The 242,204-nt window shown below is 36.2% G+C and overlaps 6 protein-coding genes and 1 long non-coding RNA gene across 18 annotated transcripts; 4 read left to right on the top strand and 3 right to left on the bottom strand.

Moving 5' to 3' along the window:
• Nucleotides 1-1,767: 1,767 nt before the first annotated feature.
• LOC113097251 (rap1 GTPase-activating protein 1-like) lies at nt 1,768-44,141 on the top strand. 9 transcript variants are annotated; one of them, XM_026262479.1, is made up of 25 exons: nt 1,768-1,937; nt 8,297-8,332; nt 19,688-19,784; nt 27,961-27,996; nt 28,811-28,858; nt 29,645-29,683; nt 29,787-29,975; nt 31,428-31,531; nt 32,411-32,489; nt 32,878-32,931; nt 33,027-33,110; nt 34,120-34,220; nt 34,544-34,673; nt 36,367-36,522; nt 36,712-36,783; nt 37,428-37,514; nt 37,599-37,739; nt 38,113-38,244; nt 39,164-39,273; nt 39,445-39,561; nt 40,574-40,715; nt 40,984-41,089; nt 41,457-41,509; nt 41,743-41,795; nt 42,381-44,141. In XM_026262479.1, exons 1-24 carry the CDS (start codon nt 1,783-1,785, stop codon nt 41,749-41,751), a joined length of 2,277 nt encoding a protein of 758 aa, XP_026118264.1. In that variant the 5' UTR covers nt 1,768-1,782; the 3' UTR covers nt 41,752-41,795; nt 42,381-44,141. The 9 variants fall into 9 exon arrangements, with proteins under 9 accessions (XP_026118264.1, XP_026118258.1, XP_026118271.1 ...); XM_026262473.1 differs by having other exon boundaries at nt 39,442-39,561; XM_026262491.1 differs by lacking the exon at nt 1,768-1,937 and adding an exon at nt 4,598-4,830 and having other exon boundaries at nt 39,442-39,561.
• On the bottom strand, nt 43,550-53,711 carry LOC113097295 (protein-arginine deiminase type-2-like). 2 transcript variants are annotated; one of them, XM_026262538.1, is made up of 16 exons: nt 53,498-53,711; nt 50,333-50,501; nt 49,662-49,731; nt 49,445-49,506; nt 49,066-49,183; nt 48,512-48,664; nt 47,924-48,114; nt 47,601-47,704; nt 47,329-47,440; nt 46,735-46,842; nt 46,486-46,637; nt 46,257-46,404; nt 46,066-46,159; nt 45,908-45,981; nt 45,657-45,794; nt 43,550-45,203 (listed from the first exon to the last, which is right to left on the bottom strand). In XM_026262538.1, the coding sequence occupies exons 1-16, from the start codon at nt 53,668-53,670 to the stop codon at nt 44,970-44,972; spliced, it is 2,100 nt and encodes a 699-aa protein (XP_026118323.1). In that variant the 5' UTR covers nt 53,671-53,711; the 3' UTR covers nt 43,550-44,969. The 2 variants fall into 2 exon arrangements, with proteins under 2 accessions (XP_026118323.1, XP_026118330.1); XM_026262545.1 differs by lacking the exon at nt 53,498-53,711 and adding an exon at nt 52,040-52,205.
• Nucleotides 53,712-55,507: 1,796 nt separating this feature from the next.
• Nucleotides 55,508-70,699, top strand: LOC113097243 (leucine-rich repeats and immunoglobulin-like domains protein 2). The gene is made up of 18 exons (XM_026262463.1): nt 55,508-56,132; nt 56,805-56,879; nt 56,969-57,103; nt 58,750-58,890; nt 59,082-59,225; nt 59,657-59,800; nt 59,935-60,078; nt 60,884-60,964; nt 61,052-61,123; nt 61,583-61,651; nt 61,757-61,920; nt 62,091-62,402; nt 63,896-64,177; nt 64,270-64,713; nt 65,971-66,123; nt 66,237-66,377; nt 66,521-66,796; nt 67,618-70,699. The coding sequence occupies exons 1-18, from the start codon at nt 55,951-55,953 to the stop codon at nt 67,803-67,805; spliced, it is 3,147 nt and encodes a 1,048-aa protein (XP_026118248.1). The 5' UTR covers nt 55,508-55,950; the 3' UTR covers nt 67,806-70,699.
• Nucleotides 70,700-73,547: 2,848 nt separating this feature from the next.
• On the top strand, nt 73,548-189,933 carry LOC113097233 (membrane-associated guanylate kinase, WW and PDZ domain-containing protein 3-like). 2 transcript variants are annotated; one of them, XM_026262451.1, is made up of 21 exons: nt 73,548-74,607; nt 154,051-154,167; nt 160,177-160,296; nt 164,659-164,865; nt 167,292-167,478; nt 170,181-170,260; nt 171,517-171,574; nt 171,668-171,780; nt 174,957-175,151; nt 176,462-177,070; nt 179,370-179,401; nt 181,894-182,053; nt 183,464-183,558; nt 183,683-183,875; nt 183,985-184,164; nt 184,977-185,162; nt 185,598-185,685; nt 185,854-185,959; nt 186,272-186,409; nt 187,354-187,489; nt 188,037-189,933. In XM_026262451.1, the coding sequence occupies exons 1-21, from the start codon at nt 74,301-74,303 to the stop codon at nt 189,038-189,040; spliced, it is 4,311 nt and encodes a 1,436-aa protein (XP_026118236.1). In that variant the 5' UTR covers nt 73,548-74,300; the 3' UTR covers nt 189,041-189,933. The 2 variants fall into 2 exon arrangements, with proteins under 2 accessions (XP_026118236.1, XP_026118228.1); XM_026262443.1 differs by lacking the exons at nt 186,272-186,409; nt 187,354-187,489; nt 188,037-189,933 and having other exon boundaries at nt 184,965-185,162; nt 185,854-186,088.
• An 8,111-nt stretch (nt 189,934-198,044) lies between these two features.
• LOC113097212 (complement decay-accelerating factor) lies at nt 198,045-205,700 on the top strand. Of its 2 annotated transcripts, none has more exons than XM_026262432.1 (13): nt 198,045-198,273; nt 198,975-199,157; nt 199,242-199,341; nt 199,419-199,489; nt 199,897-200,073; nt 201,926-202,009; nt 203,457-203,540; nt 203,635-203,667; nt 203,977-204,000; nt 204,120-204,143; nt 204,453-204,480; nt 205,237-205,307; nt 205,493-205,700. In XM_026262432.1, the coding sequence occupies exons 1-12, from the start codon at nt 198,210-198,212 to the stop codon at nt 205,298-205,300; spliced, it is 936 nt and encodes a 311-aa protein (XP_026118217.1). In that variant the 5' UTR covers nt 198,045-198,209; the 3' UTR covers nt 205,301-205,307; nt 205,493-205,700. The 2 variants fall into 2 exon arrangements, with proteins under 2 accessions (XP_026118217.1, XP_026118213.1); XM_026262428.1 differs by having other exon boundaries at nt 198,052-198,273; nt 198,972-199,157.
• Nucleotides 205,701-212,913: 7,213 nt separating this feature from the next.
• LOC113097203 (uncharacterized) lies at nt 212,914-215,079 on the bottom strand. Its single transcript, XR_003288796.1, has 2 exons — nt 214,596-215,079; nt 212,914-213,485 (listed from the first exon to the last, which is right to left on the bottom strand). It is a non-coding gene; the product is annotated as an uncharacterized LOC113097203 (long non-coding RNA).
• Nucleotides 215,080-217,535: 2,456 nt separating this feature from the next.
• LOC113097193 (uncharacterized) lies at nt 217,536-234,960 on the bottom strand. The gene is made up of 8 exons (XM_026262417.1): nt 234,791-234,960; nt 225,843-225,911; nt 225,218-225,288; nt 225,015-225,095; nt 220,567-220,687; nt 219,923-219,975; nt 219,375-219,518; nt 217,536-219,273 (listed from the first exon to the last, which is right to left on the bottom strand). The coding sequence occupies exons 1-8, from the start codon at nt 234,888-234,890 to the stop codon at nt 219,097-219,099; spliced, it is 816 nt and encodes a 271-aa protein (XP_026118202.1). The 5' UTR covers nt 234,891-234,960; the 3' UTR covers nt 217,536-219,096.
• Between the last annotated feature and the right edge of the window lie 7,244 nt (nt 234,961-242,204).

Raw genomic sequence — 242,204 nt, 5'->3', positions numbered from 1 at the left:
ACAGCATTTCACTCTTACACTGTGAGACACATTCTTAGTGACACATTCTTATCTCTCTTTCCCTCTCCCTCTCCACTGTGATGTCTCAAGCAGCTTCGGTCTGCCGGCGGTGCTCGCTCATCTGGAGGTCAGACACGCAGTGGGGGGGAGAGATCGGTCAGATAGAACAACGCATTCTGGCTGAGATCGGTCAACCCGAGCAGTAAGGCATGAAACGGTGCCGAAGGCTTTGAAGATCACACTGAAGAGCAGATCTAAGGCGGAGCGCACCGAGAACAGACAAGCTCTGGCCATATACGAATGTGCAAATTCCCAAAATGTGGAGGAACTTCACATGAATTAAGCAATCCACACTGTCACCGACTCTTTGAAGGCTGCTTTGAAGAATGAACTAGATTTCTAGAGGACTGAACTCACCATTGCTTTCCTAAAGTGTTCTGAGCTTTTTAGAGCGCTGTTGTTTCATTGTTTGAGTTATTAGTGATTTTGACTCGCTGCTTTAATATTCTAGTGTATGTTATGTCTAGTTGTGTTTCCAGACTGAGGTCTCAGAGCAGTGTGATCATTGTCTGAAACTAATTTAAAATTTAAAATAAATTTGAATAAAATACGAATATTAGATGAAGGATGAATGAAATGTTGCCTTGGCAACTAAATAAATTTACTAAAACTCAAACTGAAATCTAAAAATAAAATATATAAATAATATTAATAACTCAGTTTGGGGAATTATTTAAGAATTAGTTATTCACAAAATACATTTTAGTTATGAAAAAAAGTGTTTTTTGCAGCAAAACTATTTTGATTAAGATGTAAATGTTCCCATTCATTGCCATTTACAGTATACAATCAAACCAAAATGTATTCAGACACCTTCAACATTTCTCACATTATCACAGTTTAAACACGGCTAGCTATAGTTTAGAAATAGTAATGAAATATGATAAGAACTCAAGAGTAACTGTGTTGGAACAAATGTATCTTGATAATGCCATCCTTCTGTTAGAGCTGGGTCTCACAACATGAATGGCCTGTAATTAGATATGAGAATTATGATATAGAAATTTAGGCTCAGCCAGTTACCAAGCAATGCTTAATTTTGTTCAGACTGTGTTTGTAAAAAGGTCATATTAGCAATTAATGGAAAAACACTTAAGCAAAACATGGTAAGGTCAAAGTTGTTTGAATAATTTTTGGTCCCAGATTAAGAAACTCTGGCAGTCCAGCTGTATGAAGAATTTATGGGTATGTCACAGTTTATTTTGCTATCCTCACTTATATAAATGATCTATAGTGTCCTGCACCCACTAGTAAAAATGTTTTTAAAATTGTATCTGGTATCTGATAAATTTTTGGTTTGACTTATGTTTTAACATGTTTTCTAGAGAGTTTCTTTTGCCTGCTGCATCCTTTAGCTTGCATACTGATGTTTACTTTTATTTTCTGTAAAGCTGCTATAGAACGATAAATTCAAGTTTCATATTAATTTTAAATGCATTTAAAATGCTCTTTATAATACTTTGAAAAAAGACACAGTTTAATCCGTTTATATATTGTCTATTGTGGTGTCAAAAGCTTTGCTGGAAGAGAGATGTCAGAAGCTTGCTCAGATGGAGGTTATTTGATTGGACTCCCAGCCTGAGGTAGTCCTGTTTCTCCTGGAAGCGCTTTGTGAAAACTTGTGTACTGGGCTCTTCTTTCCCAGCAGACTGCAGATGTAAACTGATAGGTTTCCGTAGAGAACACATGCTGTTGTCGTTCACACCACACTTGGTAAATAACATGCGTTCTCAGAAAAGAAACGTGGACTGTGTATTCACATGTGGTTGTCTGCTTGTGTGTCTACATGTGCCCTCCGATGCTCGCCGCTATCAAAGTGCTGGAAGAGACAATACACGGCATTGGATCTCGCAGCAGACAGCGACACGTGTTGCCAGGTAACCACATCTGACATTGAGCTGAAGGTACACGCTCATAAAACCTCTTTTATTAACTCTGCCCAGGAGACGGTGCTTTATCCTAAAAGTGTGATCACCTAAGTTTTGTCAATAGTGTAGCATTACATGAATCACCTTTCACAAAGATTGACTTTTAAACCATGCAGCTTTCTGCTGGTTGACAAGGTGAATTTGTGTGACCAACTTTAACACAAGCAACTTTTTTGCGCAGACTCCTGTTGACAAGACTTTGCCCCCAAAATGTAACAGAACAACGGTAAATGGAGCCCTGATAATATAAACTGTACTGTAAAATGTTTACTGTAAATTGAAATTTCATCTATTTAATTGTAAAATGAAATGTATAGCTTTTGGGTAAACCATTAAAAAAATGTGTTTCTTTCAGTTTTTAGATAACATTATTATACCATGCCTAATTTTAACAAGGAAGTTTTAAAGAAGAAACCAAACCATATATATGTTGAGCTCTGAGGCTCGATGCTATAGAAACGCAATAAAAGTTCAGGAAGGGTGTTTTCAGCCTAATTGTATATAAATATTTTATATATAATATGGCATCCAGCTTCAACAATGCATAAATTTCAGTTCAAGTTCAAAATAATTATTAATAATCACAATTACAATTTCAAGGAATAATTGACAATTATGATTTAGTCATAATTGTGCAGCCCTATTATAAATGTTAATGTGCAAGACGTACAAGATTCAATTTAAGATTCAGGGGTATTAAGAATTTTCTAGTTGTAAATACAACTTTAGAGGCCATTTATGTCCAAATCCACCAGGTTTGATTGTGCATGAGCATGCATGAGAATCAACTATAGACAAAATGACTAATATGACTTCAGAAATATAATGCACTAATTTTATGATATTTTTTCATGGTGCTTTGTCATCATTGTGTGAATCTTAGCTTGAGTAGGCCTGGAGCATGCAACTTAAGAGTTTGATTGATTATTGTTTTTGTGGTACTGTAGTGTTTGAATTATGGGATTGCACTGGGAGTGTAGTACCACTTGGTGGCAGTGCTAATCCAAATCCCATTTCTGCTACATTTCTGCTTTACGCTTTAAGCTTTTCAGGAACTTGCCGGCCTGGCCTGAATTAATCAACATAACATACTCCCTTAAATTGAACTGAAACCACTTCAGCACATAGACTTCGTTTAGACCTTATTTGCAGGAAATACATTCCAAAGTGGAAAAGGGCATCTTTAATTTCCCTTAAATCAAATTTCTTTACTGTACTTGTCAGAGATTTATTCTGTTATTATTGAGCGTTTGTGTCTGAACATCTCAGCGTTCAGACGCCATGCAATTTGGCTTCTTAAAGGACACTGCTGCATTACTTTTTCTTGTAGCTGCTTTTGACTTTTTTATATGCTTTAATAGTGTGTGTGTGTGTGTGTGTGTGTGTGTGACGGGCTGTTACAGACTAATTAATCTCCTGCTGCCCTTGCCATATCAGCTGTTCACAAATTAACCAGAGTAAATAGTCCTGTTTCTACCTCCATGTGTCCCCACAGAGGACAAGCGAGAGAGAGAGAGAGAAGAGGGAGCATGAGAAAGTCAGAATATACAGAGGATGTATATGAAATTTTAATTTAATTAATTCTGGGGACAAGTGTGTTCATCTTAAGGTCCTATCCAGGAAAAATGGCATAAAAACTATATCTTCAGTGTGTATTCTTGTCAACCAGTCACAGACATTTAGCTAGTTTTCAACTTTCCACTATCAAATATTATAAAATGATTATTATTAGCCTATTAATAATACAAAATAATGTATTGAAATATATTTTAAAGTAGTTTTTGGTATGTATACTGATGGCTCTCTGATGTGACCTCCCTTTAAAATGAATGGTCACCTTCAGCATTAGCTGGAGAAGAAAAGCTCTAATGGCTTTTGTCTCAGACAGTCCGACCCCATGACACATTTCAAAGTGATTATAAAATATCCTGTGCCACAGACGCTAGACGCCGTCCTCTCTCGGATCAGGACACCAACAGCTACCCTGCCTAAAATAATCTCTTTTATTGAACTGACTTTGGATGTCCCCTATACACTTTTGTTGGTTTTTGACTTATGTTAATGTTCTGACTTGGGGCTAGCTCATCTGGCACAGGGAATTGAGTAGTGATATGTATTTGACATGTTTGGAGAAATTGATGTAACATCGCATCACTTGTGCACCCATGGATCCTCTGCAGTGAATGGGTGCCGTCAGAATGATAGTCCAAACAGATGATTAAAAACATCACAATAATCCACAAGGATTCCACACAACTCTAGTCCATCAATTAATGGCTTGTAAAGCGAAAAGCTGAGTGTTTGTAAGAAACAGCAAAAAATGTACTCACACAGAGCTCTCCATCAGTTGATGTCATAGAGCGGTAGTGCTGTTGCCATTGTGTTCATCCAGTAAACATCCATTTATCTGAGCCTGAGGTTACCAAAGGTTATATATGTTTGTCTTCATGAGATCTGCCTGAGAAAGTAGTATAGCTGGTTAGATTGGATTACGCTTTAAACTAGTCTTTAAATTCTTTAAATTCTTTGTTTTCATTTGGACATCCATGTTAGTTGCTGAACTTTTGAGTGTGTGTCTCAAAGTAAAGAAATCCTCTGAAAGACAAGCACCTGCTCTTAGCTGTGGATCTTCCGTCTCAGGTAGTGTAAGGGAGGGAAGAAAGGAGGGATGGGAAGCAGAGAAGGAGGGACACAATCTCACACACTGAGAAAAAGGCACAGAACAAGTTCCCAGCCCAGAGACGGAGACTTAGGAGAAGAGACTGCTAGAGTAGGAGGTGAAGAGGGAAAACAGAAGAATGACTCACAGGAAGAGGAGCTTCACTTTTGGAGCGTATGGGGGGTAAGGCACACTAATGGGGATTTGTGAGGGGATAGAAGACACTGACTTTGTATTCTCATGTTATTTTCTGTTGTAGTTAATGTTCTTAATTACTTAATTACTCTTGTATTTGGATGCAAAATATCTTTTGAAGGATGCAGATGTTATTCATTTTTCTTATGCATTAGACTTTTCGTAGGTAATTTACCAAAAACTTGATTCATCGAACATGATGTCTTGTAAACCGCATTCTTAACACGACGCTGCTGAATGCTTGATTCTGATTGGTTGATGTACGTTTGAAGGTGTTGATTAATTTACTGCATGATTATGAAGTAGTTCCAGGTTTGTTGACCAAATTAGTTGCATATTACTTTGCCATGTACTCTTCAACTATTAAAAATGGTTTAGCGATGTCAGTAGTTCTTTTCCAACTTTCCACAACTACTTGTAGATGTTTCAGAGTGAAAACCTGATAAACACATTATAGAGACCGACATGTTATGTACTTGTGGTAAACGAGATATATATATATATATATATATATATATATACATATATATATATATATATATATATATGTATATATCTATGTATATATATATATATATATATGTATATATCTATGTATATCTATGTATATATCTATGTATATCTATATGTATGTATATATGTGTATGTGTGTATGTATGTGTATATATGTATATGTATGTATGTATGTATGTATGTATGTATGTGTATATGAATGTGTATATGAATGTGTATATGTATGTGTATATATATTTGTGTATATATCTATATATATATATATATATATATATATATATATATATATATATATATATATATATATATATATATATATATGTGTATGTATGTGTGTGTGTGTGTGTGTGTGTGTGTGTATATATCTATATATATGTATATGGAATAGTTAAACCTGGTCTACAAACACATATATACAGTATATAAAAATTTAACTGGTCTGGTTACACACATTTAAACTATAGAAAAGTTTAAATATGTGTCATTTTAATATCAATTCAAGAGTTTTGTAGAAAGTGCATAGTACAATTGGCAGACCAACTAATTTTCTTGGGATTATTTTAGATTAAAGTGTCTTTTATTCACACAAATAACTTCTCACGTCTGTTGTCTATGAATGTCTATTATACTTACACATTTGGTATTTTGACTGTTATGCCTGCTTGGTTAAAATGGTTCAGTTGAACTGCTGACGGTTTGACGATGGTGAGATAATGTCAGTTTGCTCAGATGTGTTTCTCTTTCAAAAATGGCCAGTGGAAACATGAGTCATAGTAATTTGTGACATTCATCTCGTCCCTATTTCCTGAAACATTGTATGTTTCTATGTAAAATTTGAAGCAAGTTTGTGTTGAAATGACAGATTATTGAAATAGATCAACCATGACGACATTGTGTATTATGATACATCTGCTGCTTCTTTGGCTTTTTACCCACATTGTCAGGTCTAACAGGTTTGTATTTTGGATTGCATAAACGTTCTGAAACTGGTTCTGTTGGATCCAGTGTGTTGTTTTCTGACACACGCTCGTACAAACACACACTGATCCCTCATGTGCTGGTTTATAGGCCTTGTTTGTACATTCAGCGACTGGGCTCCAGTATTTACTGCTGGACTTATGTGGTATTTACAGTGCATTTGTGTAGACTGAATGGTTTATTCAGGTCAAATACAGTTTGATTTGATTTATTTGTATATACCAAAAAAAAAGTATGTGACAAAATTGCAAAGGACAAATATTTCAAGCTTTATTCACCTATGGTATTATACAGTTTTACCCAATATCATATCATTTTGTAATTAGTTGTTAAATATTTGAAAAAATGTCAGGGTTGTATATCCATAAAAATCCTGTTTTCTGATATTTCACAGAAAATTTTTAATTTACCATCAGACCAACCCAGATGATTTTTTTTTTTCTAAACCAGAATAGATTTGGAGTAATTTTGCACTACATTACTTGCTTTAAATTATGGATTTGTTTCTTGCAAACACAATTTTTTGGATCACAGTACATTATTTGATGCACTGCAGTTAGGTGGATTACTTGTGGATTATTGTGATGTTTTATTATTATTTATTTGGACTCTCATTCTGATGGCACCCATCCACTGCAGCAGATCCATTGATTAGCAAGTAACATAATGCTACATTTCTGACGAGGAAACAAACTTATCTACATCTTGGATATATTTCAGTAATTAAGAAAATTGAACTATTACAAAAGTGCATCCTCCTGACTTGCACTTTGGCAGGAAGCCATATAAGTATAGAAATTTAAGCAAGAAATACTCTTTGATTAACATGCATGCAATATATTTAAAATGACATTTTTTGAATCCGTTGACAGCCCTGCTTCATTATTCAAAACAAATCAGACTGTGAGCAGCTAATAAATGATCAAAGTCACTGTTTGTTCTTTCTCTCAAGGTTATGGAAATATTTGTTACTCTCTGCTCTACCTGAAGTGTTAACTCCTATTTGTTGACACAACAGCCACACTTTTTTCCCTTGCACTCAGCAGAAGGTTGGAGGACACACTAGTGCTATGACTGACAGTGGAGGTCTGACATTTACAGCAAAGACAGTAGATGGCGATATCCAGATGCATCTTTTACTTTCGGTCCCAGTTTTGTAACACTTGGCTCGGGTCACTCATATTGTATGATGCAGGATTTTTTTGTTTGTTTTGTTTTTACTGAACAGATGGGTTTGTTTGTAGAACCATCTTGTGGCAAGATATGAAATCACGTTAGCCAGGAGAAAATAGGGTTTCATTTTCATGCGAAACCGCCATTGTGTTTAGCGTTGCCTATTTTGATATTGATTCTTTAAGGTCTTATTCAGAACACATCTGAGCTGTTTTTAAGCCAAGCAGAGTCATAGCGTATTCTTAGAACAAAGCCGCAGCTGCTTTTCAGAAAAATATGTTAGAGAAGCTGCTTCTCTCATTAGTGTCTCAAAACCACAAATGCCCTCCATACAGTTCTACAGCTTTTGTCGAGCAGAGCGGTTGAGATCTCAATCAAAATCAAAGGAAATGTGACACATAAATACAAAGTTAAAGTACGAGGGGTTAAAGCTTTGTCATACCGCACACTGAGAGAGGTATGTTTCCCAGGATTTTACCAATGGCAATTGCTTGTATTAATTGATGATGTGCTTCAGTGGTCCTTCATTATCCTATTGGTCCTTACCCTTCGTTAACTTGATAGAGCTGCTGAGTCATTATCACATCAAGTGCATGAAGTGTTTGTCAGCAGTGAATTGATTAGCTTTTAGCGTTTAGCAGGCTCTGGTTGGAGATTGATTGGCAGAATGTGTTAAAAGGAAGAAATCAATTATCGCTTTCTTTATATAAGCGCTTACGGTTGTGTCAGTATATGTGCATACATTCAAAAATGCATGTTTGTAAAAGTACCATGTTTCTTTTCTCCACAGAGTGGACAAAACCTTTTCCAGGTCAAGAAATATTTGGTAAGTCCTTCTCTTTCTTGAAAGTAGTTAGTATTAAAAGTATCATTTAAACATTTAATCCCAGCGGTCACAATAGTGACTGTAAAAAAGGTCTTCATTTATGAAGCTTTAAAAAACCTTACTGGCTGATGTTTTAGTGCCCTTCCTGCAAACATGGAACAAATAAAGGGTGTCAATGAAATGTGTGCAGTTTCACTTGATAAGTGCAAACTGTCACATGACCAGAGCGGTTTATTTCCTGTTTGCACTTTGAGAAGATGATAACGGAGTCAAAGCTCCAAAACAATAGGCTAGTAAAGTATGTCAACATAAAGATATGACAAAGATTTATAGTATTAATATATGAATTCACGTATATTCAGTTTTGTTGAGTGTGGTCATAGAATAAGTAAACGCGGGATAACAGTGAACTAGTGAACAGTTGCTAGTGAAAATTACACTAAAATGTTGCAATGACAAAATATTGCACTAAATTAAAAAATCAAATGTTACAAAAAATGTACAATATTGATGTTGTAATACTGGTAGCACTAATAATAGGTTTTTGTTTTTAATTATGTACCGTATTTTCCACTCTATAAGGCACAGCGGATTATAAAGCGCATAGTATAGAAGACACTGCAGTCAAACGTTTGACTGGGTTTGCGTTATGCATCCACTAGATGGAGCTGTGCTAAAGGGAATTTCAACAAAACCGTGATCCATATATAAGACGCTCTGGATTATAAGGTGCACTGTCATTTCTTGAAAAATTAAAGGCTTTTTAGTGCACCCTATAGTGCGGAAAATACGTTATTTGTTATATTGTTAAACATTTTGAAATGCGTTGATTGTTGAATTTTTTTGGTGCATAACTTATGCATGGCTTTTGTGTCGCATCATTTTTCCCCTTCTTTTGTACACATGTTTGGACACAAGGCACAAAGTTTGTCAACCCATTCCATATCTGTAAAGGTCACCTCGACTACTGTATGATTTGTGTGAGCAGTTGAAAAGGGCAGGTTGGATCCAGTTAGTTCACAAACTCTGTGATATCTTTCACATCAGCCCCCCCCCCTCCCGCACTATACTGTTGGTGGAAAGTTTTACGCCTGCTTGACTGACAGCATTATTACTACAGAGGGAGCTGGTTATGTGTAAAGCTGGTTTATAATGGCTGTGAAGAGGATGTGTGTGGAGAGAAGAGGGAACGTGAAGGGAGACTGCGAATGCTGGAATGTAATTATGGAGGGACCTGGGTTTCACTCTGTGTGTATCGTCCCAGATGAGCGCTGTAGTGCATGCTAATGCAAAGAGAGACCCAAGAGAAACAGCACACATGAAAACTAGCTATCTTTATGCTGTATTTTTCCCCCTTGCTTTCTTACAGTTGTTTTCTCTGTTTTCCTCCTTTCTATCCCCCTCTCTCTTTACCCCTTTCACTTTCACATACTCGGAGAGTAAGTGTTTCGACAGCTTGCTTTAGTTGAATAAAACATGAAGCAAACACATTAAGTACTGTACTCTCGTTCTGAGCTTGGTTGTCAGATAAACATCCAAATTTTGTTGTTCATGTATTGGAAGAAACAAAAGACATTCTTTGTATGTGAAAACACTGAATATTTATCTGTTTGCACTGCAAGTTGTTGTTTTCATAGTACAATCCCCTGCCCTTTAGTATTAAACTTTAAGGTGGAACTCGTCCTGCTACATAATCTACATAGATTATACCTTACATTTAAAGGGATAGTTCATGCAAAAATGACAATTCTGTCATTGTTTACTGAGCCTCAAATTTTTCTAAACCTGTATGAATTAATTTCAGGTGTTGACAATAAAAAGACGATATTTTGAAGAACGTTGGTGACCAAAGAATTGACTTCCATTGTATGGAGAGAAGAAAAACTATGGAAGTCAATGGCTGCTATCAATTATTTGGTTACCGACATTCTTCTTTTTTGTTCAGCTGAAAAAAATCATACGGGTTTTGAACAATTGAAGGGTGAGTAAAATATGACAATGTTTCCTTTTTAAGGTAAATTATCATTTAAATGACATTTTTTCCAATGGATAGTGCAGTAGTTAAATTTTTCTTTTTGTATTTTAAATTGTATGCTTTATTTAATTTTCTTTTTTAAATGCAGTATTTACTAAACATTTACTACATTTTAAGAACTAAAAAGGTTTAAATGTTATTTTTAATATTTATATAAAAAATCTCACATGATCAGATGTCACCTGATTTATTTGCTTTTTCTTTGAGAGAAAATAAAAATGTAATACTTTATTTACCTAAAAAAATAAATAAATAATAAAAAAAAACGTTTTGAAAACATTCTTTTCAAAAGCAATACTTATGGTAATGAATTGGTTATAAAAGCAGGTTAAAGTGCATTTGTAACTTTAATAACTTGCCTTTTCAAGTGCTCTTTTGTCGTGCATGTTTGGAATTTTCACTTTGCGTCCGAACACTTCCTCTCATATACGCCCACTGCTGCTGTCAGAGCCTGTGCTGTTTGGAGACACAATGCTTTTATGATTAGACCTATTCAGATCAGTATTACGCATCAGCCTGGTATTCTCTTCTGAATGGCATGAATGTCTCTGCTGTTACAGTTGCTGAGACGTGGCCCGTGTGGGCTTTCTAAGCTGCTCTTCATCTTGCAGGCCTGAGAAAATTAAGACAGCCTTCAGATTTATAAGAAACAGCCTGTAGAAGGGCGTATAGTAAAAGCTGTGCGTTGGATGGGTCGTCCCTGCGTCCTTTCTCATGGGACGAGCATGTGCTTGGGATGAAAGCTGCCAGGGACAACAGGGATGCTGTGGATGCACTTATGAAGGACAAAATTAATAATATGGTGCTTTGATTTGTACAATAGTGCTGAATGATTACCATGTTTATATGTCATAGTATTTATGTAGTACACCAAGGTACCTGGTGCCATGGATCATGTGTGTGTATATATATTTATATATATAATAATAGTTTTGTTATGGTAGAGTATGGACGTCAGTGCGTTGTTTTTTGTTTGTTTCTGGACTGTAGTTCACCCAGATTCTGTGAGGACACTGGTCTAGTGAGGACAGCAGTGGTCTTTGGGGGACGTTAGTAAGCTATGCCTCACAGCGGCGTCATCTAAGTTAGCAGGATAAATAAACCCCCAGAGATCTATGAAAGAGGTTATTAAAATGCTTGTTTAAGGTGCCATTGAAAAGTGGTGCCCATGGAGCTCTTGAAAGCATATTTCCCCAAGTCTGGAAAGTTTACAATGTAACAGATTAATTAAATTTCAGTTTCTTACTGTACTGCGGAGTCTGAAACTGTAGGGAGACATAGGATTTGGTTAGAAAGATGAGAAAATGCTGTTCATCTATGATATACAGTTTTCCTTCAAAATGTGATTTTAGTGTAAAATTAGTCAAGTGAGAAAAATATTTTTATTGACTATTTTAGTGCATTGTTACTTTTTAGAATTTCATGTTTGATGAATTCTTCTTATGACTATTATTTCTGGATGTAGCAAAATATACAGATTAACAGCATTTGCTATTTGGATTTTTTTTTAGTCTGAGAGTGATTGGGAGGTTTGAATGGGAGTTTGAAAATAGACCTGAATTTTATCAGTTTTAATTCAGAAAAAATTCCCATGACACCAGAGTCAGCCAAGAGCCTGGATGGTGTTGTGTGTTTGAGATCAGACAGTGTGTTTTCAAGCACTGTTGTCAGTGAATATTCATTTCATCCATATGCATACATGAATTACACAGTCAAGACAAATATAACACTCTTTACAGAATATGTTTTCTATTTATTTACCTATTCATTTGCATATATTAATTATTCGAACACATTTTGTATGTTCTTAATGTGTGTGTATTGTGCACAACTTGCCTCAACAACAGTTGCAAAGAAGTTCTGATTAATTTTTAGCATGCAAGGGCATTCTGGGTGGTTGCTAGAGAGTTGCTAGGTGGCTGTTCACTGACCCATGTCAAAATATCACACCAAAAAATACCTGACTTGATGTTTGCCTTGACATGACAAAAGTAGAACAACACCCAGCTCTTTCATTTCCGTGGTCAGTTATTCTAGCCCTTGTGGCTGGTTTTGTTTGTTAACCTGAAATCAGTCCGGGACCCTCCTGCAGTGGGCTGAGTAAAGACCATTTATGGAGAGAAGACTTAAAAACAGGTTTGACTTCTTCACTTCCCCAAGAGCCGGGAGTGAAACTTCAACTGTCTAATAAACACAAAGAACTCAACATTCAGGTGGAGGTCCCAGACCTGAGTCTCTGTCTACTTGGGTGCGGACAGAAAACTTTAAAGAGAAGAGGCCTACTCCAATTGCTTTGAGCTCCTGAGAAGCATGTTTGGGAACTCAGTAAATAGAAATAGCAGAAGATTGAGCCTTTCTGAGTCTGTTCTACGTAAAGTCAACCATCTTTGGTAAGATACAAAGTTGTCTGCAAGAACTTTAAATGTTGTGTGGTGACTTTGGTCCCAAAGGAAAGTTTTACTGCTGAAAAGATTTTTATTTTATTTTTTTAATAGCTTAAGGTTCTCAATTATGTTTCATTTAACTTTCTATTCTAACATCTAACTTGATATTTCTTCTGTAACTCATTAGAATTTGTACAGAGTTTTCAAAGTTTCATCTTCAGAAGTAAATTGTGGTTGGAGGAAGTATAATGAACTTGATACTGTAAATTGTAACATTGATATGCCGCGTTTCCACCGAAATTACCCGGAACATTTTTACCAGGAACTTTTTTTCCCAGGAACTTTCCCCCCCCCCAGACCTGTTGCTTTCTGCGTTTCCACCGCGGTGTAAAGTACCGGGTAGATTAGGCAAATAGACTGGTGACGTAGGTCTGCGCGCGTTTCTCAATACAAAGTACCGCTGATTAAAAAAAAAAAAAAAAAAAAAAAAAGTACTGATTTTGGACGTGCATCCTCGGTAGTTGGTTCAGACTTTGTGCATTCGACTGGGGAGTGTGATGTCTACGTGTGATGCAACTACGCAAGTCCGGTAAATCTATAAACAGCAGCGTAACTATATACTATATATATATATATATATATATATATATATATATATATATATATATATATATATATATATATATATATATATATATATATATATATATATATATATATATATATATATATATATATATATATATGATACTTGATTACTTCAGTCAGCTCGTCTTGGCTACTGCAATTTTCCCTACTGTATATTTACAATAAAACGAAATATGATAATCAAATACCACTGCCTCCTTTCGTTTTCATTTAAGCATAATAACAACTGCAGAAATGTACTTTGTTCAGGGAAATGTGTATGCAGCCATTACAATGAAACGAAATATTATATAAATTTGCCTTTTTTATTTTAATTTTAACATATAGATAAATTGAATACAGACCAAAGAAAACCTGTTAGATTTACCCCGCAGCTGAATTATATTTTATGTTTAACCACTAAAGACACATCAGAGCCAGCGGCGCATATCAGAAGGTCTATCCCAGGAGAGGCTGCTCTCTGCGGATACATGAGGACTGAGCTCCCGCTGATCGAGTGGAGCTCACAGTCTCCGAGATCGGCGAAACACATTTTTAAATAGGCGCTGTCTTTATAAATAAACAACAGATTTGAGTTTCAAACAACTACATTCTCGCCTGAAATACTTTTAAAATTACATTTCATGACACAATAACAGTAATATTTTGAAAATGTTGATCCGAATAAATGGTGGTTGAACTCAACCAATGCTGCGTGAACTCAACCAATCAGCATGTTTAGCGCCAAAGTCCCGCCCCCGAAAGTTCCGGAACTTTAAAAAAGTACCACCTCGCCAGCAGGGACTTTCTGGGGGGCATTTTTTTACCCGGAACTTTTATTTAGTTCCTGGTTCCTGTGGTGGAAACACACCAAGTACCGGACCAAGTCCCTAGTTCCTGGGTAAAGTTCCTGCGGTGGAAACGCGGCTTTCGATGTAGACTACTTGACTTCCCAGCATGCGTCACACCATGAATAAATGATGCAGGTACAGTTTGTTTTATTGCTAGCTGCTTTTATTCATGCTGTCCCTCTGATTCATTGTAACAAGACAAGAGAAGAGTGTGCATGGAGTGTGGATGATTTTCATTGCTACATACTGTACAGTATATTGCTAAGGCAAAAAACTACATTTATTTTATTTTGCAGTGCAATCAATGCAATGCAAGAGTATACCGTCACATCTTTCCATTCATTTTGTTGGTATTTTTGGTATTGAGGGAAACCATATTGCGGGTGAAAATAAAACGGGTTTAATTTTGTGTGATTTTCACCACCCAGTTACTGCTGCTGCATAAAGTGAGGACTGATGGGAACTATGTAGTGTGCGTCTCTGTGAGGGATGTTCCCATCTGAGATAGTCGTTCGGTTCAGTATGTCTGCAGCTGTGAGAATCATTCAGGATTGGCAGCAAATCCGTTTGAGGTAGTTGAGTGTGCCAGTTCTAGACTTGACAGATAACATCCCTTTAAAACTACATAAGAAGCTCGAATTACACACACACACACACACACACACACACACAAACACACACAAGGAATGTTTTGAGTTCAAAACAAGTTAAGCTCTATTGACAGTATCTGTGACATGCCGTCAGTTACCACAGAAAATAACTGGACTTGTCTGAAGTTGTATTTGTAGTAAAGGATTTACATTGGAAATCAATAGGACAAGGCATTTTAACAGCAAAAAGTGAAGATGGTATTTTTAATTTGTTTAAATTAATTCACTCTTATAAAATTTATTTTAGCGGTTACATTGTCTAAATCATTATTTTAAGTAGATAAAACATCATACAATTCCAGGCCCATAACTTTATTTCTGACCAGATCATGAATGTTTATGAGAAATGAATCAACAGATTAATTACAACATCATATTCAAAGGGATTTGTTCATGAATCTTGAATTGAATTATATTTTTATGTCACTAATGACACAATGGCTCTAAAGCCTGAGTCTCCAGTCAAGGTAATTACATGGAGAACATTTTTGATCTAATCATTGTATTTTATTCTATTAATTGTATTTTATTCTATTCTATTCAATTTTTTTGTGTTTCACAAAAAGTTATGTATTTTTATATTGACTCGAAGAGCGAGTAAATGAATTGCCAGATTTGGGTGGACTGTTCCTTTAGTCAACAGCAGCACTCTCGTCAGCAGGATGTATTGGTGGCTGTGAGGATTTAGAAATATTGGCATGAGAAAGAACAACTGGCAAAATGTCAAAACCGGTCCGATAAAGGGATGCAGAAACCTCAGACTGTATCAGAAGTAATAGATTCAGGTCTGATAACCCAAAAAAAGGCAAGAGAGGAGAGGAGTGAGTCATAAAATGGTGTTGAGAGGCCAGAAGGAGGGAAAGAAACAGAAAGAGTTGGGAGGATGAGAGAGAGAGAGAGAGAGAGAGAGAGAGAGAGAGGGAGGGAGCGATAGGAAAACCAGAGCTCTGTCTATCACCTGCCCATTTGGTTCAGAGCTGCAGAACAGATTGCTCAGCGCTGATTTGTCGTCTGTGCATGTGTTGAAGTAAGTAATGTGTCTCTCTCTCTTTGTCTCTGTCACTCCATCATAAGATCGTCTGTCTTCTGCTGGTGTTGAGCTCAGGTGGTCGTAATGGGAGGCAGTCAGCTGAAGAAGTGTCAGACTGTATTAGTGGAGCAGGTTGTGAGGAAGACGAGTGAGCCGAGTGTGTGGGCTTGTTTTGGGGGCATGGTGTTGTTTTTGTTGGCGGTGCACCGATACCATTTTTTTGGTGACTGTGTAATTTATTTAAATGCTGGTTAACGATATTCGTTATTTAGATTTGAGTGTGTTTAGTATATTAACTCCACTATTAATAGCAGCAAATGCAGGATGCTATAGCTGCACTAAGAACGTCATCTGCATCTCTAGTTTCTGCATGTTAGTGATTTAGTAAATCACATTGATTTCACTTGTGGTTTCCTCATAGTTCACACTTACCACTCTGTCATAGGATTGAGTTTTACTTGTGTTTTGTGCATTTTTGCAAATTGCAGAGAAATGAACATACATCATTCGTCAGGTAATCTATTTATCTATATAACGATTATGCATGATTTTATCTTAATGCACACTCTGTTCTGTAGTTCTGTGCTAGTGTCAGATAGCTTATTGCTAATTCATGTAAACACAGTCAAATTCATTTGTATTAGCAGGTGCACCTGACAGACCCAGGGAGCAGCGCTGTTTTGCATTTTCTGTATGAATCCTGTAACTCTTTCTGCCTCCAGGTTTTCCTGAGCCTTTCCTAAACCTTGCCCAATGTAGGTCTTAAAGAGGACTTATTTTACTTTTGAAAATAATTTAATTTCTATATTAGTGTTTTTTGTTGCTCAATTGATGGTTAACAGATGCTAAGGAAATTTTAGTTTTACATAAATAAGTTTAAACTAACGCTACCCATCAAAAGTTTGGGGTTGGTATGATTGTGTGTGTGTGTTTCTGTAAGAAGTCCCCTCACCAAGGCTGATTTATTAAATTAAAAAAAGATTGTGAAATATTACTAGAATTTAAAATAGCTGTTTTAGGTTTTAATATATTTCAAAATGTCACTTAATTCCAGATTTCTCCAGCAGCCATTATTCTGTTTTTGCTACTGTACCTTTAAGAATTTAATGTAAATGCACTCTCTTTTGATTTGCTAACCTCTTCAAGTTTGAAACAGGTGACACTTATGGGTTGCAGATTTACTATCAGATGCAGAGACATCCTTTCCTAATGTGCTTTGAAAGGTTACGCAGAGCCGTAGGTGCTACACACAGATAAGAACAGCACAGTGTAGTTGAACATTTGTGGAATCAAGAAGGATCATAAAATGAAAGAATAATTACATTTGTAGAGTAAATATTTTTAGAGCTGGCTGGTGTAATGTTTTTCTTCTAATGCAAAATAAATATCCACACTCATTGTCTCTATGGAAATGTCGCTGGCATCATGTGTTTTGTATCAGCCTCTTGTGCCACATCTCAGTCAAGCTTGGCTTATGTGCTATGACAAATCAACAGCTTGTACTGCTGTCAAAACTACTCGATGACTTCAGGGGCTTTTTCAGCACATAACCTGCCATCAGGCTAATGAAGAGAGTCAGCTCTGGCGATCCTCAAGAGGTAAAGATCTAACAAAACACTGCTGTGCCTTTGGTGACAGGACATGATGGTGCTGGCATCTGACATTCTTTTCAAGATTTGTCTCGGCCACTTACAACCAAAATGGCTTTTTGTCCTGCTGTCTCAGGTGACCTCAGTTTCATTTGGTTTTTAACAGTATGCAAATTGTCACTTTTCTGTGCAGCATAAGCAGATGCTTCATAGTTCTCCTTAGTTGGATGTCATGTGTTCCTCACATAGTCTTGTGATCTTCAAGTAAGTGTCACATACTGTAGACAAAACAATGAATAACATCACAAATTCTGGTCCACACTGCAGCATGTTTTGGTCAAAACCACCTTTTTAGGCTGATAAATCTGAGATTTTTAGCATTTTATCAATACTGCTCTACTCAAATATCAAGGCTCTTTTTTGGCATCTATAGACACTTTAGCACCATGTAGTTCTAGGATCTAGCCAGCATGGTGGTTCCTAGAAAACCAGTTTCCACCTCTGGCTGTTTTCCAGGTTGCATTTGCATGGCTTTATTTGCAACATTTACAAACGTCAACAACTGTTGAATGGAGGACGTCATCGAAAGAGCACGAAAATCTGACTAAATCTCTTATGACTACTTGCAGTGTTGCATATCGAGACTGAGAAAAGAACACAGTGCTGCAGACAACAGGTAGTTAAAAGCCGTTATCCGTTTTCATGTTCATGGAGTAAATTATTATTATTATTTTTTAAATGCCAGTGTTTTGTACAGTATGGGTTTGGTCTACACCACTGGTAGTTCTCATAGAACAGTTTTTAGACCCTATTCTGAATTAGGAGCTGAGGTAGGTCCCTCAAACGGAGTTCCTAGTTCCTGCTGTGCAATCGTGCCAAAAAGCAAGTACTTCCGCCAATATTCTAGGAACTATTAAGAGGTTCCTCTGGTGTGAAATCCCCTTATAGTTCCATGAGGAACCTTTAACACTCATAGAGCTTTTACATTCAACAAAACATTCCTTGTGGTGGAAAAAGGTTTCTATAGAAAAAATGGTTCTTTTAAGAACTGTTCACTGAATGGTGGTTCTTTGGCATTGTTGTGAAAGCCCCCACTCTTATTTTAAGAGTGTACTGAATGCCTCAAACTACTGTTATATGATGTATCTGTAACTATAACCCCTGTATTTCATAGATTCACTGCCAAGAATGTTGCAAATCATGCCAAAATGTCAAGAATCCAGTCACTAGTTCCTATCCAAAAGGGATTATTGTGGTAAAAGGGGACTTTTTGGAAAGAAAATCCCTACCCACTTTGACTCCTGGAAACTGTGTAAGTATGCCAATAACACTGGAGCTTGTTTTTTGGAGACTACCTTGCCACTTTCGTGTGCAATATCCAACAGAAAGGGCCTGAATGATATGCAGGTTTGCCATCTGAAGGTGCTTTCAGACGGACAGTGAAAAAAAATCTCTGAAGGTCGCCCTCCAGAGGTCATTTTTCATTGAAAATGCTTTTCAATGCTTTCAAGCGGTTTATTTTTAGGTATGTTAGACCAAACATCAAATCAAAGTCACTATATTATATTTATGGTCCTGTTTTGCTATTAACCGTAGGGCCACCTCATGCAAAATTCGGTGTAATAATAAAATAATTAATCTGGTTTCAGTCAGAATGAATAGATCATTATCAGCTCATTAAAACGAAGCACTAAAAACCATTGTGTGCCTTCAGACAGACATTTATATGTGTCCAGACTGGCATGGAGGAACAGATTGTGTGCCAAATAGCAGGGGAGATTTAATTGATTTAGGATCGGCTGTTAAAAGTGACGCGAGCTGAGTGCATTTGATGTGATGTGAAATAATATGTTTGAACCGATGCACTGGCTTGAGTCAAATTACAGGCCAGGGGAGGGAGGGAACAAAAACTGATGGCTTGATTCATGCAGTGTGTTTGCCTGAGCCATTCTCTTTCACACTCTGCATTCACACACACACACACACACACACACACCTGTGGCTTTTTCAGCAGATTGTATTGCATACTAATGAATCAATTCCTTCTCAGCTGGAGCAGTCGGTGATGCTGAGCATTTCTAATTTGATCTTCAGGAGAACACTTGTAACAAATGTGCCAATGTGAATGATCTGATTGCCTCGAGTTGTATGCTCCTGTTGTAGTTCTGATGATTTTTGTTTGTCCACAGGAAACAAGATGGTAGAATCCCGCGAATATCTGACCCGTTAGAACGTCCTGGTCTGGTCAAGTCCTTTCTACCATCACCTGCTCCGACTCTTCTAAAGGTTTGACAAGTTTTAACATTTCACTCCTCTTTCCTCTAATCATGTTATATTCCAGCGGAGCCTTGGGTTCAGTCTGAGAAGTGGAAGGAATATCAAAAACGACTGCCTTCTTTCATTTCTTTCTTCCTGCTGTTCACCTGTCGTTTCCCTTTTCTTGTGACAACCATCTATTACGCATAGATGTGCTGCTTCTTTTTGTGTGTGCATACTACATATAACCTACTTTTTATCGTTTTGTTGATTTCTGTGGAAGACTTGATCTTTGGAGTGTCAAAAAAAAGAAAAGGATAAAATCATTCATCTAATTATTAATTTAAAATTAAAAATGTTCAGTACTTTTTGTATTATTAAAGTGTGTCACCAGATAATTCTTTGCTACAAGATTCCCCCTCAAGGACCAACATCCAAGTTTAACTTCAGAAATGATCCTTTGTTGAGGAGCGGAATGCTAATTTGATCCAAAAAGAAATCAAATCTCCTCCAGGCATCAAGATCTCATGATGAACTGCAAATTATAGCACTTCAATCGCTTTGGCCCCTTTAGTGTGAGCTGACCTGGTGGTGGTCCATTAGGGGTCCATCAGAGAGGCTTTAAATGTTTTTTTGAGAAGGTTCAGCCACTGACAGACCTCCACTGAGCAGAACCTCAAGAAGTACTGCCCTTTTTTTTTGTAATTTAAAATAAAATGTTAAATAAGTCTTTAGCAAGTTTTATAATCTGTAGATGAACCACTGCTAGCTCTTCTCCTGGGATACCCCTTGCCTTCATTTAACACCCAAGTGCTTTTTTAATTGAAGTCATCTGTGTCTCTGAGCAGCTCTGAGAGCCATTAGCACAAGGGCTTCTGGGAGCCAGGAGGACTTAAGTGTCCGTGTTTAGGGATGTCCTAGAATCATTAGTGTCTCGATGGCATTGTGAGAGGTTGAATAAGATTAGATCAGTCTAGATTGTGTAGTTAAGCATTTATGTATTTCACTAAGAGTCTCATAATGCAAGATGCTTATACAATCAGCTCAGCATCTCTGCAGAGCCACACTGGGATTATAATGGTTGTGTTTTATTTAGTTTTAGCATGATCCAAGTGAAATTGGATTGTAAACACGTTGTCTTAGAATGCATTTTTTAATTTGATGTTTATTGCCTGTGGATTATGGACTTTGCATTAGGGTTTTGTTGTATTCCCTAACTACTTATAGTAAGGAAGGTTTTATAATGCAAAATAAGGTTTTTATTGGACACAGAGTTGACTAATTTGATACAGAATTCAAAAATCCTAGGTATTTTATCAAAGTAATATTGAAAATGGGTTCTTTTCAATATCTCAGTTGTATTATTTGAGAGCCAGTTGAGATGTTTAAATGGCAAATGTTTCATTATATTTATTTTTGGGCCCCTGATAACATTAAATGGACTCATTTCTTCCTGTCTGCTGGCCTTCATGTCACAGCTCAAAACTATGAAAACGCTACAGTACAAACCTGGTAAATGGTTAATGGTAATTTCCTGTAAAATTTACAGAGAAAAACCATAAACTGAATTCTGTTTCCAGAATTCTCTACGTTGCATTTCAAATTTTGTTTGAATTAGTTTTTCTCTGAAATAACTTTTTTTATATTTATATTTTATGTTATGTTTATTAGGGTTGAATGCTACATAAAATGTTGTTCATGTTGTTTGTTTTTTTTTGCCTATTTCAGTTTAATGAGTCGCACCATGATGGGGTTTAATGCTTGTGTGAATGACACTGTGTACCTTCTGTGTATCCTATTATTTCAAACCTGCTTGTGATGGACTTTGTTTTATCACGTGACTTTCTCATCAAAACCTGCTTTCGTTGGTTTTCAGTGTATTACAAAGTTACAAAACAGATTTCTTTACTTCAATAAGTTGGTATATTAACCCTTAAAGACCTAGAACATTTTTGGGGCGCCTGACACTCCTGCACTTTTCTTTGTTTTTCAGACCTATTCTAGCAGTCAGCATCAAGTGCCATATATAGTTATAAAAATGAGAACTTACAGTTTAAGTTTAACTAATTTAGTTAATTAAAGTCTCAGTTTTCCTTTCGTTTTCTCTAAGAATTAATGAAATTACAGAATTTTAAGAAAAATGCAAGCAACAGTTGGATGTTTTTTTACTGTGTACTCAAACTGAAACTCCTAAAGTTTGGATATTTTTCTTTAGAAAGTTGTGTCTGGGTGTTTTACACTTCCAAATAAAATGTTGTTTACATATACCATTCCTCAAGCAAGTTATAGCCATTTATTTCAATATTGTTATCGACGCTTTTAAGTGAAGAACAGGCCTATTTCGTTAACTAACAATAGAGATGTGTCCAAAAACATTTTAATGAGTAAAGAAAATGGAAAGAGTGTTATATGATAACAAAACCAAACAAAACAAGTTTTTTTTTCTTCTGAGAAATATATATTTTCAATCGGAGTATGAACAATAAACACAAACTATGCAGCATATAATAAAAACAACTGCAGAAATTGTCTTCAACAATTTAGTGCAAAAACAGTGCAAATGATTCACAAACTACACACGAAATTAGTGAGATATTCAGAGTGCAACAGAAAAAAATAGTGCAAACTATCTTTATCAACTGTATCATTATATAATACTTAGTATACACAATATACATAATATTAATGTTGGCTGTAATCTGTAGAATCGATTTTACAGGGACATCGCCTAGCGACCCAAGACATAAATCCCAGTGCTTTATCAGATATGTACCACTGTTTCATCCTTGTTTTTGATTTGTTTTATGTCAAAGTACTCTGTTGAGTGTTTTTTGTGCTTTTTCTGAGTATTCTCATGTAAATGTTATGCGCACCCACGACAGACTTTACTTTCACTTTGTTTTCGTTCATTTTCCAAAGCAATATGTTAAGTAGTAGTTCAAAAGACTACTTATTGGTTTAATATGGGACAGTTTGAACCAATCTGGGCACAGGGGTGGGACTAAGCATCAACAATCATTTCTGTTTGGCTCAGAGGAATGAAAGCATTGGTTTCTTCTGACGAATCAATGTTGTCAAAATGTGATGACATAATCACGTAGACTACGGTGCTTCTGAATATCCAAATGAGATAAATGCTTTACATCACTTTTTAAAGTATTCAGATTGGATTAGCAGTTCAAAAGTTATTAAACATTAAACAATAACACAATAATATCAGTTAAATTATGGTATTAAACTGTAAATTTAAGGTAAAACTGACTAAACATTGTTACCATATTTTTATGGTATAATTCTGGCAACCATAGCTGCTGTTTTTATACCGTATATTTTACAGATTGTGTAATGGCAAGGAACGGCATGGAAATACGAGAATCATTTTTATGCAGTGCAAGAGTAATTCATAACGTGGCATTTACACCTAATTTACAATATTTGATGGAAAAAAAAAACTAGAGATTTTATCTGACGTAAGTTTAAGAATAGAATTGCTAACACTAAAACTGAAATAAAAACAAATCAAAGCTTAAATAGAAGCTAATAAAAATGAAAAAAGCACATAATGAAATGACTCAAACTAGAATTAAAATAAAAACTGATAATATAAACAAATAAAAGCGAATTCAAAATATTTATCAATAAATATTAATAAAATCTTTATTCTCTGTCAGATAAGCAACTGTCATCGAGATCCAGGTATTATAGACCATGTTGGTTGCTGACATCACATTTGCTCACATGTTTGACATTTTCTCCTTAAAAAATGCTGGTATTCAATAGTAAATATCAAAATATTGCACATTGTGTTGACCTAAGTCAACAATTGTCTAATTTCTCTGTTTTTATTTGTAAAGTTATCTCAGACAAAGTTGACACTGAAATGAAAATAGATCTGTAAAAGTCTCAGTGACCTCTGATAATTTTTCTTTCCCTTTTGGGAACAGGCATTGCATAGAAACCTGCCTCAGAGGAATCAAATTCTGGGTTCCCCATACCAATGCCTTCCAGAGTCTGTAAACACCTTGATCCTGGGAACAGGGGGGAGGATGATCCCAGATTTAGTGGTTTTGGATGCTACATTAAATTCCCCTGAATCCCAGAGCAATAACAGCGTTACAACAGGATGCTTTTACCACAACACCACCAAACAACTTTTGTATGACGATATTAGAAAACCTAGAAGTTAATTTTGAATGAGGCTTACATCCAACAATAACACACCTAACTCTGTTTTGGTTGCACATTATTCACTTTTATAGCCATTTTCGAAGCTGTTTTCTGTCATATAAAACATTCTCACATTATGGTTATTAAACAGCCTGTTTGTCTATGACACTCATGCTGTTGCAGTATTTCTGTAATATGGTGTTGGCAAATGCTTTATAGTTGTGCAACATGGCCGTAATGTGACAACAGGAAGTTATTATCTTTCAGCAACTGTGACATTATGTCATCTCACCATTTTACATTTTGAGCCTGCTATTTCTCACAGTTACACTATAATATAATGGGAATGTTTGCAGCTATTACATATACATTAGATATTTAGAGAATGAAGAAAGAAAAGCTAGTTTATCAATGCATGTTATTCTACAGTATTGCTGTAACGCTATTTAGGTAATATCCTAAGGTCACTCAAAGGTCTTTGATTTAGATTTAAAAAAAAAAAAAAGAGATTTCACAGACTCACTTGAGAAAGCATGTCTTCAAGAAAGCATACCTTCAAAAGCCAGTCATTAGGCATTTTCAAGAATTTATAATTGGTGATTTATGCAACAGTCTTTTGGGCAATTTAATTGTGCAATTTAGTTATCAAAGATACAAGAAACTTTTTTGCATGTCCTTTTGGCTGGTGAATCAGGGGAGGCATGTGTGGTTTGAATGGGCATGACGCTTCTGGGCACACACACACACACACACACACACACATCCACATGTCACTTACAGTACCAGTGATGTCCTTCATCAGAGGGTGTTTCGTATGGCATGCTTGACTAGAATAGGGGAAGTTGTAGCAGATTGAGGAAGCTATATGCCTTTTTCTTGCATTCCCCGCTGCTTTTCTCATGAGTAGAACATATGAAGATTGAAAGAAAGAGAGTTTCATTGCCGGTCACAGTCGTGTCTCTAAGGGTTCAGCTGATTTAATTGACTTCATCATGTCTAAGAGTATGTACAGGTTTCGGCTTCCAGCACTCGCTGCCATGCACCACCGCAGGCGCTTCAGTGATGTAAGTAGACTTAATGTATGAACGTGTGAGGGAAAATCTATCATAATTAAATGTGCAAGTGTTTGTGTGTGTGTATATAGAATTGCCAAGTGTTAGATTGTAGACATAATGTATTAGTGTTATTGTTTCTTTTTACTGTAACGTGTGCTGATGTTTTACTTTTGATTTCGTTTTTAATTATCATTATCGAGTATGCTCACTGATTTTTATTCCTCTCATGATGTAATTCAGTAATGAGAATCATGGTGTCTGATATTATCCTCATGCATAAATACTTTACAGTTTGAATAATAAATTAGTGAATTTACAAGAGAATGTTTTGATGCATTATGGTAATGCAAATTTGGGAGAAAATCGTCAATGAAATGTGAAATTGAATTTCAAATATTGATTTGTTTGAAAGATAATTGTAGATTTGATTTATTTTGAGTCATATATACTTTCACGGGATCTGTACAAAGTGTACCGAGCACGTTTGTGATGCAATAGTGTTATATAGGATGTCTAAGTTAAGAAAGAATTCTCACTCTTATATTGAGAAATCTCAAATTCACTGCTTGGTTGATTCATAACGGTTTGTGAAATAGTATTTCTGTGAAGTGTACATTAGCTGCATGTGAAAACCAGATGTCCCCACAATGATAGAAGAACTTGAAATGACCTATAAAATGGGACCTTCCAACAGTTAATCAAATAAGGAGACTTATTCATGTCTTAATAAAAATCTAAAGATTAACCAAGGATTCCGGAAATGGTTAGGTTTAGGGATAGACTTTGGGTTATAAAGAGATTTAACTGGGTGTATCTTAAACTTTAGGCACTCTTATGTCTATTGCACTCTTATTATATTGCATCAAAACTACCTCAGCAAACCTTTTAACATATCTTTAATTATATATATTATAATTTTTTGTGTCCTATACCAATGAAAATATATCACAATAATATGAGTTGATGCATTGTAAAAAGGGAAACAATCTAAAAAAAAAAAACGTCAATTATTTTGATATTAATAGTAATAATAATAATCTATTTTTCATAGTAATTATGTGAAGATATATTTTGTATTCACTTTTCAAATATGGTTTGTTTTAAGAAAGCACTCTAAATGTCAGCAGGCCTGAAAGTGTCCATTGTTAAAAAACACTCAGCTACATTAACATAACAGAAGTTGTAAGTCACCCAAAATGTGTGTGTGTGTGTGTGGTGTTTGTGTTTGATGAATCAGCAAGCCATATGGAGAAACAAATTGAAGTTCCAGTTTCAGTACAGCGTTTTGTTACATTGAAGTCATTTAAGATAGTCTGAACTGTGTGAGAGTGTATTATCTAAGTGCAAGTTCACTGTGTATGTGAAATTTCTTGTTGAGAAAAAATCAGTTGCTGGCAAGGATTTTGCAGAGTCCTACCTTACACTGCAGTCTTATCAGCATTAAACATTACAAATGCTGCTGCATTCTGACAAACACGATTTCGTTTTTTATCTTTTTAGTAGCGTTTGCCTTTGCAAAAATTGCTGCCAAGTTGCCAGGGCGTTGTTATGTGTTTGTAGGGGTGTTCTGATTGGATGGGGTGTTGCTGTTAGGTTACAGAAGGGTTCTGATTGGCTTTGATGTTGCTATGTTGTAGCTAGGTCATTGTTAGATGGTTATGTGTTCTGATTGGCTGTGGTGTTGCTGTGAGGTTGTTAGATAGTTGTTGGTTTGTTCGGTTGCTAAGAGGTTGCCAGGTGGCTCTTGTGTTGCTACAGTATGTTATGTTATCCCACCTTCAACATACAATATTCACTTTTTAACTTTATTTTGTCATCTGCCAAGGAAAACTCATTGACTGTGAAAGTTCAGGATGAGTTAAGTTTAATATTTAGGGTTATATGTGACCCTGGATTACAAAACCGGTCATAGGTGTCAGTTGTTTTATTAATTTTAGCTTTCCACTGATGTGTGGTTTGTTAGGATAGGACAATATTTGGCCGAGATACAAATATTTGAAAATCTGGAAACTGAGGGAAAGTTGTCCAAATAAAGTCCTTAGCAAGGCATTATACTAATAAAAAAATACGTTTTGATATTTATGGTAGGACATTTACAAAATATCTTCATGGAACATGATCATTACTTAATATACTAGTTATTTTTGGTATAAAAGAAAATGTATATCGTATTTTTCGCACTATAAGTCGCACCTGAGTATAAGTCGCATCAGTCCAAAAATACGTCATGATGAGGAAAAAACATATAAGTCGCACAAGACTATAGGTCGCATTTATTTAGAAACAAAAACCAAGAGAAAACATTACCGTCTACAGCCGCATCTCTGGCAGCATAGACGGTAATGTTTTCTGTTAGTTAATTTCTCTTGGTTCATGTCAAATTCATTTTGATAAATAAGTCGCACCTGACTATAAGTCGCAGGACCAGCCAAACTATGAAAAAAAGTGTGACTTATAGTCCGGAAAATACGGTAATTTTGACCCATACAATGTATTGTTGGCTATTGCTACAAATATACCTGTGCAACTATATAACATATTTATATGCAAAGCATTAGCAAACATGCTAATATGCAGGCTATAATTTCTGAACAACTTTCCCTTTAATGCATACATGTTCTTATGCTGGTTTATTTTGAGCTGTGGACTCAATGATATGACACCGCAGCTGTAGCTAGTCAGGTCACATCCTTCATACTCACAGCTGCTCTGTCTCCGTGCTAAATTATGCTGTTTCACAGTCTTCATCTCCCATTGAGATGAACCGTATGATAGGGAGGAAGGACATCTGGTCGTCTGATGCACTGTTGATCGTAGGATCAAGGCAGGGAGCTCTGTCCATTACTGCAAAGCCACTGTCACTGAAAGAGCCAAGAGTCATTCCCATGTCAAGTGGACTTGCAGACTGTCAGATCTCACTCTTTCTCATTGTGTTCATCCTGCTCTCTCTCCCCCCTCTTTTACCTGTTCCTCCTGGTTCTCAGACATCAGATATATTTGCAATGATAGAGCGAATGCAGGTGAGAAGTCCACATTTTCCTCTGGTCTTATGTTTGTTGCTTTTCCTGCAATCTCTCACTTTTTATGACCTCTGACCTTTTTTAACCTGCAATATTGTGACACCTTCCCAGACTTTGCCTATTATTACTGTCATCTGTCATCTATATTTAATGTTCTCTCTTAATGTCACTCATTCACTTTAAAATGTATATATGTAGCTTAAGCTCTGTCATTAAACTCTTGAAAACAGTGTTAGAAATATAGTCTATGCAAGTACACAAACACTTGATCAGTACATTTTAATGTCTGTTGAACCTAGTGATCCATCATAATTTGAGCACAAAAAGATCCAATCATTATGAAGTAATAGTTAAAAAAAAAAAAAAACATTTCTCATTCATATTATGTTTCCTTTTTCTAAACATTCAAAAGTCTGTTTTTTATTCATTTAAGCTAGATAAACTTGTAACAAACCTAAAGGCGGTGGTATAATTTATTTTAAATAGCTGTTATTTAATTGTATATATTAATTTATATTAAAGTAATTTTAAGTATATTTTATGTCAATGTTCGTTATTGCTTTAGAAGCTTAAATACTTGCATAGAATATGTTTCAGGCTTAAGCGTCTCTCTGTGTAATGTCTGTATTTAAATTGTTGTAAATATTGAAGAAATTGAGAATTATTAAATGTATATAGTTCAAGTTCTAAATGAATGCTGAATTTCTGGCATTTACTGTTCTAATAATGTATATGAATGACAGTAATTCAATTTGATTCATATTTTTAAATGAACTGTATTTATTGAATATCCTCACCTTTTTTGTGAACACAGAGCAGTAGAATGGACGAGCAGAGGTGCTCTCTTCCACCTCCTCTCAAAGTAAGTGTGTATATTTAGAGCCACACAAACAAGCATCATGTAGAGATGTACCGATAATATTTTTTTGTTGGGCCGATACCAATTTTAACAAACAACTATTGGCTTTAAAATAAGCAAAAATCTGCCGATAAATATCGGCGTCAATACATCGGTGCATCCCTAGCATCAAGTGTTATAGTCATTACAGTCTGTTCTCACAGACACTGCATTTAGCACCGTGTTTATCACATATGCACAGAAACACATAGGATTGCTTTGGTCACAGATGGATGTTTTTATATTAACCCTCATTCTCAGCTTAGTGTAGAAGTCTAAAATGATGGAGGTCTTATTTAAAATACAATTTTTGTTTAAAAAGCGTTTAAATGAGCAAACCTCTTTCAGCATCTTGTGCCATAAGTATTGCATTTAAAATTAATAAGTTGAACTTTTTGTAATTTTAATTTACTGCTACTATAAGAGGAACATCAGAAAAATGATTGGCTTAAAAATGTAAACGTGTCTTGTGTTAACATAAAATATCTTCACATATATTATATTAAGTATGTATTTAACGGAATCTATATAGAAGCACTTGGTTATAGTTCTGTGCATTCAAGTCAACATAAAACACCAGAACATGTGATCTGATGCTCTCAGTTCTCATAGTTCAGGGTTTGTTTGGAATCATAAGTCTCCACAGGTCTCTTTAAGCAACTCCATATTTCCTTAATCTGCAGCTTAAAGTGACTTGAATGAGAGGCTCACAATATCTACATCTCTAATCTCTCTCTATTCTTCCCACAGACAGAGGAAGATTACATTCCATATCCCAGCGTCCATGAGGTTGCGAACTTGTTTGGCTTTTTTTTTCATGTAAATATGAGTGTGTTTTCTTGTTTAAGAGACTGGTTGTAAAATTGTTGTTTTTGTTTTTGTGGGCTGGCAGGTATTGGGTCGTACAGGCCCTTTACCACTCATTCTGCTGCCCCAGTTTGGGGGTTACTGGATTGAAGGGACCAATCATGATTTAGGCTCCTCCTCCACAGCAGAGGAACCGCCCCCTTGTCCCGCATCACAGGTTAAACTGGAGACAAACAGCATAGCCAAGATCTACAGGAAGCACTTCCTGGGCAAGGTGAGATTCTAAACGGACCAAGATGCATTTAATTATTCATTTAACCTATCTCTCTTTGTCTGTCTGTCTTGTTATAGGCAATAACCAGTGTAATTAACAATATTATATTGAAAATATTCATATTAATGAAAAACAAACAACAACAATGTGCAATCTGGAATTTTATATAATAAAGTCAACTAGAATCACACTATTTCAGCCTCATCAAACCAATGAGTACCATTTAAGGCCATTTAAAGTCGCTGATATATTATGCGTATTTGTAGATTTCATTCTGTTGAGTGCTGTCAAACGATTAAACATGATTAATTGCATCCAAAATAAAAGATTTTGTTTGCATAATATATATTTATATATGTATATTTAATATATAAACAAAACATATTTTTCTGAAATATATATATATACATGCATTTGTGTGTTTTTATATATTCATAATAAATATATACAGTACACATGCATATATTAAATAAACAAAAACATTTATGTTGAATGCGATTAATCACGATTAATCGTTTGACAGCACTAATTCTGTTGTTTCCGTTTTCATTCTTAAAGCGACTTTGAGGTTCTGAAAGGTACTTTATGAAAATAAATATTAATTATTAAGAGTTGTTTTACTTATCCGTTTTATTGATTTATGCTTTATCTGATATATTAACGTAGTTGACAAAGTTAATCAGAATTACTATTTTATCACCAATTAGCAAATTGATAGATGATTGTTATAAGAACAGGAGTGTTTTTATTGGTTGTTTTGTCTCATTATTGCTGTTATTAGATTAGATTAGATTAGATTCAACTTTATTGTCACTGCACATGTAGGTACAAGGCAACGAAATGCAGTTAGCATCTAACCAGAAGTGCAATAAGCAGTAAGTACAGAATAAAGGTCTATAATATGTACAATAACTATACAGGTAAGTATTATGGACATAATTTACAGATATTAAATACTATAAGCACGATATACAGATAGGTGTACTATGAACATACTATACAGATGGGCTATGTAAAAGTGTATGTACACTATAGGCAGAACTATGAACATAATTTACAGTATTGCAATGGACAGTAAAGTGCATAGAAAAAAAAAATATTTCAATGTGCAAATGGATTATACATTGTTCCTGGATGAACAGGCAGTAGTGCAAGTAATAACAAGTTACTTTTTGCTTTTTGTGAGTAAATAAATCAGAGTGTTGAAGAGGGGGGGGGGGTCTATGTGTGGTGTGGGGGGTGTTGAGGGGTGTCAGAGGGCAGAGTTCAGCAAGGAGACAGCTTTAGGGAAAAAGCTGTTCCTGAATCTTGTGGTCCTTGTCCTTATAGTCATCTTATTAGTAGTAGCATTACTCTCTGGGCTTGCTGTCTTTCAGGGCCAGAGCTTTTAGGAATTTGTGATGATGTAAAGAGTCTTTCAGAGGGTTTATGCGTTTATAACTCTTCCCGCAGGAGCACTTTAATTATTACTCAGTGGACACTGCTCTGGGCCACCTGGTCTTCTCGGTGAAGTATGATGTGATTGGAGACCAGGAGCACCTTCGACTGTTGCTTAGGTACTCTTGACTATTCCAAGATTTAAAAAACAAGTATGGCTTTGATGTTTTGAATTATGTGTTTTTTTAATTCCTTTGTTACAAATGTTACTGAAATACCTTAGGGAATATATAACAGTAAATAGTTGAATAGTAAAAGAATAGAGTCTAGGAACAAACCTTTATTCCCTTTCAATGCTACTTCCATTGAATTTACAAATCCTTTCTTGCTACCTCAATTGAAATCCAGTTCAATAAATTGGATTGGAATTTAAAAGATATTCTCAATTTAGTTCTGAATGGTGCACAACCATGTCACAGACACTTTTTAAAGAAACATTCACGTCCACTCCCTCCTGTCTCATATTCTCTCATTGTTCATTTACGAAGATGTTCTGACTTAAGTGATCAAAATAGGCAGCAGAAACACAAGGTCACATCTATTCTTAATGACCAAAAGCCTTTCTCGAGGCCCTTTAATGATGGGGTTGGAAACAAGAGACAGTGATCTATAAAGCCTCTCTTTTATACAGGGAGCTTTTCATGGACTCTTTGAATGTTTTGTATTGGTTGTACGATAATTGACAAGTGCACCTGTGAATGCTGGAGTGATTCACATGGTAATTTTTCATAGTTGAACTACCATTCATCTCTCACTGTCTCTCTCACCCTCTATTTGTCTTTACTGCTAAATATAACATATACATTTACATTTATATTAATGCATTTAGTAGACGCTTTTATCCAAAGCTACTTGCAATAGAGGAGCGTGAGCAATTTGTCTCAGACAGATTAGCAGAGAATGTGTCTGTGAAGTGCAATTGAGAAGTTTGGTTGGTGTTATTATAATAGTTTGTAATGCTGGAGGTAAGTGTAAATCTTCTGTCTTTTTAATTGTAGGTCAAGATTTAAAACCTACCATGATGTGATACCAATTTCTTGTCTGACCGAGTTCCCTAATGTTGTGCAGATGGCGAAGGTAGAACATTAACATAAATAGTTGAGTGCATGGCTGTCATTGGATAAAAAAACTAATTCCAGTAAAATGTTATTCAATTAAAAGTGTGTGTGTCTATATATATATATATATATATATATATATATATATATATATACATATATATATATATATATATATATATATATATATATATATATATATATATATATATATATATATACATATATATATATATATATATATATATATATATATATATATACACACATATATATATATATATATATATATATATATATATATATATATATATATATATATAATATTTGCAATTAGAATTATTTAATAAAAAATAATGTGATTAGAAAAATGTAAATTAGATTAATCACTATTTTTCTTTTTCAAGCTTGTCAGTGAAGAGGTGAATGTGGACCGATTTTATCCCGTCTTATACCCAAAGGTAAGCTGGGACAGAAACATAGGGAAAAAAAAACGAATTAACAAAACAAGTTTTTTTTTTTTTTGCACTCAGCCTCATTGATTATATGTTTCAAGGCATCCAGACTTATTGTGACCTTTGATGAGCACGTCATCAGCAACAACTTCAAGTTTGGAGTCATCTACCAGAAATTTGCGCAGGTTAGATCACCTTTATGTGTTTTTATTCCTGGGGGGTATTCCAGAAAGCAGGTTATGTGACATACCCGGGTATGTTAAAGAGTAAGTAAGCGGATAACCTCAAATTTCGGTTCCAAAAACGGAGGTAACTTTCAGGGTATGTTAGTAGTCATAGCAACTCACTCTCTGAACTTAACCTGCTCCAGAGCAGGTTATGTTCCAGGGTTAGATCACTTCAGCAACCCTTCAGTGGGCGTGACAGAACATTATATAATATTACAAAACATTATATAATATTACAATATGTAATATAGCCTATTTTATATATAAATATATATGATTTGTTAATGAGGAAGCGCTAATATAAGTAATAAATAAGGTAATATATTATTTTAATATGATTATTTCTTTTATTGGGATATATAAGAGTTATCTATAAATTATGTGTTAAGACGTATGCATAAATTATAAAACACAATGACATTGTTATTGTAATTTGTAATTACATGTAATATCTCACACATGGAGTGGTATTTTCTATAATGTCTAAATTCTAAATCAAAATACATATCTGATATGACTTAATGTATAATTAGCATAAAACAAAAAATATAATTTACATTCTCAAGGATTGAAGATTAAATGGAAATAAAAATAAAAATGACTGCACATCCATCAATTAGTTGGCGATATGCACTAAGAATGTAAACAACTAATGAACAAAAGAAGAAGAAAGAAACAGCTTGGCGCGCTTTTTCTTTGCGTCCGTTTCTATAGTGACTCGTCGATTCGTCACTCTGTTAAGAATGTCTTGAGTCTTAACCAGGAACATACTCTGAGTTGAATGAACTTACTCCCGGTAGCGTTTTTGGAACCACATACCTGGAGTAAGCAAGGTTTGGGGTTAATCAACCGAGAGTTCAGGGTTTAGATCACGGTAAGTTAACCCTGCTTTCTGGAATACACCCCTGGATTGCTTCATTTATATTATTTGTGGGTTTGTGAACTGAAAATGTTCTCTGTTCTGCAGACATCAGAAGAGGAACTATTCGGAAACAATGAGGAAAGTCCAGCTTTTGTTGAGTTTCTGGAGTTCTTGGGAGAGAAGATTGAACTTCATGATTTTAAAGGGTATAGACCTACAGTGTTTAACATGAACAGTACCCAAGTAGGACTTTTTCTGATCCTGGAACAACATTCATATTAATAAATCACTTTGTAGGGTTAGGCGGATAGCTGTTGTGGAGGCTTCAGTATCAAAGTTATCTTATTATATTATAATTTCCCTTTAATTTCAGGTGTAAGTCAGAGTTATATGTTGAGTAATGGCTGTGATTGTTTAAATAGAATACTGTCCCAGGCCTGACGAAGGGTTGTTTGTACAGCTGGTATGTTTAGAGTTTGAAAATATTAATGAAGTAATTCAGATCTTTTTGACCTTCTTTTGTAATAAGCTTTCGTGGAGGCCTGGATGTGACACATGGTCAGACTGGAATTGAGTCAGTCTACCACAACTTCCACAATAAAGAGATAATGTTCCACGTGTCCACGAAGCTGCCATACACTGAAGGTGATTCCCAGCAGGTGAGACCTCATATTTTGTTTAGTCCTGCTTTGTTTTTTGTTTTTTTGTTCTGCTGTTTGGCTTTGTTTTGTTTTGTTTAGTTTTGTTTAGTTTGGCTTTGATTTGTTTTGTTCTGCTTTATTGTGTTGGCTTTGTTTACCTTTTTGTTTTGTTTGTTGATTGCTTTGGCTTTGTTTACTTTTTGTTCTGTTTTATCTTTTATTTATTTTATTTATTTTATTTTTTCATTCTGTTTTGATTCACAATCAGTAAAGAAAACTTTTTTTTTATTTTTTTTTTTTTATTCAGATTCCTCAGATTTTAGCTAAATCAACTTTTGGTTACCTCTTGAGGGTGGGTAAATATAGATAAATGTATTTGCACATTTAGGACCAACGAGTACGATTCTGGGATATTGTTTTGTCACAGTTAGTGTTAGTTTCGGGTGTATTACCATTTGCAGCCCCCCAGAGATCCTTGGCCACTGTGTTATGCACTGACCAACAGTATGCTCTGTTAATTAGCAAGCAAACCACACAGTGCAAAGGACTGATCCTGAAAGCCATCTGTTGTCATGCACGCTTTACTTTGCTCCGAGAGAGAACATCACCTAGGGGTTTCAGCATAGACTGCCCTGGCCACTATAACACACCCTTTTCAGTATGGTACCTCAGAGGCCAGAGATAACATATGGGTACAGATTCATCACCTGCTGCTTTTTAATCACTATTGTATGAGATATGTGATGTAATATGAGAGCTACAGTATAGCGATATGCTAATATCCTCCAGACTGGCACTGACAAATGTGTTTTTGCCTCAAAATGGTTTGTTTCGATCTAAAACATCCTTTTGAATATGATGTTTGCCACAGGGCTGCAAACATGCTTCGATAGGTCTTATTAATTTCCTGAACACTTTGATGATAAAGACAAGCAGTTTGCCTGTGAACTATTTTTCTGTTATGACAGCTCTAATAAGTATTTATGAGCAAGCTGTGAAGACGAGCGAACGAACAGTTCAGTTCTTTGAAGGTTTATAGGAGATAAAACTGACACCCTGCAGAATGCTAATAGTGATTTGTTGCAAAGTTAAATCAAGTATAAATGTAATTATTGTTTCGAAATGTAGATCTTTGACAGCACTGGTGCAATAAAACACTGATTGGTTTGTGATAATATTATGATTCAATATTGTTATTTTGTGGGACATTTAATAAGTGATGTTTGTCAGTAGAAAGGAGAATCTCATAAAACATATCAAAAGCATAAAAAAGAAACGGATAATTTCACTTCAAAATCAAAAGGATATTTTATTTTATTTTATTAATTCCAAAAATCAATTAACAAAAATATGAAAAGTAGGAAGATTTTGTGTGGGCCTACTCATAATTACATAAACAGCTGTTTAGGTATGACATTCTTATAAATAAATAAATAAATAAATAAATAAATAAATAAATAAATAAATAAATATATATATATAGTGCAAAATAACATGCCTCACAAACTGGCATAACTGTGTTGGTTCTGTTCAAATATAAATGTACAAATATACATTTTTCATACACATGGTCTATTTAAGTTTTCAGTTCAGCTTTCGTTTCTGGCCGGTCTGTTCGAAGAAGTGAATCTTAAATCATTTGTGCAGACCTTACGGGCAGCTTCCTCTTATTACTTCACAGTTTTGTTTTCTTGGTGTGACTTAATTTCAGCTCCAGAGGAAGAGGCATATAGGAAATGACATTGTGGCCATTGTGTTCCAAGAAGAAAATACACCATTTGTTCCCGATATGATTGCATCAAATTTCCTTCACGCTTATGTAGTGGTTCAAGTAGAGAACGCCTGCACTGATAACGTCCTCTATAAGGTAATTACAATTGTTTGAATTTTTCCATGCCATGGATTTATGTGAATTGTGTATTTCTAATAGGAATACTTGATTACATTTATTGACTCAGTTCAATACATTGATGTTTTCCAATAGTTAAACAAAGTGCTGAAGACTTTTTTTTTTTTTGAAGTGATATCAGTCATAATTTCTTTTGTGATATTTTAGGTATCTGTGACGGCAAGAGATGATGTGCCTTTCTTTGGACCAGCCCTCCCAGACCCAGCTGTCTTTAAAAAGGTACACCTTTTCAGTTTGTATTCATGTAATGTGACTAATTCCATGTGAAATATTTTCCCGGAACTCAAAAATGGAACAGATTTTTTTATTTTTACAACAAGTACTTTTAGTTCATTCTCACTTTATTTAAATACTTTCCGGATTTTATAATATGCTGACAAATTATATGAATAAATATAGTTGTACTTAAAAAATAAAATAAAAATCAATTTAAACAATTTCACTGCCAGTATAGTTTGCTGGCAAGGAGTAGTTCACCCAAAAATGTTGCTGAAATGTACTATCCAAGATTTGTTTCTTCATGGGATTGAAGAAATTCTGAGTAAGTGATGTAATGCTAAATTTCTCCAAATCTGTTCCCATGAAGAACCAATCTACATCTTGGTCAGAGGGTCTTTCAGCAAATATTCACTCTTAGGTGAGGTATTGCTTTGATATTAAATTAAAATTAAATGTATGCAATTAGCAGACGCTTTTATCCAATGCGATTATTTTTTACCTAACATATAATATGACTGATATGACTGAATTAATAAATAATTGAACTAATATATAATTGTATCAAAAAATAAATAAATAAAATATTTAGGAACTGTTCTTTGTATAAATCTAATTTAATCTCATGTTCATTGTGTTTTGTGTAGAGTCCAGAGTTTCATGAGTTCCTCTTGACCAAACTGATCAATGCTGAATATTCCTGCTATAAAGCGGAGAAGTTTGCCAAGCTGGAGGTGAGAAGGGCATACGTGTTTGCATGTATTTGTGTAGGAGCATCTGCATGCATACTTGCTGTACATTAAATCTTGTTTCTCCAGGAGAGGACACGTTTTGCTCTGCTGGAGACTTTATATGAGGAGCTACACATGAACAGCCAGTCCATGATGGGACTGGGAGGAGATGATGACAAACTGGAGAATGGAGGAGGAGGCAGCAGTGGCTTCTTTGAGTCTTTCAAGGTAAAATCCATTTGAATCTCTTTAACTAGTTAAAAGAGTTTGTATTTGTTTAATTAATTACTGACAAAATGATGCTTATGTCTAACAAAAGAGTTCTGGTGAATGGCAGAGAAGAGTTTTGCATAATTTGCATACTGTCCATCCTATATGTGAGACTAGAATTGTTGCATCCCATATTGTTGTATGTTAAAATCAGCATAATATTGAAGTATGATCCATGCAGTATACACTGTAATATAATATTTAATTGCAAGTATGTAGTATGCTAGTCAAATCATGCCCACTATGTTCTCTCTAGCCCTCATATAAACAGTTGTAGCGCCCTCTATTGTTTGGCTTGCAGTGATGCAATGCATTCTTTTTCTCTTTCCAGCGAGTAATCCGCAATAGAAGTCAGTCTATGGATGCCATGGGCCTCAGTAACAAGAAACCACACACCGTCTCCACGAGCCACAGCGGAAGCTTTACACACAACCCCCCAGACACCACCAAAACACCCGGCATTGTGAGTATGAACACCCTTGTGACCCACAAATGAGTGCAGGCTGTCATGAGAAGCCCCAAAACAGTGTGGCAGCTTTAGTTTGTGCCAGTCTTCATGCCCTCTGACCCCGGTCGATCCCTGCGAGTTGGTTTGTGTCATTATTATGGCTCACATCATCTGAGGCTTGTGCTGATGTTAGACCGGGTCTTTATCATTTCCCCGTTACAAAAGAAAAAATTGTAATTAGCTCTTATGATCTGTTTGGATGGTGGTCGGTGGAACAGATGGGGCTCTCCACAAGTGACCGTCCCGTCTCCATTGCTATGACAACAAGAGCAACTGCAATAACTGAGAGAGCCTCTCATGACAGACTGCCGTAACAGCCTGTTAGCCATCCTAATGTACTAATGTGTCTGCAACAACTGTCACAGAAAGCCAGATAATTATCAAACGTGTGTGCAGAACTATAAACTTGCAGACAGCTTTGTTAAACAGAGATTTTTCCATCTGGACCTGTTTTCAAGGTCATCTTGGCGGCACTGCAATGCTTCATGAACCAATATTTAGACCAACTTAAATCACGCATCAAGCTCTGATGATGTTGAAGGGCTTGTCCGTTTTTATAAAAAATAGCACCCAGTTTTTGCTGTTTGTTAGCTGATATAATATAATATTCAATGTTTTGTGTTGAATCATAAAGCTGTCGTCACCCTGATGATTGATAGTAGACACAGCATGTCGATTTACACAAAGCATTTCACACACAATGGTCATTCAAAGTGCTCTATTTAAGCATAATAATAATAAACACATAAAAGTCAAGTTAAAATCAACAAAAATAAAATAAGAATTAAAACTAGAGAAAGTGCATGAATGGAAGATATTATGTAGGGGCTAATAAACTGAATCAAAATGTGACCCAAATGTGATTTCTCCACAGTCCTTGATTATTCCCGGGAAAAGCCCAACCCGTAAGAAATCTGGTCCATTTAGTTCCAGGAGGAGCAGTGCCATTGGGATTGAGAACATACAAGAAGTTCAAGAGAGAAGGTAAGAAAAATGTGGCTAGAAAACTATATATAAAAAAAGGTAAAAGAGGTTAGATTCTAGTGTGTATTAAGTGTGTACTGACAAATAAGTATCTTTTTATGTTAGGTTTATTATTATGAAAAATGCAGTTCTGAGAACAATAATTAAGAGTTAATCATTATGTTCCAGCAGTCGGGATGTGTCCCCGAGTCCACAGAGGACATCTGACGGTGGACACACCACTCAGGACCTCAGATTAGACAACTCGTCCAGTCAGAGCTCACCTGAGATGCAGATCACTAAGATTGGGTGAGCACCTTCTGGTTGCTGCATGGACGTATATATAATCTGATCTTTACATTCCTGGAAAGACATCTATGATTATTTTGTTGTGCTATTTTATTTGCCCATCAAGAATCATTTCTTATTATCAGTGTTGAAAAGAGAAATGCTGCTTAAGATTTTTTTTCCCACAATAATTTGAAATAGACTTTTTCACTTTTGGTCAATTGGATGTTCAAATGTTAGTTTTTCCTCAATACAGGTATTAATTTCTTTCAAAAAAAAAAAAAAAATTGTACAGACCCCATGTGCATCAAAATCTTATTTCCTTTGAAATGTAATACTAGTACTAGTAAAGCATAGATCCATTTATCTTCAAAGTCAAATAACACGTTCATGTTTGGTAAGTAAATAGCTTAACCTGAGGATATAGGTGGGTTGTTCAAAGGGAACAATAGGTAGTTGCTCACAGGCCGCTCCTTGTTAGGTTCAGATTTTTATTACCCTTTACATAAAACCACTCCCAGCAGCAAATAATAGATATTTTTTGCTATATCATATTTGAGTTCAAATGTCATCATCGTCAATGAGTCATTAGAAATACATCTACTTTGAAGATCTCTGAATGTGTTGAGTTATTAACACCTGCAATCACCAAACATGACTATGGCTAGTGCTATCATAACATACTCCTTTATCATTATGCAATAGCAAAATACAGCCCAAACAACAGCTTTTAATCACATGGACAGAGCAGCTAATGCAAATAATTTTTTTTTTTTTTTTTTTTTTTTTTTTAAGTGTGATACAATCATTGAATCAAACATACCACAACCAACTTTCAAAATATGAATGCATCTAAATCTTTGACCATATGCATTTAATGATGGTTAGTTAAATGCACATAAAATGACGCATTTACTTGCTCTCATCAATTTAAAGATGTTAAAAAGTTTTAGAGACCGCTTTCAGTAATTACAGATTTTTAGGTGAGGAGTTTTATTTGACCTCATATGTGTGCATATGTATGTGTTTGTAGTTCGGCCCTGTGCTGTCGAGCTCCCTCGATCCCAGAGTCTCAGGATCTGTCTCGCTCCTCGTCCAATGCCAGTAGCTTCACCAGCGTGGTGGAGGAGAACGAGCAGGAACATGAAGCGACAGAGGACTATGACACAGGACTGGTACGGTCACATACACACATTACTCATAATTGATCAATACATGACTCATATTCTATTTATAAGATAGGTACATTTTGGTATCAGAATGTTCTAAGGCAGAGAAAACCAGGTGTATTTAGACGCCCATACTGTTCGCTTGCGAATGCATACAGGCGTAACGGAATTTGCATTTAATTGTCTGAACAGATGTATCAATACAACTATATGATTTGGCAAGACTGACTGGTTCTCTTGTTTGCATATGTTTTACATTTTTCTGGGAAAAAAGGAGAGTCTTTCTTCAGCCGGTACGCCTCACAAACGAGATTCGTTTTCATACAGCGGCGTGTGGTTGGAAGACGGCCCTGGCACTACTAGTCAGAGCAGTTCACACGGTGAGACAGAACAAACATTTCTCCTCCCAACAACCCAAGCACATATCTGTTAAACTAAAAGGATCGCCTAATGATGATTTATGTGTTCGACTGCACGTAAAATGTTGCATTGAGGAGATATTCTTGATATGAGATCATTCAGAAGAGAGAGCATATAAATAGGAAAATATTGGAGAGCTATTTTTCACCTGTTGCTCTCATAAGTTGCAGATGTACTATATAGTCTGTGTAGTATGAGCAAATATTGTATCATAATGACTAAGGAAAGAAGGACTCCATGTACATGATCATTTCTTTTTAAAAATACTACCGTTTTAGTATTTATGTAATTGTGTTAAGGCTTTAACAGTCATCTGTTTCACTATAGGTCCCCTTCGACAGCAATCTGAACCTCGTCCTAAAACAGAGAGACAGCACTCGGTAAGAACATCTAGTCATGAAGATGCCATATATATATATATTCCTACAGGCTGCGCAGAATAAAAATGATAATAATAATAAACCTTGAATAATGTTATAAGTTGATCTCGAGAAAACTCAGTATCACTCCTTTATAGTCATAACAAGAGCGTTCTCTCTGTACCTGTGGACATCAGATTTAATGTCGTTTATCTTTGTATTTGATTTGTTCTGTGTGTGTTTATCCAACATAGAACTGCTAGCTGTCCTGTAGGCTGTAGATGACTTCGTGGATGTCCATCAACAGGTTATTATATGTTATGATGTGTTTGTTGGGCTGGTGTCATTTAAGTGTATTTGCATTGTTATTATAACTCTTAATGACCTAATTGGGTCTCTTTTTGTTAAGTTAGTTGTGTTGCTGTTTGTAATGTAGCATGCCATTTAGAAAATCACACAATAGTATTCAAAGGTTTGGGGTCAGCAAGATATTTAAGATCATTTTTGAAAAAAGCTGATACTTTTATTCAACAAAGATTGAAAGTGACAGTAAAGAATCCTGAAAAAGCATGAAGCACTACAGCTGTTTTCATCATTGATGATAATAATGAAGAGCAAAGCAGCATATAATAATGATTCCTGAAGGATCGTGTGACGCTGAAAACAGGAGAAATGATGCTGAAAATTCAGCTTTGCTATCACGGGAATTTAATTGAACTATATTAACCAGAAAACTTGTAATAATATTTCAGTATCCACTGTTTTTACTGTATTTTTGTTAAGAGACGGCTTTCAAAAGCATTATACAGGCTTACTAGCCCCAAACCTTTAACCTGTATATATTCATAAACCTTATTCTCAGTAATCAGTATTAATTCTGTCTTATTTTCAGCATTTTCATAAGCAGCCCTCTGCAGCGGTCGCTCGATGTGAGTCCTGAGATGTGAGACACAGATGTGAACAGCCTGGAGGCGTACCGTCGGGAATGTGTGCATCAGAGTATCAGCGCGCTCTTGTAAGGACTCGACCCCCTTATCTTCTATCATGTGGCTGTTGGTCTGTAGGCAAAATAGCAAACCTGCCTGGCTTGTGTTGAAGGCAGAAGAAGAACAGAAGAGCTGCCAGCAGGCGACGAATCACGCTTGATTATGGCCTTATCATAGGCTTGATTGCTTTCTTTCTTTCTGTTCACAGTGGCCCTCATTGTGTGGGTTTGGGTTTTATTTGTCATATATTTATTTATTTATTGAGTAGTTCTTTTAGTAACGGGGGTGGTACGCTGTCACAAGCTTTTGGCATCTTTCAGAATAACAAATGAGGTTCAACCTAAACCCATCATGCTTAAAATACACATGAACCTGCGAAGCACTGTAAAACACATCTATGTGTGGTTCTGTTTTGTCGCCTTTTGTGTAATGTTGTAGAAAAATGAATCTAGGTAAACGTTAAATACTGTTGTTCAGAGTAGTTCTCTATCTTGTTGTGTCGAGCACCCAAGTCATTTCCAGTCCCGTCCAATAAATGAAGCGTGGGCATTATAATTTATGATCAAATTAATAGACCAGGTGTGAGATGCTGTATACTTTTTAAATAGTATTTATTAAGATTATGCTGTTTTACTGATCAACATATTTTGTATGGCCACAGCTGTTTGTGGTCAGATTGACACGTGTGTGAACTGTACGCTAATGTAGTAGCCTCATGTTTGTAGTTTTAAGTTTTAAAGCTAGCAGTGCAGATTAAATGTCTCTCAACTCCACTATATTGAAGTCCTGAAGACCTTTTAGTTTATATGACAGGTGAGCAATATGAATGTAAAACTGGTGGATATGAATTATGGAAAACACTAGATCAGACTATATTCATCTGATGCTTTATGCTCAACAGCAGATGTTGGGCATTTTATTTTGTTTTCAAACACAAATGCGTGTTTCATTGATTACAATCAAAAATGCCCATTTTAGATTAGATAATCAAAATAATATTTTAGCTTTTAAACATAGCACTATGGTGTTAATGCTTTCCCATTCATCTCAGTGGCTTATCGGATACAATTTTTAATTTTTTGAGTCAGTCACTTGAGCCATAAATGTGATGAATTATTTTGAGCAACTATCCTAAGCTGCGACATTAGAACAGAAAGTCAGTCACTGGCAAAATATCAATGCTAATTTCTGTGTGATGCATATTTTAAAGAATACTATGGTATCTCTATCATCATTACCACAATTTCATGCCCAAAAACATGAAAATACCTAGGTTCTTTTTTGTATGACTAATTTCCAAATTCGCTTCTTGTTTGAAGAGCTTTTTTTCTCATAAATAATGCGGTTTGGATGATTTCAGGGGTGATGCTTCTAAATGTTTCTGGAAAAGTTAAAATATTTTAGGCTGGCTGAATCCATACTCGAGCTGTGTCAGTTCCCGAAGTCTCTGCTGATTGGTCAAACTGTTCATAATGTGTTTGCACATGCTAGAAACATGAAGCACAAACTTGTTCCAAACAAACACCGACTGCTTTCTGCAAGTGATTGTGTTCTCCTTTACAAGTGCTTATTATGCTACTTTTATGAAATGTTTCTCTGTAAATACATTTTCTCCTTTTTTTGTAATAAAACAAAAGAAATTGTTTAATAAAGATCAGAAGGGTTCATGGAATGTTTATTGTGCTGTAATTTACATTATTAGGAGTAAGATAATACACACAAAAAATACACACCCAAGAACATCACCAGTTATAAAAAGAAACACAGAATGAACATTAATGGTTCATAGTTATGAAACCCAAGTACAGACTTCAAAAGCTTTTCTGTTGTTGTTAGAAAAAAATAAACAACTGGAGAGTGTTTCATAAACCAAGTTTACTTTATAAGTCAGGCTTATTTCAGTTAGTCAGACTTATTTTGAACCAAATCAACTGACAGTAAGTCAGACTAACTGAAATAAACCTAACTTGTTTGGTAAACTTATTTTATGAAACCGGCCCAACTACTCTTAAGCTGTAAACATTTACAATTATTTTGAACAACTTCAACTTGTAATTGTTAGCCCTTAATCTTCTTACAAATCTTGATACAGTACCACCGCAGCCCGAGGAGTAACTATACTGTTAAAAACAAGGCCTGGTTTACAGAGGAAAGTTATAAGAACTGACAAACTATTAAAAAAAAAGTATTTGCTCATACTCATGTTGTTTCATAAGTATACGGTTTGCTCTCTTTTTCACGGTTTGCTGCATTTACTGAAATATCTGTTCCTCATGGAAAGCGGAATATTTGAATATTACTTCAGAACACAGCGCAAATTAATGTGAATGATTTTTGGACTACTTTCTTATTCTATACAGCACCTTGTTGTTCTATGGAAAAGAGCTACTTAAACAACATGAGGGTGAGTAAATGAATTATCCCATTAGTATTTCACTCTATGCATTGTTTTTGGCTAGAATGAACTTGTTGCGAGACTTAATAGGCACTCTCTCTCACAGCTCTAGGTTCCACCATCTGAAAGGGGACGGCTCTCGAAGGACGTTGGAACCGCAGTGAACTTCACCCAGCAGTTTGTGGTACGGGGCAAAGTCATCAATGAAGGTACATTTGAGGCCCAGAGGCTCCAGAAGAGAACACACCTCTGTCTCCAGAGCACACCTGCCATTTACCTTCGGCCCAAACGGTTTTGGGATGCCCAGCTGATCCCCCAACACGATCATGTTCACCTGAGGGTGCATACATACAAAACAAAGGTCAATGCAATGGGAAAACTATAATATTAGATTCCTAAAGTATCTCACTGTAGAATATTGATGGGCATTTGGTATGACAGGTTAATAATACTTTAGTTATGCACTGTTTTCTAGATTGATGATAGCGATGAATGTTTCTTGAGCAGCAAATCTGCATATAGGTATTTCTGATGGATCATGTGACAATAAAGACTGGAGTGATGAAGGAGGAAATTTAGCTTTGCATCATGAATAAGTAAAAAAACAACAACATTTGTTTAAAAAAAAAAGTAATAATATTTTACAATATTATTGTATTTCTAAGTAAGTAAATGCAGTCTTGGTGAGAAAAAGAGAGTGTGTTTTGACTGATTGACTTCCCATTATAAGTCATAAAAAGCTCAAATGTGATCGGATGTTCGGGAAGTTCTTATAAATGTGCTGTACCATGTCGGGGTAGTAAGCCACAGCCCTGGGGCCTGTTTTCTCTTCTAAGACTTTAAACAGGATGGGCAAATCAATGATGTCTTCATCATCCAACCCCAGCTCTTTCTTCAGCACGTCTCTGTTCCAGTCAATACAGTTCTGAGTGAAAGATTAGATGATGCCAGCATTATTCTTTCTCATGAAAAAGATAGAAATATCAAGATACTGTTTGGATATGCATCTTAATGTATCGTGAATGTTGTTTCACTGACCTGCACGTATAGGTTTTCAGCCTGTAGCTTTTTGTCGCTCAGAATCTCATTTACAGAGATGGTCTCTGGCAAATCTGTTCAGGTAAAACCGTTAGCTAGGATGTGAACTGTGGTGGATGGTAAGCTTTTTTTGGTACAGAAAATTCGGGAGTGTTTACCTGGAAACATGACTGCTTCTCCAAGTCCTTTCTTTTGTAAGCTTTTGAAAACTTTGTATCCGGCGTCAGGGCTAGCCAGCAGCAACCGGAATTTCTGAACAATCAAACCATTTCAGTTAGCACTGTTTTGGGTATTTAAAAAAAAAAAAACACTGGCTATGTTCAGAATAATTCTGAACATATCTGTTTACCTTTCGGTCAGGGGCTGGAACAAAGGTCATGAACTCATCCACATGACCCACAACCAGCCAATCAGAGTACAGAGCTATCGGCGCTTGAACTTTCTGTGCCCACAGGAAGTCCTGGACCACTCGGGTCATGTTTCGGCCACGAGTTGCACTTAAAATTAAACACAAATATTCTTGTTTAATCAATCATCGTATATATTGTGTGGAGGCTTTGGAGAGTTGTGGTACTTACGTAGGGAACGCCACTCCAATGATGATCCTGCCAAGTGGGTAACTCTTCCCGTTGACTGTGACTGGTGGACTAACCTCCAGGTTACCGAAGGAGTCCAGACTGGTGACCTTCTCATTCAAAGCATGCCGTGTCACGTACCCAAAGTCTGGCCCCTGTGACACAGTGTTTTAGTGTTTCTATACATATTTAGATGCTAATGTTGGTTTTGAATAACAAATTTGTCTTTGTGCATTTAGCCTTCTCGCTCACCAGAATGGACTCGTAGGGGAAATCCTTAAGATCTCCGTCACGAGGAGAGTCTAGTACAACAGGGAACTGGTGATGGGGAGAGTCAATGTAGCCAAACTCAAGCTCATCCTGTGGAGCGTGTCAGTAGGAATTACTCATCTCATATGATAGTCATCCGACAAGCTTGTCTAGTTCACACTACAGTAAATCATCATATGACAGTTTGATAGTGTAGGAAAATCACTTTATCAAACAGTGGAATGCAAATAGAATTATCTTTTTTGTGTCAAAGTATTTTTCCTGTAAGGGTTCAAACAAATAATGTTTTAGAATATTAAATAACTGGCATATACACACATACTAGTTTAAAAATGTGGGTTTCATTTATTTGATAATAATAAAACGATAATATGCTTGTTTTGTTTTTTTCTAAAAATGTTCCTTTTTTTTCAAGATTCTTTGATGAATAGAAAGATCAAAGGAGCATTTATTTGTTTGTGTTTGTCAATTTAATGCATCCTTTCTGACTAAATGTTTTCTGTGAAAATATTTTACTTTTTATAGACTGATTGATCTCATTTTTATTGATTGAATGGATTGACTGATTTCGCTGACCTGCATCCAGCGGTCTCCTCGGTTCATGTACTCATGACATATTTTCAGTTTGTAGCCACACTTGTCCACCAGGTTCCTTATGCTCTTCAGGAAGGTGTAGTTATCATTTGTGCTGCCAGAAAGACAAAAGGAAATGATTAACCCCCATGACTTTACGAGACGAAAGAGGTGAGTAGCAGAAAATACTTGGAAATATCTGTATCTATTTCTAGGAAATGGCATTATTTGTTAAATGATATATGAAGGGTTAAAGAAAGGTTGGACTGAATCACCTGCACACATACACCTCCACAGGTTTGAGGGTGTTTGGGGTCATGATCCAGGGAGAAATATGAAATACAACTGTATCTGTGAAGATGGGCGTTTCAGGGAAACCCTTGTAAGAAAATAATTAGTATTTAGCGGTTATTAAAGAATTATATTACCCTCCTCCCGAAAACACTTTTTATTTTATTCAGTTTTAGTCCTTTTTTGGAAGAGTTTTAGAGTGTAACTTTTATTATATGACGGAAGTAGTTCTTGCAGTAAGTAAAAGAACAAAGTATGATGTCCTGTAGGTTGTGAGAGAGATCAGAGAGTCGTCTCCTTCGCTAACCTTGCCACAGGGCTCTAGTAGACTGAGGTTGATGGTGACGAGCCCATCAAAGTCTTTATCAGGGAAGCGAAGACCCTCTACAAAGAACGCTAGTTCAGTTTTGCCTCCCAGGTAGGGCACTTCCTGTGTCAGCGTGTCCATTCCCACCACCATGATATAGTCTTTCAGGAACAACTTCAAGAGTTTGTGCTCTGGTAAAAGAAAGAGATTTGATAAAGTACTAATGTACCAGTTTTCGCCTCCATCTAATTAAATGTAACAACATTATCAACTTACACACCACGTGCCTGAAAAATTACTATACATTTTCAAGCCTTCTCTTTTCCACAAATAATTTAAGGAATACTTTTTCCAAACAATGCATTCTGCTTTTTCAGTAGAGCACAAACTAAAAATTAGTTTAAAAAAAAAAATCATTAGAGTTCATAGTAAACACTATACAAGCGCCGAAAAGCATTGTTCTTTCAAAATCTATTCTGAAAATATTTTTTATCATATATATATATATATATATATATATATATATATATATATATATATATATATATATATATATATAATTTTAATTTTATTTTATTATTCACTCACTCCACACGTCATCTTCTTTTGCAGTTGTCCGAGGTCTAAAGACTCTCACGTTGTCTGAAGTGGTCTGCGAGATGTGCATGGTCAGTTTATAGCCTTCAGGAAGTTCAGCGGGACCGTTGGTGCGCAGGATCATCTTGGACATGTCCTGTAAATCTGCCATCAAAAAATATATACGTTTTTAGAATGATTCTCACTTCCTTCCCACAGCAAGACATTTGAAGAGAGGAGTCACATGTTGACTAAGCTAACAGTTCAATATGCATAGAAAAATACACAGCAATTGGGTGAAGTTTTTTTTTTTTTTTTTTTTTTTTACCAGTACTAAATAAACCAGAGTTTGATTTAAATTAAACCAGTAAAAATTCACTGGACTTGCACTGCATTCTGGCCAAATAGGATTAATAATGAACGAATAATAAGGAAGCATTGTTTGAAAATGCTGTTTAAGTACACAACACCCCAGGCTTTGGTACAAAGTCTATTTACACTTAACAACCGTCTGCGGCGAGACTTTAATCCATTTCATATCTGAAACTAGACATGCCCAGACTCACCTGACACTTTATTGATCTCAGCAACCTCACTGTCCAGTGTCTTCTGGTAAGTGGTCTCGGAGTCACAGTTGACCAGCAGAACTGCACCGTGGCCATTAGGACCCCACTTCCATGATCCCTAGATCCAAAATCCAATACTATCACACATTCTTCAAACAAAGAAAGCACTATGCAGTTGGAACACAAAAGAAGATACTTTTCGAAAGTCACTGAGGTTAAAAAAAAAACTCGGGCCCCTATTATGGAAGCCTGTTCATGCCACAAATGTAAAAAAAAAAGGAAGGAAAATTAAGAAAGGCAATTGCAACTTTTTATTTTACAATTTTCTCATAATACTGACACAGAACAGATCACAAGACAACAAGCAAACAAAGCTCACCTTGTTTGGATTGTTTTTCTCAACAACGCCATCGCGGTCAGCGTCTACGTCCAGAGATATCTCTGCAACAGAACCAAGACAACATGAGGCTTGCCTGTTCCTTCAGTCCCACCAGCATGAGGCTGTTTATGGTTACAGCACAGACACTGTTTACATAAGCATTATTCATAAACACAGGCGTAGCCTATGTCTCAAAATAAAAACATGCGAGACGTACCGACAGCTGTTAGATGGAGCACGGCGTCCCCGAGCGACTCTGATTTCTCTCCATAGTACCTCACAGACAGCTGAAACCGATCAGAATGAAACAAGCATACACTGGATTATTGCGACAATTATTGTGGTTTTCTTTGATTACTAAATTGATTCATTATTGTACTTATTGCATTTAAAAATGTGCTAAATATGCCTTCAAGTTGTGAGTGCTAGATAGTGTTGTGAAAGTGACGTGAGATCACTTCGACACATAAACCTCAGTTTCCTGCACAGACTAGTACCAGGGTAAACCACAGCGTATGCATCAGACTAACAAGGCTGACAAGGCAAGCGGTTTCCTGTCTGCATTTGTCAATGTCTTTCAGTTCTGTTTATTTTCTAATAGACTATTACCTGTTTTAGTGCAAAGGCTAGTCATACTTTACAACGAATAAAAAACATACCCAAATGGAATCTGCCCACAAACTCCTTTTAAATATTTGTGCTAGTGTGAGGATTTCTGATACAAGTTTAATATTTCTGGCCAAGTTTTCAAACATTTTACCTGGTTTCAATCTATTCTTTAGAATTTTCTTTCAAACACGGAAAAATTCCCAAGAATTTTTTTTCTGTGTTTGGTTCTAATGTAAATATTTTCTCAAACACAAATGTGATTGGATGCACTGCAGGTACCTTGGTGTCGTTTGCAGTCTCGCTGACTGCATCCATGGTGACGATGAGGACAGAGTTTGGGGTGAGGGGGTACGGAGCAGCGTTCCTGTCCCCGGCCGTGGAAGTGACCTTGTATTGCACGTTTGGGCCGCATTTTATCGAGAAGGATTTGGAATGCGGTGGAGCACACCTGTCGAAAGCAATCATACATACACAGACACATTATAAATGTATCCATTCCACTGTAGGATATTATACAATAGAACCGGAATGCACCATTTCATACCCAATTTAAATAAACATACGTTTTCAAATATCTGGAGTCGGCAGGGATACATTAAACTGATCAAAAGTGACATTAAAGACATTTAGGTTCTGATTCAACCTGTGGACCAACACTTCAAGACCATTTAGTAAAATACTATGCCAATTAAAATCTACAAACCTTTTAAACCATGAAAAACTAAATATTCTGACATGAATGAATGGATTTACATTAACAGCTCTAGCATATCACACCACTGAAGAGACTCTGGAGCAGGACATGTCACCAATCCAAATGTCATAATTACAGCATTAGATAGTGGGTTATTTATAATATATTTAGGATCCAATTCTATCTTCTAAGAGAGCAAGCATTAGTCATGATGATGTTGCTGGGGAACTGTCTATTTCAGTACTGGCTAATAAAAAAAATTGATAAAGTCTTTCAAAACCTAAAAGAAAAAAGCTATTATGAAGTCTGTAAAGACAATAGCCAACAGTGGCAGTTATAAACAGAAGCATTGAGACAGAACTCAGTGATGAATTTAAATAATGTTGCAGCACAACAAGTGCATTCATCCGTCTTTGGAACTTCAAGGAGAAATTCTTCAATCAATGACCCCCCTCAATTCTCCCAGCAAAAAAATAGTTATCCAGAACAAACAGATCAATATTGACAAACAGATCGATATCTGAAAATACTGAAACTTCAGTTCATTCCAGAATGATGTCGCCAATGAACTTTAGAAGCAGAACAACAATATAGCAATAAACCATGCTAGGAAAGTTGTATTAAATTAATATATAACATTTCAGTTGTCTATGTATAGGCTACATCACATGCATCCTTTTTAGTGACATTTTGTTTAAACGTTTGAGTTCCCAGAGTCTGAAATGAAATGCTTGTCAAAATAATAATAGTAATTTTGAAATTAATCCTTTTATTCTCTATTTGAATTCCTTAAATACATTCCTTTGATCTAAACTAAACTCAGTGGTCAGACAGTAACACACTTTAACCCTTTGCTTGATTTGCACTGAGAACGGTGGTTACTGTTATCCATTTGTAACATGTAAACTTTTGTATATCATATTATTGACAGTTTTGGTCACCATTCACTCATATTGTATGAAACAATATGCAACGCAAGTGAATGGATTCTGCGTCTGTCACATCCTCTCAACTTTTGTTCTCCACGGAAGAAAGAAAGTCAAACGGGTTTTAAAACCACACAAACGAGAGTAAATAATAAAGGGCTTTCGGGTGAACTGTCTCTTTAAATATGTCCTTCGCGCTATTAAAATAGACCGCTGTGTTTAACTCCCTTGAGCTGCGTCTCGTCGCGCTGTTTACAAACACAAGAAGAGCGCATCCATAGCGACTGTCCCTTTAAAATAAAAAATAAAACGTTCTAATATCCATATGAGTCTATTCATACAGTGCATGGAAATATTTTAGCTCACCTGTTTAAATTGACCGTTAACTCCGTTCCGAGCACATATGTCGTTCTTGTCGCTTTCTCAGTGTCAATTGTAAGTGATCGTCGAGACATGATGGTCAATTGCAAAGATGCTTCTTTCTTTCAAAGTGTCTTCACAATTCCCTTTAACCCTTTATGTACTTGAGACGTCGCCGTGCCAGAAATCCTATTGGTTGCCTGAATGCAGGTGCCCAAGTATAGGTCTCTGCAGGAAATTAATGGGAGTTACGAGATCAAGGTGTTTTTACACCATGATACCTGATTGGTTGATGTAATAGTGACGTTAGGTTTAGGGGTGGGGTTGTGTAAGGGGGATCATTTAGATTGCATGATTCAGAAACACCCAGCAGTTTCAAAACACCCACATGGTGATAAACGCCCACTTTTGCTCTGCAGAGACTGGTGGCTGGCTGTCTAGGGAAGCTGTCTGGAAACGCCCACATCTGAGTATATCGACTGACCGCTAGAGGGCGCTGTTAACACCAGCGCGTCGCGTATCAACTCTTTTGGCCAAGTATTGCACTGTGTTGCCTCAGGATAACAAACCGTTTGCTTCAATTTGCAAGCACATGATGCAAATACGATGACAGTAAATGTTTCGTAAGAGATGGTTTTGAATAAACCAATAAAAAGCAATTTAATGGTTTTAATATATATATATATATATATTTGTTTTTGGTGCACCGTGTGGAGGCTGCACATAGGCTACTGTATGTGGATGGTTGCATGCAGGCAAGCCGTTATTTTTCACCCCATCCAAAATATAATTAAGCTTTGTTAGTGAGTAAACAAATTTTCTTTGTTTTTCAACATTTATTTATGTGCTATGGAGGATATAAATGTTAAGCCTAATGGTTTGTTGTCTAGAAGCAACATTTAACACACCTGTTTTAATGTATCCATTATCACCCATGATATTTTTTTCCATACACTTTTTAGTTTTTCAGTAACATTTAGGTTGCACTATTGTTTATTGTTTAACAGCACTGATCTTTGCTATTTTTATATTTGCTTTAGTATTCAAAATGTGTAGTCAGTAAAAATATTTAAATAAATAAACCCCTGCATTTTTATTGTTGCATCATCACATAATGCTTGCATAAAAAATAAAAAAACCTAAAATATAACTTTTTAATACTGTGATTATTCGTTTATTTTATAAATGAGTTCAATTTAATATAAATAAAACTTGATCAAATGTTTTAAGTTGAGAGTCAGAGAGAATTACTTCTAGGTGCTTTGTTGTCAAGAATGCTGCCGATATAACCACTCCCGCTAAGTGACCATTTGTTAAAGTATTTTAATGAATAAATGTATTAAAAAACGCACTTGAAGTGTTGGCTTGGCTACTGCTGTACAGTTCCTTGATGCATTCAACATGCAATTTTTTAAGAACACAAAGAAAGGAAACAATGGATTACAATAATATCACATTACCTACCGGTCTACAATCACCTTAAGTTCCGTACCGATGACATGCACAATTTGTGTGGGTACATTAATTTCCAGTCGACAGGTCCGCTGAAACATGTTAGTCATGTCTGACGCCTTCTTTCTCTTTCTCAGACTCCGAGGTAAACTGACTGACCGTGTTTGCTCCTGCGACATGTCCATTGTTAAAGACTTAAAGACCACGTCTACAGGTCTCAAATAACCAGTTTTTTCCCCTGAGAAACAGGGGCGTATGTTGAAGCGGGAGAGAAAAGTCATGTTCTCACCTGTCCAAAAACTTGCTCAGAGCTATACAAATTCCTAGAAAGCATTTAGAAGCTAAACTTATCAGAAAGATTATAAAAGATGCCTAAAGAACTGATTAGTAGCTCAGTAAAAATGTAGACATGGTTTGTTTGCTGGAAAGGTCTGCAAGATTTATGCTGATTTGCCTTGCAACATCAAATAGTATTACTGATGTATGTCAAATATTTAGTTTGTCTGCATTATAATATAATTGAAGGCATATTCACCCCTTTCTATGAAAATCTGTGAACTTAAATGCTTGCAAGTATGCGTTGTTAATACCTCTAACAAGAATTAACACAAGTTATTACACAGCACAACGTCCTGAAGTTTTTTTTTTTTTTTCTGTTTTGAAGATATCCTGATATCTTTTTATCTGCCAAATGATCTGGCAGATGATCAGATTTAGAAAATGAATACATTTTAAGAGCAATTGCAAGTTCATTCCAAGCATTCTTTGTTAGTTCTAAGATAACTAGGTTTTATTGAACCTCATATGTTGCACTTGCACTTTTACCAAGATACCTTATATGAGGCCTCATCTTTTGACTTTCTTTACTAAATAACCGTTTAAATATTATACATTTTTTACACAAACGCACACAACCTCATTTATTATCTGCTATCAACACATGCATCAATAACCAAACAAGTGATTTACCTGCATGGGCAGTTCTGGTACAACAAGCTTACCTGCAGGCTTCATTTCTGAACATTTGTAAATGTGATGTGTCTGGTCATGTCAAAGCAGACAGGGTTTTTTTTTTTTTACACTATGGAAACCAATTTAAAACATGCTTCAGCTAAAATGTCATTATAATAAATGCAATGGGCTAATGTGTTACACAATATAATGCAATAGCTGTAATAACCTAAATATAAAGCTCATAATTAGAATTAATGTATACGTCAGATCTTAGATCTTTTTGTCGTTATATCATTGGGTGCAATATATTAGTGATGTCAACATGCTGGCTTAGTTTAAAAATATCTCATCTCAGTATAGTGTCTAATTTATACATTGAGTTACATCGAGTGTAGTCAGAGAACTGGCCCTTAGCACATACATATGAGTTAGATCAATTCAGTCTTTCACATAACTTCACGTTTGAAACTGTTGCTGTGGGATCTAGAAAGCAAAACAATCGCATGCATTGTTTATTTATTTATTGAGAGAAAAATAATATTTCATCTTCAAATTTTTGTAGTTGCTAAATCATGATCATGAAGATGACCAGGTTGAAAGATGATAATGAAAGTACTGTGTAAAGTAAAATTATTTGCTACAAAAAATACTAAGTCTTCAAATAGATATTTAATATAATTTTTTATTTTTACATTTATGTTTTTATAACTGCAAAGTAGAGTTTGATCACTAAATAAATGTTTTATGGGGTTAAAGTTTTGGGTAGGGGACGAGCCCATAGTAATAAGGAATGAATGAATAAATGAATGAATGGGAAGCATTTGATAAGCATTTATAGCGCTTTTATTATTTATACAACCTAGTAATAATAATAAAGAATTAGCAACTTTATAATTAAAAAGTAATTAAAGAGATTAAATAAATTTGAAAAGCTGTTGTAATATACGCTTTAAATGACAGATTTGTGAAAACATTTATAACTTAGTACAGCAAACCTGGAGAAACAGGGAAAAAAAAAGTCAAGTTTGACGGATTAGTCGACTGGCCAATGACGCGAGGCCTCCAGCAGCACGTGCCAGAGGGGTGGATCACGTGTCAACGGAAGAAGGTGCTTTTGTTTTTCCTTGGGAAAAAAGTCGAGGAACAATGTTTGGAAAGACGATTTTCAGTTATACTTTATTTTTCTCTTAAATGCATACAGACAATCTTATATAGGATATGAAATCTTTCGGAATACCCGAACCATATTTCCGCGTCTTGAAGCTTGTTTGACGCTCCGTTTGGGAATTCTTGAAGCTGCAGAGATTGCAAGGCGGAAGAAGGGAATTTCGAAGAGGCGAGCTGAGAGGGCCAAGAGATGGCTCCCGATTGATTTCATCAGAGCTTTGCAATGTTTTTAAACTTAACTCGGATTTATATGAAATCATATATTTATTCCAAAACACCGATTCGTCTCTGTGTCTCGTTAATGTCATAATTCGGACTGATTATTTGCGATCAAAAAACTCAAAATGGCGGAGGGCTGGCCCATCCCCCAGGTCTTGCTCCTGCTCGTAGTGAGTGTCGCGGGCCTGGACACTTGCCCTTCTCCCTGTACTTGTTCTGGTGGTCCAGGTGCAGCTCAGTTGCTGGATTGCAATAGGAAAAGACTGAGTGCTGCAGCTCTGGAAGCTCCAGTCTGGATCACCCATGCGTGAGTACTAGAGGAGATGTTGTTTACATGCCCCAGCACTTTGCAGGGGCTGCACATGTGCGCAATACTAATTAACTGACAGCTGATTAGTTTACATTTGTTTGTTTGGTGCAATTTTAGTGATATGTAGTTATATTGTTTATCAAATCATGCGTTATGGCACGTGTCACGTGATCCTTTGTCGAAATGCCAATGCAACTCTGTTTTTCCTTACAAATAGCCTGATTGTTATGGTTACATTTTAATAATAATACAATTTTGAGAGTATAGTTTTAGTACCAAAAATGCAAAAAAGCATCTTACACTGATTAAATATTAAGACGTTGTTGAGAGATAATGACAACTGATATTTACTTACGTTTTATGCAAGTAGTCTACTAAAGTCTATAAAAGCCTTGTGTTTCAAATATGCTACGATATAATTTTTTTATATCAGTATCATTTATTTAATGTAGCTTGGTTTTAGTTTAGATGAGCTATTCCTAGTTTATTATACAGCTCCAATTCTTTGCTTTTTTGTTATTAAATCTGTATTTAAATGTATGAATGATGTGAAAAGTATTTTACCAGATCTGAAGGTACACATCATAGACTTAAATAATGTTGTATACATTTGCCACTTTTTTTCCCCCTTTTTTTCAGGTTTTAATATTTTGTTCTCTGTGAATTTAGGTCTATGAATCAGAATGAACTTCCAGCAGTGCCTTTTCTTGGAGATGCCTCATCCAACATCACAGTGCTGTCACTGTAAGTTTCCCTCTATATTTTTTCCATTAATGTTAGGTGTATATGAACATGTATGTTGATTTAGTACTATATCTGCTATTTATTTTCAGTGTTCATAACCGAATCTCTGAAGTCGTGGCAGAGCAGCTGTTGCCATATTCATCTCTAGAAAGTCTGGACTTGAGCTCTAATTCTGTATCTGAGCTTAAGGCCGGCTCGTTCCCTCCCATGCAACTGAAATACCTGTAAGTTTTTGTACTCCGGCTTGTCAGAGTTTTGCACTTTCATACTAAGACTGTGTTCAAATTCTAAGCAGAGCTTTCTGAAGAATTTCTCTTTTTCCTTTGAGTTATCAGTTTGAGACAACACAAGTATCAGGTGTTGCTTTGATCTTTGTTGTGACATTGAATAAGGCCATCCTTAAAAATATTCTTGTTTGCCGTAACGCGACTGACCCTGTCAATTTAGGACCGACTCAAATGTTTATTTTTTTTGCTCTTAGTCCGACCCACTTGCCGGTTGTACATTTGCGTTAAGACCAACCATTTTTTAAATTATATTTATTAATTATATTTTAGTAAGTTTTGTAAATATGTAAATTGACTATGCCTACATACAAATGAAGGCTACGTTCGTTCTTTAAAAAATACCTGTGAGGTCATCTATGTTTACACGGATGTCACACTAACGCCTGTGCGTTCGCTTCGTCTCATACTCTCATTCACTGTCAGAGTCAACGGTTCGTGCTTGGTAATGATGGCTGCGGCTGCAGTAAACAAAATGTTCGCGGTCACTGTTCAAAGTCATACGTGTTCGGGCACCATAATACATCTAAAAAATACATTCATTTAAACAGATCGACACCGCTTTGACTTGGCACGCAGTTCTGGAAAAACTGTGTCCAGATCTTTTCCCATCCCTTCTCCCGTCTAGTCTAAAACTTCGAAAATGTATTGCACGAATCAATTGGACCAACCAACACAAGTTTCTAAAACGAAAATGGGAAATTGATTTTAATGGCCTTCTCTTAGAGTGTGTCCAGTTTTCTTATTTTTTCACCTTTTTTTTTTTTTTTTTTTGGAAAATGCGTTACACAGCAACTGCAGCTTTTTTTTGGTTGTTGACATTTCTAATCGTAAACACAGCCATGTTGAAACCTGCAGTAAATGTTTTGCATTATGGCAGTCCACTCTGCTTATTGTTTTTCGAGAATGTTACACTCCTGTTTGTCATTGTGCACGAAACTTCACGCCAATAAATCATCAGAAATATTGGTATTAACAATATATTGAATCTTTAATTTCATCCGTGGATTTACCTAAATTTGGTGTTATTTGCTGTATAAAATGCATCTAGACAAGCAAAATCGATTTTACAATAGATTCAATGAACACTTATCTCTCAAATCAAACAGGATTTTTTTCACAAGAAAGCAAAGTAAATGGTCTCTCATTTGTAGGTTGCATTGACACCTAGCGGTGGATGCAAGTAAAACAGTATAACAGTACCAAACTTTTTTCTTCTCGTCTGAAATTCATGCAATAAACATGTGTTTGACAAAGATTTCAATTTGTTTGTAGTCTATATAGCCTGCATCAAATTGAGGTTTGCAATGATGCGCCTGAAGGCACGGGTTGAAGACCCAGTCAGTGACATCACAATATGCTAATTTGTTTAAATTCATACTTACGTAATCACCAAAAGTTTACTTTTTTATTTTTTTTTACAATGAAACTTGAAAAAAAAAAACATAGACCGACCTACCGGCCCTTTTTACTGTGACTGCAAATCAAAATATTTTTAAGGATGGCCTAATGGAGATTTTCTTGGTGTTTCTAATTACTTTTGGCTTTCATGGATATTTGTTTGTTTCCTCTCACCATCACAACAGCAACCTGAGCAAAAACAAGATAAATTCCTTGGAGCCCGGTTGTTTCGGAAACATCAGCTCCCTTCTGGTGTTGAAGATAAACCAGAACAGACTCTCTGTGCTGCCTGATAAAGTCTTCACCCTCTCTCAGCTCCAAGTCTTGTGCGTATTCATGGCTAATGAAAAGGATGTTATTGCATTGCTAAATTAGATTGTGTCTGACAGGATAACTGCTCGCTAAATGCACCTGATATTATCATTTGGGGAGTTAATTTCCCTTGTTGTCTTGACTTTCCGATTGTTCGATTTTCTCATTGTAATGTGCACCTCTTAATGACTTTGTCACTTTTCAGAGAGTTGAGGCGCAACAGGATTCGTGTCGTGGAAGGTCTAATTTTCAAAGAAATGAAGGCTCTTAAATCGTTGAAGATGCAGCGCAACGGCATCACAAAGCTGATGGATGGAGCTCTGTTTGGTTTGGAAAGCATGGAGGAGCTGTGAGTCAATGCTTTCAGGGTTTCCCTAGATCATTTAACATGTTTAAAAATACCCTTTTAAAATATATGTAGTAAAAAATTGCTATTTATAAAAAAAAGAATATATATATTTTTACTATAATTTACTACCTGCATTTAACAGTGTGGCAATTATGTACATTTTAAATATGTGTCAAATTTTGCCAGAAAGGCTGGAAATATATTTATTATTAATATTATTATATTTTTTTTTGGTTTGACTGTATCACCCAGCTTAAATTTTGATTTGCCCTTTGTAGCATTTATTTATTTATTTTTTATTTGAAACCATAATCTGAACCTGGAGGTTTGATTCTTTTCTGTTTATGTAATGTAGCTAATTTCAGATTGAAGTTTCTGTTTCACATGAATCAAAGTGATTTCCGAGTCATGTGTGTTCTGTCCTCTGCCAGAGAGTTGGAGTATAATAATCTGACCGAGCTGAATAAGGGCTGGCTGTACGGCCTGCACATGCTCCGGATTCTCCGGGTAAATCAGAACAATATCGGACTCATTCGAGCTGATGCCTGGGAGTTCTGCCATCGCCTGGAAGAGCTGTGAGTGACTTCAGCCTTGACCTTAAAATTTGATCCTATGATGAAATTAGCATGCACATATCTTGTTTTTTTTTATCCTTGAGGTGTTGGCTGGCTCTCAGGTAATGCGTGTGTGTGTGTGTGTTTTTCTCCAGGGATTTGTCTTTCAATCACTTGAGTCGTCTGGAGGATTGGGTGTTTTCTGGCCTCAGTCTCCTGCAGAGTCTCAATTTGGGTGACAATCAGATCACACACCTGGGAGAAGGAGTGTTCAGCAGTCTGGCTAACGTCCGTACATTGTAAGATAACCCACATTGCTCTTCAGTCTCTCATTTTAAACCGATAGTTTTTGGTAGAACATAATAGAAAGCCTTAGGTTTATGTATAAAATGCGTTAAAGATGATATTTTTTTCAGAACAGTAATTCTGATTTTTAACTGCCTCTTCCAAGATTTTCACTCATCTCACTACACGATTTTTTTATTTTTAGCAACCTATAAGTGAAAAAATACAAAAACATACTTTATATATCGCAATAAAATTCTAAATCTCACATATTTTAAGTTGCAGTTATAGCTGGAAGCATTACAGTTGTAATCTAAATAATAGTTTGGACAGTTTTGCTGGTAAATGATGGTTACTGATTACATTACTGTTTTTTTCTGTAATTAATTTTCTAATTTTGAATGATCTTGATGGAAATTGAAGTAGCATTGTGCTCTATCTCTATCAAATAACAGATAAACCATATTCCTGTAGTTAAAGCCTTGTATGAATCCTTCTAGTTTAGTTTTTGCATTTCAGCTTGCCCTACAGAGAAAGAGCACATTCAAACATGCCCACCTCTCATAACCTCCGCCATGTCCCTTTGGCACAGTTGTAAAAGGGATGTCAGCCTTTTAGAGCCAACAGTGCATGAAAACAGTCTCACAATACTCCCACATACCAGCCTGTCCTTACAAAGCCTTCCCTTTAAACATTAAAGAAGTACAGTTACCTAAATAATACAGCTCTGATTATTTTAGATTGAAAACAGGAAGCATGTTCTACACCGCAGCGGTTTGAAAAGATTCTGATGGGTCTCTTGATGTTTGTTCGTTCCAGGGACATCCGTAATAATGAGATCTCCCTCGCCATCGAGGACTTGGTTGGCATGTTTGTGGGTTTGAAGAGGCTGAACTCGCTGTGAGTTTGTCGGTGGATACGAGCGGTTTAATCTGACTCTGAGATGTGAAGTGTGGCTTGACATAAGCGTATGTGTGTGTTTTCCAGAGTTTTACAGAATAATAAAATCAGGAGCATCACTAAGAGAGCGTTTGAGGGTCTGATGGAGCTGGAGCATTTGTGAGTCTCTTTTATCAGTCCTTGGGATTTCAGATTTTTCAACATTTCAACAATATTACTGGATGAAGCAATATAGAAATCACTTTTTTATTTATTTATATATTTCTTTGGAAGAATGCCCTTGAGTACAAAACAAGCTGGTTGAGAGAGTTTATAATATGGAATGAAATCATACTTCCTGAATTATAAAATTACACTTATAAGTCACGTCACAAAATTTGAAGTTGTGATGAAATGGAAGCAGACTTCTTTTCCATATCGTTCTGGATGAGTTCTTAACAATATTATCTATAATATTCATTTAGAAAATGGGTATATTTGTCTAAGTGTAAATATAAAGTGAACACAATATTAAATTATAAATCGAATTCCAATGTAATCCAATTAATTTCATTATTCAGCACAACACAGAGAGCTCCTGTTTTGTATCGAAATAATCGTTCTGTATTTGTTCTCCAGGGACCTGAGTAAGAATGGCATAATTTCTATTCATCCTGACGCTTTCACTCATTTAAAACTTAAAACACTGTAAGTAATCTTTTACTTTCTACAGACCGTATCTATTTCATATCTATGCATAATATATTAATATATATTTTGTTTAATTTTCGGCTGTATTGTGCTCTTCCTCAGTGATCTGAACACCAGCAGTCTTCTGTGTGACTGTCAGCTGCAGTGGTTGGGCCAGTGGTTGATTGACAGTCAGTTCCAGCAATCCTGCACCGCCGTCTGTGCTCATCCCGCCTTCCTGGCAGGATCAAGTGTGCTCGGTATTAAACCAGAGGAGTTTGTCTGCAGTGAGTGACCTGACCGTAACCTTCACGCCTTTTCACAGCCCTGTAAAAAATTGTCCATGGCGACCTTTTCTCTTTTGTTTCTTGTGCCATATAAAAAGCAATTTTAGAAAAAGTCTAAAAATATGAACTCTTTCTTGCATTAAGATCTCTTAATTGTCTCTCACTCGCAGATGACTTCCCTAAACCCCAGATCAGCGCTCATCCAAAGACCGCTGTGGCCTTACGCGGGACCAACATCACTCTGAACTGCTCTGCGTTCAGCAGCAGCGACTCTCCCATGAGCACCGCCTGGCGCAAAGATGGAGAGGTGCTGTATGAAGCCCAGGTGCAGAACTACGCTCGGTACCAGGATCACCGCCTCCTCTACACCACCGTCCTCCACCTGCTCAATGTTAATTTCACAGACGAGGGCCAGTACCAGTGTGTGGTCTCCAACCGTTTTGGGTCCAACTACTCTACTCTGGCCAAGCTCACTGTTAATGGTTAGTGCCTCATCAAAATTGATTCTTACATGTTGTAAAGCCTTAAGCCTTATTTTTTCTTCAGTTAAATTGATGTCAAATTGATGATCTTTTGATTTTATTTTTAGGTCTAGTTAGGGATGGGCATTCGATAAAATTTAACTTAGTCGATTGTCGGGAGAATTAACGATCGACTATTGATTAATCATTAAAATTTTTATAATATAATTAATTAATAAATTTTTATAGTTAAAAAATGCAATGAATACAAAAATACAGTGTGTTTTTCCTTGGTGAGACCTAACAGTTAAACTACGTTCAGGCAAACCGAACATATATGCGTGTGCATGCAGTGCATACAACTTCTGCACGAGTCTACGGATTTTTGTTGAGAAATACCATATAAGCATGTTGACATGATCTGGTGTCAGACGCGACCGCAACCTGGTGACCGTCAGTCCAGCCGCTGAAAACACCGCTCTGAGGGAGCTGATGTTGCCGGGATGCACAGGTACATCATTTGAGTCATGGCCGTGTTATACTTATACACGGCATCGCAATGTTTGCAGTTAACTAGTTCGCTTTTTAAATCAAAATGGTCCCACGCCACACTTCCCGTGACATCTTAATGATTATTCTTTTGAAATCAAAACGTAAGATCACAGATAACCGAGTAGGGTGTCAAATATTGCACCCTGGTGGTAAAATATTTAATTGCTGCCACACTACGCAACGCAACCTGCATTAGATTAAAAAAAGTGCTTTAGATTAATCGATAACAAATTAACATGATCGAAGAAATTCTTAACGATCAATTATCGATTGTCGATTAATCATGCCCATCCCTAGGTCTAGTCACAGAATTCAAAGTGTTTACTGGTGTCTGATTATTCATTTAAAGTGTCAATTGTGTGATTATCTGCTGGACTTTTATTTTGGCGTATTGCTAGTGCGCTATGATCCCTTTAATGCTTTGATAAGCAGTTTGGCATTTGTTTTTTCCCTCTCCTTATTTACCCTCATTTCTTACCAGAGTTCTGACAGTTTAATTTTCCACATCTGTTGAACAAACAGATCTGTTCAACAGCCCTCTGGGATGCCGACCTTAGCAATGTAATTATTCTGTTTATATCAGTTCACGAAACTGATGGAAGAGCGGATTTGTAACCTAATAACAGAAACACGATTCACAAAGCAAACACTTTAAATGCAAATGCTGCTGTTTAGGGTTTGATTGACCATTGGGATGCTTGTTTTTATATTGGCTATTTAAACAGAAAATGAATTCTGTTGTCATTTTATTAAATTATTATAATCTTACTGTAGTATAACATTTACATTGTTTGCTTTTAAGCATTCACATTTCCTTAAAATTATTTTAAGGCTTCTTTTTTTTTTTGGTGACACTTTTGTTATTGTAGTCGAGTTTTACAAGTGTCGTCTAGATATTTCTGGACTTTCTGGAATTACTTGAGGAAATCAGTGAAAATAACCGGTGTAATGGCTATTCCCAGAGCTCCCAACCTTCCTGAAGACGCCCATGGACCTGAGCATCCGCACCGGTACGGTCGCTAGATTGGAGTGCGCTGCGGAGGGACACCCGACACCGCAGATTGCCTGGCAGAAAGACGGCGGTATCAATTTCCCTGCGGCCCGTGAAAGAAGGATGCATGTCATGCCAGATGATGACACTTTTTTCATTGCTAATGTGAAGACCGAGGATATGGGCGTCTATAGCTGTACAGCCAAAAACGAGGCGGGCAGCCTGTCAGCTAATGCCACTCTTACTGTGCTAGGTATAGTTATTATTATTTTTTTAAATAAAAGTCAAAAAATTTCTTTTGAATTATTTACATTAAATAATGAAACATCTCTGGTATTTTGACAGAAACCCCGTCCTTCCAGCGCCCTCTAGAGGACCGTAACGTTGCCCGAGGCGAGACTGCTGTCCTCCAGTGCATAGCTCGTGGTAGCCCCACCCCCCGCCTCAACTGGACCAAAGACGATGCCCCGTTGGTGTTGACGGAACGTCACTTCTTTGCTGCAGCCAATCAGCTTCTCATAATCGTAGATGCCAGCCCTGCTGATGCAGGGAAATACACGTGCATCATGTCCAACACGCTCGGCACAGAGCGCGGTCATATCTACGTCAGCGTCTCACCCTCGGTCAACTGTGACCCGGTGACCAGCATATACAGTCAGGACGGGTGGACAACAGTTGGCATTGTTGTGATGGTGGTCGTCTGCTGCGTCGTCGGCACCTCGCTTGTGTGGGTCATCGTCATTTATCACATGAGGAGGAAGAGTGAAGACTACAGCATAACAAATACAGGTCAGTGCACAACTCTACATGTATCAGTTAAATCATTCAAATTAAATGTATATATATTATACTATATAAATTTATGATTATATAATGACTAGTTAATAGGCAAAATTAATAATTAATAGATTATAATGTTTAGTAGTAGCGCTATTGTGATTATGAAACTATATATATATACTTTTTTCTCTCAAAATTCCCTTTTTTGAATACAATATGTGATTGAGTTATTAAAATTAATGCAACAGTATTTAACATTACTTTTCATAAACAGTACAACAATCTAGTTTTATATAATTTTAACATAATATAAGAAATTGTGTATGTTTCCTAATTTTTTTCTAATTTTGAGTTTAATAAGAACTGAAGAGTAGAATAATAAAAATACTGTCTTTATAAAATAAAATATAATTTATTTTAAATTTATTGTATTCTTCTATTAAAAGATTATGTAAATGTTTGCTAGGTATAAAATAGGCTAGTAAATATTGTAATATTTAAAATATTCCCCTTTTAGGTCCACTTTAATTAAAATAAATTAAGTGGTCTTTCAAACCCAGTGCTTCAATATAATATTATAGTAAAAAGAAGTATTATTATCCATGATAATAATTGTTCAAAATAAAATTTCCTTTACAATACGAGATTGGATTATTAATCAAATTTGGGATATTATGCTTTTGAAGCTAAATGAATGCAACCATATTTAACATTACTTTTCATAAACATTTTAATTATTTTTTTATATTATATATTATTTATAAGAAATTGTGTACGTTTACTATTTTTTCATAATTTCATAGTTTGATAAAAATTGAAGATTAGAATAATGAAAATACTATCTTAATATATTATAATTTATTTTAAATGTATTATATTTTTCTAATAAAATATTATGTAAATAAATGTTTCATAGGTAAAAAATAGTAAATATAGTAATATTTAAAATATTCTCCTTTTTGGTCCACTTTATAATAAATGTTAAGTGGTCTTTTAACCCAGTGCTTTAATATAATGTTAGTTAGGATTATTATCCATAATAATCATATGACAAAATTAACAAAATGTAATTTTTTGAATCCCGGTGATTGGTTATTTCAAATAATCACAGTCAGGATATTACGTAATAAATGCAACTACCCTACCTACTACTTAAAATAGCCATTATAACAATTTGAGCATGGACCAAAAATGGAAGAATTAGAAATGTATCCAGACAAAATACATGAATTTTAATATTTAAATCTCTCTGTTGTTGTATTCTAGATGAAATGAACCTTCCAGCGGACATTCCCAGTTACCTCTCATCTCAGGGAACACTATCCGAGCCTCAGGAGGGCTACAGTAACTCAGAGAATGGAAGCCACCAGCAGCTAATGCCGTCTCATGCTAATGGTTACGTCCACAAAGGCACTGATGGTAATGTCATCCTGTGTTCCTCTGGCGAGAAAGTTGATTTCTTTAGAAAGGCTGGTGTAGTTTCTACATATGATGGATGTATAATACTATAGTGTTGTGATGTGTTTCAACAGGAGTATGTTACGGTGATGTGAGCAGCGATGTTGATCCAGATGCTAATGGAATGCTGGGTAGTCGTGTGGGCTCTTTCTTTGCTGGACGTAGCAGCTTCCACCGGAGTGAACCCCGAGAGGGACAGGCAAATATCCCTAATGGTAATTGATCCCAAAAATTCATATAATTTGATTTGTTTAAAAATGAACATACTGTCATTTATGCTCCCTCATGTGATTGCAAAGGGGGCTGTTTTTCTCACCAATTAATCAGCTAATGAGTTGATTTTTGTTTGTGTTTTTAGGTGGACCAGTCCCTCTGGTCATCTGTTCAGACTGCTACGACAACGCTAACATCTACTCGCGCACGCGTGAGTACTGTCCATACGCCTACCTGACAGAGGACGACGCACTTGTGTCTCAGATCCCTCGGGACGGACACCAGAGCGGCCATCAAGAGCGGGATCAGCACACCGAGCACGCAGACGCAGCACTGGAGAGTTTTAGAAGTCAGCAGAACGCCTCTGTGTTCCTCACCAACCACGAGCCACGGCTGCCAGCGTCACAACACTATAGCACTGGTGAGATGAACACCAAACATACATACATCAACAACACATTGTTATTATCCTTTTTACCATTGCTTTGTTACTAAACTGAGTGATCTGCACACCTAGGCAACGTGTTAAGGAGTTAAATGCTTTATTCCAAAAAGTGTCATTTGCACATGAGGCAATTCCAGAATGCAGTGTGACAAGCTAAATAAAAAAATTACATTGAAAATGGCAGAAAGTCTGAATAAAATTTGTATATTTAAATATAATTAATATTTAAATGTGTTTAAATTTGCATAATATTGTATACTTCATATATTCAAATATGAATTATATATAATGTATTTAGATTTTAAATTGACATTTTAAGAACGTACATTTTTGATATATTTTTTATAGCTATATACACATTTTAAAGCAACTTAAAAAAAAAAGTAGTTAAAAAAAAAAAAGATCATACCTTAACAAGTAGAATAATATTGTATGTTACTAATTATGATAAGTTCTCTATACAGTATTTATGAAAACACCAACCCGATCTTCACAAATGATTAGAAAAGTTGCGGGTAAATGGCCACAGGAAAAAAATTAAAAGTTACAGGAAATTAATTGACCAGAAAATATGTGAACCCTGTAGAATCTGTTGTGAGTGTATTTAAACATCATAATGAACACCAGTTGTGTGGCATGCATTGGGTGACCATTAACATGTTTGCTATCCATGAAGAGCAGTACATTTTTGCTATCTTTGCTACCTTTGTAGACTGTAAACAGAGTCTGCTCAGCAGGGTTTGGAAATGATATAATGCACATACTTATTTTCACAACCTCTATTTTTCTTGTATCAGATGTCCCAGGCAGTTCATTTTGGGATAGCGAAGAAACCCACTCTTCCATCCTCACCCAGGGCTCAGTGACTGTACACAAGCCCCCGATAGGTCTGTCTGCTGGGGACGGCCAAGAGGAGAGGAGGGGGGCAATGGAGGAAGGCTCATACAGGACTAACCCACAGGAAAGCACCTCAGCACCCACATAAACCCAGAGAGCCCGTCTTCCCCCAGTCATCTTGTCCCCGAACATCACCACCTTGTCCTTCAGTTGCCTCCCAGTGCCCTCAGCCCACTACCTCCTTTGAGAAACCTCATTCTCTGCCAAATGAAATGCCTCTCTCTTCATGTTTACACCGCCTCTACTGTCCTTCTCCGCCATGTTCGGTTGTAATCCACTGGGATGTGCATGTTTTGCCGGAAAGTTTTTCAGACCGGAGACAGAATCCCTGCTTTCACCATTCCTGAGCTAACTAGTCTGGTTAGAGCCTTGAATGCACCATTTCCAAGACTGCAGCATGTGACATACAAATAATGCTATGTTTGGTTCTCCCGCCTACCTAAGGGTGTTGAACCTTTTTGCATATGCCAAAACTTGACCCAGACTCCCGTTTAACTTGCTTTTGCTCTGTACAGGACCTGTACGATTATTGACTGTGAAGATTGGACTGTCCAAATAGGGCAGCAATGTTCTCTGTGTGACGTCAGAGGGCCAATTACCTGTATTGCATTTCTCATTCCTGTTAGCAAACGGTACAGACTTATGACCAATAATGTGTTAACAGAGTTGATGGCTCCGTTGTTTCCTCTGTTATTGTACGTCGGAGTTACTGTCCTATCATTAAGAATTTTTTTTTTCGTGTAGTGCTTCTCACAAAGCTAAAACATGTTTCTCAGTTTCTCTCTCTGTTTTTTAAGGCACTATAACAGAGAGTAAGGAAAACCTTATATGTTGCACCTTTGATAATCTTCCCAAAACAGCCTTACACGAATCGTAATATGTTAACTTTTCTTCATTTACTCTCCATATTAAGCTTTCATATTTTTATTTTGTGTATTTTGTGAAAATGTCCATTTTTAATTGGTTTCCCTCATATGCATTCTTGCGAGTGCATATCTGGTTGAATTGCAGTCTGTGATTGATCGGCTTGACTGAGCACCATTGGTGTGCATTTGGGGCGGGGCTACATTCTGTCTGACCAATAGAAGCATTTGAGAGAATTTCTTACAATTCCAGTTGGTTCCCTACTAGTGTAGAAATCACGCAATTCACCTTTAAAATGTGTATATGCTACATTTGAAATCTGTTGTTACTGCTGGATCAAACTGATTTCCTCTAGTTATTTGCCTTTTTTTTTTTTTTTGTTTATGAAACTCAGATCATCTCCTTAATTTGAGGTGTAAGAACCATTTTGACAGTTAGGCATAGCCATGCCTAGTCATTTTTATTGTTTTGGTCTTAGAAGGACAGCTGGATTTTATATATCTTGCCTGTAAACTATGTCTTAAGAGGATGTGTCCAAAACCAAAGGAAGCTGCCTTACAGTCCTGCTGCCCACCCATGCAACACACACCTTTTAAGGAAACACATTTTAAACGGATTTTCAAAACACTGGAACGTGACGTCACGTCTGATGATCTTAAAATAAATCCAGAGATAAGCAAGCTCATATTTAATGACCACAATTCTCATTCATCAGTAAAAATTAGGCAAAAATACATTAATAAATGAATTTACTGCTTTTAGTAGCTCAGTCAATCCAAGAATATTTTTTCTCATGCCAAACCACATGCACAGGATTGCTGGTTAACACAGGCAGCAAAATTTGTAAAAAGCAACCATATGAAGCATCTTGACCATTTGACTTGATGCTTAATGCCTTTCTACCTCCAGATCAGCATTTTTCAGGTTTCGGACACAGCCACTAATAAAGTTGCTGTTACATTTACATTTATGTGGTGGAATTCCATGGACAGTTTTCACATTGGATTTAAGTTTGTTAAACTTTATCAATATTAAGTTGTGGTCACATTTACCATTCCTCTGCCAAACTTTGCTGGTGAAATTAAGAGTTTCACGTGAGGGTGAAAAAGTTCCCCATGCAGATTTCGCTAATTTTAAAGTTGGTTGCATGAATTTGCCACATTGACCAAAAGCCATGCTTTATACAACACTATGCTATTGAACCCTGTTTTTATGACTGCACCTTAAATCTGCTTAGTTTAGAAGTGACCTTTGAGTAATGGACCTTCTTTGCCCACAAAACATTCAGACTCACTTCAGTGCTTGGTGATCCAAACCATGTGCATGGATCCCAGATTAAATCTGGACCATTTATTTTGTTCCGAATGCTCCACAACATAGCAGTAGACTGACATTTTGCACTTTTTGAGTATACAAATGCTGGATCTTGTGTTGCAGCAGATATCTGTGGTCACTGTCTTCCCCTGTCTTTTAATGGAAATGCTTTATTTTCAACCAATTTCCAACTGTGATAAATACTCCTTGATTTGCATATTGATTTGTTGCATTTTGCACAATCTCTTGCCTTGCTGTTAGCTGTACAATTACACCAATCAGAGACCTTGATTTCAAATGATTTGTCTGACTCCTCGCTGTTTCAGTTTCCCTTGTTGAAAGGAAAGGAGCGTGTGTCGTCAGCGGCTTCCAGCTATGTTTAAAACATCGAGGTTTTTTCAAATTACTGTTAATGCTTACTTGGTCTCTCTCGGTTGAGCTTGCAGGAGATTAGTGCAAAGCAGTTTAAAAGTAATGTAAGTGAATAGCGAGTTTATTTTACCCTGAATTATACAGGACTTTGTTGGCAACTTTAGAAATGAACAAGTGTGATTTCACTTAAAGATTTACACCAAAGAAAAATCCACATGGATCAAACATTCCTGCCTCCTGCAAACCAAAGTTTTGCTTAAATGCTTTGACAATATTTAAATGCTGCTTTTTTTTAAAAAATGTTTTGTTAATTTTTTGTGTATTTTTTTGTGTATGCTGTACCTGTACATTCTGTAAAGCATGTATAAAGAACATTGTTTCAGAAAACTGACATTTAGCTGACATTTAAACAATAAAATGAATTCAGATGCATCATGGAGTGAAGATGTATCCATGTTATTCACAACTGTTGTTCATGGAAAAAGCTAAGGTAAGGAACACTTTTGCAATTGCTCATATTTAGGGTCTTGTTCTAACCCTTTATAATATTTGATATGCAAATGTCATCTGCATCAGCAATCATCAACATGATGAAAACTTTGATCAAACCCACAATAAAACTGTTGCATGGCTTTTGCCATTCATATTCTGTATTTGATATTCTATATCATACTACATTATATCATCCATAAAAGACTGATGTATCAAATATGATAGTAACATGCATACTTTCTCATAGATGTAAAATAAAAATAAAAATAGATTTCTAAAGTTTCAATAAACTTCTATTTCTGGACTATTGTTTTATATACAGGGTTAATATCAAATATGAAGAGGTTGATCTGCTATCGTTTTGTTTCATAAAAGAACAAGTCTTTTTCATTCTGACACAAAGGTGAGTAAATTCCAACGTTTTTCATTTTGAGGAGCTATCCTTCAGTGTTATTGCTTTGTGGGAGAAAGTGGTGTTATTATAAGTGCACTATGTCAGCATTATGCCACAGCTCACTTACAGTGTTATTGAATTATGCTAATATAATAAAATTGCAGAACTTTTCTGGAAGTTTTCGCTGAGCTGAAAAGGACGCAGACCCATTTGAATCCCTCTAAATACTTCAACCGACAATTTTCATTGCCGTCCTCCAAGAGATGTTCTGAGAGAGAAATTATAGTTGTGAGATCAAAGTACATATCTCCGCCTGCTGATAACCCTCTTTACTCAGCTTTATCAATAATTCATTCAAACACTAGACTCACTTTGGATTATTACACTAGTGGAACAGGGATGTTGCTGTGTCCTCTGCACGCACCGTCATGCAACGCTCGGGAGAATTCACTGGCTATTGAGTTTAGCTCCAACCAGCTCCAAATCACACCTACTGGGAAGTTTCTAGAAATCCCTGAAGACCTTCATTAGCCGAATCAGGTGTGTTTGATTAGGGGTTGGAGCAAAAATGTGCAGAGCTCTTGTCCTCCGGGAACTGTGTTTGAGACCAATGGTTTAGACCATAACTGAGACTTGAATAAGTTTGGAACAACCAGTAGATATCTAATAAGCTAGTTTATTTGTGTTCAGAGCCATGTACTTTCCAGATTTAATATAGAAGGAAACAGGCCTTACTGTTGGTTTTGGTTTTCACAGAAGAAAGTCACATGGATTTAAACATGAGGATGAGCGAATGAAAGAATTTACATTTTTGGTTGAACTGTCCTTTTAAGACCCAAATAATGTGTAAACCTGAGAACAGGTATTAATTTGTCTTGTGTAATACACATCATCTTTTCAAGCAAGAGCTATATGTTATAGGAGAATTTCTAGATATATGTGGGCTGGTGTGTAAATAAATTAGTGGTAACTAACACACTGAAATTAGTTTCAGGTCTGGTCTTGTTCTTCAGTATAATTAACCTTGTCTACACACTTCCTGCAGCTTTTCCTGTGTCTGATCTTTATACTGTGTTCTGAAGTGCACAGCAGTGGTTAGGAATTAAATTGAATCCTTTACAAACTGAAGAAGGCACTGTTTTGATTTGCCTTGACTTGTCTGTAATTAATAAGGGAGCTGAGCGCATGAATAGTGTGTCGTGTTTGTCTTAAGCAATGGCAGACTGAATGATGAGACTCAAGTAATGCTGCAGGTACAAATACTCACCATAAGGTGGGAGCTTTGAGTCCTACGTGACACTACAGGATGGTGCTATTAAGATAATTGGCCCTATAATTTGATTACAAGATGAAATATTCACTGATTACTTGTGATATCCTCACCTAGACATGAAGCTACAGATTCAATTACATCATCAGATTAATAGGACAGAAAGAATAAAAGGGCATGATCTGACGTTACATTTATTATTTATCATATTTGGTAGCCTAATGGGAGCTTATTCTTAAATGTTTTTAATGCTTTACATTTTACATTTCGCAGATGATTTTATCCAAAATGGCTTTTGTCGTATTTAAGGTATACATGTTATCAATTTACCTGGGAATCGAACCCATGACCTTGGCGTTGCAAGCATTTGTCTTTTGTACTGCTTTTTTTTAAATAATGTATTTATTCTAATTGTTTTCTTTCATGAATGCAATCAGACTTAAGTTTGTCTACAGCATGGTTTTAAAAGTCAAAGCATGGTTTTTTTTCCCTGGTTTGTGAGCAGGAAATACAAAGGCATCCAAAATTGTGTTGCTTGGTGACATGCAAAGATTTATAGTTTGACTTATTTGCATTGGTGAAAAGGAATTAATAGCAATTTTTTTTTAAATCTTAAATTTAAGTTACTTGATTACTAAAAGCAATTCTTGCATATTACTGAAGAAACGTGTTTGCATTAAGCTATTAATTGCGTTTAACATTTTGGTACATTCAATGCTGACATTTAGTGATTGTTCCACAGGTAAGGGGCATTTAAGCCACAACATAAAGAAAAAACCATCATTTTGGGTCAAATCACTGTGTAACACAGTCTCTCCTGGCATTTTTATAAAACTGATGGAATAGAAATATGACAAAAGCCAATATAATTCAATAAATAGTTGAATTTTTTATTAGTAATAATTACAAGTTACATAGTCCATTAGCCTAACTGTTGTTTAAGGCTGCCAAGCAAGGTGGAAACTGTTACAGGTGTGCGTTTATTTGCTTATTTTACAGAGAATTAGAACGCCACTCATCCAATCAGAATTTAGAATCAGAACTGTCGCTTTCATAATTGGTTCATTTGTATCTTCATTTACTAATTCAGTTAAGCTCAGTTTATATAAACCTCCACCTGAGAGCCGTCCAGTCACAGGCCGCTGTTCGCTGTGAGCGCGCGCGCATTACATACACTCGCTTCATTTGACAAATACAAGAGCAACAGTAGCCTCCCTCCGTGACTGGAGATGTGAGAGAGCAGCCGCCGCGCATGACAGCATCGCAGCGTCCATCTGAGTCGATACACATATGTTCGACCGATTGATTTCTCTGTCAAGGGCTTATAATATGTGTAAAGCTGACGGTTCAGCCACCAGCCAGGAAGGAAGACGTGATAGACGCATCTACTCACTGACTGGGCATCGCGTTTCGAAGACGAACGTGAGCTTCGGCCGTTTGGACAACAACCGAATATATCCGAGACAGCCGCTGTCGTAGCTCTTTAAACCTGTGGGACTGTGGGCTGTTGCTGCCAATTCCGTTTATAGACACATTTTTATTGCGCTGTGCTGACAGACACGTTTCTCAGTGTTTCAGTTTATTGCGCTTGATGCTTTGCATGCAAACCCTTTCGTGAACTTATCAGATAAACAGTTTTACCTCGTTCTTGTATCGGATTTTGTTTACTTTTTTGCATTATGTAGCTCCAGGCGTTTTACGAAGGTAATCTAAATGTTGTCTTGAACTAATAATGGTAGATGAGGCTTATGGAGATATCATCACGGGCTGGATGGCGTTCCACATCCCCGCGCTGTCGTCCCCAAACCGGGTAAAGTGAACGGCAAGGCTTTAAAACCTTCTCACGTCAAACTGCACTGACACTTAAAGGCTAAACGATGTCTAAAACGCTGAAGAGGAAGAAACACTGGTCCACTAAAGTGCAGGAGTGCGCTGTGTCGTGGGGAAGCGTTGGGGAGTTCGGTGATGTTGTGGAGATCCTCGGAGGCGCAGAGCTCGGGGAGTTTCCTTTCCTCGGTCAGATGAACTTGGACGTGCTCGTGTGTCACGTCGGGAGACTACCGTACTACGGGGATGTGTTATTGGAAGTGAACGGGACACCTGTCAGCGGGCTGACGAACCGAGACACACACGCGGTGATCCGCCACTTTCGGGAGCCGATTCGAATTAAGACCGTAAAACCAGGTAAACTGAGAGAACTTTGTTTTTGTTGGCGCTTAAAGTGAATGCTACCAAACAGTACTGTTGCTAGGAAAGTTGTGGGTCTGGCTCACAGGGCACCTGTATCTTCAAGGCTTGCATTTAAAGGGACAGGTCATCCCTGAATAAATGGTTTTCACATGTAGCTCAGACGCATAATTATTTACAGTCATACGATTTTTATTGCTTTCGTGAAACAAAGTTTATCAGTTGGGTTGTTTAGCGCTTTATTTTTATGTATGCACTGTGTCCACGTCGCTCCTTTCCATACAACGAGAGTGGATGGGGACTGGGGCTAATATAGTGCTGCAGCAGTGACGTCCAAACCCGGGGGACCAATTCACCATGGGTTGCCTCCAGGTTATCCTGTGGGTTTATATAATGAGGTTTTCAACTCAAATTCTTTTCAGTGTGTATGTGTATTTTACACTGTAGTGCAAAAAGTCCAATAGTCAGTTCATATTTACCACAGACCTTGTTTCATGAATTGAAAAACCCCATTATAAAAGACTAATAGGAAAATCTTGAGGGCACCCATGGCAAATTAGACTTCTAATTACAATAAGGCTCCATTTGTTGAAATTAGTTACCATACAACGATGGAAAAATGCTTCTAAACCTAACTGCAATATTTACTAATATAATGTTAAAGATCAAAAGTTAATATGATTTAATTAGTGCGGTGCTAACTTGAACATTTAATGAATGAACCAGCATTAATTTTTAAACATTAAGTAATAAATTGGATTAATGAATAATAATTAACAAATGCATCACCCATAGTTAATGTTGGTTAAAACATTTCCATTAGTTGGTGCCTATTGCACACTCTTAAAAATAAGGGGTTTTCATAGTGATGCCATAGAAGAACAGTTCATTGAACAGTTCTTTAGATAATTTTTTTTCTCTAAGTGTGAAGAACATCTAAAAATCTAAAGACTCCTTTTCCACTATATATATTTATATATAAAATTGTACAGTGGAAAGTTTTAATGTATTTTATGGGTTTTTCATGGAACCAGATGCCAATAAGGATCTTTATGTTAAAAGATTTGAACGTTTCATGAAAAATTCTGTCTTTACTCATCCTCTGTTAATTCAAAGCTGTGTGACTTTGTTCTACTGTGCAAACTGAATAAAGGTAATTGCCTAGGTGTTTTTTTTTTTTTTTTTTTTTGGTCCAAACAATGAAAGTCAAAAGGCTTCAGTATCATTTACATTCCAGGGTTCTTTGAAATCTACTTCTTTTTTTTCACAGAAGAATGTAAGTCATACAGGTTTGGAATGGCATGATGGTGAGTTAATGATGACATAATTTGGGTGAACTAACATAGAGAAAAATAACATGAATATTGAATCTGAATATTGAAAAATTCTTCCATTTCATTTTTGGAGCTCAACAGCCCCAGCATGAACCGCCTGAACATTCACTGAAACATCTCATTTGTGCTGTACAGAAGAAAAAGATACTCCTGGTTTGGCTCCTCCAGTTTGAACTATCCCTTGGAGACTTACTGTGTAACTTCTACTAGAACACTGAGAGAGCATGGACAAGTACTTTGCCGAACAGCCTTCAGAAGATTCTTTGTACTCTCCCTCATAGTGGTTGCACCAAGTGCCCTGACTCTGACTTGTGCTGTGCTTAAAGTGCCTTTATGTCAGGGGCGCAGTGTTTGCCTTAGGGCTGGTGGGTAGTAAACACTCCACACACATCTTATAAAAGCATGAGCATCATTTCTAAGGACACTCGCTGTTGGAGTGCGTATTGATCATAGCAAGTGGATCACCTTTACTTAGGACAGGCCTGAGTACCTTACTGGTGAATAAGGGCATGATGAAAATGGGGAGGAGGACGTTGTTACCATGGACACCGAATATCTTAGCATTATTGATGGGTCGAATGAGTGTATTCTTAGCAGGAGGAGGGGAAAGGCACAATATGTCAGAGTTGTTATGGAGATAGGAGGATGTTATTAGCATGTAGATGTGAGAGTTGTTGCCATGGAGAGAAGGAGAGGGTACAGAAGGATAACATTAACTGGATGGTTGATTGTTGAATAAATGGGGAGTATCTGAGATTGTGTGAGCATGCAAATCAGCGGCAGCTGAGGCCCTGGCCTTTAGGACGCATATAAGTGTGTGGTTACAGTGAGTGTATTGTGAGGGTTTTATAGAGAGAGACTAATTTGGGGATATTTCTGACCAATTCATTTGCTCATAAGAGTTGTTAGACTGATTCAAATTGCTAACTCCCAATTTCAATAATTATTTGTGAGTTTCAGAACTGATTCCGATATCTAAGGAGTTAATTAGATCATAAGAGTCATTTGTTTGTGAATCAGAGTTGTGAGATTCAGACGGATGACTAATAAGTTTGAAACTGAATTGGGAGTATTTTGACCAATTTATTGACGCGTTAGTGTAATTTGTATGTTAATCAAACTATTCTGGTCAGTAAGCACATTGTTAAACAGATTCTCATCAGTAAGGTGTGAGTTTAACCCATTCATTAGCTCCTTAGTGTTAATTGTTTGATGTTATTAAGATGAGTTAATGAGGGTTGGTTTAAGCCAGTAACTCGTGCATTTGTGATGCACTGTGACTATTTTTGACCAATTCATCATTTCATTAGAGTTTGATTCAAACTGATAAATACAAGAATAATTTGGGAGTTTTGGAACTGATTCATATTTTTTGCCAGTACATTAGATCATAAAGAATATTTAGTTAATTTGTGAGTTTTCTTACAGATTCATTAGCTTGTAAGTGTTATTTGTTTCACACTGTTGAGACCTGAAAGTTAGGCCATAAACTCATGAGTTTGAGAAGGATTTGAAAGTATTTCTGACCAATTCATTGTAACTCACATCACATCATTTCAATAAATGAGTTATGTTAGACAAATTTAAGCTTATTCACAAGTTTTGAGTAGTCATTTGTTCAAAAAAGCAAACTATTAATAGTTAGTGAATAAGTTATGTTGATTCAAACCAATCACAAAAACTAATAGGGTGTTTCATTTATTTTGTCATCTCATAGGAGTAATATGTTTGTTAGTAAGATTGTTGGTGAACAATACATTACTATTATTACTTTTACATATATATATATATATATATATATATATATATATATATATATATATATATATATATATATATATATATATATATATATATATATATTTTTTTTTTTTAGATCAGTGGTTCTTACCACCCCCCCCCCTGCCCCCTCCTAAACTGCATTTTGAGATAATACTGGTGTTTAGCTTTGCTTTTGTCTAGCTTTTTTTTTTCAGCTGCTCAGAGGTTTGAAATTAGGGACATTTTTTTCACAAAAAAAAATACTGTTTTGTTATGTCTGTGGTGTTTTTTGAGCACTGTTGTATGTAGGCTGCTGCGTGTAGGTGCATGCGTGTCTCCCATGTCCAGGCCTCATATAGAATTCAAAGTGTGTGAATAATAGATGAAGTGAGTGAAATGCCTGTACACACTGAGGATCAGCTGATAACAGGAAATGATGCCACAGGCACAAAAACAGCAGAACTCTGTCCACCAGATGCTTCATCTGCACCTCATCTACCTTTTGCTTTCCTGTGGTCTAGTGAGGGTGTCTATTCTTGTGTCATTGAAGAATTGCTATGGATATTTGTGGTCGTAGTGGGATGTAGTATTTCCCTGTCCACTTCAGAACAAAGTTGCAGCACTCTTTTTGCAGCAGGTTGAGTAAATCAGTTGTGTGTGCAGTTAGTTTAATCAAAAAGTGATGTTAAAATGCATCTACTTTATGACTTTATTCCTCAAGCTTTCCCTAATGGTTAAATCAAAATAGGCTTCATTGACTGCATATATTGATTACCACATTTTTGAGAGAAAATTGCTTTTACAGTTAATCATGTAATGGAAGTCTAGACATTCTGGAGCGGTTAAATGATAAGTCTTTATAATTATTTAGCAATGCCACAATAAAAGCGTTATTTACACTGCACTGTTGTCAAAATTCTATTTTAGCTTTAGATGGATTCACTTCTGATTGTATGGTACTGACATAATTCCTGTAAGTGGATTTTTCTTTATGCAAACAATCTATTTCTGGTATTACTGCAAGTATCATAAAGCAATTTTGGTTTACCAGCTTCACATATTTACATTATTAGTTGAAAGGTTGGATGTGACCTTGCACCGAAACTGTAGATACTCTCCATAATATTTGATTAGAATTATCATTTAACCTTGGATGTGGCGATTAACCTTCGGTTTGGTCTACTTTACATCACTTCAGATGAAAATGATTTGCTTGAACAACTGAAAACTGTTAAGTTAACTGTTCGAATCATGCTGTAATGATTGTATTAATGAGTTAAGTGCACATGAATGCAACCATAAATTTGTAATTATCAGTGGGAAACTATTACGATTTATTAATCGTAAGTTGTGATGCATTTTGTATGTATTTTGTGTACTGTAAAATGGCAATAAAGGGTGCCAAAAATGCAACTTGTTCAGCAGATTTATGAGAAGACAGATGTTTGACTAAAATACATTTCCATTCATTCTTTGTGGCAGTGTGAGCATGATAAATGCACAGATAAAGCATCAATTGCTGATCTAATGCGCATCTTTTTTTGTGCTTCATTATGTTGCATTAGCTATAAAATCCTTTTTGTCTTGCGAACTGAAAGAGAGAGAGAGATGTGTAATTGTCCAGCAAGTCCAGACTGAAATCTCTTAAATAAACACATCATATCACATTTTCCGAAATAGGACCTTCCCAGGGGACTTGAACGCAGTGTGTCGTCGCCAGCGCTCAAACCTCTCGCCTCTACTGTAGCTTTTCTGCATGCCATCGTTGTATTTCAGAGCCAGCATCAATGTGGGAATCCACAGCAATTCTGATACATAGTGCTCCTGAATTGTGTTAGAGATTCATCTCTCTAGGAGTGAAGTATTGCAATTTCAGCAACAGTTTTAACTCTTTGAAATGGAAATCAGCCAGAGGGCTCCAATTCCACCGTTCATATAATGAGAAACTGCATTGCTTTGTCCAAACAGCGAATCTTTGATTAGAACATATGAAAGGTTAATTCAACCTTTCATCTGGGCCAAATTAAGTCATTCCTTGCATGGAATATCACCTCCTGAGGGCCTTAAAGACATGTTAAAATTATGGAGGCCTTGCAGCTCTGTGACTCAGAATTAGAGCAATAACAGCGCTTGACTGTTTTAAATGGATCGCACGCCAGGGCATAGTGTCATTTTGACTTTAATGAGCTTATTGGAGCTTTAAAGGTTTTAAATATTCCCCTGCACACTAATTTATTTTGATAAACGATCCGGTTGCATATCAACACTGTGAATCAGCACTTACTTTAAAGGTGTTAACCATCGCACGTTGTATTGCACCTGTCTGCAGCCTGCTATATTTCATGCTAATGAACAATGTATAGGCAGCATTCCAGCTTATTTACGTAATGAAGGACAAGGGTATGTTGCATCGGGGTATTGTGCCTATATAAACATCTCAGCATGGTGATAAACCGCTGGGGAATAGAGAGAGATGCTGTTTGTTCCCCTGTACAGAATGTCTCAGCAACCTCTAATTATCATTGCAGCCTCAGTCAGTATGTGAAGGACCTTGTGGTATTGTGTTCAGGCTACGGGAAAAAAATCAGCACATGTCACGAATACACTAATTAGCTTAATTTAACCACCGGCAGCCTTCTGCAATCAACAGTATTGGTGTAACTAGGAGCACTGAGAGTTCGTCAACATGGAGTATGTGCGCCCGAGGCACAGCAAAAACCTGGCAATTAGGACTCAGGAATTCAGTGTCTAAAGCCCATATATCCAGTCTTCTTTATCAGCACTTCTCTCATCCTTTTCAGCCGCTTCTCTTTCTGTTCACCCTCTCCATTCGTCACTTCCTGTTTCTGTCCTCTTGAAGAGTCCTATCCCGTTTTGCTGGCAGGTGCATGTTGACCAAATGAACTGTCAAGTACAGTAGCTTGTCAAAGGCCTAATTGAAAACCCAATGTTTTAATCGCTGATGAAGTCATCCTTGCACGGAACTTCACCTGAGCTTCAGTCAGATACCAGAGCACCATGGGAGTTGCTCGCCCGTCTATGAAATATTCCTGATAATACAGTACAAGCTGAAAATGATTTTAGTTCTAGATATATAAGTAGTTATTGGTGCCTGCCTACTGATTGCCGCAGAAAACCAATAGTTTGTGTGCAGAATGTTTTGATGATTATACCCCCCATCCCCCCAAAAATGAAAATAATAATAACACGTATAACTTGAATAAAATATATTATAATAATATTGATAAAACTAATATGTAATTTTTTTTTTTTTTTTTTACTTAAAACAGCTGCAATGGAGCAAAAGATGGCAAAAATTAAGATGAGATTTATTGACGATAATACAATTCAACAACAATAATAATAGCATTAATGATTAATAATAAATGCTATTATTTTATCTTTTATACTTTGTTGCAGCCATTTTCAGTTACTTTTCTAAAGCTTATTTTATTTTTTAATTATTTAATTAATTTTACAATTTTATCATAAATGATATCATCTTAACATTAGTATGATTTAATTTATATTAATATTAGTTATACTGATGATTATTACAATTATTATTGTTGATGATGATATTGCAAACTTTTACATATTACTGTAAATCCTACTCTATAAATGTGTATCGTGCATTTCAGCAATTGGGCTTTTTTTGTTTTAAGTTTGGGTGTGTACTGCAATATTACCGTAGTATTTGTGTGCTGAGACACTCAAGTATGCAGACTGTGTGCAAGATGCCATTGTTGCTTTCTGCGATGGATAGGAGCTGCAGCAAATGCTCAACTAATGTTAGATTTATAGTGGAGGTAAATCAGTTTTTTTTTTCTTTTTTTTTTATCAATGCATATTATGTCAAGTATCTCAGAAATGTATACAAAATTTCCAAATCATTCTCTGTTCTGTATAACGCCCTTTTAGGTTATTAGACTCTGGTGCATGTGATCAGATGTGTAAGACTGCATAATAAACTCTTGGTTATAAAACCGCATCACCAGCTGTGTTTATGGCGCAAAGGATTATACTGTATCACCTCCAAATGGCACATGTGGTGGCCTTTTGTCCTGTGGTTAATCAGCAGCATTAGCGTGGATAAAACTGATGGATTGTGCCTGAATACAGGAGATGAGTCAGGGAAAATGTATGTGTGTTCACGTACAGTTTACGGTGTCACTGGATTTTATATATGCCGATGTTGAGGCTGCAGATTTGTGGGAGTGGCTTATGTTTCATGGAAAAGAGTGGATTATGGTGGGTGTGGTTTTAGATATGTCGGGGTATTATTTATGGAGATGTGTGTTACGAGTGTGTGCTGATATGCTGTAGAACAAGATCAGTGAATGAGGGAGGAGATGTTGAGTGTGTTAAAGATTGTTTTCCATAAACCATAGGCTCTTTTAAACATTTTTGTGTTTGGAGCCTTGAAGTAAATAATATACATACCTCCATACACCAGAAGCTGGTGTATGGAGGTGTAATGATAGACTTTGGCAAATGTTATTGCACCAACAGCAAGTTTTCAAATATTACTTTCCAGTAGAGAGCAAATTAAGAAAGGGATACGGTAGCTGGAAGGATGCAATGTCAAATTTTTTTTGTCTATGCGATTAGCATTTGTATGTTAATGAGGTGTAGGTTTCTTTTAGTCTAAAATAATAATAATAATAATAAAAAAATGCAGCATTATTTTACCTTCTGCATTTTAATGTTGATATCTGTCGTTTCAATGTCACATTATTTCTTGTAACGAACACTGGAAGAACATCCAGAAGAAGTGACATTTTTTCTCCATACATTGAACATAGTCACCAATCATTGTATCATTCAGTTGATTAAGCATCTTTTTTTGTGCTCAGCAATTATATATATTTTTTCATAAACCATTATTAATTATTTTCATTGGCTTTTATTTTTATATTTTCTGTTTTTATTATTTGTTCAAAATGGTGTAATTTTGTGCTTTAGTTTGTAAATTTTCTTAGATTTAATATTTACATTAATTTATTTGTATTTCAATTTTTCTTGTTTAGTACTTAAAGATTTTATTTACTTAAACTAAGCTGCCATGTTTTATATTTCTATTATTATTATTATTATTATTATTTTATTTTTTTACATTTTAAAATTTTCATCTCATATTTGGTTTTAGTTTTAGCTTTATTTCAATTAGCAAAAACTATTTTCATAGTTTTTAATTTTAGTTCACAATAACTGCACTTGCACTAAATGCAAAAAGTACACTTCTAACATTATCTCTCAGCTCGCATCTGAAACAAACCACATAATCATGAGAAAGAAAGTCTTGCAGAAAAGCCTGCTTGGAAAATGCATCTAAGAAATGCGACACGCAGCCTTGAGAATGCAAATGGAGTGACTGAGAGGTAAAAGGAAGCACTAATGAGGGAAGTGAGGCATGATTGACTAATCGATAGGGGAAGAGTGGACTGTTTAGTTTATTTCTTTTGCTCTAATCCCTAAAGGAAAGGATAGGCATACTATCTGCTCTAGACATGCATTTCATATAGAAAACATTTATAAGGTATTTATGTTGTTCACCCATAAGCATTTAATGAACAAATTAGAGCTGCCTGTTAATGAGTTAATTTTAGAGAAATATATAACTCATTAGTATAATGCAAACAGTCACTACAAACACATTAAAAACATATTTCTTTTTTTTTTTCAAGGATGTAGCGTCTGGACCAATCACACACACCATTTTTCATTTGATTTAACAAATTCTCTCTGAAACAGACACATACTGCTATAAAAAAGGACTCTTCTCTAATTAATTCATAGTAAAACCTTTCTTTGAATGAACACACATATACTTCAGAGCATTGTGTATGTACTGTTCTTGTATATTGTCTTTTGTGAATTGTATATGTTTTATGAATGCTTATGATAGATCACTAGTTAATATAACATAATCTATATGATGTTTGGTATCTATGAGTTTGTATTTTCATGATCTAAATGAGTGTGTATATTGTATGTTGATACATATGCAACACATTAGTTTTTAAAGATTTAGACTCTTAAAGATTTTTCTCTTGAATCCCCCCAATCTAATTTCATATGCAAGACACCAGACTAGAAACAAAGAGTTTTAAAACTTCCCTCCAAAAGGTACCATTAAAAGCAACCCTAAGCTTGCACCAGGCAATCGCCTTGACTTTCCATTCATCAAGCTCCTCTGATTGGAACTGGTCTTTCTCATCAACTCACTTCAGCAGAGACCAACTGGAGCCCTTTTTCAAACAGGCGAGACGTGCAAGTATCAAAATTAGTAGTCTTATTAATTGATGCATTAAGTATCATACGGACCTTTTACAAAAGTGTGTTTGAACTAAGAAACTGATGTTTCCTTCAGGCTGTAGATCTGCTGAATATCATATTGTATGATAACTTCAAGTTTTTATTTCTCTTCTCTTTACTGTTTAAGCTTTAACCCTTTTTCCTATGCCCACTGTATGCATGTGTGTGTGTGTGTGTATGTCAGACTAGTTTAAGTGGTTTATGTAGTTAATAAATATTTCCCTTTATCACACCTGAGGTTGTTCATTGTACATAACTGAAGTCCCTAATCTTGCAGATTTTTGCTACATGCTGTGAGTAGTATTGTACAGTAAAAAAGTTATTTTCCTCAACCAGGAAATTAACGTTCTTAGAATTGACAGACTGAGAAGTCAAGTAAATACTTACAGCGGATCTAAATATGTATACCGTAATGAATCATAACTAATATGACTGATTATTCATATTTCCCATTTGAGCTGATTGGCTACAAAGAGGAACTTAAAGTACATTTTGAATTGATAAAGAAAATACACATCCATATAAAATTTGAAATGATCATATACACAAATGATTTAATTCTTGTAATCTATTGATAGCCCTTGGACAAATATAAAAGACAGAAATCCTCTCCAAAAATACCAGAATCCGATTATGATCAAACCCTAGAATCAGAGGTTGTTTGTTGTGGTTAACACAGAAGCAGGCATGATGCCAGGTCGGTCTCGCTGGCGTAAAGTTTCCTTCCCATAGAGCCCTGCTGCATGCACCCTACAAGAGCTGAACAACAGTTGGCTGTCTGAACAGTTGGTCATGCTGGCAAGGGCAAGTCTGCGATGACGTGCGTATATAAATAATCATGACATAATGGAGATGAAGATGATACAGTCTCGGTGTGCTCACAGTGTATTGTAGTGTAGAATGTAAATAGCATCGAGTCGGCGTCAAACCACACATGCTGAAACCACAGCAACAGAATGAGCGTGCTTATGAGTGAGACTTGATGTTTTAAAAATTAATAATTATTTCTCTCTGTAGCTTGCATTGCTCAGGAAAAAAGGGGTGGCCTGGCTTGAAACTCAACTAACAAATTGAGCCAAGCGTCACAGTCACTTTTTTTTTTGTTTGCTCTTGTTTGTCATGTTATTACCCTTTATAATTATTACGTTAGATGTTGAAAGTTATTACAAATAATGTATTTTGTAATGGGACTGTGGGATATGATGTTTATCATATGGACGAAATAAAGTCTATTGTCTCATATTAATAATGTTTTGCTTTATCGTTATTTCGTGGTAGTCTGATGACTGCGATATTTACACACTTCCACGGGGCGAGAAGGGCAGGGTGAGCATGTTTTCACCAAGTAAATGTTCCTGGATCAATATTCTTGTTGTTCCTGGAACAACATTTCAATCAACCAATCGGAATTGAGATGCAGCTTTTCAGAAAATATGATTGAACAAGATGGCGCCTGTGTATGTGGCGTGCCGTCTTTCGCTTTGCGAGTTTGACTTTGTTTTATTTGTGATTGTCTGTCTGTGTGATAAACTCCTCTGCCCTGTTAACATACGACCGAGAAATGCTTTTTATTATTAAATGAATGGAGGGAGCACGCTGTTGCATGCAGAAAGGATTCAGCACTTACCTTCCACCTGGGTGCTCTCTCCCGTTTCGTTTGTGCCGACGGCTATGCACGCTTTATTGCTGATGTTGCAGAAGACACGGGCGGCAAAGTGGCCTTGCTGAAGGCAAGTCTTACCTCCTCTAAGGCGGTCTACTCTCATTCTACTAATCCATTATTCAATCAGGAAGAGAAATGGTCTTTCACCGGGCGCCCTTATGAATTATCTTACCAGTGGATTTAACAACAAGTCCATGTTATCGACTCCCCCGGCTTTGTAAACGGATGGTGAACCTGCAGAATCTCCAACAAGTCCGAAGATTCAGAGGAGGTACCTGCTGAAATATTTCTGGCGGTGATGAATGTGCGTTCATTGTCAAATAAAACGTTCATTTTAAATAACTTTTTCATTGAACATCATTTAGACTTTTTGTTTTTGACTGAGAGGTGGCTGACCTCCGATGATTTAAGCCCGTTCACAGAATTGGTCCCTTGGGATTGTGGTTATTTGAATTCTCCACGCACTACAAGCCGTCGTGGAGGCCTTGCATCTGTTTTTAAGAATAGTTTCACGTGTCATCCATCTTCTGTTAGCACTTTTTCAAGCTTTGAGCTACAGTTGTTTTTATTTAAAGTGACAAATCCAGTTCCACTGCTAACCTCCACTGCAGGTTAAAAAAGGTAGATCCAGATCTGAGCCCTGGCTAAATGACATCTCGAGGGTTGAAGAGAACTTATCAAAAATTTCAATCTCATTTCACTTCTATGCAGATGACATGCAAGTGTATCTTTCTTTGTTAAAGAATAGTGAGAAGCAAATAGAATCTTTGCTGAAATTAAGCTATGGCTGTCCTTAAATATTTTTAAATCTGAATGAAGACAAAACTGAAGTTGTGTGGTTTGGAGCTCAAATAATTTATCTGATTCTGCCAGTTTAGCCCCTTTTTGTAAGTCAGTAGTGCGAAATGTATACTTTATTTTTTTTATTTTTTATGGTGATCTCAAGTTTAAGAAACCTATTTATTCTGTGGTTAGATCTTGTTTTTATCACTTCAGATTTATAGCCAAGGTGAAACCATTTTTGTTCATGCATTACTTGGAAAAAGTAATTCATTCCTTTGTATTCACAAGGTTAGATTACTGCAACTCATGTTGGCATAAATAAATCACTGCTTAACCATTTACAACTGGTTCAAAATGATGCAACGAGGCTTTTGACAGGTTCTTGTAAGAGAGATAATATTACTCCTGTTCTGAGTTCTTTACAGTAGTGATCGATCCCCTATAGAATAATTTTAATATTTGGGTTTTTGTATATAAATTATTGCATAGTAGGGCTCCACTGTACTTGAACTGATTGAGAAATATGAGCCAAAGCGGTCTCTAAGGTCAGCTGTCCAGCTGTCCTTGATGATTCCTAGAACCAAGCAATTTGGCAAAATGGAGATCGAGCTTTTGTAACGATAGCTCCGAAACTCTGGAATGAATTAACGCTACCGTTTTCTCTCAGATCAGCTCCCACATTAAGTGTTTTTAAAAACAAGTTCAAAGAACATTTCCTTGGATTAGCATTTAATGGTGTATAGACATTTCTATATTGAAATTGTGGAGATAGTTTCACTGTCATTTTATTGTGCTCAATAAATAAATAAGAAAAGAAAAAATATAAGTTTTATGCTTACAACCAGAGTTAGATGCTTCTACACCCTTGTTAATCAGCTATCATTTCCCTCTGATTTTAGGAATAAATTATGGGTTGGGTTAGGTTTAGGTTTTAGATTTTAAGTCTATATTTTTGTACAATAATGTTGATCCAAGATCATCAAAAGATGTTGATCCAGGAACATGTCTTACTTGGCAAAATCACGGCGACCGAAGGGGAAACAGAACCAGGTGGAGAATGACCAGCCAGGACAAAATGAAAAACTCATTCCTAAACGAGGGACTACATCTGTAGGATGGACACACGTTTTTAGGAACTGCAGTTTTAAAACAACTGATTACATAAACATCCTCTTTGTAAGTATCCTCATAAACACAGTGATTTAGGTCTTAAGAGAGATTAAACAACTGAAAAAGAAAACGCATATGTAACCGTATATTGGATCGGGAATTCGGTCTTAAAGGGGAAGCTGTCCAATATTCATCCTGTCTGCCATTAATATTAATTAAACAACAGTGAGAGAAAATATGTCACTGCTCTTGACTAAATCACTTTTGTAACTATAATAAGAAGAAATTAACATTTATTAAGTATAGATTCTATATAATATATATAATGTATAGAATCTATACTTACAACACTTTAATTCTATCTTTATCTGATGGATAGAGCAATCAGAATGTTCACTGATTTTAATATAATAAAAACCCTTTTAAAAGATAAAAAATAAACAATATTGTGATATTAATGTTACCGTGATATAAAATTTTTGTTCATATCGCCCACTCCTATTTTGTAATGTTTTAGAAGTGTTAAGATGTTTTGAGACTATTTCAATAAAATCTACCAGGTTGCTATAAATAGGTATTTGTTGCTAAAATGTAACTTTAAATGGGCAGTTTAGTTTGTTGCTAAAATAATAGTTCACCTTAAAAGGAAAATTTGCTGAAAATTTACTCATGCTCAGGTCATCCGTTTGCTTCTAGCAAAAATATAGGCTAGTCCATAATCCATAGTAATGCTTCATCTGACGGCACCCATTCACTGCAGAGGATCCATTGGTGAGCAAGTGATGTAATGCTACATTTCTCCAAATCTGTTCAGATGAGGGAACAAACTTACACATCTTCAATGACTTGAGGGTAAGTAAATTTTTCAGCAAATATTCATTTCTGGATAAACTCTTCCTTTAATGGTTGGGGGGTTTTCTAATCAGTGTTTTATCTTGGGTGTATGTTTGTTTTCTAGGCCATTTTTAAAAATGTTTTACTATGATGCAACCAAAATGCAATGTTAGGAAAATGTTTTTTGCTTGTTGGGGATCCACATTGTTTGTTTTCAGGGAAATCAGCCTTCAAATGACTTAGCCCTCAGTTGTATCTCTGCACGCTACACAGGGATAAGAAAAAGTATTTTAAAGGGGTCATATGGTGTGATTTAAATTTTTCTTTATCGTTTTTCTTTGTTACAAGCTCTTGGTGCATAAAGAAGATCTATAAAGTTGCAAAGACTGAAGTCTCAAATCCAAAGAGATATTCTTTATAAAAGTTAAGACTTGTCCACACCCTCCTAAAACGGCTCGTTCTAACACGCCCCCTCGTCTACGTCACTATGTGGGAAGATTCACATAACGCCACCCAGATGTTCATGCTAAGAACAAAGTCGACGTTTTATTTATGTTGTAGTATTGTTGTTGCTGCTGCCACTATGTCGTATAGACTGTGAAAGCGAAACTACTTTGTTTGGCTTTTCAGAAGAGGACACGACTAGAAATCATGTTTATATCACATTTATAATGGGGTTTATGTTTAGGTCTTGTCCCTCGGGCCGGACACACATCACAATATGTTGAGGGGTGTAACATTTCAGTCACACGCTTGAGGTATTCGGCCAATCACAACACACTGGATAGCTGGCCAATCAGAGCACACTTCGTTTTTCATACTGTTAAGCCTTCATACCGATAAGCTTTGTAAAAATCAACACGTTTCAGAAGGTACAATAATATACAGTATGTGGAAAATAATGTGTTTTTTAACCTTAAACTGCATAAACAGATTTCATTACACCAAATAATGTTCTTTTTAGCTACATATGACCTCTTTAATATAAAAGTTATGCCAATGACCTTAAATGTATCACTGTAGGACAAGGAGACGAATTGTCACGTGTGGGCAGATTCATGACCCCCTGACATATGCTTCGTCTCTGTTTCGCTGTCAAATACTCTTTTTCACTCTTTGTCTAGCACACACATGCACGTACAGAGTATATGGGGATTACGGAGAATTACATAACCCACCCGTGCAGACGTCCTCAAGGGTACATTGCTTTCTGCTTGCATGCAGTAATCCAGAACGGCTGTGTGCCTAAACATGACAGAGACTGATAACAGGGCTGACGTGAAAGGGCAACACAGGTCATAAATATTAAGAGCTGGACATACATGGGTCAAAAATGGCATGCCAGTGTAGGATTGATAGATTAAATGGTGGGATAAAAGCTACATGGACTATTTGGACCACCAAGGATTCCATGTTATGTCATGTTTTATTTATCAACAAAGTTAAAAAAGTAATTGTATTAAAAATTGATATTTAGCCATGGTCTTGACATCCTAACATTTATGCTATGAACAGAGGGTATTATATATCTGTGTACTTTTCTTTAACCACAGCTTAGTACCATGGCATTGATTTATTTATTTACACTTTTCATTTATTAATACTATTTATCTAGAACTGTTTTTTTGTACTTACCCTGAGATATTACGTTTTAGCATGTAACTGGTCACACTGTGCAACAACAACAACAACAACGAGACTTCAAATCATGTTTGTTGAGGTTTTATAGTGTGCCTTTTAGATTTCTGAGCAACTGAACATATGGTATTTAGCAGGTGGGCGACTTAAAATGTGCAAAACGATCATACACTTACCAAAGTGTCCTTGAGGCATATTGACTTGGAAGTGGGCTTTATGCATTTTTAGTTTTAGATTGCTAAATGGATATATAATGTATTCACTATTAGAAAGTAAGAGAAATACTGTTCATGTTGATTAGTATATGGCTGAGCCAGAGACATTGTTTTCCTTTTCCTCCTAAAAAAGAAAAGAAGGGTTGTTGTTGGATGTTGCATCATGTGCTGTCGAGTATCTGGACTTGTTCTTTGAGGCAAACAGGGTTTGTGTAGGAGTGTGTATGTGTGTGTTTTCAGAGCCCCTGTTTCCTCTTAGACGTGACTGACTGAGGTAGAGGTCCACACCATCGATGCACGTTCACTCAAACAGTCCTTAATGCCATCCCAGACAATTACAGAGCTCAGCAGAAATTGCCCTTATGTTGTGATAAATGATGCATCACATTGTTGTTTTATATGGATCTTAATATTTAATTTGGTTTGTGGAAGACAGGGTTACTTCATCCATAAACCATTAATGGATGTTCCTGAGATGCGCCAGCACTTTTTTGGCTACTAATGTTTCGTACCTGCTAATACTATGCAGATTCCTGTTCTGATATTACTGTTTCTATTTGGTTATGCAAGTTCCATTGTGTCTCAGGCTTTTTTGGGCATCCCACCATCAGCGATCCGTTTGAGAAGGCGTGTCAAGCTGAAATAGCTCACATTTTTCTAATGTTTCTTTCCATTGTGCTGTTTTTGAATGCAAGAACACATCTTATGTAAACTCCCCCAAAGTTATGAACTAGATTGCTGTCAGATGAACGCAACATCAGTCCGAAATTTTTCACGAGTGGAATTTTTTTGTAAGGGCAACCCAGTGAAGAGTTGAGTTTAGGAAATCAGTCATGACTTGGATTGCGGAAGTTTCACACTCTGTTAACAAAGAGTTTCTGTTTGTTTCAAACACTTCTCAAGAATGTCTGCAGTCTGTCTTTTTCTCTTAAAACCGGTCTGACCTGAATGACGCATGAGCACTGACTTAGTATTTGTCACTAGATAACATACTTCATTGTATTAATAATCTTTTCCACCGACACCTCATGTGCAGTCTGAATAAAACTAGATATTCACCAAAGTTGCCTTCCTTCCTTCTATAAACTGCAGAGAAGTTTATAATCGTAGTTTGCACAAATATAGAACATTTTTCATTATTTACTCACACTCATGTCATTCCAAACCCATTTTTTTCTTCTTCTATGGAACTCTTAAGTGTTGTTTTGAAGAATCTCTTGATATTTTGTGTATAGTGAAAATATTTCCATCCAGTGAATGTCAAGCTTGTAGTCCATATGACTCATGCCCGATATTTCAAGTCTTGTGATGCTATTTGATAACACATCAAGACATTCGAGTCATCCAGATTTGGAACAACACGATGGGGAGTAAATGGAGAGAATTTTCATTAAGGGTGAATTATCTCTTTAATCATCCCATCTGCTATTATGGTGATGATGCAGACGGGACAGAGTCTTTAACAAGATCTCGACCCTAAATGTTGCCCATCAGCAATGGAGCCATTTGTAGCAAAACATTTTGAGTGTAAGGCAATTAACACTTGTTAATGATGGTTTAAGATCCCCATAAAAGCAGTTGCATCATTAAACATAACCTTTAAATGAAAACACAAGCAGGACGAAGCATGGAAGGTTAATCTGTTTTCGTCAGCACCTTTTAAAGATGGACAGCGCATTGACTTGATTTTCTGAGCATGGAAATACCATCCTTTGTCAGCATGTCTATACACATACAGTACATTGGCCTTGGAGAAGTATTTGGACACCTACGCCACACTTAAAAAAATGTACAAATGTCACTGCATTACATAAACAAAATGCACAATCCTAAAATGATCGATATTAGATATATAGATATATAGATATACAGATATAAAATGCAAGCAGATGCTACTTGGTTTGATATTTTGTCACTATATTATCACATTCATACATTTTGAAGTATGGCTTAAGAATCCAAAAGCTATATTTGAACTACCGTATCATATATCCACATGAAGTATACCCAAGTCCTCCTGCTCATAAACCTGTTGTTTAAACAATGGACCTGTATGGCAACATAATGTACACTAAACCAAGACAAAGTGCTTCAGAGCCTTTTAAAATGTTGTGGTGGCAATCCAAATGATGGAGAGGATGGAGTTTCTCTTGGTGGCTTGATCTAATTAGATTAGGCCAGAGCACCAGGTGATGTGAGACTAGCGTCCCGATGTTCAGATCTCATTGTGATCGATTCGTGTATCTGATGGTTGTATCAGGTTTCATAGTGTCATTAGAGCTGACCTCTTTTACTTCTATTGACTCTCCGCAGTCTGCAACCAATTTTAGCAATACTTTGACTCCGAGCAGCTTTTAGAGATCGCATTTGGAGATCTGAACCTTTCAACTCTCTAAACCAGAATGAGAGCAGAAGTGAAAATGATAGACCCTGAGGCCAGTGGCTTTCAGACGGAGGTCTGCCTTGCCCTTGTTATTCCCTCGTTTCTCCCCTCTATCTCTCCTTTGCCCTCTTTCCTCTGTATTTCTCGCCAAACGGTTTCCGTTATTGGGCAGCACTCGCATTGAGCCATCAGACGCTGCCATCTGATTTAAAGTGGCAGACCACAGAGGCAGCTGAGCTTTCTGCTTCAGGAACTCTCTCTCTTTCTCTCTCTGTGTGTGTGTGTGTGTGTTTATTTCAAATGTGAATTGAAACAGCACTACTTTTATTTTAGATATACAGGACTTCTAAACGCCTCTCATGTGTGCATGTGTGTGTATGATCATATGGAAAGCTCAGTCCTTCTCCGAGGCAAGCGGTCTCCACATTGTGGGTGTTGCTATGGGTTACGTCCCCTCTGGGTGAGTCAGAGGCCAGTGGTGCTGAAAAGATGCAGCCTCTTTTCATGATACTCATGAGAGTGTGTGTGCATGCATACAGAGGGCTACAGAATTGTGTGCTGCATGATGCAAAATAAATGCTGCATTTCCTGTCAGCATTCATGTCAGTATATGTGATTATAGTATTTACTTAAAGAATGATAAAATAAAATGGCTGCACTTCCCAGAATTCCCTAGTGTATGTGTTTGTGAATATGCATGTATTCATTTCAGTTTTAAATGCAAGAGTTTTAAGTCTTTGCACCACCATACACATTCTGTCTGCACTCAGAGAAGCATAACACCAAAGCTATTCATATTATTTCTGAAGTATCTAGTATGTTAACTGTTATCAGTGTTGTATGTTACTTATGTAGGTAGGAAATACCCAAATAATCTGCTATCTTTGCTAAAATGTGTAGTTAACAACACAATGCAGTCAAACAGGACAATACGTGAAGGCCCCTTCCTCCAGCAGATAATTTCTCTGATATTTTTATAGTGACAACACTGCTTGTTTTCAAAAATTGTTATTAACAGGATTGTTGAGTTTACCTCAATTCATCCTACATTTTCATAATATTCTGCATTTCCTCGAATCATAAAAAAATAGTTGTTGTTTTTTCTTCTGCCAAATCTTTAGACATTTTAGTACAAAATAAGCGTATTTCTGTGAATAAAACTGGGTGTCACTCGCTGAATTTTACATGCTGTTTTAATGAGGTCATGCAACCGCAGTTTCATGTATTAAATCATTCTATAATGCATGTTTCACATACTCTTAAGCCATGTAGCGTGCTGTTTGGGAAGAAAGTGGCTCGCATTCCATTCTGAACATGACATCAGAATTCAGCTATGAATGTACACCAAGACATTTCTTGAGAATGCCTTGTTTCTGTGTACGACTGTATGAGGCCTGCTAAGGCAAACTGGCTTGGCCTGTTTCTAAAAGTGTGTGTTTTGTTGTTTTTTCTAGTTATATAAACCCAGAGACAATGAGTTGGCAGGGCAAATCATTATGTAAAACAATTGAGTTTTGGCTTTGTTGTGAAACAACGGTGTAAGCTGATAGAACACTAGTCTGTCAACGAGAAAATAATCACCTTCATAATATATATATATATATATATATATATATATATATATATATATATATATATATATATATATATATATATATATATATATATATATACATACATACAGTACAGACCAAAAGTTTGGACACACCTTTTCATTCAAAGAGTTTTCTTTATTTTCATGACTATGAAAATTGTAGATTCACACTGAAGGTATCAAAACTATGAATTAACACATGGAATTATATACATAACTAAAAAGTGTGAAACAACTGAAAATATGTAATATTCTAGGTTCTTCAAAGTAGCCACATTTTGCTTTGATTACTGCTTTGCACACTCTTGGCTTTCTCTTGATGAGCTTCAAGAGGTAGTCACCTGAAATGGTCTTCCAACAGTCTTGAAGGAGTTCCCCGAGAGATGCTTAGCACTTGTTGGCCCTTTTGCCTTCTGTCTGCGGTCCAGCTCACCCCTAAACCATCTGGATTGGGTTCAGGTCCGGTGACTGTGGAGGCCAGGTCATCTGGCGCAGCACCCCATCACTCTCCTTCTTGCTCAAATAGCCCTTGATGCCTTCAGTGTGACTCTACAATTTTCATAGTCATGAAAAAAAGAAAAATCTTTGAATGAGAAGGTGTGTCCAAACTTTTGGTCTGTACTGTGTGTATATATATATATATATATATATATATATATATATATAACAGGTATTTTTAGGCACTTCTTCCAATATGACAGCTTGTGTTAAGAAGCATGTACTCCGATTCCAGCATAAGATTTATTTTTCAAAGTATTGTCTTTGCTTCTTGTCAAGGTAGGGCACATAAGTGCCGTTGAGAAGGTAGAACTTTTATAAAGTTTTCGCCCCTTCTCTTACCTCCTCTTAATGTTGGAATGAAAGTGTCAAGCATAAACCCATGTTCAAAGCATTTAAGTTTTCGCCACTGACATTTGCCAAAACTCTAGTGTAGATTTCACCTCACGTAAGATCGCATCTCTTTGAGCGTAAATTTTACTCTGAGCACGTTCTTATTTTTTTCTGCTCCACATCTCTCTCATTCTTTCCCATGCTAACGGCAAAGATCAGCGAGTTGTGTATAAAATGTGCGCACACGCACACACACACACAGAGTAAGTGTTCCTGAAATAGAATAGTGCCATGACAGCTACAATTGTTGACAAATTTTTGTTTTTGTTTTTAGAAGTAAATATTTTGAATATTTGCTAACCATAGTAAATAGTAACCCAAAATGCCATAGTGTTGCTGTTGTTGCTCCCATTGCAATAAAACTGATCGCTTAATATTGATATTCTGGTCTCTAAATATGGCTAAAACCTTTCCTCCAATGTAAGTGTGTGAGATTTTTCAAGGTAAATATTGTAAATTTAATTGCTTAAAAATAAAAGCCCATGATGCGCAATATCATTCTTTGGCTACAGCACAAACAGCTTGTGATGAGTTAATAATGTCCAGTATTTGGGGTTAGTGATTTAAAGTAAGTCCATAAAAATATATGCCATTATATTTGTAATAATTCTACTATCCTTAGCGTTGTTCATGGAAACTATGATAAATTTGTCTATAAATAAAAAAGTGTCATGTTTACTTGATTTCCAAACAATATACTGAGGCTTGCTTGCATGGAAATGGAAAACAAACAGCTTAAATATCTAGTATCTGTATCTCACTTGTCCACCCTGCAGAGTTCTTTAGAATCGGATCAATTTGTCTGCGCTTATTGATAGCAAAGCATCGCTTTGGGAGCCTGGTTAGAAACCAGTTGCTAAAAAACGAAAAAGGATGTAAATGTCTAAATGTCTCACTGTGACTTGAGGTATCGTGGCCTGCTGGTGAGACAGCTATTTGTTGCAAATGACTCATCCATGATGGTCAGTGATGTGGATGCAACACATTAACAAGCCGGAAAAATTCTTAAGTCGCCCGCGGTGGTCCCATTTACTTGTGTTTTGCATGTATTAGCGGCCCAATCAACGTCAGGACTTTATATTAGTGCCACAGTTTCCATCAACTTTGCATTGGGCGGCTGACAAGCATTACATATAGTGTTGATGTTGCTTTTTCTCCCACATACAAATTATAAAATAGTAGCAAAGCAGCATAAGATGTTGACGTCTGAACTGGAATAGTTGTTTACAGCTGAAGTTTGATGGCTGTGGGCGTCTCCGGGAAGCAGTTTCTAATTTGGAGCATAGTAATCAAACTGACGCGTTCAGTCAATCTGAACACATTTAGCGGTGTGATTAACAGTGTTTAAGCACAGTTGTATGTAGCAGTAGCATGGGAATTAATTAATTAGCTGTGTAATTGAACAAAAGTCAGTTATTCAGGCTCATTTATAGGACTGGCAGAGTGTTTAATTTGGTTGCATTTGCTAGTTTTTAATGTTGAGATAAAAAACGATTAGGAGAATGAGCTAGTGTTAGGATTGGATTAGTACTAAAATTTAGGCATTGACACAATCAGCGTCTGGTCTTGATATTCCATCAACACTTACAGGTAAGCGGCTTCAATTGCATTTAATTTTATATTATTTGAAGTTCTATTTATTTGTTTTATTTTAGTTTTTTAAGGAAAAACAATAGAACTTTATGTGTTTTGGAACGGATACCATTTTTCAAAATGTTTTTGAAAGAAGTCTCTTATGTTCACCAAGGCTGCATTTATTTGATCAAAAATACAGTAAAACAGAAGTATGGTGTATTATAAAAATCTCTTTCTTTGAATATATGGTAAAATATATTTTGTTCCTGTGATGTAGGCATTTGACTGTATCAAATTTTCTTGTTGCTAAATAATTGTTGAAGCTTTTATCATGGTGTAACGATTTATGTTTTTCTTATAACAAAAAACTGAAGGTCTAAAGCAAAACACACAAAAAAAGATAATGTTAACAAATGTTACAGACAGATTAAAGTGCAAAAGAATTACATTATAAATAACAACAACTTACATTTTGTAATAAGGCATCATTAGTAAACGTTAGTTTATGCCTGGGGTAGGCAAGTTCAGTCCTAGAGAGCCGCAGTCCTGCTGAGTTCAGCTTCAACCCTAATCAAACACTCCTGAACAAGCTCATCAATGTCTTCTGCATTACTAAGCTTACAGGCAGGTGAGTTTTTTTTTAAGGTTTGGAGCAGAACTCTAGAGGATTGCGGCTCTCTAGGACCGAACTTGCCTACCCCTGGTTTATGCACTAACATTAACAATGAGCAATAACTATTTGTCACTTAAGTTATTATTCTTTGTTAAAAAAATACAACTGATAGTTCATATTGACTCCAATAAATACAACTAGGTCCATTCATAAGATGAATAAATGCTTTAAAGATTAATTTTGCATCGACTGTTTGAACCATTGAATAAATGTTAACAAATGGAGCCTGCATTTCAGCTGTTCCATAAGCGCCATCTGCTGTCACAGCATGATTGTGCATTTTCATTCAGCTCATCTCTTTCACTTCTTCTTCCATGCGCTTCTCATTCACTTGTAATTAAAAGTGTTAGGCCTCATTACTTTTATGTATACAAAGATGAAGATTGCCTCGAGTGTTTTATTTTATTTATTTTAATTCTTTTGGAAATCACATCAAAACGTACAGAAAATGCCAACAATCTGTTAAAATTAGGGATGTCCCAATCAGGATTTTTGTGCCTGATCAGAATCATAGTGTATCTACCAAGACCCAAGCCGATACTTGTATATTCCTATAGGAATGTATGATTGGTGCACAATTCAAGCACATTAAAGTTATTAAAATCAGTCCAGTGAATACAGAGTTGTGCAGACAGTAAATGTTATGTATGTATGTATATATAATATAACATAATGTAATATATAAATATTAGATCTACTATGTGAAGAATTTGGTAGATTGTAAACATACTTTTGTCGCAATTATGAATACGGAATTCTTTTATTTTATATGTACAATAATTACAACTAAAGCCCTGTATTTCAGCCCGAGCCCGACGGGCCCCGACTTATTTATGCCCCTCGGGCCGGGCTTCGGGCCAATTTTCACGTTATAGCTCACGTTATAGCTCACGGGCCTTTTTTGGGTTATCCTTCTATTTATATTTTTAGACATTAGCCTAATAATAAAAAAAAATGAGAAGTTGACGTCGACGATAGAAAAACAAACATAGAAAGACATTTCATAAACTCATAACTTTCATAATCTGATAATTCAACCCGTTATAATTAAACTGACATACTGACATGACAGTCGCACGCATGCATGCTTTTCCTTCAGCGCGACCCACGATTATACTTCACTTATATCCACTTATTGTAGCAGTAGCTATTATAAGCCTCTAAAGTAATGTAAATTAATGTAAAGAGCACGAGACCCTGCTACCGCGACTGTCAAGACTGGCTCGCTCTGGGTTTAGTGTCCCGTCAGCAGCAGCAGCGAACGTGTCTTCGGCGCAGCGGGAAGAGTGATAGAAGAGAGGAGGACTGGGTTAAAACCTTCCACTCTGGATGCTATTCTTTTTCTCCACGATGCTCTGTAAGAGACTGTTCTAACTTTGTTTTCGTTTAACTTTTGGAAACTAATGGAAAAAAGAATGCACATGTTCTGTGGTGCATTTTTGAGATAAGATAACCTGCAAGTTTGTTTTTAATTCATTTAATTTGTTTAGATTGTAGGCTATTTCTCATTTCGTTTGCGAAAGCTGTTGCGAGCCTGCCTCAGTATTTCAATTATAATAACTATTTTTTACTCACTGTGGTTTAATAAATAAACATTTATTAAACTAACTGTCTGTGCGTTATGCTTGAAGTGTTTTATATCTATGGATTTTATTGTAGCCAAGTAAAGTATTAGCGTTAATCTGAGAGGCTTAACTGATTAAATGTTTTAGGCTACTCGCTGTCGGCTCGGCTGATTAACGTTAATCATCATTTAAAAAAAAAAATGCTCCAAACATTTTTCTAAATTAACTTGATAAAGAAATGAAAAGAAACATAACACAAAACTGACCCCCTTTTTAATTGTTGCAAATAGGGCAGGCTTCCGCTGTTTAATAAAATAAATAAATAAATAAAAATACGGGCTCGTGTCGGACTCAGGCTGATAATTCTGATGAGCTGTTGGACACGGGTCGCGCTAGGGCCTGAGCGTCTCGGGCCAGGACCGGGCTCGGGCCTAAATTACAACATATGGTTAGAAAGCATGAAGCTTGCGGTGTTAGAACGTCACTCTATAAGTCAAATCCGAAGCACGATGCAACCCATAGCAGCTCTGATTATCTAATAGCAGATAAAAAATAAAAAGATGAATAAGAGATGGTTACAAAAGTGTGCATCAGATACACTGCAAACAGAAGTTCAAATGTGTGTGACGCGCTAGAACAGTCCTCACTTGTGCACTTATGTAAAAAGTGTTTTTGTTATTGAATACTTGTTGAGCTTTGATAATAGGTAAAATCCATAACAGATTGCAAATGGCTTTCAGTTACAGATCCATTACAAAATGAGTTGTTTAAATTTGTTAATTTGGTAGCTAAATATTTTTTAATGAATCTCAGTATATCTACTTTTACACTTCATGTCACACTCTTTGAGCTGTGCTGGATAGCAGTTCATTGTTGCCCATGTAAGCAACTGAAATTTGCGATATTTTGATATCGTACCTGGAAATTTGATACCGTATAACCCTAGTTTGTACGCTGCCAATAAAACACTTGTCGTTAGCTCAGGTTTTCTCGGTTAGCTCTGATCGTAGGATGAGGAGAATTCCAGATGCCTTGTGTGTGTGTGTGTGTGTGTGTGTGGGGTGAACCTCTGATGTATTTTTAGCCTTTTGCATTATGAATGCCTGACAGTCTTGTTCAGAGGCGAGCCAGCGCTACTCTCTACAGAATAACGTTACTTTTACCTGTGCGTGTGCACGCAAATGATCGCACACATACACACGTGTGCATACAGCACGAGCGAGAGATCATAATATACCAGCATCTGCGCTTGTTTGTTTATTGGGAATACTGGAAGAGCGGAAATCCATTTTCCTGCTTTGTCTTTGAACTCTAAACTTATAATTCCTTTCATCTAGGCTACCTCATCCCTCCCGCTGGTGCAAAATAGCGCCTGTATGAGTCCTCGCACATGCATAAAACCCAGTTTAATCACTCTCGCGCATCAAACCCCAGGGCCTCTGCTGCGTTTGCATGTGTGTCTCTGTGTTGAAGTCCACGTTTGTCAGTTTCGTTTAGTCATAACACTCCAAACCAGTCAACTCCATGTTTCACCTGGTGAGGAAATAGTCACAATAGCCTAAATACAAATGCTTATTTTCTATCTCCATCTCTGGTACATCTGTGTTTTCTATGTGTGTGTGTTTGAGAGAGTTTCTAGAGGCGCTGATGTATTGTCTCTATAAATGTCTCTAAGTTAGAATAAATCCTTTTTAAGCTCTGGATTTCAGATGTGCATGTGGTGCCGCTTGCGTCCTATCAAACACGGTAATGGATGGTCTTCCAGCACCATCCCTCTATCTCTCTAAAAAGCAAATCGTCCCAGATCTCTCATACATCCCTCACACACGGTCAGCAAGCACTCGAGGAAACTGGATATAATTAGCCATAGCTTGGTAAAATATTTGATGTATGGTTGTATGATGTAAGGCATGTTTTTTTTTTTTTTTATTACACACGTCCATTTCTGTTGCTTTTTGAGCTGATCATCATCATGTGGTGTGACAGTCTGTGACACACTTTTCTCTGTTCGTGCTGAAGTTGAATCAAGAACAATTTAAAGAGACAGACCAGCCATAAATGCAAACTCGGTCATCATTTACTCACCCTCATGTTGTTCTAAACACGTATGACTTTTTGTGAAAGATGTCCAGGCCACTCTTTTCAGTTTAATGAAAACAAAATAGGATAGACTAGGGCTGACAAACTGACAAAAAACACAATAAAATATATATTTTAAGTCATACACTAGCTTTATGTAAGAATCAGGTTGAAATTTAAGTTGCATCTGTCACGTTCATGCAAGTGATGTCTGATTCATTAATGAATCATTCTTGTGAGTCAGTGATTCAGGTGATTCAGTTGACAGAAGCAGTCTGTATTCTTTCTTCTTTGCAATTGATTTCAGTAAGCTTTTGTATAACATAAGAATATGGTGGTTATGTGTACCACATCTATGATACTAATGACAGAATTTCCATTTTGAGTGAACTAATCCACTAATTACATATAATCAAAAATGTAGTTATTTTTGTTATTTTAAGATTTTAAGAGGTTGGGGGGGGTAAGCTTGACTTTAATTTTTCATGGTTCATGGTTCAGATTTTGTTGCTGTTAAAACAAAATCCTACTGACGTTATACAGTGTGATGTTAAATCAAATGGTGTGAAACAATGAAAAACCCATCACTCAATGAAAGATGCTACTAGAGAGAAATAACTCTGAAGGGATGCAAATTACAGATTCAAATACTGGCATCCTCAGCACTACAGCTGCACAACTTCATTAACTACAGTGACGTGCTGGATTAGTAAGTGTCTTTCATTTGTTTGTGATCGAGTAAAACCAAATACACAGCTTGGTTCTGTCTCTTTATTTCACTGCCTGTCGCTATTTTTGCTGTAGAGTTGCTTCTAAACTTAAAAGCTTGTTAAAATCCATCTTTACCATATCCTGCAAGCGTTGCTTTTTCTGCCACTTACCATTCACTTACATTGAGGTTCTGGGACTAATTTTAGAGTCTGTGCAATTAAATGGAATGAATTTAAAACACTGCCATTATTAATGTCATTTGTGTTCCATTCAAGTGACTTCATTCTTATAAGGATGGAAATGTAATTTATCACTAATTGGATCAGTTATGTAATTTATCTAGAAGCATCTCTTTTCTAATTAACAGCCAGCATTGTACAAGCAATCCTTTTTTGAGAACATCTGTGTGTTTTGAGACGGTTTCGTGCATACACTGTAAAAATGTCATGCTTTCATACTTTTACTTTTTATACCCCCAGAATTCCAAATGTAAGTAAATGTTCCTTGCCATTTGCCAGTATAGTGCATTTAAGTTATATGCATTAAGCATAATAAGTTAGCAAAAGAATAAGAAAATGGTATTATTAATAATGGTAATGCAAATTAAATTAATAAAACAAAAAAACAAATTGAAACAATGGCATGTAGCCTAAAACATTGGTTTGAAGAAGACGAGTTAACAAGTAAAAGAGTAATAAAACAGAACAAATAATCTCATTATTATCAATAGAACGGCTTTATTAAAGCTGTTGAAGTTATCCAGCCAATAGCAGGGAACATTTTTCTCTTGCGAATATTAGCCTTTGTTTAATATTATGAACAACATAATAGATCTTTTGCTGTCTTTCAGATCTAATCTGTGACACATTACATTTTTATCTATTCAGTTTTGATTCACTTAAGATATAACTGTTTACATCTTGTCTGTGTATTGTACTGATTAAGAATGCAGCGTTTGAAAAGAGCCACTTGTCAGTCATTCAGTTCTTCCATATTGAAATCACTAATTGTGTGAATAATAGAAGTGTATAGTGTTTCAGTTGAGTATAGCAGTATATACAGAGCGTGTTGCTAGTGTCCCCTTCGTGGTATTTTTATTCAGTGCTGAGACACCCCTGGTTGTTCCTGGGTGAATAGTAGAATACACACAAGGCTGCCGAGAAAACCAATCATTTGACAGCATGGCGCCCGCTCCATTGCCTGTTGGTAATTGAGGACCCCTCTTTGACTTGTGTTTCTTCTAGTCCCCTGCCGTAATCATTATGCATGCTCAGACTAGGTTATTGATTGTCTCTGTAATGCCAGAGGGAGTTGTTATCAGTCCCAGCTGGGTTTGGAGCCAACTTTGCTCATCTTGTCATGATGAGGTCACTCAAATTGAGTAGGCCACAATTTGGAGGTTGATTTTCTTTTCTTCATTTACCTTTATCCCTTTTCTCTCCATGCCTGTTTTCTTCCATGGGTGTCCTCTAATGCCACCGAATAGGCTTGACATATAGAACTGGCACAGTTGTAGTGACACGAATATTGGCACACAAAGCGTGAATTCAGTCTCCCCAAGGCACGGCGTGGCAATTGTCGAAACTGAGGCTGTTAATCTGACGGAATCAGATATTTGTTCTGGACTGATTGAGAGAGGGAGGACAGAGGCGCATTAAAGCTTCACCCAGCACTCTGTGTATACCAACTACGTGTGTGTCGTCTTTGCTCAACCGAGTGTGGCCACAAATCTCAGGGGCATAGCCACCCCCTGCTGTTCCAGACGCTCTGCAGATAAACGGCAAAATGAAGAAGTGTTAGGCGCAGTGCCGATGTGCTCCTGCTCTGTGATTTCCAGTGTGCATTTGTCCATCGTTTACCACTTTGTACAGGTTTAGGTGCAATGCGTGCACTTAAAACTAAAGTGTGTCATTGTTTTGAAGTTAATCTAGTGGTTTTCTCTGTAATGTTGGGAATTGCATAAGCAAGCTTTTGTCAGCAGGCTTGGTTCTGGAAATGTTTTTCCCCATTCATGTTTCCCATAGGTATTTTTAAAAAGTCTTTGTTTAAGAGTTAGATAATGTACACCAAACCAATCAGCTACATGGTGAATCACAACATTAAAAGCAAAAAAAAAAAAAAAGTGTTTGAAAATGAGACTAAAAGCATATACCAACGAATTAACAACCTCATAGCTCACAATAGGTCTGTCATTAAAAATCTATTTGCCTATGGAGAAAATGAGTGGGATTTTTCATTCCATTTATTTGAGCATCCCAACCAGCCCAACACAGCATTATTGGTTCATCTAATGGCATGAAACAATCTGTTTTTAATGGAAAATGGAGGTTTATTTGGGGAACTTGAATTTGATTGAATTTCCAGCTTCAACATTACAGCTCATGCCTAGTAGTAAAGAGAGAAACTTTGCCCAAGACGGACCTTTTTTTAATGTCAAGTTTATATATAGAGTGGGGCTCGAAAGTTTGGGCACCCCTTGCAGAATCTGTGAAAATGAGTAATTTTCAAAAAGTAAGAGAGATCATACTAAATGCATGTTATTTTTTATTTAGTACTGTCCTGAGTAAGATATTGTACATAAAATATATTAACATTTGGTTCACAAGACAAAAAAATTGCTGAAATTATTAAAATAACCCCCTCAAAAGTTTGGGAACCCTTGGTTCTTAATACTGTGTTTTGTTACCTGATGATCCTCGACTGTCTTTCTGTTTTGTGATGGTTGTGCATGAGTCCCTTGTTTGTTCTGAACAGTTAAAGTGAGCAGCGTTCTTCAGAAAAATCTTTAAGGTCCTGCAGATTCTTCAGTTTTCCAGCATCTTTGCATTTTTGAACCCTTTCCAGCAGTCTTTATGATTTTGAGATGCATCTTCTCAGACTGACGACATTTGAAGGACTCAAACACAACTATTTAAAAAGATTCAAACATTCACTGATGCTCCAGAAGGAAACAAGATGCATTAAGAGCTGGGGGGTGAAAACTTTTGGAATTTGAAGATCAAGGTAAATTGTACTTAATTTGATCTTCTGTTGCTTACGAAGGGCTGAACTTAATGAAAAAAAATTATATTTCCATCTTCATCGTGTTCAAAAGTTTTCAAGCTCTTTTCATAAGCTCTTAATGCATCTTGTTTCCTTCTGGAGCATCAGTGAATGTTTGAATCTTTTTAAATAGTTGTGTTTGAGTCCTTCAAATGTCGTCAGTCTGAGAAGATGCATCTCAAAATCATAAAGACTGCTGGAAAGGGTTCAAAAATGCAAAGATGCTGGAAAACTGAAGAATCTGCAGGACCTTAAAGATTTTTCTGAAGAACGCTGCTCAGTTTAACTGTTCAGAACAAACAAGGGACTCATGCACAACCATCACAAAACGGAAAGACAGTCGAGGATCATCAGGTAACAGAACACAGTACTAAGAACCAAGGGCTCCCAAAGTTTGGAGTGGTGTTATTTTAATAATTTCAGCATTTTTTTTGTCCTCAGGACTAAATGTTAATATCTTTTATGTACAATATCTTACTCAGGACAGTACTAAATAAAATATAACATGCATTTAGTATGATCTCTCTTATTTTTTGAAAATGACTCTCATTTTCACAGATTCGGCATAGAGTGCCCAAACTTTCGAGCCCCACTGTAGATGTGACTTTTAATAAAAGTACATTCATTGTCAGTTTTTGTATGGTTGAGTTTAGTAATTTGAGCTTCACAAATAATTTAGAACAGGCTGAAGCAGTTTAAAACAGATTACAGCTAAATGCATAACATGTTTTATAAAAATTACATTATGTGTGATATTATTTATGTACTATTATAGTATTTATTTATTTATTTATTTTAGATATTTTGGACTGACTTTTATTTTTATTTGAGTTTTAAGTTTTAGTAATTTTAGTACTTCATCCAGCATTTATTTCATTTGTGTTTACAAGTAATATTTGTATGTAAGGCAGTGGTATCCAAACCTAATACTGGAGGGCCAATGTTCTGCAGATTGTAGCTCCAAGCCTAATAGAACACGTACAATATGTACTAAATCACATTGGTTATGGGTAATGCCTGTTAAATATCCAGTTGGTTTATTACTAAGCCTCTTGTGTTTAGCTACATGGTTTATGAGTCTACATACATGTTAACTTACTCGTTTTAAAATATTAGTGTCCAAAGCGCGGCTTTTGGCTTCAGCTCAGCCCACCGTCTGTAGCATACCAAACAGGAAGGCTAAGTTTGTTGTAAGGTTTTAATGCGATTATGTGGCTTTGAGTCTTTTCAGGTGTCACTTTTATCATCTTAGAGGCTTGTAGTCTTTCATTTATCTCTCTCTTTTCCTTCAGCCTCTTGAAGTAAACAGCCGAGTATTTTACTTTCTTAACCTTGGCTGTATTAAGAAGCTTTGTCAACACCCATCACATAAACAAACAACAAACTTTCTTCGCTTAAAAAAACGGCGTTATTGTTGAGTAGGTTGACTTTCCCTCCCATCTTCACGTACGATCCATAGGAGCGGCCTTATTCTCTTTTTTTTTTTTTTTGTCATTGCAGACAACAGTGTAATTGGCCTTATCTTCGGAGGCGGTAGATTTGCCGGGAGTCGCACGTAATCTTATTATCCTACCAAACACACAACAAAGACACGAAAGCACTTCCCAGCATTCCTGCTTGTAGTTGGAATCCCATGATCCCAGAGACAATAAAGGAGGCCGTTCCAAGAATTCAATGCTGTGCATTAGTTGTCTACTATCACGGATGTTTTCTGAATTCTTCTGAATGATATCGCACAGTTTGTTTACATAGCAACATATGTCTTGGTGTTTTTAGGATAAACGTATTTTGCACAATACAGTGCAACATTTATTTCCTGCAAGATATAAAACCATTAGAATCGTAGATATCCTTAAAAATATTTTTATTTTTTTTGTGCATGTTTTCATATAGATAAAAAAAAGGTACCGTTCTGCTTAATCTATTGGTCTGTGTACTATTGTAAATTACCATTTAAGATTGATTATATGCTGTTTTTGAAAGCAACTATGTCAATTAAATGTTTCAGTTTAGTACAATTAATTATGCAATTAGGAATTTTCCCTACGAATTTAGACAGTCACATTTTTAAAAACTGATCCACTCCCAACTCCAGAAAATCTAGCTCGTGTTAGTGGATGTTGAAGAAAGCGCAAGATGCTGTGCAGCAGGATGCCTGTCTGATTGTGTAGACTCCAATTTACTTGTTTTGCTTTGATGAAAATTTGTTTGCTTAACCATTTCCTCAAACTGACATGTGCAGCACTCACACCGCCGATCTGTGTCTCTCTGTCAACCTCGGCCCACTGGAAGTTTATTATCTGTGGTTCTGACCTGACCTTCCGCCCAAATCTCACTGATTCATTTCAGAAAAATAGCTGTCTGTGTGGGAAGATGATATTTCAAGTTATTTATCTCATTTATCTCGTCACTTCCACATTTGCCATAAAGAGAAATAAAGTAATAGTGTTAATTGGAACATGTTGTGGATATTAATTTGTGACTTTATTGCTCGTCGTCTTGCTGTGTTAATGTTTGTCTCCGAGCAAGTGTGGCGGAGGTTTCTCATAACTTGAAAAGTGGAAGCGTGGGAATTTCAGGTGCCATCTGGTCTCTAAACAGATAACAATAAAAAAGTGACATTAGAGGCATGATTCACAATGACATGTTGCATTCTTTAAGCGAAAGTGATACCAGTGGAGCAGATCAAATCTAGAGTTCTGCAACTGATGTGAATTTCACATGAATTTCTTGTTTGTTTCAAAATTTTGTAAAGACGGCATTCCATGTTTGCCATAATGAACAGAGGTTGTTTAATATAAAAACCTTTAAATATTGCAGAAGATAATCACAAAAAAATTCTGTAATGATTAGATATTTATTTATTTATGTTATTATACAATATAAAAATGTGTGTGTGTGTACTGTGTATATATATATATATATATATATATATATATATATATATATATATATATGTATATATGTGTTAAAATTTAGAAATTTCTGGCCATGGAACTTTTTTATATTTGTATTATGTTGTATTTAATTGTTTCATTTTTAATGTGTTTTTTTTTCATGTGTGTTTTTTTAAGGGATCATTCACCCAAAAATGTAAAATTCTGTCATTTATTACTCAATCTCATGTCATTCCAAACCTGCAAGACCTTTACTCATCTTAAGAATATATATAGATATTTTTGATGAAATCCGAGAGCTTTCTGTTGGAAATGCATCACAGTACTGAAGTTGGAAGCAACTTCTGGTTCATGCAGACTTTAATCTAATTTGTTACTGTAAATGTATTTATTCATTCATTTAAAATGTTTATTTTAGTAAATAATTTGTCAGATAAAAAATATAGTGCCTCGCACTTCTGAATTATTTGTAGGTGTGTCCGAAAAAATTCCCATATAAATGCAAAAAGAAAAGTCCTGCACAATACTCAAATTTGCATCATTCCTAAATTTTATTTGTAGCGTTTAGCTTGAGGCTGAGGAATGTTGATTGACTGAAAAATTCTAAATCAAATTCTGATGATGCAAGTATGAGTAGTTTGCGGCATTAATTTGTAATGTTTTGAAATTCATAATTTGATTTCAATGTTACAGCCAATTTTCCTTCCTAACTCTTAAGTCTTAGGAAGGTTGATTGACCAAAATGTTGCAAATAAGATAATGTGATGTATTTTTATATATTATATATATTTATATATTTTTGATAAATTCTATCATTTTTCTATAATTATATATATATTTCAGCATTAGGCCATCTGATAACTCTGCTCTCTAGGTGTTATATTGCTGTTATTATATACATTTTTCCATAAAATTGATTTTCATTTGGCTCTAAGGAGGATTTAGGAGAACATTACCATGCTAAATGCACCAATCATGGCATGAGAAACTATAGACTGTCTGTTTGAACTGCTGAAATGACCTGGAAGTACTTTAACATTGCAGTCGAGGGCTATTGAGCGTGCAGGACTAATCTCCATGGCTCATGCGCTCCCCTATGATCCACAGGAGGACGAAACCGTTGAAGGCCGATGGTGTGTGTCAAATGCAGTGGAAGTCATCCTGAAAGGACAAACTGAGATTACAGAGGACAAACGTCGTATTTTCCAACACAATGCTCTAGATAATGTCTTAAATTAATGACCCGGCATAAGAAGAACAGAGATAAATGTAACATACAATCGTGCTATGAATAACTATGGAACTGTCATGCGGAAGCGCTTCCATTTAGACGTTTCTCCAAGAAAGACTTAATCGAAAATGTCAGCTCAGCAAGAAGCAGCTGACTTCCTCCCGCCCTATCTTTTGTAGTCGTTCCTTTGAGAGTCCGTCCCCCTGAATACCGGCTCGCTCTAGAATCCTGTGACCTTGAGCAAATCGCCGGCTTTCCTTTTGTCTCCCTCCGTTATGTGTCCTTTCTTTCCATTTTTTTTTTCCTATTGCATTTTATCATAGCTTTTAGCCATGAACTGGTGGATATTCTGTGCAACTCAGATGGCTTTTCATAATACAGTGATGGATCATGTTGAGGGCTTGATGAATCGTGCCATCATTACTGTAATGAAATGTTTTCCTGTGACAGCCATGATTTTCACAGAGCAAATTGAAGCAATAAAAATGAGCAAAGCAGCACTGTAACTGACTTGGTTTGAAGCTCAGGAAGAGTAATCATTTTTGTTTTGTGTCTATAACTATAGGCAGAGTGATTGGTGATTGCATTTTTATGAAACATATTTCCTGCTCCATAATCTGACTAGATATGCCACATTGAAAGCTGTTGTGAAATAGCCGAGATGCACAGACCTGTGACTGTATATCAGTCAAGTTCTGTAATATTATGCCCATTTGCTTGCCATAATCAGCTAATGAACTCACTTAGCAGAGGAATTGTTTTTTGGGGTTTAATATGGCTAATGCATGTAATAATTTATTGAACATTGGCCTTTTTATTATATTCCTGTTTATACAATAAGCCAAAGTAAGTTTGTTACACCATTATGGGGAATGAAAGGCAACTTGAAATCGAAATTGACTCGTTTACTTTATTAACACGTGTTCCTCATTGGCCTCGTTTATGATGCTTTTGCATCCTATTTATAGCTTGACTGCCTCAGTCTTTCATTTTTATTATATTGAAAAGATAAAATAATTAAAAAGATTAACACAAATCTCCTTTTTTATTCCACAGGTCATCCATTCCAAAGCTCCATCCTCACAACAACTACTTAAAATTATTATTTAACTATTATTTAATATATATATATTATATATATATATATATATATATATATATATATATATATATATATATATATATATATATATATATATATATATATATTATCTTTTGTGTTCCATAAAAGAAAGTAAAATGGATTTGGAAAAGCATGAGGGTAATACATGAATAAATTATGCTTCCATTTTTAGAGAACTATTCTTAAATTATGGTAAAATCACTGTACCACACAGCTCTCGTGGCTTTATTCTTCTCTAATTGCTTGCGACCTCACAGTTGGATCTAAGGTCCATGTTGAGCTATGACACTATGAAAAACGTTTACCAGTCTTTCTGTACCCCTTTCACACTTCCTCCATCCTTCATCTCTTTATTGCGGTTCACATCTGTTTCACCTGTTCATCTTGCTAATTCTGGTCTTGCATTAAGTTTTCATTACAGTTCTGCGCGCACGCACACCTTGTAAGGTACAAGTTAATTAAGTTTATGCGTTTGCTGGCACATAACCCAGGCTTAGAATGCGATGCTTGATTTATGCTGTCGTCAAGGACGATCTATAGCTGTGTGGAGGTGTAAAAGGATAAAGCAGAGATGAAAGCCATAAAGAGGAGTACTGTAGCCCTCGACTAACGCCACATGTGACGCCACATGTGTTATTTGTGCTGTTTTCAATGAGCGAATTTCAGTGACAAATCTCATGGCTGTGCAGTATCAGTGATTGAAGGTCAACCACATTCATTTACACAGACCTGTGCAATTATTTACTGACCTTGGATCAGTTTCATTCACTCAAATACTAAAGCTACACCATGTCTGCAAGTGATGTGAGCAAAATAGGTTTTGACAATATAGAAATAAGTGTGTAAAAATGGCATTGCATGCTTATAAAACAGATGCAGACAGCAGCAATTGTTCTGTTTAAAAATGGCTACTTTTGTTCACCCTGCTCTGCCAGTTTGATGAAGGTAAAATTGTGGCTTTTCCTCTATTTAAATGCATTAGCTGGTGAATTTTAAACTAAGGGCCATTTGGGAATTATTGCACATTTCACACTGTGGTCTCCTTTTAAATGAAGGCGTGCTGGGACATTATAAAAGACCTCAACCTAAATTTCTTTCCTGATGCACCCTTATATTACTTTAGAGTTTGCAGAGGTTTTTTTTCCCCAGCAGAGTCCACTGAGAGCAGGAGAAAGTTTGATTTCCTCCATAATTACAAAAGTGCCGTGATACTCAGCCGTTTCAGAACACTCTTTATTACCTCAGAGTCTCATGAGGGGGCTGGCCAGGGAAAACATTCTACAAGAATCGCTGTATTAGCTGAAGACGACTAAAAAAAAGGCTAAAACACTGGTACAAATACAGATCCCAGATCAGCTGTTCTAGTGTAATTGATATGGAATGCATGGTTATTTTATGAATAGACGATGCTTGCACAAAGTACATTGTTTAAACATTTGTTTAAATATAGATTGCAAGATTATGCATTCAAAATAAAGTTCTTTGCAGAGCCTTGTTCAACAACTTAGTTTTTATGAAGTCCCATTTTTCTTTCTGTAGGCTTCTTTCATTGGTTTTCGTTGTTAATGGCAATAAAGTAATGTTTTATGGTTTATTTTAATGGGAATAAAGCAAAGCCTTTTAATGAATACCAAAAGATTAAACCAATTCCAATTCTATTTAAATTAAATTAATTTAGTTACATTTCAAAGCTTTTCTTAATCTTTCTCTTCACTGTGTATGCATGTGTATAAATATTTGGTAAGAAATATTAGGATTAATATATGTCGTCATTTGATTCAAATTCAGCAAAAACATAAATATTATTAAACTTTAATAAAATTGTCATTTTTCACAATGAGTTGCATTTATTTAAATGTTTTTTTTTTCTATATTTTTTTTGCTATTGCATCCTTTAATGCATCCTTGCTGAACCAAATCATTTCTTAATTTTTTATATTATTTACAAAAAAAAAAAAATAATTGCTGACTGCTGATTTATATTTACATTTTTTACACAAAATTATATATATATATATATATATATATATATATATATATTTACATTTATAAAACTAAAAACAAAAGTAGTTTGAAATAATCTATGAATGTTTTTAATAACATGTTCACCGCAGTATACAGTATGTGAGTAGCACACTAGGTCTCACTAGAGCTGCTGTATCGTGAAGGCTATGTTCTAAGCACTATATGCTGTTTTCACCAGAAGTGTGTTTTGTTTCTCAGATGTGAAAGTCTGCGTGCCTCGTTTCATCTATGAGCCAGAGCGAGTGTCGTTATTCTTCAGATGAGCTTTTCTCGTGTCATCTACCTGTTTCATATCCATTATTAAGGGCAGATTTTATCCATGCCCCACTGCCTTTTTCCCCAGAATGCATTGCTACAAATGAGGCTTATCTGAGACACTGAACAAATTAAGTCAGCAAGTCTTTGTCATTCACACGCTTCCTCCTTTGAGATGCTTTCCATCATTCTGGATCTCCCTCCATTTTTTCTTAGTTCGGAATTGCAAATTTCGTTTGGGATTTGAAAACTCCTGTTATCTGTGTCTCTCCTCTCTGCGGTGGCTGATTCAAAGCACAAGTATTAATCTGAGACGACTCTATAGGAGGAGAGATAACTATCTCCTTTGGCACATGGAAAGACAGAATTGATAAAGACGGATATGAGGAAGAGGCACACATGAGATTCAGAGGAAGACGAAGGAAGCTTGTGTGTTTGTTGCCGTGGGAATTGTGCCAGTTTGACAGCAGGGCTGATTGGCACTCGCCGTGGGTAAACTAGACTCTATCAGCATTCTGGCCCCCAACTGCGTGCGTAGTGTGCTCCGGCGTATGTGTTTTAGGATGAATAAGGCAGGATATGAGTGTTGCCACATTGTCCTGGCACAGCTGCCATCTAATAAAGCTCACCAGGCACTGCGCTGCCATGCTGATGCATATTTATACAGAATCAGCAGCAATGATCTACATGATTCATATGGGCTGTGTGAAGGGTACAGTGTAAGCGATGGGAAGAAAACCAGGATGGGCCCTCCATGGCTCCTGCTTGAATTGATGAGGCAGATCTTGTGTGTGTGTGTGTGTGTGTGTGTGTGTTTGTTAGCAAGTATATTGCATGAAATAGGGCATGTGTTGTTTTTAAAGTGAACATGCATTCACAGTTGACCTTGTTTCCCATTATGTGTATATAATCTGGGGCAGTGCTATGTGATATATTATAGGTTTTCTTAATATGCTGAATTTTATTTTTTAAATGGTTTAATAATTGTGTTTATCTTTTTCTTAAAATGTTTTTTATTATTATTTTTATTATTATAAATTTTTACTTTTAGTATTAGGTATTTTAGTACATGAAGTTAAACAAATTTAAACAAAATAAGTTTATTTTTAAGTGTATTTTAGTTATCAGGTAATTAATTTTATTTGAAGTAATAACATATTTTTTATTGTTTGCTTATTGGATGCCGTTGACTTTTACTGTATGGATCAGAAAACCCCCAGAAACAATCAAAAAATATATGTTTTTGTTCCACAGAAGAAGAAAAAATATGCAAGTTTAGATCAACATGAGTGTGAATAATGACATTTTATATATTTATATTTATTTTGGAAACTTGTGCTTGTAAGTGAACTTTAGGGGGGAAAAATGCCTTCTAAGTGTGGAATATGATCCCATTTATGTTTGTGCGTCTGTGAACATATACACGCATAACTGGTCAAGATTTAAATGAATGGGCTGTGTGATTTAAAGGCTGCTGTGATGAAACTGTGATTTAATTAGATATGCTGCTGATAATGGGAGTGCCTGAAACGGCAGAGGGCTTAATCATTTACATGGATAAAGAGGGGAGGGAAAGCAAAGGAACGTGATGAAGTGAGGGAGAGGCAGCTAGGTTTGCGATTGATATTCTCGGTAGCTGCTCATGTTAGAGCAAGAGTGTACGTTCCCTCCTGGTGGTTAAAGGGAGCAAATCAGCATGGCAGCAGACAAGCTCTTGAAGGCATAGCCCAGACAGGCCACTGATCTGCGGTCAGGCTCTCTGCCATATCTTACAGGCATTTTAATGCCTTGCTACCAGTCCTACCCAACACACACACACTGTCTAGACAGTCTCTGAGAGACATGTGGCCATCAGAAGATGGACTTTTAAGGATGGTCAAAAGGTGAACTCTACAGCGAGGGCCCTTTAAGGCAAGTCGGTTCACTCAGTGGCCATTTTGGTAATGTCCCCAGGCAGCTTTGTTTTGTAGGTTAAAGGCATACAATTGCATACTCTATACTCTTAAATGAAGAAAGACTGAACATAGGGTTATTTATTATATAACAAATTCTTGTTTTTAGCATCCCAGTTTAGCTTCAGATTACATTTATTTTAATACTTCAAATTCTTGTTTGAAACCAAATCTTTAAAGGGGACATATTATGCCCCTTTTTACTGTGTTATATAAGTCTCTGGTGTCCCCAGAATGTGTCTGTGAAGTTTCAGCTCAAAATACCCCACAGATCATTTATTTCATTTTGAAAATGCCTATTTTGAGTGGAAGCAGAAACACGCTGTTTTGCTTGCGAGCCTGTCTCTTTAAATGTAAATGAGCTGCTGCTCCCCGCCCCCTCTTCCAGAATAGAGCTGCCATTACAACTCGCACCTGCTAAAAAACATCTGTTTTGGTTCAGATTATTCTGTTTATCGAGTTGAAATCGTGTGTTTTAATCCATATTAGTTTCAACTTCAACTTTTCTGAGAACATGTACAGAAAGTGGCCGTCGCAGCATGTGAGGATTAAACTAAGTTCTCATTCTCACACAAGTTTACGTTAAAAACACACGAGTAAGAAAAACAGTCGGTTATGTCTGTGAAGGTTTTAGTGGCAGCAGCAATATACAGTGTATAAATCAATAATTCCTCTTCTCTCTTGTCTCCTCTGAGGCTGGGACTCTAAATAGAGCTCTATGCTCGTCTGTGCAGTCAACAGTTAGCATGTTTTGCTCAAACTTTCGCCATGGCATTAGAGCTGCTACACCGCTGTCACTTGTGAGTTATGCTAAATCAAAATGACGACACCCGGGGTGGAAACTTACAGGTTATGGGGCCGTAATATTATAATGAGATCCCTTTGCAACGTCACTTAGGGAGTGAAATCAGACTGCTTGTTTTTTCAGACACTTGCAGAAAAAGGCTTACCAAAACAAAGTGACTGGGTAAATCTTTTTCAGGTTTACTTGTTTATTCACTGGGGACCAGATTATAGCACTTAAAACCTAGAAAAGTCAGATTTTCATGATATGTCACCTTTAAAATGCTTGTGCATTTTAAATGCTCACATTCTCATATCAAGAAATTTGATGTTTAATTCATTTCTAAGTAAAAAAGTATAAGTATCCTCGGTTGTATTTATTTTATTTTTTTGCGTTGTTGTCAAGACATTCTGGGTGTAGTCACTTAATCTAAATTGCTTAACTCTTTTTATTCATTTTTTGCATAAGTATGTTGAAAAGTAAGCATCATTGAATGAAACACTTTATTATAGTATAATATGTAATATTATAATATGTAATCATTAATGTATTATTTTGCTGTTTTAATCCATGTTCTGGATTAAAATGAAATTGAATTTGTGGATTTTTATAAAAAAATATCTTAAATATTGCTTGTCCAATCAAATTGTCAAGAAGTAGATGATGAAATATTGTGGTAGATATTTCTTAATAGAAATGCAAGATCAAGTGCATTGTTAGGTCACACTAAGATACATGCTGTATACTTCAGTAAGTGTAATATACTAGAATGCTACTGCGCACATGGTCCATGTTTTTGATACTTGTTCTGGCTATGAAACATCACATTTCACTTCACCTGGTTTTTTGAAAATGATCTCAAAATGAGATGATAATAATAATATAATTTACATTTGGGCAAGTAGACAGAATAACCTGGTTTCCCATAGTGCTGTGCAGCCATCTGTGAGTGGGAAATCGATTCTGTTATCCAGTTCATTCGATAATCATTTTCAATGTAATAAGCTTTGGCATGTAACTCATCCCGCTCCGTTTGTGTGTCGAATATGGAAGATACCTCAAACTATATGGCTTGAGGAGAGATGTGATATTACTTTTCTAAGAAATCAGACTTAGTGGATTTTAAAAAGGGCAAAAAATAGACTTATTCTGGTCCCTAGATATGGCTTGATTCCCTCCTTCAGTGATACTTGATTGTCGACTTTTTTAACTTGGGCCACCTAGCAACACCCTTGAAACCACTCTAGCCGGATTGGGCTCGAGCCCCTGCCCCTTTAATTGCCCGAAGCTAATGTGCCCTTTTGATCCGCTATGTACCCCTGAACTGCCATTTCTACTGAGAGGGAACACCCAAGACCACGATTGTGCCCTAGCAACTTCACTTAACCCCTGCCCCTCCGGAGGTCTGTACACACCACTGACGAGACCACATTAGCCAAATCTTGTTTATCAGCTGCTGAATAATCAATGGTGGACCTGCTGTACCACACGGGTCTGCACACATGGAGTAACATTTTAGTTACAGACTTTTTTTTGTTTCCAGTGAGCGCTAAAAGGAGTGGGTGGCAAACAGACCTTTGATGTCAGAGTGGAACCCACGGGCACTACCTTCCAGAGTTAACCGAGGGAGAGAGAGAGAGAGAGAGAGACAAGAAACAGAGAGAGAGAGAGAGAGAGAGAGAGAGAGAGAGAGTCCTAAGTAGGTCACACATCCTCAGCTGTAAGGGATTCATATTTAGTAGTGCTCAACAACAAGTAGGGCTGGGCAATATAGTGAAAAATATATCTACATTTTTCAATCTAATAGCCTATATACATTTTAGGAATTACTAAATTATAAAGAATGAGTAATAATGAGAAATTGCCAACTTTAATAGATTTTGAGACATAGTTTTCAAGTAGATTTGAAAATGTAGTGAAAAAATACTGTTTAATACTGTTTAATACATTGTTTTTCCTGAATGTAATTTAATAATTTTAAGATTAAGATTTTTGTGAACATTTTTGAGAGATTAAAAACTTTTTTTATTTTTTTTCAAAATTGCTAGTAAATTTCACAAATAATTACCAAGAAATGACAAGTAACAGGTTTAACACATATTTAGAATTACAGAAATTGCATTTTCTTGCAAAACACACACTAAACTTTCTTTATTTTATTTTATTTTTTATTTACAGAATTTAAATTTGATTTTTTTTTTTTTTTTTTTTTTTTTACAGGGAAATGAATGAATTTTGATTCAGATTTTAGAATGGACAGTAATAGTAATATTCATTTTATTACTAATTCATTTATTACTTTTCACAATTCACTAACTGTCCCGTCAAAACAACAAGTATGCCTGTGTTTAAAGGTATATTATTTGAAAGCTTCCCTTTTCCAAAGGTGTTCATTTTACTGCATAGTAGCTTATACAATGTGAATATACTGTCATATTCAATGTGTAGTCAATATTTCAGTGTTGGTCTGGGATATGGGAAGGGGTTTGATTTTGATTTTTTTTCCTGTAAAAAAAGCAACCCAGTCAGTGGAAAAGTGGACCGATTTTGAAGAGATCATTCCCTGAGCACTTGCACTAGCAGATGTCCTGATGTTTGCTCTTTAGCGGTCATGCTAGACTCCTCTGAGAGAAGGTAGATTTATTTAGCAGTGTGCTAAATGGACTCATGTATAGATTTTAAAAGCCTAATGCTGTCTGTCTCACTGCAGCACAGTGGCTTCACACAAAAGCTTGTGGTGATACATAACTGAACTACACTATATATGAGAGGGATGGGAAGAACATTAGCTATGGACCATGTTTGTTTAAAGGCACAGTTCATCCAAATGTATTTTTATCATTCAGGTTTGTTTCAAACCCAGTAAATTTATTTTTTCTGCTCAGCACAAAATAAAATTAGTGGGTTAAAAACTTATGGCATTGAGAGGGACTGACACTTGATGGTTAGAAAAAAAGACCAAATAGATGTGTAAAAAAATGTAATGAAACAATGAAACACACACACACACACACACACACAAAAAAACTACTTTCTCTCTTTTTTTATGTGCATTCATAAAGTGTATTAATTTGTAAGTGTCTTATTTGCCAGATGGCATTAGAAGTTATATTAACTAATAACAGTGGCATATGATAAGTTTATACCACAGAAAACATGTAAAATATGCCTTTTTCAAAGCTGCTGTATATAAAGGTGGCAGATTTTTGCATGCTATTTAGATAGCTGAAGCTTATAGGTGTTTATTCGTTTCACTTTACTTTCATTATTTTAAATTTTTTAATTGTTATTTTTTTTAAAATAGAGGCCATGATCTTTCTTTTGATGTATTGCATATTCAAATAATTCTATAGCAAAGTATACTGGAGGCCATCACATTTTTGTGAAAATCATCAAAATCGCTTGCGGTGGCTGGCAACTTAAAAAAAATAAAATAAATGCTGGCAGGGAAAGAGTTAAGGATATCATAGGGTTTTAAAAACATGATGCAAATACAGAGTTGTTTCAGCTGCAGTTATAGTAAGTGATCTGAAATTTAAAAGATTAAATGTAAATCTCAAATCGAAATTGATTTGTTTCCTTTTAGTTCCTTTTAGTATGTGTATATATATATATATATATATATATATATATATATATATATATATATATATATGCATATTATTATTTTTTTATTTTTTATTTTTACTAAGTTTTCTAATAAATCATGCAGCAAACATGCAAGCGAAAATTATAAATTATATATATTTATTAATATTTTTGGCAATGTATTATATTTTATACATATTTAAGTTTTTCTCAAAGAAATCAATCCTAGGCTATTCATTTGCTGTAATAGCTGATATTATACCACTAATCTACACTTAATTATAAAAATAAAAACACTTTTGTGGAAAATTTGACATACAATGGTAATTTATTTATATTTTTGAGTAGTACAGTATTTAAATCAGCAAAATGTGCAACAGCAACCCAATAATTAAGCTTGCAAAGCATAAAATCATATGTAAGTGTTCAGTGTATGTGAGATATAGTGATACTGCAGAACTGTCAACTGGCTGACACTCTTACATCGCACAATCCTTATTTTTAAACCCTGCTAAAAAAAAAAAAAAATTCAAATGAAATGATTGTCAAACCGGACACACACACACACACACACACACACACACACACACACACACACACACACACACACCTGTATAGTCCATTTAGGCAAGTGATCCGCACTGTTAAGACTTGATATGCAGCTCTTAAAGGTCATTTCACCGTCATACATATTCATTCGTTTCTCAGTCTTTTGTTATTTATGTCTAGTTTTCCCGTCTACACCATAATCCACCGTGATTTTCTCCGGTGTGTGTGTGGATCTGTGGTAAAGGCAGAGGCAGATATAAAAGGCTGTTTACCATGTTTATCTGGTAAGCCTCTCCTTAATGAGCTACTAATTAATGATGAATGTTGATTTACCCTTAGAAATGTGAGTGTGCGCTGTTGATGTGATGTTGCAGCAGCATGTCTCATTGTATACTTCACGGTTTGCAGAATACTTCTCTACTTTCTCTTGCTATTCATTAAGGGCTCTGAGGCTCGGGTCTAATCTCATGTATAATGTATAGTGCTGGAATGTTAGTCTCTCTAGAGCTAGAATTCGTCTCAGTGAGAGCGGGCCTGGCCCTTTGATGTATCCCAGTGATTAGGTCTTCCTGTCAAACACCCACCACATACACACACACACTCACACTGAGGGCTGAAGTCAGTGTTAGACCCTCATTAAAGAGCTTCAGTGGGAGATTTGAGGGCAGGTTGGTGTAGTGTGTGATAAATATGTGCGCTAATAGTGTGTTTATTATTCTATAGGACCGCGGGAAATGGAGATCTACAGAATAGAAGGCAAACGGAGAGGGGCTGTTTTTGATATTTCCATCACACATGTTCAAATGGAACAAAACAATTATTGTTCCATATTGCATGTGCAAAAGAATGGAAAATGGTCCACGTTAAGCAGAATTTTCAACTAATGTATCTTCAGAACATACAAGCAAGTAGCAAATAATAAAAAACAGCATAGAAATGTATTACAGACAAAGAGTGCTTTCAGTATTTGACCCTCAAGGGTCGACAAACGTGGATATGCGTTTTGTGGCATAATCTCCTGATAACGCTGAAAAGAACTTAAATTACACTTGCAGTTTTGATCGTACAAATAAGAGCAACACATCAAACGAATCTGTAAAGAGTCTACTTTTATTTGTATAAACACATAATAACCACAAAACGCTGTGCTTTTGTAGAATAAAGAAAATAAAGGGAGTGCCTTCCCTGCCATCTCTGTATCTGTCACCTCTCTTCATACAGTAGATGCAAAAATAAAACGACCCGAATCTCAGTGAATACTTGCCTCAAAGACAAGAGAAATATATGTATAAAAAGCTTGAAATGTCTACTTTTAAAATGAAGTGAAAAACAAATAATCTCTTTTTATGTAGTCTGTATATATAAGTAAGGAGTGGTCCTGTTTCTCCTGTATGGACTCACTATAGCTAATGTGTTCCCGCATCGCGCTGAACGTTTTCCATTTAAGAACTGTGAATGATTTTCACAGTGATTGACACAAATAATCAGTGAGGAGCTCGTAGCTCAACAATAAACCATGAGAAAACCATGTTCAAGTATGTAAACTTGCGGCTTAACATATAAATCTGCTTATTTATAATAATAATTATTATTATTATTATTATTATTATTATTATTATTATTATTATTATTATTATTATTATTATTATCTCAGTTCTGCAGCTGTTACAGATGGGATGACTTTTTTTGTTATTAGTTTGCTTGAATTAGGATTACATTTATGTAATTATTTGTCCCTTTTTATCTAAACAATTTAGCATTTTTTTTTTACTTTTTAAAGTTGCAAATTATTTGACATATGATTATTTATTAGTATATAATAAATGAATAAATGGGGCCTGACATTAAATTATAATCATTAATTAATTATAATTCTTTTTTTAAGCGCAATTTTTGAAGGAGACACAACTAATACAGCTAAAATTGTACTTGTAAGGATATGTATGCACATAGGAAAGCCTTACTATTAAAATAGCATGGAGACAAATTAGACAACTTTAATCTGTTGTGTCAGCACTTGTGTCCATTGTAGAAATTACTGTCCATCACAGCGTTGCCAAGCCCGCGGTTTTCCAGTGGAATTGGGCTACTTTATCACTGTTGAAATAACGTTTATTTTATCCTTCGAAATGCAATTTTTACAGGGGGACCACCCTCGAAACATGGTTAGTTTGGGCTGGTTTTAGGTTTGTTTTGAGTAGCAATTGGGCAGGTTTTGTTGTGAAAACCTGGCAACCCTTTGCATCACGCAGGTAATGTTGTTATTATTATTGCTAACATAGTGGACTCATTGAAAAAAAAGTTGGCTTAAAGTATTATGTATTAAAGAGAAAATAATCACTTCATACGATGTGAATGAAATAATAATTTTAGGCGGGACAACTCTGAGATGTTTTTATAAGCTTGTTTTTATATGTACCATGATCATTTTTCAGACTTGATCTATGGTCATTTATACATAGTTATACCATCATTTGTTAGTATGCGTGGCTGATAATAGAAAAAACAAATCGGTACTTAATTTCCTATACTTATGTAGGCTAAAGTTCTGAAAATGTCTCACATTAAACTGATTATAACATTCCAAAGCTGAACTGGGAAGATATTATTCAGGGAAAAGGTTTAGTACTACAGTAAGTGAAGTAATATTTTAATCAAAGGGGTTTAGGGTTAGAGAGTAGTGATTATAATTAACTCTATTTAGGAATGAACAGAAGTCAACATGCCATGACTTTAAAGTATTTTGACTCTTATAGCTGTTAAGCATGCAACATTTTCTTTGTAAAGAGCACTAAGCAACATGTAGGCTCACAAATATGGCTGCAAACACACGCACAAGAAGGTCAAGAGTGTATCTACCTTTAATTATCTGAGGGTGAATTGCTTTGACCTACGGTTCCTGCGGCATTTGGCTCTCGCCACACACCTTCTCCAGCTGACACACACACCCACAAGCTCATTTTGTTGCTATGCTAAAGGTGAGGATATGCTGGTATATATTTATTCATATCATTGCTGGGTGTTATCACCATGACTATAAGCGTTTGTAAACACATGACACACAGTTTTCCAGCTAGATGTTTTCAGTCTTCATTCCAACATGAAGTGACAAGCTATGCCGGCTTGTGTGTGCGTGTGTGTGTGAGTGAGAGAGAAAGATGCCCCTGAGCCCCAGACAGGCATCTCCATTTGCCCTCAAGCTGTGGTGGCATCAGACATCAGTAGCGCCCCTGCTGTCCGACATCTCACACACACACACACACACACACACACACACACACACACACACACACACACACACACAAACACATCACCCTTCCCCATGCACTGTTATTTTATGCTGCTAAACATAAGATCTGTGTGTCTCAAGTGTGTCACACACCTTAAACCTGTAGTACAAACCAAACAGCAACTTACCTAGTAAATACTTTTTTTAGTAGTGTGATAGCATCTCTTTTCCAATAAGTAGCATTAGTGTAATACAATTAAATGCTTGTTTGTGTGTGTGTGTGTGTGTGTAAATACTTTATTAAAATAATAATTAAATTCATATTTTTTTTATTTTATGTATAATTGTAGTATAGCTACTGTAAGTGCCTCTTATTTTAAATGGCATAACTAGTTTTTGTTTCATTGTAACAACTTCTTATTGCTTGGATAATCCTGTTTTTAATGAAGAACAATCTATAAATGTACACAGAATATAAATTATTAGTTAGAAGAGCACTATAACTATAATAAATATAAAAACAAGCCAATATATATAAACTAGTAGTTTTTTTTTTTCCACAAATTGTAGGCATGTAAACATTTGCTCTGACAATGTTCCTGTCTGTAATTTTCAATTTTAGTCTGATTTAAAATAATACTCTTCATAAAATAATAAAAAAAAAAGACTAAAGGCAGAAATGTAATGTTTAATTTCCTGTTTTTGCCACTGCTGCAGAAAATCACACCAAAAGGGGGATCTGTATTCGTGTGTGCATGTTTTTTTTTTTTTTTTTTTACTAAATATGTGCTAAACAGGTGGCAGTGCATTACAGATCATTTTACACCAACAATCACAACTGATTGTCATTCAGTAAGGGTCTCAAACACATTTCCACTATTTTGACTTGCCTACATTCTCTCTTAACGTTTTTTCTTTCTTCATTTAATTCTGCATCTTACTGCTGTTATGATTATTAAAATTTCGGAGAAATCAAAATGCAATCTTTTCCTTATTTACCCATTTTTATTCAAAGAATATTATATTGCTCTATATTAGCTTCTTGTTTACATAGTTTATAGAAGTCATAACTTTAGCCATGCTAATATAACAGCAGGTGTGTGCTCAGCTTAACTGAATCGAGGATTTGCATGGCACATTATTGCAGAAGTCTTTCCTCAACCTTCAAAATGCGGTGTCCCAATACACCCAAAGGAATTGCCATTGCCATGGGAACTGCTTAGGCATTTGAGACGAGGTTTCTGAGGACTGGCTCATTTCTAATGATTTTCACATGTGCACCACAGTCTTGAAGTTGGGTTTGAACATGGACCGTACAACTGGTGTATGTCACTGTTTTGGCACAAGTCAACAGAATTCTAGCCAAAAGCGACACTTGACAATGATGTGCTCACACAGTCATCCTGCAACCACTGCGAAATTCTGAATGTATTTTTGTCTGAGCTACAAATGTAAGCATGCCCTCTTACACTTCCCTCGAGGGTAAATGAGGGGAGGCAACAAAACATGAAAGCAAAGTGAGGTGGGACGAGGAATGGGCGGTCATGATGAGGACGGCGGGAGAAAGCATTTCACTCCATCAGCGCTGCCGTGAGGGGAATGATAAAAAGGGGGCAAAGAGAGAAACGCTTACCGCTTGATTGCTGCAGAGAGAGCAGATAAGACAAGAAATTGGGGATGTTGAGGGTGAAATTCAGAGAGATCTATAAAAATGGTCCAAGTTACTGATTGTACCACTCTACCAGGTGACATTTTTTTATGTTTGACTTTTTTAAATACTTTTATTCAGCATTTTTGCATTCAATTAATCAGAAGACTGAATTGGGGAATCCAGTCACAAAATAGAATTTACTGTATAATGCAGGATGGAACATAATATGGCAAATTTTGAATGAATTAATCAAAAGTAGGGCTGTACAATGAATCGAATGGCAACTAGTATCATGTGAGTATTAAAGTGCAAAATGACTTATTTGAAAATGAAGTCTGCATGTACTGAGTACTTCATCTGCAGAGTGGTTCTGAGAGTCCATTTCATTTTACCCTTTCATTTCAGAAGAACTATCACCATATAACACACATCACAACATCTTGTCAAAATAAAAGTTTGGCTTAACTTGAAGAAATTGTGACAGAACTGCTGTTACTACAGTAATACAGTCCATTGAGGAATATAGTTTCTAAAGTAGCAAAAATAGCATGTTTTTAAGGGCTAGACTAAAAGATTTAAAAGATTAATTACATTTTAAATGTTAAAATTATCTAAAAATTGTTAGAATTTCTGAAAAAACTTAATAGGGCCCTATTGTTATAAAAAAGTTGGTTAAGTTTGAAAGTTTTGGTTGATTAGATATGCTTCTTGAGTATTTAAATGTAATTAAACTTGAAATGGAATCCAGAAAAATGAAAACAGAAGAGATGGAATAAATTTGCATGCTTTTTGATCATTAAACTTTAGTGTCAAGAAAAATAAAAAAAGGGGAAAAATAATTCAGAAAAAAAAACAATTGGCAAAAGAATATAAAACAGAATTCAAGGAAAAATGATTTTCTTATGGCCTTACAAAAGTGACAGTAAAGACATTTATACTGATACAATATAAATTATTTCAAATAAATGCTGTTTTTTTTTTTACTTTCAAAAAATCCTGAAAAAAATGTATCATGATTTCCACGAAATATTAACCAATACATCTATTTTCAGCACTCCCAATAATAAGACATGTTTCTTAAGAAATATTCAAATCCGCATTTTAGATTTTAGAATTTTAGAATGATCATGTGACACTGAGACCGGAGTAATGATGCTGAAAATAAAGCTTTGCCATCACAGAAAAAAAAGTAAATATATTCAAAAGTCAAATATATTCAAATAGAAAATAGGTTGTAATAATATTCCATTAATATATTTCACATCAGGATGCCTATTTTTGCTGCCTAAACATTTTGTTTTTATGAGTTAGTCCCATGATTCCAAAGACTTACCTTCATTTCTCAACCCACCTGTGATGCACTCTGCAGTTAAATAGCATTATGCATTCATAGTTTATCAGTCCCAGTAGGGGGCGAACCTGAGCCCTCTGTACACTCCCTGGGACTGTCTCCATTAGTAATGTTTCATTTGATCCCCGTGTCCTCATGTAATGGGAAGATCAATCATATTGAGAGCAATGAGGTGGGAAAATGGAGTTCGCTGTTTGAGAGCGCAAAGGTTATGTCCCCAGTTTTTACAGAAACTCATTCCATTTTTTTCAGTGTCAGGCTTTTGATGGGATGCACCACGGTAAACCAGGCATGGCTCTCCGTCACTGTGAACCCAGCGTTCTGCTGGGAAGGTAATAACCTGTGTCGCTTATGTGACATTTCAGAAAAGTATTTTCCACAGCCTTTACTTTCCTCTAATGATATTTATCCAGGTATTAAAGCAATGGTTCACCCAGAAATGAAAATTCTGTCATCGTTTACTCACTCTCATGTTGTTCCAAACCTGTTTTACTTCCATTTTGTGTGGAACACACAGCGATAATTTTATTATTATTTTTTTTTTAAGAATGTGCTGGTAATTTGTTCATGCATTTACAGCAAAATGGATCTTGAAAGGATAAAAATAACACAAAAGTACTCTTTGTGCACTATATTAATTCAGACAAAGTGAAATCAGTATTCACAGGAAATCTGGACCTCTTGAGTTTGAAATATAGAAAGGTTTCCAGATGTAATTATTAGACAATAAATGAAGTAAACAAAAACATTTATTATGGTTAAAGTTTAAAGTTAATCAAATATAACTACTATTCATATATAAGCAGCTCTATAAAAAACAATAGTGTTGTTATTCCGCTCAATTCAGTTTAATGTTGATTCAGTTCAGTTCAATAACTTAATATAAAATTAATACATTCTGAAAAACCTTGAATCAAGCAGCTCTACAGTAGTGGCATTATTAAAATCTCATCCAATGGTTTTAGTGCAGTCAATATGAAAATATTACTAAATAAAGTTTTTTTAAGCAAGCCGAAACGAGACTATGGCATGGAACCTACATTACATCAGGTGACTGAAAAAAAATAAATAAAATACCTTGGGGAATACAGGCTCAGTCAGGGGACAAGTTCTTCTCTGGTCTGAATAAATGAACATGGTGTTATTTATGATTCCAGCCTGCATCACAAGTCAGATTTGTGAAATTTATATTATTAAAAAAAAAAAAAAAAACACTATAAAATGTATCCATCTCCTTCTGCTTGTAGATAGGGATACATCACAATGACATTGGGATGGAAGAACTGTAGTCTGTCCAGCAGGTTAAGACATGAAGTTAGAGAACCGCCTTTTAGCCAGTAGTAGATGTTCTTGATGTGTCCATCATTTATGGCAAATCAAATTTTTAGCTCAAATCACACTATAAAACTCTCATTTTCAGGTTGGTTCAGCTGTGCATGCAATGCTGGTGTTATAACTGTTCTATAGAGCAGCTGATGCCCAATTGGCTTTGGATAATTGAAAGGCAAGAACTTTCTTCATACCCCTGCCACGATGAGTGTTGTGATTTTTCACATTCAATTTTTCTGTGTTTTCTCATTCTCCTTATAATGTTTCTGACTGTGTTCAGCAGCTGCCCTTGGGGCCTTTTGTCTCCACCACACTATAAAAAATTGCAAGGCTCAATTCAACTCGCATCTCTCCTGGAATTCACTATTTATAGTTCAGAATGCTTTATTATTCCCCAAAAATGTTGTCAAGGATCCCAGGAATTAAGTCTTTAACTGTTCATAATAGTTCTGCAACAAATGCTCACTCCCCGCAAGCTATAACCATGTTTATGCTGAACTCCAGGAAGAGGATTACAGTGTTAAGTGGTATAAATTTCGAAAATGTTAGCACAGTTGATTAAATTCATCATTGTCGTCCCCAAAATAAGCCCTGACGCTTCCTCTACAACATTCTTTGGGCTATTTGTCATAATAAATAAAGGTTTCTGGCAGTTTAATTAATCTTTAATTAATCCAACCCTCGCTAAAGGGAATCTTGGCACTATAGTGTCCAGAGAGTGCAGTAAGAGTCAGCGAAACCTTTAGGACGAAGTGTTGCTGCTGTCAAACTCCATATTTAGGGGCCAAGCACCGAAGGTGCGTAGGACCCTCTTGTTTTTGTTGGCGTTCTTATTATTAGGGGCCAAGCACCGAAGGTGCGTAGGCACCTATTGTTTTCGTTGGCGTTATTAGGGGCCAAGCACCGAAGGTGCGTAGGCACCTATTGTTTCCGTTGGCGTTATTATTATTATTCTGCTTCTTCTTCTTCTTCTTCTTCTTCCGCCGCAAGTCTATGGCAGCCCATAGAACCGATTGCGGGAAAGTTGTATAATTTGGCACACTGATAGAGGACAGTCCCAACATTAACTCTAGCAAATTTGAAGTCTCTATCTCCTACTCTCTAGCGCCACCACTTGTCCAAACTTTCAATGTTTGTATGCTAATAACTTTTGAACCGTAAGCCAGAAAATGGAAATTCTTTTTTCCTCTGAATCCTTGGCTCATGCCAAGTCGAACGAACCCCAAAATTCAAAAATCGCAAGGTTTAGTTTTTTCGCTATTTTCAATTATTCGAAAAACCTACTTTTTCGAACTCGTCCTAGACGGTTAGTCCGATTGCCACGAAAATTGGCTCAGATCATCTTCAGAGCATGCTGGCAAAAAGTTATGGAATTCAAGTTGATTCGTCTAACTGTTGTCGAATGACACGTAAACAAATTTGACGAAAAGCACGCAAACATGCACGTGAGGCTATATCCCGGCAACGGATTGTCATATTGAGACCAAACTTGGCGTGTGTTATAACAAGCATGAACTGAGACCACCTGCTGTGTTTCGACACAGCGCCACCTAGTGGTCAGGAGATATGAAAAATGCATATTTTGGCTTATAACTCCTGAATGGTTTGGCCAAAAATCACACAACTGATCTCTTTAGATTCAGTGAGTCATGTCGAGTCGAATGATATCCAATTTTCCTGTGTCGGCCATTTTAGGCGTCGGCCATTTTGAATTATGTTTCAAAATGCTGTATTTTTTGAACGCAGCATCGTATCGTTTCGCAAATAATTACAAAAATATTCGGCTCCATGCCCTGAAGGTACTCAAAAAGTTTGGTGGCAGCGCCACCTTGTGGCCAATAGTTATAATGAAATATCACATAAATGCTAATAACTTTTGAATAAATTAGTCTATTAAAATTAAAATGGTCTCGCTATATTCTGTGGGTCATGCCGAGAGTATTGATACCAATAATGTGAAAATTAGCCTTACTTCCTGTCCGCCATTGTGCTTAATGTTGAAAACCTACTTTTTCGAACTCCTCCTAGACCGTTAGCCCAATTTTCACCAAATTTGACGTGAATCATCTTCAGACCATGCTGGCAAAAAGTTATGGATTTTGTGTCGATATACGTAACGGTTCTCATTTAGCGCACCAACGAATTTGCTGGAAGGGTGCCAAAATGCATTTGAGGCTGTATCTCTGCAACACTTTGACATATTTGCACCAAACTTTGTATGTGTCATCGCCACCTCACACTGACCATGCCACATAAATTTAGTAACAGCGCCACCTATTGGTCAAGAGTAATAAACCAGTCATTAACCATGAGTAAATACACTTTTTAAAATGCTAATAACTTTTTAGTCCATTAGCCTATTGCAACGAAACTGGGCTCAAAATATTCCCTGGCTTATGCCGATAACATAGATACCAAATATGCCAGTGTTTACTGAAGTTCCGGTCCACCATTTTGATTTATGTGGAAAACCTACTTTTTCGAACTCCTCATGAACCGTATGTCCAATTTTCACCAAATTCGAATCAGATGATCTTCAGACTATGTTGACACAAAGTTATGGATTTTGTGTCGATAGACAAAACCGTTTTCGCATACCAAAGCGACGAATTTGAAACACAATGACAAAATGACACTTGAGGCTGCATCTCTGGAATGCTGTGGCATATTAACACCAAACTTTGTGTGTGTCATTGAAAAGTCAAACAGAGTACACCAAATTGATTTCATAACAGTGCCACCTATTGGTCAAACTTTATAAGCCAAGTAATCATGCTACTAGAGGTGGTATTATGATTTTTTTTTTGCCATTTCAATTACAATAATTCCAAAATTACTGTTATTGCTCATTAATGTATTTGGTGTGATGCTTCATGCCATGCTTAGCTCCTACATTTGCCGTTGGAGTGCTTGGCCCCGTAATTGCTGCTTGCAGCTATATTTAGGGGCCAAGCACCGAAGGTGCGTAGGCACCTATTGTAATCGTTGGCGTTGTTATTAGGGGCCAAGCACCGAAGGTGCGAAGGCACCTATTGTGTTTGTTGGCGTTATTATTATTCTTCTTCTTCCACCCCAAGTCTATGGTAGCCCATAGAACCGATTGCGGGAAAGTTGTATAATTTGGCACACTAATAGAGGACTGTCTGAACATTAACCGTAGCAAATTTGAAGTCTCTAACTCAAACTCTCTAGCGCCACCAATTGTCTAAACTTTCAAAAATTTGATGCTAATAACTCTTGAACCGTAAGCCACAAAATGAAAATTCTTTTTTCCTGTGATTCCTTGGCTCATGCCGAGTCGAATGGACACCAAAATTCAAAAATCGCAAGGTTTAGTTTTTTCGCTATCGTCAAATGTTCGTAAAACCTACTTTTTCGAACTCGTCCTAGGCCGTCGCACCGATTGTCACGAAAATTGAATCAGATAATCTTCAGACCATGCTGGCAAAAAGTTATGGAATTCAAGTTGATTTCTCAAACCGTTTCCGAATAGCTCATGAACGAATTCTTCGAAAAGCACGCAAACGTGAACGTGAGGCTATATCTCCGCAACGGTTTGGCCTATTGAGACCAATCTTGGTGGGTCTTATAACAACCATTCCCTGGGACTACCTGCAGTGTTTCGGCGCTGTGCCCCCTAGTGGTCAGGAGATATGAAAAATGCATGTTTTTGCTCATAACTTCTGAACGGTTTTGCCAAAAATCACAAAAGTGGTGTCTTTAGATTCAGTGCATCATTCCGAGTCGAATGATACCGAATTTTCCCAATTCGGCCATTTTGGGCGTCGGCCATTTTGAATTTAGTTGTAAATTGCTGTATCTTAAGAATGAAGTTCCGTATCGTTTCGCAAATAATTACAAAAATGTCCGGCTCCATGCCCTGAATGTACACAAAAAAATTGGGGGCAGCGCCACCTTGTGGTCAATAGTTATAACGATTTTTTCGAAAAATGCTAATAACTTTTGCATACATTAGCCTATTGTAACAAAACTGATGTTGATAGATTCCTTGGGTCATGCCGAGAACACCGATACCCCATTTGTCAATTTTGGCAAAATTTCCTGTCCGCCATTTTGATTCATGTTGAAAACCTACTTTTTCGAACTCCTCCTAGACCGTTGCTCAGATTTTCACCAAATTTGATTTGGATCATCTTCAGACCATGCTGGCAAAAAGTTATGGAATTTGTGTCGATACACGTAACCGTTTTCAATTAGCGTACCAACGAATTTGCTGGAAAGATGCCAAACTGCATCTGAGGCTGTATCTCTGCAAAGGTTGGAGATATTTACACAAAACTTAATATGTGACATTGTCACATCACATTGACCACGCCACATCATTTTGGTCACAGCGCCACCTATTGGTCAAGAGTAATAAACCAATCAATAACCGCTAATTATTACATTTCCAATAATGCTAATAACTTTTGATTGCATTAGCCTATTATCATGAAACATGTCTCAAAATGTTCCTTGGGACATGCCGACAACATACATACCAATTATGTCATATTAAGCAAAACTTCCTGTCCGCCATTTTGATTCATGTTGAAAACCTTTTTTTTTAAACTCATCCTCAACCGTTTGTCTGATTTTCACCAAAATTGAATCAGATCATCTTCAGACCGTGCTGACAAAAAGTTATGGATTTCGTGTCAATAGACGAAACCGTTTTTGTACAGCGCTGCTTCAGATGTCAGGCATCTTCACAAAATGAGTCTGAGGCTATATCTCTGCAAAGCTTTGTTGTAATTAAGCCAAACTTGTGTGTGCCATTGTCTAACATGGAGAATAGGCTCACAGACACTCACACACAGAAATGAAATGGTTCAACTATTATATGAATAATCAATAAGCATGATTACACCACCACACACACACACACACACACACACACACACACACAGAGAAGTACATGCCCACACATTTTGTTGTATGTAGATATTTGAAATAAATTATAGGTGACACACAACTCACAGAAAGACTTCTTTTCTTACATTTCTATGTCAGGTTTCATTGCATTCATATTCTGACATAATAGTAAACATTTGATATACATGTATGAATAAATTGGTTGAACTTTCACTCAATGTGATCTTAAATGCTTGAACAGTAATATTAAATAATAGTAATATATATTTTTCTAGATGAATCAATCATCGAGACAATGAACTGTAATGTTTTAGTCTTTAGTGAGCCCATTAGTGGTCTTCCAGTGACATCTAGTGGTCGTAAATGCAATTTATCATACAACACTGTCTCTTTAACCTTTATAACTGTTATATGTTGTCTTAATTTCATTCCAAAGAAGCATACGCAATTTATGTATAATTTCACAGTCTAGATAATAGTACTGCACTGATTTTAAATAACCTAGATATGGCTGACAGTAAAAGAATAGAACAGAATTACAGACACACACAAACATGAAATGTTTAAACTACTATATTAATACTCAATAAGCATGCTTAAACCCACACACAGATGCACACATTTTGTTATATATATAGATAATTAAAATAAATGATGGGTGATAAAACCTATTGCAAGTCTTCTGTTTTTATGGGCTTCTATGTCATTTTTCAGGTTTCATTGCAATCATAATCTGGCATAATTATAAACATTAGATATATCTGTATGAATAAATTGGTAAACTTTGACTCAATGTGATCTGAAATGCTTGAACAGTAATATTAAATAATAGTAATATACATTTTTTCTAGATGAATCCCTCAACAAGCCCATAAACTGTAATGTTTTAGTCTTTAGTGAGCTCATTAGTGGTCTTCCGGTGACATCTAGTGGTTATAATTGCAATTTTTTATTCAACACTGGGTTTTGAAGCTTTATAAATATTACAGTGTTCTTTTTTACCTAATCTCTGTTAAATTTTGCATGATTGTTTAGAAAAAATACAGATCTAATGCATGTGTGATTATATTACCCCTTTTTTTTTTTGCAGTTTAATGCCATTCACAACAGAAATCTTTTGTTTTTTAGGCCATTTTAACTGTTATAGCACCAGCTATTTTCTGATCTTAATGAAACTTTGCATGCTTGGTGGGTCATCTTTCACATGTTATAACCAAGTTTCATAAAGTTTTGAGTTTTTGTTTCAGTTTTATAGGCTTTAGGTTACATGTGGCCACGGCCCTTTCCTAAATGACCTCTTATAGCTAACCAAAGGACAAAATGCAACATATTTTTGAAAATTATTGATCTAGAGAGTCCAGAGAATATTATTGCAGTGGTTTGATCAAGACTGAACAAAAAACCAGGTGACCCAAAACATTCAAATTCGTGGACCAATTTTACGAAAAAGGCTATAACTCGGGAACAAAATGAGATATCTTCACCAAACTCAGAACTCATATGCATGAACAAAAACTTTAGTCAAATTATAATTTTTTTTCCATATCTGCCACTTGGTGGCGCTACAGGATGAAAAAAAATCTAATGGCTATAACTAAGCAACCGTTGATCCAATCAACTTGAAAATTGATATGGCCCAATGTGGCACAAGTGCTCTATGAGGAATTTCACTTATCTTAAAAAACATGGCCGCCATTGGCCAAACAACTTTAAGCACCTATTTGACAAGGTTAATGGAAGTCGATCGGAACGAAACTCGGTGGGCATGTTCGACTCATTGCCCTAAAGGCCTGTAAGTATTTTGAAAGAAATTGCCCACAACATTGTCACCTCCCACAGAACACAACAAAGCGATTTGATTACAGCGCCACCTATTTTCCAAAAATGATAATGCATCATTTTACTGGAGTTTTACTGGCTGTTTCAATTACACTCTTCCGATAATTGCTTTTCTTACTCGTTGCATTTGGTCTGATGCTCCATGCCATGCTTAGCTCCTCGCTGTGGAACTTTTATTAACGATTTTCAGCCATTTCAATTACAATCATGCAATTATTAATTTCATTATTCATTGTTGCATTTGGTCTGCTTAGCTCCTGATGTTGCCGCTGGAATGCTTGGCCCCGTGATTGCTGCTTGCAGCTATATTTATTCTTCTTCTTCTTCTTCTTCTTCCGCCGCAAGTCTATGGCAGCCCATAGAACCGATTGCGGGAAAGTTGTATAATTTGGCACACTGATAGAGGACAGTCCCAACATTAACTATAGCAAATTTGAAGTCTCTATCTCCTACTCTCTAGCGCCACCACTTGTCCAAACTTTCAATGTTTGTATGCTAATAACTTTTGAACCGTAAGCCAGAAAATGGAAATTCTTTTTTCTTCTGAATCCTTGGCTCATGCCAAGTCGAATGAACCCCAAAATTCAAAAATCGCAAGGTTTAGTTTTTTCGCTATTTTCAATTATTCGAAAAACCTACTTTTTCGAACTCGTCCTAGACGGTTAGTCCGATTGCCATGAAAATTGGCTCAGATCATCTTCAGACCATGCTGGCAAAAAGTTATGGAATTCAAGTTGATTCGTCCAACTGTTGTCGAATGACACGTAAACAAATTTGACGACAAGCACGCAAACATGCACGTGAGGCTATATCCCGGCAACGGTTTGTCATATTGAGACCAAACTTGGCGTGTGTTATAACAAGCATGAACTGAGACTACCTGCAGTGTTTCGACACAGCGCCACCTAGTGGTCAGGAGATATGAAAAATGCATATTTTGGCTTATAACTACTGAATGGTTTGGCCAAAAATCACACAACTGGTCTCTTTAGATTCAGTGAGTCATGTCGAGTCAAATGATATCCAATTTTCCTGTGTCGGCCATTTTAGGCGTCGGCCATTTTGAATTATGATTTAAAATGCTGTATTTTTTGAACGCAGCATCGTATCATTTCGCAAATAATTACAAAAATATTCGGCTCCATGCCCTGAAGGTACTCAAAAAGTTTGGTGGCAGCGCCACCTTGTGGCCAATAGTTATAACGAAATATCACATAAATGCTAATAACTTTTGAATAAATTAGTCTATTAAAATTAAAATGGTCTCGCTATATTCTGTGGGTCATGCCGAGAGTATTGATACCAATAATGTGAAAATTGGCCTTACTTCCTGTCCGCCATTTTGCTTAATGTTGAAAACCTACTTTTTCAAACTCCTCCTAGACCGTTAGCCCAATTTTCACCAAATTTGACGTGCATCATCTTCAGACCATGCTGGCAAAAAGTTATGGATTTTGTGTCGATATACGTAACGGTTCTCATTTAGCGCATCAACGAATTTGCTGGAAGGGTGCCAAAATGCATTTGAGGCTGTATCTCTGCAACACTTTGACATATTTGCACCAAACTTTGTATGTGTCATCGCCACCTCACACTGACCATGCCACATAAATTTGGTAACAGCGCCACCTATTGGTCAAGAGTAATAAACCATTCATTAACCATGAGTAATTACACTTTTTAAAATGCTAATAACTTTTTAATGCATTAGCCTATTTGAAGGAAACTGGGCTCAAAATATTCCCTGGCTTATGCCGATAACATAGATACCAAATATACCACGGTAAGCTGAACTTCCGGTCCGCCATTTTGATTTATGTTGAAAACATACTTTTTCGAACTCCTGATCAACCGTATGTCCGATTTTCACCAAATTCGAATCAAATGATCTTCAGGCTATCCTGATTCAAAGTTATGGATTTTGAGTCGATAGACAAAACCGTTATCGCATACCACATCGACGAATTTGAGGCACAATGAGAAAATGACACTTGAGGCTGTATCACTGGAATGCTTTGGCATATTGACACCAAACTTTGTGTGTGTCATTAAAAAGACACACAGAGTACACCAAATTGATTTTATAACAGTGTCACCTATTGGTCAAGCTTGATAAACCAAGTAATCATGCTACTAGAGGTGGTATTGGTGTTTTTTTTTTTTTTTGCCATTTCAAATACAATAATTCCAAAATTGCTGTTATTGCTCATTAATGTATTTGGTGTGATGCTTTATGCGATGCTTAGCTCCTACATTTGCCGTTGGAGTGCTTGGCCCCGTAATTGCTGCTTGCAGCTATATTTATTATTATTATTCTTCTTCTTCTTCTTCCGCCGCAAGTCTATGGCAGCCCATAGAACCGTTTGCGGGAAAGTTGTATAATTTGGCACACTGATAGAGGACAGTCCCAACATTAACTATAGCAAATTTGAAGCCTCTAACTCCTACTCTCTAGCGCCACCACTTGTCCAAACTTTCAATGTTTGTATGCTAATAACTTTTGAACCGTAAGCCAGAAAATGGAAATTCTTTTTTCCTCTGAATCCTTGGCTCAGGCCAAGTCGAATGAACCCTAAAATTCAAAAATCGCAAGGTTTAGTTTTTTCGCTATTTTCAATTATTCGAAAAACCTACTTTTTCGAACTCGTCCTAGACGGTTAGTCCGATTGCCACGAAAATTGGCTCAGATCATCTTCAGACCATGCTGGCAAAAAGTTATGGAATTCAAGTTGATTCGTCCAACTGTTGTCGAATGACACGTAAACAAATTTGACGAAAAGCACGCAAACATGCACGTGAGGCTATATCCCGGCAACGGTTTGTCATATTGAGACCAAACTTGGCGTGTGTTATAACAAGCATGAACTGAGACTACCTGCTGTGTTTTGACACAGCGCCACCTAGTGGTCAGGAGATATGAAAAATGCATATTTTGGCTTATAACTACTGAATGGTTTGGCCAAAAATCACAAAAGTGGTCTCTTTAGATTCAGTGAGTCATGTCGAGTCGAATGATATCCAATTTTCCTGTGTCGGCCATTTTAGGCGTCGGCCATTTTGAATTATGTTTCAAAATGCTGTATTTTTTGAACGCAGCATCGTATCGTTTCGCAAATAATTACAAAAATATTCGGCTCCATGCCCTGAAGGTACTCAAAAAGTTTGGTGGCAGCGCCACCTTGTGGCCAATAGTTATAATGAAATATCACATAAACGCTAATAACTTTTGAATAAATTAGTCTATTAAAATTAAAATGGTCTCGCTATATTCTGTGGGTCATGCCGAGAGTATTGATACCAATAATGTGAAAATTGGCCTTACTTCCTGTCCGCCATTTTGCTTAATGTTGAAAACCTACTTTTTCGAACTCCTCCTAGACCGTTAGCCCAATTTTCACCAAATTTGACGTGAATCATCTTCAGACCATGCTGGCAAAAATGTATGGATTTTGTGTCGATATACGTAACGGTTCTCATTTAGCGCATCAACGAATTTGCTGGAAGGGTGCCAAAATGCATTTGAGGCTGTATCTCTGCAACACTTTGACATATTTGCACCAAACTTTGTATGTGTCATCGCCACCTCACACTGACCATGCCACATAAATTTGGTAACAGTTTGTCCAAAAATCATAACATTGGTCTTCTTAGATTCAGGGCAACATGCCGAGTCGACTGATATCCAATTTGACCATTTCGGCCATTTTGACTGTCGGCCATTTTGAATTTTGTGCTAAAATGCTGTATTTTAAGAACGCATCAGCAGATTGTTACGAAACTTGGTATGGTTCATCAGCACAATGTCTTGAAGGAGCGTGAGAAATTTCAAAACAGCGCCACCTAGTGGTGATCTTCTTTTTTTAAATGCTTATAACTTTGGGTGTGGTTGACTTATTTTCACGAGACTCATCAAATTGGACTCCTGAAACCTTACCGAGTCCTATGATACCAAACATGCTAGGTTTTGCCTTTCGGTTTGTGTAGTGTTGTGATTTAGCGCTTAAAAAACATTTGGCTATATCTTTGAAACCGCTTGTCTGATCGAGACGAAACCACCGTCAGAAGTTCGGAAACATAGGTCGATAGCTATACGCCAATGCCCAAATGCAAAAATATTGATAGTAAGGGGTAGTAATATTCAATCAAAGTCAAGAGTCAGTCATTTTTTACGTGCTTTTTCATATAAATGTCTATAACTCTGAAGTGAATTGAGATATTTTCACCAAAATTGACACACATATGTATGGGCTCACTCTGAGCACACATAAAAAAAATGGTGGGACTGAGCCTCTTGGTGGCGCTATAATAGAACAAAACATGAATACTTCAATACAGTTTTGTGAAATAAAATGCTATACTAAACAAATGCATTGGTGTAATATTACGAAACTCAGAATGTGCCAACAACACCATCCCCTGAAGGTATTCAAAATATTTTGAAACAGCGCCACCTAGTGGTCAAAAGTTATAACTCAATTTACGTAAAGGCTAATAACTTTTGAATAAATCTGGCTATTGACATGACGCTGGTCTTTGTAGATTCCTTGGGTCAAGTCGAGAACATAGATACAAAGTTTTCCTTATTTGGCTGAACTTCCTGTCCGGCATTTTGATTAATGTTGAAAACCTACTTTTTCGAACTCCTCCTAGACCGTTTGTCAGATTTTCACCAAATTTGACGTGGCTCATCTTCAGAACATGCTGGCAAAATGTTATGGATTTCGTGTCGACATACGAAACGGTTCTCATTTAGCGCATCAACAAATCTGCTTGAAGGGTGCCAAAATGCATTTGAGGCTGTATCTCTGCAAAGCTTTGACATATTTGCACCAAACTTTGTATGTGTCATCGACACCCCACACTGACCGTTCCAAACTAATTTGGTAACAGCACCACCTATTGGTTACACGTGATAAGCCAATAAATCCTATTATTAGTTGTTGTGTTGATTGTTTTCAAGCCATTTTGCCTAAAATAATCTTAAAACTGTCTTAATTACTCATTCCTGCCGTTCGTCTGAAGCTTGCTTCTGTAGTGCTTGGCCCCGTTATTGCTGCTTGCAGCTATATTTGTATTTTTGCTTTTGTTTCCTCAATGAAAATAAAAATGCATTATGCAGATCCATTTTGGTAGCAGCTCTGCAGTTCTAACATAGCACCGTTAGGGCTCATGAAAATGGTTTTCTTTAGATGAATATTCTAAATATTTGCCGTAACGAACACATCCATTCATTCAGGTGCTGAAGCAAAAGGCTAAATAGCTAAAGTCTACAGCTCCTATTGCAGGTGTGTAAGGTGTCGCCATTTATTTTGGAGTGATTGCAATGTACTGTATTCTAAATATATACTTAACATCATTTCTGGACAGATCGTTCACCGTTTTATTAAGAGTTTAAAAAAGCATGAGCTCTGTTGCAACACTTGGAATATGTGCGTACAGTAAATAATAATAAAAAAAGCAAAGAAGTTTGTATTCAAATTCAAAAAGCAAGCACACTTTTACGATTATGTCCAGTTTAGGTCCTGTCACGACTGTTATCAGCTCTCATTAGTTACCATGGTTTCCGATTAGTTAATCCTTGTCCAGCTGTTCCTGCTTAGTTCTCTCATTTACCATGTGTGTACTTCTAGTTCTGATTCTGTTCCATCCTTCGTCGGTTGTTGGCTTATGATAATGTGCTGTACCAAGTCTGAAGTCTCAGTAAAGTCTGTTTTGAATGATGTATCTTTATTTGCTGTTCTCATTCCTCAACGACCTGTGACACACAAGACCTTTTTTTTTTTTTTAAAGTACCTCAGATGTGTTTCACTTCTAAATTGTGATTAGCCTATACATCACTGCTCTAAAATAACACTTTCAGTTTCAATTTACTAGAATCATCTTTTTCATGTACACTTGTTTTGTGTAGGCTATATAGTACATATTTAAGGTAGTGATACAGTACATATCATATTTATTTATAATACAACAATATATAGTTAATATTGGTTAAATGACATCCTGCCAAAACCCTGCTAGGAAGTGGTATTCAGGAACTGTGAGTAAACAACACCAGGGTGAGTAAATGATGACAAATTTTATTCTTATTGGGTAAACTATTCTCTCATATACTTGAAAGTAATCGTTTCTTTAAGTTTTTAATGAGTTTATGTTTTGTTATGGATGGATATTTAAGTCGTTCTCAGTTGCTGATTTTGTCAGAGCCTCTTGCAGATGAAATGGTATTTTTTTTGATGTAAATGTTTATTGGTCATAGTCAATGAGGCTTTACTAATAGAGACAGGAGCTCAACCTTTGGAAGATAGAGCTGTTTTGTCCCTCATGCTGCTCTCTCTCTCTCCCAAGAGTCTCTGTTGTGAAACAAGATCATCCTTCATTGTGATGTCCTCAGCTGGAGCTTTAAAAAGCAAACTTAACTTCATAAGCCAGAAACTTTTTCAGGAATGTAGCTGAGTTTCATAACTTACTGAATTATTTTGTCTGAGGAGCCACTTGCCTATAGGGATATTTTTGTTAAGTTTAATGGATAAAGTTATGATATGAGCTCTTTTTCAAACCTAGCAAGCTGCCTACCTAGACAGCTTTTTAAGATGACATAGGCACAAAATGAATAATCAGAATACATGCTCTTCAGCAGAGATTAGCATATTTTGATAAAAATGACAAAAGCTGCCAATTAAATGGACTGTTATTCAACATCTGTGCGTTAGAGTATTACGTTTTTATTAACATTTATGACATCAAACTCAACTTAAATTACATTTGAGCTGTTTGAAAGCTATTTTGTGTTGCTTGCAGAGTTCAGAACTGAGTGATGGAACAGAGATGCATTTGTAGAAGACTAAACTAGAAAAGCAGTCACATTTTGATAAGATTGTCAACAGCATAAACAATCTCAGATAACATCTAAAAATACAGGATAATTATAGATTAATACGAGATTAGTGAGCTTAATCAGATTAGTAGTGTGAAAAGTCAATTAAATGAGGAATAATCGTGCATCTCTCATTGCAGCTGTTGGATAAGTTGGATAAGACACAAGAGCGTGTAGTCTGAGCCACACGCTGTTAAAATTCATCGCATGATGTGAGATATTTACTCAGCAAACTCTTCCGCCCAAATGCCTCTCAGATTTGACAGCTGTGCCGAGCGCACACCTTTTGAGGAGGCTGCTTATGTAACGTGTCAAAACTATAAACTCTGCCTTCACCAACTTCCATATACTCCTTTACCAGAGATGGGTTTGTTGGAGCTGATGGCTATCCAGATCGCCTCCATCTCAATTTGTTTTGTAGTATAATGAATATGCTTTTTATGTCACAATGGGAGGCTGAAATTGAATTTTAAGCTTTGCGGGTAACACATGCGTTTTAACTTTTGCCTTTTACAGAGACAGCATGTAAGCAACAGTCTGCACTTTGCTGATTAAAGCAATAACAGAAGCCAAATTCTTTTGGTTTTTACATTTAAAATAGCCCACAACTGAGTTCAGAATATGCAGTAAAATTCATCCAAATTTTGTGTACTAGAAAAGAAGAATAGTTTGTCAAGGCAGCTTTGAATTTTGGCTTGGCAAAACCTTGTCTTAAAGTTGAAAACGGCTTTAATAATTCTATTGATTGATTTGCTTTTTAATTGATATGAATTTTAGGGATGTAACAATATCAAAATCTCACGATATGATAATATCTCAAAATGAACTCCACGATATGATATTTATTCCGATATTTTTAAAAAAGTCAAATTTGACTTGTAACTGAAAATTAAAGGGTACTTAGCTTTCTTCTAAGTTGTGGTATACTGTCTCATTCCATTCACACTGGTGTTTTAGAAGCCAAACTAATTTTATACAGTATTATTGTTATAGGGAAGTCGTGGCCTAGTGGTTAGAGAGTTTGATTCCTAACCCTAAGGTTGTGGGTTCAAATCTCGGGCTGGCAATACCACGACTTTGAGCAAGGCACCAAACCCACAACTGCTCCCCGGGCGCCGCAGCATAAATGGCTGCACACTGCTCCGGGTGTGTGTTCACAGTGTGTGTGTTCACTGCTCTGTGTGTGTGCACTTTGGATGGGTTAAATGCAGAGCACAAATTCTGAGTATGGGTCACCATACTTGGCTGTATGTCACTTTTCTAAGAAACTTATAGTCATATATTGTTAAACAGTTGCATTGTAAAATAAATGAATATTTTCTAGTTATATTATTTTTGCTCTATACTACAATAGGGAAATTACATCTTTCCTAATTTCTACACTTGAAAGGGATATTTATTTTGACTGCAGTAACGTTACCCATTTAAACCTCTTGCTGCCAGCAATTCATACCACACTTTTTAGACAGCTTTTATTTCGAAGGAAACGCCAGTAGAGCTTTTATTTTGATTGAATGCTCCAGCTTCCGAGAAAACAGGCTTACAAAAAACACGTCTCACTACAAATCTACTGTAATGCTTTAATCATCTGCCAATTAAAATGTTGGAAATTATGTGAATGTGTAAATAAAGCATAACTGGTTTTCATAGCATTCCCAAATGCGCGCTAAACTCACGGCACATGACATAAACAAGTTCACTTCATCATTCTGAGACACAGAAAAGTCTGGATCACGAGCTGATCGTCTGAATGAATTGCGCGTTTCAAAGTGAAGTGCAGACTTGATGAAGGGATTATGCCATGTGTTTTCGGTCTTAGTTCGTCTGACAGATACTGAGCCAAAACATAATGGCCCAAAACACAACTTTAAAGACATTTTATCTTATAAGTTTAAATATATTTAAAAAATCTACACTTTTTACCTGTCGTTTTATACCATCATGTGACCACTGATATCGAGACCGTATGCGATACCACTGTATTCACAATATCGTTACATCCCTAATAAATGTACATGTTAGACAGACAGATTTGCAAGATTTGTCAGCACAACCTAAAAAAAGGGAAAATTCAGGCCATAGATTTGAAAATGTCATCTTCAAGTTGACAGGGCTGCTGTAAATGATTTTGTCACTGACACTGAAGTCCTCAGGTGTGCGGTTTTGACTGACTTTATAATTTATCACCAGCTTGTAGTCTTATGCTGAGCGTCGGGGAGTTTTGAGCACACACAACTAGCACACTCACCCAGGCTCTCTCTTATACCTGCTGAGAGAGAGACTTTCTGAACAGGGGCTCATTATTAATAACACGCCAATTAGAAAACATATGCATGCTCACAAAGATCACTGATGAGGGCAGTTTAGTGAAAGAAAGAAAGTGCACTCTCCTTTTCTCTCGCTCTTTGTACGTTTCTTTCTTCTCTCATACATTATCTATAATCACCCATGCACTGAGGAACAGAAAAGCATGGGTTCTGATTAACTGTCTTTTGAATGGACTTCTTGTGAGATGTTTCTATGTATACAGCAGGTTCTTTTTTTTTTTTTTTTTGGAAGAACAGTCAGTTCAGCTGTTCTGTATTTGAATTTGTCAGACATGTAGCAGGTTATTGAAATTAATGCAAAGTCCAAGAAAAACATATAAAAACAATATTTTATTTTTATTACTCGTTAAATACTCACCACAGGAGTGATAATAATTAATATTTTTGTTATTGTATTAAATTTTTTTTTTTTAGATTAAAAGATACATTTTAAATGTTTACTTTTAAATATAATAATAATAATGAAATGTATAAATAACTGCTGGTTTGTTCTGGAACTTCTGGGGATTGTTAGATTATTGATGGTCATTAATTCCCTCACTCACTCACTCACTCGCTCACAGATACAAAATTACATTTCAAATATAATATTTATTAATAATGTTTATATATAATTTTGATTAATTAAAACGCTTATTTACTTTAATGGACCTTTGGTCTTCACAGCAAGTGTTTTTACTGCATTCTCTGTTTTGTATTTTATTGGATTGTCTATATAGTTTTACTGGACTTTCTTCATTCTGCACTGTGTGTTGTGAACTACTTTAAACCAGTATTGTGTATTTTATAGCCACTATCTATCGCTGCACTGCACAATATGGCACATGCTGACGTCTGCATGCACACCAGTAACTACCTCATCACAGACACTTTCACTGTCTGCAAATATTGCTGGAACATTATATTTTGTTTCTTTTTTTTCCTTCATTCAGGAGATATAAAATCCCCAACTTTGACTTTGTCTGTGACCGCTAACAGGATTGGTTCAGAATCTGCACACCTCTCCACTATAAGCCGTCTCACCTTGCCTCACACTTTCCCAGCTTCAAAGCTCTTTGCACTCTTTGGTTGCTGCTCACTGGTTTGAGAATTTATAAGCATGGAGGAACAAAGTGAGAGAGAGTGGGACGGGGAATCAATATCAATGGTGAAAAATTGCACACAATTGCAGCAACATTCTTACAAATTAGCACACTCTATAGAAGCGCATCGGTAGGTAACAAGAAGTACAAAATCCCATTCATTTTCTCCATAGAGAAATTGATTTTTTTTAGATAATGTATAAACCTTTCAAGACGAGCCTAATGTGAGGTCCAAGGTTGTTAAATGATGATATATGCTTGTGGGGAAGGCACAAGTCCGTGTGCTTCCAGCTTCTTCTTTCAAGGCTTCATGTTTAATTGCTGTATTCCCAGTGAAGTACTACACTCTCTTGACTAGAGGCTTCACTTTCAGATACATTTCTGTGAGCATGGAAATGGAAATGGGACAGCTCTGTAGCATCCATCTAGTCATTATTTACTTTATAAATTATATTTTTTATATTGTTTTATACAAATGCATTTCATTCTAGTTAAGGTGCAATAAGTAATATTAAGAGATAGTGGTTAAAATGGGCACTGCAGTCCAAATTCAAAATATTGGAGAGTGTTGTTTCTGTCCTGTCCTTCTCAGACTTGACGCTCTCACGGGTTGCCAGATTGAGGACACACACAACAGGAATGATCACAGTTGACAGTGTAAGGTGACAAGCCATTACGTTGTAAGAGTGTGAGTTGATTTATCCGTGTTTTAATATGCCTCTGGTCATAAAGCCTTCAGTTCGTTCGTTGTAATATGCAATATTTTCCATTAACTGGCAACCCAGAGTGTTGAAATTCTATTGGGTAAATTGGCTGTGGGCGAAATCACACAGACCAAAACAAAAACAGACATTCCGACACTGCACTTCAAAGAATTAAAACATCTTGGGACATCTAGATAAATCATTCACTGATTGTCTATTCATTTGCTGGACGAATATAACCATGGGTCTTCCAGTCACCCTTATGGTCTGACAGGCTGATAGACGCCTCAGTCATGCTTTTCCAATGTCCTGTTATATTTCTGTTAGAATTCCTTTCTTGTAGGTTCTTGAAGGTCTCGGTTATACAGTAAATCTGTCCTCATGTAGACAGCTACTATTGTCACCAATGCAACAGCTCCATCTCTCTCATTGTCAGCAATAGGCTTGCCACATGCCTCCCTATTTAGCTTCAGAGGATCAAACACTTGGCATCCTTTTCCTTTCTAACACCCCTTCTTCCTCTGTGCATTCTCTCACAGACAGCTCTCCTTATCCTCATATATTAAAATAACAAGAGGTTTCACATCCTGCCTAAATAAAGTGGTCAAATTGGTGCAATATATAGATCTGGATTCATTTTTGATTATAAATAGCATCAGCAATATTCTAACAAACATAAGTGTTTAATAAATGACTGTATTTAATAATAGAAAAAGAAAATAACTATATGCTCACTCATTCCTTTTTGGTTCAGTAGTTGTTTTAGTGGAAAACAACTTCAACTTGAAAGACGGAGATAAAAGAGGAGGATCTGAGTTTTATGTTCTGTCAGCTTTGAATTATTTTCTCTTCTGCTCGTTTGCTCATTGTCTGACTCTGTTATTCTATTCTGATTAGCTTTGTTCTCTTTACCAGTAACAACTTTTAGGTCATAGTGCCATTAGGCAGAAAACATAACTCCCTCGCCTCTGTGTTGTGACAGACTGAGCTTTCACATTCTCATGAAGAAATACAAGTAATGGCTCTCCACACTGCCTTCAACGACAACCGTGCTTTGTGTTCACGCGGCTGTCTTAGTGATCGTTGTCTCGCCTCGAATCTGTTTTCAGGCTTTATCCGGGGACACGGTCTCGGAGAGGTCGGGGAAGCGATCAGAAATGGAGATTCAGCTGTATTGCCGCTGTCCTTAACCTCTTGTTTTCAATCGGTTCTGCAGCCAGCTGCTTCTCGACTCTTCTCATTTCCCGCAATGATTGTGAGCCACAGTTTCAGCTTAGGAAGTGCCGTTACCTTCGAGAGCTTCAGGAGACATTTGCTGGAGCTAAAAACAGCTAATTTGAGTCACATAATCAGTGACGTCTAATATATGCATGTGTAACAGGCCTCCTCAGCAGTGCTGTTGAGAATCAATGGGGAATCGGAGCACAGCTGAGAAAAGAACCCTTATTTGAGCCGTCGGTGGCAAACGAGCCAAATCAGGCAAAAGAGCCATCTGCTCCTGAACTGTACAGTATATAGAAGTTCAACCAATTAGATAAATGCACTGTATGAGGGGGCAAAAAGGCTGTAAGATGGCCTTTATAAAAAAAAAAAAAAAAAAAAAAATTACCATGGTAACCAGTGTTTCAGCAACATTTTTTTTTGTTTCAGCACATTTGTTTTAATTATTTAATAAGAGATCTCTTTTTGAAGAGGCCAATCACAGTGTGTGTGTTTTTCATGGCCTTTATTTATTTTATGCTGTATATACGAGTCTTTCTCTTTTTGTTTATTTTGTAAATATTTTAGTGCTGTCAAATAATATAAATTGTATGAATATAAATATATATGTATATATGTGGAAATATTTTCTAAATATATACTGTATTTGTGTGTATTTATATATAGGCCTACATAATAAATATAGGCAGTACAGTATACACACAGTTATTATGTAAACAAAACATTTTATGTTGAATGCGATTAATCAAGATGAATCATTTGAAAAATTTAAAAATTATAAAATGTTTTATGTAGATATTACAAATATATTGGAACCAGATTGGTTTGCAAATATTGGGTGTTCCAGTGTATGATGCTCATTAAATATAGTGCCTTTTGCAGATCTCAAAAAAAGTAATTTTTACTTTGGCATTATAAAAACGTGTTGCCGAAATTACATTTTAATGAAAAATTATAGACCTATAATTGGCTATAACATAATAATAATTATTATTTTACACTAAAAAAATTGTTGTGGAAATGTTGTTGTGGAAATGAGAAATTGCTGTTTTTTTTTTTACAATTTATTATACAATTAATTGTACAAATAAATAAATAATAAATAAATGGTAGTTACACATTAACTGTAAAAATTTTAAGTAGAACAATTGCAAATAGTACTATGAAATCTTTGTTTTATTTACTGTGAAAAAATTTTTTTATAGAATTTTATTATATATATATATATATATATACTATTATATATATTTAATTTAGCTTTGCATGCTCAATTTTCATGCTCGACTTTTTCAAAGTTTCAGAATGCATTTAATAATGAAATTTAAGATATGATGTATTGAATATTAGAAAATCCTAAATAATGTTTAAAGAGAATCATACCCAGAGTTAAATTGAAGGTAACTCTATTGCCCCCTACTGAGGTTTATTACCACCAGAGCAAGAACACCAAAAATGCATTTACAGTACTTCATCTGTTATTAACAACATTTGTATTTTAATGGAAATTATGCAAATTATGGTAAATATTTATAAGAGTGATCCTCAGAAAAAGTAAATGCAGACTTCCTCTTTTTCTTTCAAAAATGATAAATCCACTGTGTCTTCTTTTTGTTATGTGTTTGTTTGATTTTTTATTTCTTTTGTATGCTATGGTTTGTGAGCACTGTGACAGGAGGGAATCTGGGGAGGATTATAAAGCTGCTCTGCCATTTCTGACACGTAGGAAAGGAAATGGAGAAGGACAGACATAAGAAAAGGGAGAAAACTAAAGAAAAAATGTCAACGTTAAAAGGGGTAATTAAAAAATGAAAGCAAGGCAGATGAGGAATGACCAAAGATATTTACAGGTGAAAATGGGAAATAAAGAGAGTGGCACAGTGATAACGTTCTCTAAAACCTCTGGTCTTCCCCCTAACAAATTGTCTGTCTTCCCTTGACAGGATTATTATATTATTACCTCATTTTATTGACGGAAGAAGAAGGTGGGTAAGGCAAAGGGAGAGAGAGAGTGATACAGAGCATCTGTCTTATAACCTCAGAAGGCTCTGCCTCAGAACTCAGAATCTGAGAAGTTAAGCTGAAAATGATAAAAAGAGTCTAGACCTTTGTCCTGTTGAGGCCAAAAAAAGATAGTAGAAGTCCCCTTCTTGAGGTCCACAAATTACAGCCTATTAGGTGTTTAATATACAGATTCCATATGAATAAACACCATAAATACCTACAGCGCTGGCCAAAGTCTCAGATCTCTGAGTTATTGCATGTTCCTAATTTAATTACGTTTTTTAATTCTTTAGTATTTTTTTAAAGCAGATCATATTTAAATAAAAAATGGTTGAATACACACATCTTAATTAATTTTTAATAATTTAGTAATTTATTTAATTTTTAATTGTTAATTTTATTCATAATAATAGTAGTACTAAGAGTAGTAGTAATAATAATAATTAAAATAATAATTATTATTATTAGTATTACTAATTTGTAAGATTGTTATTTGTTGTATTTTTGTGTTTGATTTTTATTATTTATTTTATTTTTTGTCGTGGGTATGTAAAAATATGGGTCCTGTGCATTCGATCTTGAGTTTAAATGCAGAGTAGACACTATATTTTACCCAATGCAAAAGAAAACTAGGCTGAGATATGACGTATAGTCTGTACAATAGGTTGCGCCGTTTGTACCTCTTATTGATTGTTCACTCGATAAAACATCGAAAATACGTCTTTATGAAAAATTCTCAGGAAAATAATGGGTTGTGAAAATAAGATATGACCTAAAACAGAAGAATGTATTAAACAGAGCTTTTTTCTCACACAGTCTCATTTTCATTCACATCAAATTAAATATGCTGTCTTCTCTGAGTGATGTCCATTGAGAACCATGTTCAATAGAGATGAAGTGGCTTTTATTTTTCATTAAAATAGAATTAAAAGAAAACAAAGTAGTATTCTCATTATATATAAAGTGAGATAAATGAAGTGGTGGAAGTTGCTTGGACAGTGGGCCTATAGCAGCGTTAATAAAGGGTCATTTTTTACTTGAGACCCTTTCACACTGCACGTCGGACCAGGAACATTGCCGGGTCGCCTACTGTGTGAAAGCAACCACGTCCCGGGTTTGATTCCGGCATTGAACCCGGGTCGGGGACCTAGTAACATTGTTTGACCCGGGACGATTGCTGTGTGAACAAAAGCCAGATCTAATGTCGTGTCGAAGTGATGACGTGCATTATCGCGCGTCAAAATTATTTTAATTATTTGCACAAAATTATGTGCAAACTGTAATGAAGCAGAGATCAGTTAGTTCCTCACTTTCCGCGCTGACACCGAAACCGTTCGCTTGCTTCAGTGAAAGTATATCGTGCCTAGCGTTTTCGACTTGTACATTAAAAGTCACGCCCAGATGTCATGTGTCGTTACGGGATCTTTACGGGTTGTGTATGAAAGCACGCACATATTCCGGGTAATCACTGGCAGTGTGAAAGTGCAAAATCTAACGATCCTGGAAAAATTGCCGGAACACTTTACCCATGTATTTGGCGGAATGGCAGTGTGAAAGGGGCTTTAGTGAGACTCATCACACCCCTCTGCAGTGTTGCTCCACGTTGCTGTCCTTGACCACATGTGCTGTGTCAAAGTCTCTCACTCGTTCACTCATTCACTATTCCCTGTTTAGTCTATGCCACATGGTGCACCATCTGGGGAAGAAATGAGTGCAGATGAGGGAGCGAATTTGGATGCTAATGTAAATAGACTTAAAAACAGAAGAGGTACGAGTCATTTCCGGCAAGACATTTACCCCAATTATCTTACATTGAACTTCAGTAACTGTATTTTATGATTTTATTTTTTATCATTTTAATTGTAATTTTATTTATCTTATATGTACCATTTTTTGTAAACAAGAAATAACACATATGAATAAGTGTGCTTCATTAAGCTTATTTTATTAAAAAATTTTCTATAAGGTTTTGTAATTTGTTTTATTTTGGTAAGTAATTTGTACAACAAATTTGGTAAGAGTGCGTGTGTGTGTGTGTGTGTGTTTAAGTGTAACATGTACCTAACATTGTAAACATGAATCAGAACATGAATATGTGTTTTGTTTTGTCTTTAAACTGAGCCATTATCTCAGGTAAAATGTCCATAATCAAATTTAATTAAGGAACAGTATAGTGTTCTCATCCTTCCTTGAAGCAGCAGTATCTATAGCTTTGTAGGCTGAAGCATTGCTACGTCCATGCGTAAAAACAGCATTCATCCCCTAGTCAGGTTAAGTCATCAAGCCATTAAAACGCTGCTGATATCTGCTTCTCATGTCAACACTTTGATAATTCCTGTTTTATCCCTGTCAAAATAAATCAGAATGATGTGATATTTCAGCTTTTCGTGGTTTGTAAATCCTGCTTAGTTCAAGGCTTTTGACGGGGACACCTGCCTGTCCGCCCAAAGGTTATGAAACATAACAGGTCACGCTGTGTTTATGAGGAGATTATGATGCTTTATGAGGACTGGCAGCATGGCACAGGGGTGAAGACGGGAGATTATGGGCGAGGGCTTTAGTGGTTTGAGGCATCTGTCTGCAAAAGTTCACACTTTCTTCTTAAAGGCGTCTTTTTATACATTTTTTATTATTTATATATAAAAAAAAATCATAGTCCGTTTTATTCTGTTGTTCCTTTAATGAGTAATATCATGAAAAATCTATTTTTCTTTGAACTTCTAAGATGAAAGAGCTTAATGAACAATGAAAACATATTGTAACTTTCAAAACTTTTTTCCCTAGTCCAAAAAAGTCTGTGAAAAAGACTAAGCATTTTCTTTAAATATGAAATAAGTAACATTGTTTGGCTGGACTGTTTGCTGTCAGGTGCAATTGTTTATCTGCTATAGTGATGGAAAGACTTAATTTTAAAAATCATTATTTCAAGCAGTTGTAATGAGCATTTAATTTAATTTATTTTAGAATTTACATTTATAAGATGCTTTTATCCAAAGCGACTTACAATAAATTCAGGCTATACATTATTATTTATTTATGGTTTTTTTTTTTTTTACCAGTATGTGTGTTCTCTGGGAACTGAACCAGTGTTGGGGTAGTTACTCAAAAAAAATGTATTAGTCACTAGTTACTAGTTACTTCTGTAAATTGTAGTGAGATTACTTTACTAGTTACTGCAATTGAAAAGTAACTTCACTACTTATTACTCTACTTTACTTTTTTAGGGCCCTATGAAATCGGTTTTATTTTTTCCCAAATTCTGATTTATTTTTTTCCAAGTTCTGTTTTCCGTTTTAATTTTTTTCTCAACTCCTTTTTAATTGGTTACATTTAATTGTATTAATCAAATACTTGTCTTTAAAGGGGGCTGAAATGCTCGTTTTCACTCAATATCCTGTTAATCTTGAGTACCTATAGAGTAGTACTGCATCCTTCATAACTCCAAAAAGTCTTTAGCTTTATTATATTCATAAGAGAAAGATAGTCTGTACAGATTTTTCCCTGAAAAACACGAGCGCCTGGAGGCGTGACGTGTGGGCGGAGCTAAAGAATCACGAGCGCGAGTAGGCTTTTGCGTTGAGAGCGTTTGGAAGCTGTGACTTTACCTTGAGGAATTATGTCGCCTTTTTTTTTTTTTTTTTTTTTTAAGCTGTACATGTGGAAAGTGCAGTTTGATGACAACATCGCATGTTGTTTACTTGATGTGCTTACGCGCTGATAGCTAAGTTAACAACACAGAGATATTTGAAGCAGTTTTACTCACTGTTTACTTGCTCTGTAAAAATAAACTCCATCCACTGGTCCCTCAATGCTGTTTTTTTTTTTGGAAAGTCTGATCAGTGAATGTCTCTGCTGTGCTCTGCTATACGCGAGCGGGCGCTCTTCCGGCAGAATTGCCCTTAGGACCCATGTAAGGAAATTCCACTCCATCTAAAGTCACACAGAGCCATACTCGAAAAAAACTTTCCGAAACTTGTGACAAACTGTAAGGAGTATTTTTGGAAATAAAAATACTCCTTCAAATGCACAACTTAATTTTTTAAACTTTGTCCATGTTTAGCATGGGAATACAACTCTTTAACCTGTAACCAGTGTAAAAAACTCAGTATGCATGAAATAGCATTTCACCCCCCTTTAAATTAAACCGGACTCTTATTTTGACGTGTTAACGTGAATACCTTTACAGTTCTGTGTATGTGATGTGACGCTAGTTTTACTCAAATCAAACAGTCAATGCTCATGAAGTGAACGCAGCATGACTCTCAGTGCAGTTCTGGAGGGGGAAAAGCATTTCATAAGGCTATTTTAAGAAATAATTGAATAAATTAAGTTGTTTCTATGCATGTAAATATGCAATGACTTGCTGAAGTGCATGAAAACCAGCTTCGTATGTATTAGACCCGGAAATAACGTCTCTCTCTCTCTCTCTCTCTCTCTCTCTACTGTATAAAAAGTACATTATTATTATGTAAAGTATAATATTATACACTATAATATAATATAGTATTGTATTATAGTTATTATATCCAAGTTGTCTGTCTGGAATGCAGCATTAGGTTAACGTCAATAATTACGAGTCATTCTATAAAGTGACATTTCAGCACTTGACAAACGGACAGCGACTCCTCTAAGCGTGAAACAATTGTGAAACTATAACGATCGTAAAATTACTCATAGAAAATGCTCTTAAGCGCTATGATCAGTCGTTATCGGGAAATCCGGCTCAGAACTTTACACACAGGCAAACACGGCTTGTGTAACACAGGAAAACACGTTCCTATAGTCTAGTAAAGTAGTGTAGTTACCAATATTATTAGGGTAATGCGTTACTTTATTTCGTTACCGAAAAAAGTAATATAGTTACTGTAATCTGTTACTTTGTAACTCGTTACCCCCAACACTGAATTGAACCCACAATGTTTTGCACTGCTAATGCAATGCTCTACCATTGAGCCACAGGATCAACACATATGAACAAGTGTACATTAATCATTGAATTTTGCATTAATGGCTTTGTAAGTGTTTTGTATTTGTTTTATTTTTGTAAAAATTTTATAATTATTTGTAGTTGTTTTTTTTGTTTTTTTTGTTTTTGGTAAATGTTATATTTTTTTTCAAACTCAAAAGAACAATCTGTTAAAGACTGAACATTGTCAAAGATTAATAAACTAATCTGCATTGAAATGTGTCATATGAATGGTAAATCCAGACAGAAATGATCAGGGACATTAAGAATAAATCACAAAAATTAAAATTAAACTTACAAATGAAAATGAACTTCTTTTTTAATGTTGTGATCATTCGGAAGAATATGTTTTGTTAATGTGGGTTTTTGACATAATGATTTTATAATGAGTTGGTTTTTCAATTTAAATCATGTTTTAATAAACATTTTTTTTCCTTTTCCCTTTTAAACCAAAGATCAAAGAAAATGTGATCTCTTATATGACCCCTTTAATAGCATTTGTTTTCCTCCCTCGAGCTGTGCTGTTGGACTCCTCTCTCTCTTTCTGTTTCCCTTCATTTTATCATCCTCCCTCAGTCTATATCAGCAAACATCCTCCGTCTTCTTCTGCAGAGCAACTTTGCCCAACTCTCTGTGAACTCTCCCAGAGTTGCGTCTTTGGAGTTTGGCAGAAAGAGGGGAAGTGAGGCTTTAGAAAGTTCAGTGTGGAGGGTTTTCATTAGGTTTCACTTTTCACAGTTGCTTTCGACACTGTGTCAGCTTGTTTGTGAAGTCTCTTCTGAGTTAGCAAAGCTTATAAGAGACTTACGCCGTGTTGTTTTGTGCAGCTGGCTCTCAAACTGAGTGTGAGTGTGTGTATGTGCAGAGTAAGATGTCACTCTAGAAAATGAAAAACAATTGGGCACTAATAGAAGGTATTTTCGTACAGTGAACGTTCCCATAGGAAATCAGGATCACGAATGAATTTTTTCCCCTAGTCAGACAGTAAACTGAACTTTTGCTTCTATTTTAATTTCATAATTTGACATATTTCATAAGTTTTGTTTTATGCTGCCTGCTTAGATTTTTTTCCCCCTGTAATTTTTCTTCTGTGTCTCCTAAGATTTCACAAGAGATCTTAAGATTGTTTTTTAAGAGCATTTTGATCAAATGAACAGAGCTATACAATTCATATTCATTGGATAGGTCTATACTCTTACTATATGTCATCAAATGTCTAATTTTAAGACCCAATTGTTTTTTTGTTTTGTTTTTTTTTGCAGAAGTTTTATGCTTTTAATGGGCTAAGAATCTATTGAGTCTCATTATCTTATGAAAGAGCAACCTCAGAGCAGTAATGTATCCCGTACCTGCTTCTGTTTCCATAAACTTTGAACGTTTTTTTCTAATATTCTCTCTCTCTCTCTCTCTCTCTGCAGGTAAAGTGCTGAATGCTGATTTGAGGCATTATCTTAGTCTGCAGTTCCAAAAAGGATCAATCGACCACAAACTGCAGCAAGTGATTCGAGACAACCTGTACCTGCGCACTATTCCATGTAAGAGACACACACACACACACACACACACACACACACACACACAGCCAGTCAGTTCTTTTTTATTTTATATTCATATTTATTTGTTAAATTAAATGTATTTATTCATTTTAATTTATAAATTAACATAAATCATATATTTATTCACTCACATGTTTTTTATGTGCAATATTGTTTTAAACAAGTTTTTTCATACTTTTTATAAAATGATATTGACGAATTGCAAGTAATAGTAATAAAATGTGTAACATGAACAAATATGTATATGTAAAAATAAAAAAATACGATAAAATACAAATTCATACATATAATAAAAATATTTTTATTTTATTTGTTTTAAATTTGATCATGAAATGTTGTTTGTGTCATTTTGTCTCATTCTTTGGTCATTTCTCACACTGGTGTGTCTGTTCATTTAGTAGGGAAGAAAGAGCCTGTCAAATACATAATAGCAAATATAATTAAATACATATGCACATCAAATATACAAAATAAATATATCTTATTTTGTTATACTTTATTTGACTTTTTGTCATTTTATTTTATTTTTAATTTTATTGCATTTACTTTTTTCATTTCACTTTTTTTGTATTTTATTTAACTTTTTACTATTTTTTTTTCAATGTAAGAACATTTAAGCATATATATATATATATATATATATATATATATATATATATATATATATATATATATATATATATATATATATATACACACACACACATATATATGTATGTATGTCTCATCTCTGGCAGTCTGGTTATCTCATCTTACCTCTCAGTCTTTTCCTCTTGGTGTTTAGAGTGAATCCTTTGGCCAGTTCTCACATTGGTGTGTCTGTTAGTGTAGTTAAGGAGACAGAGCCTCTCCTCAGGCGAAGTCTCTGGTGTTGGTCTGGCCCTCAGCAGCACAGCGCCAGCTCTCCTCTGTGATGCGCCGCATGAGATGCTGTTTCTCTCGAGAGTTGTGGAGTGACTTTCTGAGAGTATGTTTCTTCTCCGAGCAGTAGCACACTGCTCATTAGTTTCTCATTCAGCGAGTTCGTTATTCCCTATTTAGACTAACTCGACAAGTGACAGTGACAAATGTGTCATGAAACACTCTGAGGGGCAAATTTACTATGACACTTTAGTATGTGGTATTTCACCGGAAAAAAGAAAGAAAGTTATCTGTCTTTCTTTCATGCTACCTGCAGCTTAATCCGTTTACCTGTTTCCGAAAATCATTTCAGTCTTTTTTTTTAAGGAAAAACAGACCTTCCTAAGCCATTGTAACTTTTTTATTCACCAAACATGAACAATTAATTTGTTATTGATATACAAATTAATTTTAATGCAAGTTGTGACAAAACCAAAATGTACCTAAAATAAGCCTTAAAAAAATTAGCTAATCTGGTTAAAAAAAATAAAACTGAAAAATGAAACATTTGATAATTGATTGGTATACACTGCCTAAAGTACAACAAAACAATGTTAAATATTATTACATTGTAACTTTTCTTTATTTAAATATATTTTGAAAGATAATGACATTCCTGTGATGGTAAAGTTTGAGATGTGATGGTAAGAGTTTTTAGCATCATTACATAAGAAATGTTTCTCATTATTATCAATGTTTAAAACAGTAGTGCTGCTTCATATTTTTGTGAAAACCTTGATAATTTTTTTTTTTCAAAATTCTTTAATGAATAGAAACTTTAAAAGAACAGGGTTTATTAAAATATAAATCTTACATTATACATATTTACTGTTTCTTTGATCAATTTAATGTCTTTTTACTAAATTCTTACTGACTGCAAACATTTAAATAGTAGTATAATGCTAGAAAACACTGTATATAATGAGATATAGCTTATGCTATGGAATGTATAGTAATTGTTTTCCTGAATTAATATTCTGCAATGTTTTTTGCAGAACAATAGAAGTCCGCCATACCTCAAGCTCCTTCTTGCTCTTTGTAGCTCCTGTCACTCTGAATATCCTTCTGAAGGATTTCAGCATCAGAAATGAGCAGCTGAAGTTTATTTTTAACAATCCATGCTCATCACGCACATCACCAGTGTGCACGGCGCATTCCAGCGCCAATTGTTTTGTGAACCTGTCAAAATCAAATACTATTGCAAAGAGGCTGTTATTGAAGGCAGCCTGAGGCGGTGCAAACCATATTAGACTTGACAGCAAACATGCAGCTCTCAAATAAAAGCACAGCAAAGCGCTGTTACTGGCGTCACGTGTGCAGAGGACGTTTACGTAGACTACTTAAAGGCACAGCAAAAATATAAAAAACATAAACACCTGTCATTTGTAAAGGTAAAAGACAAGGTTATATAAAAGAAAGTTTGATATTATGAAGTGGACTTGCAAGAAAGTGACCCATTTACAGCCAACAGAAACTGTTTAGCTGTGCATTTTATCGCTGGCAAAAAATGTTAGACATCAGCTTTTATTTCCCAGCTGTCGAACAGTCTAAAAATAAACTTTCTGATACACACATTTTAGTTTTATTTCTGAAATGGTTGAAGTTTAAAAGAAGAATTAATTATGAATAATTCCCCCCCCCAAAGAATGAAGAATTAGTCTTTGATGTTTATGGAAAATTAGCAGGCTTGAGACAATCCGATTTATAATAAAACGACAAAGAATTCCACTGGATGCCAATTTAAGCATCCTCTTCTCTTGTCCTTAGGTCGCTCTGTTCTTGGCCTAGTTCCTCCCTCTCCTTTTCTCTCTTCACCATTGTCAGTAAGTTATGAGAAGGGTCTGAAACGGCAGGGTATAGGAAGAAGAGTTGGAGGAAGAGAGAGCCTCCGGTATTTGCGGTCACAGAGCTGCTTTATGGAGCTATGAACAAAAGCTCTTAAAAGCTCTTCTGACGTAGAGGAATAAAGAGCAGCCTAAGGTGCCACTCATATCCCTTCTCCACCAGAATGCAGCCGGAGCAGGTGCTCGCCCGGGGGATCTGCGGACTTCTTTTAGATCTGGCCTGTGATTAAACTGACTTCAGAGGCCGAATAAGATGTAACTGGCTGTTATTACATAAGATGCTCACAACCTGCCGCATCACAGTCTTTTGGGCTCACCAGAGTTTACGCTGCGTCAGAGAGCTGTGAATATATTTGTTTCCACTGATCCACTGGTTTGTCGCAAAGACATAAAGCGTTTGAGGAAGAGGTGTTGCGTTTTGTGAAAGAAAGTCTGGGAAAGTTTAACATAAAAAGATCGTAAGCGTTCGTTGAACAATGAGAGAATACTTAAGACAGTCAGATTAACTGTGCTGTAATTATTCAATTGCGATTGTAAATGTAATATTATAAATAAAATGTTTAAGTATTATGTGTAATTTAGAAGTATTTTAGTTTAAGTACTATTCAAAAGTTAGGAATTGGTAAGGTTCGTATTTTCATTTCATATGCTTACCAAGGCTGCATTTATTTGATTAAAAGTATGGTAAAACAGTAATATTGTAAAAAAAAAAAAAAAAAAAAAAAAAAATATATATATATATATATATATATATATATATAAATTAACAAATAGATTTTATATTGTAAAATAAATTATTTCTGTGATGGCAAAAAAAAAAATCTTATTCTTATCCATGTTGAAAATGGTTGTGTTGTTTAATGTAGATTTTATATATACATTTTTGCATTCTTTGATTAAAAAGTAAAAAAAAAAAACCAGCATTTATTTGAGATAGATATCTTTTGTAACATTTTGAATGTCTTTTCTGGAGTCATTGCCGAATAAAAGCATTAATTTAATTTAAAAGCAAACTATGTAACAATTGTATTTTATTCAAATAAAATACGTAACAATCAAATTTGTTCAATTAGCAAATAATGGTTTTTCAGATGGACAAGGAAAATAATGTGGCTCAAAAAGTAGGATAATCTCTTCTTTCATTCTCCTCCATTCTTTCTCCTTATTTTATGGATCTGGAACAAGTTAACCCCTTTTAACCTTGCCAGTGAATATTCACATTTCTGTAACCATTGTGGTTGTTCCGGTTCCCTCTTCTTGTGGCATTTAAACAGTTGCTCTCCCAGAGAAAATGTAGAGGAGCCCGTTTTAATATTATTTGCTCTTAAGTTAGAGTCAAGTCTCGGCAGACACTTGACTCTGGCATTTCAGTTTGCTGGTTCTAATGTAAATGTCCTTCAAATGACAGTAGAGCCTGGTGGCATTTTCTAGCACACACGCGAACAGAGCCGAGAAATGTCATCTTTTATTTTTGGCCTTTTATTCGTAAGAAATGCCACCCCCGGATGTCTCTTATGAGGATTTTGCTGCTAAACAACCCACCTCTGAAATGAGGTCCAAATGTGTACACTTTATATTTGATTTTTTTTTTAGCAAACACTCACGCAGGCTTAAACACACAGACTTAACATTTCTATCTTGGTTTAGAGGTGAAAAGGCAGGCATCCATTAATAGTTCACCCAAAAATTGAAATTCTTTCATCTTGTTTAAATCCATATGACTGTTTTTATTATTTTTTTAGAATGCATTTAGAAGTTTCATTGCATGCATTTAGAAACTTGGCATTCACATTCACATTTAATCAGTAAATTTGTATTGGTTTTATATTTTTGTGATTTGTAAAGGTCAAAGATAAGGCTTTAAAAAAAGAAAGTCTGACTGATATTATAAGTAGACTTTAGAGAAAGTGACCCATTTTATACAAACTCTATACAACTTGTACATATTTTATCGCTGGCAATAGACATAGACATCAGTTTTTAACTCCCAGCTGTCGAACAGTCGGAATTAGGGATGCACGATATTGGATTTTGGCCGATATTCGATATGCCGATATTTTCAAAATAATTTTGGCCGATGCCGATACCGATATCGATATATATACAAATATATACTGATATATTTAAACTTTAATTTTACTGAAGAGAAATCCATGTATCTCTTCTGTACTGATTCTACCATAAATTTATTATTTTACAAATGTAGACAGACATTCACATCTGAAAAACAGGTCAATTATTTCACTTGGAGAATATCGGTTTGGCTCATCGGCAGAAATATTCATATCGGCCGATACCGATAATGGTCATTTTAAGCTTTTATCGGCCGATACCGATATTGTGCCGATATTATCGTGCATCCCTAGTCGGAATATAACTTTTTGATGGACACATAGTTTTATTTCTGGATTATTTAAAGTTGAAAAGAATTCTGAATAACTCCCCTGTAATAATGAAGAATTACTCTTTGACGTTCATGAAAATTATACCCTTTTATACCCTTTTTGGAGCATTAGTCAGTCCCAGATCACAGTACGCTTTGAACATTCTGCAAAATATAATATTTTGTGTTCAGCCGAAGAAAGTAAGTCATACAAGTTTGGTACAACATTACGATGAGTGAATGTTGGCAGGGCTGAGCACCTAAAGAGTGAAAATATGCTAGATTTTAAAGACTACTTTACTGCAATCACACAGTTTTCAAAAGTGCTGAATGCTTTAGATACTGAATCTCATTTAATGCAGTCTGTGCACACTTTCCACATCTGTGTCACCGACTTGTCATTCCCCTTGTGAATCTGTGACTATACACTATGCTTGTGTATAAAAAACTATAACACAAGACTTCATCTGATATGATGTAATATGTCCTTGTTCAACACCATCTCTCTTTGTGGTGTTTCCAGACCATTTTCACAGGAATTATGTCAAAGCATGCGCTTTTTCATCTTTTAAAGCCTTTGTGAATGGCCAAAGCCACCCCCCTTATTTTGGCTATATTTCCATGTAATCCATCCAGATTCTTAGTTCCAGATTCAGAATCCAAGTTTCCAAATCTCGTCTATGGGAGATCAGTTCTATTTACAGTTTCCAATGGAGTGCGCTTGTTTTAAAAGGAAATGCTGGTGCGCAGCCTGGGAATCCAATATGAATTTTGCTCAGTCCGAGGCCGTGTTTAGACACACCTAGGATTGTAGGTGTAGGATATTCTCTCTGTCTCTAATTGTGTTTGTTTTACTGGAAGGTACCACCCGGCTGCCCAGAGATGGGGAGGTTCCAGGAGTGGACTATAATTTCATCAGCGTGGGGGATTTTCGCATCCTTGAAGAGAGTGGATTACTGCTGGAGAGCGGAACATATGATGGTATGAAACACTGTCTCTACACTGATATTCTTTATACAAACAGACATGAATGATATCTCAAATCAGGTGACTTGTTGAGAAGAGGTGTGCGGTTTCTTGTTGTGGTTTGAATCTGGCAGGTGAAATTCACATCGAATGCAATGAATCTAAGTTTACCTGAGAACTTAAACTCTACTCTTATGCTGCCTGTCAAACACTGATATTTCTGGAAATGCACCTTTAGTGTTAAGATCCGATAGTCGTGTTGTTTACTTGACTGAAGGAAACTCTGTCACCAGCACCTCGAGGCATTTATCGTGTCCTAAAAGATTTCCATGACAGTGCAGCCTCAGAAATGAACTGTGGATTTAGCCTTCAATTCGTACAGGCAGTGAGTCGGTTAGCACAGGTTTACACCATGCAAACATGCTTTGCAGAGCTTGAGGTAAACTGTTAAAAAAGGACCCATAAGGAACACAAAAATGGCAGTCTTTCTGCAAATAGACTACAGCATATTTTTTTCCTCAACAAAAGTTTCATGAAAGAAGCTAAAAAGCAATAACTAGCTCCTTTTCATGCTAAGCTAATTAGACAATAGTTTATCTTGTGTGTCTCTCAGAAAATGGTGCAAAAGCTGTACTGTTTAGTGTAGGTAATTACTGTATATGTACACTTGAGGTTCAAATATGTAGCTTTAAGGTTCTACAATCTTTTAAGGGTCAACAAGGTACAACTGTGTAATTATTTTATTACTGACCATTTGTACATTTTTTATAATATATAAATTGGTCATGATGTGTAAATATGTGTGAACACGATATGTACAACATTTGTGTACACGCACAGACACACACACACACACACACACACACACGTTAAACATGCACTGACTTTTAAAGTTTGATATTATTTTGAAAATATTTTATTTAGCTAGGAGGCATTCAATTGATCGAAAGTGACAGTGAAGACATGTAGATTTCTATTTCAAATAAATGCAGTTCTTTTAAAACTTTCTATTCATCAAAGCATCCTGGAAAAAAACTATTATCGCTCTTTCCAACAGGCCAGCTGTTTTCAGCATTGCTAATAATAATAATAATAATAATAATAAATGTTTCTTAAGCAGGAAATCAGCATATTAGAATGATTTCTGAAGGATCATCTGACACTGAGGACTGGAGTGATGATGCTGGAAATTCAGCTTTGGATCACAGGAATAAATTATGTTTTAGAATATATTTAAATAGAATGCAGTTATTTTAAATCGTAATAATATTCCTCAATATTACTCTTTTTACTGCGTGATCAAATGAAAGCAGCCTTGGTGAGCACAAGAGACTCTTTTGAATGAAATAGTTTATTTTCAGACCACTTTATTTTTTCTTCATTAATGAAGCACAAAAAAGCTTTGTGTGTTTATCCTCCCCTCTGCAGTCTGGTGGGTTTGGATGTCTCTGTCCTGAGAGACAGATAGCGTGCCAGGCGAGTGCTTTCACTGTGGCCCCATGTCGACAGTGGGACCGGACTCATGCCAGGCAAAGCCTGCTGGGACAGCAAGACATGCCAGTAGGAGATGCCCATATGTGCTCTGCTCTCAAAGAGGGAGACGCTCTGATCCTAGGACACACACGCGTGCATGCTAACACACAGACGTACGCTAATCCCAGCAGACTGTTCCTTAAAGGAATAGGTCACCATCAGGAAGTTACAATCTGTTTTTTTACTAAATATTTACTGGGATATATTACAATTTTATATTTGATACAGCATTGTATAGATTTACAACATTTAATGTCTCTGTGTGGTCATGCTTGAGCAATAGAAAACATATGCTAGGCATTTCTGATTCCCTCATTCCAGTAGTGTGGAAAAATTTACAACCCTCAAGGCAGCTTTTAATGTAATCCTGTCTAAGCAAGCTTGGTTGCATTAAGAGTTGATCCTGATCAATAAAGATTTAGCTCTTGTTGAAAGCACACAGATATAAAGAATCTCAATGGGGGTGATCTGTAAACATGAATAGACTGGCACAGTTCACTGTACTCACTGCCTGTTGGGTCACATATCAACAGCATTTTTAGTCCAATGAATGGATAGATGTCCTGTGCTCACCTTGGAATAGTTCTCTCTGAATGACAGGTTAAAGAAAGATAATCTTTGATTCTGTAAGAAAAAATCTATTAACATATTTTCTGACATGTTGCTCAAGACTTGGTTGGACTTCAGCACAAAATTTGTTCCAATTTAAGTAAACCAATTTAGCACTAAAAGTACAATTGCAAGGTGTTTTCACAGTATTAAGTACATAAATATGTAGATGTATACTTATTATGAAATGTTTTTCAGATATATTTTAGTATATTTATGTTTCATTTAATTTCTTGGCAATTTTCAGAAATTCCCCCAAATTCTACCCATTCTTTTTAATGAACCTGCTAAATATTAAGTGCCATTCTGGACCTCTTATGTTATGTAAGGCCAATAAATGTCTCCACATTCCATCATTTGATCTATTTTAATGTTAAAGCTGCGCTTTATGTGCACCAAAATATTTTTGACAACTTTAAGAGAACACTGGGACAATGTTTCCCTCGTGGTGGGATTAAACGGCTCTCTGCAGATTACTGGCGACAGATGACGCTGTAAATCTGCTCTGATACTGAGTGTAGAGCATACCTTCTGATGCGTATGTGGTGATTAATCAGGGTTACAGCGTCATGCAATGGCTCTAATTAGCCAAGCACTTACCTAGCATTTATTAAAAACCATGTTGTATATAATAAAGTGTGTGTTTATCTGTGATTGAAGAAGTTTTCATCTCATTGCTGGTGAAGAGAAGTTGTTCAATACACTAAAATAAATAGTTTTATTTTATGCATTTATTTGATCAAAAATACAGTAAAACAGTATTATTGTGTAATATGATAACAAAAAAAAAACGTATATATTTGAATAGGCTACATTTGAAAATTTAATTTAATCCTGCGATGGCAAAGCTGAATTACTCCAGTTTTCTTCAGTTTTCAGTGTCACATGACCCTTCAGAAATCATTCTAATATTCAGACTGCTGCACAAGAAACATCTCTTGTTTTCATCAGTGCTGAAACTGTTGTGCTGTTTCATAGGTTTATTTGGCTCTTTATGTCACATCAACAAGGTCAAAATGTAGTTAATAAGTTTCTCAAGCATCTCTTCCCATCTAATTTTGAAGCTCTTCGCCAGAATAATCTGCATACTGTAGTGGAATTTACACCGATGTTCAAATGTCTTTCACAGTGAGACCAGTTTTTGGTAACAAATGTTATGGTAGCAGCACAAAAGGTTTCCTTACACTGTGACACTGGATAGCAGAAGATCTCATTTGTATAATGAAGAGAGACAGAGAGGGATAGAGTGAATATTCATCACTGCATATTCATGAGAGGTGAGCGAAGCTGTCAACAGTAGTTAATTGGTTGTGAAAAAGCCTATTCCCACACGGTTTCAGTTTCTATTTGCTAATTGAACTCTTTAGATTTTACAGTCTAAAAAGGAAAGGATTAATCTTTCGACTGATTACAAGGATTATATTTTACATTGGCAAAAGATGAATATGTGACCTTAAAAAGCTGTTGTTGTTGTTGTTGTTTTTTTTCTCATACACAGACATCAATGATGTCTAGGGGCAGCATATATATTTTCAGGATGAAGGGAGCGTACAAACGAAACAACGAATTTGGATAATTTAAATTAATCTGTGTATAATTGGTGAAGGTTGAACAGTTGATTTAAAAAAAAAAAAGAATTTCCATTGGTTGAATCTAATCATACTGAAAGTGATTTCTTTAGTCTTACATCAAGGGGAAATAACGAAGCATAACCCTTCAGCCTATACAAACACACATACACACACATTGACATGTACCACCAAATTATAAATTCATTTGCATATATTATGCTGTTCCACTGATTGGCTGCACTATTGTTTGTGATGCATATTAATGAACTGATTTTTGCATGAGAAGATAGAGGGAAAAGTTCAATTACTGAATCCAGTGGTGAGTGTAATTACTTTCAAGGCACCACTGAATGGAAAGAGTATAACATTTCACACTGCATATTGGATAATTGACACCTAGATCTCCGTTTTTGAGAAAGCGGGGACGGAGGAAGAAACCCGAGGTAGCGATAAAGAGATAAATTTGCAGGCAGCTCCTGTCTCAGGGTTCCAGATTTAGCTGTTTCATCAAACTGGAAAGATTTGTGGATTGTTAAATCAAAGCTAATGTAGCAAAAACGTGGAATCACACCTCTAAAGTTTCAGAGTATCTACTTTTATGACTTATTCAAAGGTATCACCAATCAAAAGAGTCTTTAAACAAGACACTCTTCATTTTTCTCAGGGAACTTCTATGGCACTCCCAAACCCCCTGCGGAGCCCAACTTGGTTCAGCCTGACCTGGTCGACCAGGTTTTGTTTGAGGAGGATTATGGCACCGAAGTCCAACGAAAGCGAACAACCTCTGTCAGCAAGATGGACCGCAAGGACAGCGTGGTCCCTGAGGAAGAAGAGGATGAGGAGCGGCCACAGCTCCCAAACGGCATTCCAGGTCAGGACAGACTTTAATCTGAGTGTCGACAACCAGAGGCTAAAAATTCCCACCCATGTTGACACAGACTGTGCTTCATTACTTTTCTTTTTTCTTCCAAACTTGGAATATATATCTTGGGACTCTGGGATGGTGTTATTTTAGTATTATTTCTATAATAATATAGTATTTATAAGATAGCTTTATTTTTACAATCTTACGCTTTCATTTTATTTTCCTGTCATTTATTAAAAAAGAATATTTTCCTATTTAGCTTTATTTTTTTTTCAGTTTTACTTTGAGTCAATTTAGTTGACTTTATTTTTTCAAAGCTTTTCATCTAATATTTATATTGCAATAGTTGAATAAAAAAATGGTAATTTAACTTCAGCTGCTGTAACTTCTGTCAGTTCTTTATTAGTAGTCATACTGCAGAACTGCGACCCAAAATTTTTGCAACTGTCAGAACTTTATTGGAGCTTAGGATTCATCGCAAAATCAGATTTAATTGGCCGTTGGGGAGCATGTCAAATGAAGCGATCAAAGGCTACCGATTTTGCCCCACAAGAAAGAAGTCTTTAATATTCCTGAAATTTGTCTCAGATAGCAAATCTTTGTGTGCTTGAGGCTTTAACCTGCAGCCTGCTCCACTCATGTGCAAGTGATCAGTCTGAGGCCTTACGTGATTTCTCCGAGAAGAACCCCGCCCTCTACTCAAGGAGAAATCTGCACCGAGAGGCAAGCTTTGCTTAAAAAAGAGCCAAACCCCTGATCACATGCTCTCATTAGTTCACAGTATAACCTTATAATCCTTTTGAGATCAGCCGTTGTGCTTTCAAGGCTCCAGGCCTGAAATGTATGCTCTATTTGTATTCTGCATTACTTCAGAGTAGCGTTTGGTAAGCGAGTCACATTTCTCCATAATGGCTTGCTTAATGCGTGGAGGATTCATGTCCGTGACCCTGGTGTCGATCAGCTTTAAACATAAATGAGCTGTTTAGATGTTTACAGTGCTTTAACTTTTAACCCTTGCTTTTGACTTCAGGCAATATAAGCCTCTAGTGTCCCCAGGAGGAAGCAAGCTTATATCTGCAGTATTTTTCGTCTTGAATTATGCACATCTTATGTAATGTTCCTATATTGCACTTACATTAGGTGTATCTGTTTGTGCGTAGGCTCTGTGGGATATTTAGGTGTATGTAACTTGATAAAGAAATATAAACTGATTTAAACTTTCATGCCTTGAGTTTCATCCAACAGAAAGTAACATGGGAATTTTGTGGTATTCAAATGCATGTGAGAGAAATATACTGTGCATATGCATACAATGCAATGCATTAGAACACATAAAATATTAATATTGTATTTCCCTTTAATACCATGGTACCGCTACAGTACCCTTGTTTAATCTTTCTGCTTGCCTTCTTATTGCTTTTTTCTTCTTATCTTGGAAGTAAACGCTTTCAAAAAAAGACTCTTGACACACAGCTGTTGTTTCCCGTGATGTATTGGTATATTAATTAAAAGCTGTTGTGTTTGTATAGTCATGTTTGAGGTCTTCCCTCCCAGCCTTGGCAAAAGCCAGACTATAGGGAATAGTTGTTGAATATTTGCTGGAGTAAGTTATCCCTTGGCTCATGTTACAAGATACGTTTAATGGGGAGTTTCCTTGCCACAGAATAGTGTCATATTCGCTTTAAAGGCTTCTACCACTTCAAGTGTGCTTAAAGAGAGGGAAAATGGCAGCGAATTAGTTATGCTTGCATATGCATAGTTACTGCTGTTACATACAAACACAGACAGCTGCTGTTACCACGGGCATTACTTCCTGTTCTGTAGTGTTGTGGAAAAGTACAGTGCAGTAGTACTGTTGTCACATTACTGCATTAAAGTAAGTACATTGACTGAAAATATTCAGATGATGTGTAGGTCCACGCAGAATCCATCAGATTAGAATTTGCATGAAATCCTGTTGCATGCTATAATAGCCACATCAAGATGTACTTGCATAGGGCTTTACACAATACACATTGTTTCAAAGCAGCTTTATAGAAAAGCTTGATGCTAATGTTTAGAATATTTTAAAATCTTCATGCATTAGTCACATTTAGAAGATTAGAGCTGGAAGATATAGTTTACATTTTGTAACAAGCGATCAGGCACAATATAACAATCAAATTGCGATTTGCTATATAGTAGTAGCAAGAGGTTCACGTTCATATGTTATACAGTGTATGCTATAGAGTATTATGATGCAAAAACTGAACAAAAATGACAAGATTTTTATGTAGCTTTAATTTGTGGTAATAATAATTATGTCATTAAATTGTGGCTATAAATACTTTTTCTGTAATGAACCTGAAACAGGAAAAGATCTTGCTTGCACACCATCCTGCTTTGACATGCAAAATGAGTTTTGCATTGTCTTATCTTCTTTCCTTCTGCAGAGAGGACAGAGGAGTGGAGGAAAGCTGTGCCCAGCTACACTCAGTCCAGTGGTGGAGGCAGCTCAGGTGGCAGCGGGACACTGGAAGTCCGCACCTGGAGCTCTTTAGCCAGAGACGAAAGCCTGGAGCCCCTGCCGTACAACTGGGAAATGGCCTACACGGAGACGGGCATGGTCTACTTCATAGAGTAAGTGTGTGTGGCCGTCAGAGGAGAGATTTAGTCATTACTAACTGCACGAGGGCTGCTGCTGTACTCATAAATTCCGGGTCACCTTCTGGTCTACAGCCCATTCATATATAACAAGGCTTGTTCATAGCTTTGGGAATATGATTGTATTAGCAAAGAAAAGTGCAGTTACTTTAAAGATATCACTGTAATTTCAGTCATTTATTCAGTTATGTAATTTTCAATTAAATATGCATATTCTAAACTTGTTGCATCACTTTCAGTTGCAAGACAGACTGCTATTTGTGTTTAATCATGCACATGGACATATTTTATCATTAGATTACAGAGCTGGTAGAGGTTATGACTATCAATAATGCTTTTGATTAAAAATATATTTAATCAAATATATTTTATATAATGTATAAAATCTATTTGTAAATTCTGTAAATGATGTTTTACATGAATATTATCCATTACAGAATGTTTTGTGGTTACTTTAAAGGGGGGGGGGGGGTTAAATACTCGTTTTCACTCAATATCCTGTTAATCTTGAGTACCTATAGAGTAGTACTGCATCCTTCATAACTCCAAAAAGTCTTTCGTTTTATTATATTCATAAGAGAAAGATAGTCTGTACCGATTTTCCCCGGAAAAACTCGACCGGCTGGAGGCGTGACGTGTGGGCGGAGCTAAAGAATCTCGAGCGCCAGTAGGCTTTTGCGTTGAGAGCGTTTGGAAGCTGTGACTTTACCTTGAGGAAAAAAACATCATCCAAAACAAACCATGGCTTACAGTCAGATTCAGCCGTTTATTTATGATCCAGAATCAGATCCCGAGGCTGAAACTGAACGAGAGCAGCAGCAGCAACGACTCGCTCCGAGCGGGGCTCGAACCCGTGTCTCCGATGGGAGGCGGACGCACTAACAAGGAGGCAGAGATATTTTAAGCAGTTTTACTCACCGCCTGCGGTTCCAACACACGATCGTGACCCTTTTTCGTTGGGATTGCATCATCCTTAAGAAATAAACGATACGCAAATCCGTCGTCAAACTGGGCCTTGTTTGTAAAACAAGCATCTTCGAAATGCAGGGAACAAACACAAACACTTGCACAACTCCGTTGATGCTCTGTAAAAATAAACTCCATCCACTGGTCCCTTAATGCTGTTTTTTTTTTTTTGGTAATCTGTGCAGGGTTGTCTTGCCCTGGCAACAAAAAACACACTCCTTTTGTGACATTTCGCGACGCTCTCGCTCTGATCAGCGAATGACTGTTGTGCTCTCACTCAGTGCTCTGCTATACAGGAGTGCGCGCTCTTCCGGCAGAAGCGCCCTCAGGACCCATATAAGGAAATTCCGCTCCATCTAACGTCACACAGAGCCATACTCGAAGAAAACTTTCAGAAAATTGTGACAAACCGGAAGGAGTATTTTTGGAACAGAAATACTCCTTCAAACGTACAACTTAATTTTTGAAACTTTGTCCATGTTTAGCATGGGAATCCAACTCTTTAACAGTGTAAAAAACTCAGTATGCAAGAAATAGCATTTCACCCACCCTTTAAACCCATGGTTTTATACAGTACCTATTGTTGTTGTCACATTACTTAACACCATCTGATTTGACACGTTGTATATCACAGAATATTGTTTTTGTGTTTATTATTGTTTTCATACCACTAAATGTCATGTTGGATTTGATGCACCATTCACAATACCACAGGATATTGTTTTGTTTGGTTTTGTGTTTTGTTTTGCATTTATCATGCCACTGTAGTATTCCTGCGGAGCGTTTTCCTTTTTTATTGCCGGAGGTTTTTAAAGTAATATTTTGATGCAGTAGTTATATGCAAATTGTATATTTATACAACGTTTTTATTTACTGGGTATAAATTTGTTCTCCAATATTCCCTGTCATAGGCAGCAATATCTGTTAGCAGGCAGCGCATTTCTTTTTTTCCTTTCATAGAGCCGCTGTCTAATTCTATTCAGGTCAAATCTCAAACTCCATCAACATAGTATTCCAATTTCTATTTTCACAAACGGCATGCTTTATCACTTCCTCTCCCCATCTTGCTGATATCTGATGTTTTCTCACTCTGAAAAAGTAGTGATGCTTTTAAAAGTCAAGAGCAGAGCTGTCGGAACGAAAGAATAAATATAGCTCGCAGTGTGGCCTAGATGCTCTTTAAAGAACAGAGTCAAAGTTCTGTTTGTGTTTGTGTGAGTGTGTGTGTGTGTGTGTGTGCATTTGGGGTCACAATCATAAATATTTTAGTGGTTCCAAAAATTTCCCAGTTCAGTTTATAAGATTCATACTGTAACTACAGGCCACTGAAAAGCTCACCCTCTTTGACCTGCCAAGGCTTTATAATAACTTTCTCTGACGCATTGCATTAGTCTAAATCAGCGGGTCTCAAACTTAGGTCAATGCAATGTCAAAAATAGACCTAAATAATAAAAAAATGGACAAAAAGCAATAACAATGAATTAATCAACTAATGAATCAATTCATAATAATGAAGGAACATGTTCAGTCCAACTGCTTGCGATTAATCAGTCAATTAAGGTTCATTAGATGAAAGTAGCGGTCTAGTTCAATTTAATAAAAGAAGAAGAAAACAGTCTATTAAAATGCTGGTATGTAACCCAAAATCGCTTGGGAATAACTGGTCTAAATACAGCTCTAATATCTAATGCATTTTCTTTTTTGTTTTATAGCCACAACACAAAATCGACTACGTGGTTAGACCCTCGTCTGGTCAAAAAAGCCAAGCCCCCTGAAAAGTGTGAGGATGGAGGTGAATCTTTGCATTACTTATTTAAATAAGAAGCCATAAACATGTATGACAGCTACATGCATATGCAAACAGAAGTTCAATTGCATTCAATCAGATGTGTGTACCCTTCCACATTCACACACCATAGAGGGCATGATTGCATAACCTCATCTGAATGCATTCTCTTCCTCTTGCCTCTGTAATATACACACGAGCACACATGATGTCTAACAAAATGAAGCTGCTCTTTTAAGGACATTTTAAAGTCCTGTGCTAATGCTCACTGGTGCACAATACTTTTCTATTTGTGTATGAGTGTGTGTGTGTTTGTGTTTGTGTGCGTGTGTGTGTGTGAAGCTCTCTGTTGCGTGAACAGTTCTTTTTTTCTCCTCATTAGTTCATTTGGGCATAATGTACGTACAGCAGAGGGGATACAGCAGCTTACCCTGCCTGTTTATTTGACTATTTTGTAAATATGACCTCTTTTGCACTCTCATATATATATATATATATATATACATATATATATATATATATATATATATATATATATATATATATATATATATATATATATATATATACATATATATATATATATATACATATATATATATATATATATATATATATATATATATATATATATATATATATATATACATATATATATATATACATATATATATATATACATGCATATATATGTATATATATATATATATATATATATATATATATATATATATATATATATAAAATCAAACCAACATAATGTGAATGAAAAAACAGAAAAATCTTTATTTTATTTTATTTTACAAAATAAAATGTATTGAAATCTTATGACACATTATTACACTAGCTTGTTTTCAGTGAACAAAAGTGGTCATTTATTCATCCATTTTTATAATCATATTTTTTTCCTAAAGTCCATGTATAAAGTTTCTTTATTTTTTTTCTACAGCAAAAACCCAATATTTTTTCACCGAGAGGCTGTCATAATTTAATTTATAATAATTGTACGCCCACTCTAATTTACTCAGATTAACCAAGCTGCTAAAGTACCTTTAATGTTAATTTATTTAAATAGCTTTATCATGATTGGCTAACCCCTGAAAGGTCAACATGTATTACATTGAAAAATATTGGTTCTTTGTGATATGACTTCTTTAAAATGTTGCCTGCTGTTGTTAAAGATATTGTTTCAGCCATATGCATGTGTGTTTGTGTGTGTGGGTTTGCATTTAAACACATTGCTGTCGTTCCTTCATCATCAGAACTTCCATATGGTTGGGAGGAGATTGATGACCCGCAGTACGGCACATACTACGTTGAGTAAGTATTATGATATGATTTGATTTGTCTTCTTTACGCTTTTTAAAGTATAAGCTAGCGATATACTTGAAAACTGTCTCTGGTCATCCTCAGTCACATAAACCAGAGAACCCAGTTTGAAAATCCGGTTCTAGAGGCCAAGAGGAAACTCGGTTTGGACACTGCAGTCGCAACTCAGACCCAACAGAGGGCAGCACCTCCTCCAGGTACAAACCCGCACCTCCCTAACTGTGAATTTAAACTGAATTTATGAGTGTTTAAAGGGAACAGCAAAGACACTCAGCATGTTAGAGTTTCCCGGCAGCAAACACACAGGCTCCTCACTGGGTGAGTGATAGTGTGTCGGGGAAAGAGGGACAGAAAGATAAGATTAAAGAACGGTGAGTCATCTGCCATTCTCAATATGATGAATTAAAGATTCTTCCATTACACCGGATGCATTATAGATGTGTTTGAGCATGTGCGTGTATGAGAGAGAGCCAAAAACCCGAGGAAGAGAAGAGTGCTGTTTTAGGGTGGATGGATGGGAGGATAAATGTTATAGAGATTGCTTTGCAGCACATCACAGGCTGCATTAACATAAGAGAACATTAGCATCCATCATGCATTCACATGGCCTCTCTTTGATCAGGCCCTCTCTAAAACATGGCTGTACTTCTACACATTCATTCTGAATTTCTGGAAACAATGACTGCTGTCCATTCAGGCCAGAAAATCCATATCTACTGAAGTGAACAGTGGTTATTGATGCAGAGATGACAGAAACAGGGGGGAAATAGATGACATGTGAGTCTGAGGCTTTGATTGGATGGAGACTGGTGTGACAGACCCTCTATTCGGTCATTAGGAGTTGAAGGAAGGACAAGGGGAAAAAGCACCTTTTCTTTTGCTTTGCTGAAACGCTCTGTTACCATGGCAGTGGTGAGACTGCAGCAAGTTTCATTGCTTTAGATATCAAAATCACAAATCACTATAGACACACAATGCTAGCGCTTTCTCAAACACTGGTTCACCAACATGATTTTAGCAGATGGATAAAAAATGTATGTGTAAATGTTTTCCACCAAAATGTTAAGCAGCACAACTGTTTTCAACGCTGATGATGGTGATAATAATGTTTCTTGAGAACCAAATTAGCATGTAACAATAATTCCTGACATTGAAGAATGGAGTAATTAAATTGCATTTTAAAAATAAAAAAAAGTTATTTAAAATGGCGATAACATTTCACAATATTACTGTTTTTACTGTATTTTTTTAAAATAAAATAAATGTGGCCTTTGTAAGCATAAACATAAACAAAAGCTTTTATGTTGGATGCAATTAATCACGATTAATCATTTGACAGCAATTTATTTTTTGTTTTTTTTCAAACTTTTCAAACAATATATTAATGAAAATATAATTTATTTATGTATATTTTATGATTTATTACATAATTGTATTCATTTTTAGAATATTAATAATATATGAAAATATACATTTATTTTTATACTTTTGTAATATATATTTTTACATAATAATAATAGCTATATTCTACGGTATTAACATAATGATAGAGGCAGAATAAAGAGTCAAATCAGCAGCAGATGGTTGCAGTTATATAAGGTGGCACTAATCGACAACTACATTTTCTTCTGATTTGGAGATGTGGCATGCAACTCTTTCAACAGTATTTTGTTTCAAATTCTGTAACGTTTAACTGATTCGAAGATTCCTCTTACTTTGAGTCTTGCTGGCACAATTGTATTAAAATATAATACATTCTCTACTTTGTCCTGTCAATATGGCAAAATAATTTTTTGACAGGCCTTCTTCCCTGTGATAGGGAGATTCACAGCTGCCATTACAGCACACACACACACACACACAGTGTGATTTTTCTCTTATTGTTTGGTGTTATAATAGCTCATTAAACTGTGATTCCCACAGTCTTCTAGACCTCTTTTGTGATTTGTGAACTCTGAGAGCACAATATTCCATGGTACACACACGTTGTTCATATTTTCTGACAGGAAGTACAAAAAGTGAGTCAGAGGGCATAAAACCCAAATTTCCTACTAAAACTTTCACTATCAGCAGTGGAACATTAGCTGGAAATCACCTCACCCAGTGCTGAGAGGGTTTCTGAAGGTTGTGTAATATCGAGAATGGGAATGTTATCACTCCCTCAACCCTTCTGGAAACACACAGGAGAGCAGTATATTAGACAAGTATGTAAGGATGGGATGCTGATGATAAATGTTCTTGCCAATGCTGTCAGAGAGAGTTGTTAATGGTTTTGTTTACTATTCAGTTTTTAATTAGATGTCAGTCACACATAGGACAACATTCCTGTACAATTAAATGATAGTTTCATGGAACATCTATGGAATCTGTGTACATATTATTATTGATATTATGAGTATCTATCTATCTATCTATCTATCTATCTATCTATCTATCTATCTATCTATCTATCTATCTATCTATCTATCTATCTATCTATCTATCTATCTATCTATCTATCTATCTATCTATCTATCTATCTATCTATCTATCTATCTATCTATCTATCATACAAATAGAGGTTATTAGTGTTCAACATTTTATGCAATCCTGTTTTGCATAATTTCTCCTTTTGCAAATAATGCAATGGTCTTTACAATTGTGACGCATAGGAAGCAACATCATGGAAAGAAAAATGAATCATTTCATTCATTTCCAAATTTTTTTTTTTTACACAAATTATAGACGGCACTCTTAAAGCTCAATTGGAAGATTTCAGGGTTTTTTTTATATTGAAATTGTATTACTGCAAACCAACATTTTGTGCCAACAACCTATACTCTGCCATATTACATTTTATTTTAGACTACGTTTGCAACCCTGTTACCCTTTTTTAAAATATATTTTATAGTTTCATTTTAAAAATGTTACTGTAATTTTTTTGGGATTATAATTATAATTAAATCGAATAAAAATATAATTCTGCACTATAGTATTCCCACATGTCACATATTTTAGTTTGACCTCCTGAGGTCCTTGATGGTCAACCTTTTCTAAAGGTTAGGTCTCTTTTCTCTTTCCATGTGTTCAAAAAAGTGCTTCAGAAACCTTTTCTGGTTTTTCAGGCCCTATTTTGTATTATGTTCACAGAAAGTGTCCCATAATGTGCTTTGGTTAATGAAATTAGGACAGTCTGCTTTTGTGACTTCACACATTATTGATGAATCTGTCATACATTTTGAAAACATGTTTATCAGTGAGCATCGTGGTGCAGTTGATGCTTGTATATACCATAAATCCTTGTCTAGTTGTTTACAGTTTTGTCTTTGTGCATATTTTATGTGAAGTCATCACAGATGTCTGTGTGTGTCTTCCTCTGCTTCTGTCTCTGTAGGTGGAGCGGCTGGTACGCCCGGGTTCACGCGGGACCCGACCCAGCTGAAGGGGGAGCTGTATCACTCGGCTCTCAGAAAGAGCCAGCAGGGCTTTGGTTTCACCATCATTGGTGGAGACCGACCTGATGAGTTTCTGCAGGTGAAGAACGTTCTTGCTGATGGCCCGGCCGCCCAGGACAACAAGATGGCCTCTGGTAATGCTTAGTTTGCTGAATGGTTTTTAGGGGAACATCCACAATTCACATGAGGGATAATTAGGAAGCCAGCCTACGAATGACTTAATTATAGATGTCTCATCACATTAAACGGGATAGGAAAAGTATATCGACATAAAAAGGCTACAGAATAATGGCTTTATTTATTCACCCTCATATTGTTCCAAACCATTTGACTTGATTTTATTTTCTTCTGTAAAACAAAAAGTGTGATATTTTGAAGAATCATGCCTTTTTTCCATATCATTCTTATTTTAGTACTATCATACTATCACAGTTTTTTTTTTAATTATTATTCTGATTAATATTATTATTTTGTTTGTACATTTTTTTTTTGTTATGTGATTAAGTCATTTTTATTAGAATATTTAATTCTTATACAGTATGATGTATAATGATACAAATATTTTTTTTATTTACCGTATTTTTCGGAATATAAGTCGCACTGGACTACAAGTCGCATTTATTTAGAACCAAGAACCAAGAGAAAACATTACCATCTACAGCCGCGAGAGGGCGCTCTATGTCTTCAGTGTAGACTACAGTAGCACTGAGGAGCATAGAGCGCCCTCTGGCAGCTGTAAACGGTAATGTTTTCTCTTGGTTCATTTCTCTTGGTTCATTTCTCTTTGTTCATGTCAAATTAATTTTGATAAATAAGTCGCACCTGACTATAAGTCGCAGGACCAGCCAAACTATGAAAAAAAGTGTGACTTATAGTCTGGAAAATACAGTAAATATTTTTCAGTATTGCTATATATATAGTTTTTATACTTTTAATTTTAGTTAAGTATAATAACCTGGCTCCATACAGCAACAGTTAATTGTGTAAAGCCACATAATAGCCCAAAAGAAAATTTAAGCAACTATTCACTAATAATCTTCCTTTCCATTGAGTTGTGAACTAGAGAGCTGCTGCAGATGATTGAGTGAGTGAACAATCAGTCTGATTCATGATCAGTATCAGCTGATTCAAAATTCATTCACTGATTCAGTTCAAAAACACTTGGAATATAGTACAGAAGTCACACAAACTGCTTGGTATTATCTTATCAAATGTGTATATGAAAAAGATCTGTGTCGAAATTCTTCAAAGGTTCACAAAGAAATAATACACGTTTGAAATGACATAGTTTAAGGGTGAGTAAATAAGGACAGATATTTAATTTTGTCTAAACTTTCATCTAGCGTCTTTCAAAAACATAAATGGATTAGAAAAGTTGTTCATCCACTTTGTAATGATCCTTTTCCTTTCTGATGCTGTCAAATTCCCTCTCTTTTAAACCTAGGTGATGTAATTGTGGAAATCAACGGCACACTTGTCTTGGGCAAGACCCATGCCGATGTGGTCCACATGTTCCAGTGCATCCCAATAAATCAGTATGTTGACATGGTCCTCTGTCGTGGATACTTGCTTCCCCCCGACGTGGATGCGGACAGCGAGGACCTTCCCCCTCCACCTCCACCTCCATCAGGAGAGATCGTAACCGCCGTACCCCTCATCAACGGCCAGCCTCTGCTGGTCAAAGGTGACGCCCTTCACGGCTCCTCCCAGGAGCTTCACTACGTAACCACAGATGCCAGTGGGCGGCAGGTGGTCGCTGCTCTTCCAGGAGGCAGCAGCAGCGGTGCAGAGACGGGGATGCTGCAGCCGGAGCTGGTGAGCGTGCCAATCGTGAAGGGACCTGGAGGATTTGGCTTCGCCATTGCAGACTGTCCTCTGGGGCAGAAGGTGAAAATGATCCTGGATGAGCAGTGGTGCCGAGGCCTGTTGAAAGGAGACGTGATAAAAGAGATTAACAGGCAGAACGTGCAAACGCTGAGTCATGCCCAGGTGGTGGATATACTGAAGGACCTCCCGGTGGGCAGCGAGGTGAATCTGTTAGTGTTGAGAGGAGGTAAGAGAGCGGGAGGGTGTGTGGAACATCACACTGATCATTTAGGTCATAAACATACTCTAAACAAGCAGAAAAAGCTAAAGTGTTCACTATAATTGTCGCTATGTCACTCTTGTGGGATCATTTGCATTCATGTTTGTTCTTGTAGCTCAAACAATAGACAACACTAGAGTTGATTCCCGGGGAATTCATTTCACTTTTCATAATCTTTTGGCCTTAATGACAATAAAAAAAAAATAAAATAAAAAAAATTAATATATATATATATATACGTATTGTATTTTCATTTTAATTCAGTAAAAATTCAGAAAATGAAAAATATGTGATTCATGAAAAGAGAACACTGTACAGAGTAAGTCGCTCTCTTGTACAGAATTTTTTTTTCAGTACAAATATCTATATGTTCTTAATTCAAGATTTGTTCGAGATGCACAATGACATAACATTTGTTTTATGAGAAATTAAAATTAAACTAAAGTTAATTGTGATCTATGTGCGTGTTTTTTTTTTTTATAAATTAAAAAGAGAATGCCAGCAGGATTAGAAACTTACTTTTAATCTTAATTTTGAAATGTTTCTCAAAAAAACAACATTTAGCATCTACCGTCATTTTTGTATCTCAAGTATTATATTTTGATTTAAATATGTTTAGATATTTACACTGGAAAACAAGACTAAATACTGACTAAGAAAATTAATGCGCAGTGTAGCAGAGGACATCTTTCCAAATTATAATTTTAGCAGGGAATTACGCAAAAGCTCTTTTCACTTTTTTTGTTATATCTGCATTGTTTAGCAGGTGAGAAATCAATGGCATTATTTGCCCCACTTCATAAGTTTACATTTGAACCACACTCTTCTCCTCCACTCTCACCGATCATACTTGAGCCCCTTTCACACTGCCATTCCGGCAAATACAGGGGTAAAGTGTTCCTGCAATTGTTCCCTGGTCGCTAGATTTTGCACTTTCACACTGCCAGTGATGACCCGGTATATGTGCGTGCTTTCACACGCAACCCTTGAAGATCCCGTAATGACACGTGACATCAGCGCGTGACGTGTAATGTACAAGTTGACAACGCTAGGCACGTTATACTTTCACTGAAACAAACGAACGGTCTCAGCGTACACGCGGAAAGTGAAGAACTAACTGATCTCTGCTTCATTACAGTTTGCACATATGTTTTCGTCACGAACATTGATCTTCCTTCAAAACAGCTGATAAAAGAGTCGCACGATAACGTGCGTCATCACTTCGACATGGAATTAGATCTGGCTTTTGTTCACACAGCGCTCGTACCGGGGCGAACCCCGCAATGTTACTAGGTCCCCGACACAGATTCAATTCGGTAATCAATCCCGGGACGTGGTTGCTTTCACACAGAAGGCGACCCGGCAATGTTCCGGAAATATTGCGGGTCCGACGTGCAGTGTGAAAGGGGCTTTGATGTGTTTCTGTCCCCTTAGTTATGTTATGTTATGTGGTCTTAATGTTATGTTAGAATGATGGACCGCTGATCCTGGTTCAGTTGGCAGGAGAGGCCCTGTTTGCACCCACTCTTTGGGGCTGGCTGGGAATTAGGGAAATGAGTTTAGATCACAGGGGAATTTTAGGATGTGTCTGCAAGTGAGGATTTATTGTCTGAGAAGTGAGAGAGAAAGAGAGAGAGAGAGAGAGAGAGAGAGAGAGGGAGAGGGAGAGGAAGGGAGAAAGGGGGAAAAGATGAAGAAAGAGAGCAAGATAATGCTTTAATCAGAGTTTCGTCAATCATTGTTTATCCATTAAATTCAATGGAAATCACACCAATCCAGAGAAAGACAGAGAAAAAAACCCTGAATTGAGAGATGGAAGTGTAGCAACATCTTTATTTTATGCATGGCTTCTGTCATTTGCAGTTTCTTTTCGCCCTGGAGGATTCATCATTTTCTCTTATATACATTTATTCTATCCATCTTTAATGGCTCCTAGATGATGCATGTGTCATGATTAACCCAGCTCAGAATTGGCTCAAGAAACGCCCCACTTTGAAGCACTTGAATGGTGCTTCCTCTATGAGTAGCTTTTTAGTTAGATGGATGGGAATTAATAATGTAGCATTGAAACAATGTATTCTCATGCCTTTTTCATATCCGAGAGGCAACAACCATGAAACACTGTCATTATAATAAGGCTAGAAACGTTCTATCTCAGTAACGAGTTCTTGTTTTTTTTTCATCTATCTGTCGAGGAGTGCCTGTTCCCTTGTTTTTTCCTCCTTCAGTGCTACTTGCGTCTCTCATACCTTTTCTCTTTTTCTAGGTCAGACGTCGCCTGTGAAGAGTTTAAGACCTGTGAGTATGATAATAGATTCCAGAGGTGATCATGATCTTGTAGAACTGAGGAAATGGCTGAATATTATTATTTTTTTTGTGCTGATTAAATTTCTTCTCAATTATTTTTTGTACTGTGGGTTGGGGATTTGAACAAACCCCTTTTCTGTAAGTACCAAAGTTCGGTAGCTGACACGTCCCACGCCATTTGTACTGAATTGTGTGGTGTGTACTACTTTGAAGTGATAGGGTGTACGATTTTCACTTGAAAATGATGAAGCGGGTAAAAACTATCCCATATACTAATATTGAAGAAGAGTTTTTAGGGATCAGAATATCATTGCGAATTATAATTCATTCCCCTTTATTTAATTAGGCCCTTTTGACTAGTGATCGACCGATGTATCTGTTTACCGATATTTTTCCCGATATTTAAGCATTTTTCCATAATCGGGTATCGGTTTTGTAATATCGGATTCGCCGATTTACGGCGCCATCTTGTGGCCGTTTTGAGATTTCCGCCATTGCAGCCCAGGCGTCTGAGGAGATCAGTCAACAACAACTCAAATGTTCTACTTGGTTTGCTTTAATTAATCAACTTTATTTAACATAACAGACATGCACAAATGAGATCTGAGACATAAATTCCTGATATAGTTAATTTATGCAGCTTGTTTCTAAACAATTGAGACGAACTCATTGAGTCACGTAGTGTAATTCATCATGTCCTGCCCCAATAAAGACGTATCTTTACATGAATTAAATAAAACAGATTTGAATGAGTGCATGTTGAAAATAAAAGCGTTGAATTTAATTCTCTATCTGTTGTATTTGCTCACCATTAGTCTAGAAGAGAAAGTTTGTTCATATTGCTTAGCAACTGACGGATGATCTGGAGGCTTAAGCACGGCCACTGAATGAAACTTTTGACAAGATTGTCTTGTTTAAACACCCTAGATTATATTATCATTTACTACATAACAATTATTTCGCTAATACACATATAAATATAGCCTACCGCTTTGTGGAAATTAATTATTTATTATCTCCATACGCGATCGCGGTTGATTAAGTTATAGTCAAACAGCACTTTGTCAGTTGGCATTTCATGATTTAACGTTAGATTAAATTTAGATCATAAAATGCCAACTGACAAGTGCTGTTTAACTTTATATAGTCTCGGGGAAAAAAGTTCGTTCATATTGCTCAGCACCTGACTGGGTTGATGATCAGGAAGCCTCAAGCAATGCCACTGAATGAAACTTTTGACAAGATTATCTTGTTTAAACACCCTAGATTATATTATCATTTACTACATAACAATTATTTCGCTAATACACATATAGGCTACATATACCGCTTTGTGGAAATTAATTATTTATTATCTCCATGCGCGATCGCGGTTGATTAAATTATAGTCAAACAGCACTTTGTCAGTTGGCATTTCATGATCTAACGTTAGATTGAATCTAGATCATAAAATGCCAACTGACAAGTGCTGTTTAACTTTATATAGTCTCGGGAAAAAAGTTCGTTCATATTGCTCAGCACCTGACTGGGTTGATGATCAGGAAGCCTCAAGCACGGCCACTGCATAAAATTTTTGAAGGAAGCAGGCTTACTGGGCAGAATGCTGAAAGACTCTGTTTTCTACACTAAAACCTAGTTCTGCTTAACTGGGAGTATTAAGTTACACTACTAAATAGCCCTCCCGCCCCCACCAATATGTTAGAATCATTTTTGTGCTTTATTTTTTTACCTGTTTTAATTTTTTTACCTCATCAAAGCTTTTATTTTAAAACAAAGACACTTAGTAACAGTGCGCTTAAATTTTTTGGACTCAGACCCCTCTATTTATTTGTGTATAAATATAATGCTTTGTTTTTTTGTATGCAAGGAGGGAGTGATTGTTATAAATAAAATGGTTTGTTCAGCTCATTTGTTTTGTAATAATTGTCAGAAACAGAAGCATAACAGTAAATAAATATCGGTTCTGCATATCGGTTATCGGGTACATAAACATACAAATAATCGGTATCGGTATCGGTTATAAAAAAATCAATATCGGTCGATCACTACTTTTGACCCTGGCCTGTAAACACTCAAATATCAAACTGGTGAGTGTTGTTTAGACTTACTCACAATTACTACAATAAATGCTTTGAAAGAACAGTATCTTGTAACATGGGGCAAAATGGCGAAAACATGTATTTTATGTGTGTTTTGGCCTTCATTTTTCAATGTGTTTACTGATAGACTTTAACATTTTCCATGCAGTATCAATCTTGCACACATTGCATATGAAGTGTGGGAATTTTCCTGTAAACCAGAAGGCCCGATCCAACCAAAATCATGTTTTTGTTGATATAGGATATCTATCTGTAGGCACTTCCTCATTTTCTCTGAGGATATACCAAGCGAACAGTTTAAATGCTGTTTGTTACTGTCCACATCTTTGTGCACTCTGCTGGTCACATTGTGAAGTGGTATTAAATCACATTATATTTCAACAGAGACCGGGGTTGAGTGCCAGCACTGAGACTCTGGACCGTTGCCATGACATCATGGTTCCCCAGGCTTTGACCTATCACTCAAACACACTGCCATGCAGCTCTCCAAAACAAGACGCTTCCCTCCACTACAGCAAACCCAAAGCCTTGCCGGAGAGCATAGGTGAGTCTATCTTAAACTCATCCAGCAGGAAACTCTTTTGTTACAGCACCAAGATGTGGATCTGTAGGATTTGACAATTTGTCTGAATGCTATATCCTGTATCAGATGTTTATTTTGCATTATCTATTCAAAGTATGGAAGAGCATTACCGCCTCATGATGTAATAGTGTAATAAAGTGTATAAACTATACATAGTATAAACTATACGTTAATGAAATAATAGAAAAACTCAGCTAAGTGAAACACTATTGCCTAATTTTTTTATTATAAATAAAAAATAAGGTAAGAAGGTCAAATTAAGGTTATACAGTATATAAAGTACACAATTATTTCTGATGTAACTATTAATGATACATTTGTGAGATACAAATACTCAAATTAGCAATTACCGTATTTTTCGGACTATAAGTCGCACCTGAGTATAAGTCCCATCAGTCCAAAAAACGGCATGATTAGGAAAAAAAAACATATATAAGTCGCACTGGACTATAAGTCGCATTTATTTAAAACCAAGAGAAAACATTACCGTCTACAGCCGAGAGAGGGCGCTCTATGTTTTCAGTGTAGGCTACATGAGCTCTGAGCAGCATAGAGCGCCCTCTCGCGGCTGGAGACGGTAATGTTTTCTCTTCTCTTGGTTCATTTCTGTTAGTTCATGTCAAATTAATTTTGATAAATAAGTCGCACCTGGCTATAAGTCGCAGGACCAGCCAAACTATGAAAAAAAGTGTGACTTATAGTCCGGAAAATACGGTATGTGATTTAAAGTCACAATTATGAAATATAAAACTCCATTCTATTTTATTTTATATATTTTTATTTTTTTTAGATACTTTATTAAAAATGCATTTACAGAACAGGGTTTTTTTGTAATCTTTTTCAAATCATAATACATTAATACATGACAAAACGGCACACAAGAGACAATATAATGAGAGCTGTGGGCAAATGTCTTATTCTTGAATATATTCAGCAATTGGTTTAAAATGTGTGAAACTTTAAATGAGATTTATGAGCGGAAGATTTTCAGTTAATATCAGTTGTTCTATGTTAAAACGTTGTTGAATGGCTTTGGGAGACTTTGAATATAGATTGAATGGAGTATTTTATAGTACTTTTTTCTCTTTGGAGCTTTACAGTCGTAATTACCAAGCACTATTATTGCATGGAAAAGAGCAGCTGTTTAATATGAGCTTCACATAAAAAATATCATACGGTTTTCAAATGACATATTTGAGAAACTATCCTTTTAATTTAGGATCTGAATGCAGACACTTTTATTGTCTTTACTTCTGTTTTATTTTTATTACTGTCGCTTTTATTTTTATTTTTGCTTTTTTGTGTTGATGAATGTGGTTAATTCAATGTTTTACAAATTACATATTGTACTTAAATGTAACTTGTATACAGCACCTCACTATAAAGAGTTGGACGTGTTCATCAAGAGAGATCAGGAGACAGGTTTTGGCTTCCGTGTGCTTGGAGGAGAAGGTGCAGAACAACCAGTGAGTCCCTCATACTTCTGTGATCACATTACTGGATATTTATATTCATGGACTGTATTTATGTGATTTATTAGCAGATTGACTTTCTGTCTTAACTCTAAAGCAATCTGTCTAATTCCATTAGGTCTACATTGGTGCCATCATTCCCCAGGGGGCGGCAGAGAAGGAAGGGCGTCTGAGGGCTGGAGACGAGCTCATTGGTATCGATGGCATCACTGTGAAGGGGAAATCTCACAAACAAGTTCTGGATCTGATGACTAACGCAGCACGAAATGGACAAGTGCTGCTTTCAGTGCGCAGGAAGGTCATTTACAGAGGTGAGCGCTGCAGACTGACAGGCTTTGGACATAAAACCAGAACTGGAGTGTAATTAACTGCCTGAAAAGCTTTCATTAAAGGTCAGCCGTGTAATCTTCTGCTCTATAGATGCCCTGGAGGATGTTGGGAGCGGAGCGTTGACCCTTGTGAATGGCTCACCTCGGCTTCCACGGATCCAGGTGCCAAGCATCAAGGACCAGGGGTCGTTTGATATCACGCTCCATCGTAAAGATAACGAGGGCTTTGGCTTTGTCATTCTCACATCGAAGAGCAAACCGCCACCTGGAGGTAACAGCAGATTCATTGATGTACCAGCCGAAGTAATTCGGGAAATAAACAAGAAAAAGATCATTCGAATTGGAAATCGAGACCCTAGTGAAAAATAAATATACTAAAATGCATTTGAAATCTACTAAATCTACCACAAATACATTTACATATTTATGTCCTTAATAAAAATTCCACGCAATTGTACTTTTAGTATACTAAAAGTCTGGTATACTTAAAAACTGCTAAATTGGAAGAACTACTTTTGTATTAAATGCACTTTAATTGTGCACTGAAGTCCAAGTAAAGATATAATGAAGTATATTTGATTGTGCTATAGTGGATATGTTGCAAACTATACTTTAGGTTCACTTTAAATATAATTTGCATTTAAAGACCGATATTATTCAAAGATCATACATTCCTCAACAATAGTGACATTAAAACACATTTTAGGCTTTTTGTTTCAGTTTGATGAGGTTGTTGGTTGTTGTGGTTTAATGTCATATTGCACAGTGAAAGTTGTTTCTTTATTTTCACTTTATTTTCTTTATTTTCAGGTCTTTTATGGCCACTATAGTCATAAATACTGTGTGTAAATGGTAGTCAGTGGTGTTTGCATCACAACTTGCACTGTTCATTGAGCATATTACATCATCAGCATTGTGCCTCAGTGCCTTGAGGCCCCTGTTCTCTATTCCATTCCATCCAGCTGTTTCATCTTTACACAACCCCAGAATTGTTACTTCTCCTATGATTCATTTATTATGATTATAAATACAACACAAGCCATTTCAATTCTGCTAAGTGATTTGCCTAAGTGTGTGTCGCAGTGATTCCTCATAAGATCGGTCGAATAATCGAGGGCAGTCCGACGGACCGCTGCGGACTGCTGAATGTGGGTGACCGCATTTCCGCTGTGAACAGCCAGTCCATTGTGGAGCTCTCTCACAACGACATTGTTCAGCTCATCAAAGACGCGGGCAACTCCGTCACACTCACCGTGGTTCCTGAGGATGGTGAGTGAGATAATGAAATGCCGCAGAACATATTCATGCTTTCTTAACCTGTGCCTCATGCTTTGATTTGTCACACTAAGGCAGTAATGTAGTTTAATTGAAAGGCTAATAACCTCAGTGAAATTTAATATAAATTATGCATGCATATTTAAATTGAATGCTTTATAAAAGATGTTTAGACCTATTATTTAGCCTACGAAATCATGACTATACACCGTACATTTTGTTATGTTTAATACATGTTAGTTGCATGCGTGAATATGATAAAACTAAAAGCATTAATTGGCACAGGCTTTTCCAGTTCAAATCGTCCTGATCTAATTGTGAAACATTCCTCATTAATATTTCAGAAGTGTTGCAAATGCTGTTTCATAAGGGCTTTAACACTTGATGTTCATCACTTCACATGACAGTCTGTTTTTATTGGCTGTTTAGAGTACAAAGGCCCGCCCTCAGGAGCCAGCTCAGCCAAACAAAGTCCAGCACCGCAGCACAAGTTTCTCAAATCCACTCAGGATGAGAGGTGCAGTCCACAACTATGTATTTAAACCACTTGAAATGTGCTCATTCCTTCTGTCTATCTTTTGTAAATTCATGTAGATTCAGCTATATACATTAGCCGATAAAATTAAGCTCTCTTCACTTACAGAGTATTAAAGCCACCCTTCTGCTTTGTGTTACTTATGCACAGATATAATTTGGATATGGATGAGATCAGGGATGAGCTCATACGGACAGAGTATAAAGCTCTTCCCATGAGTGAACAGGGAGCGCTGTGTGTTGCCAACTCCAAACAGGCAAGAGTCACACTTACCTCACAAACTATGCCTAGGAATTAACTACAGAACATTTCTAGGGAAATATTTCAACACTGTATAAAATAACAATGAGATAATACTAGATATTTAAGCCAAGACTAAAAACTATGAATGGAAAATCACAATCAAGTCACAAAATCTAGTTAAGGATTATTATTAAATGCTTCATGCCATCACATAAATAAATTACATTTTGAATATATATTATTATAGTACATGCATTTTTGTTCAAATAAAGGTAGCATAGCTGAGCCAAAACTTGAACTGTGTATATCTACTTTTTCTACCTAGGGGTGTATTGCAGTAGAGTTGGAGCGTGGACCTCGTGGTTTTGGCTTCAGTCTGAGAGGAGGAACGGAGTATAACATGGGCCTCTACATCCTGCGGCTGGCTGAGGACGGCCCTGCTCTCCAGGACAGCAGGATACATGTCAGTACACCACATCACTCTTTAATAACTCGCACATTGCGGATGGAATCTGCTGACTTTTTTCCATCTTCTGCAGTGATTTTAGACAAACATCTGCACAGTGCATTTAAATGTAGAAAAATATTTAAGGGAAGCTGAATATTATACCTTTTTATACTCAAATATTTCAAAATAGGATGCCCTTTTCATGGGTTTGATTCCCAGGAAATACATTAAAGAATGTATAGCTTGAATGAAATTTGGATGAAAATGTTTGCTAGAAGAATTAAGGAGGTTTATTTTGTACTCTTCTGTGCTGTTGGGTTTAAGCTTAAAAATGCATAAATACTCTATGTATAAAATGGTTTTTAGTTTCAATCTTTCTTTAAATCCTGCATCTAATTTTGCGTCGTTTGTAAACAAATCCTCAGTAAAATTCAGTAAAGTTCTTACTGGCACATGATTAGAAATAAAGTTCATTAAATAAACTTTATCGTTTGGTTTCTACCTGCACGCTAACCTACACGTGTGAATCAGAGGGCAGGGCTAAATGGGCAGCGATGTAGAAACAGGTGTTGATATTCTTCTTCGGAGGCAGTGTTTAGCCACAGTTTTACATCATAAAGTGGCACATTCCACAATCTGTCGTTTTGGCAGATTGGCTTTAATGTAAGCTGTTTTTAGACTAACAAAAGTTAAAACTTACAGAATGTTTTTATACCACAAGGACCTCTAATATACCAGAGATTAAAGGAATTTTGATTTCTCCGTTTATGATCCCTTTAAATGCAAATGTTAATTGACTTTCATGCCATATCAGTCATCATCTTCCTCTTTGCAGTCAGCTGATATGCGTTTTTCATTGGCCGAACTTAACTCATCACCTCTTATGGCCTAAACCAGAGACCACTAAGATATTTCAATAATGATAAAACACAGAAATGATCTTATGCCTGAATGTGCAGGTAGGAGATCAGGTAGTGGAGATCAATGGAGAACAAACGCAAGGCATTAGTCACACCAGAGCCATTGAGCTGATCCAAGCTGGAGGAAACAAAGTGCTACTGTTACTGCGACCGCAAGCCCTCTTATCAGAGAACAGTGAGTTATGACACACAAACACATGATGCTGCTGCTATTACGCAAGCATGCTGTAAGAACATCAAGACGACATGGTTTGCTTGCTAACAGCAGCTTTTTCTTTCTTTCTTTCTTTCTTTCTTTCTTTCTTTCTTTCTTTCTTTCTTTCTTTCTTTCTTTCTTTCTCTCGTTCTCTTTGCAGGTTGTGTAAGCTCCTCTACGGTGTGTTACTGCCCCCAGGAGCATCATCACTAACAGCCTCTTTTCTTCTAGGTCTTTTATTCTTTGGTAATGGGACTTTTACTACACTTTCTTTGCTCCCTAATTGCTAGTGTTTTCTCTGCTTTATTGTGTCAAATTTTAGATATGTCAAATGTGTTCCTGCATTCACAACACCATGAAAAATGTTGTCACTCTAAAATATAGCAGGGCAATACATTTATATAGCAAATCATTAGCAACCAGCCATGAAACTGGTTACATGGTAATTGGTTACCATGGTGGTAAAGAATGAATCATAGTATTTTAATTCTAGGCAGTAGAACCAATCACATCTTTTCGCCCTTAGGTTCTGCAGAAGATGTTATCCTTCCTGAGCCACTGGGATCCAACACTTTCAGCATTCCTCTCAGTTATCCTCTCCTTCATCTGCCATCCACCACAGCGAAGAAGGAAACGTCAGACCTGATGAACTCCTTTGCCCGTTCTCACGGCTCCTCGGATCTGGCCTGTGAGGAACCTCGCTCTAAAGACAGCAAGAGGGAGAAGCGTGCCAAACCACCAAACACCAGCTCTTCCAGAGTCCCGCAGCAACGGCGCATCAAGAGTCAGTCTGCGGAGAATCTCCTTGATCTCGGAGATGCAATGAAATCCAAAAGCCCATCCAAAGACAAAGCTTGCAGCCACAAAAGAAATCAGCAACAGAGCACTCGAGACTCCCACAAGAACAGAAAGTCCTGCCAACATAGTCGCTCAGTCAGTCCCCAGAAGTCAAAGCGTGAAGGACAGCAAGTGGTAATTGGCGAAGCGCAGGGACGGAAAGAGGAACACCGCGTGAAAGGAACGGTGAGGGTGGACCAGAAGAAAACTGACGCTGAAAGAAGGAAAAAACAAGAATCTAGAGGAAGGAAACATAATGAGACCCAAGAACGGGAGGGGAAGTGGAGAGCTGAGACAATAGTGATAAACAACGGAGAGAATGAAGTGCTTGAGCCAAAAGCGAAATCGGAGCTCAAAAGCACCCGAAAGAAGAAAAAACTGAGAGATAGAGACGTGCGAAATGAGGACACCCACATATTGAGCAGAGAAGGAGACAAGAGGAGCAGACAAACAAAGGATAAGGGGGATCAAACGGAAGTAAACAGGAAGGAAATGATTACAGATAAGAACGAAAGCAAAAGAAAAGGAAATGAGAGCGAAGACAACACTGTCACCACGGATGGGGTTCCAGTCACCACCAGGGCGAATCTAGTATTAGACCACCCTGGTCCCTTGAGCGACGGCCTTTGGAAGATCCCTAGTTTTGCTCGTATCCTCACGCACGAGGAAGCAATGCGAGATGTTTGCGAATAGTTTGGCGATCCTTGGGAATAGAAGGTTTAAGGCCAGAAACAAACAGTACGCAAGTACGTGAATGCAAACGCTTCTAGCTGCTATTTCACACAGTTCATCATCACAATTCATCATGTATTGCAAGTTGCATTCTCAACATTTCAGCACAAACTGTCGACGTGTTCTTTAAGCTAGCTATAAACATCACATTTGGTTTATTGGCACAGACATTTGAAGAAAACTAGGGCCTTCTTGAGTAAAAGACTAAGCATCTTCAAGGGATACTCAAGGTACTCAAGGGGCTGATTAAGATTTATTTACATCGCCTAGACAAACTTCTCCTAACAAGTTCCTTATGCTGTAAAAAAAAAAAGTTGAGTTTAATTATATTAAATTTATGGAGAAGTGTATACAGCATATAATACATTCTACTGCATAAACTAAAAATAAAACTGTCTGTTACTTGTGAATTGTACCTTGCAAATAAGCCAATGTTGCTCCAAACCTTTATTTTCTTCTGTGGAGCACAAAAGAAGATATTTTGTAGAATATTGGTAACCAAATGGCTTTGCCCCCATAGACTTCCATAGCATGGACAACAAATACTATGGAAATCAATCAGTGGGACTTGAAACTGGTTGGTTTGCAAGATTTCTTCAAAATTTTTTCTTTCGTGGACTAAATCGTTTTGGGTCCCATTGACTTCCATAATATGGACAACAAACACTATAGAAGTCAATGAGACCTAAAACAGCTTGGTTGCCAGATTTGTTCAAAATATCTTCTTCTATAGACTAAACATTTTGGGTTCCATTATAATGTCCATAGTATGGACAACAAACACTATAGACGTCAATGGAACCTGAAACTGTTTGGTTACCAAATTTCTTTAAAAATATTGTCATTTATACCCTAAACCAGGGGTGTCAAACTCAGTTCCTGGAGGGCCGGAGTTCTGCAGAGTTTAGATGCAACCCTAATTAAACACACCTGATCCAGCTAATAAAGTCCTTCAGGCTAATTTGAAAGCTAAATGGTATGTGTGTTGGAACAGGGTTGTAACTAAACTCTCCAGGGCTGCGGCCCTCCAGGAACTGAGTTTGACTGGTCCCATTGACTTCCATAGTATAGACAACAAATACCATGCAAGTCAATGGGACCTGAAACTGTTTGGATACCAAATTTCTAAAGAATATCTTCTACAGTGCAACGAAATGGATCAGTTGTTCACAATAAGCTCAATAATATGCATTTAGAAAGTAAATGCCAACTTTAAACCAGGTTGTTTATTAATTAGATAGGTAGCTATAAATAAGTCGACATCTTAGAAGCACAGACATCTCAAGGTCATAACTTTATCGCGCGACTGAATAGAGAGGTTTGAAACCACTACAATAACACAAAGCATGTATATTCGGTGCATTCACATGCTTGTTCACGTACTTTCCAAGAGTATGTTTTTGGCCTTGCACCTTGTTTTTCTCCATGTGGCTTCAGAGCGTATTAAGTGAACAATGCTCATGTGCTTCTCTTTGGACAGTGGTCAGCATGAGCTTCTCGTTCAGATTATTTAAATAAAAAGCACTCACAAACAGACTGATTAGACATGAAGTTTCATCTAAACTGCTTTATGGAGATCATTGCTTAATCGCCTTGGACAGGCAATTTCTGAGGCTTTGTGGTCGAGCTCATGGATTCCCGTTTTGTCCGGACAGCCTCTTTTAAATTGCTTCTTGCCAGCTGATATTAAACAACATGAGGACTCTGTCAACATCACAATGCAACCCTTCCTTATGCAATTTAACAGAACACGGCCCATTAATCACCAAAAACAACAATGCAAGTTTATGTTTCGGTTAAAAACAGCACGTCTTTACCCCAAAGAATCATTTTTTTTCCACTGCATGCAAACTTCTTGTTTTGTTGCATGCGTTTTAGACCCGTGCAGTTTATCTCTTGACATTTTCAAATGGTGTAAATAAGAACTGTCTTGAAGATTGGGGGCTTTACCAGGGACTTTTCAGACTGATCTCTCTTCCATGTCTTTGATTCCCTGATCTCCAAATATCATGATTGCAAATGACCAGAAACTTGTGCTTTAATATACCGAGAACATGATCAAATGTTTATTTATTGAAATATGTATATGAATAGACACATGTAGCTATAACAGATTGTGACATTGATTTCGGTGTAGAGGTTCAGGCTCTTGCTAAGCACCGTGGTAGTTTTACCTTGTAGCAACTGTTTTGACTTGTCACAAAACAAATTGTTAATGCAGATGTATTTTTAAATATTCTATGAAATCAGATTTAATAGGGTAGATATTTATTTCATTTCTTTCCTGGACATCCATGTCATCAAGATGAAGGCAAGCAGTGCAAGCAATGCAACCCCTGGGTTATGAGGCTATACTGTACTTTACAGCGGTCAAGCTTTGGTGTATGACCATCAGAAGCCAATGAGCATGGGTAAACCTCGTGAAGGTTGTCAAGGGGTCATATTTAACCTCAAATTTAACAGAAAATATTTTGCATTAAAGGAATAATTCAACCGAAAATGAAAATTTACTAAAAATGTACTCGCATCCAGGCCAACAATGAATGAATGGGTGCCGTCAGAATGAAAGTCCAGACTTCTGATAAAAACCTTACAATAATGCACATGACTTAAATGCACCAATTATTGTCTTGTGAAGTGAAAATCTGTGTCTGTAATAAATCCATCGCTTCTGGATAAAACAGACATATATGTTTTGGACAAGTTTCGGTTTGTAAAGTGTGTTTAATCTCTTCCTCCTGATTCACACAAAAACCTTTTTCACTGGAGAAAGCAATATCATGGATTGAAGACGCTTGAAGTTAAAAACATCTTGAATTTGTTTCTTATTTCACTTCATAATGTAAAATACTGGACTGGAGTGGTCTGGATTACATGTGGATTATTAAGATTTGTTTTTATCAGCTGTTTGGATTCTCATTCTGACGGCACCCATTCACTGCAGATGATCCATTGGTGAGCAAGTGATTTTGGGTGAACTATTCCTTTAAGAAAATAAAGCCTGTATTATTATTATTATTATTATTTATATTATGACATTATTTTTTATCAAAATTAAGCACAATTACTCTTCAAATTCAAATTACCATACTGTATTTTTTGCATTTGGTTTGAATTAAACTTGATATATTTAATATTAAAATAATTTAATATTCATATTGCACTAAAGTAATGAGTATCTAATGAATATGACTGCAGTGAAAAGCAAACCTTCTGAATCAATTACAGAGATTTTTTAGAGGAGAGAAATTCATGCGTACTGTCACAATGAAACAAATCATAAAAATCTTACAAATAGACTTCATTATGCGTAATTGATTTTATGCACATTTTCATTTTTGAGGTGAAATATGATCTAGACATTTTTCTGTGATATCCACCCTAATGTGCAAAGATTCAGTCTTTAAATACAGATTATAACGTAGGGGGAAATGATCCCTCCTAAAAACAGGAATGTTCCGGGTACAATGTATTATCAAATTGTCTATTTTAAGATCCTCAGCTGATTTTTTCCATGCTTGCTTGCAACACCTGATCGGTTGTGGGAGGTTTCTGAAAGGGCTGATTTATTTGGGTTTTGAGGTCTGAATGTGGCCAAGATGAACATGTATGGTGTGATTTGATAGGAAGTGATATGATCTAACTATACCAAAGGACTGTTGGCCAGTCCATATGCTGTGTGGGAAGTGATTATGACCTCAGGGTTTGGATATGTAACTGTGACACAGCTGCGATATAAAGTAAAGGTGAGACGGACAAGATTATTGTTCATGATAAGTTGTGGTGTTACATTGTTTCTGTGCAAATGACAGACACTGAAAACTTTCAGTTCAACAAAATGTGAAGACATGTCATGAAAGCAATGTTAGCATCTGCTGTACGTATACGTAACTCATCTTCATTGTTCATATTTAAAAGTGAGGCCCAGAATCACCTCATTTTAGACTAAATTCATATGGGCTCAGTATAACATGGTCTGATTCATGTAAATGTTTAAATAATGTACAGCACCTTTATAAAAAATAGCTGAGTGATCTCTCAGAAGAAAGAATAGAAATATGTATATTTGTTCTGTTATTTTTCTAAGTAATTATTTAAGCATGGCGGGAAAATCTTTCAAGTCAGTGCAAAGAAAATAAAATCATATCCTGGTGTTCTGGTCATGTAACAGTTCATGCAAAATCAAATGTGTTTTAAAATTTGTATCAACAATCTCAAGGGAGTTTTTAATTAAAAAAAAATGATAAGGGTCTCCTGAACAATCCACTTTCAGTTCAAATTAACTTTTTTCCCTTAATCGAAATCTTGCGACATCTGCTTCAAAATAATAATGTTATTTAAATTTGTGAATTATTCCATAATTGGCATTTCTATATTTAAGCTTGTATTTAATTTTTTTTTTTTTTACTCCAGCATTTTCTGCTGAGTTTTGCTGAAGGAACAGGCAGTGTGACAAAACCGAGCGCACACAGATAAGAGCAACGTTTGACTAATTTCATTATTTTAAGATGACTTTAAGCTATAAGATTTTTAAATACAATGACTGTGACCATGACATTTCTTATCCCAGCTCAAGTTGTCTACAGAAAGCCTTATCCCGGCCTGTCACGCCTACAGCATTGTCTAGATGATAAAACCTATGGCTTGTCACACAGAACAAAATGTAGACTACTTTAATGGCTTACAGTAAAGAAATATGCCAGTCTAAGCGGCATTTGTTCTGCTGAGTTAAGCGGAACACAGCTGTATCATTTCATGATTGCTCAGCAGTGTGTAAAGTACTCAGTACCGCAGAGACTGGAGGAGGTATTTAAGGCGGTAGCAGAGATATAAAGGAGCAGATAAATTTATTGCAAACCACTGAAGCAGTGGTGAAAGTGGATAATACATGTCTGACAGGTGAAATATATTAGGATTCTTTAACATGCAGGCCTTACGGTTTCTACGAAATTGCCACCAGGTGTCACTAACGAGTCGTTTCCAGTAAAACACATCACTAATGGAAACAAAACATTTGTTTATGTGGTAATATAAAAGTTCATGTACGTATAATGAATGCACATTTTAATCTATTAATGTTATAACGCAAAAAGTTACATAGCTGTGTGTTCTTGTTGGAGTGCAATAGTTGCTTGAGCAGTAAAGTTATTACATGGGCCCCAAAGCATTGCAGAAAACGGTAATGTTATTAAACAAACAACCGTGTGCTACCCTATTCAGCTTTTCTTTTTTTTATCTTAAGTTTGCTGTGGATAAGCTGATGAAAAACAGACCTGGTTATTCTGTTATAAACAAGGAAAGAGTGAGTGTGTTTATCTCTCCATCCAGGCCAAATGGGTGTGGTGTTGTTTTTTAATTTTTAGTTTTTTTAGATAAGTTCAGAGCTAGACATTTGGAGTCTAGCTCTGAAATTTCAGAATACTTTCTGAGGGAATTAAGTTGATTTCATAAGCTCATTCAGTTTCACTGGTGAAAGTGAAAGAAAAAAAGCTGAAAACACTGAAAAGGTCACATGTCAAATGGTCAAGAATGTTATTGTTTTTGAAAGAAGTCTCTCTTATGCTCACCACTGAGGCTACATTTATTTGATAAAAATGCAGGAAAAATAGCAACATTTTGAAATTATTACGGTTTAACAGAACTGTTTTCTATTTGAAAATACTTTTGAATTTAATTCAATGCTGCAATGGCAAAGCTGAATTTTCAGCAGCCATTACTCTAGTCTTCAGTGTCACATAATCCTTCAGAAATCATTCTAATATAAATAGGAAACATGTCTTATTATTGTCCTTTTTTAAAAAAGTTGTGTGAAACTGGGCAACACTACCATTCAAAAGTTTGGGGTAAGTAAGTTTAAAAAAAAAAGGATTGACAGTAAATACATTTATAATACAAGAGATTTTATTATTAAAAAAAAGTTTTAAATAAAAACTGCAGCATTGTTGAAGAGAACTTTTAATAATTAATAGTTGATGCACTATGTAGCAAATCAGCATTTTAGGATGATTTCTGAAGGATCCTTTGACACTGAGAACTGGAGTAATGATGAAAATTCAGCTTTACCATTACAGGAATAAATCATTTTTAACAGTTATTTTAGGTAGTAATAATATTTTACAATATTATGTTTTACTCTATTTTTTAACAAATAAATGCAGCCTTGGTGAGTGTAAAAGACTTCTTTCAAAAACATTTAAAAATATCTTTATATAAACTCCGGCAGGGTTCCCTGTAAGCTATAATGCTTGAATCATTAAATGCTTTTGTGGTTAAGTACACACTGTTACTATAGCAATCATAAACACAGTTTCTATGGAAGTACACACATGCACACACTGAAAATAGCCGTGTGTTACTGAAACACAGCATGATTCAAAATTTCAAAATAACCAAATACTGACGTTAGCAGTTAGACGTACTGTATGATACATAGAGCACCAAGGAAGAAAATGACATTTTGATTAGGCTGCACTGTTAAGCTTCATGAGGGACGCCCTTGTTGGGGAACACCCTTACACTGACTCACATATTCCATAAACGCTGAAAAACAAATACTCTTAATAAATACTCTTAATCATTAACAGATTCTGGGGAAGTTTCTGTCATAGTTTACATCTCAAAGTCAGCTGCAATATAGGCTGCGTTTACTTGATCAAAAATACAGTAACAAATTAATATTGTGAAATACTAATAAAATAGTAGAGAACTTTTCTATTTTCATATTTTTATTCCTTTAATGGTTAAGAGTTCATTGATGCTCTCGAGACATTACTTATTACTTATTATCTTTGTTAAGAGTAAAGATAACTGTTTTACACACACACACACACACACACACACACACACACACACACACACACACACATATATATATATATATATATATATATATATATATATATATATATATATATATATATATATTAGGGATATGCCGGTATAAAATTTTCCTTTTGCGATTAATTGCTAATGCTTTTATCACAGTATACAGTATTATCACAGTATTGAAATTTAATTTTAAAAAGGCGCCATAATACAGTATAACAGGTTAAATAACCTTTTTTTATAACAAAAATAACTGAACATTTAAATACAATAAAGCAATACAGAAAAATATATAAAGTTAAAAGTTTTACACATATTAATGTGCAAAAGAACTAGAAAGACCAGGTATAACTTTAAAATAAGACCTCATTAGTTAACCATTAAATGTACAATTTGTAAGATATTTGCAGTAAAATATCCAAAAATCATTAGGCTAATGTTATATATTTTGTCCAGCTGATTACTTGTTAGCGCCTTTACTGATGTAGAAACCACATAACAACAGTGTCTTGGACAAATGCCGAAGTAGCTTCGCGACAAACTTCAACTAGAAAGAGATGCCGATCTCGCTTGTGTTTTATTCGACAGGTGAGTTGTTTTGATTCGTATCTTTACAGAAAACGTATGCTATTATAACGATCAACAAGATAAGTATTATGGGGCATACAGGCCAAACGCAGGGCATTGTGTCTCTAGACCCGCGCGAGGAGGCGTCTGATCTATAGTCTGATTGAGTCTTTGCATTGACTTTGTATCTAATGTTAATCTACTCGCGCAAATCGTTGAACTCTAGTTAAATCCATGATTTTTCTTTCCGTCTGATTGATGGCAGTCAGCAGTTAGGTAGAAGACACCAAATCCCATTATAAATGCTCCTTCTTAGCGTCATCAAACCATGCAATTGTTATTGTTTTGATAGTGCGCCCTCTAGTGGCAGGTCCTACAACCTGTACCTTTAAAATTCACGATGAGCAATAGCTACATTTGCTTCAGAAATGATTAATCTTTGTTAAAAAAATATAAGTCTTAGTTCATGTCAGCTCATTAAATAACACAGTTGCAACTTTGTATTAAATATTGGAATACCTAAGATTAATGAATTTTCTGAATAATTTTTCATTTGCAGTTTATGTTAAGTAATTAATTAACTAACGTTAACTAATGAAGCCCTAATGTAAAGTGTGAATTAACAATAAATAATCAAAACTCTAGGGCATGTTGTAGTCCAGATTAAAATGAAAAAAAAAAAAAAAAACGTTTGAAAATAAATAGCCTATTAAGTCTAAATTATTTAAGTATTTGGCTGTGATGAATACCATTGCAAATTTAAGTATGTTTTAGAAAGTAGTGCAGCTGCTTAATTTGTGGGCTTTCCAGAGTAAAGGCTGATTTTTTTTTCTGCAGTTTAGCGCCACCTGCTGTCAGAGAGTGAATGTGCTTTCATTCAGGGCATCTCTCACGTGTTCCTCCATCATGTGCTTCTCATGCCTGCTTGTTAACATCAGAGCACACAAGGTCTTTCAAGCAGCATACAGCAGTGTTGAGCATTTTCACCAGGTGATGAGAATAGTATTCTTTATATATATATATATATATATATATATATATATATATATATATATATATATATATATATATATATATATATAGCCTAAGCAATATCGTATAGCCTATATACTGTATATGTAAAACCATTAATGTTTCTTAAGCAACAAATTAGCATATTAGATATTATTTCTGAAGGAAATGGATACTAATGTGTACATGGCTACTATAGGCAACTAATAGTACAGGTAGGCTATAAAGGTCAAATGACAACAACAGTGTATCAAACAAATACAATACAGTACATATAGGCTACATATTCGTTTAAAACAATTATTGTTACACACTGTAAAGAGATTACATAATATTTTTTAAATATAATCGGCAGACTGTGTATACTGTGCTGCACAGTAAGCTCGTATTTCAGAGAGCAGCAGGCAGTTTCTGTGAACGGTGTTATCAGTCTTTAGGCTCTGGTCTGAGGGAAGGGCAGGACTACGTCACAGAATGGGCGTGTTCCATCCACGAGTGAACCACTAGATCCTCTTCAGACGTTCAGTCGTAGTACACGCCAATAGACGTAGCGTTTTTTCCTTTTAATTTGCCCGTTTTTCTTTTCCTTTGCAGCGGGAAAGTGACAAATTAAGATAATATGTGGAATAGTTTTGTCCGTGTAACTTATTTAATCTGTTGACTTCTTCTGTCTGTTGTTGTATATTTGACAAGTGTTTGTTGCTGAACAAAATATATTCTAATAACGATGACAAGTGTGAAGGCTTGGTCACTGCTTCTACTGCCGTTTTCTCTGGTCTCTATGGGGAAAGGTAAGTTGATTTTAAAGTAAACTTCTTGAATTGTTGTTTTTAAACCCAGTCCATCTGTCAACTTCAGAAACTTTTCAGAGCGTTGAAAATAGCATGTTGAGCAATTTCGTGAACAAATGAACGAGACAAAGCTAAACGAGACAACCCTGGGTTGGGATTGATCTGTTTCTTTGAATTGTATGTGTCTAGAATCTCGAAATTTATTAGTCAAATGAAAAAATACCATTTTAAGAGCAGGGTTTCAAAGACCGATTTCACAACTGACCTGTAGGTAGTGCTACAATGTAATTGTCAAGTGTCTATAATGATTACCAAGGCTGCATTTATTTGGTCAAAAACACACCAACACAGATATGTTGAAATATTATAATAAAATATATATACTATTTAAAATAGCTTTTCTGTTTGAAACTTTGAACAGATTTTCAGAAGTAATTTACCTCTGATGGAGAAGATTCAAAAGGAGTGCTGCTTAATATTTTTGTGTAAACTGGGATTCTTTTTTAAAGGATTATTTGATGAATAGAAATTTAAAGAGAACACTTATTTGAAATAGAAATCTTTTGGAACACTATAAATGTTTTTCCTGTCACTTTTGATCAAACTATATATAATATAATTTATTCATTTACAAACACAAACACAAATTTTACTGATGCTAATCTTTTGACTAAAATCTTTTATTGTGGTTGTTGTAGCAGAGTGTCCAGTTCCTTCTATGAATGGCAGATTTGTCTTGTCACTGGAATCCATACTGAAGAATAGCTTCGCAGACGATTCAGAAGCGCTTTTGGAATGTGCTAAAGGATATGAGAGAGATAAAGGTCCAACTTCAATTACCTGTGTGAACGGGGTCTGGAGTGAAGTGAAATTAATCTGCAAAAGTAATTTGACATCTAAAATTGGACATTCCCTTTAAAAGAAACTGTATCAAGTACTAAACTGTGCTGTGTTGGCTTTTATTTCAGAGGTAGATTGTGGACAACCTAAACCTTCACCACATATGACCTACTCCATCCGTGATGGAACATTGTTTGGTGCCTACATACAACCCGTATGTGAGACAGGGTAAGGAACGCTGTGGCCCCTACTGTCCATATGGCACTCATACTTGTACTTGACTCTTGTTTTTCTCTTTAATCCAGATATGATCTGGAAGGATCAAGCCACAGGCAATGTCTTGTTTCTGGCTGGAGTGGAAAAGCTGAATGTATATGTGAGTCCTCATCTTTGTTTACTGTAGATTCATATCGGTGTTATTTTTTTATATAATTGAGATATTATTATAGTGTTTCTTGATATTTTTAATTAATTTAATGCATTTTTTTTATTCATTTTCATCTCAGTTAAAGTTTTAGTAATTTTGTTCTTATCTCTTTTGTTTCTTATTAAAGTATATTTATATTTTTTTTTTCTTTCAGTTATAGTTATTTAAATACATCATGTTAAAACTAATTGAAAATGTAAACATTGCCTGGGTAACTTACTGAAATAAAACATGTTTATATTATTCAAGTTTTTTAAAATGATTTTAGTGTACTGTAATAACCCTAATGCACGTTCAGTATCAACACCTGACAGTCAGAAATGTTGACAGCTTCTCTTTCACTGTGTCTCCTATAGTGTCAGAATGCGATTTTCCTGATCCAATTGAGCATGGAGAGAGGTTTGGACCCGAGAATCCTGTGTTTAATGATGTCATTACATATTCGTGCAATGATAACTACACCCTCGTTGGCAACAGCTTCATTACATGTGGTGAATACGGGGAGTATAGTTCACCGCCTCCGATATGCATTGGTCAGTTTTTAGAATAATATTTTTACTCCAATCACATCAATTTTTTTGTCCTAATTAGCTGCATTGAACGATAACAAACAATTGCATTGGTCCAGCATCTAGCTTCACACACTGTAGCTGTGTATAGACTGCAACAGCTAATTCCGGAAGTAACAGCTATTATTTTCTACATAGGTAGGTTGATTTTTAGCTACAACATATAATAATGCATTCAAATATATTATTGTTGGCTGTTCTTGTGTTATTTGAATAACATAGTATTGTCGTTTTTACTGTGGATGTCAAGTTGTTTTTCACTGGAAACCTGTTTCTAAGTAAGAGTATAAGTAATGGTGCTTTAAGATCTGACCCTTGACCAGTCTGAGGTTGTATTTGGACTCGGTCACTGGTGTTACATCACCATCAGGGCAATGCATGTCAGAACTCAAACTGCTGAACTCATCCTTCTATTCTTGCACAGCACAGTTGAATTGCATTGCCCTTTCACTATCTTGTATTTTATTGTTTTGTCCCCTTATTGAGAAGTTTATGTTCACTCGCATTTCTAGGTAACCTTCTACTTGAAGGTCCCCTTCTTCTTGTTCAGCAGGTCCTTCAGGCCTTTTCTGATTTATTTTATAGTTGTATATGTTGAAGTGATCTTTAATAGTAAGTCTTCAGTGACTCACCGCTCTCTGACTCTTTCCTTCAAGCCCTACAGAATCATCTTAGACTCATGTTTCCATTTCATCATAGTCCTGCTGGTGACAGGCAGTTGTTGAAAGATGTTTTTAGGGAGGTGATATACTATTCTCTGAAACCATCTTAGTGCGGGTTGGGGAGTATCGGCTAGCTGTGCCTGGCAGTGCTGGGAGAATATTGCCCAAAACTTGGAGTTGGAATTCACTACCGTTCCCTTTTAAGTTTCCAATATGCAGAACTTTTTTTTTAGACAGATAGATGTAGATATGTACGCTCCATTTTGTTTTCAAGTGATTACTTACATTTTTTTTACATTTTATATATGTATTATAATATTAAAATAAATTATAACAAAACAAATAAGTCACTTGGTAACTAAATTGAGCCATTTATTGGTACACCTGATATTGAACAACCGATTGATTAAAAATGTATATATCTGTAAAAAAATATTTCTTAAACCATTAATAAAACGGTATGTTATTTTCTGTACATGTTTCTTTCCAGGGAGATATTCTTTTATAGTCTTGGGTTATACAAAATGCTTTGGAATCTTTAAGAACAAGAACTCCAAGGCACTCCAATTGTATAGTGAAATTGTATAGTGGCTTTTGTTTTGAAATTTTAATGGGTTAACTTAACATTACTGAAATGCCATGCGTGCTGCAGTGTGCCAGATGTCTTGAGATGTGTTTTCAGTACTATATTTAGTTTATTACAATCTGCCAGTATTTACTTTGTTTTTGTTTTAATGACTTAGCTAGTTCCCTTACTATCCCCAGCTACTGAATGTTCAGTTCCTGATGTTAGATTTGGTAACCAGACAGAGGAAAATCCCCTTTTCTTCTATAAAAGCGAAGCCAAGTTTGAATGCCGGCCAGGTTACAGGATGAAATGTTTAGCTACATATAGCGTGCTCTCAAACTCTGCTGCTTAGAGAACTGCACTTGTAGCTAAAAGCATCATCAAATAAGATCAAATGTGAAATGAATTTGTGAATGATAGGTGTTCCTTTTCTTCCGAAATCTGTGGATCTTCCTTCTGTGGTTTTGCATTCCTTATACATTGTTCAAATCAACTGAATTGTCTAGATGTTTATGCAACATGTGTAATGTTGATTAGGAGAAGATGGCAAAAGCAGATAATGACGTATTCATATATTTTTTTTCAGTCATGACAACACCGACAGAAGCAAGCACTACCACAAACAAAGCCACAACAACAGACACAACAACAGTCTCCACCCGTTCACATGGTAAGGAGTCCAGCCCAGCTAATTATCTGTTATGGTTATGTTGTAATGGTTATTTGGTATGGTTTGAAGTATCATTCATGTGAGTAGCACAAACATTGTGCAACAGGATACGTTCCCATGCATTCCCTTTGGAGATGTTATAAAAATATATATACCCGTATTGACCCCAATATATGACGACCCTGATTATAAGACAACCCCCTTTTTTCCAGATGGACCTTTTGGAAAAAGGCTTTTTGAAAACCAAATCTTTCTCTCTCTCTCTCTCTCTCTCTCTCTCTCTTTTATTCGTTTTTGGTGCCATCTATTGTCATGAGTGTATTATTGACATGTCAAAGTCTAGACCCTGAATATAAGACGACCGCGTTTTTTCAGATGTATTTCCAAGAAAAAACATCGTCTTATATTCGGGTCAATACAGTATATGAGAATCTAATTATTGTTTATTTATTGTCTCTTTGTTTTGGTTGTGGTTATTATTAACACACAAAATGGACTGAAAAACAAGGAGAGGAAGAAATACTGGAAAAAATAATTATGTACTTATAAAATAAATGTTTATGTTGGTAGTTTGAAGTGTAAATAAAAGTATAAAAAATTATATAAAAAAATGCTATTGAACATTCCAACAGAGACAGTGTATCTTCACAAACTGCAAAGAATGTGATGGTTTCTCAAGTTCTTATGACAGAAATGGTCCAAATATAATTTATTTTTATTTATTTTTTGCTGAACACATACAATAGGGTTATTCTAAGAATGAGCCCATTATCCGTGTTAAAACTCCTCAGTAGGTTTAGCCGTCTCATAGTAACCAGGATCTGTTGTTATACGCTTGAGTAAGCATCTTCATTTACCCCAGACAGTTTCACACCGAGGCCCATCACTTCCAATCACAAGTGAGGAATTGCAGAGAGGGATTTAACCATTAAATCTGGCTAAATGGCGTGTAATCAAATATATATTTAAGAATTTCATGTATGGAGTCATATTGGAAAAGTCACATAGACCAGTACTGGAGATGATTCACTGTTTGGGTGGAGGCTAGCAGTAGATTGCTATTTTTTCTCAGAAGCTGAACCTTCTGAATGTTATAATGGATGGGAATGTATATCCCAATGTGTGCATTCATAATATGAGTGATAAGTAGACCTGTACAGAATCGGCAGCACTTCCTGCACTGATCTCCAGGGAATCTCTGCTGCATTCTGCTTAGAGAACTGTACTTGTAGCTAAAACCATCATCAAATTAGACCAAATGTGAAACAAATTTGTGAATGATGGGTGTTCCTTTTCTTCAGAAATCTGTGGATCTTTATTCAGTGGTTTTGCATTCCTTATACATTGTTCAAATCAACTGAATTGTCTAGATGTTTATGCAAAATGTGTAATGTTGATTTGGAGATGGCAAAAGCAGATAATGACGTATTCATATATTTTTTTCCAGTCATCATAACATCGACAAAAGCAAGCACTACCACAAACAAAGTCACAACAACAGACATGACAACATTCTTCAACCTTTTATATGGTAAGGAGTCCAGACCAGCTTTTCTTCAGGTTTAACACTAATTATCTCTTATGGTTATGTTGTAATGGTTATTTGATTATGTGTTTTATTGCAGGAGGACTTGAAGCCAATCGCCTTTTCATTCTGTGTGAGTTCATCCTTTGAATCCAATGATACTGTACTGAATTCAATGTCTGACTACACCCTCAGGAAAGTAATGCAGTAACTGTAGATGGAGTCAAACTTTAGTTTGTCATACAACATGTTTCACCATATTATATAACAGTCAGTGATGTTAATGGATTATTTTGTCTTATATAAGTTCCAAATAAGAGGAATGTTTACTATTATAACTGATGGCCACCACATACTGTATCTATTGAATGTCCATTTCCTTTTGTTCACGTGTCTCACTGTTTCTAATAACACAACTGATCTTGTATGTTAACATTTGCAGGTGCCTCAGTATTTGTTGCTTTATGTGAGTACATATATTATTACATACGGTACATATTGTATCTATTGAATGTCCATTTCCTTTTGTTCACGTGTCTCACTGTTTCTAATAACACAACTGATCTTGTATGTTAACATTTGCAGGTGCCTCAGCATTTGTTGTTTTATGTGAGTACATATATTATTACATACTGTACATATTGTATCTATTGAATGTTCATTTCCAAAAATTCAGATTTGCTTCAGGAATAAATTGAATTTTTAAATAATTGAAAATTGGAAGCATAAAAAAAGGAGTAAAATTTTTATAACATTTCACATAAGAAATTTGAAACTTTTAAAAAATCGTTCTGAGCCCATATTTTTGAGTGGTACTGTATGGTATCATGCTTTGGTGCCATTGATTGCGATGCACAGCTGTTCTTGACCTCATTGCAAAGCATTTGAAATTTGAAATTATCTTCATATGCTCCATAGGCATTTGTAAATATTCAAAACAAACAGGGTGAGTATATCTCTGTCAATTGATTGAAAGTCATTCTATCGCTGCTAAGCATGGCTGACTTTCATTCCCCTTCACTTCAAGCTGCTGTACACAAACACATGCATTCATCCACACATTAACATCAGCTTTCCTCTTGCCATTTTCTGCATAAATCCCATCTTTTCAAATGAGGAAGAGGATGGACAAAAAAATACACACGCACTTTGATTTTGTTCTTATCAATCAGAAAGCAATCTGTCATTGTGCTTGATTTGTGGCTGTGGCACACTTATAATTGTTCTTTTTTTGTTTGATTCTCTTACAATGACAGAAGAAGTGCTTTTGGGCTAATAAAGCTTATACAATATCATAGAAAATTAAGTTTCACTGACTGTACTGGTCTGAAGGAATTCAGAAAGTCCATGCAAGTTCCTACCTTAACATTCCCAGCATGCTCATCATGAGTTAATGGGCAAACAACCTCAATCTCAAGTAAATTATTGCTGATGTACCCCGTGAAAATTAATTATATGAGCCGTAGTAGGTTAAAAAAAAAACCTTTTAATTAAAAGGTGTGCTGTCACAAAGGAAAGTCTGGAGCTGCTGGCAAAATGACAAAAATAACTATGCAAAGCTAACATCTGACCAAATACTAATTACATTTAAACAGCATGCAGAGCGGATGGCTAATTTAATATGAACAAAACATGAATGTGTCCAATAAATAATGCATTATAATGTCTTTTCTGTATCTCTGTGTTTGATAATGCTGCGTAGTTCATACGATACTGGTGAAGAACTGAGGGCAAAAGAAGATTTATTCCTAAATCAGAGTGTCTAAACTCAAGGTATCCACCCATATCTGAATCTTCATTGGCTTAATATGAGCTTTCTTTTGTCATGACTTCATCCAATGATTCACTCATTAGTTGTTAGTTAGTTCTGCCACAATAGTCTCAAATAATTGTTCTTCATGTGTTATTGTGTCGTGTTTATTGTCCTTAATGTGTTTTATCTGGACTCTCAACCACAGGGCAATCAATCGGACGGCTCCTTTGCTTTAGTGTTACTCTCCTGCACATGGATTCACTCAAATTGAAACATTTTTTTGTTCTATTATTTAAATTAATTATTGTATTTTGCTACAAAATGTTTGGCTTTTACACATATATTACAGTAATTGATAGAAGCACCAGATGATATTTTTGTATATTTGAATAAAGATTGTTTTTTAAGTACTTGGGTGTGGTTCTTTTGCTTCAGGATGACGGACTCCAAATCTCTAGATTTTCCCATCTTGTTACCAAGAATCCACCCAAAAGAACCCCTGGCACATGTTTTCACTTGAGAGTTTTAACATTTTAAAAGTGCAAGCGTTCTAAAGTGAGGTGTTGACAGTGTACCACAGCCGGGTAACAGGTTTTCTGTGAGTGTATGGTAACAGGAAACTTGATCCTGAATTTGCAAACATTGCTAATACGAGTTGTAATTCTTCACCCCCCTCTCAAAAGTATTAATTTTACGTAAGCAGTAGACCACACAGCAATGTGGTTACCAGGACAATGGCAGAGATACTTGCTGCTATTCAAGCCAAATACTTCCATTAACTGGAGAATAATTTACACAGTGTGCTCTAAACAGAGACCTTGGCCAAACCCATGAAAGAAAAAAGAAACGTGTGTGTGTGTGTGTGTGTATATATATATATATATATATATATATATATATATATATATATACACACACACACACACATATATATATAAATATATACATATTACAGAGAGGGATTTAACCATTAAATCTGGTTAAATGGTGTGTAATCAAATATATATTTAAGAATATCATGTATGCCGTCATCTTGGAAAAGTCACATAGACCAGTTCTGGAGATGATTCACTGTTTGGGTGGAGGCTAGCAGTAGATTGTTACTGAAAGGATATTGAATGGATTTGTATTTACTCATGCAGTAGTACTAAACACAACCGCAAGCAGTAAGTCTGAGCACTCTGACCAGTAACTGCTTTATTTATAGGGTCATCCAGTCACAGGGCATTTAATATGTTGCCCTGTTTATGCATAGACTCAACTTCTTGTTCGAAATGAAGGTTTTATGAGATTCAGTTGTTATTGTTGTTTGCTTTTTTTATGGTGCTCTTAAAATTATACAGCAATATAAAATATATTTTCCTGAAATAAAGGAAACGAGGGACCTTGTTATTCATTAATTTAACCCTAAGAGGGCAAGAGCCATTTAGCATTTGTCATTGATGAATGTGGCACATTTCCTGGGCCTCAACCTGACAACAAGCTATATTTAGCACATACGTGTTCATGACACTGTCTGTAAAGAGGAATTGGAATCTCCATCGGCCCCTGTATGTTTTGATAGTTTGTTTTTCCAATTGAAATGAAATTAGCAGAAAGCAGATGACCTTTTTCCCATTAAAAAAAAAAGATTGAAAACTGTTAAACCACTCAAAATCCGTTCCCTCTCATGGGTTCACTTCGATGCTGTGATGATGTAATCGCTTTGGGGAACACCTTTGGTGTGACGAATGTCTGAAGCCCTTATACCATCTCGCCAATTTAATGGCTGAAAAGCGCTTAGCACCGCCCCAACAAACACGCACGTAGGTGAGCCATATCAGCGTGCTGCACGCTATTTCATCAGATTTAATTTCCTTCAAGAAGCGAATCATATGTCTCCCATAGGAAAGTGTTTTTTTTAGCCACTTTACCTTCTAAGAGAAGTTTACTCCTTTTCAGGGGAAATTATGAGTTACATAAGATGCGTCGAGCTGTGTGACAGGTTTATCGCAGGAGGAGGCACTCATGACAGCTGCGTGCAATGTTTGGGCCTACACCACGCTCAGGTAGTGCTTGGTGTCAGCCTTCTCCAGGAGAGTAGGCCCCCGCCTAACCCCTGCTATCCTATTTCAGCGGTTGCAGAGGCGCCGCATAATACGGTTGCTTGGGGTGATACATGGAAGCTGGGGCCCATAGAGGGTGAGATGACGGAGTTTTCTCCTTCTCTCTCTTTCTCTCTCTCTCTCCAGGCCAAGTACAAGTGCACGAAGAGCGTTAAGAAGATCCCGTTGTCTTTCTCAATGATAATTTGCAGCCTACCCCGGGAGCTTGTGATGCAATGTCTTTCAGTTGTAAAAATTTTTTTACGTGGAAATCACTAATCCCACCTCCCCTGATTTCGCCACAGTTTCTAAAAAGGCGAAACATGGATATGTGGCGATGCTGGCAGTAGAAGAAACTCGCGGCACATCTTGAGCCTAAGTCTGCTCCGTCTTTGAAGTCACGTCCCCAGTTGACGTCCAAGCTGTGCAGAAATACTGTACGTCCGCCTTGGTCTGGAAATCTAATATGGCCGCTGGACAAGACGCGGCTGCGCTCTATAGGTGTACACCAGGCTTATCAAGCAGATGTGTTTAAGGAGCTGGACAAGGGAGAAGGCCTGACTCCAGAGGCTGTTAAAGAACTCAGACGAGCTACTGACTTGGTGCTTAGGGCAGATCCATGGCAGGTTTAGTGTCAGTTGAGTGCCACCTATGGCTCACTCTCACTGACATTAAAGAAATAGGACAAAACAGGATTCCGGCGGCAAAACATGATTGTTTACGTGTGTTGTTAACTCAGTAGTAGAGGAGGTTCTCGCAGTTCCGCACTGTTATACCATGCCTGGAAGTCACTACTGTGTTAAAAACTGCTTGTGTACATTGAACATCTCGTTACAATCTAGTGTTAACGAAACAGTCACAGTTAATTACTTAGTCATTTTGGCCAAAAAGTGTCTGCTAAATGCAATGTAATTACAACATACTAAAACGCATGTGAAGAAACTTACCTTGGCCAGTACAACACTGTTTTCAACAACCTGGAGGCTTGTTCGTAACTTTCCAAAGACTTGGCTTTTAAACTCCTGCATTGTGTAGTAACTTACACCAAAAACAAGATAATTCACAATGTCCATATATGTGCATGGCTGTAAATGGTCCAGATCTCTGTGCCATTCTGCTGCCGGGAGCTCGTATGGGTGGATATTTTGGATGCCTGAGAGCTTGTTGTGAGCTTGTTCCTGTAAGGTCCCTTTTCTTTCACCTTATCTTTTTTACATTGCTTTACTTTCTTTCTCATATTCGTAGATCCGTCTCTGTCCCACTGAAATAATAAATGCGCAAAAATGAAAGAGCTCTGGAATGTTTAGTCACGAGACTCGTGCCTCTGTGAAGTTCTGAAGGTGTTGCCCCTGGCAACCGATAGCATCACCTACCATTATGGCCGACTGGTTCAGACCAGGGGGGCAGGGTTTCATATTTTTTTGAAGCACCCCTGGGCGCCGACATTGGCTAGCGGACCCCACCTGCTGTTAGCATTCCATTGACTCCCATTCATTTTGGTGTCACTTTGACAGAGAATAACTTTACATCTGAGGTGTTTAAAGACTCCATTTGTCCATTAATTATTTATAAAGAAACAAGAAAATGTATAAAAGGCTCCATTACTTTGTATCATACGTTATGGCCCCGTAGAAGCAGTTTTTGTAAAAAAATAGGCTAACGATTGCATCATAACCAGCGACTCTCTGTCGCACAGTAGAGAAATTACCGTATGGACAGGAGGAGAATCTCACAGGCAATCTTTTTTCTGTCTATGAGACAATCGGGGGGGCGTGGAGGCATAAAGTCAAGGGAGATAATTAATCAGAATACTTACCAAAATTTCACCTGTTCACGCTCGCCTTCTCTGCAAGATTCGGTGGGTGATTCAGATTTCTCTTGGCACAGTGATTAGAAGACTTACAGGTTGCTATGTCGTCAAGCTCAGTTTGAGTTTGCGCAGTACTCCTGACCCCCAGGAAGTGCTTGCTTCTAATTGACTTCATTTTTCTCTGTTGAATCCAACCGGGTCGCTGTGTCCTTTTCTTTTACTGTCTATGGTTCAGACCCAGCCCAAATCAACCCAAATCTGCACGTGACTCCTCACTCTCAGTAGCTCTCTTCCGTATGCGTTGGGGCAGTGCTAAGTGCTATTCGGACAATAAATTGACGTCATCGCAGTATCTTGTTCCCCGTTCAGGGAACCAAGGTAACATATGTAACTGCGATTTTTTTTTTCCCTTCTGGGCGGTCATGACACGCCCCTTTCCACCGATTTGTCAACCAAACATGAGCCCGTGACATCATCCTCAGTTCATTCACTAAAATAATAGCCCTGCTGCAATTCATGCACAACCGGCGCAGCCTCATAGAACGTCTATGAACAGAGTCACTCCCACTTTTAGGGGAAAAGAAACCACCGTACAGTATAAGTGGACTAACCTTAACATGCCAAACAGTTGTTGTGTGGTTGGTTGCACCAATAATGTTTGTAAAACCCCAAATTTGAAATTCATGGCTACCTATCATCATCCATATCTTGCTGTAATGGAAATATCATGAATTACATATGATGCTAATCGAAAGCTAAGCAAGGCTAGTTTGTACGGCTGGACAGAAAAGTGCACTCAGTACTCTAAATATAAAGACATAATATAAACATTTAAAGAGGTTTACTTTCAAATACAAAGTAAAATCATTCACTGGCTTACCTGGGGCATGTTTCAAAAAGGAGGTTAAGTGAAAACTCTGAGTATGTTAACCCTGAAATGAGGGAAACTCTAGGTTTTTTGTTTCTGAATGGGAGGTTTGTCAAACCCGAGAAAGCAGGGTAAGTCAAGCCTGTTTCTGAAAGAGAGGTAACGTATACTCAGAGTCAGTTACCTCATTAACTTACTCTATGAACCTAACCTGGTCAGGAGCAGGTTTTCTTCGATAAACCCAGAGTTTCTTTCAGTCTAATCTCCCTTTTGATGCACGCTGGAAAAATGCTCTTACTAAGTGTTTTTTTTCTTTTTTTTTTTTCGTCCCAAGTACAAATATTAAAAGAATTCATTAAATAAAGATTGATTTTCTATATAAGAAAATTATATAAGATACTTAGGCTTGTTCACATAAGGTTAAATACGACACATGTGAATAATGGCTTCAATGGTGTAGGCAGTAATTTTTTGGGAATGGATAACTAACTTGGAACACGATTGATTATTAGAGTCCTGCTTTTGCCGAGTTCGATCTTCTCACTTTTCCCATCACATGTCACATTAGAATTTATTTTCAATAAAAAAAGAACAAAATGATCTAAAAGTGGGAGTAAGGTGCCTAACGAATAATAATAATGATATAACTATTTATAATTGTAATAAATATAATCATTTACAATCTGTTATTGCATCCTGTTAATGTATAACAATACTGAGGTGCAAATGTATCTGCCAGTATAAAGTATAACTAGCATCTAATTATTATTTACACTTAGCCTGTTGCAAAGAACTGCTACTTTTACATGGTAAATAGAATATATCACGATTTTCATGGTACATTTTTTTCTGTAAATAGCATCTAGAGCTACTTGCACTTATAGCCTACTGTAAATAAGACCTATCACTAAGAAAATATGTTAATTCCACTTAGTGTAAATAACCACTGCCATATTTTTCTTACTCTGTCGGCAGATCATGTGTAAAATAAGAAAATTGCAGTTAAAATATTATTATTAATATTATTATTTTATATATATATATATATATATATATATATATTTTTTTTTTGCCCATGAGATACCATAAAATGATTAGCTATTAGTTCATTAATCTAACGTGGTGCCAGTTTCACCTATGATATTATAACACTGAGAAGAATTATATTTGTATCGAGTCTGAAGTCTGCAGACGGCTTTTTGGCTGGAGCTGTTGCGATGGTGAATCGTAATATCAGTGCTCTATTGATAATGGCTTTTTTATAGTTGTTGTGCAAGTGCTTTACTCAGAGTCGGTCAATTTAGAGTTAATTAAACCAACTCTTTTTAGATGTTCTGTAACCGAAAACTCAGAGTTTCCCATCTCAGGGTAAGTCAACTCAGAGTTCAAGTTTAAACTCAGAGTTGGTTGAACCTTAGTGAAAATCTATTTATTTTCCCCTAAAAAGGGACGGTGACGAAATTGACAGTTACGTTTCCGGCTATGCCTGTGTCACAATCGATCAGATGTGTTAAAGTTCCCTTCGTTACTATAGCAACCCCCCCCCCCCACACACACACCCACATACACACAATTGTAAAGGGCCTTGCACCCCCTTGCAACTGCCCTGTTTAGCACAATATGTGTTTATGACTCATAAAAAACTGTCTGTGTAAAGAGGAATTGAAATCTCCATTGACGCTGACGGGTTAACAGCAACTAAAAACAGAATATGCTAAGCAAGGGTTTTCAAAGCTATATCTCCAGCATCATTTAGTGTTGGTCAATCAGCTGTGTCATGAATACATTAGAGCACATCCTGTTTTAATACAACCATCAGACCATTAAATGCAATCACAGTAAGTGGGATCCGTTACAGATGCTGGGAAAGTGATCCCAAGTACAAAGTTAAAAATGAGAATGAACTCATCTGGGTTTAGATTAGATTAGATTGATGCTCGCCTGGAGTCAACCGTTTGAGGAGAATCGTATTCATGCGTGTCTGGTTTTGGAAACGTTTTGAGGTCACAGAGTGCCATCTAGCGGTGAAGGACTGAGATGTGAGAGAGCGTGACGCCAAGCGGCTGTTGCGTCATCATCAGTTCCTCCTGAACCAAGTTCGAGCAGGCCTATGGTTGAATCTCCACTTTCCTCGTGGAAATTAATCGTTATATGGTCAATTTTGGACTCTGTAGTAGTGTCGTTTAGAATACACGCGTGCCTTGGTGGAAGTAAACACGTATTTAATTGACATGTGGACTTAAGTGTTGACCTTTTATTTTATATCAAACAAAGTTTCGATACATTTGCCAAATTTTGAGATGGTATGCTGGTGCTGCAGTGGAGGTCCAGGGTGAATAATCTGGATGTGTCAGGTAATACACGTAAAGATATTTAATTAGTCACACAGGACTCAGGAGCTATAAACTTATCACGGCATCATACTAGTTTCATAAACCTGCTGGACTGTTGGTTCTCCAGTCAGCAACTCAACTGACTCCTCGACGCCATGACTAAGAAGAATCACTGAACCGCTTATTTTGAAACAAAATGTTCGAAAGAACCGATTTCCCTAAATGATTCGCTTTCCATCACTACTTTTCCATTTTCAAACAGGCAGTTCCCTACATAAACTCATTGGTTTAGATTAGCAGATCTGGAATTTCGGATGGGCTATGATTACAAATCACCCATCAGTGATATTTTTACAGATAGCTTATATCTTATATTATTTAAAAAATTATAAAGTCCGCACATCTCTTGTAACACTGCTGAAGTTCAAATGGATTAACATAACATGCATGAAAAGGTTCCAACAGAGGCCGTATTAAGACTATTATATTGCCTGCTAGTTGTATTGGATTGGGTGAAAAAAGACACTTGTAGCATAAGAATAAATTTGTTTTATTTCATTCATGAAACTTGTGCAAATCAGACATGCAAAGACATTGATCACAAACACTGCAGTCAACACCATTTAGGTGTCCCATGTGATGTCAAGACCGACCCAAGAACACTGATTTCAAATGGTGCTAGATGCCATAAAGTACTCTATGGCACCATCTGAATTCAGCTTCTAGGAGCAGCACAAGAGGAGATGGCACTGGAAAAACACAGTTCAAAACAGGCAAATATTAAATATGCTACAGTGCATACATTTAAACCCCATTCTGTCAGTACAGTTTGTACTGATCCATAGTTTCGTTTTTGTTTTCCTTGCCACTGCTGCGTATATACGAGAGTAGAGGTATAGACCTAGCTACTGTAGACCTGAGTCAATAGAATAAATACAAAAGAAAAGTACAGGGAGTGACCAAGAGGGAGGGGAGAATATTTGTTTACAAGTTTCTTGTTTCACTCTAACATCAGTTTATTCTTGGTTTGCTGCTTCTGTGCACCTGACAGCTTGTGCAATGCTGATCCAGCTCTTAAAGGGAAAGGCATCTTTATCGAGGCTCTGAACATGCCATTTAAATGGGATGGAAAAGAGAAAATATTGCAGTGAATATACAGTCAGCAGATTGCAAACAGATTTTTTTATTTATTTTTTAAAACACAATTTTCATGCACAAAACATTATTTGAACTTGCATTCAACAATTGGTTTATTTCCAACACATATAAGGTATAATATATAAATATTGTTTATAAATTCACTATTTTATCTTTTTTTAATTAAAAGAGTCTAATACTGTCGTTGGTTTATTTATTATTTTAATTCATAAATTTACATATTTACAAAATTATAACAATTACAGGTCTACCGCATTGTTCACTTCAGGCTACAAACAAGAAGCATATAATGTGGCCTGATTGCGCCACCTGGAGGGAAAATCGAGCATTGCGCTAATTATTTGTTTACCTCACTTGGTCAAGTGCGCACCAGAAAATAACTACTAAGAGTTTATTGTAAAACACGCTGAAGAAGAAAGGTAGTGTTGAGATTTGACGTCCTAAGCCCTATTAAGTATCTATAACAACAAAAGTTTTGGTGTTAAACGGGTAACCAAATGTATGTTAAGCCTCTTTTAATATGCAATTCACTATTATTACTTGACGGTAGCTCTTTACGGTTCCTCTTTTTGACAGATTTGCTTCAGCGATGGTATGAAACGACAAGAAGTGCGCACTTAAATTCCAGCCAGTGATGTACGCAACGCATCTCTCGCTCGCGCAGCATCCTTTTTTTTTTCTTGAACGGGAAGCATGCAGTTAATGAGACAGTGGAAGACTCACTTATGATTATGTCACATTCAGCCGCGACACGTTAATAGCGATCTACGAAATCTCTTACGCAGGAGAAATTCCCTAATGAATCTCCATATTGTTGACGCAATAGCTATGACGCAGCGATATATCTTAAAGGCCTTTTGGAATAATTATTAGTACACTTCAATCTCAGATTTCAAGTGATGACATCAACTCGTCAATATTATTTTTCAGATAGTATTTATAAATTATGTATGGCTAAAAATATTAAGGCATTTAAAAGGATTCCTATATTATTACCAGTCTTAGAAACAAATAAATTACTTGTTCATCTTATAATAAGACATTCTTCTACTTACGTGGGTACATTCAAACCGATTGCTTTCCAATATAATATTTCTTCTAAATAATCTGCATTCCACGGATGCCTGCACTCTTCACTTGTTCTGACCTAACTCCTCACTTTCCTTTCTTTAGACGTAGTCTCCTCGCATCATTACAAGATCCCTATCGATTTTTCCAGGGCGAAATATTCAAGCCCCGCCCCCAGACACTCCCCCGGCGACTGATTGGCCACCGCGCTTTACACGTTCCTAAACACTTCTGGATCACATGTGCTTGACGCGTGTTTACAAACATTGAATGAGGTCACATGGTACAGGCGATTATTTAATGCGCATAGCTGTCGCAGCTTCAGAGGGAACAAAAGCACCGGAACTCAAGCTTACGTGAACGATCTGTAAACACTGTTTAGCTCATTTATTGATTTTATTCTTAGGAAAATTAGCAATTGTAGAAATGTTCTCCATAACACACAAATATGTCCTCTATGCTTTAATATAAAAACATTTATAGTTGCCAAGTGACTTTGCTGTTAATTCAGATCATTTGAGAAAGATATCTTTAAATTTATTAAGAGAAGCCCACGTGTTACAATCTGCCAAGTTGCAAACATATTACTAAATAAAAACACATACATGTATGGCAAATTGTTTTAGCACTTTCTGGTTGTTAAAGTTTGGAAGATGTTCACAGTTACTTCAGAATATTAATATTGCCTTGAATGTTTTTAGAACATTCTATAAATTCCTGTAACAGTCTATAATAGTCTAGAACATTCCAGAACATTATGGGACTAGTCTTCAAGACAAAAATTATCCAACGTACACTTACAAAGTTTTAAAAGACTCACTGTTTGTAAATGTTAAACAGTTGTTGTTAACTCATATCATAAAATATGTTGTCAATATATGATAAAATATGTTGATTACTCAATAAGTCAAAAATAGTCTTCAGTTAGGTAATTTCATAAGTGTGTTCATGTTCCTACCAATTTAGTTTAAAATTCATAAATGGTTTTATTATACCTTTGGCATTAGAACTTTAGACAACAAAGGGGAAAAAAAACACGTTTGTACCCCCCAAATAATTTTTGTTAATATATAAATGAAATCACATTTCACATCTTTTTTTTGATAGAGACAAAACTTTACCAAGCACATTATGAGAAAGTGATAGCTTATTATTTGTGACAATAAAGAAGGAGTTTATTGTTTTAACTAATTTTTTGTTATTGATTCCATGATGAATTCTCAGCTCTCCCAGAGTAGAATTGTTCCCATGCAAGAGCTCTTAATACACACTAGAGGGCACTGTTTGCCCAAAATACTTTCTCGACTTAAGCCATTGCTGAAGCTGTTAGCACTTACAAAGGGGAGTATTTGTGAACAAGTCCACATTTTGAAAATTAAGAACATGATCATTTTATTCCAAAAGCAATACCTCATCAAAAACATTATCAACAACTGATCAATTGCTTTACTATGTTGTATAGACCTCACCAGAGACAGAGGCGCAGTGATTTACAGTATTCAGTAGTGCACAAATGTGATGGAGGGAAGTGTCTGGTATAGCAGCATGAAGTATACATGTGTTGGTCATAAAACAGGGGCAGGCATGTGTCATTCTCATGAGGATTATATAGCTGACAGGTTTGTCTGTGTGTGCGTGTGAAATGAATCAGTGTGCCTGGTTGGGAAGGTTTTAGTCTTGTTTCAGTCTTGTGGAGAACAGAGATGGAGAGATAGTTGGTCTTGTTAATTAAATATTATTCTATACAACTTGTAAAACTTTTTTTCAGGTGTAACAACCTAAACTAAAACTAAAAATCAGTGTTGCTGTAATGATTTTTACAGATGAATGTACTGCAGTATTTCCAGTGTTTTAAAAAAAAAATGTAAGTCAGTATTAGGTTGTCTCTTATTATCTTATTAATTCATTAAGCCCTTTACTTGATTTTGCAGAAGAGTGTGATGTAGATCTGGTGTCACTAGCGTGCCTCTGCTAGCTCTTCCACTAAACATCTGAAGCATGCAGCTGGGTCTGACTGAACGTCTTTATTTAGCTCCATGGTATTTCGACTTTTCGTTGGTGACTGTAAATGATTTATAAATAAAAGAAGTAAACAACTTGATGTCATGACATGGCCCACACAGTATTTTTTTAATGTATTTAATTTAATACCAGACTCGTATTTCACATTTTAGGATAACTGTAAAATCCTCCACATGCAGTTTATATTTTATTCTTAAGAGGAACTGTAAATAAGTATCTCTTTATGCTGGTTTTAGAAATATAATTGGTGTTTTTTCTAGCTCCTGTTAATTTGTTTGGTTGTCACTGGGTAAAGTTGATTCTGAATGTTAATGATTTCTGAATTCCCCCTTCTTGACAGTGATTGGTTGGTTCATTGTTAGAGGGAAACCTCAGCTCCGCCTTCATTTTGCCATGGCAGTGCTGGTCTTTTTTTTCTTGTAGTTGTTGAATTCATCTGGTGGTTGGAGACTCAACTTCTCCAGCCCTGTCTATATATAAAATATACAATACCATAGTTCAAAATGTTCAACTGTGAGGCTCCACAGAGGGTTTAACACACTTCACTTGATCCCACGACCGTGAGAATCCACTGAAATCTCATGCACGGAGCAATCTTGATGTGGCCCTGGGGACATGACTACTGCCTTACTAGTGTTTTCTTTGTAGTAGCCTCGGTAGATTTACTTGTTTACTTAACCATTAAAACCAAAGATTTACAATATTTATGATTATGAATTTTTTAGGTGGAAAGTTGCAATGTCGATTCTTCTCTGAAGTAATATTTTTAATGAACTTGAAAATTAGCAAGATATTGTATATTCATACATTTCAAGTGTTTTATCTGGCCCAGATGGAGAGTGTGAACATTTGGTTGTTGATTTTTGGGATAAATCATGTGAATTTGTTGGAATTCATTTAAATAAAGTGAAATGTGACCCAAACAAAAGTTTATTATTTTTTTTTTCAGATTTCTCAGAAGATCAAGAAAGATACAGTAAAAAAAAAAAACTAAACTTTTGATATTCTGTAAAAAAAAGATGAAAATTTTGCTTTGTTCTCTAGCAGTTCAGAAATGTGGCTTCTCCATAATAAATGAAACATGACAAACAAAACAATAAAAGAACTCACTCACATACACTTCTGCATGCTAAACAAATATTCCTACATCTTCATGCCCCCCCCCCACCCCACTGAGTAACTAACTGAATGTCTAGATGACAAACCAAACCAAAAAAGTATAAAATATACTTTGTATAAAAATATATGCAATTACACAAACAGTAAAAGTGAAATTTATCATTTGTTCTGATGGCTTTTTTGTCTTTACCATTAAGATGTGTGTGAGTGCATGATGTCTGATACTCAAAGCGTTTTAACTGTACTTGTGTTATGAGATCCCACTTTACAGCTTTTTGCATATAACACATTTTTCAGCTCAGCTTGTAAAGAATAATGTTAGAAATTCCAAGGTCCTGAGTTCAGTTTCCAGGAACATGCATTCTGATTAAATGTATTTATGCAAGAGTTGCTTAGATAAAAGCATCTGCCAAATGCAAAAAAGTCTGAAATGCATAAGCATCCTGTACATTACCAAAATGAATCGAATCAAGGGTGGAAAATGCAAAATGCTAACATAAAGGCGATTGAAAATGAGGCTACACTGAAAGGCCAGAGTTGATAACCAACCCTATTCTATCTGATAAGAATCCTAATTTGAAGCACTTTTTTAATCCAGAAAATAGTTATTATTCTGACTCCCTAAACATTTAAGAATAACACTTCACAATGAGTTTCAGTTCGTTAACATTAATGAATTCAATTTCATGAACAACATTGACATGAACAATTTTATAGCATTTAATAATCAAAGTTAATGTTAATTAATTCATATTCATTCATAGTACATTCATGTTAATTTATACTACTTGATACATTAAAAAATGTATCATTTTGTATATAAAGAAATGGGCATCATCATAGATTAATAAATGCTGTAAAAGTATTGTTCATAATGTTAACGAACATGCTAGTAACCAGCAACACTATGTAGAGCAGCAGTTGTAGACTTGAGAATGCTTTTCTAGTATGAATACTGTACATACTTCAAATTTTGTCTCTTCTACACATATAATACAAATCCTATTCATTATATCCAGCTTACAAATTCCTTAAACATGGGAGCTCTCAAGAGAATGCGTCAAAACACTGGTGGAGTCCAAACATATTTAAAAGTGTAAATGTTTGCATATAACTGATGTGGTTTCTGAATTGTTATTCATCAGCTAACATTTCAGGCTCAGCTGGAACAGATTTGGTTCTTTCATCTAAAAGGCTGTCTAGCAATCAGTCTTTTCACATGAGTTTCTCGTACTTTCATCACTGTTTTTTTCTCAACCTCATCTTTTTTTTTTATCACACCTAATGCTGTTGCGCTTGATAACCCATGATGTTTGGGTCGATGGATTGATGTGGACTCCGAGTCGCTTACATCGGAGTATCGGCCACTTGTGTCTGGGTGGCGGAGTGTCCATTGGTGGGGGGAGATTCTGGAGACTCTCCATTGATGATGGGCTTGTCCAAAGGCTCCTGTTGAGGCAGAGGAGCCACAGACAGCAGTGTGTTGCCTTGGTTCTCTTGATCCACTTGAAAGGAGTCCTCAGCCTTGATTGAGACGAGACATTGGATAGATATGCTGAGCATTGAGCCGACCTCAACCCTATCGATCCATTTGGAATGTGCAGTGATTAGATAGTCACACTCACCAGTCGTAGCCCTTTCGATTGTCCCCGATTTGTCTTTAGAAGGTATCCAGCAATTAGCAAAGCAGCAAGAAGCAAACCCGTTATCAGAAGAGAGATCAGGACAATTTTAGAGCGATGGCCCAACACGGCCTCCTCTACTTCCACCTAGACATAGACCAATTCCAAAACATGTTAGCCTTTTTGACCTGGATGCAGTTCTTTTTTGGGTTTTGTAGCTTTGTGAATTAAGTGGAATTAGGTGTATGTGAAGTGTGTTAATCTGATTTGCCAGCACAGCTGTTTACCCTTAAAATGAGTTACAGTCATACTTCAGCCTAACTTAACCCTCAATTAAACCGCATGGTAAAATATGCAGTGTTTCTGATTCAGAGGCATAACAGGGTGTGTATTATTCATATGGTCTGGAATCTGGGAGTAACACTGTGTTAAACCTCTGCTATACAAAATCCTGAAAGCAGATGTACAGGATCCACTTCCTTCGTTATGTGTTTTCCCTCTTTTTCACATTGCTTACTTGATAACATGACAAAGTTTTCAGCATTGCTGACCTTATCTGTGATGTTGTCATTGTTGAACTTCCCAGCCATTCCTTCAGGATCCGCTTCATGAAACAAAATATAAACAAATAAATACAAAGAAAAAAATAAAAAATAATAATGACAGATTTTATTCCGGTTGTTCTGTAATATTTAACATACACCCATATTAGTCACTTATTGATTTATACTGTTTTTGTATTTTTTGTGGCAATACATTTTTTAATTCCAGTTTAATTTCTGATTTTGAAGTGAGGTGTAGACAGCATGTAGAAGTTTCATAGTTTGAATATGTAAAAATGAATTGAAATTCAAAGAAATTCAATGGCTTTACTTTTTTTTAACTTGAATCATCAGATATACGTTGAATGTTGGCTTTAAAAAGAATATTAATTTAATGCTTTATAAGATGGATAGATGGTTGTTTGAAATGTCATCTATATTGTATTTCATATCTGTAATATTAGATTTAAATATCTTATCATATTTAATAATATATCCTTTTTTATTTACTCTATATCAAGTAAATTTCACACATGAATTTTAATTAACTGATAATTTAATCTGATGATTTCATTTAATCGATCGCAGTGTTTTTGCTGTACATTTTCTATATTTGACAAATGTAAAACCAACAAAAAGAAGACAATACAAACCTTCAATGCTGTCTCCATAAACGATGACCTCATCCGTTTGGTCTTTCTGATAGATTTCAAGTTTGCAGTCTTCACCGCAGAGATGTTCTAGAACACTCTGTATCCTGACTTTAGTCTCTTCCTATTGGATGAAAGAGTTTTTGAATAAGTGTAGGACAAATGCATATATGTGTGTATGTGAGTTTGTGTGTGGTTATTTAACATGTAAACATGATGAAAAGAAAGCAGAGTGATGCATTAAGCCTTACTCTCTTTTTCTCCCCTTTCTTTCTCTCTCTCTCTCTCTCATATTTCTTTCTTTCCTGGAATGTGGTGTAATATGATGCCTGTATGTTCAGTGTCATGATCCTGCCCTCGTGTCCTTGATTTTTCCTAGTCTTGAGGCAGGATCATGGCAGACCCGTGTTTTGTGTTCAAGCACATGGCCTTGTCTTTGGGCCATGTGCTTGTGTTGTCTCGTTCCCTTGCCCCGCCCCCCTTGTTAACCTAGTCGTGTCTTGATTGTCCCATCTGTGCCACCTGTCGTGTCTTGATTGTTTCCCCTATTTAGGTCTCCAAGTGTGCTCTGTCTTGCGTCGGTTCATTGTGATTTGTGTACCTCATATGTGTTCATCATTCGTGATTGTACCTTGTCCTTGAAACTCCTCGAAGTCTTTTGTCCTGCAGTGAGTGTTTGTTAGTAGTTAGTGTTCAGTCTTTGTTTACCTTGTTTATTGTGTTTTGTAGAATTATTTAGTGTTTACCCTAGCCCTTGTTTTCCCCCTCGTGGGTTTTTGTTTTCCTTTTTGTACAATAAATCCTGTGTTGAGTTACTTCCTGTCTGCACCTGAGTTCCTCCCTTGCCAAAACCCTGACAGAATGAACCGACCAAAAAGGAACTCAGCAGACAGGAGGCAATTCTGGTTATCATCAGCCAGCAAGCGGGATGGTTATGAGGGCTCTCGCCTAGTGGTGTTCCGGGGGACCAGGGGAGGTCGCTCCGGAGCAAGTGGTCGAGAGGAGGAGCCACAGAGGTCCCCCCCACCTACCCAGCTGCCAGCAATCCCAGAGGGTCGTGTCCTGGCCGTGGCAACCCTGGGGGATCAGGCAAGCCCCTCCCAGAGTCCTGAGGTGCCCTCCACAGCCAGCAGTCTCCCCATGAAACGAGGGAGACGGTTTTCATGGGAGTCAACTTCAGAGTCTTCGGCGTCCGAGACTGCCCTGCCCGAGACCAAACTCCCCCAACCCGCCTCTGACCCAGCTGTGGTCTCTGCACCGCGCCCAAGGAGGAAGAGGAGGAGGAGGGGGCCTGCCGGTCCTGTGACCCTGTCTCCTCCCGTGCCAGCAGCGGAGAGCGCTGGCGTGCCCGTGCCAGCAGCGGAGAGCGCTGGCGTGCCCGTGCCAGCAGCGGAGAGCGCTGGCGTGCCCGTGCCAGCAGCGGTGAGCGCTGGCGTGCCCGACCCAGCAGCGGTGAGCGTGCCCGAGCCAGCAGCGGAGAGCGCTGGCGTGCCCGAGCCGGCAACGAAGAGGGCTGTATGCAAGTCGGCAGTCGTGAGAGCGGAGGAGAGTGCCGCGGCCGACTCTGCAGCAAAGACTTTAGTACAGTGTGTCTCATCTCGTAAGGAGATGCCAATTGTCTTAGCGGCTAAAGCCTTTTCAGATTATTTGTCTAGTCTTGTCCGTATCCTAGAAGTCCCCGTCAGTCCTGTCTTGTCCTCAGACCCTGTCCCCAGAAATCCCGAGTGTCCTGATGTCGTCTCCCCGTGTCCTGTTGTCCCCCCGAGCCCAGTAGATGTTGTCCCCCCGTGCCCAGCTGATGTTGTCATGAGTCCCGTTGATGTAGCCCCGTGTCCCGTGAGTGCTGCCCCGTGTCCCGTGAGTGCTGCCCCGTGTCCCGTGAGTGTTGCCCCGTGTCCCGTAGATGTTGTCATCCCGTGTCCAGCTGTGGTCCCCCCGTGTCCAGCTGTGGTCTCCCCGCGTCCCGTAAGTCTTGCCCCACGTCCCGTAAGTGTTGCCCCGTGTCCCTTGTCTGCTCCTATCATGTCCCCTGTCAGTTGTCCCGAGACCCCTCCCCGCCCCTCACCACCCAGACCTGCCCGTACCCCCCGTCGTCAGCCTTCGTCCTGTCCTCCTAAAACTCCTGCCCCACCCACTCACCCTGGTCTGTCCCCCATGAACTTTGTGGTCCCGCCTCCCCCCCTTCCCTGTTTGTTTTTTTTGATTTGTCACCCTAACCCTGCCGTCGTGTATTCATGTCTGCCTTTGTTATTATTTGTCATGTCTTGTTGGTTTGTGTCGGTGTCCCAGTCTGTCATGTCAGTCATGTCCCGTGTTTGATGTTCCCTTGAGGAGCGTCTGGAAGCCGCTCCTTAAGGGAGGGGTTCTGTCATGATCCTGCCCTCGTGTCCTTGATTTTTCCTAGTCTTGAGGCAGGATCATGGCAGACCCGTGTTTTGTGTTCAAGCACATGGCCTTGTCTTTGGGCCATGTGCTTGTGTTGTCTCGTTCCCTTGCCCCGCCCCCCTTGTTAACCTAGTCGTGTCTTGATTGTCCCATCTGTGCCACCTGTCGTGTCTTGATTGTTTCCCCTATTTAGGTCTCCAAGTGTGCTCTGTCTTGCGTCGGTTCATTGTGATTTGTGTACCTCATATGTGTTCATCATTCGTGATTGTACCTTGTCCTTGAAACTCCTCGAAGTCTTTTGTCCTGCAGTGAGTGTTTGTTAGTAGTTAGTGTTCAGTCTTTGTTTACCTTGTTTATTGTGTTTTGTAGAATTATTTAGTGTTTACCCTAGCCCTTGTTTTCCCCCTCGTGGGTTTTTGTTTTCCTTTTTGTACAATAAATCCTGTGTTGAGTTACTTCCTGTCTGCACCTGAGTTCCTCCCTTGCCAAAACCCTGACATTCAGGTTTTCTCTCTTAGCAACAGCCTCCCCATTCACTCAGTCACAGTTCTCCAAGGAAACACTGGCCAATAGCATTCCCATAAAAGTATGCCATTTTGATCATAACCCTTATGATTAACTCTAGAATAATTTCACTACAATAGATAATTCTGATGCTAATAAACTGAGCAAACTTTCCAAAATGACAAGCAGTTTAACTCACTTTCCTTCACTTGCTAAACAAATGTTTTTCTTTTTTGTTAAAATAAGTTTCAGATATGTTCTGAATTTGAGCTGAAATCAGCAGGTTGAAGTCTGAAGACATGAATGCTGCTACATACACACAAGTCATTCATGATGCCGTTTTTTTTCTATTTTACTAGTAGTAGTAGATTCTCTTTACTGGCTCTGAAACTAAACCTAGAGGCCAGAGTGTGTATCTTGGCAGAGTTCCTAGAGTCCAGAATTCGTGAATGCCGAACCGCCGCCGCCCATAGAGTGTAATGGAATGCCATTGATCTGCAGGCCACAAGCCCTCTGACAGGTCCACCCAGTGAGACCTTAGCTTAGCACACGGCATAACACCCTTTTTAGGGTCTCTATAGAGTGACTTATAAAAAGACTTGGCTTATTGCTTATTGGTAAAGGAAGACATGTTTCTCAGTCTCTCTATGTTTTGTCTGTGAGTCAAGACTCTTTTTACTGTAGATTATGCTGATCAGACTTTAGAGTGGGGTTTTCTGAAATGTAAAGGTGTGAGTGTATGTCTGAGTGATTGCTAATTGGTGATTCTCATGAGAACATGTGCAAGGTCACATTACACTCCAGATTGTGGTTGTAATTTACACTGTTTTCAGACAATATTCATTACTGTAATATTTTTTTTATAATTTTTATTTTATTACATTAATGCAATGCTTTTTTTAGTTTAAATCAGTATGTAGTATATTAATGTAACAAATTATAGCATTATGTCTAGGTGCTTTACAATTTGAATGTAAATTTTTATTTCATTTTTTGTAAGTATATAATAGTGTACAATTTATAGATTTTATGGCTTTATTGTAATGAGAATTTGGGGAAAGTGCTTAACTGTCATGAATATAACAATACAATGCAAAAATGTTATGGTCATAAAAACTGCCTTAATTTATTTAATCAAAATGCCATTGACAGAATGTTTCTTTTTGTTTGATACAATAGTGTGTGTGTGTGTGTGTGTGTGTGTATGTATGTATGTATGTATGTATGTATATATATATATATATATATATATATATATATATATATATATATATATATATATATATATATATAGTGTATTCTTATCTTGACATGTGGGTGCTACTCACAACCTTGTTCCTTGGAAACATTTTTTTACAATCACTTTGAGTACTACTGGTCTGTTTTGGTCTCTATAGTTTAACTAAAGCTTTTCCAACTGTGTACCTAATTTCAACACCCCCATTTTAAACTAGCCAGAATGGATCTAGAATCTATTATTACACTGCTATTATTATATAATATCCCCCCCCCCCCCCAGATTCTGCTCAATTATCACAGGATAAATCCAGACCAGTACTTACACATGTGGAGGAGGCCTTAAGTTTCAGCTGCACATCATATTTGTATCGCACAGGTATTTTATCCACACAGACCACATTGCCCTGCAAAATAAATACAAATAAACACTAGAAGTTCTTCTTAACCTTACACATAATGGATGGAGCTTGACAAATAACTAATCCTTTGATGATGTTTTCTGAAGTACAGTATGGAGTGTCCCCACCTTAGAAGTGACAGCTGGGTTTGGGTCGGTCTGTTCTGGAGTCAGCTCAGTGGTCTTGGGTTGTGGCGTCTCTGAATCAAATGATATGGTGGGTAAAATTACAATCTGGATCTGAGGATCTTCTGTGAGAGATGTACTTATTACATGTCCAAGTGCTGTGGCCATAGTCATAAAGAGTTGTTTTTCTAATACAATTTACTTTTGAAAGTGAAGAACATGGTCATAGTTTAGTGAGGTAAATTCTACTTTTTAGACTTCAGAAAAAGCACATATTATACCAGTCGGCTCGTTATATAGATCACACATATTTGTACAAATGGATTTATTATATCACATCTAATATAAACCACACTTAAATGTGTAATGTCATTTAAAACAACAGAATCACATGTTTTGCTTCTAAATACCTAGATATTTTTCTTGCTTTTTTGCTTGCTGATGAAGCTTATCAGCTCAAAACTCAAGGGAAAACACAGGAAAAGGAATTAAATGTGATTCATGCTTTTAATCACAGAGAAGGTATTATGACCAAATAGCATCTTTATTAATTCATTAATATATGAATGTTTCATTTATGTCTTTGCTGAGTTTAACATGGGTTAATTTCCTTTAGTTTATTTTATACCTTTGCTGTGCACCTTTTCTGTTGGAAGGAACGGGTCACCATCCCCACGGACTGTATCGCAAATCACAGCTGAAATTTAAGGTAAATGTTAGCAGGGTGCATTCAAAGTGTCATGATATTCAGTCTAATTAAAATTTTTAAATGAGCAAAAGATACACAATAGGCATGCACTGAAGGAGGGATCTGAGCTGCAGGGATGAATTTAATTGCCCAAGTAAAGACTTTTACATTGTGCAGCAAATTAGCACATTAGAAAGATTTCTGAAGGAGTGTCTTGATGCTGATTTGTAATGATATGTCACAATATGACTGTTTTAATGGTGATTTGGACTGAATAAATGCATCATTGGTGTCAATAAGAGACTTCTTACAAAAACATAAAAAAAAAAAAACCTTACTAACCCCACCGCTTACATTTTTTATTTGGAAATGTGTCTAGTTAGATTAAATTATTAGAATTAATAAGCCTTAACTGAAGTGTAAATCATTAATATTGTGTAGTGTTGTTTAAAATCTCGTCCCGATATTGTTGCATTGGCAGTGTTCCATAGACTCGAATCCAATTAGCATTTCAGTGAAAGTTTTTCTCTCCCCCACCCATCTATTTAATTGAGTTGTTTTCTGTCTTCATCACCCACAATCATTGTTGTGTATGAGTTATAAACTCATGTTAGAGCCAACACATTGAGCCATAGAGTTTGTTTTTGAATCAGGCTGGCAAACATTTTTCTTATTCAGTCGTATCTCCTGTGCTTCCTTTAAAATGTTGCTGGTCCTGTAGTTGATGAAGCTGGATCTGGTTTGACTAGAGAGCTGAATGACACCGTACTGTAACTGACTGTGTTCAATTGGCCGCATCCAAACTAACTGAATTGAGAAGCAAAAATGTACACAACTCTGTCTTTGAAATTCAGAGCATTTGCTTAGCGTGCTTAACTCTGGTTCAAGTCGATTAAATTACATAATGTTTTTCAGAGCCAGAGGAGTGAACACTGACTTATTTTCTAAACAGCTCTGCCAAGGGCTGCACTGGTTCGAATCAATGAGTGAAATGTGCTGTGTGTAATTAATGGACTAATTGAGCATGGATACATCAGCACAGACTGAGCTAATAAAACCGTAACCTCACTCCTCCTCCCTGCTACAAGAGGTCCTGACCTCTGACCCCATCCCTGCCTCAACACAAAGGAAACAATAGTCAAAGGAAAGGAGGCAGGGAGATGGAAAGAGGAAATAAAAGACTCTTATTTCTGTCTTTCTGGAGCCATTTCACATTTGCACATGATTATGTGCTGAAAAATGTGATTTATGTGATTTTCTGCTAGAGATGTTTTGAATAAAGGAGTGATTCTATTTTAGAGAGAGCTTTTTTTTCTGTCTTCGGTCATGTGTCAGCGCTCAGCATGATACACATGAAACCTAAAGCGAGGCAGTACTGAGTCAGATCACTGTCAGAATGATTTAGTGCGCTCTAAGACATCCGTTCCATCCATTATAATGAAACGATTATTTAGCATAATTTGCATAATTCTCTTGAGCATGCAGCAAAGTATTCTCAAGTTCACCAGTCCAATTAATTCTAATAGATCTTTTGATTGATCATATACCAAATTTGGACATTTTTCAACATTTTGGTAGTCAGCAAATTAGATTTCCCATGTTTTTATTTTGCCTGTAAATTAAATAGCCATGAGAAGTAATTATATGATATGGGAGTGTTTCTCTCTTGGATGAAATTCTTCTTCTTGTATTATTATATTTATAAGTCAGGAAAAGCACATTTAACTGTATCCTAATGCTAGCATCTAGATTTTTCTAAAGTTTCACTGGGAAATTCACGAATTGGGTTCATGAATTGGGTTTATTTGCATGCGCTTCTTTGTATTGACCAAAAGAGTTATGCAAATCAGTAATGGTGCAAACTCTGCCAAAAATTTACTCTGAATGCAATTTGCACAATGCAATTCCCCATCTTTTAACCGGGTTTGAGTGTTAGTTTGTGGAGGCATAACTGTTTAGTCAAATCATCCCTAAGTGTTTTGTAAATAAGATTTATAAGCAGGATTATGTAGCTTCCCAAGAATAATAGCCTACATCCCACTTCTGTGTAATACACTTTCCAATGTATGAGTAACTGGCTGATATAGTGAAAAGATTTAAACCAGGAAATTTTTAGGTGCTAAAACAGTAAATTGTTTGTTATCAAAACTCTGCAAGATATTTTATTAGCATTGCTGACTAAAGAAATCACATTTAGCAGAAGCTTTTTTCCAAAGCAACTTACAGTGCATTCAGGCTATACATTTGTTTTACCAGGATGTGTATTCCCTGGGAATCAAACCTATGGCCTTTTGCACTGCTAACGCAATGCTCTAAAACTGAGCCACGGGAACTGCAGTTTTTGCATGTTTCCAAGAATCACAAATGTGATTTAATATTGGGTTAATATCACTTTAGTAACTCAGTTATATATCCTTGCCAGCAATGAGATTAAATGAATAACCAATGGAGACTTTTACCTTCTTGTCTTGAGAGGAAGAACCCAAACATGAATCTCTAGACCTTCAGAAGGGATATTGATAACATTTTAAACCGTGCAGGTTTGCCATGAGTTTTCCGTATAACCTTTCAATATGAAAATGAGAGTTTTTATAACTCTACTGTATAGTAGCTCTATGTTCTAGCTGCATGCCAGTAATTGTTTAAATCTTCCTATGTTTCTGAGACTCCTGAGCTATGATAGAGCGACCACTTTGGTTTCTGACATTACAGATTAATTTCATGCCAAGGGTTTTGTTTCCATCACCATTAGCTGAAGTCAACAGATGGGCACATTAAAATCTTGTTTTCCCCTCCTCCTCTACTCCAGAGTCCACCCTCCTGCTTCTCTGAGCCCCCCGTTCCTAGTATGACCTCACCTCAGCGGTATTCACTCATTCGCTCGCCCCCCCCCCCAGGGCTCCTACCATCCTGATACGGCTGTGTTTATTTCCCATCCTATGAATTAGTTAAACGGTGCCAGTGTGTGTGGTATAAGGCGTGTGTGTTTCTGTGTGTCTGGTATTTCAGAGGCGTATTGTTTTGATGGTTTAATTTAATTTAGAGGCACTTGCAAACCGAGCAACTGCACAAACGCACAAACACGGATGTAATGCTGCCTATGGTTTTTTTTCTTAAAGATTTGCATTGCATAGTGGACAGCATGCTGAACGAAAACATTTTATTAGGTATATTTCAGTGCAAAGATAAACAGAGAACCCTAAACTGATCCTTGGCTGGAATCGTTTGCTGTGCTTCACTTCCTTCCATCCTCCCTGTCAACTGACAGACAGATGGGTTTTAATGAAGTTTATCTGTCAGCCATCCTGATAAAGCACAACCTGTTTTTATTCAGAAGATAAAAGTATATAAATGACCTCTTTTGAACAGTAGTGCAAAAAAAGAGGAAAACTATGGGGAAGTGAGAAAAAATTTGGTTTCACAGAAGAATATTATCTAGTTTCATTAAAAAACATCAAAGAACTTGTGCTTTAAAAGTGCCCAGAAGGCAAAGTTCTGATCTAAAAACATAGCCATATAGCCGACTGATCTTGTATTTTGTTTTCTTGATAAGAAGAGGGTTTAGACCATTGAAGAACAAAAGAAGAGTGTGGAGGATAAAACTGAGATGGCATGCTAACAATGAATTTGACACACTTGCCCATCACAGATGTTGTCCTGTGCTATAAAAAACATACTGTATCTGGAGGTGACAGCAACTTTATATACAGTACAGTAACAGTACACTACTTGTGGAACCCTTGTGAAAGGCTAATTGCATCGTTGGTGTTGTTTTGAATGCTACAATGACTTGTGACTGGTATTGATTGTTCAGTGAATTTCTTGTTGAATGACTGCTGTATGTTTTTCCATTGTACAGCAAAAGCGATTGCTTACTTGTCATTTTGTGTATATTTGTAGGAGAGGTATTAGACATTTTGTATAGATATGATATAGAAATGAATAATATTATAGCCTATTACAGCAATAGAAAATATAAAATGTATTATTTTATATATAATGCATACAGTAATAGAACAGTAAAAGAGCAACTTCTGAGCACTGGTAATTTTTACCAACAAACTACTGTACACTGAACTGAATAATGTACAAACTATTTGAAAGCATTAAAGACTTTCAAGGCACTACATAGTTCAGTGGTTAACAGAATAAATTAAACCATATCAATAGCTCTGAAAACAGTGGCCTGTATAGAGGGAAGGCACAATAGAGCCCATCACTCAAAGAATCATATGAAAGCATGGCTCCAGTTTGCCAGAAGGGATATTAGTGACCCAGTTGGGATGTGAAAAAAGAATTTGTGCTCACATGAGAACAAGAATGAGTGGTGGTGCAAATTTAATGCATCTCAAAACATAGTGAGTGGTAGAAAAATGTTAGCATCAGGGTCACAGGAAATGAATATCTGGCTAAAATAGACAATTAAAGAAAACCTTTGACCAGATTAAAGGGATAGTTCACCCCAAAAAATGAAAGTTCTCTCTTTTGCTCATGGGGATTACGTCATTCCTAACTTTTATGAACTTCATCTGTGGAACACGAAAAATACATTTTGTCCATTCAATATCCATTTATTTTTTTGGACCTCAATATTCCTTAAAAAAAAAGAAGAAGAATGAAAGAGATGACAAAACTTTTATTTTGTAGGTGAATATTAAGATTATTCATTTATTTCTCTGAAATAAAAATTTTGGTAGCACTTCACGTAAAGCCTTTATGTATAATGCATTATAAAATCTGTAGCTAGTTGTAAATAATTATAGCCAAATATCAAATGAGTAGTATAACAAAGAATTGATAAGTGTTATAATGTATTAAAAGAGGAGGCAATTATTCATTACAATTGTACAATGCATTATCAGGTGCATTACAAGGCATAATTAATTCATTAAAACTAAAATGTTTTTAATGAAAACTTTCTTTGTACATTTTTTTGTATAATCGTTCCTAATTATGCAAATCTGTGTTCATCAGAAAGAGAAACTTCTTTTTACCAAATGTGTTTTTTTGAAGGTGAAAAGTTGACGTCAATAATTGTCCACACATACAAAAACACATGCCAGTTCACTCAGGCACTTGCACCAACTTTACAAATGAGCCTCTTACAACCATAGGGAACATTTCTACAACCCCCTTCTACCCCCTTCTAGAACCCCCTTCTAGATATGTTACATCTATCTGCCCCCATACCCCCATTCCTCAACTCATCTTCACCCCATTCCCTCCATATTTCCCATCACATAACAGGAAGTTACATCTCTCATTTTCTTACTATCCCTGGCTGTCCTTCCCTCAAAGTTTCTGGGAATTTCCAGTCAAAGAATGTTTCGAAATTCCAACCCCAGGAATGCTTGAATAACGGGATAGTATGGATTCCTTCTAAGCCACAGGGAAGAAGGAATGATAAAGGAACCTATCATGCGAGGAAAGAAAGACAGAAGGGGTGTGGGTGTCTATAAAGGGGTATGTATTTGTTCTACATCTGTACTGTGATCCTGGAGGCTGCTCACGCTCCTTGGCGAGGTCCCACGTCGCAGTTTCTCTCGCAGCCGACAGCACGCTCGCTACATCATGCCCTGCTTCACACTTGATAACACTGACAGTTCGTCAGCTGCTATGAGAGATCAGCTTTACCTCAGCAGATGCACGAGCATATGCCTCCAACCCCCGTCTCAAGTACATCTGTCACTTTTGCCTATCAAAGCAAAGAAAATGTCCTCAAATCTAATTTTTTTGTGACTTAACATTTTTCCTGGTGGGCAAAAATAAAATCACATTTGAAGGTGAACCAGAATGTCAAAGAGTCTTAGGGACCAGCTCTTTTTACTTCATCACTCAAAATCATCCAGAAGACCCTAGCAACCATTCAGAACACCCTAGCAGTCACTAACCATTTAGAATGTCCTAGCAACCATTAAGAACACCCTAGCAACCATTCAGAACACCCTAGCAGTCACTAACCATTTAGAATGTCCTAGCAACCATTAAGAACACCCTAGCAACCATTCAGAACACCCTAGCAGTCACTAACCATTTAGAATGTCCTAGCAACCATTAAGAACACCCTAGCAACCATTCAGAACACCTTAGCAGTCACTCACTATTTAGAATGTCCTAGCAACCATTAATAACTCCCTAGCAACCATTCAGAACACCCTAGCAGTCACTAAACACTTAGAATGTCCTAGCAACCATTAAAATCACCCTAGCAACCATTCAGAACACCCTAGCAGTCACTAAACACTTAGAATGTCCTAGCAACCATTAAGAACTCCCTAGCAACCATTCAGAACACCCTAGCAGTCACTAACCATTTAGAATGTCCTAGCAACCATTAAGAACACCCTAGCAACCATTCAGAACACCTTAGCAGTCACTCACTATTTAGAATGTCCTAGCAACCATTAAGAACTCCCTAGCAACCATTCAGAACACCCTAGCAGTCACTAAACACTTAGAATGTCCTAGCAACCATTAAGAACTCCCTAGCAACCATTCAGAACACCCAAGAAGTGACTAACCACTTATAATGTCCTAGCAACCATTGAGAACACCCTGGCAGTCATTAAACACATAGAATGCCACAGAAACCACTGAGAACGCAGGATCAAGTGCATAATAATGCTCTCACAACTACCAAAAACACCTTAGCATTAGCACGTTTTTGAAAGAAGTCTCATATGCTTACCAAGGCTGTATTTATCTGATCAAACATATAGTAAAAACTGCTGTAATATTGTGAAATATTATTACAATTAAATAAAATAACAATAAAATAACTGTTTTTTTATTTTAGTATATTTTAAAAGTAAATTTCATCCCAATGTTAGAAAATGTTACATTTTTCTACTGTAGATCATCATCTCATCATATATATATATATATATATATATATATATATATATATATATATATATATATATATATATATATATATATATATATATATATATATAATTTTTTTTGTCTCTCTGAGGTTGAGAAATCAATGTAGAACATTCTGTTTAGTTTTGCAGTGCTTGATTAAATGATGCCTTGTCGTTTGCTGCTAGACTGAGAGTTCCCTTAAGGGTTCTGGAATTTGAGACTCAAACAATCCAGGGAAGGAGGAATGTAAGTTTGGACCGTCTTCTCTCTCTCTCTCGCTCTCTCTCCCCCTCTGTAACAGCATGCCCCTTGACCTCTGACCCCTCAGCCCCTCTCTTCCTCAAGTGTGGGGCCCAAATTGTCTCCACCCAAAGAGTGGGCAGCAAACATATGGAGGAAAGACAGACTCTTATGTTTCTAATTAGGCACTCTTTTAGCAGCCCAACTCCTTTACTCTCTGCCAAAGCATCATTATCAGCAGAGCTCATACCCCTTTAAGCTACAATAACTGAGTTGTGAGACCTAAGCCAATGAGAGTGAAAGCTGTTCTTGGAGCATGCAAGAGAATGCATGCATTGCCCCAAATCTGCATTGGAAATAAACATATTTTACTAGTATTTTTGATAAAATAATAAACCTTAAATAAAACATTGATATTTCCTCATATTATTGCATGGTTGAGTGTTTTTAAATAACTAAATATCATGTAATATTTTATGTGACTAAATATAATTTTATGCATGGATTTATAATAATTAATAGAATAATTTTTACTTATTTTCTTTACTTAAAATTCAAATTATACAGCCCAAATCTACAGAATTTAACAAGAAGTTATTTGTAAATTATTCTAAGTTAAGGTTTATAGCTTATAACTTAAAATATGTTCTTGTTTTATTAAGCTATAAACCTTAATAAATTCTAAAATAAAATAAAAAAATAAAATAAATAAATTAAATTGAGTTAGACCTAGGCTTAAAATAATAATTAAAAACAAATATCAAATTAAATGTATCTAACTGCAATTTTGGCTCTCAAATAAGTTTAGATATTTTACTGGAAAATATTTATAATTAATAGTGCTGTCAAACGATTAATCGTGATTAATCGCATCCAAAAGAAAAGTTTTTGTTTACATAATAAATATGTATATTTTATATGCATATTGTGTATATTTTTATGTATATATAAAGACACACACACATATTTATATATTTAACAAAAATATGTTGTTTATATTTTAAAAATATTTATATAATTGATATAATATAAAAAATATAAATATACATGTAAATAATATACACAGTACACATACAGATATGATGTAAACCAAATCTTTTTTTGATGCAATTAATCTTGATTAATTGCGATGAATCATTTGACAGCACTAATAATTAATAAATATCAATTCAGAAAATAATTTGCCACCACTGTTCTGCTATTTGTGGTTTTGTAATGTTAACATGAGTCTTTGTTTCTATCTCTGACTGAATTTGAAATATGTATTACATCATACGGTCCACAACTTTTGCCGCCCAGGTTCTTCTGAACACCTGGATGCTTCATAGTCTGCCAAATGAACAAAATCCTCTTTATGCCTAATGGAATAACAACAGATGGACTCTTTAATTCACATACATACGCACACACAGCCACCTGGTGATATTATATATGCACAGATACACTGTGTGGGAGTGAGCGAATCAATTGATCCCAAGCCATTAACTTGAGAGAAAACTCATCAACTTTATTTACAGCGTATTGCTGTGATGTAAAGGGGTGTGGTAGCTTCCCAGACAGCGAAATAGCCGAGCGGAGTGAAGAAGTGCATCCATTATCGCAAGCGCTGAAACTTTTACATTAAAAGTTTTCTTTATAATAGTTACTAAAACTTAGGAGTAGATAAGACCTCTCAAAGCAAAATGTTAATGCATTACATGCTTCTCCCTTAACATCTTGAGTAATGCAAAGTTGGGTCCAGACATCTGCAGGAGAACAGAAGTGAAGTAAATTGTACTCACCTTGAAATAAGACAGCAAAAAGACAGCTTAAGAAAGCTACATTTGACGCTTTGGGGCATTTTCTGTGAGTGGCCATCCTGAGCGAACGGTCCTGGAGCATGTGGTGTGACTGTGTGTGAGAGTGTGTGAGGTTTGGGTGTGTTTCACTGTGAGTATCACACAAGGGATAAAGCCAATGCCATGGCCCTTCCCCCTCGCTCTTTCACTCACTGCCACTCTCTACTTCAGCCGTTCCTCTCTATTCTATTCGTTTCTTCATTCCCCTGGGCTGTGTTGTAATTATGGAGTATAGTGTCTGTATCCAAAGTAGCTCAAATTGCATGTTTTTAGTCTTTTTAAGTGAAGTTAAGACAATTAAGACAAAATAGAGACAGCATCAGTGCTCAATTCATCCATCGGCTTGCTGTGATGCCTTACTGAAAACTCACATTATAAAAAATAAAAAACATATTATAGCAGTCCTGTAACAAAGAAACAAAATGGGTGGATATTTTGTAAGTCGATGTGTATTTGACCACTTTAAATGTACATAAATCTGTGTAAAGCACTGGAGAAAAACTTAATGTAAACATTGTATTTTATAACTCCTCTATTCCTCAATGTAAATCTGAAAGTGGATGATAAATAGCTTCTTTGCCCTATTTCAAATAAGAATAGTGTTTTAGACAGCATTCCAGCAGCAAGTCCACAGAATGAAATGTGTTATTGCAGTTTCTAGTGTTATGTTGATACATACTTTTCAGACTCAGCAAAGTGCCTCAAGTAATAATAAACATATAATAAATCAATGTAAGACTTTTAGTGCTTATAACCATGTTAAAATCTTGTGTATGCAAGAATCTGTAGCTACATATTAAGCAAGCATTACTTGTTGACATTGTTTTACGGGCTGTTTCCATTTGGGTAAAGAAAGTAGGACACATTGCTGACCCCTGCTGTTTAAAATTTCACATTTATTCATTTATAGGAGACTGCAGCACTGAAAACAACTTCAGTTTGCAATCAAATACAATATATATATAATATTAAATACTGAAATGCATATTCAAGCTATGTTTTTGATCTTTAACAAAAGTTATGTTTTACTGCTATGAATTAAATAATAATATGCAATACCTAATACCTCTCACACTTCATGGAATAACATGGTTCACGGAAAGCCTCATATTGCATATTCATCTTGCTATAATGATTATACTTTTTGGATAAACTTAATGGAATCATAGATTCCATCTCTGGTTATTGAGGCTGGATTTAATTAGATGTTTGCAGAAGAGATGAATGGCAATGTGATTCTGGAATGCTGTGTTCAGGAAGTCATATTTCAAAGCGATGGTGTGAAAGTACGTATTGTTCCATGGGCCTGACACTGTTTTCTCGCTCGGATGTTAATACTGTTTTTTTAATAGCAATTTCAGTTAAATGAATTTCTATATAAACACCACCATAAAAAAAAAATTGGGGTTGGTAAGAGTTTTTTCACGTACGATCACCAAAGTAACATTTATGATGGAAAAATGCAATAAAGACAGTAATATTGTTTAATATAACAATTTAACTGTTGTCCATTTTAATATATTTTAAGATTGAAATAGAAGAAATCCCAAACAGAATCTATTGAAATAAAAACATTGTAATGTTGTAAACTGACCCTACATTTTTGAACTGATATAGATTGTTATTTTCCATTGTAAGAACATTGGCTTGTGCTTGATTTAATTGTGGCTGTTTTAAAGTATAGCTCAAAAGTTCAACTTACTGGTGCATCTGTTATTTGCACAAAATGTCCACTAAAAGTCCCAGGTCTTGTGGTAACATCTTGTTGATTGTCTGGAACTGGAAGTACAGCTGGGGATGTAAGAGCGTACATGAGAGCATCCTGCATTTCTACTTATGAAAACAAAGAGACTATAATGGATTTCATGCATTACAGCCCATAGGCATTCAGTCACCAAGGGAACTTCTGAAGGGAGTGAGGTTAGCCACGATTAGCTGTCTTACCCTGAAGCATGGCAGAATGTGTGTGTGTGAAGCACAGATCGTGAGCCTGTAAGCAGTGTTACAGACATATTTACAGTTACAGTGCCATAGGGAGGCCACTACCCTAGAGAAACAAACCCGGGTCTGTGTGATTAGAGGTTACACAGTACAGCAGTGGGGCCAATTTAATGCATATTCCTGGTCCTGTTGTGAATAATTCATCAGTGCATGATATTTAAGAGGATAAAATGTTGTCCTCTCTAATCTTAAAAAGTGTAATAACTTACATTACCTTTTGATTTTTTTTAATGCAATTTCGAATGCCCCAGCATCCTATTGTTGAATATCTATTTTACTCTGAAATACAACACATTTTGTGTTTGATAAGGCCTTCTGAATGAGAGGAAGTTTCAGTATATTCATGAGCATTCTGAAGCATTTGGGTAATGTTCACTACTCTTTATTTCACATCCTGGCACTCTATGTAGATTTGATCAACTTCGACTGCCTTAATGGCACTTCCTTATAGGAAACATACTGTAACAACAAGGAAATTGCTGTTAAAAGTTGTGTAAGAGTCCTGTATTAGCCCAAATGGAGAAAATGTCAGAGGAACATATAGCTTGCTTTGAGAGTGATTGTAATAGAAATGTCAGCTCAATTCAGTTGCTTATCTGCACTGTTGCAGTAATAACTCAGGGACACTGCAGCAATTATAAAGTGTCTTATGTACCCCTGCCTAGGATTCTTTTGTATATTGCTTTGCTGAACCTGTTCAGAACAAATCTGCAAGCTTGTTTCTATGGGTGTTTGTATCGTACTGTGAGAAAGACTCCTCTGTGGTGAAATGTGAAAAAATGAAGGATGAATTCATCAATATTGAATGTTTCAAGGACATAACTGGTGAGTGGTAATGATCAGGGACGGGTGGAAACACCCAGTCTATCATTTCACTGAAACACTGAGACAAATGTTCCCCTTCACAGCATATAGGCCTAGTCAGACAGAACTACTCTCCTGTGTAACATTTACAGTAAGGTGATCCCAATGTTGCCAGGATCTGTAAGTTAAAGGAATAATTCTCTTCACCTCTGACTGTTCATTATAGCATGTACTGATATGAAGGAATTTTCCATATGTGTTATTTTGCAGGCGTTTTACCTATATTTTGAATGTTGCACTTTATTGCTTTGTGTGTTAGGAAATGTCTGTAAGTACTGGATAATGTTCAATATATAGTGTTCCTCATGAAACAATAAGTGATAAAAACATATCATGATCCATAACATATACACATTATGATTTATGATACTGTATAATCTCAATCTGTTGTGTGATAACCAGTCATTTAGTTGTTTACTCATGTCTATGGCTTGGGGAGTAACTATTTGTGTAATTTTTTTTTTTTTTTTTTTTTTTTTTTTTTTTTTAGATGTGTGGCACCATCTGTTACGAATAACATAATACACTGGCCGTAAATGAACTGTGGACATCATACAACAAACCCGAAGTATACATTTTGGTGAAAGTGTCTATACACCTCCTGTTTCTGTTCTGTTTGGAAACGGGTGTTCTGTGGAGCATAAAAAAACAATTACTGAAGATTGTTTATCATTGTGCGCTATGTTATTACGAGAAGCTTGGGTGGACATAATGGAGATTGGTGGCAGAATTTGAGATAAAACTCACAGGTTGAAAGCTACGCAACTATTGACTATCCTTCAAGAATAGTGGTAAATTACAGATTTAAATACTCATTATATAAATAATGTTTTCAACTATTATGGCCAAAATGTTATCTCACTACCAGCAGTGTTTGCTGCACAGGATGATGGGAAAATATCTAAAAATCAGTATGATATAATTTATGATTCCATTGGTTTTAATGTAGTCACTTAATGAGCATGAGACCGAATTGAATCCACTATGAATCTGCCAACAATCTGAATGTATTTAAATGATTATTGATGATGATCTGCTGTATGGCTAAGGCTACAGTACACATTTTCTAGCTGTTATCTACCCAATGCACCGCATCAAGGGTTATATGTAGACACAAATAACAGTAGAAAACCAATTTACTTAGGAGCTGGTCACAATTTCAGCCCTGCAGTTCACCCCAAGTTATTTAATGGAGTAATCTCTTACAGCCACTGTACTGCACGTTGTTCTTTCTTTGTCAATTAATTGTGCAGAAGTAGTTTGTTAATTAAAGTATACACTTTTGCAATAGACACTGATCAGATGCTGTGCCTCTGGGAGTTAGAATTTTACTCTAGGATGTAAGGGATCAATTAGTTCAATATCACCAGCAACGGTAGGCTTTTTTTTTGCATTAGACTAATGTCACTATGATTATCGATTACTAGCTAATAGATGATTATTGTGCTGGCAAGTCATTTGTGCAGCAATAAATTAAAGATTTGCCATGTTTAATAGATGTATGTGTGTGCTCGACAAAGAAATTGCTGAAACTGATTTGCATGAAGCAGTCTGCCCTAGCCTCATCCTTCCTTTCTGTAGTTTGTGCCATTTGTTTTATTTATCCCCTCCTAGTGTGCTTGGTGATGTATAGGTTAACATAATATTAGCAAGGGACATTTAAATGTCAGTTAATAATTGTAGTCGACAATGAGCTCCGCTAAGTGTGAATTATTCCCTCTGAAGGGTCCTCACTATGATTCATCTTCTGGCTGTATATCTTTCTGTGCTGCCCGTCAAATATTCCCCTAAATCCAAGGCTTATTTAAATGTCACAAAAAATGTAAGCCCACCGAACAACATCCAATCTGGATATTTCTTTTATTTTAGTCCTACTTCGAGCATGTTGGAAAACAATATATAACTGTATTTAGTCTTTCCTTATATGTTTTTTCTCCATTCCCTCCTTCTGCTGCTTTATCTCCGGGCTTTGTTTTGCAGTTGGTGCGAAGAGTACAGTTTTAAATAGTTACTGTGAAAATTCTGAGAAAATCTTTTTTACGATTTAAAGGGAGACTTTGTAAAATATAAAGTCTGAAAAACTGAAAGGGGCCTTCCTCTCATGATTGCGGGAAAGCGTTGGGCCCTTAGTGCACATCACATCATTTTTTTGTGGATGCCACTTCTGAGTGGAGCTTGTCAAGCTACTCGTTATTTAAAGTAGATCAATGGCATTTTTCAAAAACAACAAACTTTATCAGGATGACAGCATTTGAACGGATCAGTTCACTCTAAATACCATCAATACATTACGTAACAGCTGAATATGAACAGATGTAAACAGCCAGACAGACAGCCATACAGATATACAGATAGATAGATATATAGATAGATAGATAATACTAGCACTGTACTAAAAGTGGTTGTGTTGCCAAGATGAGTAGAGACTCTGGCAGCACAGTAATTTGCCACCTTGAGGAGTTTATCAGTAATATGCTGGCCAATGTTCCTACAGTGGCTTGGCAGCTTGGCTTCTGAGCAGTAAAGCTGCTTGGCTAGACACCAAAGAAGCATGGGCTCTGTCCGACAGGGACAAAATGCTGCTGCCGGGCTCTACTAAATCTAGCTCTGTTTGTGATACTTTGGTACTGATGATTTTTTAGACTGCTTAGGAGGAATAGAAAGTAGATGGAAAGATACTGCATGGATTTTACAAACCACCACCCACCAAGATTATTGGTGACTCATCATATTATATTCAGTGCAGTCACAGATTCGATTAGACCCCCCCCCCCAGTTTTGTGTGTTTATAAATGTGTGTTTGTGCTACACATACATACCATTGATTTATTTATTTATGAAAAAATAAAAATTAAGGGGAGAACAGATGCTTGCCATTTAGGTATGTGTAAATAGCAGTAAAAAAAGACTCTGTTGTCCACAAGTAAGCATTTCTCTCCACTAGGGGGTGATATCGTACTATTTACAAAGTGCACTTTTTTCTGCGATTTCCCAAAACGCCAATAAAGCTCAGAATTTTTGGATGGTATGAAACCTATTGGAGAATAAGCATTGACTGTGTCTTGTAATAAACTGTCTAAGCTTACTCCTGGAACATTCAATTATATCTGAATGGCTCAAGAGGTAATGCCAAATGACCTCAGTAAAAAAAAAAAAATATTATAATTATATATTATAATTTATACTAATTCGCAGAATTAAATGCAGATGCAAGGAACATATAGTGATATGAAAGAAAAAGAAAAATATGATATATATACTGTTTATTGCAGTAAAAAGATATACAAATTTGATCTGAATAGAATTTTGTCTCACCAGACTGGTCTGCAACTCCCTCTCTGTGTCCACTGTTAGACTTTTGGAAATGACTTTACATCAGTTTCAGTGAATAACTTGAACAACTGATACGTAGTACTTGTGAAGAGGGTTTAACCTAAAATTTCATTCTGCTTTTTTAAAGAATAGCATGAGCAACAAACTGTATAGGTTAACACTAGGAAGATACCAGTGTATTGTTCACACTACATTAGTCATCTTGTTATCATAATCCCCTGGGGAAATGGTTTGGAAGACACTGAAGTTGGAGACATGTATGTGAATAAATTAGAATTAAGAATTCATAATGAGATATCATGAGAGAATGATCAAATATAACACTACCATCCAAATGTAGATGTTGCCTACCTTTTATTCAAGCCCAGATTTGTAGTGACGTGCTTTGTGACTAAATATGTCCTCAAAAACAGCAATGTATAAATGGTATATTTAGCATTCCAAAAAAGTGTCCTTCGGGACATTCTGTATTTTTAAATCCTCTTTTGCTCACTGCATCGTGGTTATCAATGCCCTGAATCTTTATACTTTATATTTTACAACTTGCATGTACAAGATGTACAATTGTCTCCAGGACATTTACACTGCTTTAAAAAAACGTATTCAACTAATTTCCTTTCCAAAGTGAATAATAAAGAATATAAAAAAAGCAATCCTAATGGGATCAAACAACACTGCTTTAAAAAAAGAAAAATCCTACTGGATAAACTGAAGTGCTTTTTTTTCTCAGTATTATTGTTTGTTCAGTAGTAGTGGTTCTTTTATTTACAGTAAATGGTAAAATAGCCATAACTATGATTGCTGTTATTTAACTGTAAAAAAATTACAGTGACAACATTTATAGGCATTATGGAATTCGTTGTGATTGTATATTTGATATAATTGCATGTATTATATAATTTTACTATACCAATTTATCTGACCTGAAATACATTTGTTGTCCTTCAGGGTATAGTGGGAATGTTGATTTCTCCATAAATTATGATATTTAAATAATTAAAAATAAGTAAATCATTACTCTGTGAGATATACAAATTGTATTGTTAAATATAATATTTGTATAAATAATTTAGAAGGATTTTTATAAAAATTTGTACATCTTAAAAGCATTTTTTATAGGGTACTCATAACCATATATTGGATTTATTTGCATTCCATG

Source organism: Carassius auratus, chromosome 6 (assembly GCF_003368295.1).
Source record: "Carassius auratus strain Wakin chromosome 6, ASM336829v1, whole genome shotgun sequence".
In the NCBI taxonomy this organism is placed as follows: domain Eukaryota; kingdom Metazoa; phylum Chordata; class Actinopteri; order Cypriniformes; family Cyprinidae; genus Carassius; species Carassius auratus.
Note: the sequence above shows the minus strand (reverse complement) of the source record. Positions and strands in the feature narration are given on the sequence as shown.

Excerpts from the sequence above, each read along its gene's own strand:
- LOC113097251 (XM_026262473.1), top strand. The coding sequence starts at position 1,783 with ATGCGTTCTCAGAAAAGAAACGTGGACTGTGTATTCACATGTGGTTGT. Across the intron at positions 19,785-27,960 it reads CTGCTCCGACTCTTCTAAAG|ACATCAGATATATTTGCAAT; the intron begins GTTTGACAAGTT and ends CCTGGTTCTCAG. Across the intron at positions 38,245-39,163 it reads CCACCAAAACACCCGGCATT|TCCTTGATTATTCCCGGGAA; the intron begins GTGAGTATGAAC and ends ATTTCTCCACAG.
- LOC113097233 (XM_026262451.1), top strand. The coding sequence starts at position 74,301 with ATGTCTAAAACGCTGAAGAGGAAGAAACACTGGTCCACTAAAGTGCAG. Across the intron at positions 171,781-174,956 it reads GAGGGCAGCACCTCCTCCAG|GTGGAGCGGCTGGTACGCCC; the intron begins GTACAAACCCGC and ends CTGTCTCTGTAG. Across the intron at positions 183,559-183,682 it reads GAGAAGGTGCAGAACAACCA|GTCTACATTGGTGCCATCAT; the intron begins GTGAGTCCCTCA and ends TAATTCCATTAG.
- LOC113097243 (XM_026262463.1), top strand. The coding sequence starts at position 55,951 with ATGGCGGAGGGCTGGCCCATCCCCCAGGTCTTGCTCCTGCTCGTAGTG. Across the intron at positions 61,652-61,756 it reads CATTTAAAACTTAAAACACT|TGATCTGAACACCAGCAGTC; the intron begins GTAAGTAATCTT and ends GCTCTTCCTCAG. Across the intron at positions 64,714-65,970 it reads CTACAGCATAACAAATACAG|ATGAAATGAACCTTCCAGCG; the intron begins GTCAGTGCACAA and ends GTTGTATTCTAG.
- LOC113097212 (XM_026262428.1), top strand. The coding sequence starts at position 198,210 with ATGACAAGTGTGAAGGCTTGGTCACTGCTTCTACTGCCGTTTTCTCTG. Across the intron at positions 203,668-203,976 it reads CAATCGCCTTTTCATTCTGT|GTGCCTCAGTATTTGTTGCT; the intron begins GTGAGTTCATCC and ends TAACATTTGCAG. Across the intron at positions 204,144-204,452 it reads CTCAGCATTTGTTGTTTTAT|GCATTTGTAAATATTCAAAA; the intron begins GTGAGTACATAT and ends TATGCTCCATAG.
- LOC113097193 (XM_026262417.1), bottom strand. The coding sequence starts at position 234,890 with ATGCTCCAGGACCGTTCGCTCAGGATGGCCACTCACAGAAAATGCCCC. Across the intron at positions 219,976-220,566 it reads TTATGGAGACAGCATTGAAG|CGGATCCTGAAGGAATGGCT; the intron begins GTTTGTATTGTC and ends TGTTTCATGAAG. Across the intron at positions 219,274-219,374 it reads AATCGAAAGGGCTACGACTG|GCTGAGGACTCCTTTCAAGT; the intron begins GTGAGTGTGACT and ends GTCTCAATCAAG.
- LOC113097295 (XM_026262538.1), bottom strand. The coding sequence starts at position 53,670 with ATGGACATGTCGCAGGAGCAAACACGGTCAGTCAGTTTACCTCGGAGT. Across the intron at positions 46,160-46,256 it reads TTCCAGCCCCTGACCGAAAG|AAATTCCGGTTGCTGCTGGC; the intron begins GTAAACAGATAT and ends TTGATTGTTCAG. Across the intron at positions 45,795-45,907 it reads CTGAAAACCTATACGTGCAG|AACTGTATTGACTGGAACAG; the intron begins GTCAGTGAAACA and ends TCTTTCACTCAG.